Source organism: Myodes glareolus, chromosome 9, assembly GCF_982192425.1.
Source record: "Myodes glareolus chromosome 9, mMyoGla1.1, whole genome shotgun sequence".
Taxonomy (NCBI): Eukaryota; Metazoa; Chordata; class Mammalia; order Rodentia; family Cricetidae; genus Myodes; species Myodes glareolus.
In genome coordinates, this window is record NC_142034.1 from 6,035,259 (window position 1) to 6,311,061 (window position 275,803).

At 48.6% G+C, this 275,803-nt stretch overlaps 8 protein-coding genes, 3 long non-coding RNA genes and 1 pseudogene across 17 annotated transcripts; 7 read left to right on the forward strand and 5 right to left on the reverse strand.

Moving 5' to 3' along the window:
* Nucleotides 1-1,446: 1,446 nt before the first annotated feature.
* On the forward strand, nucleotides 1,447-29,328 carry Prpsap1 (phosphoribosyl pyrophosphate synthetase associated protein 1). The gene is made up of 10 exons (XM_048451937.3): nucleotides 1,447-1,690; nucleotides 3,051-3,103; nucleotides 8,606-8,672; nucleotides 16,375-16,547; nucleotides 17,534-17,649; nucleotides 18,071-18,126; nucleotides 18,737-18,882; nucleotides 23,557-23,627; nucleotides 27,970-28,116; nucleotides 28,697-29,328. Exons 1-10 carry the CDS (start codon nucleotides 1,521-1,523, stop codon nucleotides 28,853-28,855), a joined length of 1,158 nt encoding a protein of 385 aa, XP_048307894.2. The 5' UTR covers nucleotides 1,447-1,520; the 3' UTR covers nucleotides 28,856-29,328.
* Nucleotides 29,329-39,857: 10,529 nt separating this feature from the next.
* On the forward strand, nucleotides 39,858-64,689 carry Qrich2 (glutamine rich 2). Of its 2 annotated transcripts, XM_085696072.2 has the most exons (21): nucleotides 39,858-40,161; nucleotides 40,576-40,707; nucleotides 40,815-40,907; nucleotides 42,821-42,880; nucleotides 43,282-43,392; nucleotides 47,725-51,601; nucleotides 52,098-52,183; nucleotides 52,571-52,662; nucleotides 53,019-53,133; nucleotides 57,570-57,824; nucleotides 58,288-58,410; nucleotides 58,520-58,594; nucleotides 58,717-58,881; nucleotides 59,029-59,150; nucleotides 59,774-59,839; nucleotides 60,080-60,181; nucleotides 60,622-60,822; nucleotides 61,106-61,241; nucleotides 62,184-62,271; nucleotides 62,920-63,123; nucleotides 64,459-64,689. In XM_085696072.2, the coding sequence occupies exons 1-21, from the start codon at nucleotides 40,018-40,020 to the stop codon at nucleotides 64,656-64,658; spliced, it is 6,447 nt and encodes a 2,148-aa protein (XP_085552198.2). In that variant the 5' UTR covers nucleotides 39,858-40,017; the 3' UTR covers nucleotides 64,659-64,689. The 2 variants fall into 2 exon arrangements, with proteins under 2 accessions (XP_085552198.2, XP_085552197.2); XM_085696071.2 differs by having other exon boundaries at nucleotides 39,858-40,707.
* A 2,492-nt stretch (nucleotides 64,690-67,181) lies between these two features.
* Nucleotides 67,182-72,167, reverse strand: Ubald2 (UBA like domain containing 2). Its single transcript, XM_085696070.2, has 3 exons — nucleotides 71,848-72,167; nucleotides 71,643-71,705; nucleotides 67,182-68,283 (listed from the first exon to the last, which is right to left on the reverse strand). Exons 1-3 carry the CDS (start codon nucleotides 71,965-71,967, stop codon nucleotides 67,972-67,974), a joined length of 495 nt encoding a protein of 164 aa, XP_085552196.2. The 5' UTR covers nucleotides 71,968-72,167; the 3' UTR covers nucleotides 67,182-67,971.
* A 9,131-nt stretch (nucleotides 72,168-81,298) lies between these two features.
* Nucleotides 81,299-91,730, reverse strand: LOC146893352 (uncharacterized). Its single transcript, XR_015003897.2, has 4 exons — nucleotides 88,199-91,730; nucleotides 84,930-88,074; nucleotides 83,956-84,243; nucleotides 81,299-81,978 (listed from the first exon to the last, which is right to left on the reverse strand). It is a non-coding gene; the product is annotated as an uncharacterized LOC146893352 (long non-coding RNA).
* Nucleotides 91,731-91,984: 254 nt separating this feature from the next.
* Nucleotides 91,985-180,672, forward strand: Rnf157 (ring finger protein 157). 3 transcript variants are annotated; one of them, XM_048451942.3, is made up of 19 exons: nucleotides 91,985-92,149; nucleotides 110,321-110,439; nucleotides 151,559-151,647; nucleotides 154,039-154,185; nucleotides 154,506-154,623; nucleotides 155,281-155,347; nucleotides 155,751-155,794; nucleotides 156,397-156,444; nucleotides 159,733-159,804; nucleotides 160,490-160,649; nucleotides 160,822-160,934; nucleotides 166,482-166,720; nucleotides 167,292-167,400; nucleotides 168,993-169,104; nucleotides 169,453-169,622; nucleotides 169,859-169,924; nucleotides 170,815-170,875; nucleotides 172,423-172,533; nucleotides 178,164-180,672. In XM_048451942.3, the coding sequence occupies exons 1-19, from the start codon at nucleotides 92,062-92,064 to the stop codon at nucleotides 178,286-178,288; spliced, it is 2,058 nt and encodes a 685-aa protein (XP_048307899.3). In that variant the 5' UTR covers nucleotides 91,985-92,061; the 3' UTR covers nucleotides 178,289-180,672. The 3 variants fall into 3 exon arrangements, with proteins under 3 accessions (XP_048307899.3, XP_048307900.3, XP_048307904.3); XM_048451943.3 differs by having other exon boundaries at nucleotides 91,992-92,149; nucleotides 170,815-170,863; XM_048451947.3 differs by lacking the exons at nucleotides 91,985-92,149; nucleotides 110,321-110,439 and adding an exon at nucleotides 147,720-147,811.
* LOC148120748 (uncharacterized) lies at nucleotides 110,224-121,083 on the reverse strand. The gene is made up of 2 exons (XR_015738712.1): nucleotides 120,843-121,083; nucleotides 110,224-110,388 (listed from the first exon to the last, which is right to left on the reverse strand). It is a non-coding gene; the product is annotated as an uncharacterized LOC148120748 (long non-coding RNA).
* On the reverse strand, nucleotides 146,046-181,451 carry LOC146893351 (uncharacterized). Its single transcript, XR_015003901.2, has 3 exons — nucleotides 181,152-181,451; nucleotides 163,472-171,341; nucleotides 146,046-147,486 (listed from the first exon to the last, which is right to left on the reverse strand). It is a non-coding gene; the product is annotated as an uncharacterized LOC146893351 (long non-coding RNA).
* A 263-nt stretch (nucleotides 181,452-181,714) lies between these two features.
* On the forward strand, nucleotides 181,715-186,439 carry Foxj1 (forkhead box J1). The gene is made up of 3 exons (XM_048451948.2): nucleotides 181,715-181,865; nucleotides 182,360-183,025; nucleotides 184,665-186,439. Exons 2-3 carry the CDS (start codon nucleotides 182,528-182,530, stop codon nucleotides 185,430-185,432), a joined length of 1,266 nt encoding a protein of 421 aa, XP_048307905.1. The 5' UTR covers nucleotides 181,715-181,865; nucleotides 182,360-182,527; the 3' UTR covers nucleotides 185,433-186,439.
* Nucleotides 186,440-207,329: 20,890 nt separating this feature from the next.
* On the forward strand, nucleotides 207,330-227,684 carry Exoc7 (exocyst complex component 7). Of its 4 annotated transcripts, XM_048451949.3 has the most exons (20): nucleotides 207,330-207,477; nucleotides 207,632-207,697; nucleotides 209,638-209,822; nucleotides 210,019-210,124; nucleotides 214,401-214,623; nucleotides 215,394-215,561; nucleotides 218,062-218,154; nucleotides 220,035-220,180; nucleotides 220,411-220,563; nucleotides 220,782-220,880; nucleotides 221,220-221,282; nucleotides 221,558-221,624; nucleotides 222,323-222,361; nucleotides 223,006-223,071; nucleotides 223,313-223,433; nucleotides 223,653-223,748; nucleotides 224,514-224,577; nucleotides 224,767-224,808; nucleotides 224,912-225,045; nucleotides 225,288-227,684. In XM_048451949.3, the coding sequence occupies exons 1-20, from the start codon at nucleotides 207,418-207,420 to the stop codon at nucleotides 225,388-225,390; spliced, it is 2,094 nt and encodes a 697-aa protein (XP_048307906.1). In that variant the 5' UTR covers nucleotides 207,330-207,417; the 3' UTR covers nucleotides 225,391-227,684. The 4 variants fall into 4 exon arrangements, with proteins under 4 accessions (XP_048307906.1, XP_048307907.1, XP_048307908.1 ...); XM_048451950.3 differs by lacking the exon at nucleotides 222,323-222,361; XM_048451951.3 differs by lacking the exon at nucleotides 218,062-218,154.
* Nucleotides 227,685-230,146: 2,462 nt separating this feature from the next.
* Galr2 (galanin receptor 2) lies at nucleotides 230,147-233,534 on the reverse strand. Its single transcript, XM_048452080.3, has 2 exons — nucleotides 232,514-233,534; nucleotides 230,147-231,319 (listed from the first exon to the last, which is right to left on the reverse strand). Exons 1-2 carry the CDS (start codon nucleotides 233,143-233,145, stop codon nucleotides 230,569-230,571), a joined length of 1,383 nt encoding a protein of 460 aa, XP_048308037.2. The 5' UTR covers nucleotides 233,146-233,534; the 3' UTR covers nucleotides 230,147-230,568.
* Nucleotides 233,535-237,589: 4,055 nt separating this feature from the next.
* Nucleotides 237,590-239,459, forward strand: LOC125411611 (pre-mRNA-processing factor 17-like; annotated as a pseudogene).
* Nucleotides 239,460-241,302: 1,843 nt separating this feature from the next.
* Nucleotides 241,303-270,315, forward strand: Srp68 (signal recognition particle 68). Its single transcript, XM_048451953.3, has 16 exons — nucleotides 241,303-241,495; nucleotides 243,713-243,779; nucleotides 248,045-248,158; nucleotides 249,792-249,987; nucleotides 251,964-252,046; nucleotides 252,320-252,429; nucleotides 253,512-253,594; nucleotides 254,327-254,467; nucleotides 259,998-260,096; nucleotides 261,185-261,249; nucleotides 264,582-264,738; nucleotides 265,276-265,370; nucleotides 266,385-266,514; nucleotides 268,499-268,574; nucleotides 268,944-268,996; nucleotides 269,552-270,315. Exons 1-16 carry the CDS (start codon nucleotides 241,318-241,320, stop codon nucleotides 269,777-269,779), a joined length of 1,875 nt encoding a protein of 624 aa, XP_048307910.2. The 5' UTR covers nucleotides 241,303-241,317; the 3' UTR covers nucleotides 269,780-270,315.
* The last annotated feature ends 5,488 nt before the right edge of the window (nucleotides 270,316-275,803 follow it).

A 275,803-nucleotide genomic window follows, 5' to 3' on the forward strand; every position in this document is an offset into this window, starting at 1 on the left:
CAGTGATGGCTTTCCCAGAGAACTAGGATTCAATTCTCAGCACCTACATGGCCGCTCACAACTGTCTGTAGTTCCAGGAGATCTGACACCCTCACGCAGATGATGCAGGCAAAACACCAATGCATATAAAATAAAAATAAATAAATAAAAATTTTAAAAGCAATTATTTAAAAAGCAATCAGTCTATCCTGGCAGACGCTGTGGCTCCATCCTTGTGTTACTGCCCCTGGTATCTGGTCCTTGGATAACACAGAAATGGCAGGGCAGAGAAGGTTAGAGGGCAAGGGAGGGAAGGACGGGTACCGTGCCTTAGTAAGAAGCTGGCTCTAGAGTAAGGCCAGAGAGCTTAGCGTCCTCCTCTCGTTGGTCCCTGGGGGCTTACATCCTTGTTTCAGAGGGAGCTGTGTTAACTAGTATAATCAGCCCCGAGGATCACAACCTGTCCCCAGGTCGGGCCACCTTCCCCAACACGCCAATTAAAGCCGCCAAATCAGGGCCTGGACCTAGACAGCTAAGAGCACCGCTCTTCCTGAGGATCCAAGTTCGGTTCCCAGCACCCCTCAGCTTCGAAACTGACGTTCCACTCCCTGGGGATCCCAAGCCCTTTTCTGGCATCTTCAGTGGTGGCGCACGCTTTTAATCCCAGCACTCGGGGAGGCAGAGGCAGGCGGATCTCTGTGAGTTCGAGGTCAGCCTGGATTGTAGAGGGAGTTCAGGACAGCCAAGACTACACAGAGAAACTCTGTCTCAGGAGAAAAAAAAAATCAAAGTGGAAAGCAGAAAACGGAGATGTGGCTACATCGGGGAAAGGGAACCCCACAAGTCTCTCTGAAATGGCTTCATGTCGGGCTTCCCACGTCTACACCTGGCTCGCCGAGGCTGAGGCGGTCTCTGCTGCTGGGGGCCAGGGGCGGCTGTGATTGAGGAGCCAAACTGGCGGGAATGCAAGCTCGCCTCACGTGCAGGCACACGCGTGGGCCTGGGGGACGCCTCCACGACGAGGCTCTGAAGCTTTTCAGGATGATTGCCGGAATCCAACAAAAATAAAGCCCAGCTTGTGCACACGAGCAGGGGGCGGGAGCCGAGCGCCGATTGGCCATAGAGGCGCCAGGCTAGATTGTCTCCGGGCCCTGCGGCGGACATCTTGACTCCTGGCAAAAAACTTTTGAAAACGTCCGAGGCCTCTACTAAGCTTGGCTGCACCACTCAAAACCGTGAAGTTAAAATACCTGTCCCGAGAGACTCAAAAATCAAGCGGCCACGCGAACCAGTGGCACACCCGTCAGAACTGGCTCTCGAGGCGACGCCGCCCTCCCCGCCCTTTTCCGAGATGGTGGCGGCGAGGACGCTCTAGCCGCCGGCCTGGGTTCCGCGGAGGCGTGGGGGAGGCGGCGGCGGCTGCGCGTGGGTGTCCCTCCCCCTCCCTCCCTCCCTCTCACCCTCCCTCCCGCACCCGCGCCGGTCGCCGCTGTCGTCGTCACAGCTGCGTCCGCGTCCGGCCCCGCGCCTCGGGCCGGAGGATGCCCAGGAGGCTGCTGCTGCCGCCCCCGCTGTCCGCGTGCCCGGTCCTGCGCCTCCCGCGGGCTCGCCCCGCCGCCCCGCCGGCCATGAACGCCGCCCGCACCGGCTACCGAGTCTTCTCGGCCAACTCCACGGCCGCCTGCACCGAGCTGGCCAAGCGCATCACCGAGTAAGCCGGGGCGGTCCCGAATGGACCCGGGAGGAGACGCTTCGCGCCATCTCCCATTTCAGGCCCGTGGGAGATTCCCTGTGGCCCGGAGGTGACCGTCGCCATTTCCAGCCGTCCCTAACGAGACCGGCTCTGTGGGTCGAGCCTCGGACCGAAGGCTTTGGAAGGGCAGGGAGAAGGGAACTCGGAACCACAGTGGGGTGGGCGGGGAGAGCCACGATTCCAAGTATGTTGGATTAGTTGCACGCACACACACACACACGCTTTGCCTAGGGGTGTGTGCAGGTGTGATTTTAGGGGACCTTGGGGTTTGCCTGTCGTCTGTCACCTCGCTGACGCTGGGTTGGTTGGTTTTGTTTTTCTAACCTTGTAAATGTTGGTGATTCCATGGGGCAGGGACGGGAGTGTGAACCTGAGCTTGGTGGGAAATATTGGAGGTGAGTCCTGCAGATTGGGGCCTCCCAGTGGCCTCCGATAACACACGTCTCCTGTAAGACCCCTTTTCTCCTTTAGAGCCCTGTTATAAAGCGCCTTAAGGGCCCCTTTTAAAATAAACGTTTTAGAAATATATAACAAAATGCATCATTCGTCCCCATGTTGTTTAATTTCTTCTTTGGGCTTTGTTCGCTGCTGAGGAGGCTAGCTCGCTGTGAGCGGACTTGCCTTGAACTAGCCGCCGGCCTTTGCCGCAGGAATACTGGGATTAAAGGCCTATGCCACCACACCCATCCTTGGTTTTTGTTTTTTGAGATAAGATCTCTGTGACCCAGGCCAGCCTCTGTTATCTTCTGGCCTCAAGGTCTGTCCAGGCTTAAATGGCTTGACTTTGAACATTTAAGGTCATTTTCCGTGTCAGAATTCTTATCTCCACCTGTTTTGTTACCACCTGGACTTTGAGGTGGGTTTAAGAGAGTACAGGAGGGCAACTCTGCATTCTGCTGCCTGCTTTCTGTTTCTAAGCCCAGGTTATTGTCTTTCTAGCCAAGGCCAACCACAGTGCTCACTCTGAAGCCTGAGTTTGTTTCCCTTGGGTCATATTTACTACATATGACCTTGTCTTGAGAAAGCCTAAGCTTTAAAAATGAGTGGTTTTGCCTTTTTTGTTATGCTAATGGTTCAGAAAGCCTTGAAGTTCGTACAACACGGGTTATAAGTGCAGTGTCTGTTATTTATTTCACGTGTTGAGCTTTTGCTGCATTTATATGACTGCTCTTTCCTTTTTTTAAAAAAAAAAAACAAAAAAGGAGAGAGGGTCTTGCTGTGTAGTCCTGGCTGGCCTTCACCTTACAGCAATCCTCCTGCCTCAGCTTCCAGAATGCTGGGTTAATTAATCCTCGACTCCCTTTTTCTTGTGTGATAGGCGTCTTGGTGCTGAATTGGGGAAATCTGTTGTGTACCAGGAGACCAATGGAGGTAAGTTAAGGTCTTTTTGTTCCATTTAGGGTTTGTTGCTGTCCTTTGGGCAGCGTCTCTCATAGCCTAGGCTGGCATGACCTTGCTCCTCCCTGGTGATGGGATAGCGAGCAGGGCCCACTACTCTGGCTTCATTTCCTTTCTCCATTTAAAACCTTTTAGATAGATAGGCGTCTACTGTATAGCCAGTCCTCAACTCAAGATCCTCTTGCTTCTGCGTCTCCAGTAATACCACACGGGCGTTGGGTTCCCTCTTCCCACCATGTGGGGCCTAGGAATCAAATGCAGGTCATCAGCCACGGTACTGAGTGCCTTTACCCTCTGTGCTATCTTGCTGTATCAGCCCTTGTTGGTTTGGAACTGTCATACCCAGATCACGGAGTCCCCCTCAAAACCAACTAGGAGACCAAGGCTTGTCTGTAAAAGCAAAGAGTCTTTATTCTTACACAAGTTTGCAAGCACTGGAGTGATCAGAGAGCCCCTGGCTCAGTTAGGGTTGGGTTTTTATAGTAGCCCAGGTGTGGTGAGGGATTTCTAAGGTTCAGGGCCCCTGATTGGCTGACAGTCCTGGTGAAAAGCAGTGTCTACAATGGTTGGAACGCTAGGAATTTCCTTTGGATGGTCTGTTCCTGGGTGGGGCCTGGGTGGTCTCAGTCTTTCTTGGAACCAGGTATTCCTTAAGGTAAACTACTGAGACTCTGGCCTCTGCTGTCAAGGCTGCGTTCTCCAGGAACCTGCTACTGAACTGAGGATGATTTTGAATTCCTTATCTGCCTGCTTTAGCCTTCCATGGTCTGCGATTGTGGGCATGTACCTGTTGTTGGGTTTTATTTTTACTCTCTGCCCCCCCACTCAGCTCCCAGGTAAACACACAGAGACTTATTCTTATTTATGAATACTTGGCCTTAGCTTGTCTTATTGGCCAGCTTTTTGTTTTGTTTTCTTGAGACAGGTTTTCTTTGTAGCTTTGGAACCTGACCTGGAACTCTCTTGGTAGACCAGGTTGGCCTCAAGCTCACGGAGGTCCACCTGACTCTGCCTCCCGAGTGCTGAGATTAAAGCCGTGCACTACCACCTGGCTTAGCCACCTTTTCTTAACTTAAATTATCCTACCTTTTGCCGCTGGGCTTTTACCTTTCTCTGTGCTAGAGGCCTTTCTTTCCTCTTACTCCCTTGCTGGCTGCTGAGGTTTCTGTCCTACCCGGTCCTACAGCCCGTAAGTCCCAAAGAATCACATAGAGGTCTACATTAATTATAAACTGATTGACCCATTAGCTCAGTCGTCACCCAGACGCAAAGGAAGCCAGACACAGAGCAAGCAAGATGTGGCCGCTTCGCTGAAAAAGGTACCAAGCCAAATGGCTAACACACAAAACAATTATGGGTTGATATAAGTTGGGAGAATTAATAAGAAGCCTGAGCTACGGGCCAGTCAGTTTATTATTAATGTAGGCCTCTGTGTTTATTTGGGACTAAATGGATGTGGGATCTGGTGGGACTGGGCAACTGGCCCTTGGCATCCTCCTCTCCTCCTCTTATGCCTCCCTCGTTTCTTCGTTCTTTCATTCTCTCTGCCTGCCAGCCCTGCCTGTCCCTCTCCTGCCTAGCTGTTGGCCGCTCAGCTCTTTAGTAGACCATCAGGTGTTTTAGGCAGGCAGAGTAACACAGCTTCACAGAGCTAAACAAATGCAACATAAAAGAATGCAGCACATCTTCACATCACTGAATATTCCACAGCACAAACAATGTGACACATCTTAAAGTCATATTCCTCCACATGCCCAGCTTGATGGGTTTTTTTATTTGTTTGTTTTTAACATGTTACTGTTTTGTTTCCTTGGCCCTGCTAGAACTTGCCACCCAGGCCTGGAACTTGGGGTCCTCCCGTCTTAGCCATGTGGAACCATCACACCTCTAAAGCTGGCATACTTTTACAAGTAGATAGTGCTTCAAGTTTTGTTTATGTGTGGTGGTGTGCAGGTGTGGGGGTGAGTGCACATGTGGAGTGCATGTGGTGGTGTGCGTGTGTACACATGTGGAGGGCACATGATGGTATGTGTGGGTGTGGGGATGGGTGCACATGTGGAGTGCACATGTGGAGTGCATGTGGTATATGTGGAGTGCATGTGCAGAAATCAGGACAAGCTTTGGGGCTCAGTTCTTTCCTATTTTGTTGAAGCAGGGTCTCCTACTGTTTCTGCTGCTTTGCATATACAATAGGAGTGCTGTGGTTATGGATACCAGACACTGCGTGCCACTGTGAATGTGTGTTGTATGTACGCATGCTTATGTTTGCATGCCTGTGTGTGCATATTAGGGACTGAGCTCAGATCATCAGTCTCGCATAACAAGTGCTTGTACTCACTGATGTGTCTGAACTTAACCCAGAGCTGTTTTCTTTCCAGCATTAGAGGTCTGTGTCCTTGGTCCTCCTGTCTCTTTAGATTCTGACTGTTGTCCTTGCTGTCCCTTCTTTCCACTCGGGTGCACATAACAATATAACAAGTAGAGGAGAGATGTATAGAATGTCTTCTACTCTGGGTTCTGTTTGGTAAATATGTCTTAGGCTTATCTCAGCAGGACATCAAAAGATAGCAGTCTGGTGTTGGAAACTGTGACTGAACTTCCTCTGTGGTGGGGGTGGAGATGGGAGGTGGATTAGTAGTGGTGCTTGTACCTGTGTGATGTCAGCGCTGGTGGGGCAGATGCTCACAGGCCAGCCAGCCTAGGAGTGTCAGTGAGCTGAGAACGTAGGTGGAAGTGATGGAGAAGACATCTGATGGTGACACCCACACTGCACGGCTACCCGTGCGCGTGCACACACAGACATATATACACACACCCACACTGCACAGCTACCCGTGCGCGTGCACACACAGACATACATACATACACCCACACTGCACAACTACCCGTGCACATGCACACAAAGACATACATACACACCCACGCTGCATGGCTACCCGTGCACGTGCACACACAGACATATATACACAAACCCACACTGCACAGCCACCTGTGCACGTGCACATACAGACATACATACACACCCACACTGCAAGGCCACCTGTGCATGTGCACACACAGACATACATACAAACACCCACCCACACTACATGGCTACCTGTGCGCATGCGCGCACAGACACATGCACATGAATCTCTTTCAAATTCTGTCCTGTTTTCTTTCTTCTTTTAATCCAAATGTATAGATTGTTACACTGGGTTAGTGGCCCAGTTTTGCTTCCCTCTGGGTTGTGTGGAAAACTAATTATAACATGAACATTCGAAGGTACCTGACTGTCCTACATAATCTAGGAGAGCTCCGTACCTCAGGGCAACCTGATCTTTTGGGGAGGGGGTAGTCCAAGATAATGTTTCTTTGTGTGGCTTTGAGCCTGTCCTGGAACTTCCTTTATAGACCTGCTGCCCTCAAACTCAAAGATGAGCCTGCCTCTGCCTTCCGAGTGCTGAGATTAAAGGTGTGCACCACCACTGCCTTTCCTCATCCTGCTTTTATTTGAGCAGAAACAGACATTGAAGAGCCGTGGTTCATGTCTGTGATCTCAGCACTCAGAAGGCTGCAGCAAGAGGAATGCCATGAGTTTGAGTCCATTCTGGGCTATACAGGGGGACATCAGTCATACTTACCAAGTAAGGCCCTGCCTACAAACCAAAATCAAGCCCAGGGTCATAATGATGTCTGGGAATCTAGGACAAGACAGGACAACTGGATGGACATTTAAGGAATACACACTAAGAGAATCTGTGAAAGTCATATATTTTAACTAGTAGCATCCTGTGTCCTTCAGCCAGCTTCCAAGCAGCTTTCTTTGTTCAAGATTGTGTGTGTGTGTGTGTATGAGAGAGAGAGAGACAGAGACAGACAGACAGACAGACATTTGTGTGTCAAGAGGCCAGGAAAGGGCATCTGATTCCAGGCTGTCCAGTGGGTGCTGGGGTTGGGAGGCTGGAGGAGGACAGGATGCTGAAGAGGCTCTCCTTCCTCTGCATCATTGCTATAGGTCTCTTCGTCTCTGGGACTGTGGCATCAGAGTTGTTCCAAGTGTCAGCAGCCTTCTGTCTAGCCCGTTCTATTCATTCATTCCTATGAAAATACTTTCAAATCTTTTTGGGAGGTGGCAGGGGACTAGTTGAAGGGATTGAATCCAGGATTTCACCTTGTTTGTGCCAGGGTAACGTTCACTACTGAGCTACTTAAAACGTGCTAAGATGCAAATATTTTTCTGAGGTTGGCTCCTGCACCAGAAAGGCTGGGACTAGAAGTGCTGCAGGCCTAGGAACACTGCACAGATACTGGTGATGCATTTCAGATCTGAGAGGCTGCAGAGTCAACAACGTCCCAGGGCTTTCAGCTTTGGGAAAACTTTGGATTTCAGATTTTAGATTAAGATGCTCAGCGTTGTGCTACCACAGGCCAAAGTGTCAGACTGGGGCCCTTTGGAGTCGGTCCTGCCCACTCACCCCCTGGTCTCCAGTCGAGTAGGTCACATCCTGAGCTCTCTGTGCTTTTCCACCGTGTCCTTGCTAGTCCTTTGTTTCTCACAGCAGCCAGCGACCTCCCCAACCCCCAGCTTTGGGTGTCTATCACATTTTTTTATGTGCATTGGTGTTTTGTCTGCTTGTATGTCTGTGTGAGGGTGTTGGATCCCCAGGACATGTGGTAACAGACAGTTGTGAGCTGCCATGTGGGTGGTGGGAGTTGAACTTGGGTTCTCTGGAAGAACAGCCAGTGCTTTTAACCGCTGAGCTGTCTCTCCAGCCCTCAAAAAGCTTCAGCAGGGATTCTTTTTGTTTTGTTGTTTTTGAGACAGGGCTTCTCCCAAACAGAGCTCTGGCTATTCTGGAACTTGGTTTGTAGACCAGGCTGGCCTGGGTTTCAGAGATCTGCTTGACTCCCTAATACTGGGATTGAAGGCGTGTACCACCGCACCAAGCTCCTGTCACGTTTAAGAAGAACCCAGAGCTCTGTGTTGTTGGCCCTCTGGCTTCTTGACCCGTGCATCTCCTTTCTCATAGTCTCTGCTTCCCAAGTGAGCTCCAGTGCTCCCGCTTCTTGTAAGGCTGCTGTTCTTGCCTTATTCTTCATGACTTGTCTGTGGCATGCTGGACCATCCCATTGGTCTCTGTTCTTCTCTCCAGGACCAGCCCAGGCCCCGTCACGGGTGCCACTGAGTTTGTAGAAAGCTAACACGTTCAGCTTCAGCTCATTATCTATCACAGACCCTTTCTTCAGTTCTCATTCATGTCTTCGTTTTGGTGATGGCTTTTGGAATGGTTTGGACTATTTGACACATTTTTGTTGATTTTTGTCTTTTACCCCCAGTCTGACCACTCTGTGTATGAGTATTTTAGCTAAGACTTGGATTGTCCTGGGGTGGGGGGCAGCGCTGTTTAAAATCCTCATTTTTTTAGTCTATCTGTTGTCTGTTTATTGCACCGTGGCTGTTTAAACTCTTAACACTTTCATTTTTTTCTTCAGAAACAAGAGTTGAAATCAAAGAGTCTGTTCGTGGTCAAGATATTTTCATTATACAGACGATACCCAGGTAAGACTTGTGCCCTTTGGGGAGTCCATTTTCCTCTGAAAAACTTCCTTTTCATGTGAACAGCAGTCCAGGGTTGGTTTCTGTTACTGTTTTGTCTTAAAATATAAATTTGTACTTAAATTTGGCTGGAGGCCAAGGCAGAAGGATAATTCTTAGACTCTGAAACCAGTTTAAAGCCAGACTGGGCAGCTTAGTGAGACCTGCCTCAAAAGGTAAAAGAAATTGCCAAGCATGGTGGCACACACCTTTAATCTTAACACTCAGGAGGCAGAGATGGGCTGATCTCTGTTCCAGGCCAGTCTGGGCTACATAGCAAGTTCCAGCCAGCCAAGGATACCTAGTGAGACCCTGTCCTAGAAAAAAAGCAAAAAAATTTTTCTTAACATTTGTTTAATGAAGGGGGTTGGGGGGATAGATGGCTCAGAGGTTAAGAGCACTGGCTGCTCTTCTAGAGAACCTGGGTTCGATTCCCAGCAACCACATGGTGGCTCACGACCATCTGTAATGAGATCTGGTGCCGCCTTCTGGCATAGGGGTGTACGTGCAGGAGGAACATTGTCTACATAATAAATAAATCTTTTTTTAAAAAAAAATAAAAACCATTATGGAGGTAACGGTTCCGTGTGCCGTGTACGTGAAGAGAGAGAGAACAGCGTGGAGGAAGTAGTTCTCTCGTTCTTCCAGGAGTCCTGGGGATGGATCTAACTCGGGTCATCAGTGCTTGCTGCGAACATCCTTACTCACTGAGCCTTCTCACCGGCCCTCCTCGGTGGTTGTGACATGCACTTTAGAGGTGAGAAAGAAGGGGCTAAGGAAATAGCTCAGGATGGAGTGCTTATCTGGAATGTGCAAGGTCCTGGGTTCGATCCCTAGCACTGTCTGGAATATAAGAGAGAAGACCTGAGGGGCTTGCCGAGAGGCTCCGTGGGGAAATGGATTATGCAGTCCTATGCTTTTCCTCCTTTACCAGCCTTGGATGAGGGACCTTCAGTGAGGAAGCACGGGAAGCACTTTGCAGTTTTCCTGGGCATTGTAGCCGTAGGCCCAGGACCATCTTAGCTGTTTTCTATTTCTCCTGACTGCGGGGTTTTGATGATGATCTGTCCACAAAGAACCCTCTTACTGTGTGTGTTACATACGTGCACCTGATGTTGTCTCTGTTCTAACCCTGTCTCCACCAGACAGCTGACTCCCGAGCCAGGTAACTGAAGCTCTGCCTACACATGCCTTTCCTGAGGAGCTGATAGTTATTCACTCAGGCCTTTGTTCAGACAGCGTATGATTAGGAGGCTTTTGTTTCCTAGGTCCTCCTCAGCTTTAAGAGCCTGGTCCCATGGCTGCTCTGGGCCTCCTTCGGTTTATCCTTTGGCAGCAAGCAATGTGGTGCATTGTCATCTCCTTTCTCCGGTGCAAGATTCTTTAGGAGAGAAAGCAATTTTCGTGAAATCCTAGGCCCTTAGACTACCTGACTGTGGAGCCCTTGTCTGAGGGGGAAGACAGCCACAGCTCTTCAGCCCCAGGCAGCAGCTCTTTCACTGATGTCCTCCGTATGCAGAGGTCTAAGTCCAAAGACAGGGCCAGGTGGCTGTGGTGGCACAGGGGTGTGTCTTAGAAAGACGCATTGAGGACTTGGCTGCACTGAGCTTTGGGCTGCAGTAGAAGCTGGAATTTGAGCTTTGGCTTTCATTTTTCCTTCTGGAAAAGTCATACTGGCTGCTTTTGGGGTGACTTACGTGCCGGCCGTGCGCAGCCCTTAAGTGTAGCTGTTAGATTGTTTTCATGGTGTGTTTGGATGGCTGAGACTCTTGACACCTTGGCAAAGTATCTTCTGATATTTATTTATTTCCCTTAACCGCCAGGGGCCACATTCAAGTCTTAGTGTTAGGCAGTGACTCACTAGGCTATTCCACTGTGTTTCTTTCTAAAAAAAATTGTTTGCTTATTTTTGTTATTCGAGATAATGGTTTCTCTGTGTTGTCCTGGCCATCCTGGAACTTGGTCTGTAGACCAGGCTGGCCTCAAACTCAGAGAGCTGCCTGCCTCTGCCTCCCCAGTGCGGGGCCTAAAAGTGTGCCATCACTGCCTGGCTAAGTGCTTTTCTTAATGGTAAGATTGACCGGACAAGACTAAGTCTCTTCTCTTTTCTGAAATAAGGTCTTGATATGCAGCCCAGGCTAGCTTGATATACGGCCCAGGCTAACTTCCAGGTCTAGTTGCTTCCCACAACCCCTGAGACCCAGGATGGAGGTATGTACCACCAGGCCAGCAGAACGATTTGTTTTCGGAGACAGTGTCACTCCGGAGCCCAAGCTGGCCTCAAGCTTCTGATTTCTTGTTCTTTGCTTCCTAAATGTTTATTACAAGCCTTATTCCACCAAGCCCACAGAATGCTTGCATGACGCAGTTCCTGAAACTATTTTGTGTTAGTTTCTCATTGCTGTGTCAGAACATGTGACTCATTGGACTATGCAGAGCATCAGGGTCTCTGGGAGCCTCAGGCAACAAGTCACGCTGCAGGTGCAGTCAGGAGGCGCAGGCACCAGCTTGATTCTAAGAATTTTTAATTTACATGTGTTTGTGTGTCTGTGCACATGGCGGTTCAAGCCTTTAACCCAAGCACTCAGGAGGCAGAGGCCAGCCTGGTTGATCTACATAGTGAGTTCTAGGGTGGCTATAGTGGGACCCTGTCTCAGCAAAACAACAACAGCAGAAAGCAGTGGTCCTCCTAAATTCAGGCATGTTCCCTCCTGCTGACTCAGAATTTTGGATTCTGTATATTTTGAAATCATTGTTTCAAAAATCATTGTTTTGAAATCATTTGTTTTGAATCATTTATGCATATGGGTGTTTTTGCTGTGTACCACACGTGTGCCTGGTGCCCACTGAGGTCAGAAGAGGATATCAGATCCCCTGGAACCGGAGTTGCATCAGTTGTGAGCTGCTATGTGGGTGCTGGGAACTGAACCTGGGTCTTCTGGAAGACCATTGAACCATCTCTTCAACCCCTGAAATTCCCTCTGTAGCCAGGTTATTCTTATGTGTCATTGTTGGTATGGAAGTCACAGTCCACTGTCAGTGGCCAAAAAAAACCAACAAAACCAAACAACCCTCAGTATTTTCAAATTTCATTTCCTTTTGTGTATCTTAGGCAAGGTCTCCAGCACTGAGCTGCACGTCCTGCTCAGTCCTTCCCCAGGGGTCGCCAGCCAGGCGCTGGTCTCAGTGTGGGAGAGCGCTGCCAAGGTCTTTTGAGGGTGGAGGTTTGCCCTGACACAGTTTTTGTTCTTAGCCTCTCACAGAAGCCAAGAGTGCTCAGAACAAATATTTAAATCAGCTTTGTGGAGTGACCCTGGAGTGACCCTGGGACTGTGACAGAAGATAGCAGCAGGGCCAGATAACAAGCAGCCGACACAGGTCTCAGGATGACCAAGTCTGGGTGAACAGCCAGGAGAATTTAAACCCAGTGTCTGTGTGTAGCCCAGACTGACCTTGAAGAAGGAGCTTGAGACAGATGTGTGCCTATCTTGAGGACATGGCTTTCCTTTCCTTCCTTGAGATTGGGGATCTAAAAGTCACCATTTTCTTGTATTTGTTAGGCGGTGTCAAGGCAAAACCCAACCTCTCCAGGTATTCCCTGTCTTCTCCCAACCCCCCACATCTATTTAGATCTGTGTGTGCAATGTTAGAGGCCGACTGTTGGGGGGTCTTTGTGCTGTTGTGTGCGTCCTGGAGGTGGAGTTTAGGTCCTCAGGCTTCGGAGCTGCACTTTACCGACGTCCCCCACTTCCTGTGGCTTTAGAATGATGGAAGCGAGGGAAGGAAGCATCCAGGGGCTGGTGGGGTAGGCGTGTTGTCACTGTGTGTCCTGCAAACAAGACCTGGGCGTGCTGGTTCCAGCGCTTAGTGCAATGGGGGAAGAGGACAGAGAGTGCCCTGGCTGCTTCCACAGGCTGGAGAAGTGGCTTAGTGGTTAGAGCACTTGTTGCTCTTGCAGAGGACCAGTTTGGTGTCCAGCACCCACATGGTGGTTGACAGCCATCCAAAACTTCAGTCCTAAGAAATCTGACACCCTCTCTGACCTCCACAGTCAACAGGCACACACGTGGTGCACATACATACCTGCAAGCGAAACACTCACATACATAAAATAATTAAAAATAAATGAGTCGTTAAAAAAGATTCCCATGTGGCCTGGGCAGTGGTGGCACACACTTAATCCCAACACTTGGGAGGTAGGGGCAGGAGGGTCTGTGAGTTCAAGACCAACCTGGTCTACAAAGTGAGTTCCAGGACAACCAGGGCTGTTACACAAAGAAACTCTGTCTCGAAAAACAAAATACCATGTAGAGGGCAAGACAGGTCAGTGAGTCCCTTCCACCAAGCCTGACAGCAATCTGGACCCTGCATAATGGATCTCTATATGAGTGTTATGATTTGTGGGTCTGCATACACACACACACACACACACACACACAAAATATTTTAAAAATTAAATAGAATCAGGGCCAGCTTAGTCTACAAGAGCTAGTTCCAGGACAGGCTCCAAAGCTACAGAGACCCTGTCTCGGAAAACCATAAGAAAAGAAAGTTGAGTGGAATCCACCTAGGCCTTACTTGTTACAGAGTCAGTTGGTGGAGTGGGGGGGCTGGGATAAGTCCTGCCCATCGCTGTGCTGGTGCTTCTTCAGGTCCAGACAGTTGTATGCACACCCACCACCCACACATTCACATTGTGTCTTACTTCCCTACCCCAAATTAATTTGTTTATTGAAAATGAGAATAGTCAGAGCTGAGTAATGTGGAGTCTAGTTACCCTAGAGAGGAAGACTGTTAGTGAGAGTCACGCGTGCCCTACTTACACATGTGACTACAAGAACCAGCAGGATGAACTTGGAACATTCCTAGCAGACAAAGCAGAGGCTGCCTGCCAAGTCCTCTAAACCCTGCTAGCCACAAAACAACCGCCTGTGTTCAGTTTATCTGATGTCTCAACAGTGGATAAAGCCAGCAGGACAAAGGCTCCATTGTCGCTTTCCTGATGATACAGGTTGAGGACTTGAGGAAATTATTCTTTGTGTTCTGTTTTTGAGACAGGGTCTCCGTAGCCTTGGGTGCTTGGAGCCCACTCTGTAGACCAGGCTGCCCTCAGACTCACAGAGATCCTCCTCCTTCTGCCTGAGAGCTGGCTTTGAGAGAGTCGCATCATCATGCTCGACCATGGTGGTGAATGTTTTGGTATACGTTACTGGGAAGAGGAAAACTGGAAAGATTATTGTGTAGGAAATTGTGAGTTCTGGGTTGGGATCTCCAGGTCAGTTCTTACCGCTGGCCCTGCCCGTAGTGCTCTGCAGAACCCATGGCACCAGGCTCTTGTGTGTAACGCATGCTATACCAAGGCCAGCTAAACTTTATCTTCTTCTGGAAGCTACGAAATTAACTCCAGCTCTGCTTGGGTTCTTGGTGTTGAGGTTCGGTGTATATAATGTTGGTAAGGGAAGAATAAGGGTGTTGGATCGCCGGGGGTTGTGTGGGAGACCCTACACTCAGGTCTCCTACAAGGACATTACACACTTCTACTGCTTAGTCGGAGAGATGTTTCTTTTTCTTTCTTTTTTTTCAAGACAGGGTTTCTCTGTGTAGCTTTGGAGCCTGTCCTAGAGCTTGCTCTATAGTCTAGGGTGGCCTTGAACTCACAGAGATTCACCTGCCTCTGCCTCCTGAGTGTGTGCCACCACCCCTGGCGAGAGATGTTTTTTAATCAAAGATTCCTATAGTGATGAGGTAGTTTGAATGTGATTGGCCCCCATAAGTTCAAAGGGAGTGGCACTATTAGGAGGTGTGGCCTTGTTTGAAGAGGTGTGTCAGTGTGGGGGTGGACTTTGAGGTTTCCTATGCTCAAGATACTACCCAATGACAGTGACCTTCCTCTTGCCTTCTCATCAAGATGTAGATTGAACTGCTGAAACTGAGCCCCCTAATTAATTAAATGTTTTCTTGTAAGAGCTGCCTTGGTCATGGTGTCTCTTGACAACAGTAGAAAGAAGCCCTACCTAAGATAAGTGGTTACGATAAATGAAAGAAGTGGATTGTTGGGGGTGTTCAGTGTGCACTGTGCTTGACAGCTGACAGGAGTTAAGAGCAGGAAGCACTCGGTTGTCTCAGAACTCAGGAGTTACAGGTAGTTCGCTACCAGGGTCAAAGCGACAGGCAGGGCAATTTCAAGTCCCAACTTATTTATTAGATAAAACTTTGAGTCCTGAAAGTAGGGTAGGAAATCTGGGGAGGGGGCAAGTCCCAGCCTATGGGAAAAGTGACAGGAATTTCTCTTTATTGGGGGATTTAAAAAAAAAAAAAAAAAGCTGTCTTGCTTTAGGTGGTGGTGGTGCACACCTCCCAGCAGTTGGGAGACAGAGGCAGGTGCCTCTATGAGTTTGAGGCCAACCTGGTCTACAGAGTGAGTTCCAGGAGTGCCAGGGCTACACAGAGAAACCCTGTCTCAAAACAAAAAAGCACCACCATCTGGGACAAATCAGCACACATACTGTCTTTGCCTTTTCCCTATGCCTGTGTTCCTTTCTGCAGAACTCTTTTATTTTTATTTATTTATTTTTTGTTTTTGTTTCTTTCTGGACGGGCCAGGGTTTCAGCGTGTACCCTGGTTGTCCGGGAATTCTCTGTTTGGACAAGCTGTTGAACTCACAAAGATCCACTGCCTCTCCCTCCCATTGCTGGAGTTAAAATGTGCACACCATGCCTGGCTCAGAATCAGAACTGGGTTTAAGAACTGCCTTGTTTTCTCTAGTCTCTTGAGTTTGTGATGATCTCATTTCTAACATAGAGTCTTCGAGGTTGGGCGTTTCTTGAGTTTAATATTGGAGGACAAAGCTGTCAGTAAGAGGACGTCCTTGTGGCTGCTCAAGAGTGGCAGCCAGCCTGCTCAGCACAGTGGCCTCCAGGTCTGCCCGGCAATCTAGACAGACCCTGTATGGGGGGGAGAAGAGAGGGAAGGGCCTGACTGTCCTGCAGCTTCAGTGGCCGCAATGGATTCCGCAGCAGGATGATGGTAGTATTGCACTTTGTCTTTATATAGGCAGCCTGCCTCCTCCCTTTCTGCTCCAGAGCTGCACCTGGGAAGTCTGTGGTCCCAGAGAACAGGGATTTGAGAAGGAGGTGGCATCTGCAAGAGAGTCAGAGAATAGGGACAAGAGCTTGAGATCTTCCAGAAAAGTCCATCACCTCTGCAGAGTGACATCGGTTCCCACAGGAACAAGCCTTTCTCAGACACACTTCAGGGTCAGGTTTCCTTCTCTTGTCTTTCTCAGGAATGTGCCAGAAGAAGAAAGGAAAGGGGGGTTGTGGAAAGTTCCAAGACTTCCCCACTCTCTTCCACCTTCCCTGTGAGAAAGACAAAATGCTTTCTGTTAATGACAGCTGAGGCCTTTGTGTGAATCTTTAACTGGGTGCCAGCAGGTGCCAAGTAACTATGGTTACTGATGTGGAAGAGACAGAGATGAGAGCTGGGTCACTGCTGCAGGTATGAGTGACCGCAGCTGAGAACTCCACCTGACCCACCTGGAAAGGGTCACACTGCACTCCCTGTGCCCGTGCTTGGCGTCACAGCCAACATGAGGGTGGAGTGCCCCATCACCCCAAATGTTTGTTAATGTGTAGGTTTTCCTCCAGGGTAGTTTTTATGTTTCAGGGATGTGAACACAGCCGTGATGGAGTTGCTGATCATGGCCTATGCACTGAAGACCTCCTGTGCCAGAAACATCATTGGTGTCATCCCCTACTTCCCCTACAGCAAGCAAAGCAAGATGAGGAAGAGGGGCTCCATCGTGTGCAAGCTCCTGGCTTCCATGCTGGCGAAAGCCGGTGAGTGTGACCAGAGGCCTGGGGCCCCAGAGCTAGAGGTAGCCCCTCCCTCCTGCAGATCAGGTTCCACCTCCATGTCTGGTTTGGGACCTGTTTCTCTCCATACTCGCTAATGACATCTTGTTTCCTGTTTGGTTGTTTGGAGGGGCCTATGAGCTGAGGTTAAGGTCTTGGTTCTCTCTGTTTCCAGCAGGTGCTGCTCTAGCGGTTCTCTGACCTGTTCTGTGTTTCTTGGCCGTCATTTGTCATCTGTACTTTAACTGGCAGGCTTGTCGTCCTTGTGACCTCAAGCTTCAGGCCGACTCTGTTTGCCTCAGTTGGAGCTGTAATTGAAGAGATTTTCTGTTGGTGTCTACTCTCCCCTCCCCAGCTCGCACTGCCGTCCTGGGTAGTTCCCACTCTGTTCCCCGTGTAGAGCAGGGCACGCTTCCTGGCCTGTAGAGCCGATAGTGGCTGAGGGTCCCCTGTCTGCTCTCTGAACAGTACTGCTTCTGTGGTCCGGGAGACCAGTGACCTTTGACAGCGAGCAGTGTATTTATAAATGTCCCTTCTCCCTGAGAATGCCCTCACGCATCCTGCCATCATAGGGAGGCACTGAGCGCCTCGGTGGCTTGTGCTTGTGCTGAGTCTCTTGTTTCTTTCTGAGGCAGCCGTGGTCACTAGCCATTGGTTTATATTCTTTGCTGAGAGTGAGGACTGTCTTATTTCTCTGCTGCTTCACATTTGCTCTGTATTCGTATTTGATTTCTCTTTCTCTCTTTTGACCGCACTGACGATAGTGCAGCAAGCACACCCTTCTACTGTAGCTCTTGGCCCCTCTACTCCATGCTGTTCCTTAGGACAGACAGTAGAGCTTGTGTCCCTGGTTCTCAGTAGCCCTGCCTCAGGCTTCTGGTAGGAAGCAGGAGTTGAGCACCTAGTTTATGTCCACTGTGGCCGTTAACTTGTAGGGGAGAACTTTGTAATTTTTTGTTTTAAAATTTCAGGTTTAACTCACATTATCACTATGGATCTTCACCAAAAGGAAATACAAGGCTTTTTCAGCTTTCCCGTGGACAACCTTAGAGCCTCACCTTTCCTGCTTCAGTATATCCAGGAAGAAGTGAGGAGCCTCCAGCAGACCCCATGTCCTCAAAGACATGCTATTTAGTTTTTCCCTGGCCTCAGGTCGCTATTGAAAGGCACATCCCAGGAGCTCTCTGAGACTCGGGGCCTGCCACAGCCAGAGAGACTCGGCATCTAGGCACGGAGGGCCATGTCTTCAGAGACATTAAAAAGAACAGGCCCTCTGAGCGCCTTTATGAGTGTGTTTTCTAGAATGAGGGTTTTAGTAGCAGTTTTGTCTTGACGTAGCAGTCAGTGCGTTTGCAATGATGAGTTGGTGACGGTGACAGTGTCAGCACGGGCGCTAGCACGCTGACCGCTAGCGCGGGCTCTTAGTCATAAGCCAGCATCCAGATTTAAGTGGTTTTTATTTTTTTAAATAATGTTTCAGTACTTTTTTATTTTTCCTCCAAATCTAGATTCCAAATTACAGAAATGCAGTCATTGTAGCTAAGTCTCCTGATGCTGCTAAAAGGTAAATATCCCAGTCACTTCTGACCCTGTGGCTGCTCTAAAGTCAGATTAGTTGGGAAGCCAGAGCTCTCAGTGTGGCCAGGAAAGGATGATGGGTTCTCGCTTCCACCCCACTGTCGGGTCATCCCTTCAACTTGGTCTCGCCGCCCCAGTTTCTGTTTTCCTCTACGGGGAAATGGAAATGCGTGAGGCTAGGAGTGCTTTTGGGCAGTGGTTCTAGGTATTTTTTTAGGCAGTTTATCTGACATGTATCTAAGGGTGACATTGAAATTCCGATCCTTTTACATCTGCCTCACGTGCTGCAATCTCGAGTGCCATGCTTGGTTTACGTAGTGCAGGGAGTCAGACCCAGAACCTCAGTCATGCTAAATGAGGACTCTGCCAACTAAGCCACGACCCCAGCCTGGCATTGATTTTGAAACATTGTTTGAACAAAGTTCTAGAAATGACTTCATAGAATATTGGGGAGAAGGAACCCAAATTATCCAGAACCCAACAGTTGCCCTGGTGCTGTTTATCTTAGAAATTATTCTCTGTCCCCTGAAAGATGACTGTGGTTTGTCCTGGGATTGCTGCAGTGGCACCGTTGCCAACCATTGTCTTCCTCTCAGGGCTCAGTCCTATGCTGAGAGACTGCGCCTGGGGCTGGCTGTGATCCACGGAGAAGCTCAGTGCACGGAGCTGGACATGGATGATGGTCGACACTCGCCCCCCATGGTCAAGAACGCTACTGTGCACCCGGGCCTGGAACTTCCCTGTAAGATTCGCTCTGCGTCCTCACTTTTTTTTTTTTTTAAGATTTATTTATTTATTATGTATACAATATTCTGCCTGTGTGTTTGCCTGCAGGCCAGAAGAGGGCATCAGATCCCACTATAGATGGTTGTGAGCCACCATATGGTTGCTGGGAATTGAACTCAGGACCTTTGGGAAGAGCAGGCAGTGCTCTTAACCACTGAACCACCTCTCCAGCCGTGCATCTTCACTTATAAACGGAAGAAAATTCTGAATAGTGTGAATGGCTAAGAATCAGCTGTAGGCTCTTTGAGCTGGTCACCTGTTTTTAAATAAATGGGTACTGTTGCCTTCACGACCCCTCCCGTAAAAGGAGAGCTAGGTGTTCCAGCAGGGTGGGTAGGACAGAGCTTGTGTTGGCTAACGTCTCGATGCAATAAACAACTATATGTGATGGTGTGGAGTCAAGCCTTCGGGTTTACTCCGGTAAGTGACACAGGCTTTGGCATCAGGCACCTTTAGTTTGGTTTAGTGGGACAGCTCTTTGAGCTGATACCTGACTGACTGACTTTGCTCCTCTTACTCCAAATGTGCAAGCAGTCACTCCGCAGACTCTGACAAGTGTGTACTGCAGCAAGGCTTAAGATGTTTTGAGGAAAAAGTTTCTCTCTTTTCTTTTTTCTTTTCAAAATTATCTTTGCTATAGCTCAGAAGCAAAGGGTAATGGGAGATCAGAGTTGGTTTCGGGACCCAGCTCAAGTGTGTGTGTGTGTGTGTGTGTGTGTGTGTGTGTGTGTGTGTGTGTGTGAGCGTGAGCTCTCCATCCCATCCCTTTAACTCTCTGTTGCTTTTTTGGGTTTTCAAGACAAGGTTTCTCTGTGTAGATCAGGCTGGCCTTGAACTCAGAGAGATTCCCCTGCCTCTGCCTCCCAAGTGCACCACCAATGCCTGGCTGTTGCTTCACTTTCGTTTCTAGTTTTGTATGTGTTTTATATATAAAGAGTTTGTAATGTGCTTTTAATTTTACTTGGGTGTTTTGGGGTTTTTGTTGTTGTTGTTGTTGTTGTTCGCTTTTTGCGGATTTCATAATGTTATTTTTTTTTTTGGTGCTGGCTGTAAAACGCATTTGGCTCTGCCCCTTCCTCCAGAATCTCCGGCTTACACTGTTGTAATAGTTTGGGTGCCTTGAGCCTGAGCCATGGCTCTGATGCCTTTTTATCCTGAGTACTTGCGTGTCCAAATGAGACTGATTCTCACTCAGAACGGCCTTAGCTCTTCGCTCTGTGCTGTGGAACAAGAGAAAAACCTTTGTCTTTTTTTTTTTTTTTTCGGCCCAGGACTAATCTGTGACTGCACATACTCAGTTGGCATTTCTGTGGCCTCGTTTAGTCCCGAATGGCTCCCCCTTCTTTGTCGCTGATGACCTTGATACTGTGGAACAACACACCAGTTATTTTGTAGACTGTCCCTTAATTGGGACTTGCTTATGTCCTCATGCTGAGATTCAGATCTGGGTGTTTGGCAGAAATGCCACAGGAAACACGTGGTACCCTTGCTGGAAAGACTGATTTGTGCATCTTGGTTAAGTTGGCGCCTGACAGGCTTCCCACTAGGAAAGTTACTTTTTCCTCGTCGGTAGCATGCTATGAATACCCTCTTCTCATCATTCGTATCTGTTGGCAGCTCTCCTGACTCAGTTATTGATTCATGGCTATTGACAGGTGGTGTCTTCTGCTGTTGCTAGTTTTGATACAGTCTTGGCTTTGGAGCCTGGGCTTGAGACCCTTCTTCTTCAGCCCCCGCCTCCCCCACCTCCACGAGTATTAGGATAACTAGTACACACCACCATGCCTGGCCCCTTTTCCCCAGAGAGAGTGTATGTGTGTGTACTCATGTGAGGTGCTTGCAGAGGCCAAAAGAGGGTTTCCCTTGGAGCTGAAGTTACAGGCATTTGTGAGCCATCTAATGTGGATGCTGGAATTCAGACTCTGGTCCTCATGTTTGAACAGCAAGCGTTCCTAGTCACTGCGCCGTCTCTCCAGCCACCCCTACCCCGCTCCCTTTCTAAGGTGCTATCTTAATGTGTTGCCCACCTGGTCACAAACTTTGGAGCTGAATAGTACACTTGTTTCCGCCTCCCACATAGCCACAAGGTCATACCAGCATGCCCCACTTAACACGACCAAGTAGAGCTGAATTCTGCTGAGAACAGGGTCTTGGTGTGTGTGGCCTGAAATTGTCAATCTTCCTGCCTCCACCTCTGGGATTATTACCTGTCACCATGTCAGACTGCTAACCAGCTGTGCACAGAGCATTTGTGACTGGGGGAAATGAAGAAGAACCTGTTAAAATTGGATCAGAAAATGGTCCAGGCCTCCTACTCAGCTGGCTCACTCTTATTCAGAGAGTGGACACCAGAACCTGGAGGTGGGGTCAGCTGAACTCTTGCTGAGCTGTGAATTACCTGCTGTTGGGCTGTTTCCTTCCTTTTTTCTTCCTTCCACTACTACTACTCTTTAAGAAATGCCTACCAGCCCACTCGACCCTGCCCTCCCCCCACAGCCACCCTTTTGTCAGCGGGGTCCTTGGACTACCAGGCATCCCTGTTTCTGTGCTGAGGACTTCCATCCAGACAGGTGAGTGTGAGCCATCCCTGGGGCGGACTGTCCCAGAAGCAAGCACAACCCCACCCCACCCCACCCCCAGCTCCTGCTGCAGGGGCTTCTTTGTTACAGAGGACCCTGCCTCACCCAAGCCTGTCCTATTGTCTGCAAAGAAATGCCTACCAGTCCTAAAGGCTGTAGGAAGAGGAGGGTGCTTAGCATGTTTTTCTGGGGTTCTGTTGTTTGAGACAGGGTCTTGTATAGCCCAGGCTGGCCTCAAACTGGCTATATATTTGAAGGTGAAATTGAATTTCTGATCCTCCTGCCTCATTTTTCCCAGTACTAGAATTAGGATGGTATTTGTGCTGCCGTGCCCAGTTTTTTGTGGTGCTGGGGAATCAAACCAAGGGTCTTGGGCATGGTAGGCAAACATTTTACCATCTGAACTATATCACCAGCCATGGCTGGTGTGCTCTGTTGTCTGAGAATGATCTCTGTTAGCCATATTTTCATTTTAGCAAATATATAGCAAACCAAAGTAAAAGAATATGGCTGGATGGATAGATGATAGGCAGATGGTAGATAGATAGGTGATGGCTAGCTAGAGGATAAATGGTAGGTAGGTAGGTAATCAAAAGGAGAAGCCCCATTAAGGCAGCCAGCTGGTTCCCCCATGGAGAGTCTGGAGAGAGCAGAGTCCTTCCGTGCTACATCAAGGAAAAGAAAGAACAATAGAGCGGCAGAGAGCACCATCAGATTGGATGCTCACTCTGTTTGGTGAAACCAGGAAAGTTGAGGCATCAGCTTGAGTTCAGCTGAGCTTTCTCTCCGTTCCTGGCTTCCTGCTTCTCTTTCCCACTGCAGGGGCTTTCCTATCATGGGGTAAAACAGTCGTGACCTGCAGATGGTTCACAACCTGGCTGTTCTCGAGGAATATTCTTACTCTGGAACTGTTTTCTGTTCTCCTGCCTATCACAGTGCACAGGGTGCTCCTCTTCCCCAGACCTTGGAGAACGTGTGGATACAAACATTCCTGGATCTGGAATGGTATTGGGTGGGGATACCGTGTTTCCAGAGCTAGAGTCTCAGTGACAATTTACCAAGACGGTGACATTACAGTCGATTTGTTGTACTTGAAATGGAACCCAAGACTTGTGGTGTGCTGAGCAAATGTCTGTCACTGAGTTCTCCCAGCTGCATTGAGGGCGGGTTCTACTTGGTCTGTCTTGTAGAGGCAGCTTTTATAGTGAACCGAGGAGCCTCTGCTTCAGAGTAAATGAGAAAATCCTCTTTTTTTTCTTTTTCTTTTTCTTTTTTTTTTTTTTTTTCTCAAGACAGGGTTTTAGTGTATCTTTGGATCATCTTTAAGTTCCTACTTTCCAGGGAGACGTGTGGGGCAGACAGCTAGTACTACGGCTGCAGTGTTGTCCAGGTCAGGCTTTTAGAACCCGGGACTAGTCATCCCATCCCACAGAAGTGCATCTCTGGTCATGGGCTCCTTCTGCTCCTCCATCTTCCCTCTCGTGCTGTGCACTGTGGTGACCCTGGCGCAGGTGATTTCTGAGCTCTTCAAGTGTGGATGTTCAAAATGACCCCGCATAATGGTGGCTCCCATAAGACATAAAATACCTTACCAGGGCATTTTAGTACTGATTATGGAATGTATGTTCTGTAAAATAAAATCTCAAATTTACCTTTCTGTTTTGTCTTACCTAATTTTTTAATTTTATGTGCATGAGTGTTTTGTCTGTATGTTTACCATGCATCGCAGCCTGATGCTCGCAGAGGTCAAAAGAGGGACTGTCCTCCTGAGACTGGGCGGTTAACCACGGTGTGGGAGCTCCACCAGACACCCCTCTTCCTCCAGTTCCTATCTTTTATATCTACTAACTGCGGCCACTAGAAAATTTAAGGTTACTTTTCCATCTTACCTCCTGTTTCTGAGAGCAGTGTTGTTCCAGCTCTCTCTCCTGACTGAGTCAGTCAGGGAGGCTGTGTGTGTCGGGTTGTGTGGTCTGCTGTGACCTGCCTCCAGGTCATTATTACATTTTCCCAGGTACTCGACTAACTGGGTCTTGTGATTTGTTTCCTAGTGATGATGGCCAAAGAGAAGCCCCCAATAACGGTGGTCGGGGACGTCGGGGGACGCATTGCGATCATAGTGGTATGGAATTCATTATCATCTTTTGTACACAGCGGTGACACTGGTGGCTTAGTCACTGTGGGTCTCAGCATGACGGCGAGTCCCTCTGCATCCATCTACCCTTCCTTTCTCAGTCTCCTTTAAAAAAAGTAATAGAATTTTTACAAAAATGAATAGAAAATAATGAATAGCTGACAAAAGCCTAGTGCCTCCCACGGGGAAATTCGGTACACCATGACCTTCACCCAGGGGTTCCAGGTCCCCTCAGACCAGCTTACGTGATCGTCCTCACATTTCAGGGCCATAGGATAATCTGAGGTTGGGGCTTTTCCGATTGTCACCAGTGCAGCCCAGCTTTGCATTGGCGTGCCTGTCCGCTCTCACAGGTGAGAAAGTCACATCGTCAGCAGCTCCTTTGTCTCTCTTCTTTTTGTGTCACCCTCTCTTGGGACAAAGCAAGCGGCAGGCTGGCTCAGTGCGGTGAGTCTGAAGGAAGTACCCTGACAGTCGTGACAACTTCAGCTGCCTTGTCACACACACATCCCTAGGACTGGGGCCTCGCTCTTTCTGCTGTCACTCACCCTGCAGAGGTGCACTTTTGCTGTCCCAGGATGCTCAGCTCTTGGCCCAGGCATGCGTTCTAATGTTACTGGAACCATGTGCAGCAGAGAGATGGTATAGGCAGAGGCTGCTTGTTCGTTTCCTGGCCTCCCTGACCCGAAATAATCACTCAGGAACTGTACTAATTAAATCACTCTTTACCAATCACTTAAGCATATTGCTAGCTAGCTCTGCTATCTTTTCTTTCCTTTTTTTATATTTATTTATTATGTATACAATATTCTTTATGCATGTATGCCTGCATGCCAGAAGAGGGCACCAGACCTCATTACAGATGCTTGTGAGCCACCATATGGTTGCTGGGAATTGAACTCAGGACCTTTGGAAGAGCAGGCAATGCTCTTAACCACTGAGCCATCTCTCCAGCCCCCGCTAACTCTGCTATCTTAAATTAATCCATTTCTATTAATTTGTATCGCCACGAGATGGTGGTTTACCAGGTAAAGTTCCAGAGTCTGTCTCCTGGCAGCTGCATGGCATCTCTGACACCGCTTACTTTATCCCAGCTTTCAGTTTAGTTTTCCTGCCTAGATCTATTCTGCCCTACCACCGCCCAAAGCAGCTTCTTTATTCATTAACCAATAAAAGCAAAACATATAGAGGACATCCTACATCATCTCTCCTTTTCTGTCTAAATAAAAAAGAGGTTTTAACTTTAACATAGCAAGATTACATACAACAAAATAGTTATCAAGCAAAAATTATACTTAAAATATTTAGTCCATTTACATCTGGCAAATTAATGAAAATACTCTTATTTTTGTGAGTCTATAAAGTTTTATATCTATCTTTTATTATAACTAAGGAAAACTATCTATTCTTCAACTCCATCAAAGACTCCATAAAGGATATATTACCTAAGTTAACAGTGCATTGTAAGCAACTTCCAAAACTCCAAAATTGACAGACATCTCACTGCCTGGACAGTCTCCTAAAGTTCTTCTGTGCTGTTGGGGCATCCATCTTCAGCCTACAGGTGCATAGTATCCGGCAGACTTTTTTCATGAAGCAGGAAATTTCAAAGACTGTTCCACCTATATTGGCAGTTTGTCTCTTTCTTCTGTGTCCTGCAGAATGTCTGGCAGATTCTTTCATGAAGCAGGAACTCCGAAGGACCATTTCACCTTTAGGCAAGTTCAGTAGTCATTTCTCTGTGGGTCCTGCATGACCAGTTCATACAGCATAACATCAAGCAGTCCAGACAAGAGCAATTTCTTGCCCAAATGACTAACAAACTCCATGAGGAACCTCTTAAATGCCCATCTTCCTCTTGAAGTAGCTTGGTGCTGTCAGGAACAGATGTATCTCACTGTTCTGTAAAGTCCTAAGTTCTTAAAACATTTTAAATGCCATATTTTGTAGTCTTTGAAAGGTTTGAAGAATACCTAGCTATCTGAAATATATCTCTGTACATCTAGAAAACCTAATTAACATTACTGTTATAGATGACTATCTATTAACCTGTATTTCTTAATTATATATTACATTTAAATGAATTGCACAAACACAATACCTTAAGAGCAGAAATACACATACTAACAAAATTGACCTTAAATTTGTATCAATAAATCAGGATCCATACCAATGCAAAGTATCTCTGTAGCATATCCCCCTTTAAATGTAAACAAACATTTATAAACAAAATTTGGGAATTTTGGTGTAGTTCTATACAAACTGCTTCCTGCTTTTTGTTGGGTGAAATAATTTTGGGGTTTGCAGAGACCTTTCAGAGGATTTTGCTCCTTCAAACCATATTAGTCTGAAAGCAATCCACAGGTTCTCATCCTCTGTGGAAACAAAAGCAGAACCTCTTTTCCAAAGCAACAAATCCTCAGACTCAAATTTTGAAGTCAAAATACCTTTAAGTTTTATATGTTGGTTTAGCTTAGCAGCCTATGCAATGAAATGTCTCTGTGTACTTAGCTCATTCACAGTCAGAAAATTCAGAGAAAACACAATAATATACATAATCCAGACTCTGTGTATTTTCCATCTTTACATGGCTTATTTTTTCTTTACTCTTATAATCTGTGATTATCTGAACTCTGTCTCTTTAAAGACATTGTTTTAATTTTTAAAACCATCTAACGGTCTGCATTCTTTGTCAGGGTCCAGTCCAGACATAAACCATTTTTCGTACCAGAGTGGAAGTGTGGGAATAAAAAACACAACTCACATGGCTTTATCAGGAGGGAGTTTTTAGGGATCCCTCATGAAATCCTGAATTCACATCCTTAAAGTCACATCCTTAAAAGATTAAACCCACATTTATTCTCCAAACAGCTTTTATACCAAAATGTGAACTGAGGGGAAATCCATTAGCATTCTGTTTCCTAAGTAGTGGGGAAAATGACTTTAGGTCACTTCTGCAACTGTGGCTGCTCTGACATGTTGACTGAATTAACACCTCTTTCCCAGGTGACCTCTTAAATTACAATAGAAGGAACAGAGAGACATTAGCATATCCTGACCCTTTGCTTAGAATGGCATCACATTTTCCCAAAAGGCTAGGTAACTGCCTTCTGTGTGGCAGGTGCAAATTGTGCCTTGAAGGTCACTCAGAATTTTGGCTACCATAAAATGTAGAAATATGGGCCTGTATAATCCGGCCCCTACAATTCATTTTCCTCTCTCTCTCTCCCTCCCTCCCTTCCTCCCTCCTTCTCCCTCTCCCTCTCCCTCTCCAGGCCCTACAATTCATTTTCCTCTCTCTCATGCGCGCGCACGTGCGCCTATATGCATTTATCCAACACTGTGACCCATTTTGAGATCTTTCCCATCTGAACGTGTCTTTATTGTGTGCATAACTGTAATTATTTTCTGACCAGGAGTACTGTTTGTTTTTTTGGTTGTTTGTTTGTTTTTTAATGCTGACCAGGCATGGCTAGGACCAACTCTGAGCTTTGCCTGTTTGCTCTGTCTAGTCCAACATGGCAGAGGCATGTTCATCACCTCTGAGAGCCATGCACACTGCTCCGGCTTTAGGGTCGCAGCAGATCTATATCACCATTAAGCAATTTGTAACATGCTGCTCACAGGCCCCAATTAAGAGCTCAGCCTCCTAAAGAGCCAGAGCTGTTCCTGCAACTAGCACGAACCAAGAAGCCACTGTTTCAAAACCGGAAGTTTTTTTTTTTTTTTTTTGCTGCTAATACTGAGCCAGGAAGACCTCTCTTAAAGGAGCCGCCAGCAAACAGAACCCATCCAAGGGGGAAAAATTGCGGCTAAACTCTGTGTGTGTGTGTGTGTGTGTGTCTGTCTGTCTGTCTGTCTGTCTGTCTAGGATTTCTTTCAAAGCACTCTCAGGTTTTATGTGGATTTAACTGGCACACATTGGTGCTCTAGTCTGTAGTTGGAGACTACTGGCCGTTTATCTCCTGGCTTCCCAGACTCTAAATAGTCACTCAGACTGTATTAATTAAGTCACTGATTGGCCAATTACTTAAGCATATTGCTAGCTAGCTCTTAAATCTTAAATTAGCCCATTTCTATTAATCTGTATATCACCACAAGGCCGTGGCTTACCGGGGAGCATCTGTTTCCTCTGGTCTCACTGACTCCGCCTTCTTTCTCCCATCATTATTTAATTTTCCTGCCCAGCTCTATTCTACCCTATCACAGACCAAAACAGCTTCTTTATTCATTAACCAATTAAAGTGACACATACAGAAGGACTTCCCATACTAGATGGGTGTCTTTCTCAGCCTGGGTAGAGAGTGGGTGAAACCGCCTCTCCTTGCAGGATGACATCATTGACGACGTGGAGAGTTTTCTGGCTGCTGCGGAGATCCTGAAAGAGAGGGGAGCTTACAAGATCTACGTCATGGCCACACATGGCATCCTGTCTGCTGAAGCCCCCCGTCTGATTGAGGAGTCCTCCATTGATGAGGTTTGTCTGCTTTAAAGGGCTTAGGACATTCAGCTTGAGTCCAGGCTGCCAGTGCGGTTTCTGGGAATAATAAAGTTGACTCTGCTAAGTGGCCATGCTCCTAGCTAGGCTGCCTACCTGTCAACGGTAATTTTGGTAGCAGCTATGTTCATGCAGGTGTACATTTAAAGACTCACGTTGACAGTAGAGTCACATTGGATACTTGAAATCTTCCCTGATGATGGTTAAGTTTTGAATGGGCTGGACATTCTTAGAACCTAAGTTCTGAGCCCCTGAAAGCCCAGTTTGTAAAGTCTCTATACATTGGCCAGATGGGATTTTATGCTTGTAGTCCCAGCACTTGAGAGATGAATTGATCTAGGTCACATATCAAGACCCTCTTGAAAGTCAGAACCAAGGTTGGGCTGTAGCTCAGTGAAACACACTGATGTGTATGAACGGTTCGGCTCCCATACCACTAAAGAAACATTTTGTTTGGAGCTGGAGCTAAGGGCACTGAACTAAATGTTAGGTTTGTTTTTCTTTATAGCCACTCCCTGACAGGCATGTAACTGTGTACTCTCCATTGCTTTGCATCTAGGTGGTGGTGACAAACACTGTCCCTCACGAGCTCCAGAAACTGCAGTGTCCCAAGATAAAGACTGTGGACATCAGCTTGATTCTTTGTGAGGCAATTCGGAGAATTCACAATGGCGAGTCCATGGCTTACCTCTTCCGGAACATCACAGTGGACGACTGAGCAGCCGTGACCCTGAGCCTGCACAGCCGTATGTCGGCCTGGAAGTGGGCTGCGGTAGAAAGTCTCTACAGGGCTGGTGAGGAGGAGATGCTAAGATAGGAAAGAAGACAGGACTAATGAATAAATGACATAACCTTCTCTGTCTGCCATTGTCAGCCCTGTTCCCTAACCCTGAGCAGACACTGAAAGCCCCACTGAGGTGGAAGAGAAGCCAAAGGCGGAGGCTCCCTGCTCCTTCTGTTCAGTAGTGTCTGCTCTAGGGAAGGCAAGTGGGGTACTGAGTTTGGCCAGGGAGCCGAGTGTCCTCGCCCTGGACCCGGGTCTAACATGTCTTACACCTGTGCCTGCTGCCATTGAACAGAGGAGTACCTGTGTCTGCCCTCACTGAGCTAGTCAGGTTAGAGAGGACCCTGTCCCCAGCAACTGCAACCGTCTTGCTCAGAAGTTGCAAATAAAGGTTTCTTGTCTCTCTAGTGTCTTGTCTACTTTGGGGCTCCCTGCTTACCCTAGATTGTGACAAACCCTGTCTGTTTTATGCAGGAAACAGTGGGTACAAAACAGGGTGGGCAGGGTCCGCGGTGGAATGGACCACAGATACGTCTCCCGCAGGCTCTGTCCCCTTCCTAGGCACTGAGGGCAAATCTGTGTGTATGTCTGTTCTAGAGAGTGCTACAGGCCTCCCCCGTGCTAGGCAAGTGTTCCATCACTGCCCTGTCTAGAAAGGTGGAGTGAGCAATGTTGGTTGCCTTGCTTAAGAGATTAGACTTAGCATCACTGTTCCAGTCCACACCATCAGGAGGCTGCAGACAGCAGAGCTTTCATAGAGATGAGGCTTTCTCGGGAGAGTAATTGTATCTCACTACGGGGAAGTTTCCTCCCATCCCACAATTAGGACTTGGTGCACAGTGGTCTTTTCAAGCACACAAACAAGTTACCTTCTGTTAATGATCCACATACAGAAAATTGAGCAAAGAACTCACCCATTAAGATAATTAGCTTGGTGGTAGAGGAAGAACTGCTGGGGTGGGTGAGGGATGTTTGCTCTAAGACGAGAACCAGATGCTTCCCTTGGTCTAGGTGGCTTCCTGGCCTGTGAGCTCCTGGTGCTAGGGTTCCAGGCATGTTTGCCTTTCTGTGTGGGTTTTGAGGATTTAGGCTCGTGTTCTCAAGGTTGAGTCATGAATGCTTTTCCCCAGCTTCAGGGTGTATCTGAAAGTTTTCTGGGTTCCACCTGGTCCCACCAATTTCTCTCCCACCCGCCAGTCCCTGCAGCTGCTTATAAAATAAGCTTTTGGAGCTCTACATATAAGCCAACCCATTTCTAATCTGTGTGTCACCACATGCCTGTGGCTTACTGGTAATGCTCTCTCATTCTTCTGGAGGCTGCTAGCTTCTCCCTGTATCTCTGGATTTCCCACCTGGCTATTGGCCAAATCTGCTTCTTTATTAACCAATGGTAATAAAACATTTGTTGCATACAGACATCTCACATCATCATGGGCTTTTTGTTTGCTTTGGTTTTTGAGACAGGGTTTCACTATGTAGCCCTGGCCATTCTGGAAGTCACCAGACTGGCCTTGAACTTGGAGATTCACCTGCCTCTGCCTCCCAAGTGCTAGGATTAAAGGCACGTGCCATGAGACTTGTTCTTAACTAGTCAAAATACATAACTAGCTAGGTCTGTAGTTTTGAGCTAGGGAGTTAACTCAGTAAAGTCCTTGCCTCAGAAGCATGAGAAGACCTGAGTTCCATTACTGGCACCCACACAGAAGGCCAGACATGGTAGCACTCACTCGTAATTCTAAGTCTTGGGGAGGCAGAGACAGACTGGAGCTTGTTGACTTGCTGGAGGTGTCTTGATCCCCAGTCTTTTTTTTTAAAATCCTATTTTTAAATTTTTACTTAACATAGTTTTTATGTACTCTGCATGTACACCTGCAGGCCAGAAGAGGGCATCAGATCCTAATACAGATGCTTGTAGCCACCATGTCATTGCTGGGAATTGAACTCAGGATCTCTGGAAGAGCCATCTCTCCAACCCTGACGCCCAGTCTTAAAAAGCAAGGTGGATAGCTCTTGTGGAGCACACAGGATTGACCGACCTCTGATCCACACACACAAAAGTAGAGATGAAAAGTAAAGTCCTTTTCAATTCTAAAATTACACTTCTGTTTTCAGCTATTATTTTCATTTTCCCCTGGTTTAAAAAAATAGCTATTTTAAGATGTATGTATTAAAGACTGAGCCAGCAACCTAGGCCAGAGCAGGTCTGAAGCAGTGAACCCCAAAAGAGCAGGACTGAGCCAGCTACCTAGGTTGGAGTGAACCTGAGACGGTGAGGTCCACAGGAGCAGGAGTGGATCCAGACCAGGGACATCTGCGGAAGCAGGACTGGAACAACGACCTGGGCCAGAGCAGACCTGAGACAGCAAACTCCACAGAAGCAGGTACAGGGGAGCAACTGCTGAGTGAGTGGGCTAGAGCCAGAGACCGCTGTGGGTCTGGGCGTGAATCTGGGACCTTTGAGGGAGTAGGCAGGAACCAGAAACCTCTGAGCCAGGATGCCTGCGGGTCCAGGCGTGAGTCTGGGACCTCCGAGGAACTAGGCCTGAGCCAGGTCCTCTGTGGGTCCGAGCACACCCGATTCTGGGGCCTCCAGAGAACTTTGCAGGACGAACCCCAAGCCAGGAGCAGATCCAGACCAGGGACATTTACAGAAACAGGTCTGAGTCAGAAACCTAGACCAGAGCAGGCCTGAGATAGCAAACTCCACAAACGGAGCAAACCCTGGGAGTGCTGAGTGACCCAGGAACACAACGTGACCAATGGGGTAACTAGAACCATGGCACTGACTGTACCACGAGGAACAACCATTTGAGCCTTGGATCCACTGGCACCTAAAAGATTAATCACCAGAGTCATAGACAGCCCCAACCACACCAATTAGAGGGAAAAAATGAGTAGACAAGGTAAGAACACACACAACACCACAAAGATCAACACAACACCAGTAAAATCTAGAAACCCTACAACAGCAAGACTTGAATAACCAAATATAGATGAAGCAGAAGAAAATGACCTGAAAAATAACTTCAGGAGAATGTTTGAAACTCTTAAAGAGGAAATGAGACATTCCCTCAAAGAAATGGAGGAAAAGACAAAAAAATTGAAAGACATCAGCAAATCCCTTAAAGAAAACCAAGAGAAAACAAACATATGAAAGAAACTATTCAAGACTTGAAAACTGAAATAGAGACAATAAAGAAAACACAAGCCGAGGGAATTATAGAAATCATGAGAAAATGATCAGGAACCACAAATGCAAGTATAAACAGATTACAAGAGATGGAAGAGAGAATCTCAAGCACTAAAGATACAATAGAGGAAATAGACTCATCAATTAAAGAAAACATTAAATCTAATGAAATGTTAACCCAAAATATCCAGGAAATATGGGACACCATGAAAAGACCAATAAGAATAATAGGGATGACCTAAGAATAATAGGGATGAAGTCCAAGTCAAAAGCACAGGAAATATATTTAACAAGATCATAAAAGAAAACTTTCCCAGCCTAAAGAGAGATATGCCTATGAAGATACAAAAAGTTTACAGAACACCAAACAGATTGGATAAAAAAAAAAGTCCCCTCAACACATAATAATCAAAACACTAAACATACAGAATAAAGAAAGAATATTAAGAGCTGCAAAGGAAAAAGGTCAAGTGTTGACTGAGTTTTCTGTCCTGCCTGATTCCCTCAATCATTAAGTCCCAAAGAAATCACACAGAGGTCTACAATAGTTATAACTAATTGGCCCATTAGCCCAGGCTTCTTATTAACTCTTATAACTTATATTAGCCCATTATTCTTGTCTATGTTAGTCACATGGCTCGGTACCCTTTTCAGCAAAGCAATCACATCTTGCTTCTTCTGTGACTGGGTCAGGGCTACCAAACTAGGACTTCCTTCTTCCCAGAATTCTCCTGCTCTCCTTGACCCACCTCTACTTCCTGTCTGGTTGTCCCGCCTATACTTCCTGTCTGGCTACTAGTCAATCAGCATTTATTTCAAACGCTGATTTTAAAAAATTGACAGAATATAGATGACTGTCCCACACCAGGGTTAAGAGCACTGGCTGCTCTTCCAGAGGACCCAGGTTCAATTCCCAGCAGTCACAGGGCAGCTCACAACTGTCTGTAATTTCAGTTCCAGGGGACCCTGACACCCTCACACAGACTTATATGCAGGCAAAACACCAATGCACATAGAAATAGATAAACAAATAGATAAATTTTGTTTTGGTTTGGTTTCAGAAACCTCCTTCAGGAAACGATCAGTAGCCATTCCTGTGCATTCAGCGGGCCCATTAGCGTGTTTGGGTATCTCCCTCCACCACGGGAGGAAGTGCCACCTGTGTTTTGTCCCGGGATATTGTCAAAGTCTTTCTGTGTTTTGTTGTGGTAATTGTTGCTTTGTTTTTTTTTTTCTCTCTTGACTTCTATCTTCAACTCTCCTCCTCAGCAATGGGGAACACCCCATCAACACCCCTAGATTTAACTCCTGTTCACTGGCAGGACATCCAGGATACCACCACCAACAACAGTGTGATTGTCAAGAAGAAGAAATGAGTCATTTTTTGTTCAGCTGAGTGGCCCACCTTCAAGGTCAGGTGGCCAGCAGGCAGAACCTTTGATGCAGCAACTATCCACCGGTTGGAGGAGATCATCTTCTGCCCCCTCTATGGCCATCCTGACCAAGTTCCCTATATTGTTACTTGGAGGGAGCTAATAGACTGGGTAGGGGAACCCTTTCCTTGGATTGAACCCTTCTTACTTCCACAGCAAACCCAAGGCACTCAAGTTTTGGTTGCTAAGACTAGGGCTCCCTCAACTGGTAAAAAGGAGAACAGGACAAAGCCTGCTGCTGTATTCCAGGGGGGAACAGCCAAGACAGAGCTTTTCCCACCTCCCTATTTCCCTCAGTCTCCCCAGTGCGCCCTACAGCTCCTGTAGAAGAAGCCCCAGACCCCCAACCGTCAGGGGCGGAGAGAGGAGAGCCACCGGCACTATCTACCCATAGCGGGAGGGCAGGGACCCCACACCCTGACTCCACAGTGACCTTTCCTCTCAGACCTGCTGGCCCTCCTCATGACTCAGAGAACCAACCCTTCCATTATTGGCCATTTGCTACCAGTGACTTATATAATTGGAAGGCTCAGAATGCACTATTTTCCAAAGACCCCCAGGATTTGATTAACCTGTTGGATGGGACAATGGCCAGCAGTTATTGGGGGTTCTCTTTATGATAGAGGGGAGAAGCAGAATCTTAGAGAACGCCCAGAAGCTGGTCTCAGGACCTACAGGTGCCCCTCTAGCGGACCTTCTGCTAGCTGCGGCAGCCTTCCCAACAACCCATTCTAACTGGGACTACAACACGGCAGAAGGTAAGGAGAGTCTCCATATTTACTGCCAGGCTCTATTGACAGGTCTCAAGGCCGCTGCATGCAGGCCTACTAATATTGCAAAAATTTATGATGTAAGGCAGGGAAGGGATGAGAGCCCAGCTGTGTACCTGGAGAGGTTGATGGGTGCTTTCAAACAATGCTCCCCCTACAACCCGGAGTCTCGGGAGGCGCAGCAGGCCATTAGCTTAGCTAATCAAGTAGTACCAGATATTAAGAGAAAATTACAGTCATTAGAAAGACTAGGAGAGAGGGGCCTAAGAGATTTAGTAGCAGTGGCAGAAAAGGTTAACAATAAGAGAGAAACAGAGGACCAGAAAGAAGAGAGAAGGGAAGGAGAATGTCGAGAAAGAGAGAAGAGGGACAAAAGACAAGAGAGGAACCTAACCAAAATATTGGATAGGGAGCAAGCTCAAATGGAAAGAGAACTCCTCATGACTGAGGAAGGGGGACAGGAGGGAGGCCTACAATTCCGACCTAAGTCAGGAAGAAGGACTGAACATTGGGCCAGAGAGTGCCCCCCAAAAAAGTAACAAAAGAGAACCATTGGCAGGATTGGGAAAAAAGTCAACTCCCATCCTTGCTGCCTTAGAAGAAGACAGTGACTAGGGGAGACGGGACTCAGCCTCCCTCCCTGAGCCTAGGGTAACCCTAAGAGTGGAGGGGAAACCTATCCAGTTCATGGTGGATACAGGGGCAAAAAGTTCAGAACTAATACCAATACTCCTCAAATTGTTCCACACAATAGAAACAGAAGGAACATCGCCAAACTCTTTTTATGAGGCTACAATTACCCTGGTACCCAAACCACATAAAGACATTACTAAGAAAGAGAATTTCAGACCAATCTCACTCATGAACATTGATGCAAAAATACTAAATAAAATACTGGCAAATCGAATCCAAGAACACATCAGAACCATCATCCACCATGATCAAGTCGACTTCATCCCAGAGATGCAGGGATGGTTCAACATACAGAAATCTGTCAACATAATCCACCATATAAACAAACTGAAAAATAAAAACCACATGATCATCTCATTAGATGTCGAAAAAGCTTTCAACAAAATACAACATCCCTTCATGATAAAGGTTTTTGAGAGAGCAGGGGTATAAGGAACATACCTAAACATAGTAAAGGCAATATACAGCAAGCCAACAGCCAACCTCAAAATGGAGAGAAACTCCCAGTGATCCCAATGAAATCAGGAACAAGACAAGGTTGTCCACTCTCTCCATATCTATTCAATATAGTTCTTGAGGTCCTAGCTAGAGCAATAAGACACCAAAAGGAGATCAAGGGGATACAAATCAGAAAAGAAGAAGTCAAACTCTCACTACTTGCTGATGATATGATAGTTACCTAAACGACCCCAAAAATTCTACCAAGGAACTTCTACAACTCATAAACACTTTCAGCAATGTAGCAGGATACAATATAAAATCAGTAGCCCTCCCATACACAGATGATAAAAGGGCTAAGAAAGAAATCAGAGAAACATCACACTTCACAATAGCCACAAATAGCATAAAATACCCTGGAGTAACTCTAACCTAACAAGTGGAAGATTTGTATGACAAGAACTTTAAATCTTTGGAGAAAGAAATTGAAGAAGACACCAGAAAGTGGAAAGATCTCTGATGTTCTTGGGTAGGTAGAATTAACATAGTAAAAATGGCAATCTTACCAAAAGCAATCTACAGATTCAATGCAATGCCCATCAAAATCCCAGCAAAATTCTTTTTTTTTCTTTTTTAAATTTATTTATTTATTTACCCATTCAAAAATTTACACTTCCTCCCCTCCTCCCATTCCCCTTCCCCTCCCCCACTCTCTTTCCTCCCTCCCCCTCCCTCCTTAAAAGAGGGCAGGGAACCCTGCCCTATGGGAAGTCCAAGGCCCTTCCCTTTACATCCAGGCCTAGGATGCTTCCCAGCAAAATTCTTCACAGACCTTGAAAGAACAATACTCAACTTCATATGGAAAAGCAAAACACCCAAAATAGCCAAAACAATCCTGTACAATAAAAGAACTTCTGGAGGCATCACAAGCCCTAACTTCAAACTCTACTACAGAGCTACAGTACTGAAAATAGCCTGGTACTGGCATAAAAACAGACAGGAGGACCAATGGAACTGAATCGAAGACCTGGATATTAATCCACACACCTTTGAACACCTGAGTTTTGACAAAGAAGTAAAAATTATCAAATGGGGAAAAGAAAGCATATTTAACAAATGGTGCTGGCATAACTGGATATAAACATATAGAAGAATGAAAATAGACCCATATCTATCACCATGCACAAAACTCAAGTCCAAATGGATCAAAGACCTCAACATAAAGGCAGCCACACTGAACCTTATAGAAGAGAAAATGGGAAGTACACTTGAACACATTGGCACAGGGAACCACTTCCTAAATACAACCCCAACAGCACAGACACTGAGAGAAACAATTAATAAATGGGACCTCCTGAAACTGAAAAGCTTCTGAAAAACAAAGGACACAGCCAACAAGACAAAACGACAGCCTACAGTATGGGAAAAGATCTTCACCAACCCCATATCTGTCTGATCTCCAAAATATACAAAGAATTCAAGATATTGGTCATCAAAAGAACAAATAATCCAATAAAAAAATTGAATACAGACCTAAACAGAGAACTCTCAACCGAGAAATCTAAAATGGCTGAAAAATACTTAAGGAAATGCTCAACATCCTTAGTCATCAGAGAAAGGCAAATCAAAACAACTCTGAGATTCCATCTGACACCTGTAATAATGACCAAAATCAAAAACACTGATGACAACTTATACCGGAGAGATTGTGGGGTAAAGGGAACACTCCTGCATTGCTGGTAGGTGTGCAAACTGGTACAGCTCCTTTGGATGCCAGTGTGGCGATTTCTCAGAAAATTAGGAAATAAACTTCCTCAAGACCCAGCAATACCACTTTTGGGTATATACCCAAAGGATGCTCAATCATGCCACAAGGACATGTGCTCAAATCAACTATGTTCATAGCAGCATTGTTTGTCATAACCAGAACCTGGAAACAACGTAAATGCCCCTCGACAGAAGAATGGATAAGGAAAATGTGGTACATTTATATAATGGAGTACTACACAGCAGAAAAAATAATGACATCTTGAAATTTTCAGGCAAATGGATGGAGCTAGAAAACATCATTTTGAGTGAGGTAACCTAGACCGAGAAAGACAATTATCACATGTACCCACTCATATGTGGTTTTTAAATATAAACCAAAGAAAACCAGCCTACAAATCACAATCCCAGAGAACCTAGGCAACGAGGACCCTAAGAGAGACATACATAAATATAATCTACATGGGAAGTAGAAAAAGACAAGATCTCCTGAGTAAATTAGGATCATGGGGGCCTAGGGAGAGGGTTGAAGGGGAGGGGAGAGGCAGGGAGGGGAGCAGAGAAAAATGTAGAGCTCAATAAAAATCAATAAAATTAAAATAAAAAAGAAAAACCAAAAAATTTTATACATTTTCAAAACAAGGGGACCAAAACACCAATGAAAATGAATGGCCCAGGTAACCCATCATTTCAAAATGCCTCTGTTAGAGTCTCCTCAAAATTCTGCATCAACACTTTCAAGGCTGCTAACTGAGATGGTCCAACCTCATGGACCACTCCAGCCCAGAGTTCATTGTCATCCCAGCTTTCTCAAGGTTCCACCAAAGATACTAGCACCCCCAGACAACAAGTGGTCTAGAGAAAAGTGCCCACATTCCCAAAATATTGGTTATAGATGTTTGTTATTGTTTAAGGGGATTAGTTACAAGTTGTTATTGGTAATGATCAGAAAAAAAGCTGGAAAAAAGAAGATTAGATTCAGGGATCTTGTTCTAAAAAGAAAAATGGGGAGAGGGTACAGAAATAATAGGATAAAAGAATAGATTACTGAATCCACTTTAATCTAAAAAGCAGCTACTAGTCTTAAATATTTTACACTGTTATGGATTTTTGTATATTGATACAAATTTCAGGTTATTTTTGTTAGAGCATGCTGAATATATGTTCTGACTCTTGTTTAAGATATGCAGCTCATTTAACAATTTAATGTACATTTCTAGTCCTTGAAAATTACTGCAAACTGTTTAGGATAATAGAGAAATGCAAGCTAGTATTTAATCACCTGTTAAAATCAAATCTGTAGTCATGTTAAGTATGTTTTCAAGGTCATGCACTGATATATTTACATAGACAGATTGATAGATGATCTTCAAACACTTCAAAGACCTATAGAACACGGCATTTAATATGTTTAATAACCTAAGGTTTTTCATGGCAGTAAGACATGTCTGCTCCTGACAAGATCCATTTACTTCAAAAGAAGTTGACAGATATCAAAGAAACTTTGCATGGAGTTTGCTTTCTTTACGGCAAAAGCTAGTTATGTGGGCAAAGAAACTTCCCTTGCCTTAATTGCTGACAGTTTGCTGTCCATGATAAATATATATATATATATATATATATATATATATGTATATATATATATATATATATATATATATATATATAATGGCCAGGTGGTGGCAGGGCACACCTTTAATCCACTTACAAGGGAGGCAGAGACAGGCAAATCTCTGTGAGTTCAAGGCCATCCTGGTCTACAGAGTGAGTTCCAGGACAGGCTTCCAAAGCTACAGAGAAACCCTGTCTTGCAAAACAAAAGATAAAAAAGATCACAAAAGTATGATAAAAAGATAAATTAGATATGAAACTTTAGACTCACAAAGAGAAAATAGATAAGAGAATATTTTCTCTGATCTTTGCCAAATACAAATGGACTGGATATTCTAACTGTAATTTCTACTTGATACCTGCTTTGTTGTTTATAATTTAACTGTGTTAAAGTTAAAACCTTCCTTTTTATTTAGACCAGAAAGGGGGGAATGCTGTCAGACAATGTTTTCTGAAAGAAGACTTCAGCTGAGAGCCTCCTTGTCCTGTTTTGAGTTAAATGAGGGTAGGGCAGCCTTGCCAGCCTCTTGAGTGAACAAAATTCTCTAGAAACTCCCCCAGAGAGGTGAAAAGACCCCACTCCTCCCTCCCCCTCACACACACACACACACACACACACACACACACACACACACACGCCACAGGCACTATATCCCTTAGACCTGCCTACCTAGCTGCAAGTTGCCATGATGCCCCTTAAATCATTGTGTGCCTGGTGACCTACAAGAGCCACCAGGATCTATCTGGCTTTCTTTGTTGAGAGCCAGGAGTCTGGTGGACCCACAGAAAGACACTGCAGCCTCTCCTTCAAAACCGACTTGATGCACTTGACCCAGCCCCATTATCCCTTCGTTGGGAGCATTACTGAAAAACTGGAGGCGCCTTGAGGTGTTGTCTAAGCCTCCACTGTAGTTTTTGAGTATGGTTGCAGTGAGGGCTGGCGCCAGTGCACGTTCTTAGTTAGAATCTCTGCAGTCCCGTGCCTCAGCAACGCGGGGGGCTGCAAACCGTGCGCCCTCGTTCCAAACGTCCACTGGCCAGAACGGAGGAGAAGAGCCTAGGGCTCCAGCTTGGAGGCCACAAAGCCACAAGCAGGGCCTCCTACTGAGAGCCCTGGTGGCGCCTTAGTCCTGCAAGGAGCGAGCCTGGCTCGCCCATCTTCCCTAGGGCTCTGGGGGATCCCAACAGCACACAATGCCGCCGTCATTAGTGGACAACAGGGTCACCCTCCGGGAGCTGGCCGACCTGGCAATCGGCACTCCAGAGGTGGGAGCGGTGAACTTCACGGCCCTGCATACCCTGATAGTGGCCATGCTCAAGAGCCTCAACCTACAACAGGTACTGATCGACTTCAGTTATCCGTCGTCGACTGAGTCTGGCCGCTCGGCTGAGTCGATCCGAGGCTCCTTCAGCTCCCCGCAAATGTCAGTCAGCAAAGAGAAACGCGGGAGTGCAACCAAACTGTCATCTCAGCAGACCCTGGAGAGCCAGCTGAAGGACCTGGGCAGCCAGGTTCAGGACCTCACCAAGCAGCTTAAGAATATGGACAACAAAGTACAAGGCATTGCCACGCACGTGGAACACTTCTCCACAGCCACCGACCCCTTCCAGGAGTTTCCCAAGACGGAAGAGGAGATGGCTCTGGGGGCCCCACGTGTATCCCCACGTGTATCCCCACGTGTATCCCCACGTGTATCCCCACGTGTATCCCCACGTGTATCCCCACGTGTATCCCCACGTGTATCCCCACAGGCATCTCTGACAAAGTCCATCAAGATCTACGAATCCACGGAGAAGCTGGACAAGTCTGAGCCCCCAGCGGGGGCGCCCCCCAAGACACAACCAAAGCTCGAAAAGACTCAGAAAGATACCAGCCCAGCCAAGGTAGGTAGACTGACCCTTCGGAGCCTCTGCGCCTTCTGGCTACCCTGCAATCCCTAAGCTGATAGAGGTGCCAGTCTCGGCTTCACATGGCTCCTACTCTTTCGCAGTCCTCGAGTGTGCTCCAAGGCCTCATAGAAGACGTGAAGATTCTGAAAGAAGCCCACCAGAAGGTGCAGGAGTCACCTGACCTGAACGTCCAGGTGAGGACATCCTCGGGGCCACACCCCACAAGTGGAGTGATCCTTTGACACAACTCTCCTTTTTCTTTTTTCTTTCTTTTTTCTTTCATTCTCTCTTTCTTTTTTGTTGTTGTATGCTTGTGAATTTTTTTTTTCTTTTTGGCTTTTCGAGACAGGATTTCATGGTGTTGCCCTGGCTGGCCTGGAACTCACAGAGATCCGCCTGCCTCTGCCTCCCGAGTTCTGGGATTAAAGGCTTGCGCCACCACCGTCCGGCTTTCATTTTATTTTTTGTGTGTGAGTGTTTTGCTTGCGGGTGTGTGTACCCACAATGCATGCAGTGCTTGGGGGGTCCAGAAGAGGGCGTCAAATCACTGGAACTGGAATTACAGATCTTGACCTTGGTCCTCTACGAGAGCAGCCAGTGCTCTTATTTGCTGTACCATCTCTGCAGCCCCATCCCCCTTCCTAGGGTCATTAATAACATATCAAGGGGGAGCCCAGCAGTGGTGGCGCATGCCTTTAATCCCAGCACTCTGGAAGCAGAGGCAGGCGGATCTCTGTGAGTTTGAGGCCAGCCTGGTCTACAGACTGAACTCCAGGATAGGCTCCAAAGCTATACAGGTCACACAGAGAAACCATGTCTCAAAAAAAAAAAAAAATCAAAATAATAAATAGGTTATTTCAAGAGGAGCTAGAGACTTGGTTCAGAGGTTAAAAGCATAGGCAGCAAAGGAACGAGGAACACACAAGCACGCGCACACATAGAAGGGGGTGGGAGTTGGGGGTTGGGGGGAGAAAGTTGAGATTGAGCAGTACAGGCTCTCAGAAAAAGAAACCACCATCCCGAAGTGTCTTTACCATGTCCAGCAGAACAAAGCAGCAGAGCTGTTACAGACAGATAAACACGGACGCAGGTGGAGCCAGGTTAGTTGGAGCAGTCTGTAGGGCAGCAGCCTTCAGCATGTTTTGTTTTTGTTTTTTTGTTTTTGTTTTTTTGTTTTTTTTTTTTTTTTTTTTTTTTTTTTGGTTGGCCTGAACTCAGAGACCCACCTGCTAGGATTAAAGGCATGTACCACCACTGCCCGACTATTTGTTTTGTTTTGGTTTGATTTGATTTTTTTCAAGTCAGGGTTTCTCTGTAGCTTTGGTGCCTGTCCTGGTAACTCTGTAGATGAGGCTGGCCTCGACTCACAGAGATCCGCCTACCTCTGCCTCCCGAGTGCTAGGATTAAAGACATGCACCACCACCATTCGGCTCCCACTATTTTTTTGAAACAAGGTCTTCTTGTAGTCCAGCTGGCCTTGAATTTAACTGTGTGGCCAAGGCTGGCTTGACGTCCTGATCCTTTTAGCCACCTCCCAAGGACTGGGATAATAGGCACACAGCAGCACCATGCCCGGCCTTTTCTAAACTTTTGAGTTTGGAAGGTCTGTTCAGAACCTAGTCTTAGATCCTGGCGGTCAGCACAAGTCGTAAAGTACAACTGAGGTGTTGGTCACTTGCTGGGACCTTTGAGGGGTTTTCTCCTGCCACAGCTCAGACTGGCAGGATGCTGAGAGACCTGGCATTTGATTCTGGAGAGGCAAGGTGGGTCCTGTGCTATAGGGTTAGAAGCTTTGGCAGTGGGTAGTGTGAGGTAGAGCAAGGGCTAGCAGTGTCAGCCCCACATGAACACGGGACTGGGCACACTGGGCACTATTGTTACTGCCGTCTCTGCAACCCACTTCCCTCCTTCCCACTGACAAGGAAAAAAACTGGGAACCTGGCTTTACCTCCCAGATAAAACTAGGTGGAAACTCGGTCCTTCTCTCAGTGAAGGGCCGAGTTTCCTTCTCTCCTTCACGCCAAAGCGGAGTGCATGTGTGTAAGTGTGCATGTGTGTGCAGATAGGAGGGCTGAGTGACAGCCCATTCCCAAACTCTGCTTCCAGGAACTCCTTCAGCGTATTAATGACCTCGAGAAGGTAGTCAAAGACCGAGAAGAATACCTGGTAACATGGACAAGCCCTGGGGAAAGGGCCCTGAGAAGAGGGTTTCTTGTTAGTCTGACTTCTCTCCAGAGATGGTCCCAATTCCCCTCCCCCACGCCAGTATCTGTTTCCTTTCGGGATGGGGTTACAGGAGCTCTGCCCGTAAGAGACACCACGTCTGGATAGTGGGGAGAAGAGAGTCCTTGCCTTCTCTGCTCAGGGCTCTATTAGAGTCAATGGGAGACAAACCAACTGGCCAGTTCTGCCCTCCTGGCTGGTCGCTGAAAGCCAGTGAACCTTTCTGAGGCTGGGACGGGTGGTAGCACCCACTCAAGCCTGCGGGTCAGATCTGCAGGATGAATGTGCTATGTGTACTCACACTTGCACACGTGTGTGTCCATCTCTTGATCTGTTCCTGACAGGATCAATTGAATCGGAGGCTGAATCTTGGTCCGGGTACTGAAGAGATCACCATGGTCACCTGGGAGGAGCTGGAACAAGCGATCACTGATGGATGGAAGGCTTCCAGAGGGGTAAACCCACAGGGGTCTTGGACAGTGGCCTTGGGTGGGTTTCCTGAGACCACGTCCTATAGTTACCACCACTCCATACTCTGGTATTTGCATCTTCATAATTTATTCTGTACATTCTATGTTGCAGAGATCTAAAATAATTTTCCCAGGATGACAATGACCCGACTGAACTGGATAAATTCCTGGGTTTGGGAAGCACACCTTCATGCTCTGTCTACCTATTGCGATTGTATGTTGCCCCAGCTTAGAGTCCAAATGGCAGCATGGAGAGAGATTAAGCCTCCTTGCACCTAGACCGTGTGCCAGTGCCCACACTGTCGAGCTCTGCCAGGGCACCGTGTCGACGATGCTGCCCATTCTCCTTTGCTTCGCTAGCTTTTCAGACTTCCTTTACAACCCATCCTAAAAAGCGTTCATTCCTTGACCCTTAGGACCAGGCTGATCAGAACAGGAGCAAGTGACCTAGCAAGAGGCCCCCGATAATGTGTCTGTCCATTCTGAGCTGGTACACGTGATCGCCACATGCTTGGCAACCCTAGTGATTTTCACGTGACCTTTGTAAACAGGATTCACTAGTCCACATCAAGAGTTCCAGGCCAGCCACAACTACATAATGAGACTCTGTCTCAAATTAACTAAATCATAAAAATCTTAATAAAAAAAAAACAGGCTAAGAGCCAGGCAGTAGTGGTGCGTGCCTTTAATCCCAGCACCTGGGAGACAGAGCCAGGTAGTTCTCTGTGAGTTCGAGGCCAGCCTGGCCTACAGAGTGAGTTCCAGAACAGCCAGGGATACAGAGAGAAACCCTATCTAACAAAAACAAAACAAACAAAGCCTATGAAACACCAAGCTTTGGTGCCTGGCAGGCTAAAGGTAAAGCGAAAGACAAAAGTCTTACTTTTCAGGTCCCTGTTGAGAGCCAGAAGAAGAGAAAAATCCAGGGTAGGCTGGGGAGAGTCAGTCAGTGAGCAAATGCCATATGAAGACCTGAGTCTAGTCCCCAGCACCCCTGTAAAGCCAGGCACAGAGGTGTGTGCCTGTAATCCAAGTTCTAAGGAGGGATATATAAGAGAATCCTTGGGGCATGCTAGGCAGTGAGCCACGCTGAATTGGTGAGCTGTTCCGTGAGAGACCCTGCCTCAAAAAGAGTAAAGAAAGGGATTGAGGAAGACACAGTGACCATCTCTGTCCTCCACAAATGTGCACACACACACATTCACACATAAGAAATTTGCACACACATGCATTCACACACAGAAAGGTGCACACACATTCACACACAGAAATATGCACACACACATTCACACACAAGAAATGTGCACACACATTCACACACAAGAAATGTGCACACACATTCACAAACAAGAAATGTGTGCACACACATTCACACATAAGAAATGTGCACACATTCACAAACAAGAAATGTGCGCACACATACATTCACACACAAGAAATGTGCGCACACACATTCACATACAGGAAATGTGCACACACACATTCACACACTGGAAATGTGTGCACACACATTCACACTCAAGAAATGTGTGCACACACATTCACACATAAGAAATGTGCACACATTCACAAACAAGAAATGTGCGCACACATACATTCACACACAAGAAATGTGCGCACACACATTCACATACAGGAAATGTGCGCACACACATTCACACACTAGAAATGTGTGCACACACATTCACACACAAGAAATGTGTGCACACACATTCACACACAAGAAATGTGTGCACACACATTCACACATAAGAAATGTGCACACATTCACAAACAAGAAATGTGCGCACACATACATTCACACACAAGAAATGTGCGCACACACATTCACATACAGGAAATGTGCACACACACATTCACACACTAGAAATGTGTGCACACACATTCACATACAAGAAATGTGTGCACACACATTCACACACAGGAAATGTACACACATATTCACATACTAGAAATGTGGGCACACACATTCACACGCAAGAAATGTGCACACATACATTTACACATAAGAAATTTGCACGCATTCACACACAAGAAATGTGGGCACACATATTCACATACAAGAAATATGCACACACATTCACACATAATAAATGTGCACACACACATTCACACACAAGAAATGTGTGCACACACATTCACACACAGGAAATGTGCACACATATTCACACACTAGAAATGTGGGCACACACATTCACACACAAGAAATGTGCACACATACATTTACACATAAGAAATTTGCACGCATTCACACACAAGAAATGTGGGCACACATATTCACACACAAGAAATATGCACACACATTCACACATAAGAAATGTGCATACACACATTCACACACAAGAAATATGCACACACATTCACATATAAGAAATGTACACACACACATTCACACACAAGAAATGGCCAGTAAATGATCTTGTTTCTACTCATATTTTGGTATTCTTGTTTTGTTGGTTTTGAGTTTTTAAGATGGATTTCTCTGTGTATCTCTGGCTGTCCTACAACTCACTCTGTAGACCAAGCTCTCCTTGAGCTCAGAGACCTGCTTGCCTTTGCCTCCCGGGTGCTGAGATTAAAGGCGTGTGCCACCACTACTGGCCCTCCTCATAATCTTGAGGCATCCAAATTCCAAATCTCCCCAGAACTTTGACGTTAAAGCTGGAGGAAGACGAAGACAAGCCTGTGGGCAGGTGTTGGTCTGCCCAGATTGGAGGCTGCCTCTACTACTCAGGGGCTAGTCTCGGTCAACTGTTTCAAAGTCTGACAATATATACTATATCCTTTCATTACACTTGAGGTCATTCTGTGTGTCTGTGTGTCCGGCTGTGTGCATTTCACGATGCCTGAATGGAGGTCAGAGGACAACCTTAAAGAGGTGGGTCCCTCCTTCCACAGCATGGGTCCCAGGGGTTGGTGGCTGAGGTCTTTATCCACTGGCCCATCTCACCAGCCCACTCCCCCCAGGAATATATTATGAACCACGTAACCACGTTTTCCTTTTTCTTTTTTTCTTTTCTTTTTCTTTTTTTTCTTTTCCTTATCTTTTCTTTCTTTCTTTCTTTCTTTCTTTTGTTTGTTTTTCAAGACAGGGTTTCTCTGTAGCTTAGGAGCCTGTCCTGAACTAGCTCTTGTAGACCAGGCTGGCCTCGGATTCACAGAGATCCGCCTGCCTCTGCCTCCTGAGTGCTGGGATTAAAGGCGTGTGCCACCACTTCCCCTGTTCAAGTTTTCTTTTTCTTTTTTCTTTTTTAAATTTTTATGATTCATTTATCTTTTATTTCATGTGCATTGGTGTGAAGGTGTCAGGTCCCCTGGAACCAGATTTTTAGACAGTGGTGAGCTGCCATGTGGGTGCTGGGAATTGAACCCAGGTTCTCTGGAAGAGCAGTCAGTGCTCTTAACCGCTGAGCCATTTCTCCAGCCCCAAGTTTTGTTTTTTTTAGGCCGCTGCTCTGCCTGCCCACTGAGCATCCTCAGATAGTCGTGGGCCTCATCTGACACCCTTGACAAAAACAGCATCACCTTGTCTAGGACTCAATTTCTACAACTTCTGTAGCTGCTGAGGCCACTTTTCTAGGATTTCGCAGAATGTGTCTTTAGTCTCTGTACTTAGTTAAATAGCCCCCAAGAACGTCGTTCCTAAAAACCCCCATTATTCTTCTCAATGACAAGTGACTTCGTAGTCTAATGAGGCTAAGGATCTTGAAGGAGAGTCCCCTGGATCCTGCAGATAAGACGTTATTACCACAAAGGTTTTTGTAAGAGGCAGGGAGACTGAGAGTGGGGTTGAATCCCACTAAGGAAGAAGTTGTAAATTCAAGGCCAACCTTGGGGTTGTCTTAAAAAGCCAAACCAGGGGCTGGGGCTGTAACTTGGTTGGTGTACTTGCTGAGCGTGCACAGAATGCTGGGGTCAATCCTCACACCACTGATAAACTGCGCATGGTGGAGCACGGCTGTAATCTCAGCACTCCAGAGCTGGAGGCAGGAGGATGAGAAATTCAAGGCCAGCCTAGATGACTTATGGAGCCCCCTGCCTCAAAATAAAGAGTAAAAATGAAGGACTCAGACTACGACTCAGCGGCAGAGGACCCACCTAATACTTCCACGGCCCAGGTTTAACGCCCAGCATCACACACTCACACTCTCTCTCACACACACACAGACACATACTTACACACATACATGCACTCGCACAGGGCTTCTTTTCTGCAAGGGCCTTAAGTCATCCTAGCCAATACCAAGATGGCCTTGCTTTCAGCTTTTTCCAGTTTCTTAGCGATTGTAACCACTCTCCCTCTTCCTCTTTCCTCAGAGCTCAGATTCATCAACAGCAACCTTTGGCAGGCGTAAAATGACATCGCTAACACCAAGCGACCTTCCAAGTGGACTGTTCCCCAAGACCTCCACTGTTGACCAGGCTCTGGGTTCCGTTGGTGGCCCAGAACAGATGTTAGCCAGCGGTGTGGAGCGCCCCCCTGAAAGGATCGTTAGCAGAGACCAGAGCAGATCCAGTTCTGGATTTCGAGATCTGCCCTCACGGGCCCGGGAGCCAGCCCAGATCACATCAGAAACAGATCGCCAGAGAATGAGAGAGACTGTAGCTTCCACAGGCAAAAGAAGAGACGAACAACAGCCTGGCCCAACCCCAAAAGTCTTACCTCCAGTCAGAGACCAGCATGTTGGGGTGCCCGCTAGTCAGGAACAAGTCTTGCCAAGGCCAGAGGAGCGTGGGATTGCACCATTTGGCATGGATCAACCTGCAGTGCTCTATCCTGGCCCTTATCCTCCAGCTGTGATACCCTTCGCTGTGCCTCAGCTTAGTGTATTACCGCCAGAGATGGACGACCAGGGATTGGTGCCTCTCGCTATGGATCAGAGTGGTGTGCTACCACCATCGGTACCTGACACGGGTCAACAAAGACTGGAAAAATCTGGTACAGCTCAGCTTGCGACAGCTCCATTCAACATGTATCAACAAGCTGTGATGCTTCCTAGAACAGACCAACATGGCATGGAACAGGCTGTCATGTATGACAGTGGTATGGGACAATGGGACACGAATAGACAAGGGTTGATACCAGTTGGCATAAATCAGCATGGATTTGTAATATTAAGCACAAGTCAGCAAGGACTAATCACCCCTGGTGTGGATCAGCAGGGATTGGTAATACCTGGCATAGATCAGCATGCATTTCCTCTATCTCTTCCAGATCAATATGGCTTGATGTCACCTGGTTTGATGCAAGTTAGTACAGATCGACAAGGTTTTGGACAGTCCATCTTACTAGCACCAGGCTTCACACAACCTGGAGCAGATCAGAGTGGCTTGGTGCAGCCCGGCGTAGATCAGCGTGGCTTGGTGCAGCCCGGCGTAGATCAGCGTGGCTTGGTGCAGCCCGGTGTAGATCAGCGTGGCGTTGTGCAGCCCGGTGTAGATGAGCGCGGTATTGTGCAGCCCGGTGTAGACCAGCGTGGCTTGGTGCAGCCCGGTGTAGATCAGCGTGGTGTTGTGCAGCCCGGTGTAGACCAGCGTGGCTTGGTGCAGCCCAGTGTAGACCAGCGTGGCTTGGTGCAGCCCGGTGTAGATCAGCGTGGTGTTGTGCAGCCCGGTGTAGACCAGCGTGGCTTGGTGCAGCCCGGTGTAGATCAGCATGGTGTTGTGCAGCCCGGTGTAGATCAGCCCGGTGTAGATGAGCGCAGTATTGTGCAGCCCGGTGTAGACCAGCGTGGCTTGGTGCAGCCCGGTGTAGATCACCGTGGTGTTGTGCAGCCTGGTGTAGATCAGCGTGGCTTGGTGCAGCCCGGTGTAGATCAGCGTGGCTTGGTGCAGCCTGTTGTATATCAGCGTGGTGTTGTACAGCCTAGTGTAGATCAGCGAGGCTTGATGCAACCCGGTGTAGACCCACGTGTTTTGATGAGGCCTGGGGCAGATAGACGTAGTTCAGCACCTGTTGGGGCTGATCGGCGGAGTTCGGTGCAGGTTGAGGCAGAAAGGAGAAGTTCAGCACCTGTTGGGACAGAACAGCGGAGTCCAGTGCAGCCTGAGGCAAGTTGGCGAGGTTCAGCACATCCTGGAGCAGGTAGGCCGAGTTCAGGGCAGCCAGGGGCGGAGCAACGTGATTTGGTACAACCTAGTGCAGATTGGGATGGTTTGGTACAGCCCAGCCCAGACCAACAGTTGGTACCTCCTGGTACAGGCCAGCCTAGCTTGATTCAGCCTGGTGTATATCCACCTGGTTTGGCACAACTTGGCGCAGGACAAGGTTTAGTGCAACCTGGCACAGGTCAGCCTGTTTGGGTTCAACCGAGCACAGATCAGCAGAGGTGGGTACAGCCTGGTGCATTTCTGCCTGGTTTGGCACAACTTGGAATGGGTCAGCAGGGATTGGTACAACCAGGTGCTTATGCCCCTGGGTTGATGCAACCTGGTACAATTCAGGATAGTTTGGTACAACCTAGAATAGATCAGAGTGGTTTTGTGCAGCCTGGTGCAGACTGGAGTTATGCGCAGCCTGGTGTAGATCAACTCGATATGGCACAACCAGGTGCAGTTCAGCGTGGCCTGGTGCAACCTGGGACATTCCCTGGTAGTTGGATGCAGCCTGATACATACTCACCTGGCTTGGTCCAACCTGGTATAGGTCAATATGGTTTGGTTCAGCCAAGTGTAGCACAACGTGTTGAAGATCAGCGTGGTTTGATGCAACCTGTCATAGATCAGCTCAATTGGATGCCACCTGTCATAGATCACAGTGGTTCAGTACAACCTGGTGCAGATGAGAGCAGCTTATCCCAACCTGGCATGGGTCAACAGGGTTTGGCACAACCTGGCATGGATCAGCAGGGTTTGGCTCAACCTGGCATGGATCAGCAGGGTTTGGCACAACCTAGTATGGATCAGCAGGGTTTGGCTCAACCTGGCATGGATCAGCAGGGTTTGGCACAACCTAGTATGGATCAGCAGGGTTTGGCACAACCTGGCATGGATCAGCAGGGTTTGGCACAACCTGGAGCACTTCAAAGTAGCTCCGAGCAACTTAGTACAGACCAGCATGGCTTGGTGCAGCCTGGAGTGGACCAGCGTGGTTTGTTACAGCCTGGCATGGAACAGTATGGTTTGGTACAACCTAGGATGTATCAGTATGGTTTTATGGAACCTGGTGTAATTCGGCCTGACTTGATGCAGCCTGGAGCAGTTCAGCGTGACCTGGTGCAGCCTGGCATGGATCAGCATGACTCACTACAGCCCGGGGCAGATCAGCCTGGTTTGTTGCAGCCCGGGGCAGCTGGGCTTGGTATGATGCAGCCAGGAATAGTTCAACCTAGTGCAGGCTCTCTTGGTTTAGTTCAGCCTGGTACGGGCCCTCTTGGTTTACTTCAGTCTGGTGTGGGCCCTTTTGGTTTGGGTCAGCCTGGTGCAGGCCCTCGCGGCTTGGTTCAGCCTGGTGTGGGCCCTCGTGGTTTGGTTCAGCCTGGTGTGGGCCCTCGCGGCTTGGTTCAGCCTGGTGTGGGCCCTCGTGGTTTGGTTCAACCTGGTGCGGGCCCTCGTGGTTTGGTTCGGCCTGGTGCATACATGCCTAGCTTGGCTCCACTTGGTTTTACTCAGCCTGGTGCCTATCCACGTGGTTTGAGACAACCCATTTCAAGTCAACCAGGCTTCGTAACACCAAGCATAGAGCTCCGTGGCTTTCTGACACTGCCTTCAGATCTATGCCTAACTCCTGAACAAGCCAGGCAAGACGTATTTCCTGTCACAGACCATCAGGGCCCAGATCAAGGCCCAAGAATCCCAGGTGTGGCTCAGTATGTTCAAACACAGGCTGCCCTGGGTTACCCTAGCCAAGGACACACAATCAATGCCTCTAGTCAGGCCTCTTGGGATCCAAGCAGGAAACCTGCCTCAGTTCAGTTTGAACTGGCGATTGCAGACCAAGATACCACTGACTCCAGTACCCGAGTGTCCTTGAGCTACCTCCACCGGGTCTCATCCGGCAGTGAGGTCCACAGCGAACGGCAGGAGTCTCTGGAGAAATTGGCCCCAAGCTTCCCCATGGCGGTGGAAACGTTCCGCCTGATGGGTGAGCTTGTTGGCCTTTACACGGAACTGAAGGAGCACATGAAGGATTTGGAAGAGGAACTCACCGGCCAGACGGACTTGGAGAAAATCCAGTTCCTACTCTCCATGATGGGTGAGTGTCGCCTTCTGTGGAGGGAAAGCAGCCTTGGCCTTCCTTCTGGGTGTCATCCCATCCCCACCCCCACAAGCAGAGTATGCCCCTTCCCAGATGTGACTCCTCTCACAGCCACAGCCTGTGGGGAGGCCTGAGGAACAGATAGGAAGGTGTGAAACTAAGGCACCAGGGAGCGGGGGTGGGGGGTTGGGGGGGGTCGTGTCTCAAGGGAGGCCAGAGCCTGGAGGTGAGTGGCAAGCGAGAGAGTTCTAGAATGAAGCTTAATGTTTGCTCACTCACACAGTGGTAGATGAAAATGTCAGGGGCGGTGGGTGAGACTCTGGGCACATACCGGTCCTCCCCGCTTCCCCTACCTCCTTGCTCAGTCGCCAGAGAAGCAGGACCAAGTCATCTTCCCACCTGACCTCTGGGGTCAGTTCCTCACCAAGGGACTGGAAACAGGTGGGGAGACCGATGGGAATCACACCCTGATGGCAGCCTCCATACCCCACAGTCAAGAAGACCATACCTCAGGACCTGCAGGAGCAGATGAAGAATCTGAAGACCCTGGCCAAGGAAGTGCGCAAGGACAAGGACAGAGTGCGTAAGGGAGGGTCAGCCTCCTTAGCGTCCTGAGGTGAACCAGAGACTGAGCGGTTGATGCTAGGCTGGATGCCCACAGGCCCTCCCCCTAGGCTGTGGTCTCAGCGGATCCTTATCACCCAGTCATATAGAAAACACAACCCCACCTCAGCCGTGAAGATGGGTACGCAGAGTCTTTAAAATACAGGGGAGGGGGGGCATGAACACACATTTGCTCCTCATTTCACGTCCAGAGAGAGAGGCCACTGTCAGAGACTGCGGGGTCTCTGCTGCCAGCAGCTTCCCCCCATGAGAGGGCAGAGGGCGGGGATCGCTCTAGGGCCGCCTTTGGCCGCAGACACTCAGGTCCGCCTGACACCTCGCCTCCTGGTTTTCTGTTGGTAGCTGGAGAAGATACAGAGGCTGATAGAGGGCGACGGCACCACAGGGAAGGACGTGAAGCCCAGTCAACTGTCCTTGCAGCTGGGCATCCTCAGGTGACACCCCCTCTCCGCTGGCACCCTGGCGGTCATCATGGTTAAAGCCCACGCGGTAGAGGTGGCCTTCTGCCTCCCCGTGTGCTGACCAGTGTCTCTTGCCTGGATTGTGCCAATTCCTCAGGTTACCCTAGTCTTTTCAAGGCCTGGCAGACATTAGCCTACCTTCCTAACATCAACACCAGGACTGGGAGGAGCCCAGAGATGCTATGTCCCACCACAGGACTCTATTTGGGATTCTTAAACAGAGGCTCCAGATGTTCTTATCCTGCGGTGTCCCCAGCAGCCAGGCCTCTGCACAACTGAGCAAAGCGTTCTGGGCCAGTGGCAGGAGCCGCTGTTCTTTAACATTGCAGAGTCACGGTCACGGATATCGAGAAGGAACTGTCTGAGCTGAGGGAGAGCCAAGAGCGAGGCAAGGCCGCCATGGAGAATTCAGTCTCTGAAGCCTCCCTCTACCTACAGGATCAGGTGAGCGGTCCGTGGTCAAGGCCCCAGGGTCCCCGCCCCCCCAGAGTCCAGGCAGAGAACAGTCCTCGCCCAGTGGAGACCGGTGCGGAGTTACTTTTCTATTGCTGTGGTAAAACGCCACGATCAAAAGCAGCTTAGGGAAGGGCAGAGTCCGTCATGACGAGGACGGCCTCAGGACAGCAAGCTAGCACATTCTGTTTGCATCTGCACAAAGGGAGCAGCAGCTGTGGAACAAGGGTTCAGACACACGCTCCTCTGGGGGATGCTTCCCAGCCAAAGCATTGCAGGATGGGAGGGGTTATGGGCTGGGGCTCAACCCCACCCCGATGCCAAAGGACAAGGGCATCAGTGCAGAAGCTGAGACAGGTTCCTTCACTGCTTCTTTCCTTTTGTGTATTTCTTGTAATTCACCTGTCATGACATACAGCTTTTAACGGTATTTTATTATTTTTGATAATTTTCCTGCTTCTTGAGGTAATATAATTACATCATCTCCTCCTCCCCATTCCTTCCTTCAAGTCCTCCCATAAGCTCTCCTTTATTCTCTTTCAAATTGATGGCCTCTTTTTCTTCCATTGCTGTTGGTGATCGGGTGTGTGCATGTGTGTGTGTATGTGTGCGTGTGTGTGCATGTATTCATAAATATAAAAGTACAGGGGTCTGAAGAGATGGTTCAGTGGTTAAGAGCACTGCCTTCTCTTTCAGAGGATCTGGGTTCAATTCCCAGAATCCACATGCCAGCTCACAACTGTCTGTACCTCCAGTTCCAGGGGATCTGACGCCCTCACACAGATATACGGGCAGGCAAAATACCAATACACATAAAATAAGAATAATAAATCATCAAAAACAAAAAGTACAACCTGCTTGGGCTGGGGAGATTGCACAAAGGTTAAGAACACTGACTGCTCTTCCACAGGACCGAGGTTCCGTTCCCAGCGTCCACATGGCAGCTCACAGCTGTAACTCCAGTTCCTGGGGACCCAGAATCCTCCTGCAGGCAAAACACCAAGGCACGTAAATAAAAAGTGCAGCCTGCTTAGTTCATATGTCACTTGTATGTATGTTTTCGGGGCTAGTCGTTTGGTATTGGTGTAATTTCCCTGGAGGAGAGGCTGTCTTCTGCTCTCAGCTTTCCTTAGTTGCCTGGAGGGTTTTTGTTTTTGTTTTTGTTTTGTTTTGTTTTGTTTTTGTCTAAGGCTGAGGCCCCAAGAGCTCTTCTTTCCTGCACAAGCTTGTCTATTGGTGCCAGCCTTTTAGTAACACGTGTGCCATGGGTGGGGGGAGGGAGTGATGCTGGGAGGGGGGCAGAGGCGTCGGGCTCCTGGAGCTGGAGCTCCAGGGGGCTCAGACGCCTGCTGCGGGTGCTGGGTGTAGACTCAGGCTCTCCGGACGGACGAGTCACACAGTCACATGTGCTCTCTGTCACACACAGTACACGTGCTCTCTCTCTGTCACACACAGTACACGTGCTCTCTGTCACACACAGTACACGTGCTCTCTCTGTCACACACAGTACATGGGCTCTCTGTCTGTCACACACAGTACACGTGCTCTCTGTCACACACTGGGCCATCTCTCCTGCCCTTCATTCTATTTTTCAACTTTTTAAATTGATTTTTATTTATATTCTGGTTCCTCTGTCCTTGCATGTGTAAGTGTGCCACACGCATACCAACCCCTCAGAGGACAGAAACAGATCCCCTGGAACTGGGGTTACAGATGGTTGTGAGCCATTATGAGGGTGTCGGACCCAGGCCCTCTGCAAGAGCAGTAAGGGCTCTTAACCACCGCGCCATCTTTGCAGCCCCCCCCTTTCCCCAAGTTTTCTTTCTTTCTTTCTTTCTTTCTTTCTTTCTTTCTTTCTTTCCTTCTTTTCTTTCTTTTCTTTTTTTTTTTTTTTTTGGTTTTTCAAGATAAAGTTTTCCTGTGTAACAGTCCTTGTACCTAGCTCTTGTAGACCAGGCTGGCCTTGAGCATACAGAGATCCACCTGCCTCTGCCTCCCCAGTGCTGAGATTAAAGGCGTGCACCACCACAGCCTGCCTCCCAGCACCCACTTTTATTGTGACTCAAAAATATTTCATTCTGGCCGTGTGGTGGTAGCGCCTGCCTTTAATCCCAGCACTTGGGAGGCAGAGGCAGGCAGATCTCTGAGTTCAAGGCTAGCCTGGTCTACAGAGCAAGTTCCAGGATGCCCAGGGCTATGTAGAGAAACTTTGAAAAGACAACAACAAAACCCATACACGTATGTTCATTCCATTCTACAGCAATGGCAGCTTGCATCTCCATTCAGGTGAGCAGCCGGATGGTCCCTATTGATTAGCCATTAGGGCTCATGCCAGTGTGAGCATCCATTTGCACACATACTTTGCTCCCGGGCATGGAGCCCAGAGTGGAAGTTCTGGGTGGTGAGAAGCAGGGCCATCTGAGGAACTGACAGACTATTTTCCCAAGTAGCTGTACCACGTGAATGCCCACTAGCAGAGGGTGCCAGTTGCAGTTCTTCCCATGGTCACCAACACGCATCTCTTTCTCCTCTTGGATTTATTCTTTTCATCTTCAATTATGAACATGTATGTGTGTGTGTGTGTTGTGGGTATGTGCATATGTGAGTACAGCTGCCGTGGAGCCCAGAAGGAGGTGTAGTCAGATCTCCTGGAGCTGGAGTTAAAGGTCACTGCGAGCCCTCATGTGGGTGCTGGGAGCCAAACCTGAGTCCTCTACAAGAGCAGCCAGTGCTCTTAGCTGCTGAGCCATCTCTCCAGCCCCTTTCCTCCTTTAGGAAAGTTACACGCATTCTGGTGGGTGTGCAGTATTACTGTGGCTTGAACTTACATTTCTCCAGTAACTCGTGATGCTGAGACCTTCTCCTGTGCGCGCTGGCCATCCTGTGTGCTGTCCTGTGTGCCATCCTATGTACTTGAGCAGACATGGCGCTGGAGAGATCAAACCTAGCGCCTTACACGCCAGATGGTGTTTTCATTGCGTTACTACATCCATAACCTCCTCCTTTCCCGAGTTCCTTCATGACTCCAAGCTGATTGTCCTGTAAGGACAGGAGGAGGCTCAGAGTCAAGGGACACCTGCCAGCCCCAAGTTCACACTGACTACAGAGACAGCTACTCCACCCAACCCCCACCTCCTTTGTAGTGTTTTTGTTTGCTTCGTTTTTGTTTTCTTTCTGCAGTGTTGGGATGGAACCCAGGTTCTAGACAAGCCCTCCATCCCTGGGCTTCTGGTAGCCTGGCATCCTTTCCAGAAGGTTTTACCTTCTGTGCCACCTGCACTGCCAGGCTCCGGCTTCCTGGCCTTTCTGCCTTTCCCCTAACACACTTACGCTGTTCTTTCTGGAATGTCCTCCTGGTCCTCATCTCCCAGGAATTCGCTTTTTGTTCTTGAAGGTTCCATTGAGACAGCCAACTTTCCTGAGGACTGACCCGGAGCACTGGATGCCTTTCTCTCTCCTAGCAGCCATCCGGCACGCTGGCCTTCACTCAGGACCCTTCCTTAGGGAGCTGATGACTGTGTGAACCCAGGACAAAAGGGCAATGTGTTGCATGTGGGCCTGCAGGAGCAAACTCTCAGTCTAGGGCAGCCTGAGGCAGGCAGCTCCCCCCGACCTCCCAGGCCTGGCTCGTATGCATGTACCTTTCTTCTCATCCATCCTGGCTGTACATACCTCCCCTCTGCTCTGTCCCCTAGCAACATGTGTGTCTCACACATCCTCTCAAATATCTTCCCTGAGCTCTGGCAGCATCTCTTTGGTGTCACTGCCCAACAGGAAGGGGATGGCATCCCTTTGTGGAGCCGAGCAGCATCCTTAGCAGGCCTAGGTTGGTTGCTCTTGAAGGGAGCTGGCTACCCAGGACCAACCATTGGTGGAAACACACTAAGACTCTGGGAAGAAGAGGCAGAAGGGCCAGCCTGAGCAGCTCTCCCTGGAAGGAACTTGCACCTTCAGACCCCAAGAGATTCCCTAGCTGTATTTGCGCTTCTCACATTCACTTATCCTTAAGAGTTTCCATCCTGGGTGAGAGAGAGTGTAAAAGCCCGCTGTCCGCACCCCCAGTGCTGAAAGAGCATTGCATCACAGCCCTCCCCCCCCCCACCCCAGATCATCCTTTTAGTATTTAGCTACAGAAGCTGCGTCCTCACGCTGGACCCACAGACAGGCTAGAGGGATCTCCCCACACAGGTGCTTTCTTTGTCATTAATGCTGCCCACTGGCAAAACAAAAACAAAAACAAGTGTTTGAAAACTGTTTGATGGGGAGAGTTCAACTGTCTGCTGTGTGCGGTATCCTCTGATCCTCTGTGCTGAGGAGGCAGTGGCTGTCCTGTGTCAAAGCAGGGCAGAGGCTGAATGTGCCGCCGCAGTGGTTAGATGTGCCTTTGGCTGACCTTTCCGCCCCCTTCATGTCTGCCTTGCGTCCAGCTGGACAAGCTGAGAACCATCATCGAGAGCATGCTGAGCTCCTCCTCCACGCTGCTGTCCTTGAGCATAAGCCCGCACAAGTACACCAACACCCTGGTGCCGGGCCAGCTCGACCCTGAGGCCACCTGCCCAGCATGCAGTCTGGATGTGGGCCACCAAGTCAGCCTGCTGGTCCAGCGCTATGAGCAGCTGCAGGACATGGTCAACGGCCTGGCTGCCTCGAGGCCCTCCAAGAAGGCCAAGCTGCAGAGCCAGGTGAGTCTCTGCTCGGCTCCTTCACAGGCTGGCAGGAGGCCCCCTGGAGAGGGCTGCCTTCCCAGGGGCCCACAGAAGCCCGAGCGGGGCACAGAGCGGGGCACATGCATATCACGACATCTCTTGCAGAAGTCAGAGGATGACTTGCATAAGTCAGTTCTTTCTGCCCACCATGGAGTACCTGGAGGTTGAAGTCAGGTCACCAGGCTTAGCAACAATGATTTTACGTGTGGGGCCACCTTCTGAGCTTTGTCCTTCCCTGTTAAGACTCACTGCGCAGCCCAGACTGTACTTGAACTTCCAGTCACCCTGCTTCCTGAGTGTTGGGACGACAAGCCTGCCTGACCACACCCGACTTTTGCTTGTAGTTCTAAAAGGCAGCCTCCTGCTTATGGGGGCTCAAGGGGGACTGCTCATGAGGCGGCCCAGCAGCCTCCCAAGAGCCTCCCTGTCGCTGCTGCAGGATGAGGAGCTGCTGGGCCACGTGCAGAGCGCCATCCTGCAAGTCCAGGGTGACTGCGAGAAGCTCAACATCACTACCAGCAACCTCATTGAGGACCACCGGCAGAAGCAGAAAGACATTGAAGTGAGCAGGCTCAGGGCATCTGGGGTGGAGCAGAGGCTCATCCCACCCTGCCCACCCCTGCCACTCAGCATCGCTGACTCTTCATTTCCTCTGTACTGTGGGTCCCCAGGTGCTGTACCAGGGCCTAGAGAGGCTGGAGAAGGAAAAGGCTGACCGAGAGCACCTGGAGATGGAGATCGATGTAGTGAGCATCTCACCCCGGGAGCCTCCCTGTCTCCTCCCCCGCCAGCGCAGGAGGTGGGGGGTACGGAGGGATGGGGCAGACTCCTGAAGGAACACTCTCGCCCCCGCGCTGTTCTCTGGCAGAAAGCAGATAAGAGCGCTCTGGCGTCCAAAGTGAGCAGGATCCAATTTGACGCCACCACCGAGCAGCTGAACCACATGATGCAGGAACTGGTGGCCAAGATGAGCGGACAGGAGCAGGACTGGCAAAAACTTCTGGACAAGCTCCTGGCGGAGATGGACAGCAAGGTGAGGGCGGGAGCAGGCGCAGGGCAGGCTGGGCTGCTCTCCACGTAAGGCTCTGCCGTTAGACACGCCCACTTTCTCCAAGGCTAGATCCCTCCCCCCGCCCCCCATCGACTGCTGCCTTAAACTCACGCGGTGCCCATCTCCCAGCTGGACCGCCTGGAGCTGGACCCAGTGAAGCAGATGCTGGAGGAGCGCTGGAAATCGCTGCGGCAGCAGCTCAAAGAGCGCTCTCCACTCTACCAGGCAGACGAGGCAGCTGCCATGCGCAGGTGAGGTCAGGAAGACCGGGGAACCTAAAGGTGGCACGCTGGGCAGCCCCAGAGGGCCTTTTCTGCCCAAGACTGTCAATCAGGCGAAGGGACTGCATTTTACAGTTGAATAACTAAGCAGGGCGTGGTGGCCTTTAATCTCGGCCCTGAGAGGCACGTGCAAGCGGATCTCTGCGAGTTTGAGGCTAGCCTGGTCTACATGCAACCTGAGTTCCAGGACAGCCAGGGCTGCTACACAGAGAAGCCCTGTCTTGAAACTCCACCCCCTCAAAAAGTTGGCCGTATCCTTCAGATCATGGTGGAGAGAGGCAGTAGGAGGTGCAAGGTTCTTGGTGTTGAGTTGTGCTACCCTGAGGCGTGAAGATGCCCCTTGGGAACCAGAGTCGGGAAATCCCACTCATGACCACGAGGGGTCACCAGAGGCATACAGAAGGATACAGGAGGTACTGAGTTGGACGGTTGATTCAGGATGTGTGCCTGGAAGGGATGGTTAGGACCAGATGAATGCCCAGGAAGTAGGGCAGGATCTGCCAGCTTGTGGACTGAGCTGCCAGCAGGCCCATCCTCCGGGGGAGCCAAACTCTCTGGATCTCACCTGCTGTGCTATATCCCATTCCTGACAGGCAGCTCTTGGCTCATTTCCACTGCTTGTCCTGCGATCGTCCCTTGGAGACAACAGTGACTGGACAGTGAGTGTCCACACCTCTCCCACAGCATCTGGTGGTAGGGAGAAGACAGCACAGCCGGGGGTGTGTCTCCCTGTCCCTCATTCATCTCACCTCCTGTCCTGGGTCCCCTTCTGTCCCTGGTCCTTCCTAGGTGACCCACACTGAACCATTAGGAATGTTCTTTAGAACATGGCAGTGGGTGGCTGGTGCTACTGAGTGGTGGGATTTCTCATGCCCTCCCCTTCTTCTGTCCCCGCCCAGAGTCCTCTCTATGACCCCTATAATTCCCAGCATGCCTGGGCACCGTTCTATCCGGCCTTATACTGTGTTTGAGCTAGAGCAGGTCCGACAGCAGAGCCGCAAGTATGGGACAGTGGGATCCTGGGTAGGGCAGGAGTGGGGTGGGAGGGGATCTGACTGAGACGGCTGCAGAGGGCACCCTGGGAGGGCTGCTGAGAGTCTCTGCTTGGGATTGGGATGGGGGGGCACTAGATTAACTTTCTTTGTTGGTTTTGTATTTAAATTTTAAGTATTTGTTTTGTGGGTGAAGAGGGCTTTTGAACCTAGGGAAAACCTTCCCTGCCAGTCTGGCCCCTCACAGGTCTCAGAGTTGCTGAGCTCTCCAGTGACACCTCAGCCCTCAGTCAAGAGCCCATGGCGTGAGTCCCTAGCCCAGTTCACACAGGGTCCTGCAGAACAGGGTCCTGGAGCCAAAGGAAGCGTGAAGATAAGACCCAGGAGAAAAGCCTCCAGAGCTCTGTCCAGCCCTGGGTTGACCTCTTTCCCTCTGCCCTGTCTCACAGCCTGAAGCTGGGCGGCAGCTTCTCTCGGGGCGATCTGTCCCAGATGGAGCGGAGTGTGGGGCGCCTGCGCAGCATGCACTCCAAGATGCTGAAGGACATCGAGAAGGTGCAAATTCACTTCGGAGGCTCTGTGAAGGCCAGCAGCCAGATGATCCGAGAGCTGATGCACGCTCAGTGCCTCAGCCACCCATGCTACAAACGGTAGGAGCACAAGAGTCCCGGGAACACCCAGGTCCCTGAGGACCAAGCTTGGCCCAGGGGGTAAGAGCAAAGGCCTCACCCCATCGCTAGGGATGGGTGTTGGGGGGTAGGAAATGAAGGATGAGAGTGTGTGTGAGAGAGAGTGTGCGTGTGAGAGAGTGTGTGTGCGTCTGAGTGGTGCATATGCGTGGTGTGTGGTGTGTACAGCCTCAGACTTATTCGCCTGCCTGTCGCCGGCAACACTCCTGGTGACTCAAAGCGACTCCTTGTGTCTGCATCCTAGGGGGGTGGATACGGCAGACTATACCTACTCCACGGTGCCCCGGCGCTGTGGGGGCAGCCACACCCTCACCTACCCTTACCGCCGAAACCGCCCGCAGCACCTGTCTCCGCTGGAGGAGATCCAGATTGCCATGAAGGTCTGATGGGAGCTGTGGGGAGGATAACCCTGCTAGGCCCCTTCTGGAAAGACACCCAAAGCCCCATCACTTGGCTCTCTGCCCTGAGCCCCCTCTACCTTCCTTCTGTTCCTCCCTGTCTTGGGGGTTGCTAGGCGAGCATCTCCCCAGTTTCTGTTTACTTTAAAAAAAAGATTTATTCATTTTTATTATGTGTATGTATGTCGGTGTGAGAATGCCCTGGAATGGGAGTTACAGACAGTTGTGGATGCTGGGAATTAAACCCAGGTCCTCTGGAAGAGCAGCCAGTGCTCTTAACTGCTGAGCCATCTCTCCAGCCCCACCCCCCTCTTATTTTTAAGACATGGTCTGCTCACAAAGGTGCTCAGGCAGGCCTTGAACTCAGGATCCTTCTGCCTCAACCTCCCAAAGTAGCTGGAATGTACAGTCCTTGCCCAGTTCAAGTCCCAGGCTCTCTGCTGAGTAGAATCGTCCTTCCTCCCACCCATCTCCCAGACACCACACTACTGCCTTCGGCTACAGGCCCTGGGACGCCACTCTCCCTCCTCCAGCTCGCACTCAGCCCAGACTCCACACCGGGGTCTTGCTTTTTATGGTCCTGGCTGGGCTGGGCTTGTACTAGCTTTATGGCCTTCAAGTCGGTGGGATGACTGCTGCCTCAGTCTCCCCAAAGCCAGGGTTACAGGCAGGGGCCCCAGGCCTCAGTCTCCCCAAAGCCAGGGTTACAGGCAGGGACCCCAGGCCTCAGTCTCCCCAAAGCCAGGGCCACAGGCAGGTGCCCCAGGCCTCAGTCTCCCCAAAGCCAGGGCTACAGGCTGGGCTCCCCGTTCCCAGGGAGGGCCCTGAGCACTGCTTGCTGATGGTGTCTACACTCTAAGCCTCCGAGGAGGAGACTCAGAATGTTACAATGAAACAGGCACGCATATCTCTCCCTCTCCGTAGCATGATGAGGTTGACATCTTGGGTCTTGATGGACACATCTACAAGGGACGAATGGATACAAGGTTGCCAGGCATCCTAGGGAAAGATGGTGAGCATCCAGACAGCCTTGAGTTCCTTCTGGGTTCTTGCTTGGGTTCCAAAGGACATTTGTCTCTCTTGGTACAAGCATGTCTGTACCGTTGGGCCCCAAGCGTTTTCTTTCTCCTCCCCAGAGCCAGGTGGCTGTTTACTGGTGGAAGGCAGCAGCAAGACCCAGCCAGTCATCCAGCAGAGGCTCTATCCTTTCTCGCCGGCCTTCACCCTCACTCACACCCCCACATGGGAGCTTTCTTACCTCTGTCTCAATTTCCTTGCCAATGCGGTCAAGCCCTAACTGACTTTCCAAAACTCAACAAAGGGCCGTTAACTGATTCTAACACCAAGGCTCCTGAAAGCCCACTTCCAGGTCATATCGGACCTTTTCCCATTATGCCTTGAGCGCTCCCCGGTGTCTGCTTCCTGAACCCCGAACCTGGGCCAGAACTCTCAGTTCCTACACAAGGCTGATATGTACAAGTCCTCAGAGAATCTGGGCGGATGGGTGCATGGAGGGACAGGTAGATGAACCAAGTGTTTCTAAGGGGCGTAGCCACAAACTTCGGTTGTAAAAGATCCCAGCCCGGCTGGCTCCTCATCGCCATGGGTCCCCACAGCTCTCACTCGGTGCTGAGCTGCCTCCTGTTCTTCTCTGCCCCAGGAATGACGAAGCACAAGTCCAAGCAGCTGCAGCAGCTCCAGCAGTTACAACAGCTGCAGCAGATGCAGCAGATGCAGCAGGCTCAGCAGGTCCAGCATGCCCGGCCTCACGTGCACAGACAGCCTTCTCTGGGCAACGGCGGCCTGCCACCCTCTCGGCCTCAGAGTGCACAGAGTGCGCAGGTGTTGGCTGACAGCAATTCAGGTAGCTTCCTGCTGGAAGCCTGAACGCTACCCCCAGGCCTTTCCTTCCCTCCGGACAGCCTTCTCTTCCAACCCAGGCTGGGCATGGGAGGGAGAATGGGGAAAACTGAGTTGCCAAATGTTTGGCGTGTGCCAGGTCTGTGAGGTGAACACCGCTTCTGTCTTCCACACAAGAGGATATAGGGACAGATGCACGCCGCCCTCTGGCTCCAGGCACACAAATGTTCTAAGAGCCAGGCTGTGGGTCCAGGACACAACCACCCCCTCCTACCTCCGCCGCTCTGACCCTGTCCTGTAGGTGGCCTCTAGCCTGGGAAGCCCCTAGAGTCCCCTGGTCTCTTCTGAGAAGCTAGACCAGAGAGAAGGCCAAGGGGCTAGGGTCCTACCACAAGGCCTGTGGTCCTCGCTGGAATGTGAGGCTAGGGCCTACACCACCAGGCGACTAAGCCAGTCTTTCCCCTCATCTGTCATGGGTGTGTATGTGTGCAGGACCAGCACTCCTAAGAGGAGGGGTGGCTTGCTAACAGTCTGCACACACAGTGTTTTGCGAGGGCTTGCAGGATACCCAAGGATCTCGACACTGGTACACTGTCCCCGTACCCGAGTTAAGACCTTCCAGCTCTGTACCATGCCTCCATCCCTGCGCACATGAGAGCCTGTGGCAGAGATGGGAGGGGAAACTATAAAGGTGGGCACGGTGGCCATGGTACCCCACCATCACTGAGGGCTTCTCGCTGGCCACGCTGGTCAGGTGGTTTTTGTCTATGAGCCGGTTTTAATTCACACACCTACACTAAAAGGTAGAAGCCAACATTAGCCCAGGAACAACTAGGGAAACAGTGTGGGGCGGGGCACTGAGAGGGGGAGCAGGAAGTGGTCAAGCTGGAATTTAAGGGCTAGCACTGGTAACGGATGAGAATGGGCCACGACAGCATGTTTCTGTGACTTTCTCCCGGGTCCCTGGCTTTCTTATCTCGGGCACTTTCTACTTAGAAATACTTAGCATTTAGAAGTTGGAGACTCTAAGTGATGTGGAAAATTTTCTGGTCCTTCCTGTGTGAGTGTTGCCTCTCAAAGAACAGGAGGTGCCATCCAAGAGGCCGTTTCTTCCTGGGATCCTGCAGAGGGACATTATTACTAAAGGCTCCCACCCAAGGATCGTGGAAGGGCCTTAAGCCTTTACTCAGAAACACCCATGAATGCTTGCACTGTGAGGCCCAGCCCAGCAGCCTGGCTAATGTGGTTCACAATTTGCTTAGGCCTTGGGCAAGCTGGAGGGCACCCTGGCGGGCATGGGGGACCAGGCAGAGCAAGCTGAGCCCCTCCTGTCTTTCAGTTCCTTCAGGGCAAAAGAAAGACAGACCTGTCTCCTCTGAGGGGCGTCTCTCCCAGCCGAATGTGGCCCATGCATCCATCCCCACAGAGATGGCAAGTCTGCAGCGCAGCCCATCTGGTCTGAATGTACACATGGATGTGCCTCCTAGGGAGGGAATGGAGGAGCCCACCCGGGGACCGAGGTCCACCACTGCTCACTAAGCAGAGATAGAAATAAATTTTTTGGAAAAAAAAAAAAAAAGGAGTCTGAGTGCCAGGAGACTTTTCTGCTGTCTTGCTTCAAGAAGGATGGAGTGAGCAGGAGGCAGGTACCTGCTGTCGGCCAAGCAGCTGGGCTTCCAGGCCTTCCCCCATCTGAAGAGCAGACTGTTCCCTGGACAGCAAGTCCAGTTTATGGTCAGAGAGAGCTAGAACTCAAGCTCCAGTGAGCTGTTCTGAGGACACAGGAGCCCAGAAAGGGCAGAATGTTGCACCCAGGGCAGGGAGGATAGCTGGGGCAAGACTCCGGACCTGGTTCTGGGAACCTGGGGACAGGCTGGGCCCGTTCACATATCAGTGCTAACTCCATCTTCTAGTCTGGAGGACCAGCCCGGGGCGTTCTGAGTAGGTTCTGAGTAGGCTGGGACCCGTGCTGTTTGCGCACTAACTCTACTTGGAGGTGAGGTGTATCTGCTGCCTGCTCCCTGGCTGCTGCCTCAGGGCAGCTACTGGCTCCACACACAGCTTGCAGCCAGAAGAACAAACCCACACTGCTGGGCAGGTTTCCATCAGCCATGTTCCGCAGTCCTTCTGGATGAGCCGCTGCAGACGGTGGCTTGAAAGGCAATCCTGCTGAGGGGCTCAGTGCCCGGCTGTCTGGGGAGCAAGGGGGTGAGCAGCAGGACTCTTAACTGTATGAGGCTGAGGGTTCTGTTCCCCATGGCCACTCAGCCCCGTGTGCTCACCTCTACCTGCGGTCACCACCATCCAGGGTTCCTGAGGCTCAGGGTCTGGACAGATCAGAGCTCCCAGCACCACTGCCAGCCAGCTTAATCTTGACCTGAGGCCTCCAGACAGTTCCTAGGTGTCCAAAAAAAAAAAAAAAAGAGTGGCCCATCTTCAGTTCAAGAAACCCCGAATTGTCAAAGCAGTTTCTGGGGGAGTGTGGCGGGGCACCCTTGTAACCCTAGCCCTCTAAGCAACTTGAGGCAGGAGGGGCCAGAGCTCTAAGGCTACATGGCAAAACCTCTCTCAAAACGAAGCGGTTTCTATTCCCACCTCAGAATGAGGTGTGCGGAGTGGAAGATGGGGCACACAGCAGTCTGCATCACTCCCTCTCACATGGGAAAGCATCTGGGGCAAGATGTTCACTTTGAGGTGTGAGAAGAGGGGGCGACAAAAGTCACACAGGAAAAGTGTGGTAGGAAACGGCCAAGAAATGGGTTTCTCACTGCTGGTACTGACAGGGTGTCATGAGACAGAGGCTGCCCCAGGAGTGTTTCCCTCCCTTCTCCGCATCTTTATGTGATCCTGCTTGTGACAGAGTGGAAAGAGTGACTTGGCCAATGAATCCCCTGTGGGCACCCCTGAAGCAAGGGGCAGAGCCAGGGCCAGCCCCACCCCCTCGGCTCCTGTTTCTCTCACATTGGTCCCTCTCTGGCAGTGAAATGTCAGAAGGTCGGCTCAGTTTCCCTGGTCTAGAAGCCTCACGGGGACACTGCACAAGCAGGCCCATGACTTGTCTACATCCACGAAGGGACAGGAGCCACATTCACTAAACTAGAAGAGTCAGCCCCCACCATTCCATACCTGGGTATGGCTGCCCCACCCTTTCTCCAAGTTGGCCCTGCATCTGAATGGACCCTGGCTCATGTCCCAACAGCCCCTGCCTGTCAGTCAGGGATTTCCCCTTCCGGCATGGGAAAGCACAGGTGGGCAGGGGCAGCTCTGGGAGGAGGCCCAGGGGGTTACAACCAGGAAACAAAACCGAAAGGCCAAACCCAAGCTTTAAAAGTCCAACCACGTGTCACAAGCAATAGAGGGTAGCTGGCCCATTGCTCTACCCCACCAGGGGGTGTGGGGGAGATGTTTAAGAGTCAAGAACCACAGCAAGAGGGTGGGGTGGCTCTGGCTGGGCCCTTAAGTTTCACTTCACTTGGGGCATTACCCTCCCTCCCCACTCAGTTCTGCATCCCAGTCCTTGACCACTCAGAAGTGGCAGGAAGGGTTTAGACCCATGTCTAACAGTGTGAAGAAGGGCTCCAGGAATAACCCCTGCCACATGCATGCCACATCCTCCACTCCTACAGCCAGGCAAGCATGCTCCACCTTACTTAACATCCTGCGGGAGGTTGAGAAGTATGGAGCCACCACCCTAGCCCCTTCAGGAATCCAGTCTTTGTGGCACTGGGACAACCCTGGTTGACACATTTGGGTCATGGCTGTATTTGTTCAACAGGCCCCAAGAAATCTGCCTATGTAGAGCGGTTAACAGAGGTAGGCCTGAAGGTCACAGCCATTGAGAAACCACAGAGCCCATGGTAACAATGGCTTCTAGGCTGAGGAAGAGGGAGGGTACAGTAACTAGGGAAGGACTTGCCCCCTGCCTGTACTCTCCAACAACTCAACTGGGATCATGTATCCTTGCCAAGGAAATACAATGGCCGAATGACAAACCACTGCCACCCCAGCCAGAGTCCCAACTGACCTTTCCCACCAAAGCAAATAAAACCACCACAAACCAGGGAAGTTAGAAAAGTCTTTAAGTTTTTAAATTAAAATTGCACCCTGGTGAGATGTGATTTTTTTTTTTAATCTAGGAACTCAATCCAAAGGCGGGCTCTCCTTAGTTGTCCTCCTCTGCCGCTAGTCAGAGGCTGGAGACCTGTGGGACAGCCAGGACAGTAAGGGATGGGACAGCCAAGTATCCACTCAGAGGTCAGCCAACTCTTCAGTCCCAGGAGCTCAGCATACTCAGTTGGGGACAGGGTGATGAGTTTCAGGGCCACTGAGGCCACCACCAGCAGAGATGAAAACTCCATCTACCATTGATGGGGTAGGAAAGTCGATGACTCCAACAGGACCCTTTGGGGACCTCCCTTGGGGGAGGGGCTTCCTAACGGCCAACATGGCTTTAAAGGCAGCATACCCACCCAGCTGCAAGCTCACTCCATCTGACTATGAGCACCCTTGTTACCCCAAATTAGACAGAGGAAGGTGTCAACAAGGGGAGATTCTGAGGCCCTTCCCTTCTGAAGCCAATATCCCTGATGTGCAGGCCCCTCTCTCACATACATCTATATTCATATATATTATAGTTATATATTAAAAAGAAGAAAAAACTTTCCCAAAGAGAAACTCCTGAAGACCCCAAGTGGCTCAGGACGTTTACTGTACCCCCACCCACAAAAATTCTCTTATAAAATCTTCCAGTGCGATCTTCAAGAAACCCTGCCCTCATGTCCCCCCTCCCCAGCCCTGCTCTGTGTCCCCACAACCCTGGACTGCCCCTGCTCCAGCCCAGTGCCATCCAGTCTCATCTCTGGCCGTCCATGGCTGCCATGGCTTTCTGCTGGGTGGGCCCCTGTGATGCTCCAGGGGGCCACGTGGGCTGTGGGCAGTGCAGATGATGGAAGGAGTTGGGGGAAGAGGGTGGGATCCAGGGCGTCTGGTGGTTGGGTGGGGATGCGGCCCAGAAGGGGCTGAAGTTTGCAGGGGGCGAGCAGGCCACCGCTGTCATGGGGCTGTTGCTGTTCTGCAGGCTCTCAGAGGCTCGAAGCTTGGAGAACATGGCTAGTGCATCCGGGAAGTTAGGTGGTGTGGCAGGGGTGTTGCTGGGAGTACACATCTGTGGAGAGAAAATAAAGTGTGGGTGAGGGCTACCTGCAGGGTCTTGGTGCCTCTGGTACACAGACAGCTTTAATAGACCACGTATCTCCCTCAGTCAAGAGGAAAATCCAAGGGTGTTAGCCAGTGTTTGGAAACATCAAGGGGCATGGGATGCAATGGTTAATTCCAACTCAAAGCTAAGGTGTCAACATGAAAGGACAAGGAGCAGCCCAGGACATCACAGCCCAGCTCCTTTCCTGACTAGGGAAGCCAGCTGGCTTCCTCCACAGTCCACCCTCAGATGGCCCCAGGGTGTTAGGCACCACGGAGCAGGCCAGATGCAGGGTCTTCTCCAGTACCAGCCAGGAAGCCTGCACTTTCTTGGGGTTTCCATTCATTCCACACGTTCAGCCAACAGGTCTCAGACTCTGGACCCCTCCACTCAGATTCCCTACAAGTAGATCTTGTTAACTCAATTCTTTCCGTATTGCAAATGAGGAAACCGAGACCCAAGGGTTAAGTCATGACAGAGCACGCACCCACAGTAGGTGCAAACTGTGGAGTAAGACTGCAGGGTCCCAGGCATGCAGGTGCAGAAGCCTCCAACAGCACTATGCATTCAGGGTTAAGTGCCACTCAGGTCTGGGCTCCCGCACAAACATGCAGTCTGCCACGCCAGCCCCAGATGCTAGCAGCACACCCCTTGAGGGTAACAAGTGCCACTGCCCATGGACTGGGAACAGGTGGATCAGAGCCCAAGACCTGCAGGAACCGATTCTGACCTCAAAGCCTTGTCTCCCTTCCTCAGGAGGCCGGGAGTCCTTTCAGCTTCTAATTTTAGCAACACTGGCTCCTCCCCAAGGCACAGGGCACTGGGGGTGGGGGGTGGGGGTGGCAGACACAGGACGGGATGCTAGAACTTTGTCCCTCTAGTTAAAGCAAAGCAAGAAAGTGAGGCAAGGACCCCACCTCAGTCTGTCCATTGACGCTGTGCCACATCAGCTCCCAGGGGATTTGGACCACTGTCTGCTCCAAGGCCCCCACAAGGAAGGCCAAAGGCCGCAACCAGGTCTAGCCCCACCCAGACACTTCCCTCCTCCCACCCTGATTGCGCTCTGCCCACCCCCATGACTTCTCTGCTGCAGGAAACAATGAATGGGGGTTTGTGAGCAGGCAGAGGCCAGTTGCATCACAGCATCGTGACTGACTTCCCCAGTCCGCCAAGCCAGAGGCCAGTCTTTTCAACAGTTAGCCTGCTCTGGAGAACAGCTTGGAAGGTTAATGGGGCCTGTGCCCACCTGCCCAAGTCACCTCAGGCAGATCCCTGGGCCTCTCTGCTTTGGTGAAAGCAGGGGCTTATAAGTACACTAAAGGCCCTCCTGTGATCTCAATCTGTGTCCCTAGCAGGACCAGGGTCCCTATGCTTCCCCTCTGTAACTGCCGGCCTTGCCCCTCCCCCACAACTGGGGACCCTTATCATTTAACCACAAACCATGGCTGGTGGCATGCAGGACAGTCCTTTAGCATTATGGCCACTCCATGGTGACTGGTCTAGAGACTGTGTTCATCTCAGAAAGGATCTTGCTAGACAGAGCCCAGACTGATCTGGAATTCACAGCAATCCTCCTGCCTCAACCTCCCAAGCACTGGATTTTCATGTTTTTATCAATGTTTTCTAATTACTTTGTCTCAAGAACAGGACTCCTAGATCAGGGCCGGGGAAGCACCTAGCACGTGTCCCTGAGGGATGCACTGATTATAATGTCTGTGTTACAAAACCAGCCATCTCCCCAAGGGAAGCTTCCAAAGGGTATCTCTCACACACACACACCCGGATATGCAGAGGTGGGGGAGGGGAGAAGGAACCAAACAGGACTCCAGTTCAAGTTGGGGCCTGCCAGCTTCCTTGTTCCAAGCCCCTAAGCAGAGCTGTGCTTCTCTGAGTGGCCTTGTGGGCAGGAAGGAATTTGGAGTAGGAATGGAGAGAGAGTATTCTCAGGTCCAGGAAGCTAAGTCTTTGCGGCTGGATGCAAGAGAGGGGTCTTGAAGATGATGAATTCTAAGAGCTTGGCTTCAGTACCTCTCATTTTCCCACCTGGCTCCAAATGCTAAAAGCTAGTTTAAATCAAGGCGGCGGACTCTTGTCTTCTGGCTTCGCTGATTGGAAGAAAACAGTGCCAAGAACAAGACACGGTAGAGGAGCCATATGCAGCTTGTCCCTTGAGAGAGCCAGGGACAAGGACGCTCCAGGAAAAAATGCCAAAAATGTCCAACAGCAAATCTTGGGAATAATGTTTTACCACCCCTCCCCTGGGCTCAGGCCCTCCTACATGTTCAGAGCTAATAGATAACTAGGGTTTGGAGTGGAGATGGGATGGCCTGGGCCTCAAGGAAGCAGAGTACCCACTGACCAGGAGGGCAAAGGCTTTTAGCCCGGAGCCAAGCTGGAGGGAGAAGACAAATGCAGGTTTGAGGCACTTCTGTTTCCTGGACACATGCTTCTTAACATACTGAGACTAAAAGAAGTCTTGCTTGACCAAAACAAAACCAAACCAAAAAACTAGCTGGGCGGTGGTGGCGCACACCTTCAGTCCCAGCACTCAGGAGGCAGAGGCAGGCAGATCTGAGTTCGAGGCCAGCATGGCCTACAAGAGCTAGTTCCAGGACAGGATCCAAAGCTACAGAGAAAAACCCAGTCTCGAAAACCAAAACAAGAGGAAAAAAAACCCACAAAAGAAAGTCTTGACCTTATCTCGGGTCTATAAATCTGCATATCCTCCACACAGGGCATGTTCCCCCAAAGCTTTGGAAGGGCCATCCGACCTTCGGGGGCAGAGCTGGGCTTCCGGAGCCAGGGTGGATCTATGCCTTCCCTGCTTCCTGCAGCACTGGTGTGTGTGTGTGTGTGTGTGTGTGTGTGTGTGTGTGTGTGTGTGTGTCTGCGCGTTGCAGGAACCCACTTGTGTGTGTGTCTGTGTCTGGGCGCTGCAGGAACCCACAAGTCCCTACTTCGGTCTCCCTCCCCTGGGCTCCCCAGAGGTCTGATTATCATAGAGTTCCTTCCCCATCTTCTGCCACCAGACTCCCCAGTCCCTGCTCGTACTCGGGGCCGTTTCTCCTCCCTCCCCTCCACCCGGGCCTCTAGGCCCAAGGCACAGCGCCGGGCGCCGGGCCTCAGGCCCCGATCCAGGAGACTGGAGGCGGGTCCCAAAGTTGGGCGAGCCAGCGCCGGCCTGGGAGCGCTCTTTCCTGGAAGACATTTTGGCTCTTTGTTTACATTCGCGGCGCGCCGCTCCCCGGCAACATGGCTGTCACCGGCGCCCTGACAGCGACCTGCCGCACCGGGCGGCCCCGTCCGCGGACCCGAGGGGCACTTACCATCTGCGGGTGGTGGTGGCTGTTGGGAATGTTGCTCTCTTGGAAGAACGTGCTCAGGGCGGTCTGCGGACAAACACGGGCCGCGGCGGCGTGAGCGAGGCCTGGCCGCCCCGGCCTCCCCGCCACCACCGCCGCCGCCGCGGCCCACGCGCGCCCCGCGCTCTCCCGTTCCCTCCCCCGCCGCGGCCCGGGCCCCCACGCGCACCTCGAACTGCCAGTGCGCCGCCTGCAGCAGCTGCTGCGCCTGGTCGGCCGCGCAGCCCGCGGCCAGCACGAACTGGTTGATCATGACCTGGTGTCGCAGCTCATCCGTGTTCACCGACATGGCGCTGGGCGGCCGCCCCGGGCTCGCGCTCGCAGCTCCGCCGCCGCCGCCCGGCGAATGTTGTGGTCCGGCTCGCGCGGCCGCGCCGACGCCGCAAACAACAGCGCGGGGCGGGGCCGCCGGGCCCAACGTTCGGGGGCCTCGAGCCGCCGCCGCTGATTGGCCCGCGCGCTGCCCGGCCGGCCGCCGGCTCCCACACGGACGTTCGATTCGAATCCTGCGGCGGGCCCAGCTGCTCTGTTGCTCTTCGGGTCCGGCCGCGCCCATTGGCGGAGCCGGCGCCGCGGGGGCGCCCTGGCATTGGCCGGCCTCCGTGTTTTGGCTCCTCCGGGTCGGTGGTTGGCTGAGAGCGACGTCGGAGGGCGGGGCCTGGGACGCTGATTGGCCTACCGCAGGCCGGTTTGAACGCAACTCGAAAGCCTTAAATGCGCGCTGATTGGTGGAGGCTCCCAGTGTTTGCTGTTGTAGGCGTGGGGGTGGTGCTGGCCAAGTTCATTCATTACTTCATTGAAACCGAACATGCTCAGCTGGAAAAGCGAGACCGAGTGGCTTTGACTCATTTCCTCTGAACGATGTGGTCATCTCGAGAAACAGAACGATCAAAATAGAAAACACAGAACCTTTGCAAGCTACTCGACTCTCAAGAGTATTTAAGTTTTAAATAGCTTCTAAACAATCTCACTTTAAAAAAAGAGAGAGAGAGAGAAAAAAAACTTTTGAAACACACCGCACAGCGTGAGGTCCTGGGTTCAATTCCAAAAAAGGAAAAAAACAAAACAAAAACAAAAACACCACCAGCAACGAAAGAGCCGGGTGTAGTAACGCGTGCTTTTAATTCCAGCACTCAGGCGGGGTGGGGTGGGGGATGGGGGTGGCGTAGGCAGGCGCGTTTCTTTGAGTTCGAGACCAGCCTTGCCCGCGTAGTGAGTTCAAGGACAGTCAAGGCTACGTAAAGACGTCTCAAAAAAGCCAAACACAGGCACACCAAAGAAAAAAAGGCCTTAGTCAGTGGCAGGGCATGTTTTGTATGAACCAATCTCAGGGTTTAAAAACCCAGTGCTTGCCGGGCGGTGGTGGCGCACGCCTTTAATCCCAGCACTCGGGAGGCAGAAGCAGGCGAATCCCTGTGAGTTCGAGGCCAGCCTGGTCTACAAGAGCTAGTTCCGGGACAGGCACCAAAAACTACAGAGAAACCCTGTCTCGAAAAACCAAAAAAAAAAAAAACAAAAAAAAACAAAAAAAACCAAAAAACCCAGTGCTTAAAAAAAAAAAAAGTTTCACAGGGCAGTGATGGCGCACACCTTTAATCCCCGCAGGGGCAGGCAGGTCTCTGTGAGTTAGAGGCCAGTCTGGTCTACAAAGTGAGTTCCAGGACAGCCTGATCTACAAGAGCTAGTCCCAGAACAGGCTCCAAAACTACTGAAAAACCCTGTCTCCAAAAACAAAAACGAAAGCAAACAAACAAAAAATGTATATGGTTTCAGCATGAAAGTTTTTCTTCTTGTCATCCACTATTCCCTGAGCAACAGTGTATGGTACATTTAGCCATATAAAATTTTCATTGTATTGGGTATTAAAGTGACATAAGATGACTTCAGACACATGGGATGATGAACTTGGTTTACAGGCAAATACTATACATTGTAGAATAAAAGCCTCACATAGCTGTGGTTCTGTACTGTTGGGGAAGGGGGCCTGGGACGATTCCCTCCCTGATCTAGAGGACAGGATTAGGGATTTACTCTAGGAGCCTCTGGTTCCAGACAACTTACACTGTTTTTCATCAGAACTAATTACAGAGTGTATTTTAACTCGATAGGGGTGTGTAGAACAGAAGGACAACAAGAAGAGAGCAAGCCCTGTTCCTATCTACTCCCCTGTGGGAGGCAGGCATGTGGGAGTCCCGTCTCTCTTTCCACGGTGTGGGACTGCAGAATCGAACTCAGGCCAGCAAGTCTGATTGCAGGGGCCTTCCCTCCCTGCATCACCTCCATAGTCCTGTTTTTATTTTACTTAAAGGGACTCGATTTTCCATCTAAAGACACTTGACCATTTTTGAGAAGAATATACAGAAGGATAAGGTTACAACCAATGTTTGCATACCAGTTAAAGCACAGCTAGGGGTGATCCCAGCGGTGGGCAGTTTGCTTAGCATGCAGGAAACCCTAGCTATCTCCCCAGTGCCCTGAGACAACAAAACCGCTTTGGGAGCTAGAACGAGTCAATCTCCTTTCATTTGTCTTTCAGTTTGTTTGTTTGTTTTGAGGAAGTAGGAGTGCTAAAATTATTTTTGAACACCCCAAAATTTCCATGGGCTGAGGTCATGAGTGTTGTCGGGCAGCCTCAGCATCCATGTTTCAGGGGCCCCTAGAGTGACCAAGATCTGTGGACACTCACTCCTTTTATATAGCACAGCATAACATAGCATAGCATCTGGACATAACCCCTGCACAGCCTCCCATATATTTTAAATAATTTCTAAAACACCCCATAATGATTAACAGGATGTAAACCCTATTAATGTAGTTGTACTGTGTTGCTCAAAAAATAAGAAGAAAAGTGTGTGCCTGTTTGATAAAAGTCTGGACAGACACAGTTTTCTGTCTGAATGTTGTTGTTGTTGTTGTTGTTGTTGTTGTTGTTGTTGTTTTAATCACAGTTTGGTTGGATGCAGAAATTTTGGATGCACAGAGTGGGCGGCACCTGAACGACTTCCCGCTCTTCTCTCCCAGGTAATTGCAAGGTGGAAACAAGAGACCAGCCGGCAGTCTGCACTGCCAGGCTCTCAGGCCAAGAGCTGCCCAGAACAAGGGAGCACTGTCTTTGTGGGCTCCAGACTTTCACAAGAACATCCAGGTGTCAAACGTGCCAGGGTGGTGAGTAGCAAGGTCTAGCTTGGATCCAGCCATTTTAAGAGAATGTTTCTATAGCCTCCAGGTCTCAATTGAAAAGCTCTCATGCGCACCATGGTGTATGAAGGCCTGTAATCCCAGCCTTTGGGAGGCTGAGGCAAGAGATTCACGTGTTGGAAGCTATCATGGGCTATGTAGAGAATTCAAATCCAACTCTCAAGGGAGGTAATATTTGAAAGCTGACAAACCTGTTATTTCCTGGACATCAAGGCAATTTATGTCTTCTCTAAGGATTATCTAGTGTTTTCCCTGTGTGGACACAGCTGTGGACACCTGGGATGGGCGTAGCAGGCCAGCCTCCTAAGCCAGAGGGGCTGGGGCTCAGGAGATCTGTGGTCTAAGGTCATTCCAGGAGAAGGCAGGAGAGCTGCCGAGCTCTGCCTAAGATCCAGGCTCCTGCCAGGTGGAAGGCCTTAATCCATACTTAGGCTTCTGAGAATCTGGTTGAAGATGAATGGCTGGGAGCAGAAGGAGTGCCTGGCTCCCTTGACCAGGGAAGAATGAATGAGGTCATGTTTGTGGAGGACTTTGAGCTCTTGAGATGAAAGCAAATCAAGAGGAAGGTATTATTAACTGAAGGTGTTATTATCTTAATCTGAAAGGACAATGCAAGGCCAGTGAAACACCGCCATAAAAACATGCCCATTAATAACAAATGAAACACAGCGATAGCCTCAGAACAAAATCCTGGTTGCATCAACGGCAGGGCTACAGAGCTGGCGATGATGCAGCAACAATCTGAGTCTGTCTTTCCCTGTGTGGTGTGTGTGTAACAAGATTGTTGTGAGCCAGTCCCAAAGAAGGCTCACAGTTGCTGGATTTTAATTCTAGGCAGCCCCATGCTCAGCACTTCCGGGGAGCTAGGTACCTCTCCTTTTCATGTGGGGACCACCAGGGATCCCATTTTCCGGGTGAGGCAGCTGAGGGACACGTGGTGCCGCACCCTGCCACCTCCTGTATGACCGATGATCACTTCAGCGGGGCTCAAGTGGTTTCAGAGGCTCTGAGACATCTGCCAGGGAGGTCCTGAGGGGCAGAAGGGTACCCACTGTTTTCAGTAATGATAGAGAAGGGTAGAGAGCTGGCAGTCCCACCCTCGCCTTTACAGCACCCTCTATTGATTTCCTGGCTATTCTTTTTTTCTTCCTTTCCACATCTTTGTTTGTCCAGTTTTGTTTTTACTTTGTTCTTTGAGATTCAGTCTTCGTGTAGCCCAGGCTGGCTTTGAACTCACTAGGCAGCCAAAACTGACCTTGAACATCTGATCCCAGGGTTGGGATCAAAAGCTCACATCAGCTTCCAGGCTCTTCCTCCTTTCTACTTCTTATGCCCTGAACCCAAACAGCTTGAAGAAAACAGAGAGAGAGAATTTAAGGGTGCCGAACTCAAGTCGGGTGGTGCCTTTAATCCCAGCACTTGGGAGGCAGAGGCAGGTGGATCTCTGTGAGTTTGAGGCCAACCTGTTCTACAAGAGCTAGTTCCAGGAGGACAGGCTCCAAAAGCTACAGAGAAACCCTATCTTGAGAAGGAAAGAGAGAGAGAGAGAGAGAGAGAGAGAGAGAGAGAGAGAGAGAGAGAGAGACAGAGAGAGAGAGAAGGGTGCGGAATTCCTAAGAAGCCTAAAGCTAGGAGAACACACAGAACCCTCCAAGGCAAGGTCAGGGAGTTACAGTAGCAATGACCGAGATCAAGGTTGGGTGTGTCAGGAAGTTCATTTCATCCCCATCCTCCTTTCTTCCCTTTCCTTCCCTCCCTCATTTCCTGTCTGCCTGTCTTCCTCTAATACTTCCACCTTTTTTTCTTTTAAAGACAGGGTCTTCCTATGAAGCTCTGCTTGGCCTGGAACTTGCTGACTTCAGGGAAAAGCTGGGATTTGAGTCCACACCCCAGTGTCTACAGAGGCTATGCTCCCTACCTACCCCTGGCTGTCCTGGAACTCAGTATGTAGACTCACTATGCGCATGCCCTTAAACATTACATTCTACTTTCCAGTCCAGTCAGCCTGCTGGAATCTCCCTAGATGGTACTGACAAGATAGGAAACACCTTTCCTCTGTGTTGTTGCAGACAGAAAACCACGGCTAATCCCCCAGGGATGAGTCCCTGCTGGTTTATACCAGATTATGTTTTCCGCAAACCGTCACGAGCCTCACAAAGGACAAAGGCCAGACCACTCCCAGCCTAGTTAAGGGCATTCCCCCAAAGCAGCGTTGTGGTCTGAACACCGTGTGCTGTACCTGGCAGGCAGGTGATAAGACAGCCCCACCTCGGGTTGCTAGGTGTGTCTTAGTCCTCAGAGGAAGGGAGACAAAGGGAGGGTTGAGGGACTGCCACAGTCTCCTCCTTCTCAAGAGGGGCAATTGCTTCCTGCTCAGTCTCCAGAATCTCTCTGGGCAAGTAATGCAGAGGCCTTGGAGCTAGGCATTCCAACTTCCTAATGAGAATGGCTGTCTACTGAGAACAGACTGCGAGCCAGCCCGGCTCTCTCCTCATTTAATAGAGAAATATATATGAGAAACAAAGACCCAAAGCCTGTACATCACACACACACACACACACACACACACACACACACACACACACACACACACTCCAAGGAACCATATAAGGAATCATACAGGCATCCTTGTACTTTCTCACTGAACACAATTCGAGAGGTCTAAAGGCAGCACCTATGCAGTCCCTAGGAAGACCTTTCCCAAATTCCTACTCTGCTTTCTTCACCTGACTTGATGGCCAGATTCCCACCAGTCATTCTCCAGTTCTCAATTCCTGACCATGTAGGTATACCTCCCAGAAACTACAGTGACTTTGGTCTGCCTATTGGTGAGACTCATTTCATCCCTCCTATCTCCCCTGGTGGGTGGCAGCCTCGAACCAATGGGATACCTCTCTGAACGAGCTGGCTTTTCATCCTTTTCGTGACTCAGTGAGGTCATTCTTATCAGGCTAGCTATTATAGATAATAAGGAAATACTCCGAGGAGGCTCATTAGAGCAGAAGCAGGGATGGATTTGGGTAAATAAAGGAAATGAAATTGGGTTGTAAGCACTTAGAAGCTGAGTATGGTGGAATATACCTATAATCCCAGTACTCAAGAGCTCCAGGCAAGAGGACCACTATGAATTTAGAGGCTAGCCAAGGATACATAGCAAGACCCCCATCTCAAATACCCAAGGAGACCTGGCTCTACCATTCCTGGGTATGGTAGACTTCAAGACCAAATACTCCTGAGTATTTACCAGAAGGACTCCAGGACAACACGTCACAGACACTTGCTCATCCATGTTGACTACAGCTATACTTATAACCCCATGTGTATGAATGTTTCCTGCGGGCTTGTGCACCATGTGCGTGCGGGGTAACCACGAAGGTTGGAAGAGGGCATTGGATACCATGAAACTGGAGATACAGGTGGCTATGAGCCACTATGTGGGTGCTGAGACACGAACTCAGGCCCCTGGAAAGAGAAATGAGAGCTCCCAACTTCTGAGCCATCACCTCTCCAGCTTCTGCACAGTGGAGTTTCTGTCAGCCATAAAGAAGAACAAAGTTGCCAGGCTGGGGTGACATGGGCCTTTAATCCCAGCACTAAGGAGGCAGAGGCAGGTGGATCTTTGTGAGTTCAAGGCCAGCCTGGTCTACAGAGCGAGTTCCAGGACAGGCTCCATAAATCACTTGCAGAAAACCAGAGACAATCATAGTTAAGTGAAGGAAGTTAGTTTCAGCAGGACAAGTCCTGAATGCTGCCTCTTATCTGTGTTCCTAGATTTTTATATAGTACATAAAGTTGTACACGGAGAAATGGAGGTGGAAGTGAGACTGTCCGGGGGAACCGAGGGGACTGACAGGAAGGGCGAGGGGACGAGGGGAGAGAAGGGGAGGTGGGAGTGTGAGAGGGGACAGGACACACCTGTAAAAAATTGAAAACAAAAGCCAAAGTGGCAGCTGGGGAGATGGCTCAGTTGGTGAAGCGCTTGAGATGCAGGCATCAGGTCCTGGGTTTGAGCCCCAGTCCTCACATAAACAAAAAAGCCCGGATGGGGATGGCATTCAAAAAGCCCCGTTTGAAACACGTGTTGGGAAGGTGGTGGGACTGGAGGAGGAGTGAGCTGGGGGAGCCCAGGCCTGCCTGGTTGGCACTTGCTCTGGGTGTGCAGGGGTGGTCCTTCCTCTCTCTAGGGAATGAGTCCCAGAGTTGACAAATTGGCCCCAAGATTTTTCAGGTTCACCAGGTTAGACTAAGTTAGGTTGCTGTAACTCAGGCTGCTGTAGGGTTTTACCTCTCACCCTTGCTAAGGTCAGTGGGTCAAGGAAAACTACCCTCAGGGCAGTGACATCATTTTCCAGGCAGTGGACTCTTCCAGCTGGCTAGCTGAAGCCCTGGGGCCAGTTTTTGTAAATAAAGTTTTATTGACACACAGTTGGCCCTATTGTTTGTCCCTCTGACTCCACGGTGCTAAGGTTGAGTCAAAGCAAAGTTGCTCCACAGACCACAAAAGCCTATGAAGCTTTCAATCAGCTCAGAAGGGGCATGCTCTGTTTCATCCAGGAGGGTCATGTGACTTCTCTGAAGTGAAGGAGGAAAGGGTGTCGCTGGTTTCACAGACAGCTAGGCTCTTGGGCAACGGTGTAAGCTCAAGATTGTTTGCTTATCTTTGGATCTGGGAGTTGAATATTAGCTAGTTAGCTAGTTGACTTATTTTCATTTTCTTTATTGGTTTCTCTGTGCAGCCGTGGCTGTCCTGGAACTCACTCTGCAGACCAGGCTGGCCTCGAACTCACAGAGACCCACTGACCTTTGCCTCCTGAGTGCTGGGAATAGAGTCGTGCACCCACCTTCCTGCTGTAGCCTCCCAAGTGCAGGGATGGCCGGTGTGTCTGCTATGAGTGGCTACGGGTTCACTTATTTTTATTTAGTTAGTTATTTCTCGAAATAGGGTTTCTCTATGTACCTTGATTGTCCTGGAATTTGCTCTGTAGTCCAGGCTAGTCTTGAACTCAGAGATCTGTCTGCCTCTGCCTCCTAAGTGCTGGGATTAAAGGTGTGTACCACCACTACACTACACTAGGCCTGAGTATTGGTCTTTAGACCAGTCTGGTCTGGAACTCATTAAGTAAACCAGACTGGTCTTGAACTTTGGGTAGTCCTTCTGCCCCAGTCTCATGAGTTCTGGGATTAAAGTCATCAGGTTTAGTTTTATTGTTTTATTTGATTATTGTTTTGCAATGCTAGGAGTCTTAGTTATTGTTCTATTGCTGTGAAAGACACCATGACCAAGGCAGCTTATAAAAGAAACATTTAACTGGGGACTTGCTTCCTTACAGTTTCAGAGGGGAGTCCACGGTGATCGTGCCTGGGAGCACGGTGCTGCAGCAGTGGCTGAGAGTTTACATCTTTCCCACAAGATGGAGGCAAAAAGAAAGTGTGACGGGGCCTGGTGTGGGCTTTTGAAACCTAACCACTCCTCAAACAAGGCCTCACCTCCTAATTCTTCCTAAACAGTCTACCAACTAGGAACCAAACATCCGAATGCAGGAGCCTACGGAGGCCGTTCTCTCTCAAGTGCAGGAGCCTACGGAGGCCGTTCTCTCTCAAACAACCTCTTGAGTTAGAACTCACAGCCCAGTTCATGGTAAACAATCACTCTCTTGTTGAGCTGTACTCCAGTCCCATGCAGGGATTTTTTTAAAAATTATTACTTGTTTTATTATTTTATTTGCCTATATGTACATATTCATGTGAGGGCTATGCGTGTACATGCATATGGACCAAAGGTTTTGGGGTTTGTTTTTTGTATTATTTTGTTTTTCAAGACAGGGTTTCTCTGTATAACAGTCTTGGCTGTCCTGGAACACACTTTGTAGACCAGGCTGGCCTCGAACTCACAGAGATCTACCTGCCTTTGCCTCCCAAGTACAAGGATTAGTGGCATGTGTCACTGCCTTTTATATATATATACAAAGTCTTCCTATGTAGCCCTGTCTGGCCTCAAACTTACAGTGATTTTCTTGCCTCTGTCTCCTGAGTACACTTGAGGATGATGCCACCCCCCACCCAGTCGGGGTGGGGGTGGGGGTCCTGGAGTGTGGGCTAGCCAAGTCCAGGAAAGGAATTAAAACTGACCAGGACCCAGCAGAGAAGAGAGAAATGTTAAAAGAGGTACAAAGTTTCTCATAAGACAATAAGGTTCCAGTTTCAGTAACTTTTAAGGCCCTAAGAAGTATTCAGGTGGTGGAAGAGGGGATCATGGGGGAAGGGGGTGGGAGGGGGGCAGGAGGAGTGGGATTGAGATTGATTTTGGAAAAGTCAGGCATAGTGGCTCACATCTGTAATCCTAGTATATAACATGTTCCAGGCTAGCCTAGATTACAGAGTAAACTATGTCTCAAAAAAGGAAAAGAAAAAGAAAATCCTGGACCTGAGTTTATTTAAGATACAGCTCCCGATTGTTTTACAGTTCGGTGGTGAAGATCCCCTGTCCACAGTGAACACACCGCGGAGTGCTGTTTCCTGACTCCCAGGCGGCAGAGCACACTGGTTACTCTCTGGACCCAGCGTGAGGCTGTTCATAAACACAGGGCAGGGTTTGGCCAGAAGAGGAAGGAAGTGCTTAGTGTGCACAGGAGCACTGGGTTGTGAACACAGAAGTGGGAAACCCCCAGGATGTGCCTTGCCAGGTCAATATGCTTGCCAGTCTTGGCCGGGTCTGCTGCGCTCTGAAGCTCAGGGGCAGCTAGAGAAGCCCGCGTCCTGCCTTCTGGCGGCTTCTAGATCAGGACAGAGCCATTGTCAGAGTTGTGTTTGGAGCCCGAGTGTCAGGACGCACAGAGCGAAAACAACCCCCAAACCCCAGACCGAACCTGAATGGAAAGAACTGAGCAATGAGATGGGTGCCTGCCTGCCAGGCCTGGCCGGGAAACCGGTTCAGAAGCACAGAGTTCGAAGTAGCATTTCAAGGCGGTTCCATTACTTCTCTGCCAGAGTTCTCCGAGAAAGGTTGAAGACCAGGAGTCTGTGTGGGGGTGGTGCATACCTGGAATCCCACCACTTGGTAGACTGAGGCCAGAGGATTTTAAGTTCCAGGCAGAAAGAGATCCTGTCACAAACAAAACAACCAAAAAAAAGACTTCCATGAAGGCAGGCAAGACGATGCATGACTGAGATCACCATGTACCCGCAACTGGTCTCAAATTCACATTCTTTATCCTACCTCGGCTTCTGCAGTGCTAGGATTTTAGGTGTGACCCACTAGGTTTGATCCAGGACTTGGTTTTTAAAAAGGAGGGGTGGTATCTAAATTCAAATACGGAAACAAGAGAGCAGCAGCAAGGAGGTGAGTTAGAGGAAAGAGAAGAGCAGGGTGTGGGGTCCAGCCGACAATCCCAGCACTTGGGGGACTGTGCCAGGAGCACTGTGAGTCTACCATCAGCCCGGCCTACGACAGAGACTCTGCCTCTGGAAGCCAACGAAAAAGACAAACGACAAATCCTACCTCCCGAGGAAGCTGAGGCAAAAGGATCATTTGAGCCAGGAGCTTGAAACCTGCCTAAGCTACCTAGAAAGAGTCAGTCTCACGTGCTGGAGAGACGGCTCAGTGGTTAAGAAAGCTTGCTGCTCTCCTAGAAGGGCTGAATTCAGTTCCTAGCGCCTATGTTGGGCAGCTCACAACAACCTGTAACTCTTAATTCCAGGGGATTCTCTGTGGGCAATGCACTGGTAGCACATATATCAATAAAAAATAAAATCTTTTTTTTGTTTTGTTTTGTTTTGTTTTTCAAGACAGGGTTTCTCTGTAGCTTTGGAGCCTGTCCTGGAACTAGCTTTTGTAGACCAGGCTGGCCTCGAACTCACAGAAATCTGCCTGCCTCTGCCTCCCAAGTGCTGGGATTAAAGGTGTGCACCACCACTGCCCGGCAAAAGGCAAAATCTTAAAATCAAAACCAGACCCTGTCTCCAGGAGGAGGAGGAGCAGTGGAGACAGGCAAGGTAGCGGTCACAAGGACAGTGAGTAGGCCTGAGTCACTGATGGGCCGCTCCAATAGACTTTCCCTGTGAGGCTGGTGGACTGGCCATGTTTGAGGGAGACCTGGCTGCAGACTCCTATGAACCTCAGGAGAGTTCCTACTTCCTGTACCTGGGTGAGCTGCAGTGTCTTCCTATTGGAAATAGGAACAATATGGGCACATGGTACCTATTCCTTTTGCCTTCGGAGGCTTGGGAGCACCAACGTATAGCAGGTGAGTTCCTACACTCGGCTTTCTGAGGGAGAAAAGCTAGCTGAGCCATGGGCTCATAGGTGGTGTCAGGGAGCAGGTGGGATTTGAGCTGAGATGGGGTTCACCTTGATAGGCATGGGAAGGGCACGCGTGGAAGGAGGTTTTTCAAGCAACACTGTGAGCAGGAACAGCAGGCTGTATTTGGGATTCAGGGGAAATAAGACGGAGGAACTTGCTTGGGGGTGAGTGTCTTCCATAAAGTAAGAGGGAGTCACAGGAAGCTGGCTCTTTTCCAAAATTTTTTTTTTTTAAATGGGAGTGCACATACTCAGGGATTAAGCATGTGTCACTACGCCTAGCGTTGAGGATTCAGTTTTGAGGCAGGGTCTCAGGTAGCTCACACTGGCCTGGAGCTTCCCACATGGAGGAGGATGACCTTGGATTATCCCACTTTCTTCTGCTTCAGCCTGCTGTGTGCTGGAATGACAGGTGTGGGCCGTGTCTTGCTCAAACTCCTTTTCATACATAGATTTCATCTTGAACGATAGAAGATAACCACAGATGACTAAGCAAATAATAAATACACACTTCATGGTGCGTAGGAGGGGCCTAATCCTCCCAACAGCACCTAGATGGTAAACGCTAGCTCTGTTTATTGTCTGGTGGGGCTCTCCCCAGTCTTTGAAGGGCCCTAAGCAGACAGTTATCACTTATATAAACAAGCAATTAGCTGGGGAGTAAATGTGTTATTGTAAGGAACTGCTGGTCAGTCAGCAGTGGACCAGGACAGACTGCCAGGTGCTCGATGCTCACGAGGTACTTGGGAGCTACGGTCCTCACCCTCAGTGCCGCCTCACCTGGCTTTTTTCTTTTGCTCTTTGGCCTCTTTGCCTGGGAGGGGTTAGATGGCCATGGGGGTTGGGCTGATGGGTTAATGAGTTCATGGACTGCAGCCCTGGCCTCTACTCCAGTTTTGGAGGAAGGCTGTAGGATCTCTCTCTCTCTTGATGTCTCCTGAGTTCACATGTGAGGGTGCATGCAGGCATGTCTGTAAATCAATTGTCATTCACCGGGCAGTGGTGGCACACGCCTTTTATCCCAGTACTCAGTTCTCAGGACAGCTAGCGCTGTTTCACAGAGAAAACCTGTCTCAAAAAACCAAAAAAGGAAAAAAAAGAGTTAGAAATCATCATTTCTCAGGTGCTACCCACCCTGTATTTTGAGGCTTGATCTCAGTGGGACCTGGTGTTTGTTGATTGGGCCAGGTCCCCAGGATTTGCCTCTTCCAGCTCCCTAGCATTGGAATTGCAATCCTGTGTGACAACAATGTTTGGCTTTTTAAATGTGGGTTCTGGGGATCAAAGTCAGGACCTTGTGCTTAAAGACAAGCACTTACCAATTGGGCTACCTTCCAGCTTCAGCTTCCCTTCCCCTCCACTTTTTTTTTTTTTTTTTTTTTTTAAAGACTGAGTCACTTGATTTAGCCTAGACTGGTCTGAAACAGCTTTGCCAAGGATGACCTTGAACTCCTGATCTTTCTGCCTCTGCTTCTGAATTAATCTTTTCTCCACTCTTTCCTCCTCCTTTTTTTGAGACAGGCTCTTGCTACTTAGCCTAGGTTGGCCTTGAACTCACAACCCTCCTGATTTAGCTTCCTAAGTGCTGGGATCACTGGTGTGAATCACCACACCCCAAAGTAACATGGTCTTCTTTAAATTTTTAAACTTATTTTTATTTATGTGTCTGTGTGCTCCTGTATGAGTTCAGGTGCACACAAATGTAGGGGTCCACTGAGGCCCAATGGTGTCAGATCTCCTAGAGCGGGAGTTACCTTGAGCTGCCTTGTGTGGGTGCTTGGGACCAAGCCCAGCTACTCTGCTAGAGCAGCAAGTGCTCTTAACTGCTGAGCCATCTCTCCAGCCCCAAGAGTGGTTTTCTTCTTTCGATTTGAGCACAGGCACAGAGAAGTTCGTGGGAGTGAAGTACACCGCTTGCTGGCGCTGTGATGGGGACAGCTGGGCACGGACACATGCTTGGATTGGGTTTCTGAGCTCCTCCCTTGAGCTGACTTGTCCTCATAGCTCAGCCTGACAAACAGAGCCAGAGAGAGGGAAGCAGGCAGGCCAACAAGTGCAGCCCGCAGGGAGACTCCTGTGTCCTGAGGTACTGCTGTCGCCTGGCTGCAGCTCCTATCAGTCAGGACTGCCTAAGATTCCTTCCAAGCTAAATGATCCAGCCAGAACATTTTGAGGAAACTCTAGCAGAGGCTGAGGGGGTGGGGGCTTTGTGGCCCTGCTGTTGGGGGAAGTCGGGGAGGGGACAATGGGAGGTGTGTGTGGTGGTGGAGGTGTGGGGGAGAATAGAAACACAGAAACACCCTGGGAGAAGGAAGAGAATTTGTTCTCACTTTCCCCCTTTGATCTTCTAAGCAACCGCAGTTGAGTATTTCTTTTGTTAGAGGTCTGGGCTGTCTACACTGCCTCCCCAAGACTCCAGCTTCTCGAGGTAAAGAGAGACAGATGCTGGGCTCCGCGCCTGCCTGGTCTGTTTCCGCTGGAAGGGTGTGGAGGCAGATGAGTGGATACTGAGCTGAAACATTAGTAGCACATTCTTTGCTCATTGGCTTTGCTGAACAGAATGTGCAGCCCCAGGTGGGGTCAGTCCCAAACCAAAGGAAGCCAGCCCAACAATGAGGGAAGTGAAGACAGGAATGGACTGGAGTACAGAAACAAGCTTACAAGGTCTGGTATTTGATGGAAACCATCTGTCATGCCAATAAAGCAAACCAGAACCAACCTCCTAACTCCTGACTTCTCTTTGCTTCTCCTTTTATTCCCCCCTCTCTGTGTCTCTCTGTTTCCCAGCGCAGACATGCGGAGGCCAGAGAGTATCTCCAGGAGTTGATTATCTCCTTCCACTATAATGGTTCCGATGAGAGAGGGTTTCAGTTGGTAGACCAGGTGGCCTGAAACTCACCATGTAGCTCAGACTTTCCTTGAATTCCACAGAAATTTTGCCTCAGACTCCCAAGTGTTGGATTATAGACAGGGACTACCGTGTCTGGCTTCATCGAGATGTTCTCATAGATGTATTTGATAATATTCACCCCTAATTTTTTCAAAGTAATCCCTGAGTGGTGTGGGAGGTCCTTCTGTCTATGTGTTGCTTTTATTGGTTAGTGAATAAAGAACTGGCTTGGCCTATAGCATGGAAGGAGGAAGGTGGAGTCAGAGAGAAGCCATGGAGCTGCCGGAGACAAACGTGTTGAAACTTTGCTGGTAGGCCTTGACCTCGTAGTGATGCACAGATTACTAGAAATGGGTTAAATTAAGATGTAAGAGTTAGCCAATAAGAAGTTAGAGATAATGGGCCAAACAGTGTTTTAATTAGTACAGTTTCTGTGTGACTATTTCGGGGCTGAGCAGTCGGGAACGAATAAGCGGCCTCCTCCACCTGAGCAGAAATAATATCTGAGGACTGCTGTGGGAGCACATTCTGCTCCTTCAGCCAATAGCCCCACTTTTCCAGCGCCAGATGCCTGAGCAACAGGTCAGATACACAGCAAGGCAAGATGGGGACCATGATGCTAAGGGCGAGGTCTACCCGGGATGTCCACCTTGGAGGAGTCCCTGCTATTCGGCGCTGTATAAACACCATTGCTCACTTTGCTCTTGACTGGAAAAGTAAGTTAAGTTATAGACCCACCTGAGGTTTGCAGCCACTGGAGGACCAACCTGACAATGATACTTGTAAAAAGGGTGAATTCATATCTGACAAGAGACGAAATGGGATCCAGGTGTAGGGTGCATATTTGTAATCCCAGTACTTGGGAGGTTGAGGCAGGGTGATTTCTACAAGTTCAAGGCCAGCCTGAGCTATGTGGGCCTTAGAGGTTTCAAAGCCTTTAGGATAGCTACTGCCTGTGTTAGTATAGGCTGCTCCCCTGAGCAAGATGCACAACTATCTGCAGGTGACACTACAAGTGTGTGTGTGTGTGTGCGCGTGTGTAGACCGAAGAACACCAGTGTAGCCTCAGGAACACTGTCCACCAATGAGAGCTACTGTTTCAAAGGAGGTGAACAGCAACAGCGTCTCTCATTGATCTGGAGTGCATCACCTAGATTAGGCTGGCTGGCTAATGATCTAGGAATCACTTGTCTCCCTGGGACTCTCAGACAAGCACTTGCCACCATGCCAGCCCCTCCCCCCAGTGAGACAGGGCTTTTCTGTAGCTTTGGAATCTGTCCTGGAAGTAGCTCTTGTAGATCAGACTGGCCTCGAACTCACAGAGGTTTGCTCTTCCTCCCAAACACTGGGATTAAAGGTGTATGCTACCACCACCGGTTGTGCCGAGTATTTTTATGTGGCTTCTGGGAATCAAATTCATGCTCCCATTCAGCTTTTGAGACAAGCACTCTACCAACCATATTGTCTTCCCAGTCCGATGTGGGCTTTAGACAACTGAAGCCAATCACCAAGGAAGGGATCAGGGCATGTGTGTTGCTGGACAGATTTGGCTTTGGAAGACATCTGTCTTTCTTCAGAAGGACCCACCCCCTAATCTTCTGGCCCAGTATGAACTCTGACAGATCTCCTGAGGCATGTGTTACCTCCCTGGCCCCACTGCCTGCAGAATGCTGTGCTCCAGGGCAGTATCTATCACCTCTTGCCTGCAGGCTCCAGTTCTTCCTGTTGAAGGAACTGTCGAAATGAGCACACGTGTTATGTGTGGAAAATGTACATGTGGGTTGAAACCAGGGCAGCCAAAAGGAACAAAATGGAAACTCAAAGGAACTAGCTGTCCTAGGGTTCTTTTGTCCTGTGTGTCCACCCTCTTTTTTTTCTTTTCTTTTTTCCCGCCCCTAGACCATGACTGAGAGGGTTTGGACCTAATCGAATTCTGGGCTTTTACTTCTGTCTTCCATGCCCGGGACCCTGAAAGGCTGGGTTCTCTGAGGGCGTTCTCTCAAGGGATGCTGAAAAATAAAGGGGATTTACACAAATGAGGAGACATACTTGGTATTCACACATAATCTCCCTGTGCAGAGTTGGACCCTCCCTGGACCAGGTTTTCAAATGAAAAGCATTTTTATAGCTCACCTGACAGCTGTCGCTTCTGGATTTTTCCTCTCCTCTGGGTCTTCTCTCTCAGGCATTCTCCCTGGCCCAGATCTTCAGGGAGTGAACAGAAGGAAGCTAAGGAAGGTCCAGGGAGGAATGCAGGCCTCTGCAGCTCCAGGCCAGGCTCCTTGGAGAGATTACCCGATTACCTCACCTTTGTCCTAGGCGCGGACTGAGGTTCTTTCCAAAACTTTATCAGTGTGTTTAGTGCGTTTAGATCGTAGACAAGAATTCAAACTTAATTCACAGAAACCCTTGTTGATCCAGAACTTTCTCCAAAGTAGCTATCTCTTTCTCTTTCTCCTATTGTCACTTTCTATAAACAAGTCTTTGGGGGCTGCCATACAGCTCAGTTAGTAGCTTGCTTGCCTGCATCCACAAAGCCCTGGGTTCAATCTCCAACATCCCGAGCACTAAATAGATTGGACATGCTGGTAAACCTAGCACTTGGGAGGTGGAGGCAGGAGGATCAGAAGTTCAAAGTCATCCTGAGCTACATAAGGAATCTGAGGCCAGCTGAAGCTTACATGAGACCTTAGCCTTCAAACAGACCTCCTGCCTCTGCCTGCCAAGTGCTGGGATTACAGGCATATACCACCATAGTCTGTGGTATTTTCAGACAAAGAAACCGAGATGAAGATTCTAAAGACTTAATAACATATATTAATTGGATTTCCATATGAGTGAAAGGTTAAAATTGGGGGATGGGGAGGAGACTACCTGTTTGTCCCTGTGGTAATATGGTACAGCCAAAAGGACCTCACAGCATCCCTTGTGAACTGCCAGGCTCCCAGATGGCAATCTGAATAAATCTGCTTTTTCCCCCCTTAAATGAGCAAACAAAAAACAAGCCTTGCTCAAGACCTCCCTGCTAGGGTTTCTGTGTCTTACATCACTTTTGAAGCCTGTAGACAGGCTTTCTTCATGAAAGGAGGGATAGATTTCTAGGGTGGAAAAGTGTGATAGAAGATGGGAATGAAGCCAGGTACACGTCTTTAATCCAAGCACTCAGGAGGCAGAGGCAGGTGGATCTCTCAGTTCGAGGCCAGCCTGGTCTACACACTGAAACCCTGTCTCGAAAAAAAGGAAGATGGGAATGAATCCACCTCAGGTTCCAAGAGGCGGGACTAGAACAGAAAAAAAGATATTTTTTTAAAGATTTATTTATATGTATGAGTGTTGTTAATTTTTGTTTGTTGGTTGTTTTTTTCCAAACAGAGTGCCAATACTCTGGTTGTTCTGGAATTTACTCTGTAGACCAGGCTGGCCTCAAACTCAAGAGATTCACTTGCCTCTGCCACCCATGTGCTGAGATTGAAGGCGTGCACCGTTGTGCCTGGCCCTGTATAAGTGTTTTGCTTGAATGTATGTCTGTGTACCATGTGCAGTTCCTTGTGCCTCAGGTCAGAAGAGGCCATCAGATCCTCTGGAACTGAAGTTACAGATGGTTATGAACCACTGTGTGCTGGGAATCAAACCTAGGTCCTTTGCAAGAAAAGATGAGCCATCTCTCCAGAGTCACTGACAGGGGATCTTGTGATTGTCAGTACTTAGATGGGAGACCCCCATCTCGAAAATAAAAATTGATGTGTTGTTTTTGTTTGTCTATCTGTTGTTTTGTATGAGGCAAGGTTTTATGTAGCCCTAAGCTAGCCTTGAACTTTATGCAGTCTGAAGTTCCTAACTCTCCTTTCTCTACCTCCCAAAGACTGGAATCACATGGTTCTAGAGTCTCGGTCCCTAGTAGTTTACGGTCACCTAGCACATGCAAGGAAGGATCTGTGTGTAGAGAAAGGAATACGGCTCCAGTTCCTTCCCTAAGCTACACCTGGAAGCATAATGATTAGAGCCAGGGGCTGCAGGGAGATCTCCAAACTCTGCTAGGGACCGGGGTGAGCGTGTCTGGAGCAGAGACTTGGCCTCCCTCAGTATCAGCCAATATGAATGACAGGAAAGGGTTCCTGTCACCCAGGAGACCTTGGAGAAAACCAAGGCGTTTGTTCATAACTTTAGCAGAGACAGTTGGTTATTACCAAGAAGATGAATGAAAATGCAGAATACACTTGGGAGGGGGAGGCAGGAGAATCCAAAGTTCAAGGTCAACCTTGGTAACTGGAAGTACTAGGTTGAGCCAGAAGGTGGTGGCACAGGCCTTTAACCCCAGCACTTGGGAGACAGCGGCAGGTGGATCTCTGTGAGTTTGAGGCCAGCCTGGTCTACAGAGTGAGTTTCAGGACAGCCAGGCTGTAACACAGAGATTCCCTGTGTGTGTCAGGGGGAGTTCTGGGTCAGCATGAACTACACGAGATCTGGTCTCAAAAAGTGGGGGCGGGTGGCAGGGTAAAGGTGCCTGCCAAGCTTGAAGAACTGAGTTCTATCCCCCAAACCCACACAACTGAAGGAGAAAAGGTTTCTGTAAGTTATTCTTTGACTGCTGGAATCATCTGGTGGCACAGGACACCCCCCACAGGACACAAATAAAATGTAACTTAAACCACAGTCCCCTTGCAAACTCCACACAACACACACACACACACACACACACACAACCAGGAGACAGCTAGAGCTATAAAACAGCTTTACAAACCGTTAGGCAAGCAGCCACCCCAAACTACTGCGTGTTGCTGAATATTGAAGTCATGCTGAAGCAGTTCAAATTCTTGCTGATCAGTCTCCCCTCCAGGGAAACAAAAACAAACAAATAAACAAAAAAAATTCCAAAACCTCATCAAACCCACAAATACCGAAATGTCTGTAATTAACTGAGCAATGACGTCTTCTGCATGCCCGAGCTTCTGTGGTGTGTGTATGTGTGGTGTGTACGCGCGCGTACACGGAAGCCCTAGGTCTGCTCTACCTAGGTCTGACCCCCTTTTTGTTCGGGAACTCTTCACCCATAGGCCACACATAGGCCTTTCCAAAGTCTCCAAAGAACAGTTCAAGAGGGACAGGCTTGAAAGTGACAATCTTGAGTTGATGCTCCACCAAATCAAACCCCAAAGGCTATCTGAGCTGTCCAGGGAATGGGGCACAAACAGCATAAACAGAGGGGACGGCCACATTTTAGCGGGTCACCCAGCCACCCCCATGTAGTCTTGTTGATCGTTTGGGACGCTGGGTTGTCAGAGCTTTTGGGGTTCTGGCGGGAGGGGCACGAAGGAGGTGGATGCTGCCCGTTGGGATCTGACCTCAACAGAGGCGGAGGAGGTGGAGCCCCGGCTGCCAGGGCGGGGCGGCTCGCTTTGGGATTCAGGGACAAAGGCGCGCGAGCTCGAGGCAGGCCTCCCCGGGGTCGCAGTGATCAAACCCGGACCCTGCTCGAGCCCGGAGGGGGACCACGCTCCTTCCGCCTGACGCAGCGGGGCCTCTCGGCCGTGGCGGGGCAGCTCCAGGAGACCCAGATGCTTGCACATCGCTGCCGCTGAGTCCCGGGTCGCGTCCGCGCCGCAGCCTCCGCGCGAAGCACGCGCCGCCGGCTCCCACCGCAGCTCGCTTCCCATTGGCTGACCGGCCCGCGGGCGCTCCCGCCCCGCCGCCCCATTGGCTGTGGCCGCCGCGGTCCCCCTCCCGCCCCTCCCTCGCTCTCCAGCCGTCGCTGACATCACGCGGCCTGAGGCGGCGGCGCCCCCCGGCTCAGCCCAGCAGCCCCTCAAGGCAGAGGCGCCGCCGCGGTGCCCGGCGGAGAATGGTGCGCGCCCTGCAGGCCGCTCCCCGCCGCCTCCGCCGCAGGGCCTCAGCCGAGCGGGCCGCGGCGGGACGCCGACCCCCGCATCGGGCGTGCGGCCGGCCGGCGCGCTGAGGCGCGGAGACGGTAGCCCGGCGACGCCGAGGTCACAGCGGCCATGGGGGCCCTGACGAGCCGGCAGCATGCGGGCGTGGAGGAGGTGGACATCCCGTCCAATTCCGTGTACCGCTACCCGCCCAAGTCCGGTGAGGGCCGGGCGCGCGCCGCGGGGTCGGGCGGAGGGGAGGGCGAGCGAGTCGGCCTCGGTGCGGGGCAGGTCGGGGGGAGGGGGGAAATGCAGGACGGGGAGGTGTCCTCCATCCCGCACCCCGGCGTCGCCGCGCTGGGGACTGCAGGTGTCTGTGGGGTCACCGAGGTCACACTCCAGCGAGGACGGCCTCGGTGGTCCTCTGCTCTGCGCCAGGGACGCGCGCCGCCTGCCCGGGATGCGGCGTTGCAGCGACTGCGGGTTTGGAGAAGCATCCCTGACCGGCAGGCACCTGTGCCAGCTCTCTTCCCCGGACTGCCTCATCCTGGTCGCTGGGACAGTTAGGAGTGGGTTTCTGCCGGCGAGGGGCGGTGAGGGGGGGCGAACTTGCTCCTGCAGTCCTTAGCTTTTTCCGGAGGCTATGGGGGAAAAACGAAGTGAGCAGAAATGTATGGGAATCGGACAGAGTCACTTGGATTGCCCCTTTGCTAGTTGCTGGCAACGAGATGGCTGGGGACAGGGCAAAAGTGTTTTTCAGGCGCATGCCGTCCCTCGAAAAGGTGAATGAATGCCTTCCTTCATCCCCAGCGTCAGCATTCGCATTGCGGGACAGTTTTGACAGCAGAAGAGAGAATGACAAAGTAGTCGAATTGAGCGAAGGACAGCCGCTGAGCTGCTGGCGAATGACCCCGCTATCTGCCCTTTTTTAATTAATTAATTTTTAACTTGCTGTTCTCAAGACCCCTGGGGACCCAAGTCTATCGCTTTCCCTCTGTCTTGAGGACCTGCTGGGAAGCTCGATGATGGCCGAGTGTGAGGTGTAGAATTGGAGAGGATTCTGCTTTCCCTTTGATAGGATAAAGACACACTAATGAGTCGAGCTGGTTTCTCAGCAGTCCATCGAGTTTCTGCCAGGTGGAAGCTGGGACCAGACAATGAACCTGCCTCCCTGCGGAGTGTGTACCAGCCGCTCTGGTGCTCGCTGCTTTTGTGCCAGAGAATGAGCGAGCCCTTGCATTAAGAGCTGCTGTAGACAGGCTTGAGATGAAGCTGCAGATCCTTAGTGTTTCAATAAAGCTCTTGCTAATTATGACTGTACTTTTATCTCTTAAAAATGCATCCTAATACCCTGGAGGCTGAGGCAGGAGGATTATTAAGTTTGGGGTCAGCCTGGGCTACACAGTGAGACTGTCTCGAACAAAATAAAGCCAACACAACAACAAAAAGGAAAGTATAATTAGCCCTCCTTTACCGTGGTAGGATTACAAATGTCAGCCACTATACCTGACTTGCATTTTGTTTCTTAAAAACGAAAATATGCGGTAGTGGTTTGGTTTTTTTTTTTTCCCTCCTAAGTCGCTCAGCTTTTATTGATCAGAATATGGATCATATTTTGCTGAGCTTGGAGCTTTCAGTAGGGCTTGTTGCCTCAGGAGAAATTTGCCCTTCCTCATCCACGGATGGAAATTAACGACAGTAGATGTTTGAAAGGCTGTTCCCGAAGGATGGTAGGAGAAATAGAAATTGTGCAGTAGAGTAATGGACCTACCTAAAACCTTTTTGGGGAGCTGGGGACTTGTTTTTGAGCCAGGCTCTCACACTGTTGGCTGGCTACTCAATGTGTAGCCTTGGTGAGCCACAAACCTGGGGCAATCCTCTTGCCATAGCTTCACTGACCAAATCCTCGGATTACAGGCTTGAGTCACAACATGTGGCTCCAAAGCTTTCTTCACTAACACATTCAGTGTTTAACAGTCCAAAATAATGCTTCCCAATGTAGTGCAAATTCTGATTGATCTATATAAAAACCTGGAGTTAGATATTGGGATAAATCCTGAAAGATCAGAGAAGAAAAGGAGCCAGCTACCGGGGAGACATTTTACCTCTACTGAATCCTCAGACCAAAATGGGCAAGATCCTGTCTCCATGAATCCTCGGACTGAATTCCCTGAGCTCCTGTCTTCCTTCACCCAGTCAAGTCCCTTCCTGTCTCCGCCTTCCTAGTGCTGGGATTAAAGATGTGTGCCACCATTGCCTGGACTCTACGGCTAACTAATGTGGCTAGCTCAGCCCTCTCATCTTCAGGCAAGCTTTATTTGTCACAGCACAAACAAAGTATCATTTTTACCTATTTCTTTTGTTATTTTGAAACAGTGACTTATTTAGCTCTCAGACTGACTTTTTCTTTTTCTTTCTTTTCTTTTCTTTTTTTTTTCTTTCAAGACAGGGTTTCTCTGTGTAGCTTTGGAGCCTGTTGTGGAACTAGCACTGTAGAGCAGGCTGGCCTCAGACTCACAGAGATCTGTCTGCCTCTGCCTCCTGAGTGCTGGGATTAAACGCGTGTGCCACCGCCACCTGGCTCAGACTGACTTTTGCAGCCAAAGGTGGCCTTGAACTTCTGATTTTCTCAAGTGCTGGGACCAGATGAATTCACCGCCAAGCTGAGTTTATTATGTTTGGACCCAAGATTTCTTATATGCTAGGTGAACACTCTTACCGACTAAAGTATACCCAACTAGGCACATCAAAATGTTTTGTTTGCTCCTTTTTTGAGAACAATCTTTCTGTGTATTCCAGGTTGGCTTTAATTTTTCTGTTTTCTTTCTTCTTTCCTCCTTTTGATTAGATAGGGAATCAGTATGTAGCCCTGGCTGATCTGGAACTATGTAGGTCAGGATAGCCTTGTCAGAGACCTGTGTGTCTCTTCCTCATGTCCTGGGGTTAAAGACATCCACTATGGCATCTAGTTTTTCTTTCTTTTTTCTTCTTCTTTTTTGAGACAGGGTCTTGCTCTGTGGTATAGGCTGACTTCAAACTGTCAATCCTGCCTCAACCTCTTGAGTACCATGACTTGCTCAGCCTTAAACTTTCAAAAAAAAAATTCTATCTTTTTTTTCCCCTTTGAGATGGAGTCTCTGTAATCGGAGGTTTCTCTGTTCTGTCCCATCCTGCTTTTCTGCCCAGCTTTATTCTGCCTTGCTATAGGCCAAAGCAGCCTATATTAACCAGTGGAAGTAAAACATATTCATAGCATATAGAAGGGTTATCCCACTGCCTTCTCATATAGCCCAGGCTGGCCTGAAACACATTATGTAGCCAAGTAACCTTGAACTTCTGATTCTCTTACCTTGACCTCTCTTAACCTTGACTGCAGGCAACTCACTCGCTACCTACCACTCCTACTTCCTGAGTCCATCTCCTCAGTGCTGAGACTACAGGTGTGAGCCAACGGACCTGTGATTTGGGACTCATATTTTGTTGTTGTTTAGGTAGTGCTGGAGAGCAAACCAGGCTGTGGAGAATGCTGGCTGAGTGTTCTGCTAGTGAGTTATATTATCTGACAGCTTTAGTCTGTGTGATTTTGATATCTGTTATGTTCCTGTGTTTTCCTTCAAAGCAATTTTTAGACTAGTGTCTAAAAATTTAGACAGACCATTGAATAATATCACCTGGGCAAGCTGACATATACAGTGTAAACGTGATGTTGTTTTTAAAACTTTTATGTTATTGTTGGTGGTGGTGGGTTGAGATACAGTTTCACTGCATAGTCCTGGATGTCCTGGAAAAACAAACTGGCCTTAACTCAGAGATCTGCCTGACTCTGCCTACCAAGTGCTGGAATTAAAGATGTGCACCACCACCTCCCAGTTTATTTCATTTTTTGTTATGTGTTTGTGTTGGGGTATGGTTGTGTGGGTTGGTGTGGCTGCAGAGGCACTGTATCATCTGAAGCTGGAGTTACAGGCATGTAGGCTGTTGTGAGCTACCCAGTGTGTGGATGCTGAGAACTGAACCTGGGTCCTCTGCAAGAGCAGTGTGGGCTCGTAACCAGTGAGTCATCTCTCTTCAGTTCCTGGCTTCCTCTTTTAATCTTTGTCTTTTCTTCCTTCATTTCCTTTTTTTTTTTTTTGAGTCAAGATTTTACTATATTGATCAAAACTGTTAGTCCCCATGCCTCATGCTCTAAAGTAATGAGAATTACAGGTGTATTATTGTACTTGCCTGTTTTAATATTTTTGCTAAGCTGAGAGTTTTAGTTGTTGCAAGAGTGCTGGAACACATAAAAAATTTAACAGCTAAGCATGTCTTCAAAAAGCACTATTTAAGACAGGCTGTTGTGGCGCACACCTTTAATTTGAGTACTCGGGCAGAAGCAGGCGGATCTCTGTGAGTTCAAGGCCAGCCTGGTCTACAGTGTGAGTTTCAGGACAGGTTCCAAAGTTACCGAGAAACCCTGTCTTGAAAAAACAAAAACAAAACAAACAAAAAACCAAAAAAACGCAGACTATAAGGTGACCAAGCTTAATTAATAGGTTCTGACCTATTAATATGAATGCTTTTTCATACATGATGTTAGCCAGAGTTAATATACCATACCAGTAGAATAAACTAGAAAAGCTTCCTGATTGTATTAGTAGATTCAGACAAAGCATTTGCTAGACCTTCCACTCATCTGTGATTTAAAAACAACACAGCTGGGCAGTGGTGGCACACACCCGTAATTCCAGTACTCAGGAGGTAGAGGCAGGCGAATCTCTGAGTTCCAAGCCAGCCTGGTCTACAGAGCAAGTTCTAGGATGGCTAAGGCCACACAGAGAAACCCTGTCACCAAACCAAACAAAAACAACAAAAAACCCAACAACAAAAACAAAACAAAATAATAAAACAACACTTGCCAAATTAGGACTAGAAAGGAATTTCTTCAAGTTGATGAAGGACATTCACAGGAGATATGCATCATGTGTATGGTGATACTGATTACTTCCTTGCTAATATCCGGCATATTCCTAGCTAGTTCTTATATCTTAACCCATTTCTGTTATTTTATATTTTACCACAAGGCTCATGGTTTGTTATCTTTTGCTTTTTGGGACGTCTCTTTGACTCTGCCTACTCTCTCTGTATAGCTCCTCCAGCCTGGCTATATTCTGCTAAGCCATTGGCCGAAACAGCTTTATCGTTAACCAATGATAATAAATATACTGTTAATAAAACAGTATACAGAGGGGAATCCCACATTAGCAAGGGGGGAAAATCTGCTTTTGACATTCATTTTCCTTTATTTCCACGATAGAGTTTCATGTCTTCCAGACAAACGAGAAGGAAATCCAGAGACAGTAGCTTCACCTGAAACTGAGGAGTGGCCCAGAGGAATGACTGCTAGTGGGTTTCTTTAGAATAGTGAAAACATTCTAAAGTTAGATAAAGGTAAATGTGCTCAGCCCTGAATATGCTGCAAACCACATACTATGTATTTGATTATATATAATATGTATACATATATATTCAGATCATATATGTATGCCTTTCTTTTACATGAGTCCCCATATAGCTCAGACTGACCTCAAACTTGCTGTGTAAGTGAGGGTAGATCTTGCTTACACCTCCCACATGCTGGGTTTATAAACATGTATCATTGTACCTGGATTATACCATTTAAATTAGGTGAATTATATGGTAGGAAATCACATTTCAAACCTAAAGGTAAGAGTTAAATGTAAAATCTTAGAAGACATGGAAACTATTTGATCTGGATTATTCAGAAAGTTAGAAATGATACCAAAAGGACAAACCAGCAACATCTTTTTGTTGTCTCAATGCTGGGGATCGAACCCAGAACTTTACAAATGCTGGGAAAGTGCTCTGCCACCCAGCTATCTCCCCAGGTCTCAAAAGCCCAAGCTAAAAAATAAAACTGATAACTTGGATTCCTTCAAGATTAAAAACACATTTGTAGTAGAGGCTGAAGAAATGGTACAGTGGATAAAAGGACTCTGCTTTTCCTGAGGACCCAGGTTCGATACCCAGCACCCTCAGCAGGAGGCTCACAGTCATCTGTAATCAGCTCCAGGGGCTCCAACATTGGCCTTTGTGAACTCCAATGTTAGACATTTCTCTTCGACGAGCCTCTCCACCAACATAAATAATTCCAGTCAAGCTGACTAAAAGATGCCCGTGTTTAATGAAATGCTCTGGGTGGCCAGGGGAAAGCATGGAGAGGGGAAGAGAGAAAAGGGGAAACCACGCAAAATCTGGAGACCATGTTCATTCTCTGGGGGCAATTTAAATAGCCTGTGGGAGTGGTCTTGACCTTCCCTGGGGAGGGATTATCATTTGGCAGGCTTTCTTGACCCTCCCTGGGGAGGGGTCACTGTTTGGTGGGCTTTAGACTGAGACAACTCCCAGGGGAGGAAGCTTATTCCAGGAACTGAGGTGAAGCTCCCAGCTAAACAATCTGGACTTTTTGTATAAAAGGGTATTAGGGAGTTAAGGTGTTGCTTTCAACCAAACACAATACTCACGTGCACAATCTGATACACAGACATTCCCACATAGTGCTCTTCCAGGAGACCTGAGTTCGGTTCCCAGCACCCACAGCAGAAGGCTCACAACCATCTGTAACTAGTTCCCGGGGATCCAGTACTCTGGCCTTTGCTCACATGCACACACCCACATACAAACATAATTAAAAATATCAAAAATGCTTTTTAGAAAGACATTGAAGAGATGAGAAGACAAGATGTTATTATGGAAATGCAACTGACAGCCTGGGCAGTGATCCCTGGAAAGTGTAGTGACAGAAATTCCGCGGAAATGTTGCTGAGGAAGAAGTCAGGCCTGGTGGCGCTGCCTGTGGTCCCAGCAGGAGGTGGGGGCGTGAGGACCAAGAGGAGTTCAGGGTTGTCTTTGTCTGCGTCTGCACAGCAAGTAGGAGGCCAGCCTGGATTATGTGAGATCCTTTCTCAAAAGACACCAGCTTCTGTGAGTTCAAGGACAACCTGGTCTAGAGAACAAGTTCCAGGACAGTCAAGGTTACACAGAAACCCTATCTCAAAAAAACCCAAAACAAAAGCAACAAAACCAGCTTCAATGAGATGCCACTTTATCCCTCTAGGATATGCCGAAAATGAAAAAGGCAGACACCATCAAATGTTAAGAATGCAGAGAAATTAGAACCCTCATGAATTGCTGAGAAAATGGGAAATGGTACAGCTCCGTTGGGAATTTGGCAGTCTTTTAAATGTCAACCATGGGCTAGTAAGATGGCTCAGTGGATGAAGATGCCTGACATCTTGAGTTCAAGCCTAGGGACCCATAGAGTAGAAGAGAAGAACTAACTCTCCTAATTGCCTTTTGAAGTCTATACATAAGCTATGGCACAACTCTGAGCATGCATATGAAAAAATAAACAAAACTGTAAAGTGTAATTCATTGTTAAACATGAGTTTAGCTTACAATCTATCAATTCTGTTCCTGCAATCAGTTCAAAAGGAATGAAAATAGGGGCTGGGGAGATGGTTCAGTTGGTAAGTGCTCACCAAGCAAGTCCAAGGTGCTAGGTTCAAATCCCTAGCACCCGTGTAAAAAGCCAGGCAGGAGATATGTGTAATCCCAGCACTGAGGAGGCAGAGGTAGGTGGATCCCTGGGACTCGGTGACCAACCCGCCTAGCACACTTGGAGAGTTCCAGGCCAGTGAGAGGCCCAGTCTCAAAAGACAAAGCCATATTCTGATTCTGTTCAGAATAAATACATCTTTAACTTTTTTCCCTGAAGATTTTTGTCGAGAAACAGACAAAAAGATTGATGGTTCCTCAGTCCTATGTACAATCTCAGATTTAACTCTGACCGTTGGGCTATACACCTGCACATGCATGCACACAATGCTCCACCCCACCATACACATATAAGAGTTAATCTAAAATTTTAAGATGATTTCAATAGTAAACATAAATCTTCAGCAAGGAATGCTGGTGATAAGCAAGTGGCAGGGCTCTCCTAGAAATGCTTTTTGCTTTTCTTTTTTTTTTTTTAAAGACTTACTGTTTCTTTATGTGCAGTGGTGTTTTGCCTGCATGTATGGTGTATGTGTGAGAGGGTGCCAGATCATTTGGAACTATAGTCACAGGCAGCCGTGAACTCCATGTGGTAATTGAACTCAGGTCCTCTTGAAAAGCAGTCAGTGCTCTCAACTGCCGAGTCATCATCTCTCCAGCCCACTTTTCTTTCTTTTGAGATAGGCTCTCTTGTGACGTGCTGACTTCAAATTCATTAGGTAGCTGAGGGTGACTTTGAACTGCAACCCTTCTGCCTTTACCTCCCAAGTGCTGACATTACAGGCCTCAGCCACCATGCCTGGCCAGTCTTACCACATTTTATAAGGGGCTAAGCATAGTGGTGCACTCCTCTAATCCCAGCACTCTGGAGGCAGAAGCAGGTGGAGCTCTGTGAGTTTGAGGCCAGCCTGGTCTACATAGGGAGTTCCAGGACAGTCAGAGCTAGTGAGAATCTATCTCAAAAAGACACATAAAGCTAAATGTAGTTTTGTATTAAAATTAAGGGCTACCAGGTGTACACACCTGTAATCCCAGCACTCTGAGACAGAGGAGGCTGGATTGCCTGTTCAAGGCCAGTTCAGTCTACTTATTGAAATCCTATCAAAAAACAAACAAAATCCACCAGACTATCTAGCACAGCAGTCTGTGCCTGTAGTCCCAGATACACAGGAGGCCGCATCTGGAGAAACACTTAGCCCAGGAGTTCAGGGATAACCTGTCCTCCTACCCCCAAGTCAAGTTTTTCTACAAAAATTTAAGGTCAGGACCAACAACACAGACTAAAGAAAGGGTTTTTATTTCAGCAGAAGAATCAATGCGGTGTCAGTTTGTGCTGCACAGGAAGACGCTGTCTCCAAAGCCAGTATAAATAAGAACTAGACAAACAAACAAAAGTTAGGTTGGATTCATATTCAACCAGTAGGTTAATAACTCCTTGCAATAATCTTTTCTAAACATTTGAGAAGACACATGCGATGTATAACACTGTGCGTTAAAACAGAATCCATTTCATCCTAGAAATCCTTGTCAGTCAAAGGATTTTTACACTCGAGGGGCAGAGAGGCAGATAGATCTCCATGAGTTCGAGGCTAACCTGGGAGTTCCAGGACAGCCAGAGCTACACAGAGAACAGAGAAACCCTGTCTGAGTGGTGGGGAAGGATTTGCTTTATGGGCTGAAACGATGGCTGGGTAGTCTGTATGCTTATGCTAAGGACCTGAATGTAGTTCCGAGCATCCACATAAGGTGGCTTGGGACTCTAGTTCCAGGGAATCTGCCTCCCTCTTCTGAATTCTCTGTATTCCTGTGCACACACCCACAAACAGATACACATACACTTGTAATTTGGGCGGTGGGTTGAGACAGGGTTTTTTTTTTTTTTAAGATTTATTTATTCATTTATACAATGTTCTGCCTGCATGTCTGCAGGCCAGAGGAGGGCATCAGATCTCCTTACAGATGGTTATGAGCCACCATGTGGTTGCTGGGAATTGAATTCGGGACCTTTGGAAGAACAGTCAGTGCTCTTAACCTCTGAGCCATCTCCCCAGCCCCCAAGACAGGGTTTCTTTATGTAACTGCCCTGGCTATCCTGGAACTCGCTCTGTAGACCAGGCTGGCTTCAAACTCACAGAAATCAGCCTGCCTCTCCCTCCCGAGTACTGAAATTAAAGGCATGCCTGACCATTGACCAGTTCATACATACATACATATACATACACACACATATGTATATATTTAATTTAAATTATATTTAAATATATATATTTAATTTGCTTTTACCTTTTTGTCTTACCATATTTAGACTAATGAGAAAGATCAGCCGTTTGCAGTGTGAGTAGAGCTAGAGCTTGCCATCCAACTGTCCAGCCTTAGTGAGACAAGTCAGTGCACTTGCTACTGAGCTATCCCCCAGTCTAGTGAGCCATGAGGTCTTTTTTTTTTTTTTTTTAAGATTTATATTTATTATGTATATAGTGTTCTGCCTGCATTGTCCCTGCAGGCCAGAAGATGGCACCGAATCTTATTACATATGGTTGTGAGCCACCATGTGGTTGCTGGGAATTGAACTCAGGACCTCTGGAAGAGCAGTCAGTGCTCTTAAATGTTGAACCATCTCTCCAGCCCTGCCATGAGGTCTTTTTAAAACATTCTCTTTTAAGCCAGTTGTGGTGGTGCAAGTCTTTAATTCTAGCACTTGGGAGGCAGAGGCAAACAGATCTCCAAGTTTGAGGCCAGTCTGGTTTACAGAGGGAGTTCCAGGACAGCCAGGGCTACACAGAGAAACCCATCTCCAAAACAAAACCAAACCCCATTCATTTTTATTATCCTCAACTTTATATAGGTATATTTATCTTCATGTGGATGGATACACATGAGTGCAGGTACCTGGGGAGGCCGAAAGCATCATAATGTGTGGAACTGGAGCTATAGGCAGTGGTGAACCAGCAAATATGGGTGCTGGAAGCAAAGTTCTGGTCCTTTGGATGAGCAGTAAGTGTTCATAACTGCTGAGCCAACTCTCCAACCCCCAAAATGTGAGTTATGTTAAAACTCTGTGTGGTGAACACTTGTGATTCCAACACCTGGGAGGCAGCAACTGGAGGGTTGCTGAGTTCAAGGCTAGCCAGACGTCGATAACAAATTCCAGTCCAGTCAGGACTACACAGCAAGACTCTGTCTCAAAAGCCAAAAAACAGGGCCATAGGGTACAGCTTCCACCAGTAGGATGCTTCTCTAGCATGCACAGAGCCCTGGGTTCCATTGCAGGCACTACACAAATTAGGCTGCTGGCACATGCCATACTCTCAGCATTTGGGAGATGAAGGCAGGAGGATTAGAATTTTTAAAAAAAAATTTTTATTTTTTAAACTTTATGTGAATTGGTGTGAAGGTATCAGATTCCCCTGGAACTGGGGTTACAGACAGTTGCAAACTGCCATGTGGGTGCTGAGAATTGAACCCGGGTCCTCTGGAGGAACAGGCAGTGTCTTTAACCTCTAAACCATCTCCCCAGCCCCAGGAGGATTAGAATTTTAAAGTAATCACCAGATAAATAGTATACCAAAGGAATGCCTGGATTACATGACACTTGCTTCATACAAAAACAAAACATAAAGTGTAGAATTAAAATTAGAAATATTGATGGGCAGTGGTGGTGCACACCTTTAATCCCAGCACTCAGGAGTCAGGCAAGTGGATCTCTTTGAGTTCAAGGCCAGCCTGGTCTCCAAAAAACAAAGAAACAAACACCCCCCCACACACACACACACACTCATATCGTGATATGTTTTATTTTTACAAACATCTCACTTTCTTCTCTGAAAAGATCAGGAATAATGACTGAGAGTGGAACTGAGAGCTTCTAACATGCAGACATGGTCTCCAACTGGCGTTTCCTGCTAATAGGATCTGGAGTTCAGTGAAAGTCAGATCACATATGTAAGGAAGGAAATGCACTAGCTGGGCTGGGAGATCTTATCCATGTCAGATAGCAAGGATTGCTCAAAACCTGGAATCTTGTCCAAAGGACTCCAAAGAACTAGGGCTGCAACTCAGGGATGGAACACTTGTGTCCAGCATGCATAGTGCCCTGTGTTCAGTCCCTAGCACAGATTTGCGTGCACACGCACACATACACACACACTGCAATGCACACAAAATAAATAAGTAAACAAACAAATAAATACTTTGAAAACCTATGAATATTTTGACAGCCCAGCTTAAGAGGAGCCAGCCTGAGCTACAGAGCCCATTTATAGAAAAGAAAAAAATTATTCATAAAAATTTCCATCATAAAAAGGTATATAACTCAGTGTTATCCTCAAACCTTAAGGCACCTCTGTCTATGTCCCAGTGACCAAAGTGGACCCTGTGGACCGAAGAGTTCAGTGACAGAAAACAGACCATGGCTGAGAATAGAAGCATAGAGAGATGAGGAGCGGTGTAAATGGACACAAACCTCCCTGCTCTGCATAAATACATGCACACGGTCTTAGCTGTGTTGTTTCGTGTGTACCCAGTGCTTACAGCCATAGCGCATGAACCTGCTTGGCTTTTCCTTTCCTGTACTGCACTGTGGAAAAGAGGGACAATGCCTGAGATGATAAATGCTCACATTGATAAAGCCCAGGGAACGTTTCCTTTCTGGCAGAGGCAAACAAAAATTGTAAATCAGACCCTTTAGTCTCAAAAACATTTTGTTTTCTACACCAAACCACATCTTTTGTTTTACTTATCTAGTGGAAAGACCAGTACGTTCAACACACACTCCCCATCCAGAGTAAAATGGGAAATGAAACAGACTGAAGACCGCACTGCATCTGAAACTAGATAGAAAGTTTAGACCAAGAGATGTTTCAACACATAATTACTATGTAACATGCCAGAGAGCCAAACACATCCCCGTATGTTTAGACCCCAAGTAATCTTGCTCTACTTATTGTGGTGAAATTCTAAACCCAAACCTTCAAACTTTCTTGAATCATGAAAATTTTATATTATATAGGACAGACATATGTAAACAGAGGTGAAGTTTTTCTTTTGTCCTGACCGCCTGATCCCAAATAAGCACACAGAAGATTCTATTAATTACAGAATGCTTGGCCTATAGCTCAAGCTTACTATTAGCTTGCTCTTATAACTTAAATTAACCCATTTCTATTAATTTTTATTTTGCCATATTGTTTGTGGCTTGACCTGTTCTCTAGCATCTTGCTTCATGGGCAGCTGTCTCCCATCCCCAGACTCTGTCCTTTCTCCCTGTATTTTCAGTTTGACTTTCCCACCTAGTATTATTCTGCCTTTCTATAGGCCAAATCAGCTTTATTATCAGCCAATGAGAGTAATACATATTACAGTGTGTGGAAGGATTGTCTCACAGCAGACATATAAATAATTTTAGATTTTAGCCACTGTCTCATGCTAATAGTTCTTGCTGAGAAACCTTTTTAAATATATTTTTCTCTTATTAAGGTTGTGTCATAAATAGATACCCTGCCTGTAAATGGAAAATATTAATCTTGCTATTAACTTTTGGAATAATCGAGTTGTGTACCTGATTTTCCAATAAATGGAACTGTATTTAAAAATAACTTTTTACTTAATGTAGCTCAACAATAAAGCTCAATAAATTTAATATGGTCACAGCTGGTAAATTCCAGCATTGAGATAAAATCTATCTCTCTTTTCAGCTGAAGCCTGTATTTTGTTGACTTTATCACAAAATAAATAAATAAAACCAAATAAAAAAAATTGGAAGAGGGTAGTTGTTGCCACAGCACCCGGTTCAATTGCTTAATCACATAATAAATGTTTTAATAAATAACAAAGAAAGAAGGATGGTTGATGATGAGGTTTCAGAGGTAATGGAAGCAGTTGGGCATGAGAATGGAAGGGATTAATCAGTTGAACCAGGGGCTGCAGCAGCTTAACAACTGCCCTCTTTCATTTTTTTGCTTTGGTTTTATTTATTTATTTTGTGATAAAGCCAACAAAATACATCCTTCACTTAAAACAGAGCTAGATTTTATCCCAACGCTGGTGTCTCCCAGCTGTGTGACCACATTAAATTTATTGAGCTTTGTTGTTGAGCTACATTAAGAACAGAAGGACTAGCTGGATGTGGTGGTGCACACCTTTAATCCCAGCACTCAAGAGGCAGAAACAGGCTAATCTTGGTGAATTTCAGACCAGCCTGGGCTACACAGTGAAACTGTGCCTCAAACAAAACAAACAAAACCCTGGTGTACCGTGGACCACTTCCAAATATCATAGCACACAGCTCTAGTCCTAACACTTGAGAGGCAGTTTTTGTTTTATTGAAACAAGGCCTTGCTAGACAGTTCTGAATGACCTGGTACTTAACTATGTGCCCAAAGCTAGCCTTGAAATTAGAGCATTGCTCTTCCCTCAGTCTCTCAAGAGCTGGGATTGCAGGTTGTGGTACAGGAATGAGAATGGACCCCACAGGCTCATGTATTTGAAAGCTTATGTCAATCATAAGCATTGGTGGAGTGTTTGGGAAGGATTTGAAAGTGTGGCTTTGCTGGAAGGGGTGTGGCTGTGACTGGGAATGTGAGGGTTAAGAAGCCTTTGCCAGGCCCAGTATCTCACTCTGCTTCTGCCTTGATTCCTATCAGCAAGTAAAGCTCTCAGCTCCTGCCCCAGCAACATACCTGCTGTTTCCCACCATGATGATAATGGACTATCCCACTGAAACTGAGCAAGCCCCAATGAAAGGCTTTCTTTTGTAAGAGTTGCCATGGTATCTCTGCACAGCAGTAGAACAGCGAGTAAGACAAAGGTGTTGGCCACCATGCCTGGTGAGGCAGTGGGGTGGTGCCAGGCACACTGGAATGCTTTGGAGGGCTGAAAAGGTTCTCAACTGGACTTGTGGTGATAGTTACCAAAACTACCGAGTTGTGCAAGGCATGAATTCCATACTGGGTGTGTTACTTCTCAGTAAAGCCATTAGTCTTCTGAATAAAATAAAGATCTCGATCTCTAAAAGGATGGAATTAGAGGGCACAAATGGCATTGAGGGTAGACTTTAAAAGCCAGTTACGGAGTCCTGGGCTACTTGAGCCCAGGGTAGATAATAGCATTCATCATGGCCTGGAGACTGGAAATGTCTTTGAAAGATTAAGAGACTGACAGACAGCTTAGTCAGTCGGCAAGCCGTCTTCCTAGACTGGTATCGAGAAGTGAAATTTGGCAGGTAGTCCAGGTGTGGGGTGTGGATGGATGCATAACCTGTCCCCCCCAGCACTTAAAAGTGGTGATGGGAGGATGGAGAGTTTGAGGTCAGCCTGGGCTACTTCATACCCATCATGGGTATACAAAGACGTCCTGTTTCAGAAACAAACAAAACAAAACCAAAAGAAATGTCACACAGGAAGGATCCAAAAGTGAGAGAAGCAAAACTAAGTTATAAAGATTTTTCTTGTTGGCTTGTTTTTCAAGACAGGGTTTCTCTATGTAGCCCTGACTGTCCTGGAACTCACTCTGTAGATCAGGTCAGCCTCAAATTCACAGAGATACGCCTGCCTCCACTTCTATAAGACAATCAATCCCCAATGACCTCCTGCTCCACATTCCTGCCTGCCTGCTGCCAGGGCCTACACTGAACGCATGCTGTACAACTCTAAATACCAAGCTGACTTCTTGCTTTTTCTTTTTTTCTTTTCTTTTCTTTTCTTTTCTTTTCTTTTCTTTTCTTTTCTTTCCTTTCCTTTCCTTTTCTTTTCTTCTCTTCTCTTCTCTTCTCTTCTCTTCTCTTCTTTTCTCTCTCTCTCTCTCTCTCTCTCTCTCTCTCTTTCTTTCTTTCTTTCTTTTTAAAGCAGAGTGTCTCTGTGTAGCTCTGGCTGTCCTGGGGCTCACTATGTAGATCAGGCTAGCCAGGAACTCACAGAGATCTGCGTGTCTCTGCCTCCTAAATGCTGGAATTAAAGGTGTGTGCACCACCTCTTAACATTCCCTATTCCTCTTGGGGCAAGGCACTCTCCATGTTGAATGAACGAACAAACAAACGAATGAATGAATGAGTGAATAGCTTTTCTGGTCTTCCAGGGCTAAGTGAAACCCAAGGTCTTGCAAAGATGTTAGGCAGCTGAGCTACATCTCAGCTTTTAGGTTTTTTGTGTTGCTTTGTTTTTTCAGACTGGATCTCAATATGTAGCTCGGGCAATATAGCTGTAGCCACATACCACTACACCCAACCAGAATCTTCTTTTCTAATTTCATCTGATGTGTAAGAAACATTCAGTCCAGCTGGGCGGTGGTGGTGTACGCCCTTAATCCTAGCACTTGGGAGGCAGAGGCAGGCGGATCTCTGTGAGTTCGAAGCCAACCTGGTCTACAAGAGCTAGTTCCAGGACAGGCTCCAAAGCTACAGAGAAACCCTGTCTCGAAAAAACAAACAAAAAACAAAACAAAACAAAAAGGAACATTCAGTCCCTAATGTATAGAAAATACATCTTATACCTCTCACTCAGAGGCAACAGCAATGGTTCAGTTTATTTGAGAAGACTGCCTTCTACTGAAGGTCACCAGGCACCTCCCCTCTATCAATTATGCGCTTGGAAAATAGGGCCAGCAAGTGCGTGTCATAAATAATGGATAGTGATGCTGTCCTGGGGCATAGTGCATGCTATGTCGCATTGCATGCTGGGTCACAGCAACCAGACTGTGTTTCTAGGTTCAGCTGGCTCCTTCAAGCTGCAGCTCAGGGTTGCTTTGATTCAGGTACTGCCTCTCTGTGCACATGCTTTCCTGAGTGTTAGTTTGAGAACTACCTCACGCTTTGGTGAGTGATCTTAGCCACATGGTTGAGTTTAATAGGCCTTGCTGGACTACAGTTTCATGTTTAGAAAGTAAAATCTGAATGTCCAGTTCCGATTTTCTGTTACAGCTGTCTTCTCCCTCTTCCTGTGACTTCTCTGTAGCCAGAAATGCCAAAACACAGTTTTTCAGCTTGCTGAAAAATCTCAAAAATCACAGTTGACTGGGAATTTAGAGTTATCCTAGCTGTATTACACATAAGACTTTGTGGCTTTCTAATTTCTTTGCGTTAATTTGAGAGTGGGGGGTGTATGCGAGACTTGGCAAAGATTTCTAAGGTTTGAATCCTCTCTGGGGATAGTTTGCCTTTGAGTCAGATTAGAGGAATTTGAGGGTGCAGGGTGTGGCGCCACATGCCTGTAATCAAGCAGAGGCAAGAGTTCAAGGCCAGCGTCAGCTACTTTAGCAAGTTTGAAACCATCCTAGGCTATGTGAGACCCTATCTCAAAAACAACTCAAAACAAACAAACAAAAAGCCCAAGAAATTTTGAGTAAGAGGAATTTGTGTCCCTGTCAAAGTTAAAACACACGACCAGATCAGAGGTTTAGCCCTGCTAATGCTGTGACCTAAAACAGTTCCTCATGTTGGGGTGACCCCCAACCATAAAATTATTTTTGTTGCTACTTCTAACTGTAATTTTGCTACTGTTACATTCTGCAATGCAAATATCTGTGTTTTCTGATAGTCTCAGGTGACCCATGACCCATGTGAGAGGGTCATGACCTACAAGTTGAGAACCACTGCATTGACTGCTTGTGAGTGTCCCTAAGCTTCTTGTATTAACTGTTGAGGTGGTCTCACTTTGTAGCTCATACTGGCCTTGAACTTTGGGTCCTCACACCTTTGTCTCACAAGTGCTAGGATCACAGGTACATGCCCTCACGCCTAGCTGTTTCCCTTGTGTAGTGTGAGTGTGAAGAACCTTCACTGGCAGGATTATGGAGGTATGGAAGTGCGGACAGGCAGGTGCTGAGATCCAGGCAAAGATGATTTGTGTGTGTAAATATGGTTGATACCAGTAGTTAAGATTCTCAGATGCTCAGGAACCACCTCAGGTTGATGTGGGAAATTCTGGACCAGCTGAGCCTGGCGGTATATGCCTGTAATTCTAGCACCTAGGAGGTTGATCAGGAAGATCGTGACACTTAAGAGGCAGAGGCAGGCAGATCTCTGCATTCCAGAGCAGCCTGGTCAACATAGTGAGTTCTAGGCCTGTGTGGGTTACACAGAGTGACACCCTGTCTCAAACAAAAACAAAACCAAGTAGCAGCTAGGGAGCTAGCTCAGTAGGTAAAGTGCTTGCTATGTAAGTATGAGACCCTTTAGTTCAGTCTCTTGAACCCATGTGAAAAACTGAGCATGATCTGCTTGTACATTAAGCCGTGAGAAGGTGGAAGCAGGTGAATCTCTGGACTCACTGGCCAGCCAGCTAGTCTAGTTGGTGAGCTGCAGGTCCCAGTGATATTGATCTCTGGCACTTGACACTCACACACACACACACACACACACACACACACACACACACACATACACACACACACACACACACTCTATACCCCCCCACATAATGTACACCCCACATACACATTGTATACCCCATACACACAGTATATACACCCCACCCACACACACAGTGTATACACCCCTACACAGTGTATACCCCCAAAACATAGCATACACCTATCCAGACTATCAATAGCAAAATACAAATAGGTTCATTTGTGGGCAATCATGGACTTTCCTGCCTTTTGGTTAATGGTATTTTAGATCAGGATGAGGATTCAAGCTTGTTATAAGAACAGTAGTGACCTCTTTTGTCTGTTGTTTGGGGTTGTCTGATATAGTTTTGCTGCTTTTGTGCCAGGCTCTGAAATTAGGAGGAAAAACTGATCTGATTCTTGTTTGAAGTCTTAGCCTCTTTTTTTTTTATTTTTGCTCCGTCCAGTCTGACATCGTCTGCTCTACTGATTCTTTTTGTTTGTCACTCTCCAGGCAGCTATTTCGCCAGCCACTTCATCATGGGAGGAGAGAAGTTTGATTCCACACATCCAGAAGGTTACCTGTTTGGAGAGAACAGCGACCTGAACTTCCTGGGAAACAGGCCAGTGGCGGTAGGGGTATAATCTTTTTACTGACTGTGACGCTTGGGCTCAAGTGACCAGTTCCATCAGCCCTGTGACAAACAAGTTTGTTGGTGCAACAGGGGGTTTGAAGAACCAGGTGTGCCCATAGACTGGGGGAAGCCCAAGATAAGTTGTTGCAATCTGGGGGGGGGGGAAGGTGGGGGCCGAGTGTCAGAGCTGGAGCTTTCCTGAGGACCCATACTTTGCCATAGAGCCCCGGCCAGTGCCCTTGTTCGCCTTCCCTCATGGCACTTAGCGCCCAGCTCCTATTTGTTTGCCACCTCCTCTGTTTATTATCTGCCCTCCTCTTTTAGAAAGCAAGGGCTGTGTTTACTGTTGTGCACTAGACTAACAGAAAGCCGGGCACAAAACGATAAACCCTGGTCAGTGTTTGCTGAATGATGGAATGAAGCTCCCCTGGTTTCTGAGTTGCACAGAAGTGTGCACTTGGGAGGCCGAGGCGAGAGGGCTACTGTGCACCAAAGACCATCTTAGGCTACATCAGTGATTCTCAACCTGGGGGTCAAAGGACCCTTTTACAGGGTCCCCCTAAGACCACACTGTATCAGATATTTACTTTACAATATCACATTATAACATTATACAATATAACATTAGCAAAATTACAGTTATGAAGTAGCAATGAAAATAATTTTATGGTTGGGGTCACCACAACATGAGAAACTGTATTAAAGGGTCACAGCATTAGGAAGGTTGAGAACCAGTGGACTACATAATGAGATCCTGTCTCGAAACAGAAAACAAAATAGAATACACCTCTCCTCTTCCTCCTCTCCCTCCTCCTCCTCTTCATCCTCCTTCTTTTCTTGGTTTTTTGAGACAGGGTTTCTCTGTGTATCTTTGGCTGTCCTGGAACTCACAGAGATCCACTTGTCTCATGCCTCTGCCTCCCTAAGTGCTGGGATACACCTGGCTGAATACACCTTTCTTAGCCATTTGCTCCTCTCATTCCTCAAACCTTCTGCTGTCCTCTCTCGGAGTCCTGAGCAACAAGGGCCATAGGTACTGCCACTGCAACTGGCTTTGTAGCAGGAGCCTACAGAAGAGCTGCCAGTGGGGGCTGGAGAGATGGCTGTTCTTCCAGAAGACCCAAGTTCAATTCCCAGCAGTCACAGGGCAGCTCACAACTGTCTGTAATTTCAGTTCCAGGGGAACCTGACACCCTCCCACAATTTATATGCAGGTAAAACACCAATGCTCATAAAATAGATAAACAAATAGATAAATCTTGAGAAAACAAAACAAACAAAAACAGAGCAGTCAAGTTGCTCTTGAGTGGTCTCTGTGTGCTAAGGAAGCCCAGACACTGTTCTCCACATGAAGACCTCGCCGAAAGAGGACTCAGTGTTTCTGAACGCTGGAGAGTCAATCTACCATGATAGATAGGTGCTACATCTCCAGGCCTCAGAGGGTCATTTTATTTTATTGGTTTTTGAGACAGGGTCTCTGTTATGTAGCTGACTGTCTTGGAATTCATTGTGTAGACCAGGCTGGTCTCAAACTCACTGAGGTCCACCTGCCTCTGCCTCTAGAGTGCTGGGATTAAAAGTAGACTACTAAACCCAGCCTTTTTAAAAATATTTTATTTATTTATTATGTATACAATATTCTGCCTATGTGCTTGCCTGAAGGCCAGAAGAGGGCATCAGATATCATTTGAGATGGTTGTGAGCCACCATGTGGTTGCTGGGAATTGAACTCAGGACCTTTGGAAGAGCAGGCAATGCTCTTAACCGCTGAGCCACCTCTCCAACCCCTCCCCTTTTTTTATTGTTTCACTTGGTAGATCAGACTGTTCTGGAACTTATTTATATGGAATAGGGCACTCATGGCAATCTTTCCGCCTTGACCTCTTGAATGCAGGATTGGAAGCCTAAGTCTCTATGTCTACTTGTCTGGGACTTCCTATCACTCTCCTTTCATTAGAGAGAGACCTAAGGTTCTAAAAGTTGAGCAATGGTATTAGCTAGCATGTAGAACTGTGTCCTTTGTCCCGAGCCCTCTGCAGGTGTTTGATATAAATTTTTCTCACCATCTCATAAGTTAGTCTTCCTTCCTAAAATCAGTTCTTCCCGTTGCCTCTTACTGCCTCTGAAATTCTCTTGTCACAAACCCGCCAAGAGAGTGGGACAGATAAAACACACTTACGGAAAACGTTAGGGAAGAGTGAAGCTCCAGAGCTACTGAGTTCTGTAGGAACTGAGAGCGGAGGGAGTGCTATGGCGGATTTAAGGCTGCTGTGCAGAGGGACTGGGGTGGGGCTTTGAGAACTGACTGTTGACTGGGTGGGTGGGAAAAGGGTTCTTGCCTGGAGTGAACCACAAGTGTGTGTCTAAGGCATTCCTGTATTTGGAGACTTGACAAACATTTACCGAGGCCACCATGTGCCAGGTACCGTGTGGTATGTGCTGTAGACCCAGGCTGACGTGACTGCCCTTGTTCTTCCTGAAAAAAATAAGGGAGGCAGCCTATGGCAAAGACAGTGGAAGGGCGAGTGGGCTACGTTACCTGGGAGATTTTCATTCCCCAGGCTGTGGGGAGATTTTAAAGACTTTGAACTGGTGAGTGACTTGGAGAAATTATGTTTTTAGAAGGGCGCCCTGGTAATGGACTTTTGCTGAGCGTTACTTTTAGTATTTTTGAGACAGGGTTTCTCTGTGAAACAGTTTTGGCTGTCCTGAAACTCATCCTGAAGGCCACGCTGGCCTTGAACTCACAAAGATCCACCTGCTTCTGCTCCAACATTGTCTGGCTTAAGCTTTAATTTGAAAAGGTTGTGTTGTTGGCCGTGGAAGTTTTCATCTTTCCTGTCTTGGGTGACCCCTCTTCTTCTCTGTGCTACTGTTTCCATAGAACTAAGATAAAGGTGCAGCCAAACATGCTGCTGCACAGCTGACATTACAATCTTTAGAAGGTTTTCACGAATTCAATGTCAGTGTGGGATGAATGGCAAGTTCTAGGCCTGTCTAGGCCTGTCTGTGCTTCGTAAGAAACAAAACACACACACACACACACACCTATACCTGCTTCAAATTAGGTTATGATAGATGAGGACACTTCCTAACTCACCAAGTCAGTTTAGAAAATGAACTTGATGTCTGAATCAGCTTCCTTTTTTTTTTTTGTTTTCTTTCCTCAAATGTGAGGTGTGTGTGTGTGCGCGCGCACGCACGCGTGCACGCACATTTCAGTGACCTCTTCTGGCTATGAAGTTGACTTACAGGGCTGGAGGGATGGCTCAGTGATTAAGGGCAATGCCTGCTTTTCCAGAGGACCAGGGTTCAATTGTCAGCATCCACGTGACAGCTCACAACTGTCTGTAAGTCCATTTCAGAGGATCCGACACCCTTACACCAATGTGCATAAAAATAAATACATCTTTAAAAAAAAGATGACTTACAGTTAAGCAAAAGCTCCTTCATAAAGGCTAATGCATGATGGCATGGCATACTTTCCCAAAGATGAGTCACCTTGTTTACACCTCCGTGGAGGCCCCTGAATGACTGCGCTCCTTCTGAATTACTAGGTAGTAGCCTTGACCTTTAAGTATGAGGTCCCTCCCTGCCAGGGAGTATTGACATTGTTGTTCTTGTTGGTATGTTTTTGTAGCAGTCATTATAAAGTATGTTTGATACTGAACAGAAATTTTGTTTTTAATCATATTAAGTTGGGTGTGGGGGTCCATGTCTGTAAGCTGGCACTTAAGAGGCTGAGGTGGGAGGATGTCAAATTTGTGGCCAGTCTGGGCTACATATGGAGACACTTTCAAAAAAACTAACAGGCCAGCTATGATGTCTCACACCTGTAACTCCAGCACTTGGGATGCAGAGGCAGGAGAATTGTTGTGAGGCTAGACTGAGCTATAGTATGAGATATTGTCTGAGAAATAAAATAAAATAAAAATACTATACATCATGTGTTTTCTTTCTCTCCCAACATGACATTTGCTAATAATAATAATGACCCACATGTATTGAACCTTTCCTACCTCGTCAGGTTGGTGGTTCTTAGTACTGCATGTGTGTTATCTCATTTCGTCTTCAGCCTAATGAGAAAGGCACTCATTAGGACTGCCAAGCCTGTACAGGAGCCGTCAGAATCTGATCTCACTGTCTGCTTCAGAGCCCTCGCTCTCTTCTGTGTTTGTCATAAGGTCAGGTGTACCCAGTCCTTCCTGAGTCCTGGCCATGATCCGTTGGTGTGGGTTGGATCACCAAGAGCATCTGTGGGTTTGGTGGATCTCTAAAAGGATGAAGAATTGCCATGCCCTCCCAGAGCGAGTATGTGGTATGTAATTCCATCTGCTGAGCTGACCTCTGGGCTCTGCCATGGATGCTCTTTATGTTTGATTAGGGGACATCCTGAAACTGAGAGTAGACACGGAGCTTTAGTTCTGGAGAAATGACTTCTACTCTCAAGTGACAGGACTGGGTGTCAGCAGTGAGCGTCAGGTTACAGAGCAGAGGACAGCCTTTTAAAGCCATCCAGCAGCAGGGGCCAGAACCACTCCTCTTTCCCAGGGCGGGGGGGGGGGGGAGCGGGGCAGAGAAATGTGTTGAAATGAATCGTCATATTGAAATAGAAATACCACAGACCTCCTGGCTCCCGGGGTTTGTAGGATTTAACAGGTGTTTCCTGTCGTTTCCGAATGGGCAGCTGAAAAGCCTTCCCTCTGCCCGAGCTCGCTGTGGCTCTTACTGGAGTGCTAGTGATGGAACACTTAGAATACTTCACCAGGGCAGAATGTTAATCAATTCTTCAGGGTCGGATCTGAATGAATGAGAGGATGTGTCTACAAAAAGATGGCTGAAGAGAGTGGGAATCAAGATTTAAAGTCTTATTTTGATCTTGCCATGAAACCCTATGACCTTGGTAGGTCCCATATTGCTCACTCACAAAGTGGGGATGGTTCTGACTTTAGAGGGCTGTAATGCTGGGCAGACGCCTTCTGGCTGCTGGATGAAAAGCAGCCTGGAGCAGTGATAGCTGTCTTTGCAGCATTTCAGCCAGCTACTTACCAGCTGCTACTCACTGTGGGTGGATGGCCCATCCACTGTATTTTTACTTTGTTACTGGCTTGTTTTCACAGTGCTCCATATTAAACACATGGCCTCATGCACACGAAGCACTGAGCTGCACCGTAGCATATATATTAGGTTGAGGTACTGGTTGGATTTTTAAATTTTTTTTGTTGCTTGGTTTTGGCAGGGTCTTCCTGTGTAGCCCAGGCTGACCTCAAACTCAAGATACTCCTGCTTTATCTTTAAAGAGATGGGGTTACTAGTGTATTCCCAGCCTCTTCAGTGCCGCATTAAGTAATACCCAGGCTTCTGAAGGTCTCTGGGAACCACAGTGGAGCATCAGTAAAGACTATCCCTGCCTTGGAAAGTGCAGGTTGAGCAGGAGCTGCATCTTTGTTCCCTTATTTAAATTTGGTTTGCTGAGGGAAACTGTTAAAGCTCTAAGCTAGTCAGTTGGGGTTGCTGCTCTCTGCAACCCTCCCTTCTCTGTGCTGTTTGTAACCAGGAGTCCACACAATATTCCTCCTGTTTGTGCTGTTTGTAACCAGGAGTCCACACAATATTCCTCCTGTTTGTGGCAAAGCTGCTGCATTAGTCCAGCCCTGATAGTTCACACTGTGTTGTGTGCTCTGAAGTGGAGTCCATTTTGTAACTTCCTCCTCATGTGCTCTGCAGCAGGGGCAGTAAGAGCTAAGAAATGTATGTGCGTTTTGCTTCCCTTTCTTCTAGAGATGTGCCCAAAAGCTGTGCCAAATGCACCATCCACAAATTGTATGTTTTTATTAGCATGTGTGCAGGCGAATGCATCATTTTTCCTAGTTTTATAGTGCTGGGCCTGGAATCCGGGGTCAAGCCATTGCCAAGCAAATATTCTACCATGAGCTACACCTCCTGAGCAAGAACAAGGTTATTATTATTGTTATTATTAAAAGATAGTCTCTTATAACCCAGGCTGTCTTCAAACTTGCTGTGTAGCAGATGCTTGACCCCACCTTTTAAGTGCTGATTTTACAAGTGTGCCAGCGTGCCCAGCAGTGCCAACGTGCCCAGATAGAGACAAGGTTTACAAGTGTGCCAACGTCCCCAGCTAGAGACAGGGTTTACAAGTGTGCCAACGTCCCCAGCTAGAGACAAGGTTTACAAGTGTGCCAACGTCCCCAGCTAGAGACAAGGTTTACAAGTGTGCCAACGTCCCCAGCTAGAGACAAGGTTTACAAGTGTGCCAACGTGCCCAGCTAGAGACAAGGGTCCCCCCGCCCCTGTCTTTAAATCTTTTCTGCCAGCATGTCATGCACACATATGACAGTCAGAGGATAATTTTCAGGAGTTGGTTCTCTCCTTGCACTGTAGGTCCCAGGGATCAGATTCAGGTCATCAGACCTGTACATGTTGTCTTGCTGTGTTGCCTGGGCTGGCCTTTTACTTCTGAACTCAAGTAATTCCTGCCTCAATTTACTAGGGAGCTAAAACTATTGGATTTACTGAAGTGCCCACCTCAGACCAAGGTGTTTAAAGGAACTTACTTAGGTATATTAATTTGTGAAATAGGATTTTGCACAAAACAACATTGTGGGAGTGAGGTTGGGAGACAGGGAGAGAGGACTTTTCTGTCAGCCATTTGCTATTCCTGTAGAAAGCAGGGCTGAGTAAGCAGACTCTCCTCTGGCTGGGATGTGCTGAGTAAGTGCTATGGAGAGGAGACCAGTGCCCTGGCACAGAGAGTGGACCCAGTGTTCCAGATCAAGGGCATCTGAGAGAGGCACCACCTAGGGGCTTGAGCAGGATGTCCAGGGAGGAAGACCTGGGGAAGGCGTTGGAGGAAGAAGCAGAGCAGTCATAGTGCACTGGGGCTTCCAGAGCAGAGTAGTCTGTAAGGACTGGATTGCAGGATGCGGCTTAGAGCTGAAAAGACAATGGGCCCGTGTTTGAAGGGTTGTGACTACTGTACCAAGTGTGCTTTGCTCTGACAGGCTTTGTGAGTGGATTAAGGTGATGGTCAATGGTCAGTCACCAAGCCTCAGAGAGGCAGAAGGTAATTTATTTTAGGGCTTTTCCAGATGTGGTGACATACTAATCATACTAATCCTAGACTCGGATGGAGATGTCTGGGTCTATTTACTAGCGAACCTGAACCAGAGGACCCCCCCCCCCCCCCGCCACCGCCCAGATTCACTGGGCCTTTGAAGGTAGCTCGCTCCTGTAATCCTAACACAGGCAGAAGTCCAGAGCGGGAAGATTGCTGTGAGTTAGAGGCCAGCATGAGCTGCAGAATGAGACTTTGTTTCAAAAAACAAAACACACACAGGCACACAGGCACACAGGCACACAGGCTTTCCGGTTGGCTAATGTCAGTGAAATAGGATGTTGCATGCTTTGAAACATCAGGGAGTGAGTGTAGTTTTATCTGTCTAGCTCATAGACTTCAGGGTTTAGTTTTGTGAATTAAAATAATAGAAAGAGGTCACAGTGGAACCTGGATTTATGAGGAAAGGGAAGAAGCTAGGAATGAATTACTGGGGTGAATGAGGAACATGGCGTGTGCATGCTTGCTGTAAACCTAGTGCAGCCTTGACTGCAGGGATCTCAAGACCACTTAAAATTCCAAACATATTGTACTCACTGAAGAAGAAAGAAGAGAAGAAATTGTTTCTGACTTTTCTTCTTATGTTTGCATTGCTGGACATTAAACCCAGTCCTATTGAATGCTAAGCAAGTTCTCTACATCTGAGCTACACCTCCTGCCTTCTCTGTTCTTTTTTTTTTAAACATTTTTTTTGGCTTTTTGATCAAGTTTTCTCTGTGTAGCTCTGACTGTTAAGGAACTCACTCTGTAGTCCAGGCTGGCCTCGAAGTCAAAGATCCACCTATCTCTGCCCCCTGAGTACTGGAATTAAAAGCGTGTGTTACTACCACCTGGCAACTTTTAAGATATCTTTATTTTACATGCATGAGTGTTTTGCCTGCATGTGTGTATATGTGCCAAGTTCATATGTGCCCTTAGAGGGCAGAAGGCAGTGGTGGATGACCTGGCACTGAAGCCACAGACAGATGTAAGCCATTGTGTGAGTGCTGGGAACCGAACTCAGGTCCTCTGCAAGAATAAGTGCTCATAGCAAGTGAGCCATCTCATCAGCTCCTCCCAGTGGGTATTTAGTTGGAGATCAGTTAATATACATTCTGAGAGAACTCTGATGACATGCACCAAAACTCAGTGTGAAACTGAGTGTACATGACCAGTTACCCAAATAAGACCCCAAGTCTCAGCAGGAGGGAAGAGCACTCTGATGCATGGGAGCTGACGCTGATGATGACCCATAGGAGAGGCAGAACTGAGACTAGAGCAACAAGAGTATTCTTCTAGGCCCTCCCAGGAGATATAGCCAGCTGGGGAGTCTTCCTGACTTATGGCCTGTTCTGTGTAGAGACTTTTGAAGGCTTCCTCCAAAGACTTATCATATTTCCCATTTCTTCAAGGCCTGCCAGGGGATGTATTATTATTCAGATCCCTGGCATATTATTATTTTTATCCCTCTGGCATTAAAAAATATCCCTCCTCTCTTACTGATATATGAGCCTATGGTGGAGTGGCCAGGAAGGCAAATGGGGGCAGGTCTTATCAAATGTTACACTTATTCTGTAGTCATTAAGCAAAGAGGAGAAGGGTAAGGACAGGTACTTCCATTTTCAGGGATAGGGAGTAGCCCCCTTCACAAGCCCAGTGAATCTGGATATCTGGGATTTTCCAGTAAATACACCCAGACACCTCCCTCTCCTTCATACAGCAGACTTGTCTTCACTGAGAGACCACAGTGCTTAACGCTGCAGCCTTTCCCCTTTCATCTGCACTCCTCATCTGACTGTCTGTCTCTTGTAGCTCAGGCTAGCCTACAACTCATTTGAACTCCTGATCTTCTTGTTTCCACCTCCCAAGAGCAGAGATCATGGGTATGAACCATCATATCTATAACTTTATGCTGTGTCCTGCATGCAAGGTGGGCATTCTACTAATTAACTCCTCAGCCTCTCTTTGCTTTGGTTTTGAGCCAGGATTTTCTTGCATAGTTTAAGATGGCCTTAGGCTCCTTAGGCTCCTGCCTTAGGCTCCCAGGTTCTGGGATTACAGGTGTGCAGCCTAAATTCTGCTGCTCTGAAACACTGTTTTGTGCCTGCAGGAGATGATTGTGTTTCAGTGTTGCCAGAGAAGGCTTTCTGGATGTTAGAGTTGGATTTACATTGTTGATTGCCGTATCTGAGGTTGTCATTTTCTCCTTTTGATACATGATGTCTTCTGGGTTTTTTCTTTGTTTGTTTTGTTTTGTTTTTTGAGACAGGGTTTCTCTGTATAGTCCTGGCTGTCCAGGAATTTGCTTTATAGACCAGGCTGGCATTGAACTCATAGAGATCCATCTGTCTCTGCCTCCCAAGTACTGGCTTTAAAGGTGTGCACTACCATGGATGGCTTGCATGGATGGCTTCTAATAACCACCGTCAATTCTATGGTCTTGCTATAACCATCTCTCCTATACCTGCTGTCCCAGAGACATCAAACCAGCCATTGTATTAAAGGGCCACATGGCTCTTGTCTCCCTTCATCTTGCAGAAAAATTCACAGAATTCCAGGGACCATCTATCACACCCATGCCCTCACAGTGGCTCCACTTCACTGTCAGGTGGGTAATTCACCTCCAAAATCCAGTCTGTAGGAACCACTGCTGTTACGTTTTGTTCTGAGACAGTCTTGGTATACAGATCTGACTGGTTTTGAGCTTGGTGCTCCTCCTGCCTCGGCCTCCTCAGTGCTAGGATTCCAGTCTCACACCATGTCCAGGCAGGGTCTACCTGAGACTACAACTAGTTCCTGTCATCTTCCCTTAGTCTTTTCTCTTCGCATAGGCATAGGCCTGTGACCATTTCCTCTCCCAGTCCCGCCCCTGCCCCCCCCCCCCCCCGTGCATTGATTTTTAGACATCCTTAATCCCCGTACGGCCCTTTCAGCACCTCCAGGCACACACATGCGTGCAGGTGTGAGCTGCTGCGGTGACTACAAGGCCTCCTTTTAATACTCAGTTCTTCAGATTTCAGATCAGTGCTGAGAAGCACTGCTTAACTTCACATTTCCCACCAGTTCTCCAAACTACACTTCAAGAGTTAGAGTTAACCCCACACATCTGCTCTAGGATGTGAACTATGTATAAATAGTGTATTGCCTAGATTGGGGAATGGATAAGCAGTATAATTAAGGCTTCCAAAGCCCAGGCCAAGAATTTTCCTTATAAAAGATTTTGCTTAAAATTTGTAATAGCTGTAGTGTCATCTTCTGTTACTAATAGAAAGTAATATGCAGCTTACCCTGGGCTTGGTCTTCTGTCCGTCGCCTCTCTGTCCCTCTTTCACATTCTCATGCTTCTGAGCTTCAGTTTGTGTCAGCCCAGAGTTGTGCAGAACACTCAGGTGGTTTTTGCAGAGTTTGGTGAGACAACGTTCACTGGCCACAAAATAAGATAGTGTAAGCATCACACCAAGTCTCACAGGCAAGAGTGCACCACAGAAACTCGGCTTCTTGGTGTAGCAGAAATTTAATCTGAGGCTGGGTGTGGTGGCGCACGCCTTTAACCCTAGGACAAGGGAGGCAGGGGCAGGTGAATTTTTATGAGTTTGAGGCAAGCCTGATCATAGTTTATTCTAGGACTGCCAAGGCTATGTAGAGAGACTTGTTCCAAAAAAATGGGGGGAGGATTCATCTGTATTAGCTTCTAGCTAGCTACAGTAATGGATGTTTGATGTTTTCTTCAAGTTATTTGTTTATTTGGAGAAAGAATCTCTTGTAGCTTAGGTTTACCTTCATCTGCTGCTCTGCCTTATCCTCCCTATGGCTAGGATTACAAGTTCATACCACGTTTGTGGGGATTTTAGTGCCAAAGTTCATCTAAAAGGGCTGTAAACGTAACCATGTTTACAAGTGTACCACCATGGAAGACACCAGGCTATCTGTGTAGGAGCCTGAGAAGATGCTTTTGTCTTTTTAAGCTGCTTCGCAACTCACAGAAAGTTTCCTGCTTTCAGTGGAGCCTGCAGAGCCATCCCAGGCTGTAGGGAATTCTCTGCCTTCTCACCCATTAGACACTGGCCCTCCAGCTTCTCCTAATGTACTCCTCACAGATTAATGTGCAGCTCTGTGCCTAGCAAATGTGACCTTTGGCTGTTTGATTTAAACATTGGAAAGAATGTGTTTTGTCATCTGCAGAGAGCAAAACTATGAGGATGGGAAACAGGTCCCTGGCTGCCAGTGCCTAGGGCACAGGCGAGGAGTATGACTCAAGGTTGTTGGGGATTTGGAAATCTTGGTTTTATTTTTTTTGTTTGCTTGTCAACTTGACACAAGCTGGAGTTATCTGGGGAGTAGAACTTCTATTGAAAAAAAAAATGTCTTCATCACATGACTTCCCTCGGTCTGACAGTTGTAAGATGAAATAAACCTTTTCCTCCACAAACTGCTTTTGGTCATGGTTTTATCGCAGTAATAGGAACCCCAACTAAGACACTGTCTTTCTTTCTCTTCTGAAATAGAGTCTCTTACCATGTAGTTCTGGCTAGCCTGGACTCATAGAGCGTTGCCTGCCTCAGACTCCCATCTCAAGTGCTGGAATTCACTAGTGTTGGCACCCACTAGTGTTGGAATTTATATCTCTGCTGGAGATTTGCTTCTCAACCCCAGAGGCTAAATCCCAACATTATGGGGAAACCTACAATCTCTCCAGAGTAGCAAAGTGTTTTCTAACTGCATTTATGCCAGGTGCTCTGGAATGTATAGATAAGAGCTATCTAATTGCTTATATTTTATTTAATTGCTTATATTTCATTTGCATATTCTTTTAGGATTTAGTTTTTGTTATTTTTAATTGTGTGTATGTGTATGAGTATTTGCACATGTGTAGCAGCAGGCCGCTTGTTCATCCCGGCAGCCCAGAACCAAAATAATCACACAGAAACTATATTAGTTAAATCACTGCTTGGCCCATTAGCTCTAGCTTCTCATTGGCTCTTACATCTTAATTTAACCTATCTCCATTAATCTGTGTATCACCACGTGGCTGTGATTTACAGGGTAAAATTCCCAGCGTTTGTCTCTGGCAGGCTACATGGCTTCTCTCTGACTCCACCTTCTTTCTCCTAGCATTCAGCTTAGTTCCCTTCCCCCTCCCACTGCCTAGCTCTGTTCCTCTATAGCTCTGTTATAGGCCCAAAATAGTTTCTTTATTTATCAATGGTAATTACAGAATACAGAGGGAAATCCCATATCACACATGTGTGCAGGCACCTTCAGAATAGCATTATAAAAGAGAAAAAAAATAAAAAAAACAAAGCAGGTGTTCTGTGTCATCACTGTTATCACTGATGATAGCCTGTGTTTTTTGTTTGTTTTTATTTTTTCAAGACAGGATTTTCCTGTGTAGCCCTAGTTGTCTCTGTATACCAGGCTGGCCTTGAACTCACAGAGTCCACCTACCTCTGCCTCCCGAGTGCTGGAATGAAAGGCATGCGCCACCACTGCCTGTGTTTTTGTGGTGCCTTTCAAATCATTTTACTTTGATCTCGGTCTTTCTGTAGAACAGACAGGGACTGTAACTTTTGTCCTATAGATGGGTACACTGATGTTCAGGGACATTTATAATGGCTTGTCTGGAGTGTCCTCTATCAAGTCAGCGAGAGAACAGAGACGAGGTCCTGGTCTTCTGGCTTCTAGTATCACACTTAGGTTATTAAATCATTTATCTTAAGAAATATTAAATACCAAATAAAGTCAATAAATATTGTTTGACAGGTCCAGTACTGTGGCACACCCAGAACTGAAGAGGCAGAGGTGGGAGGATTGCTACAAGCTCAAGACCAACTTGGTCTATGGAGTGAGTTCGAGGCCAGCCAGGCTGCATAGCAAGACCTTGTCACAAAAACAAACAAAGCAACCTGGTAACCTTTTTTTTTTTTTTAACTTCATTTATTTCATGACTGTTCATTGTACACATGTACCCTTTAGTCTGAGAGGCAAGTATTCACAGTTTAGTGAGTCACATGGGGCACACACTGTGCTCTTCTGAAGATCTTGTCTCTGTAGTCATTCTCCCAGCATCCATTTCTGCGTGTGCTGATCTCATCACACAGGTGGTACAGAAGTAAGATCAAAGTGGGCTTCCCCTAAAGCTGATAATGTCAAGCAGCAGTTCACACGCACAGACCCGAGCGCGCGTGCGCGCGCGCGCACACACACACACACACACACACACACACACACACAGTGGTGAACGCGGGAAGGGGGAAGGCACTGTGTGTGCCAGCCTCTGACTGGAAGTGCTGCTGAGACAGCAAGCTGCTGTGGTGTCTGCAGACAAGCTCTAAGCATCTGGGTTGCAGGAATTTCCTCGAAATGTCTTTGAAACATACTGAAACCCAGTACACTCTCACCCATTTCCTGTTGCCGTGTGGTCCCTTACGGGAAATTGTACTTATTGGTGTCACATTTCAAAGAAAATTTTGGTTAATTTTTCTGCCTTTTTTTTTTCTTTTTCCTTTTTGGGTGCCACTCAGGCCTTGAACTTGTGATCCCTCTGCCTCTGCCTTCTGAATGCTGGGGTTACATGTACCACCATATCTAGCAATTTTTCTATTTTGATGAAACAGTTCTGCTAAAGGCTATAAAAGCTAAGGCTTCTGGGCCAAAAAGTCTAACAGGTAACAGTAAACAGCATCCCCAAGGAGCTCACTTATTTCATTCTCTAGCTCAGGCCTGCCTGACCATGAGTTAGTGAAACAGGAGCTCTGGTTATATAGAAATTAGTCCTATACTCTTCTCCTTAGGGAGCAGACCTAAGATATGAATTAATTGTGTTAAGCCATATGTTCTACTTACTATATTTTTTAAAAATTAATTAATTTTAATTTCTTCTTGTGTACATGTGTTTGCCTGTGTGAGTTTAAGGCACCACCTGTGTGCAAGAGCCCATTGAATCCTGAAGAGGGTGCAGATTCCCTGGGACTGGAGTTAACAGGCAGATGAGAACCACCATGCTGGTGATGAGAGCTGCACCCTGCTTCTTTGCAAGAGCAGCAAGGACTCCTAACTGCTGAGCCAACTCTCCAGCCCCTAAAAATATTTTTGTGAGTCAGGCAGCAGTGGCACATGCCTTTAACCCCAGCACTTGGGAGGTAGAGGGATCTCTATGAGTTCCAGGGCATCCTGGTCTACAGAGCAAGCTTCAGGACAGCCAAGGCTACCCAGAGAAACCCTGTCTTGAGAAAAAAAGAAGGAAGGAAGGAAGGAAGGAAGGAAGGAAGGAAGGAAGGAAGGAAGGAAGGAAGGAAACACACACACACACATTTGTGAATTGCTTTTTACTTCGTCGCACAGTTGTTCCCTGTGTGAAACCAGCAGAGCGAATGAGCTGCAGTCTGATGCTGTCGGTCCTCATCCTACATTAACTAGCAGACACTTCCCTTCACTCCCAGTTACTTCCAATTGGGAAAACTTAAGTAGTTGTTTATAATTTTTTTTTTGAAACAGGGTTTCTCTGTGTAATAGTCCTGACTGTCCTGGAATATAGTTTGTAGGCCAGGCTGGCCTCGGGACTCACAGAGATTCACCTGCCTCTGCCTTCCAAGTACTGGAATTAAAGGTGTGCACCTGTAGTAAGGAGCTGCGGGCAGGCCTGCTTTTCGTCCCGCCCGGCTTCCGCACAGCTAGCTTAGCCCCGGAAATAACAACACACAAACTGTATTCATTTAAGCACTGCCTGGCCCATTATCTCTAGAGAGTTAGTTACTGGCTAACTCTCACATCTTGATTAACCCATTTCTAATGATCTGTGTAGCACCACAAGGTGGTGGCTTACCAGGAAGTATTCAGCATGTCTGACCTGGTGGCTGGTTCCATGGCGTCTGCCTTACAGCCCTCTTCCCAGCATTCTGTTCTGTTTACTCTGCCTACCTAATTTTCTGTCCTATCAAAGGGCCAAGGCAGTCTCTTTATTAACCAATGAAAATAACACAATAGACAGATAACCCTCCTTCATCATTTCCCCTTTTTCTGTTTAAACAAAAAAGAAAGGCTTTTATTTTAACATAGTAAAATTACATATAACAAAACAGTTATCAAGCAAGAATTATAGTTACAATATTTATATCTATTTTATCTTTTATCATCATTAAGGAAAACTATAACCAACCATTCTTCAACTCCATCAAAGACTCCAGAAGAATATAATATTACCCAAGCAAACAAGAAATAAACAACTTCCAAAACTCTGGAAATGACAGAGACATCTTGCTGCCTGGACAGTCACCCAAAGTTCCTCTGTATCATTGGGGCATCCATCTTCGGCCTTCAGGCCCATAGTATCCAGCAGACATTTCCACGAAGCAGGAAATTTCAAAGGCAGTTCAGTTACTATCTGCTGTGTCTTGCAGAATGTCTCACAGACTCTTTCACGAATCAGGAACCCCGAAAGATCATCTCACCTTTAGGCAAGTTCAGCAATCCTCTCTCTGTGGGTTCTCTGTGTCCAGTTTATACAACAATCCAGGCAAGAGCAGTTTCTTGCCCAAATGGCTAACCAACTCCATAAGAAGCCTCTTCGATACCCATCTTCCTCTTGTAGTAGATTGGTGCTGCCAGGATCAGACTTGTCTCATTGTCATGAAAAGTCCTAAGTTATTAAAACATTGAAAATGCCATATTCTGTAGTCTTTGAATTCTATGAAGAATGCCTATCTAACTAAACTGTGTCTCTAGAAAATTTAACTAACATGACTACAAGAATGATTATTATCAATGATTATCCATTAACAACCTATATTTTTAATTATACATTGCATTTTTAAATGAACTACACAATCACAATACCTCAATCAAGATCAGAAATACATATACATATAACAAAATTGACCTAAAATCCATACCAATGCAAATTATTAATATCTATATCATATCCCCCTTTAAATGTAAAAGAACATTTATAAACAATATTTGGGAATATGGACGTAGTTATTTCTCTCCAAACTGCTTCCTGCTGTATAGGGGCACTGTTAATCAGGTCTTTCATGGTATAACTTGTCTGCCAGGTTCATCTCAGTTGGCAGTTGAATGAAGTAATTTTTTGAGGGTGTTCACAACAATCTTTCAGGAGGGCGTGGTCTATAATACCATATTGGGATAGAAGCAATCCACAGGATCTCATTCTCTGTGAAAACAAAAGAAGAACCTTCTTTCCAAAGTATCATATCCTTAGATCCAAATTCTGAAGTCAAGGTATTTTCAAAATATCTATCTTGGATTAGTTCAGCAGCATTTATAAACAAATATCTTTTAACAGCTGTTGCTCCTTCCTCAGCATTCAAACAATTCAAAGAGAGCATAATAACATACAGTATCAAGATTCTCTGTGTATTTTCCATCTTTGTGCAGCTTCATTTTAACCTTTATTTCTTTTGTTTTTTTCTTTTAACTTTTGGCTTTTGAGACAGGTTCTCTGTATATATCTTTTTTCCTGGAATAACTCTGTAGACCAGGCTGTCCTTGAACTCACAGAGATCCCTCTGTCTCTGCCTCCCCAGTGCTGGGCTCAAAGGTGTTTGCTACCACACCTTGAACTCACAGAGACCTGTCTGCTCTGCCTCCCAGGCATTGGGATTAAAGGTGTGTACCACCACACCCTGAAGTCACAGAGGTCAATCTACCTCTGCCTCCCAAGTGTTGGGATTAAAGGTGTGTACCACCACACCCAACTACTTTCTTTCTTCCTTTTTTACTTTAAGAACTTTAACTTTTAGCCTGCATATATTTTTAAGACACTAAACCATTTAGAGGTTTTCTTCAACTTTGAATCTTTCTTTTACTATATCTCTCTCTTTTTCTGACTACAGGATTCTTTAAGGAGAGGATGAAAGCCGTGGCTTTGACGGCTGAATCCAGCCCACTCCTTAGCTTTCCAGCCTCATGGCAGAGATACTGCCAGAACTATTTTTATCCCCACAAGTCTATGGCGTTTCAAGGTCCTTGCCAGCAAGCAAGCTTCAGAATTCTGCTCACAGACCACACTCAGTTGGACTGCCTGCCTGAAAGAGTCAGAGTTTGCCCTGGCAGGACAGCCCAGAAAGCCAGTATTTTAAAACAGCATAGCTTTTTTCCTGCTACAACTGACAACTGAAAAGCATGCATTCAGCTTTTCATCAACACCATTTAAGTGCTTTGTGGCAGGACCTCTTAAAAGAGCTGCAGGGTTTTGCAGCTAAAGCTGAGTCAGGAAGCCTCACTTAGATGAGAGCATTTGCTTGCCTCTAGCAAGCAGAGCAGACCTGAGAAATTGCTGCTACCAAGAAAACATGCTTTCTTCTATTCTTTCCCAAGCTTTCTCAGGCTTTCTGTGGATTCAGTTATCCACGTCTGGGCGCCATTTGTAGTAAGGGGCTGCAGGCAGGCCCTCACTACATGCACCACCACGGCCTGGCAGTTTTTTATAATTTTTAAATAAAATGTATTAATTTGTTTTGTGTGCACATACATGCATTACACATGCAAGAAGACGCGAGAGAATTACCTTTGGGAGTTTTCTCCTTCTGTGTGGGTCCTGGGGATTGAACTCAGATCATCAGGTTTGGCGTCTGTTGACTTTGCCCAATGAGCCTTCTCACTGGCCCCTTCCTATTGGATCTTGATTAATACAAAAGTTAATCCCGTAAATAATCAGGTAATTTCTTACTATATGTCAAGGAAATGAAGGCTTGGTAGGGTAAAACAACTTCTCTAAGCCCACATACGCCTTCCACTGGTAGATTAAACTGTTTCAAAGTCTGAGTTAAAATATTTTTAATTTTACTTTTTTTTTAGATGTGGTTTCACTGTGTAGACCAGGCTGGCCTTGAACTCACAGAGATCCACTTGCCTCTGCCTCCTGAGTGCTGGCATAAAAGGTGTGCGCCACCACACCTATAGGGTTGCAGCTTTTGAAGAACGTTGTGATGTCCTTCTTATTACATCACTTCAAAGGTTCACAGTATCCCTGACCCATACTGATCAGTCTTGATCACTTGGTCCAGACAGTACAGGTTTATCTACTATAAATCACCACTTTTCCAATTTTCGCTAGAGGCCAGTCACTAAATGCTCTTGCTGAACTTTCAATTTCTGCTTAATAATGGAGCTGTGTGGTTTTTTGTTTTGATTTGTTCTGTTTGTTTGTTTCGAGACAGGGTTTCTCTGTTTAACAACCCTAGCTGTCCTGAAGCTAGCTTTTTTTTTTCAAGAAGTTTTATTTATGCATATGAGTGCTCTATTTGCATGTATGCCTGCATGACAGAAGACATCAAACAGAACACCATAGACAGTTGTGAGCCACCATGTGGTTGCTGGGAATTAAACTCAGGTTCTCTGGAAGAGCAGCCAGTGCTCTTAACCACTAACCATCTCTCCAGCCAAGAAACTAGCTCTTGTTGACCAGTCTGACTTGAGCTCACAAGAGATTTGCCTGCCTCTGCCTCCCGAGTGCTGGGATTAAAGGGGTGTGCCACCACTGCCTGGCTTGGAGCTGTGTATTTTTTACAGATTCTTACCTAGCATAAAAGAACATTTGTACAGATGGCCAGGCTGAAAATTATAAACTTAAGCTATATGACTGCTGTTGGAAAATAAGTGGTATGAATTGCTTATTTTTATTACATTTACTTTTTGGGGATTTTTTTACATGTGTTTGTGGTGTATGCGGTGAGATTGGGGGATGCACATGCTACAGCACTCACATGGAGGGCAGAGGGCAACTTACAGAAGTTCGTTTTCCCTCTTCATTCTCTGGGTACTTGGGATGGAACTTCAAGTATTTTCGCCCACAGAGCCATCTTGCTGGCCCATGAATCGCTTCTTAAAGAATTACCTGTTGTACTATCTTTGTTTTACATCTTGCTTAAATTTAGAACGTGGCCCTTGTCTGTCTGTCCAATTGTCTTTCTATTTTGTGCCGTTTGTTTTCCTTAATAGGAGATCTGCATTTCAGGGTGAGCTAGAGAAAGTACAGTCTCATAGTTACTGATTTAGCAATGACTTCTTTCCAATGGCCATATCTCCAGATATACAGGCCAGCCACAGTAGCTGGGACTCTGCACATAACTGGCTTACAGAACTGTTTCCAATTTTCATGGTACTTCTCTTTTATGTGGCCAGAGATGAGGTGTGTGTGTGTGTGTGTGTGTGTGTGTGTGTGTGTGTGGCGTGTGTGGTTTTTTGAGACAGGGTTTCTTAGTGTAACAACCCTGGTTGTCCTGAAACTCATTTTATAGACCAAGCTGGCCTTCAACTCACAGAGATCTGTCTGCTTCTGCCTCCTGAGTGCTGGAATTAAAGACGAGCGTCATCATGCCCTGTAACATGAGGGGGCCGACTTGTCGGGGTTTCCGTCCTGCCCGGTACCCCCCAGCCGGCAAACCCCAAAGAAAATCACATACGGGACTCCATAAGATTATAAACTGATTGGCCCATTAGGTCAGGCTTCTTATTAGCTCTTATAACTTATGTTACCCCATTATCCTTATCTATGTTAGCACATGGCTCCATACCTTTCTCAGCAGGGCAGGTTACATGCTACCTCTTCAGTGGTCTGCACAGGAATGGAGAGAAACCTTCCTGCTTCCCAGAATTCTCCTGTTCTCATTGTATCACCTCTACTTCCTGTCTGGTTTTCCTGCCTATACTGCCTGCTTGGCCAATCAGCGTTTTATTAAAATATGATTGACAGAATACAGACAATTCTCCCGCATCATTTCCCTCTTTTTTTTTTAAACAAAGGAAAATACCCATAGTCCATTTGTTGGGCATGTGGGCGTAGTATTTCAGGCTACTTCCTGCTGGTTGGGGGCGCTGATAATTTTATGGGGACCTAAAGAAAATTTAGAATTATCATCAGGTCCTGACTGGAGTATCCTGTGAGTCTTGATCATCTCAGGCAGCAGTCTTGAACCTGTTTTGGATGAAGAACTCAGACATCTGGGCCATCTGTTCCTGTCGGAGATTTCTCAGGTGGCCTTCCTTGATCATACTGGATTTTTCTTAACTCAGAATGAATCCACCTCTCATTTTCTGTGGAAACAAAAGCAAAATCTCTTCTCCAAAGTAACAAACCTTTTGACTTCAGTCTTGAAGCCAAAGTATTTTCAAAATACCTATCTTGGGTTAGTTCAGCAGTATTTACAAACAGAAGTCCTTTAGCAGCTGTTGCTCCTTCCTCAGCATTCAAACAATTCAAAGAGAGCATAATAGCATACAGTATCAAGATTCTCTGTATATTTTCCATCTTTATTTTAACCTCTATTTCTCTTTTATTTTTACTTATACTTTTTGAGACAGGTTCTCTGTATATCTTTGTCCTGGAATAACTCCATAGACCAGGCTGTCCTTGAACTCACAGAGATCCTTTCGTCTCTGCCTCCCCAGTACTGGGCTCAAAGGTGTTTGCTACCACACCTTGAACTCACAGAGATCCACGTGTCTCTGCTTCCCCAGTGCTAGGATTAAAGGTGTGTGCTACCACACCTTGAACTCAGAGATCTATCTGTCTCTGCCTCCCAGGCATTGGGATTAAAGGTGTGTGCTACCACACCTTGAAGTCATAGAGGTCAACTACCTCTGTCCCTTAAAGTCTCAGAGGTCAAGGTACCTCTGCCTCCCAGGCATTGGGATTAAAGGTGTGTTCTACCACACCCAACTACTCTCTTTCTTTCTTTTTACTTTAAGAACTTTAACTTTTATCCTGCATATATTTTTAACACACTGTAAACCATTTAGAGGTTTTCTTCAACTTCGAATCTTTCTTTTACTATATATCTCTCTTTTTCTGACTACAGGAGTCTTTAAGGAGAGGATGAAAGCCGTGGCTTTGACGGCTAAATCCTTGTGGCTGAGGTACCAGCCAGAGCTGTGTTCACTGCCACAACTCTATGGCGTTTCAAGGTCCTTGCCAGCAAGCTGCAGCGTTCTGCTCACAGACCACACTCAGTCGGACTGCCTGCCCGAAAGAGTCAGAGTTTGCCCTGGCAGGACAGCCCAGAAAGCCGGCATTTTAAAAGAGCGCAGCTTTTTTCCTGCTACGGCTGAAAACCGAAAAGCATGCGTTCATCTTTTCACCAACACTGTTTAAGTGTTTCACGGCAGGACCTCTTAATGAGCTACAAAGTTTTGCAGCTAAAGCTGAGTCAGGAAGCCTCTCTTAGATGAGAGCATTTGCTTGCCTCTAGCAAGCAGAGCAGACCTGAGAAATTGCTGCTACCAACAAAACATGCTTTACTCTATTCTTTCCCAAGCTTTCTCAGGCTTTCTGTGGATTCATTTATCCACGTCTGGGCGCCATATGTAACATGAGGGGGCCGACTTGTCGGGGTTTCCGTCCTGCCCGGTACCCCCCAGCCGGCAAACCCCAAAGAAAATCACATACGGGACTCCATAAGATTATAAACTGATTGGCCCATTAGGTCAGGCTTCTTATTAGCTCTTATAACTTATGTTACCCCATTATCCTTATCTATGTTAGCACATGGCTCCATACCTTTCTCAGCAGGGCAGGTTACATGCTACCTCTTCAGTGGTCTGCACAGGAATGGAGAGAAACCTTCCTGCTTCCCAGAATTCTCCTGTTCTCATTGTATCACCTCTACTTCCTGTCTGGTTTTCCCGCCTATACTGCCTGCTTGGCCAATCAGCGTTTTATTAAAATATGATTGACAGAATACAGACAATTCTCCCGCATCAATGCCCAGTCAGAATATCTTGTCTCCCAGGATCTTGGGAGACTTAGTAACTCTTATAATGTATCTGGGCTCTCAAGTCAGTAGCTTTAAAGTTGACTATTTCAGTGGGACACAGAAGGACATCTTGGAGCTTCTCAATTTGAAGATTGTTTTAGGGTTTTAATTGTTTGTGATTTTGAAATGGAGATGAAGAATATTTTGGTTTCACTGCCCTTGTTAGTAATTGGGCAAAACCAAATGTCTCTGTTTTTAAAAATCTAGAAAGCTAACACTTTCAAATGTTTCTTTGGGGAAAAGTGTGTGTGTGTGTGTGTGTGTGTGTGTGTGTGTGTGTGTGTATGTACGCACGCGCATGTTTATACGTAGTATTTTAAAATCCTGTCTCAGATGGCCCTGGTGTTTGCCTCTCTGAGTATATGCTTCATGTAGTGTCAGACTTCAGAACGGCCTCTGTGAAAGCAGGTCTTTGTTTGTGAGCTGTGTTACTAGGAGAGTCAGGAAGTGTGTTTGGAGGAAGGGTAGCCAGTCTGAAAGAAGTGATCCTGACTTCTTCTACCATTCACTACCAGTCACTACCAGTAGACATCATCTACCAGTCACTGGAAGGAAGAGGCAACTGTGTCTGCTGTCAGCGTTTTGTCTCCACCTAAAATTAGTTGGCCTTAGTCAAGAAGCCTTTGTAAGTAAAAGCAGCCCATCTTCTACAAGTCAGGCTTTCAGAGTGGTAGTGTGACCGGGTGGTGCTTTAGTCTGCCTAATGGCGAATCAGTCCCACACCAGTTATGTTTTAAAGGGGCATTTATTTTGGGGGGTAAACTTACATGCACATAAATCATCAGGAAAGGAGCCTAGTCGCTGGAGCAGGAGCCGGAACCAAGTGCTGGAACCAAGAGGCCGAGCTGAGGCTTGCCGCTCTTCTTTTAAAGAGAAATATACCACGTGAAATACCCACGCTGGTATTTCAGCGGCTATTGGCTGACAGAGCTGAAGGCGCTCCCGCAGCACTGTGGGCTCGTGCTTCAGCGACTATTGGCTGAAGCAGTGGAAGGTACTCCCGCAGCACCTCCCCCTTTTGTTTAAGTAAGAGAGTTCTAAGCCTACTACGAAATTATATACAGTAAGTACAAACCTACAAAATTATATACAATAAGTACAAATATCCTATTCTAACTAGCTAAAGTCTTGTATAATAAATAACTTGGCCAAGTCATGAGAGGAAAGTAGCTACATTTATCTAGTCTTCTACCCCATAGAAGATCCGAGAAGGGAAATAGTGTTACCTGAGTAATTAGGAAGTGCAATCAAAGAACTTGCAAAACATGCAACAAATCACAGAGACAACTGGCTACCTGGGCAATCACCAAAGACCTGTTTGCAGCGTTGAAGCAACCAACTGTGACTAAGGCCTAGAATAACTGACATTATTTTTAACAGGTAAGAGATTTTTCAAAACCATCTTCCCCTGTCTTGGCAAGATTTAACAGTTCTGTTTATCCATTTCTGGATTTTATCCATTTCCGGATTTTAACAGGCAAGAGATTTTTCAAAACCGTCTTACCATGTCTTGGTAAGATTTGACAGTTCTGCTTATCCATTTCCGGATACCGTGTATTTGTCAGTAGTTGAGGTATGGGCAGTTCCTTGCCCAGAGGCCAGTTTTGTCAAGAAGACAAGCTCCAAGTGGAGTGTCTTTGGTGCTCAACAATCTCTCAGGAATAGGTCAGTGTTGCCAGGAGTGATTTTGTCTCACTACACAGAACTTTAAGATTAAATTAAATGCCATTTTCTACAGCTCTTTGAAGAGGTTGAAGACTATTTATATATAATCTCTATGTATCTAAAGAACCTGATTAGTCTAACCATAAATATGACAGACATAGATGACTATTGATCTACAATTCTTAACATGTATCTAACTTAAAGACTAAGAGAATAAACAACTGTGCAATAAATGAGGACAATGACCTCCAAATGTAAACAATAAATATCAATACATAAACAATATATGAGTATCTTAATCAGAGGTAGAAATGTACACTGCAATATGGTATACATATATCAATACAATATATATCAATACATAAAGAATGTTTTAAACAGGTAGAAGCATGCATACATACAATATTCAATATAATTTAACTTTGTATCCATATACAAAAATCTATGCCAATGTAATTATCTATAAACAATAACTCACAAATACCATTATTATCTATCCAATTTTCCCTCTTTTTTTTTTCAAAAAGATCCCTGAGCTTATAAAATTCCTTTCCAAACTTTCAACCATATACTAATTATAATCAATCCCTAAGTATTGTTCCTAAACCTGAGGACAAACTTTGCTGAGAGAGGGGACATTGTCCTCTAGAATTACTTCCAGCTGTCATGGGGGTGAGGTTCTTTCTGGAGGATCCTGTGAAAGTAAAATGATGGTTAAATTTCAAGATCAATGTCTTTTAAAATTGCAAACAGTCTCTGAGTATTTTGTGGAGGTCTGGCCAGAATGTTGTACAAGATGTGCACCATTTCAGCTAACCAAGTTGGAATCATCTGTGCAGCTGATACCCGAAACAGGACTTGTAGTAGCACTATCAGTATCACGACGTCATAGCAACTGAGTGGAGTTGTTGTTATGGGGGTCCCATCTTCTTCCTGGAAACTTCAAATGTCAGTGTGGAAAAAACTCATTGTTCATTGTGGAAAACTTAAACATTAATTATATAGACATATACAAACATATATTCAATGAAAGGTATGATAGACATATTCAATGAAAAGTATGATAGATATGAAGAAAAGCAAAGATGTTTTCTAAACTCATATTTCTTTCTGTCTCATATCATGGCTCTTGACATAAGACAGAAACTCCAGAAACTCTGGGTTTTTCTCTTAACAACAGGCTTGGAATTAGAGAGGGACCGAGCCATGAGTCCAACTCCAAAACCAGCTCTATAAATTCAGAAATATGATTTAGTATATTCCAGAGCTTCATACTCACAGAACCTATTCAGTTTTCTTGATAATCCATATTGGGTAGTTATTTTTCCATCTGTCAGTATTCAAACATCCAGGGTCCTTTGAATTTTTCAAAGACGAGTGTTTTCCTGTGGAGATAAGAACAGAACCCTGTCCCCATTCTAAGTTTTTTTTTACCACCTGTATGGTCATCATCATTGTAGATGCTGTCATTTCTCCTTTCCAAGAGGTTTCTTCTCTTCAGATCTAACCTTTATTAATTTTGATGGTATCCACAATTTTTCTTCTCCTGTGGAAACAAGAGCAAAACCCCTTCCCCAACGTAGCACATCTCCTGGCTTCCATTGAGAGTTCAGCATATCCTTGATATAAACCGGTTGATTTAGTTCCGCAGACTTTTCCATTATCCAGTGTCTTTCTGCTGCTGTTGTTCCCTTCTCATTAGCGTTAAGAAAATTCAAGGTTAATAAGGCATTATGTAATCTATTTCTGGGGGCATTTTCCACCCCTTTCTGTTTATTTAACATATCCTTTATAGTTCGATTTGATCTTTCTATGACTGCTTGACCTGTAGGATTGTATGGTATACCTGTAACATGCTTAATATTATAATAAGCAAAAAACCGTTTCATTTTCCTAGAGATATAAGCTGGACCATTATCTGTTTTTATTTGTGCAGGTATACCCATAATGACCATAACTTCTAATAAATGTGTGATTACTGAGTCAGCTTTTTCTGAGCTTAAAGCAGTTGCCCATTGAAAGCCTAAATAAGTGTCAATGATGTGATGTACATATTTTAATTTTCCAAATTCTGCAAAGTGGAAGACATCCATCTGCCAGATTTCATTCCTTTGAGTACCCTTCGGGTTAGTCCCTGCAGGTAGTGGTGTTTGATTATATAAAGAGCAAGTAGGGCATCTCTTTACAATCTCCTTAGCCAGGTAATGAAAAACTGTTGCCAGGTAATGAAAAACTCTTTCTTTAAACCTTTGCTATTGACATGATGTTTTTTATGAAATTCTGAGGCCTGCAACATGCTTCCAATCAACAATTGATCAATGTCTGCATTACCTTGTGCTCGAGAACCTGGCAGACCCGTATGGGACCGGATGTGTGTTATGTACATCGGGCAAAGCCTATTCCTGATTATGTCTTGTACCTGGATAAACAATGAAGTCAACTCTGTATCATCTGGTATAAATTCAGTAGTTTCAATATGCAAGATAACTCTTTCTGCATATTGTGAATCTGTAACAATATTAAGAGGTTCTTTAAAATCCCTTAGCACCATAAGAATGGCATATAATTCTGCCTTCTGGACAGAAGTATAAGGGCTTTGTTCCACCTTACTCAATTCATCTGATTTGTAACCAGCCTTCCCTGATTTATTAGCATCAGTATAAAATGTATGGGCTCCAGTTATTGGAGCATCACGTACAATTCGAGGAAGAATCCAAGAAGTTCTCTTTATAAGGTTAAGTCTACCGCTATTTGGATAGTTGGTATTAATTTCTCCCAAAAAATTAGCACAAGCCCTTTGCCATGGTTCATTGTCTTCCCATAACTTTTTTATTTCATCAGTAGTGATGGCACTATAATTTCTGCTGGGTCTATACCTGCTAGTTAACGAAGTCTCAGTTTACCTTTTATAATTAATTCAGAGACCTTTTCTACGTAAGTTTTCAATTTTTTACTTGGTTTGTGTGATAAAAAGATCCATTCTAAAATAGTATCTTCCCTCTGCATTAAAATTCCTGTAGGAGAAATTCTGGAAGGCAATATGACTAGAATGCAACTAAGATTTGGATCCACCCTATCTACATGTGCCTCCTGTAATTTTTCCTCAACCATGGTCAGTTCCTTTTCTGCTTCAGCTGTTAATTCTCTGGGATTATTCAAATCTTTGTCACCATCTAAGGTTTTGTTTAAATGAATTATTAGATCAGGTGTTATCCCAACAGCTGGTCATAGACTGGAAATGTCTCCTAACAATCTCTGAAAATCATTAAGAGTCCGTAACTGGTCTCTTCTAATTTGTGCCTTTTGTGTCCTAATTTTCTGTAAACCTATTCTGTAACCTAGGTAATTAACAGAATCTCCTCTTTGAATCTTTTCAGGAGAAATTTGTAATCCCCATTTAGGCAAAATTATCTTTACTTCCTCAAACATTCTTTCTAAAGTATCTATGTTTGAATCGGATAGCAAAATGTCATCCATGTAATGGTATATTATAGATTTAGGGAATTGCTTACATATTATTTCCAATGGCTGACTTACAAAGTATTGACACAGGCTGGGGCTATTGAGCATTCCCTGTGGGGGACAGTCCACTGGTATCTCCTAGTAGGCTGGGAGTTATTATAAGTAGGCACTGTGAAGGCAAATTTTTCTCTATCCTTTTCTTGTAATGGTATGGTAAAGAAACAATCCTTCAAGTCAATAACTATAAGAGGCCATCCTTTGGGTAACAGAGAAGGCAGAGGAAGTCCAGACTGTAGATGGCCCATAGGTTGAATTACCTTGTTGACAGCCCTTAGATCTGTCACCATTCTCCATTTGCCAGATTTATTTTTTACAACAAACACAGGAGAATTCCAAGGGCTAGTGGACTCCTCAATATGTTGAGCATCTAATTGCTCCTGTACCAATTGTTCTAAAGCCTGCAATTCATCTTCAGCGAAAGGCCATTGTTTAACCCGTATTGGCTTTTCAGTTAGCCATTTTAAAGGTAGGGCTGTAGATACCTCTAAAGGTTTGTTAGTTGTTTTATGTTCTTGTACAGCCTGAATGGCTGGTGACCTTTGTGCATAGTACTTTATTACATCCTTCCCAGAATCATGACTTCCTGAGACTGCAGGAATGTTAATCTGGGTATTCCATTGTTGTAGCAGGTCATGGCCCCATAAATTTATTGCAATATCAACTACATATGGCCTTAACTTTTCTCTTTGACCCTCTGGCCCAATACAGTGAACTCATCTCGTGCTTTGTTTAACTCAAGATATGGTTCCAATTCCTAGTAATTGAACATCTGCCTTTTGAAGAGGCCAATTTGGATACCAAGATTCTGGAGTGATGATACTCACATCTGCTCCTGTGTCTATCAAGCCAACAATCACAATTCCACTTATATGTACTCTCACCTTTGGTCTCTGATCATTTATAGAAGTTTGCCAAAATACACGTTTCTTATTTTCTAATTGAATTTCTGACTTATCCTCCAAATTTGCATCATTTAGAACCTTATGATCTTGTACAGAAGCTTCTAGAGATTTTAATTTTCCTGGTGTGACATGTCCTCCACGGTTACTGGCAATGACTGGGCCACTTTTGTCTTGGGGGCCTGCGAGAGGCCCCTCAGGGAGTTTCCCAATGGTATTGGGTTGCCTTGTCTGTCTGTTGTTGATCTGCATTCATTCGTCCAATGTCTTCCTTTACCACACCTCCTACATATACCTGAAGGCCGAGGTTTCCTATTCCTGCCATTCCCAGATGAAGTGTTATTCCTAGAAATACCTTGCCCGCAATACCTTTTTAGATGTCCAAATTTACCACAATTAAAACATTTGGCAGGTTAATGTCCCCTCATCGCTTTAGAAATCGCTTCTCCTACCCAAGATTCGTCATGGTAATTAAAGGTCTGAAAATTCATGGTATACTGGATCCATTCATCCGTAGGTGCTGATCTAGACCTTAAAGGCCCAATTATCTTTTTGCAGTCTAAGTTTGCATTTTCAAAAGCCAGTGATTCAAGAATTAGTCGTCTAGCTTCTGGGTCTGTTATTCCTGTGTTCAGAGCCTTAATTAATCTTTGCAAAAAGTCAGTATAGGGTTCTCCCTGTCCCTGCCTAACCCTAGTATATGACTCTACCTTTCTTCCTGGCTCTGGTAATCTACCCCAGGCATTTAAAGCTGCCTTGTGGCATAGAGACAATACTTCATCATCATAAAGAGCTTGGACCTGTGGATCAGCGTAAGCTCCTACGCCAAGAATTTGATCCTGTGAAACCTCTACACCTTTTGCTCTTCCTTGCTGTTCCATATGTTTGGATTCTTCCTTGAAATAAACTCCAAACATCAAGGAAGGTCCATCTTCGAGGACTGCTGAAGCTAACTGTGAGAAATCGTGGGGGATAGCCCTGACATTAGAAGTCCAAGTCCTTATCATTTCCTTAACAAATGTAGAGTGCAAGCCATAATTAACAACGGTTTGCTTAATTTCCTTTAGGTCATTCATACCTACTGGCATCCATCTAGATTCTTTGGCTCCCTTTGAGCCTTTAGAAGTTGATGCTTTGTCAGAATAAATTACAGGGTATGTTGCTAAAACCCTGGATAAGCCAGTTCTAGCAGGTGGTGGTGGCATTGTATCCTGCCCTTGTGTCTTCTCACTCAGATCATCAGTTCCAACAATTTTTTCAATCATTTCAAATCTTTGTATCATCGCCTCTCTTAAATCCTGAATCTCCTGACCTGCATGTGTTTCTAGTGATTTCACTAAGGTATCAATTTTTTGGTCCCCATTCTGCACTTGTGACTCCAAGGTCTTAATGGTTCCTTTTAAAGATAGTATCTCCTCCTTGAACTGCCCCTGGATATCATCTAAATTGCCATCCTGGAGGTATATTCTGTCTGTTACCTTATCAAAACTCTGTGATAATTTTTCAAAGTCAAATTCAACAGCTTGGATCCTTTCAGGTAATTTCTTAGTGCCCTTAGATAAGGACTCAATTTTGCCTATCATAGTATTAATCCTATCAACTAATGCCACATATTTCCACAACGATATAACATTAAGAAGGAAACTAAAACCTAATAACCAGTAAATCGAGGTACCTCCATAGCCATATAGGCCACTTGTGATTTCTACCAAAGTGGCAGCAAAAGCTGCAGCTAGAGTCCCATTAAAAAAGAAACCTGCCATTTTATCTTTCAGCCACCAGATGGGGATGTCTCCGAGTTGCGACTGGAACCACTGTAGGTCTCACGACAAATCCTGTTTTAAAATCTGCTCTGTTATTTGTTCAAAAACTGGGGAAAATGAGTCAATTGAGAGGTCAGATGTACACAGAGAGAAAATCCAGAGTCCAGGCACAGAGCACAAAAGGTCAGAGAGCTTCTAGTGGCCAATAAACAAGGCAGCCTGGCCTACCCTGGCCGGGCTTTCCTGCCCTGCCTCTGTTCAACCCGATGCAGAGGGTCATGACACAGCCACTGTGCTGTTGCTAAAGAGGCCTAGTGCTTTGGGCCCCGTGTCCCTGTGCTGGTATTAAGGGTCAAGCTGCTTGCAGCGCTCCCAATCAGTTATGGCGGATGGCAGGGGTTTCAAACAGCTTGCTGGAACTTCAAAGGGAGCTTGCACTGTGAGCTCTTTGTCTCACGTTGCAAGGAAAAATTTAAAAATCCGTGCAGAACAGGGCAAAGTAGGCCGGCAGAGACTGTCCAGACCTGTGTATCCTGGGAGGCGTGGAGGTTATGGCTGAGGGAGGGCTCGTGCCAAGCCAACTTGGCCAAGCCAAGCTGGCGGCAGGTAGCCAAGCCAGAGGCCGAGCTGAGCCGGGGGGTGGGGGGTGGAGGGTGGTTCTTAAACCAAACGCTGGGCGCCAAATAATGGCGAATCAGTCCCACACCAGTTATCTTTTAAAGGGGCATTTATTTTGGGGGGTAAACTTACAATGCACATAAATCGTCAGGAAAGGAGCCTAGTCACTGGAGCAGGAGCCGGAACCAAGCGCCGGAACCAAGAGGCCGAGCCGAGGCTTGCTGCTCTTCTTTTAAAGAGAAATATACCACGCCCCAGTGGGCTGGTATTTCAGCGGCTATTGGCTGATGGAGCTGAAGGCGCTCCCGCAGCACTGTGGGCTCGTGCTTCAGTGACTATTGGCTGAAGCAGTGGAAGGTACTCCGGCAGCATCTGCCGAGAAGGGAGGTGTCTTCTCACAGGGGCCTGGAGTCAGTGCTCTCTTTGTCATAAGCAGTTCACAGAGCTGTATAGAGTCAGACTGATGCTGAGTCAAAACCCAGAACCTAAGAAGAAAGAGAAATCTCGCCTGGATGCCATTATACAACATGTGTGTGATTTTGTTTGCCTTGCTCTGAGATAGGCTGTTTCCACATTCTTGTTACCTGTTAATGTTAACAGAGAATTGCTTAATTGGATAATTGCCTAATTAAACATTTTGGAAAAAGTCAGCATTAGGTGCAATGTCATGTAGCTGTGACATTGATCCTGTGTGCTTATTGCCAGCAGGCCCTGTGGAGTAGTAAGTGGGTGAATAGAGAGTGCTTTCTGGCATGAGTTTCTTTGGTAGCCAAATCCAAACACAGCATTTTTGTACACAGAGTTGTCCTGTGACTCTGGTAGTTTTGAATGGAAAAGAAGTTTTTGCATCTTCTTGGTTTTGTGACTACGTCTTCCTGAACTGCTGTGAAGACTGGCGGAAAGTACAGGAGAAAGGAGTTTATTGCAGTTGAAACGGAACGTGATATTCTGATCTACAGCAGGCACGATGGTCTGTCTCAAGGATATGTCTGGTTAAATAGGCAAATCCATATTCACATCACAGTTTTCAAGTGGAGACTAAACTGTTCTCCACTGAAACCAATGGAGGAAAAGTCTAAAGCATCACCTGCCTAAAGTAGTCACTGGGAAGCTTTGGGGCATCTGTAACTGAGAGATTAGAAATAGAGAAAGCAGAGGAAAATCAGGCATCAAATTAAAACAGGCCATTATTTTAAATAATTATTTAATTAATTTATCAAAGAATAGTATAGTGTAAGAGGCAGAGCACAGTAACAAACATACTGCTGCCCTTTTCCCCCAGATCTGATGTAGCCCAGGTTAGTCTTCTTCTTATTTTATTTTATTTTATTTTATTTTATTTTATTTTTTGAGACAAGGTTTCTCCATAGCTTTGGAGCCTGTCCTTGAACTAGTTCTTGTAGACCAGTCTGGCCATGAGCTCACAGAGATTGGGATTCCCCAATCAGAGATCCCTCCTGAGTGCTGGGATTAAAGGCACCTACCACCACTGCCCACGCCCAGGTTGGTTTTAAGCTTAAGGTGTAGCCTTGAAGTCCTGATCCTCCTTCCTCCACCTCCCAAATGCTGGGATTACAGGGGTATACTACCAACCTGGGCTGTAGCATATTGGTTTTATTTATTTGCTTGCTTATTTCTGAGACAGGGTATGTAGCTTTGACTATCCTGGAACTCTCTGTGTAGACCAGGCTAACCTGAACTCAAAGAAATCCGCCTGCTTCTGCCTCCCAGGTTCTGGGATTAAAGAAATGTTCGTACGCTTGTGTGTTTTAATGTCGATTCCAGGTGATGCCCTGTTTACCACTACAGAATCCCTTAAACTTTTCTGTATGTTCAGAAATGTTGATTATACCAAGTTTGGAGAAGGAATATAATATTGACACTTGAGTAAGAAGGGTGTTAGTGGGAAAAGTAGGGAAATTTGAAGATTTGTAGATGATTTAATAGCTTTCTGACTTTAATAACTTCTGTCCCATAAGATTATGGGGCTGGAGAGATAGCTCCTAGAGGGCCAGGGTTCAAGTCCCAGCACTCACATGGCCGCTCACAAGTGTCTGTAACTCCAGTTCTGGGGGATCTAACACCCTCACACAAACGTCCATGCAGGCAAAAATACCAATACACCTTAAAAAGCAAAGTTTAAAAAATAATGAAAAAGCAGGTGCATGGTGGGTGCACACATTTAATCCCAGCCCCTGTGAGGAGAGGCAGCCAGATCTTGGTGAGTTGGAAGCCAGTTTGATCTACAGAGGGAGTTCCAGGACAACTGAGGCTACACAGAGAAACCCTGTCTCAAAACACCCCCCCCAAACAAAGACAATGAAGTTGAGGCTACATGGTAGGTGGATCTCTGAATTCCAGGCCAGCCTAGTCTGCAAAGTGAGTTCCAGACTAGTCAGAGCTACACATAAGGAGACACTGTCTTAAAAAAAATAAAATAAGTTGACCTAATAGAAAATATGCATCATTAAGTGAAAAAAGGCAAAGTGTAAATGGATGATCCTATTTTTGCAAAAATATTGAAGAATGAACTCAGGGCTGGAGAGATGGCTTAGTGGTTCTTACAAGAGGGCACAGGTTCTATTTCCAACACCTACTGTCTTGTTACAACTGTCTGTAACTCCAGTTTTTAGGGGGTTCAGAGCCTTCTTCTTGGGTCTGGAGAGATGGCTCAGTGGTTAAGTGTAACATGAAGGGCCAGCTTGTTGGGGTTTCTATCCCGCCCGGTACCCCACAACCGGCATGCCCCAAAGAGAAAATCAATCACACAAAGATCTCTATAAGTTATAAAGCTGATTGGCCCATTAGTTCAGGTTTGTTGTTAACTCTTATAGCTTATATTAACCCATTATTCTCATCTATGTTCGTCATATGGCTTGGTACCTTTTCCAGCTGGGCAGCTTACATGTTTCCTCTCCAGTGGTCTGGGCAGAACGGCGGAGGGAGCTTCCTGCTTTCCAGAATACTCCCAGTCTCTTTGCTCCACCTCTACTTCCTGTCTGGCTTTCCCACCTATACTGCCTGCCTGGCCAATCAGCGTTTTATTAAAATATGATTGACAGAATACAGACAATTCTCCCACACCAGTTAAGAGCATTGACTGCTCTTTCAGAAGGTTTGGATTTGACTCTCAGCACCCACATGGTGTCTGAAACCAGCTGTAGCTCCAACTCCAGGGGATCTGATGCCCTTTCTGGTCTTTGTGGGCACCAGGCACACATGTTATGCACAGACATACATACAGTCAAAACACCCAAAAAACACATTTTTTAAAAACCCTCTTCTGGTGTCTGGTGGTGGTGGTGCACTCTTTTAGTCCCAGCACTCAGGAGGCAGAGGCAGGTGGATCTCTGTGAGTTCAAGGCCAGCCTGGTCTACAGAGCAAGTGCCAGGTCAGGTTCCAAAGCTACAGAGAAACCCTGTCTTGAAGAACAAAAACCAAAAAGCAAAAACCCCTTGTGGCCTCTGCAGGCCCCAGGCATGCATATGGTGCACATACTTGCAGAAAAGCACATACACATAAGAAATAATGGAATAATTTTAAACTAAGAAAAGAAACCCAAAAGCATAGATGTGAACTAGCCGGAAGTTGAAACAGGGGGTCTGGGCCTAAACTAGGTGTGTGTTGTGGTGATACACTTAGGACAGGGTGTGGACAGCTTCTCTGTGTATTGTCTTTGTTTCCACAACAGTTACATCTTTTTCTAATAAACATTCTTTGCTTTTTTAGGTAAGGAAACATTTACTCTTAAAAAAAAAAAAAAGAGTCTCACACACTCACATAAATGTATCTTAGTCTACAACAAAACACAACGCAACCCAGAATGTCAGTGTTTATTCCTCCAGTGTGGCCTCTGACCGTGTGCTGTGAAACAGCTGGTGTGTTTATCAGCGTGTAGACCCCTTGTCCCCACCTCAGAGCAGCTGCATGAGAACGACCCTCCAGAGCTTCAGACAGTGCGTGGGGAAGCACCGCACAGTCGGGCCACACTGCTGCGGCTGCCTGCTCCTAAGCAAGCTCCACATACTGTCTTGCTGGTTCATCTTCTTGTTTGTTTGAGACAGGGTTTCTTTTTGTAGTCTTGGTTGTCTTGGCACTCGCTTTGTAGACCAGGCTAGCCTCAAACTCACTGAAATCCACCTGCCTCTGTCTCCCTCATATGCCGAGATTTAAAGACGTGCACCACCACCACCCAACTCTTACTGCCTAATCTTGACACCTTTTTTTTATTTCTAGAGTTGTTCAAAGTGTTGATTCTCTCTCTTTTTTCTTTCTTTTTCTGTTAATTGATTTTGTTTTTCTAGACAAGGTTTCTTTGTGTACCCTTGGCTGCCCTGGAATTCACTCTGTAGACCAGACTGGACTAACAGAGATCCACCTGCCTCTCCTCCCAAGTGTGTGCCACCACAGCCCTGCCTTTCTTCTTTTAGACAGTAGGAATTGAACTGAATTTGTTTGTTTGTTTGTTTGTTTTCAAGACAGGGTTTCTTTGTGTAGCCCTGACTATCCTGAAACTCACTCTGTAGATACCAGGCTGGCCTGGAACTCACAGAGATCTCCCTGCCTCTGCCTCCCGAGTGTGCCACCACCACCCAGCGCTGAACTAAAATTCTTTAAGTTTTGACTGGAATACAAACGTATTCAACCATTTATGCTTTTATTATGTTTTTAGATTCATTTGTTTTGGTTATCTTATGTGTGTAAGTGTTTTGTCTGCATGTGTGTATGTACACCATGGGTGTCAGAAGAACATGTTGGATTCCCTGGGACTAGACCCAGTGTGGATGCTGGGAACTGAACCCAAGTTGCATTCAAGAGGAGCAAGTATTCTTACTGCTGATCCAACTCTCTAGTGCCCTCCTCCTAATGATGTTGACCCGTCCCAGGTGGGCCAACACTATGAATGATCATGGAGAAGGGAAGAACCCTCTGGTCAGTGAGGTCGTCAGGAAGAGACAAGCACACCTGCACACTGAGTTTTCTGAGGACCTGCAGGGACAGTGCACAGCTCACACTGTTCATACTGTATGTGTGCGAGCACACCAGCCTGCAAGCACACAGAAAGTCATGAGCTGCTGGCAAAAACTTTCTACTAGGCCTGTAGAAAAGGCCCAGCTCTGAGAGTTACCTGCTGCTCTTCCACTGGACCAGAGTTTGATTCCTAGCACTGATGTTGGCCGGCTCATGCTGCCTCCACCTCCAGCTCTTGGGGATATTAAACCTTATTCTGGCTCCTCCATATACACACAAATCAAACTTAAAGAAAACTTTATTGGAGTGAATTATCTATTTTTATGAGTGGATTATAGCCTTTCTTTATGAACAACTGGGATTGCTCAGTACTTTCAAATGGAGTAAAATATTGGTTTCTGGTTTTGTGTTTTATTTTGTTTTTGAGCCCACCTTGACCTCAGAATTTCTGTGTAGCTGCGGTTGACCTTGAATTCTGATCCTCCTGCCTCTACCTCCAAAATGCTGGGATTAGAAGCATTTGCCACTATACACAGCCAGTTCTGTTCTTATCTAACATGTAGTGTGACCATATTTTCTATGACAAAATTATTTTTTATTCATATTTAAGTAAGATTAACAAGATATTTGAAATCAACATGATGAAAACAAGATTTGCAGTGTGTGATTATTTACATTTGTACGAAAACAGAGAGACACTGCACACCTGTTCAGATGAGGGCCTAAAATAGTAGTTCCATCTTTGGACACCAGGTGGCAGTTTGCTGATGCAAAAAGCATGTACAAGGAAATAACAACAGAGTAAAGGGTCAAAGAGAAACTTACTCTGCAGACACAGGCAGTGGTGCCTTGATTAGTAGGCCCCTGGGTCCACTAAATGAGGTCTCTGGTTGAACCTGAATTATGCTCCTGTGCTGGGTTCACAGTGTTTAGGATTTCAGTCACTGTTAGATTCAGTTTGCTTGACTCATCCCTCTATTGTCTGTCAAGTTCAGCACTCAAATGTAGTGAGAATGCTGAACAAATGGGTAAATGCTTTGTTCTTTGAAAAGAGTTCAGGGGTTGCCAGGTGGTGGCACACACCCTTAATCCCAGGACTCATGAGGCAGAGGCAGGTGGATCTCTTGAGTTCGAGGCCAGCATGCTTTAGAAATGTCCATCTGTAACACATCTTTGTGCATTTTGGGCAAGCTGCTGGTGATGTCTTCCCGCATCGCCATGGCCAAAATGTACTTTGCTATATTCTGCAGTTTCTATTAGATCTCACAGACAGAAGTTTGACATGCTGTGCTCTAAGAAAGCTGTTCTCAGGGGAGGCCTCACATGTTCTTGTTAACATGTGAGGAGAAGCTATCCCATGTGTACCTGATGCAGTCTAAGCACAGGGTTTGTTCCAGTGCGTTTGACTTGCCTCCAGAACTGGCATGGAGCTTGTTTGAAATGGTTTCCCACATGCTCGTTGGTTCCAATCATGTTCCTCCTTACTGCTCCTTAGCTCTGGAACCTTCTGAGTCTCAGCTGGTTTTTTTTTTTTCCTCTTCTTATGAATCCAAGCCTTGTACATGCAGGTCGAGGGTTCTCCCACTGAGTTATACACCTAGCCTGGTCTATTTCTTTATCTGCCAAACCGGGGTGTTAACATTGTCATTCTTCATTTGTTCAGTCAGCAGCAGAGTTTGAGCTTCTCTTCTGTTTTGGTCTCTTCTCCAGGAGCTCACAGACTGGTGAGAGAAGAGACGTGACTCAATTTAGGAATAGGAAATAAGAGTATATTGACCTAGGACTAGCTGGTGGCTATGGCTGAACAACATACATGTGAATATGATTAATGCCCCTGGACCACGTGCATGGAAGTAGTTAAAATGTAAAGGTCATGTTATGTAGGTATGTATATTTTACCATAAGGTTTTTTTTAATTGTTTTTGTTTTTTGAGACAGGGTTTCTTTGTGTATCCCTGGCTATCCTGGAATTTGATCTGTAGATCAGGATGACTTTCAACTCACAGAACTATGCCTCCCTCTGCCTCCCAAGTGCAAAGATTAAAGGTATGCACCATCACTGCCTGGCATAATTTTAAAAAAAAAAAAAGTAAAACAAGGATGGTAAAGTTCTGAATACCTGAGTTCAGTTCCAAGATTATACATAAAAAGGCTGGGCATGATGGCACATGATCGTGCTCTCAGTGGTGGGAGGTGAAAACAGGAGGCTACCCAAGGCTCACTGACCAACTGACCGCCAAATCAGTGAGCCTTGGGCCAGTGAGAGACCCTGCCTCAAAACAATGTGGATGACTCCTGAGGAGTAGTAGATGAGGTTGTCCCTTAGCCTCTTCCACATACACAAACACCCCCACAGATCTGCACCTGCGCACACGTGAACATACACATACACACAGGAGTGGGGAGGAGAATGATGCATGGCACATAGTAGGTACTCAGTTTAATGTTTACTTATATTTTCTTTTTTGTTATGTTGAAAATTATCCAAATTTGATCCCACTGGGAGGATTTGGAGTTTTGTGTGTGTGTGTGTTTGCTTGTTTATTATGTATACAGTGTTCTGCCTGCATATATACCTGCAGGCCAGAAGAAGGCACCAGATCTCGTTACAGATGGTTTGAGCCACTATGTGGTTGTTGGGAATTGAACTCAGGACTTCTGGATGGAAGAGCAACCTGTGCTCTTAACCAACGAGCCATCTCTCCAACCCCAATGATTTGTTTTTACCAAGGTTTTCTGGTTAAAAAGTTAGATTGATTAGATTGAGCCGGATGGTGGTGGCGCACACCTTTAATCTCAGCACTTGGGAGGCAGAGGCAGACAGATCTCTGTGAGCTAGAGGCCAGCCTGATCTACAGAGTTAGTTCCAGGACAGCTAGGCCTGTTACACAGATAAACCCTGGCTTCAAAAACCAAAAATAAAAGAAAAAATTTTACTACATAAAACTAGGCAGTGGTAGTGCATGCTTTTAATCCCAGAACTCAGAAGGCAGAAGCAAGTAGATCTCTTTTAGTTCAAGGCCAGCCTGGACTACATAGCCAGTTCCAGGACAGACAGGACTACCTAGAGAGACACTCAAAAAAAAAAAAAAAGCAAATAAATAAGTAAGGGCCCATAAAGCTCTTTATATCAGAGCTTTGGGTTTCTCCAAAAGAGTTTTTAAAAAGGACTCAGTACCTGCACAAATGAAATGATTAACTTTGCTACTCCAGAAAAAAAAATGTTAATCCCAAAGTCATTTATTTTGGCTTTAGAATAGACTTAGTGCTTTTGTCAGATTTTCCTGCCTAATGACTTTTTGCTTAAGCTTATTTAAAATTGTTTTAAATTCCTTTAAATGGCAGCCGAGGAAGTAGGGGGTGAAGAAACGAGCCACAGATGGGAGCTGGACTAGAATTTCCGTCTCCCTGTATTAAAGCCTCCTGTTACGCCCTTCACAGAGCAGTCTGGCAAAATGACTTTTAAAGTCTTAAAAATATGCTTACTCTTTGATCCAGTAATTCCACTCCTAGGAATTTGTCCCAAGGAAATAATCAAACAAGCATGCAGAATGCAGGGACAAGGGCATCTACAACACACATCAGCAAAGAAGTAAAACCAACAGTTTAAATAAAGTATGCAGCTGTCTGTATGTGGTGCCAGTGTTTGCTGTGTGCTTATAAAAGGAAAGGAGACCTCTAATCATATACACTGGGAAACAGTGAAGAAGGGGCAGAAATACATTGTGAACTTCAATATTGTGATAAAATCATGAGTGATCTTGTGCATTTTGTTTTTAAAGCTCTCTGTTTGATCATATAATGCTTTGTCATTAAAAAGCAACTTTCATTAGTAATACACACATAAATACACACCTACATACACACATACACATGCATATACAAGCATACACACATACATATACACACACATACACACATATACACATACATACACACACACAAACATACACACACATAGACACATATTTGCTTATGTATCAACAAAGTCTTTTGTAGCTGCTTGTGGCACGTGCCTATCATCCCAGCACTTGAGAGACTGAGAGACAGGAGAATCAGAAGTTTAAGATTATCCTGGGCTATATGAGATCCTGTGTCAAGAAACAGAACATAACAAAAGCTAAAGGCCAGAGAGATTACTCAGCAGGGAAAGGCACCTGCTTCTAACGCTGAATTAGGTCCCTGGGACTTCCATGGTCCTGGCAGCTGTCTTCTGACCTCCACATGCTCTGGCAGTGTGGAGGTGTTAGAGGCATGCTCCATCACACCCAATTGAATGTTTTAAAACTGTGCTACTCTGTGATCTAGTAGTTCCACTTTTAGACATTTGAGAATGTTTCTTTTCTTTTTCTTTTTTTGGGGGTGGGGCAGTGTCTCACTATGTTTGTTGCCTTGGCTGTCCTGAAACTGACTGTGTGGATCAGGCTGGCCTCTCAGACTCAGAGAGATCGGCTTGCCTCTACCTGTGAGTGCTGGGATTGAAGGCATGCACCACCACTGCCCTGATTCCTTCCTCCCTCCTTCCTTCCCTCCCTCCCTCCCTCCCTCTTTCTCTTTTTCTTTCTTTCTTTCTTTCTTTCTCTTTCTTTCTTGTATTTCAAGACAGGATTACTCTGTGTAGCCCTGATATCCTGGAAATCACTTTGTAGATCATGCTGACCTTGAACTCACAGATCCATCTGCCTCCCAAGTGCTGGGATTAAAGATGTGTGAATGTGTTTTCTTAAGTGTCATAGTCAAATAAGTGAATTATCAGAAATCCCATTGACAGCATTGAAAGTCAATTGTACTTTATTTTGATTTAAGTTGTTTTCCCAATAAAAATAGCCACATGTAGTCAGTGTCTGAAGGCATGATTAGAGCATAACGTGGCATCCTGTTTCCTGATGCCAGCACTGTGGAGGGACAGTTGTGGGGCCTGGAGACCCACAATATACTGCAGAGCTACTGAGACCAGTAGGCTTCCTGTGACCCATCGTCACAGCCTAATGACAGTTCCATCAGGGACAGTCAGCGTCTATAATGGTGGGTAGATAACACCGCCTAGCCTTCTCATAGCTGTCTTGGTGTGTCTCAGAAGACATTACATCATGGAGCGTGTTGAGAGGCCCTTGAACTGTATTGCCTAAAGAACAGAGTCATCCCCAGTGAAAGTCTTCAGGAAGGTTCCGCTGGGGAAAGGAACTGCGTGCAAACGATGAGCCAGCGCAGTCCCCACCACCCGCACGCCTCAGGCTCCTGCTCCACTGCCTTGTGTGATCACCTGAGGGATTTGTCCTGTGGTGTTTGCAAGCCTCTGCCCTGCACACTTGATGGGGTTCTTGTTTATTCGCAGTCCCTAAATTCTTAGGATACTCTGTGTCCTCCCTGAAGGAAAAGAACTTACAGGTTCTTCCTGTCATCTGAGGTCAAATGGAAAAGCTTTTTGTGGTTAACTTGGCCACAGCAAGTCCTTTGTTATTTAGAATTTCAGTAGGGAGTTGGCTTTTTTTTCTATTTGGTTCTCCAGTAGTTGAACACTAACCCAAATGAGCTTCATGTATACAGGGGTGGGTGGGGGAGCAGATAAGTCTTGCTTTTTTGGATACCATATTGAATGCTGGTTTTCCTATTAGCACTGACCTTGGACAAGCTGACTTACTCTGTTAGAGCCACCTCCTCAGTTAGTTGTTCGGCTCCTCCTCCTTGCCTCTCTTCACAGTGCTGCTTTTCATTTACCCCAGAGCCCCTTTCCAGTTGGGGACAGTTATGGTCTCTATAAATACACTGCTTCTCCCACTCTGTGTCTGACAGTTTCCTTACGCTGCCCCACCTCCCCAAGAACCTGTGAAGACTCTCAGAAGCCTGATCAACATCCGAAAGGACACGCTGAGACTTGTCAAGTAAGTTCCTGAGGGCTCAGACCAGGTCCCAAATGCCCTTCTTCTCATGAGGCAACAGACTCTCTATGAGAGTCAAAGAGCAGCTTCTGCCAGGGCCCACAGCCTCCTGCCTGTATCTAAAGGATGCCAGCTGCCAAGTGCTGCTGAGGCACGGGCCCTAAGATAAGGCCTTGTCGTGTTTGTGTTATTTGAAACGTGGGCACCATTCTGAACAGAAAGAACGTTCACCTGCCCAGGCATTTTAAATATTATCTATATTCTGTGGATCTAAAACAAAGGGAAAAGAACTATTATTAAAGAAAGGGGTGAAGTTCGCAGATACCCTAACAAGCTATGTAGTAGAGAGCTGCTCGAGTTAGGATATAAAATCCTACTTTAAGTTGGTCATGGTGACATGTACCCAGGAGGTAGAGACAGAATAGTGTTGAGGCCAGCCTGGGCTCCAACTGCAGGACACTATTGGGGGGGGGGTGACAAGCTAAGTGGACCTCTATGCATCTGGATGTCTGTAGGCGTGCAGTAGGCTATCAGGGAGTTTGGGTTGAAATTCAGGATAAGTATGTGAAAAATTAAAGGACTAAAAAGGCCAGTGAGTCCTCCCTTCCGGGAGTTAGGCAGGAAAAGAAGGCCAACTGTAGCTGACTCTGTGTCAAGCTGTAAATAGCCTTTATGAAATCACAGCAACACAGCCGCTAGGTACTGTACTAATAGGGTTGTGACTTCCCTGCAGTGTGGAGATGTCAGAGCTCTGTCATGGGTTAGAGGGAGGAAGGAGACAAACCATGTCAGCAGTAGAAAGTCAGTAGACGGTGCCTAAGACTGACAAGTCAAGACTCAACAATAGGGACAGTGGTGGCACACACCTTTAACCCCAGCACTTGGGAGGCAGAGGCAGGTGGATCTCTGGTCTACAGAGCGAGTTTCAGGACAGGCTCCAAAGCTACACAAAGAAATCCTTCTTGGGGGAAAAAAAAGAACCTTAAGAAAATATCTAGAAAAAAATCATATTGAGTGAGGTAACCCAGACCCAGAAAGACAAATATAATATGTACTCACTCATAAATGACTTCCCACAGTTCACAACCCCAGAGAACCTAGACAGTGAAGAAGACCCTAAGAGAGACATACATGGATCTACATAGGATAGAGAAAAAGACAAGGTCTCCTGAGTAAATTCAGAGTATGGTGGTCACTGGAGAGGGTGGAAGGGGAGAGGGGAGAAAGGGAGGGAGCAGATAAAAACAGTAAAAGCAAAACTCAGCAAAGGGGCGTGCTGTTCAGACATGGGGCTAATGCCTCACTTGCAGTGTAGAGGAGGAGAGGAAAGGAGGGGCCTGCTGATCTCCAACAGCCTGTAGGAACTCAGGTGTGTATTAGTGATCTTCACTAAAGTGAAAAGTGATAAAGTGAGTGGCACACGCACTCACGCAGGCCGTTTATTCCCCACAGACGACAGAACCTAGTGAATAGTCTAAATGTCCCAAAAGACAACACAGTGATAGCTACAGCAAAAATACAAAAGTGTCATTCCAAAGAGCCAGGTATGCAGTGTTGATTCAGGGGGTGAAAGAAAAGTAAGGGTGGTTTGTTTGTTTTGTTTTGTTTTCTAGGTAGGGTTTCTCTGGGTAGCCTTTGCTGTCCTGGAACTTGCTCTGTAGTCCAGGCTGGCATCGAAATCACAGAGATCTGCCTGCCTCAGCATCCTGAGCGCTAGGATTAAAGATGTGTGCCACCACCTTCTGGCCAACCAGAATATTCTTATTTATTTATTTTGGAGTTTTGCCTGAATGTATGCCTATGTGAGGGTGCCAGATCCCCTGGAGTTGGAGTTACAGACAAGTGTAAACTGCTATGCGGGGTGCTGGGAATCGAACCTGGGTCCTCTAGAAAAGCAGCCAGTGCTTTTAACTCCTGAGCCATCTCTCCAGCCCGAAGAGTAAGTCTTAAAATTCTGATCCCTGATGGGCAATGGTAGCATACATCTTTAGTCCCAGCACTCAGGATACAGAGGCAGGCAGATCTCAGGCCAGCCAGGGCTACACAGAGAAACCCTGCCTTGAAAAAATAAAGACAGAATAACAACAACAAAAATCCTGATCCACTTCCTCCAAAAGGAGGATTGTGATTATGGGGAGATTGTGATTATAGGGGGCTTGTGTTTGTGGGGGGATTGTGACTGTGGGGGGATTGTGATTATGGGGGGATTATGTTTATGGGGTGATTGTGTTTGTGGGGGAATTTTGATTGTGGGGGATTGTGATTTCCCAGATGTGCTGAGGAAGTAAATGGGGGGATTATGTTTGCGGGGGGATTGTGTTTATGGGGGATTGTGTTTGTGAGGGGATTGTATTTATGGGGGATTGTGATTGTGGGGGGATTGTGATTTCCCAGATGTGCTGAGGAGGTAAAGAGCCATGGGGAAGAGGCGGGCAAAGCTAAGGTCCACTACAATGTCGAGTTCACCTTTGACACAGATGCCCGGGTAGCTATCACCATCTACTATCAGGCCACTGAAGAATTCCAAAATGGCATTGCCAGGTAAGCTAGCACAGCAGGTAAGCTGCTTGCTTCCTGGCCTTCGTGCCCACCTAGGAAGGAAAACATTCTTTACAGCCAGGCAGGGTCTGGACCTTGAGTTTAATTTTCTTTTCTAATCTTTACTCTTTATTTTAACTCTCTTCCTGTGGATGTATGGGTTAAATATATGAGCCCAGTAATAGTCCAGGTTAGAGCAAAAAGAAGAAGGTCTTTCCTGAGTTAGTGCTGTTAGAAATTGAGAACAGGTGTGAGACGGTGGGAATTGTTAGACTGTCTGAACTGAGTTCTAACTTTAGCTCTGCCTCCCACTTTACCCATAGCTACATTCCAAAAGACAACAGCCTGCAGTCGGAGACCGTGCACTACAAGCGGGGGGTGTGCCAGCAGTTCTGCCTGCCCTCCCACACTGTGGACCCCTCGGAGTGGGCAGAAGAGGAGGTGAGTTACCTCGGCTCAGGGTCCGCCATCATTTCAGAAGGGTCCAGGCACTTACCTAGGGCCCATGCCAGCCACAGGAACTCTGTCCAGATGCTGGAATGCCATGCTTCACTGTTAAGCCTGGTGGCCCCTTCATGCCTTTCAAAGGTCTGCTTAGTTCACATTAAGAATATACCTGTCCATCCGGGCAGTGGTGGCACATGCCTTTAATCCCAGCACTTGGGAGGCAAAGGCAGGCGGATCTCATGAATTCAAGGCCAGCCTGATCTACAAGAGCTAGTTCCAGGACAGGTACCAAAGCTACAGAGAGAAACCCTATCTCGAAAAACCAAATCAAACTAAACCAAAACAAAAATAGAAAAGAAAAAATATATACCTGTTCTTGTTCATTTTTCTACCCCTAAGTAGCTTGTTAGCTGAGGGTACTGTGAGAAAGCTTAAAAGAAAGAAAAAGGGAGAAAAAAGGAACTGCAAAAAGGTTAGGGACCTTTATTCTAGGAACTAGATGGCTATAAATTAGGCAGATGTGGGCAGCTGCAGGTTTGATGGACAGGTTGGGGAGCTGAGGGCAGTGCCTCTGAGCAGTACCCCATTCTGATGGACCCATGAGCATCCAACCATGTGGCATCTTCTGTGTTTTCCTTGTCTTTCCTACAGCTCGGCTTTGATCTAGACCGGGAGGTTTACCCTCTGGTGGTGCATGCTGTGGTGGATGAAGGAGATGGTAGGGACTTCTCTGCTGTGCCCACTCCCTCTTGTGATACCATCCCAGCAGAAGCTGTGGGTCTCAGTCAGACTGTATTCATTCTTTGTGTATACAGTGTTCTGTCTGCATGTGTGCCTGCAGGCCAGAAGAGGGCACTAGATCTCATTACAGATGGGTGTGAGCACCATGTGGTTGCTGGGAATTGAACTCAGGGCCTTTGGAAGAACAGCCAGTACTCTTAACTGCTGAGCCATCTCTCTAGCCCGAGAGGTGGGGTTTATAATGGTATCTATTATGTGCCTTTTCTGGTAACCCAGCACCATTGGTCTACCAAACTGTGGGTTCTGGAGAGACAGGAATGTGGGAGAGGGTTAGCGGTGTGTTGTTTGGCCTTTTTCAAACACGTGCCTGTTTCTTTCAGAGTATTTTGGCCACTGCCATGTGCTTCTGGGCACCTTTGAGAAGGTAGGTAACTTCATGATATTTTTTGCTCTTCTTTCTCATGAGGCCCCTCTGCTGAAAGAGTGCCCCATTGGGACTGCGCTCAGGAAATTTTAGCTCTGCCACCCCCACTGCCATGATCTTCAGTGTTCTCTTCATCAAATGAGTGGATCTAGCGGCTCACTACTCCACTCCTGTCATATTCCAAGTCTGTTGCTTCTCTCTGTGAATGCCCAGTGATTTAGTTAGGATTTTTATTGCTGTGAAGAGACACCATGACTACAGGCCACCCTTATGAGGAAAAACATTTAATCAGGGTGGCTTGCTTACCGTTCAGATGTATAGTCCATTATCGTCTTGGTGAGACATGGCAGTGTGCAGGCAGATGTGGTGCTGGAGGAGTAGCTGAGAGTCCCACATCTTGCAGGCAACAGAAAGTCAGCTGAGACACTGGGCAGTATCCTGAGCATAGGAAACCTCAAAGACTTCCTCCAACAAGACCATACCTCCTAATAGTACCACTCCCTAAGAGATTATGGGTGCCAATTACATTCAAACTACCACACCCCAGCAAGAATAAGAAAGTAGCCCTCTCTTCTGGCTGTAACACCGTGCTTTTATTCCAGCACACGGACGGGACCTTCTGTGTTAAGCCCCTCAAGCAGAAGCAAGTGGTGAGTATTTGAAGGCCAGAAGCTCTTAGAAACATCCTCTCCGTTTTTTGTTTTTTCATGTTTTGTTTTGTTTTGTTTTTTTACTTTTAAAACTACATACTCTTGCTTCCTTCCCCTCTTCTTTTTTTCTTTCTTTCTTTTCTCCTTTCTATCACTCAGAGAAAACGATTTGGGGACAGGAGCACTTTTGTCTGTTAGGAACTACGTGGGTGGCCTGAAAGGAACACTGACTTTTAGTGCCTTTATTGTTTTGGAATTGTTGGTGCCTCCCAGAGTACAGTTATCTTGAGAAGTGAAAGAATAAGATTTGTCTCCTGACATTAGGGTGAAGGAGAATTCTTTTTACTTAAAATGTCATGATGAGAAAGATTTCAAACAAAAGGATGAAGTATTAGGTCTAATTCAGAGCCAATTGGAGCCCTCAGCATAAATTATCCTAGCGTTTCTTTTCTAAAATGCAGCTTACTGGACATCTGCCCTCTTCAAGAATGACCAGCAGGATTGCACATGCCTGTTGGGAGGCCAAGCCCCATCGTGTGCCAACAGTTTGTACCTTTGCAACAGTAGGAACAGATGCCATGGAAATTAGGGGACAAGTGTAGCCGGTGGCATTGGCAAAGAGGGTCAGAGACACAGGTGGTGGCTTATGCCTTTAATTTCAGCATTAGGGAGACAGAGGCTAGAGAATTGCCTGGAGTTCTAGGCCAACCTCAGCTACAGTAAGTTCTAAGCCAACCTGAGCTACAGAGTAAGACCTTGTCTCAACAAAAGAAAAAAGAATGGTTTGAAAAAAGTGGGTGATCAAGCTGGGTGTGCTGGCCCATGCCTTTAATTCCAGCACTTGAAAAGCAGAGGCAGGATGATCTTGTGAGTTTGAGGTCAGCCTGGTCTACATAGAGAGCTCTAGAATAGCAAAGACCACAGAGAGACCTTCAGAAAACAAGTAGGGAATAGCATGGTGGAGGGAGGGTAGCAGAGAAAGGTGGGAGACAAGCTTGCCTTTGTTATCGACAAAGGAAGGCCCCCTACAGAAGGATGGTAGATATCCAAAATCCTAAAGTACTCACTCTTTTTAGGTTAAATACTTGCCCCTCTTAATGGAATTGGTAATAATTAATAATTCCTTAGTATGAATTAGTTGATTTGTACCCTTTCAATGCAATTTCTATGCTAAAACGAGTTTTAAGAGAGGCAGAAAAAGCCACAGGTCCTGAGTGCAGGTTCTCCCTGCATAGGCCCAGCCCTGGTGAGTTGCCTCATGGTGAAGACCTGGCAATTTAAAAGGCTACAGTTTCTACAGAAAAATATTTTATGTATTTTCCTGTTTGATGTAGGAGGTCCTTCTATATATGTGTTGCTTTTATTGATTAATGAATAAAGAAGCTGCATTGGCCTGTGATAGGGTTGAATAGAGTTAGGCTGGGAAAACTAAACTGAATACTGGGAGAAAGAAGGTGGAGCCAGGAGAAGCCATGTAGCCCCACCAGAGACAGACGCTGGAACTTTATCGAGTAAACCACAGCCTCATGGCTATACACAGATTAATGGAGATGTGCTAATTTAACATGAGTTAGCAAGAAATACGCTTAAGCTATTGGCCAAACAGTATTGCAAGTAATATGAATTCTGTGCGATTATTTCGGGGCTGAGCAGCTGGGAACAAACAAGCAGCCTCTTACAACAAATTGGTGCCCAAATGAACAAGCGGCCTCCTACTGCACCTGTTTCTAGATTTGTCTTAGCAACAGACTGTCAACATCGAGAGTTGGGTAGGAGGTCAGAACTAGGCTAGGTCTATAGCAGCAGAGGTGAGGTAGAATATAAGAGTGGAATTCTAAAGAGAAGGGGAAGGCCACCTTTGGCACTAGTAAGGCCTAGTCTCATAGAGTAGGATTGGGCACAGGTAATTAAGGTTTTAAAATGACTCAGAAAGTAAAGGTTCTTGCCATAGAAGTCTGGTGACCAGAGTTTGATTTCTGAACCTATGGTGGAAAGGAGAGAGCCAATTCCTAAAAGCTTTCCACTGAGCTCTACATTATTCTCCATGGCATGCCCAGACCCATACTCACATACATAAAATAATAAGAATAAATAAATAAATAGAGATTGGAAGAGAAGTGGGAGGGCTGGGCTGGAGAGCTAGCCCAGTTAAGATCGCTGGCTGCTCTCCAAGGGCCTGCTTCAGTTCCCAGCACCACATCAGGTGACTCACAACTGCCTGTAACTGCAGCTTCAGGGAATCACATCTTGTCTTTGGGCCTCCATTAGCACCTGCACATAGATGGTGCACATGTGTGCACTCAAGTACACATACAAACACATAAAATAAAAATAATCTTTTATTATAAAATAGAAAAAGAGATGAGTGTGGTTTTATGCATATTTACTATTAGTGTCTCTTCCCAGGTCCATAGGTCCTGCATCTCCCTGTCAAGACAGGGTTTCTCAATGTAGCAGTCCTGGTTGTTCTGAAACTCACTCTGTACACCAGGCTGGCCTCGAACTCACAGAGATCCACCTGCCTCTGCCTCCCGAGTGCTGGGATTAAAGGCGTGTGCTACCACCGCCTGGCTCTTTATCTTTTCTTATTGAGGTGGAGTCTGGCCTGATACTGCTGTATAGTCCAGGCTGGCCTCAAATTCATGACATCCTTCTGTTTTAGCTTCCCAAGTGTGAGGACTACCACCACACCTGTCTATGTCTTCCCTTTCTCCCCTTCCTCTTTTTCCTTGCCCATTATTTTCTCTTCTTTTTTGTTTAGTTTGACGTATCCCTGACTGGCCTCATGGAGCTGAGGTTAACACTGAGCCTCTGATCCTCTGACCCCTGTCTCTCCATTGCTGGGATTACAGGCACACACTACCACATCCAGTTTATGTATTGTTAGGACGTTGTGCATTCTAGGCAAATGCTCCACCAGCTGAGCCACATTTCAGCCGTCTATACCACTATTAGAGCTGGAATTTTCTTACAGACAAATGCTTACATTCTGACATACACCCTTCCATCCCCTTTTGAGTCTATGCCGTTTATAACTGTCTGGAGTAGTGAGCTGCACTACATGTACTGTCAGTTTGTAAAATGTTATGTTCCTTGTTGGGTATAATGATGGGTGAACTAAGCATCTGATTTTCTTTCCCCTCTCAAATGCAAACATAAGTAAATAAAAACGTCCCTTGTCTATGTAGGCCCTTGAGTTTTTCCGTGGTGGCTCATGGGGAAAGGCGGGGCTTCTACTCTTGTCTCACAGTAGTAAGCTGTTCTTGGACTTCGCTGTTTGCTCTTCAGGTAGATGGGGTCAGCTACCTCCTTCAGGAGATCTACGGGATTGAAAACAAGTATAACACACAAGATTCTAAGGTGAGTTTTGTTAAAAATTCGGGATTTGTTCTTCCTTGGAGGCAAAGTGAAAATCTGTGCTCTGCTAAGGTCTAGTGTGCCAGCCGGGTCCTAGGAGATTCTCATTTTAGATTATCAGTTATGCCACTTCAGAAATGGACAAAGTAGGCTCCTTCAGCTGAGCTCTGCTTTCCAGGAGGGTCTTGCACTTTCCCTTCACCTTCATCTCTGTGTTCTCCTAGGTCCCTTCTGTTCAGACCTTCAGAGGAAGAATGAGCTCAGGGGGTTAGTCCAGTCTCTCAACTTCAGGCAAGCAGTTCCTAGAGGCAGGGGGAGCCAAGTGTCAAAAACCCTGCCCAGGGCTGGAGAGAGGTCTCAGCAGTTAAGAGAACTGGCTCCTCTTCAGTTGACCAGGATCAGTTCCCAGCACCCTGTGGCAGTTCACAACTGTCTGTAACTCTAGCTCCAGGGGGTCTGGTGTCCTTTTCTGGCATCTGCAAGCACAAGGCATGCAAAAGGCAAAGCACATATATATACACATAACATAAAATAAAAACTAATTTAAAAAATCACTACATAAACTAAAGTTCAGTGTCAGTGTAGACCCTGTTCTGAGTATGTGTCTGCTTTTCAGCCGAGCTTCCTTGTAAGTCAGCTTGGGGGTGGAAGGCTCTGTGTCACTATCTGGGTCTCTCCTTCTGGCCAGGTGGCTGAGGACGAAGTGAGCGATAACAGTGCGGAGTGCGTGGTGTGTCTCTCAGATGTCCGAGACACTTTGATTCTGCCCTGCCGGCACCTCTGCCTCTGTAACACCTGCGCAGACACTCTACGCTACCAGGCCAACAACTGCCCCATCTGCCGGCTGCGTAAGTCCTGGAGGAGGAGCACGACAGTGAGGGCTGGAAAGGGGCACAAAACATCAGAGCTCTTGCTGGGCAGCAGATGGACGGACGCTGAAGGGAGCATAGTTTCTGTCTGGGCTCTGCTCATCCTTAATCCTGAAACAGGATGTCCTGATGTTTTCTTTCTTCTTCACAGCCTTCCGGGCACTGCTTCAGATCCGAGCTATGAGGAAAAAATTGGGCCCTTTGTCTCCAACCAGCTTTAACCCTATCATCTCATCCCAGACATCAGACTCTGAAGAGCATTCAGTAAGCTGGGCTTGATCTCATGGCCGCTCAGAAACAGATACTCTCTCTTGTGTCCCTGATATTTTTCCTGTGGGTTTTGTTTTTGAGACAGGGCTTGCCGCTGTGACCGTGGCTGGCTTGGAACTTGCTATGTAGGGCTTCAGAAGGTTTCAAGCTCCCAGTGATCTTCCTGCTTCTTCCTCCCAAGCATGGGGGTTACAGGTAGAGCTAGCACACATAGCTTTGTTCTGGCGTTACATCCGAAAATTAAACCTGAGCGTGCTGGAGGAATTTTTTTTAGACTGGCTGGGATCATGTTGTAGGAAAACATACTAATGTTGTAGGAAAATATACTAACACTGGGTCTGGAGAAATGACTCTGCAGTTAGGAGCACTGGCTGCTCTTGCAGAGGACCTGGGTTCAATTCCCAGCACCCACATGACAGTTCACGACCATCTGTAATTCCAGTTCTAGGGGACCTGACACCCTTTTCTGACCCCCAAAGACACCAAGCACACACATGGTGCACAGACACGCAGGCAAACACTCATACAAGTAAAATAAATAAATCGTAGACAACTTCCTACTGCTGCAGCTGATGCTGAGTTCTGGTTCCCAAAAGCTCTTTTCTCCCTCGGGAACTTGGAGTCCTAGAGCCGTCTGTGGAGTTCACTCCAGTGGGATCCAACTCTGGGGCTCCCCCAAGCAGAAACAGGAACGAGTGTTTTGGATTTGAATCAAATTTACTATCCTTACTTGAATGCTTGAAGAAAGTGGCTGCCTTTCTTCATCCTTTTTTCTGGCATCAGAGCTTGCAAGCCAAGCGGATGATTGGCCTTAGTGTCATGGTGTAAAGAGACTGTCAAAGTAAACCTGGAAGCTGTGAGGATGTAAAACAGTCGAGAATGGGTGGGAGTGTAGCTCAGGGATAGAGCGTGAGTCCAGCATATACAAGGCTTTGGGATGGTCACTAGCACTATCTATATAAGCCCCACCCTAGAAACAACTACATATATTGCCTTGCCTTGACTAACCCAGTGGTAGGAGAAATTATAGGGAAAATTGGTTAGTTAATTATAAGGGAGGAAGTCATTTTAGCATTTAAAGTTATATTTATTTATATATTTATTTAATATGTGTGTGAGATGGAGAGAGAGAGGAAGAGGGAGAGAGAGGAATAAGTATATGGTGGGGGAAAACTTGTGGGAATTGATTCTCTCCTATCCTCTGGGTCTCCGAGATCAAATTCAAGTCATCAGGCTTAGTGACAATCACCTTTACTTGCTGAACCATTTCTGTAGCCCCATTTTATCAATTTAATCCTTATGAAATAGATTCTAGATGGAATAATTAGTTAACTATTAAAACCAAATCAGCAGGCACATCAGTACCTGACTTTAATCCCAACACTCAGGAGGCAGAGGCAAGTAGAACTCTGTGAGTTCAAGGCCAGCCTGGTCTACATTATCAGTTCCTGGACAGCCAGAGCTACACACAGAGACCTGTCTCATAAAACCAAACACCTAACAAGACAAGCTGAGTAAAGCATTACAAACCCATAATAAAGTGTACATGGTTATTCAGTTGAATATGGATTACACAATCCTCAAGCAATAAACATCACAGAAGAGTGGGGTGTTGGGGAGGGGGAGGAGGTCCAGTTGGGAAAGTATTTGCTGCACAAGCTTGAGGACCTGAGTGTGGACCTTCTCACCCACATAACGTCGACTGCAGCAGGGATTGTCTGTAATCCAGAGAAGAGGCAGACAGGTGGGGCCGCTGGAACTGGGGAGCTAGTCATCCTGGACACCTGACATCAGCCTCTGGCCTCCATGTGTCCTCGTGCACATAGGAGTGCACACACACACACACACATCAGACCACAGAGGGGACATGTAGATTTAGCCATTAAATGTTTAGCCAAGAGACTGAGAAGGAAAATGGGAAGTTCAAGGCCACCCTAGACTACATGGTTTGTAAGGGCTGGGGCAGCCAGGGCTACACAGCCAGGTCCCATCTCACAAACAACACACAGAACTGCCACCAACAAAACTTAAACCTGGGATGGCAGCACACACCAGCAACCCCAGCACTCAGGACTGAAATCCAAGGATTAAGAACCAAAGACAAACAGGTTAATTAAATTGTGAATTCCAGGCAACCCTGGGCTACATAGCTACTCAAAAACAACTACAGCTACCCAAATTCTTTTAAATAAATAAAATTTTAAAATTGAAAATTAAGTTAGAGGTGTGGGTCAATGGTAGAACACTTTCCTAGAATGCATAAGCCCTGGGTTCATCTCTAGCACTGCAGGAAAATAAGAATTCAGAGGCTGAAGAGATGAATCAGCTGTTAAGAGCATGTAGCACGAGGGCTGGCTTGTTGGGGTTTCTGTCCCGCCCAGTACCCCACAGCCGGCAAGTCCCAAAGAAAATCTCACAGAGTCTACATTAAGTTATAAACTGATTGGCCCATTAGGTCAGGCTACTTATTAGCTCTTATAACTTATGTTACCCCATTAATCCTTATCTACATTAGCCACACAGCTCAGTACCTTTCTCAGCGTGTCAGTTCACATGTTGCCTCTTCGGTGATCTGGGCAGGAATGGCGGAAGGAACTTCCTCGTCCCTAGCCTTCTCCTATTCTAATTGCCCCACCTCTACTTCCTGTCTGGTTGACCCGCCTATACTTCCTGCCTGGTCAATCAGCGTTTTATTAAAATACATGATTGACAGAATACAGACAATTCTCCCGCACCAAGAGCAGGTACTCTTCTGCAGAGGATTTACTCCAGGTGATCACAACCACCTAGGACTCAAGCTCCAGGGGGATCCAGTGCCATCTTCTGGCCTCTTCAGTTACCTGCTGTCACAGGCACAGACCCAGACCCAGCACACAGAAGCAGAAGTGCTGGAGAGGTGGCTTAGCTGTTAAGAGCACTTCCTGTAGTTCCTTTAGTCCCTGCACTCAGGAGGCAGAGGCAGGTGGATGTCTGAGTTCTAAGGCCAGTCTGGTCTACAGAGCAAGCTCCAGGACAGCCAGGGCTACACAGAGAAGCCCCGTTTCACAAAATCAAGTAACCAACCAAAACAAAAACAACACAGTAACCTCATGGCAGCATACAGCTGTCTGTAACTCCAGATCCAGGGAATCCAATACCTTCTTCTGGCCTCTGTGGGCACTATACCTATGTAGTGGACATGCATATATTCAGGAAAATACTCATACCCATCAACATTTTTTTATTTCAAGAAAGAAAATAAAAGTTCAAAACTTGAGATTCTAAAAAGTAACCAAAGTTTAAAAGCAAACAAAATTTTTAAAGAAAAAGAAACTTTACCAGCACACATATCAGAAGAAAGCTAATGTCTTTGTTGTAGCCCATAAGAACAAAGCAGCAGGTAACTGAAGGCAGTAGGTCCCTACATAAAACACAAAGTTCTCATGTCAGGAGGTGTGGCCAGTTAAAGGGGGATCACTTTTAGAGTGCTCACCTAGGGCCATAGTGAGGAGAGCAAGGGCTGAGGATGCAGCTCAGTCTAGCTTTAGCACTGCACGCAGCCTTGACTTTAGTACTCAGTGCCACAGGAGAGCAATAAGGGGCCAGGCGGTCTTGGCACACGCCTTTAATTCCAGTCCAAAGGCAGAAGCAGGTGGATCTTTGTGAGTTCGAGGCCAGCCTTGTCTACAGAGTGAGTTCCAGGACAGCCAGGGCTGTTACGCAGAGAAACCCTGTCTTGAAAAACTACACACACACTCACAAAGACCAGAAAGGTTCCGCCACGTTAAAAAATCTGTATCATGCAAATTAAAATGAGATACCATTTTTCATCTTCCAAATTAAAAAGAAAATTGAAAGATACTCCATTTCAGGATCCCCCTCCCCAAAAGCTCACCCCCAAACAAACTGAATATTCTATATTGCTTGTTAGGAGGGTAACTAGGTAAACCCTTGAGAAAACAAACTGGCTTTCTATATAAAGAGCCGAGAAACATTTATGGGGCTAAGAGATGACTCAGTGCTTGCCACGAAGGCAGGAGGACTCATATGCAAACCTCCAGCGCCCACGTAAAAGCTGCACATGGTTTCCTGTGCGTAGCTGTAGCTCCAGTATAGTGAGGCAGAGACAGCTGGACCCTGTCCAGATGGTGAGCTGCAGGGTTAGCGAGACTGCCTCAGAATATAAGTTGGAAAGAGACAAAGGAAGATATCTGGCATCCTCCAGCCTCTGCATGTGGATCCGGGGCATACCCACACACGTGTGTACACACACTGCACATACAGAAAAAAATTAGTTGGGCTCTTCAAAAAATGAGAAACGTTTATACACGGTGGTCTAAAGTTGTGACTTAATACTGAGAAAGTGACCTGAGAGAAGGGGGCTGTTGTGCTGGGGGCACTGAGGATAGAACCCAAGACCTCCTGTGTAGGCGAGCACCTTACCATGAGCCACCCCTCAGCCTGGAAAAGACCTGTGGACAAGGATGTCCACTGGAGCACTGTTAGAGCAGGTTGTACTGCACCCAGCACTGGGAGATGGAGCTAGGACATAGTGAGTTTGGGGTTACACTGGACTTCGTGAAAGCCTGTCTTAAGAAAAAGGACTGGGGGGCTGGAGAGATGGCTCAGAGGTTAAGAGCACCGACTGCTCTTCCAGAGGTCCTGAGTTCAAATCCCAGCAACCACATGGTGGCTCACAACCATCTGTAATGAGATCTGGTGCCCTCTTCTGGCCTGCAGGCATACATGGAGGCTGAACACAGTGTACATAATAAACAAATAAATCTTAAAAAAAAAAGAAAAAGGACTGGACTGTGGTGGTGCACGCCTTTAATCCCAGCAGAGGCATGCACATCTCTGAGTTTCAGACCAGCCTGGACTACAGAACAAGTTCCAGGACAGGCAGGACTACACACAGAAACCCTATCTTGAAAAGCCAAAACAGAAAGAAAAAGGAAATGTATATGTTAAATTAAATAAGCAAAATTAAAAATTGTTATTTTTAAAATTTTATTTATGTATGTGTGTCTGCCTGTGTATGAATATGCAAATGTTGGGCACGTACCCTGGAGGTCAGAAGGCAGCATTAGGCCCCTGGAGCTGGAGTTGCAGCTACTGATGTGGGTGCTGGGATCTGAGCTCAGATCCTCTGCGAGAGCTGCAGGTGCCCCTTACTACTGAGCCATCTCTCCAATCCCTAGGATTGTCATTTATAGAGTAGTCATAAATCATAAACAATAGAAATAAAATAATTAGAAACTTACTAGATTGCCACCAAAAGTTACTTTGGGTGATTGGTTATTGGTAATTTTTTTCATCTTTGATGTATTTTGCAAATTTCCTATAGTGAGCATTTATTTCTATTATCAGAAAAACAGACTTTGTAAAGGGTCATTTAGGACCTGTGACTGGCTCTTCATCTTGCCTTCCTCGTGTTTAAGTGAAGCCTTTCTTACACGGCCGATGCCTGAAAACAAAACTCATCTTCAGTGTTCAGTAGGAAGCATGATCATGGCCTAATATAAAAAATACCTAATTTTTGGCCTGTCTCAATTCTTGTAGTCCTCAGAGAATATTCCACCAGGCTACGAAGTGGTGTCTCTCCTGGAGGCCCTCAATGGGCCCCTCACCCCATCCCCAGCAGTTCCTCCACTACATGTTCTTGGAGATGGCCACCTCTCAGGAATGCTACCATCTTATGGCAGTGATGGCCACCTGCCCCCCGTCAGGACGCTGTCCCCCCTTGACCGCCTGTCTGACTGCAGCAACCAAGGACTCAAACTCAAAAAGAGTCTATCAAAGTAAGTAGTTAGTGCCTAGCAACGTTCCGTCTTCCTTCCTCAGTGTTACGGTAGTCACGCCTAGGTCACACTCTCCTGGTCCCCAGGGCTGCTCACTCACTGAAGACCTGAGAGGCACGCTTGCAGTGGTGAGGGAGATAGAAATAATATGTCTATGGGTACTTCGGGCCGTGTGTTCTTTGGCAGTGTGTGGTTGGGGTGAGGAAAGTTATGTATAAGAAGGACACTGAGTAGTATAGACAGAATCCCTTGGGGCCCTAGCTTAATCTGAAGTCAAAGGAACCAAATAGCCCTATATCCTGAATGTTTAAATCCATAGGACACACCATAATACAGTTTCTATGGCAAAGGAGGCTGTCTCACAGATAAAGGTATTGAGATGGGGGAGGGGAATTGCTAGTGTTTTTCACAAAGTGGAGGAACTGGAGGTAGAGGAGTCTCTGTCCTGCCCCTGAGAGCTGGCCTGGTTCCTCCAGTCCTCCCCTGTGCGACCTGAGCAAAGAGAGGTCAAGCCAGCACCGATGTCCTGACTTGACAGTACATTCAGCTGCTCTTCCTCTGGACTTTACAGATCCGTTTCCCAGAATTCTTCTGTGCTACATGAAGAGGAAGATGAGCGCTCTTGCAGTGAGTCAGAGACTCAGCTATCTCAGAGACTGTCAGCCCAGCATCCTGAAGAGGTAGCTGGCTTTCTTCTCCCTCCCTGCATACTTGCAGCAGGCATCTGCATGGCTCCTTGGTCCCCCTGCTTTTATCCGCTCACTAGGCCTTTCAGCACTGCACAAGGTGGTAGGTGCAGAGATGTCCTGCGATTCATGAGTTCCCCAGTGTCTGCAGCCTGGCTCCCCCGGCCCTGTCTTACAGACTGAGATGATGGCAGAGAGGAAACCATAAGGCCCTGCCCTTGTGACAATATGCTTAGAAGTGGGGTGATGGTGGAAGATGGCTGTGTGGGTCAGCATGCCAGACAGGGAAGGGAACCGTGAAGTTAGGACTGGAGCGGTCAGTTCAGCATTGGTCCAGGAACAGGGACCCACAGAGAGAGCGCTGCTGGGAGATGTGCAGGGCCAGCAGGGGACAGATGGCTGGAGCTCTCCTCCATGCACGTCCCTCACACAGATCTTAGCAATGTCCAGGGCAGCATACTGGGTACCAGAGGCGCTCCAGATGGGAAGTGTTCCGTCCTCGGGAACTCATGTCTAGTTGGGATGGCATCTGTACACAACTACCAGCACTGTGTGTGGTTCATTGCTGCTGTCCCATAAGTCCTTCCTGAGCGACTTCATGGCAGGGTGGTTGAGATAGGGCCTTGCATAGTTCAAGCTTGCCACAAGTTCACTCTGTTGCTGGAGATGACCTTGAATTCCGGATCCTCCTGCCTCACCTCCCAGGCTGCCTGTAGTTCTAGCACTGAAGGCTAAAGCAAGGGGTCACAAGTATAAGGCCAGCCTGGGCTATATGTAAGGTTCAGTGCCATCCGGCTACTAAGGCTATCGAGAGAGAGAGAGGGGGCAGACAGAGTACTATCATGCAGTGTGATATGCAGTTCCCTTTAGTGGAGGACATTGGGAAAACTGTCGTGGAGGGAGAGCATTTGCCTGGATCTTGGAAGTCTGTAGACACAGGGAGAGAAACACTCAGAGGGAGCTTGGAGCAGGCCCAGGAATAGTGAGAGCTCTGCCTTGCAAAGCCCCCTGATAGTCACATGTGGGAGGCCAGGAGAAGCCTTAGCAGTGTAGGCCTGACCTATGATGACAGAAGCCTGCCTGGGACAGAGAGCCAGCCTTGTACCTGCTTGTCCACCCAGGACGGCAAGGCTGTGTTCAGGATTGGTGGGTGGAAAGCAGAGGTACAGTTTGTTTCAGATCCACTGAGGAGGGGCTCCCAACATATGTGTGGAGGGGTCCTGAAGGCAGTGAGGACCCTTGTCGGTTTCATGTTCGTTTCCTTCTAAAGGAAAGCTGTTCGTAATCCCGGGATATGCCCCAGGGACAGCTGCTGGGTAGCCTGTGTCACTGGAGCTGCTGCCTTTGTGTGCCCCACCAGATGCTGGGCCTCAGGCAGGACCTGGGACAAAGTCACTCCAGGCCCTGGCTGACAGAGTGCTGACAGAAGCCAGCACCGCCTCTCCTGTCACTCATGCCCACAAGAGAGCACCTTGTCCTTCCTGGTATCTGTTTCCCCTGTGTCCCTACCCAGCTCTGCTCTTACCCTTCTGCCCATATGCTGGGCTTGTGCTGGTTTCATGTCCCATTGTGTCCTTCACCCCCAGGGATGTGATGTGACTCCGGAGAGTGAGAACCTTACCCTGTCATCATCAGGGGCTATCGACCAGTCGTCTTGCACAGGGACTCCGCTCTCCTCTACTATCTCCTCCCCAGAAGGTACCTGAGGGATCAGGGAGAGGCTGTCTGTACCTCGCTCCCCTGGTCCCCAGCTGTGACTTCCTTTGGGGATGGGAACAGCAGAGCCAGTGACTAAATAGGTCCCACACTGGGGAGGGGGCTCTCATTCACCTTCCTGCACGAGGTTCCCTCTACACTGTAGCAGCTGCAACACAGCTTTGGTCCCTGGGTTTCAGAGCAGAATCTTGGAAACCTTCAGCCTAAACCTTTTTCTGGAGAGGGCAATATGAGGCCTTTGTCTGCCTCTCTTTGTGGCCCTCGTATAGGAAGTGCACATACTCCTTAATAGTCATGGTCCTGTCCCTCCCCTAACTTCTTTCTCCACAGACCCTGCTAGCAGCAGCCTGGCCCAGTCAGTCATGTCCATGGCCTCCTCCCAGATCAGCACTGATACAGTGTCCTCCATGTCTGGCTCCTACATCGCCCCTGGCACAGAAGAAGAGGGAGAAGCTCTGCCCTCCCCACTGGCTGCCAGCAGGGCTCCTTCAGAAGGAGAGGTAAGGGAAGTGCGCTTGATCTGCCTCGCTTTCTGCTTCACACATGGGTTCCAGACAGCTTCATAGATGTCCAGGTACTTGCAGGGTACTGCAGGGAGCCAGGCACTCCCTTAGACTGGCTTCTGTATGCCACAGACCTTGTGCTCAGGAAAGCTTCGGCTTGGGTTTGTTGTCATCAGAGCTTAACTGGAGAGCCTACGATGACCGCCCCCTTGGGGTTTGTTGCTCTTTTACAGGGGACACCAGCGGAGTCCCCAGACAGCAATTTTGCTGACCTCCCAGCTGGAGAACAGGATGCAGAGGTAACCTAGCTGACAGAGAGCAGCATCCTTTCCCCCAGCCGTTTTCTCTAACTGTTGGTGCTGGCTGGGAATGGCTGTGTAGAGGAATACTGGAGAAGCCTTCCTGGGTGGCATGAGTAGATCATTTAGAAGGGGGTGTGGGTAGGGACCTGGGCACTGTCCTGCTTGCAGGAGACACTGGTTCTAGCGTGATACCCAGGGAGTGAGTTCAGAGACCCTTCTCATGCTTGCTGTCATGCAGTTAGTCTGTGTACTGGGACCACTGGGTCTCAGGTGCTCCCCACAGGACACGCTCCACAACCCACTCAGGAGCCCTGTGCAGAGCTGTGGGTGTGGATGCCCCAAGTGTGCTGTGCACCTGTCCCTGTGAAGCCCAGGGCCCACCGTTGTTGACAGGGATCCTTTCAGGGTATTTGGGTAGTAACTGGCCCCTAAAGAGTTTCTGAAAGTGTTGCGTCCTCATGATTTACTCTTATATTTTGTCTCTTTTGCTGGTTTGAGATAGGGCTTAACTATGTACACTCATTAGGAATTTAGGCTGGCCTGGAATTTGCTATGATAGGCCAAGCTGGCCTTACAGCCGACCTTACAGGTCACACTTCAGTTGACCTTCCTGCTTCCGTCTTCCAAGTTCTAGGATTACAGGCATGTGCCCGTACCTCACTTTGATTTGCTTTTTCATCCAACTCTTGTTTCTGCTTTAGTGTCAGGTAAGCTGTAATAAGGAAAGTCCTGACAGTCCTTTCTAAGACTGACCGAGCACCCCCTGGCCATGGTGGGAAGTATGTGCATGGATGCAGACCATGGAAATTACTACCACAGGGATAGCTTGTCTTCATTTGGCTCCTCTGACTTCCTGGTAGACTCATGGGGCTTTCCTTCTGTCCTAGGGAAATGATATCATAGAGGAAGAGGATAGATCGCCCATGCAAGAAGATGGTAAAAGACCCGGTGCTTGCTCTTCCATGTTGCTTTCTTGGGTATTTGCTAAGGGGTAAAGAAAGGGGAACTACTGACCGTGACTTAGTGGCAGTGCTCAGCTAGGTGGCTGTGGGGACTGGTTATCTTGATGGCATGTCAGGCAAACAGGGTATCAGTGACCTTAGTGACATTCTCAGCTCTTCCTGGAACTCGGAATCCACAAGATCAGAGGGAATGCTGCAGAAGACGCTGTACTCTCTATCCCCACGCCTCCTCCTGGGCCAGCTCTCTCGCCGAGCTCCGAGTGGAGCAGAGTCTGTTCCCCAGGACAGGCAGGACTCTGGTAGCTGGTCTGGTTTTGCTTTAGTGAAGAACATCTAAGACGGTGTGGCTGAGGAAGCACGGGCTTCTCTGCTGGGCTCACTTAGGCAGCACTGTAGCCTTTGGTCTTCATTAAGAACAGTTTTGTGTCCAGTGAAGCTGAACAAGACCTGTCCTGCAGGGCAGGGGAAGAAGAAGAGGGGGCGGTCAGAGAAGTCACCGTGCCTATCCCAGAAGCCAGACTCCTTCCCTCTGCTCCCGGGCATGTGTGCCATGGCCTGGATGCGGTTGCTCCAGCAGGTGTCATCCTAGTTGCTTCTGCTTTAGCGCTGGCCCTTGCTTCAGGGGTGTCAGGGGTGCATGTGGGCTTGACAGCTTCCACTGCCAAGAGGCTCAAAGATAACAGTCTCAAGGCTGGCCCCTCTCATTCCTGCACATCTGCCCAGGGCTTGCAGCTGTACTGCCTCTGAAGATCATTTCAGAGCCCAGGCCAAGGTCACCCTGAGGGATGGTTTCCCCAAAGAATGTTTCTCCTAAGACACATAGGGTGTTCAGGCTGTTGCCACCTGGCTCTTCATAGTTTACATGGAGGGTTTTCCTCCCCTCCCTTCACTCAGAGGAAGGGGGAACACCAAAAAAAAAAAAAAAAAAAGATCACTTCAGCTTCCCCTAGTGTTCTCACTGACTGTGGCTTTCTGGACAGTCACTGGAAACAGAGTAACAACTTCAGTCTCCAGAGAGAGTAAAACATAATTTTGTCAGCAGTCATTCTGATGCAACGTGCAAAATTATGGAACTGAGACCATGAGTTGCCATTTTTTGCATATGATTCTGCAGAACCTTTGGTCATAAGCATATTCTGCTCATGCCTGAGAGTCACAGGCCTGGACAGGGTACTGTCTCCTGGCTGTCTCCAGCTTCTGCCAGCCGTAGCGTCATCGGACTGGCCTGGGTGCAGCTGTCCTCCATAGTGGTCTGTCCGACCTGTGTCTGGCAGCACTCTGCAGGGTCAGACTTATTAGGGAACAGCAGCTAGAAAGGGGCCGGAGGGAATCGGCCAGGACGATGTGAGTACCCGGACATGCCCACACAACTCGGTTCCTTTGTCCACTCTTTATTCACTCGGTTTATCGTCTTTTTTTTGACATATGATTTGATTTTTCTTTTTGTCTCCATCCTTAAGACTTTTATTTTAAGGACAGCAAAGTAGAGAAAACATAGCCAGCCCTTGTCTAACTGCGTTAACTCCATTACAGGCCAGAGGACATGCGCATTTCTAGGCACGGAGTGTGACAATAACAATGACTTTGACATCGCGAGCGTGAAAGCACTGGACAATAAGCTGTGCTCTGAGGTCTGCTTACCCGGTGAGTGGCAGCCTGCTGAACACCCTCTGCTCTTGCCCTGCTCTCCCCAGGGTGTGCGTAGGTGCTGGAGACCAGCTGCTGAGAGGAAGCCAAGAGCAGCTCCTGCTCTGACAGTTTCTGATAAGAGAAAAGGCAAAAATTCCCCACCCCACCTTACTATTTGGTCGGCCCTTCCAACACAGTCTTACAGACACCATGTCAGGTGGACTGTCCTGTGTTCATCCTCAGGAAGTCTGAACAGTCAGACACCTCCCCGTGGAGGCCCTGGAAAGGAGGAATGCGCTTTTAGAATTGGAACCATAGCTTTTCAAAGGACAAATGTTTGAGGATAACAAAGAAATCTAAAAGCACTTTGTAGGCCAATAAATGACTTTCTGATCCAGTGAGATTTAGGGTCTCCAGTGATCACACATGCAAGCTTTGAATCCCAAATGAGAAGCCAGAGGGCAGGGATACGTGGTTCTCCAAGGCCCCAACTTCTCAGCATGCCCCATTGCTCTTCATCATCAAGCTGAATCTGCAAAGCGGCCATGATAGTTATCCAAGGCCAGTCACGCTGCACATGCCTATAATCCCAGACTTGTGAAACAGAGGCGGATCACTGCAAGCTGCAGACCAGGAGCTAGACCACCCGAATAAATACTAAACTTTAGCCGGGTGGTGGTGATGCCTTTAACCCTAGCACTTGGAGAAAGGAGGAGGTTCCAGTACAGCTAGGGCTGCACAGAGAAACCATCCTGAAAACCAAAAATAAAACAAATCACAATTGAGCACTGGCCTCAGTGTGCCCATTCAGCAGCATCAAAGCCCACTTCCTAAGAGCCATGCTGGGCCCGATGTCCTTCCCTCCTGGCTCCAGCACAGCAGCCCACTTCACAATGCCCTTGGTAATTCCCTCAGTGTCCCCAGTGAAGACCTGCTTCAGCTTCAGAACAGCCACTCCTGGGTCCAGTGCTTTACTCGCTCGGCGAAGTAGCTGAAGGTGTTGAGCCACAGGACCTTCTGTGGTTGCCACTCTCCTTCAGCCTGTGCCAGATACGGTCCCAGCAGGCCCTGGCCCCATGCAAGCCTGTGGCAAGGGAAGCCAGCTGCTCAGGAGAGACTTTCTCCAGCCTTCCCAAGGGCACGTCAGTTATTCTCTATTTAGTTTGTCCTGCAGATACTGCCCAGGTCCCAGCCTTCAGATCACCTGCTTCTCCTGCACAGGTCCCAGGCACACTCCCTTCCCGCCGAGCATGGCGGAGGAGGACATTGATCTGTATGGCCACCTCCTGCCCAGTTACAGCTGGACTGGAGCTGCTGGAGACCAGGCACACTCACCCTGCCTTCCCACTCCGGGCCTTGCTTCCATCTGTCCGTTCATGTTCCATGTCTTTATGCCAAATGTAGGCCTGTCTGTCTGGTTTACTCATCTTTTAACTCATTTATGTTCTCTGACTTGTGTGAGAGTCCATGTTCACTCTGTGCCAGCACTGTCCTGCCTCTGCTCAGCCCGACAGCAAGCTCACTGGTGTGTGCACACAAAGTGCTCTCGCTTAGGGCTCTAGACAAGCTTCCAGTGACTAATTGGCAAGGGCCTATGTTCCGTACACTGAAGCGTTTTTGAGAGGAAGAGTTTGTGGGAATATGTGCATTTCTGTTCAACAAAGACAGGCATGCTTCTGTGGCAAGGACTATGGAAAGGCATCCTTGGTTGGCCATATGGTGAGGATGGTGCCTGTGCCTAGCTTTGCCTGTGTCTGTGGTGACTTTTTGCCGGCCAGCCTCTCCTCAAGGGCGTCTACACTGAGCCCTGCTTTTGGCAGAGGGAGCCTGCTGTCACTGTTGAAGCCCACAGTGCCATGGAGACCAAGCTTGTTCTTTCTGCTGCTTCTTCTCCAAGCCTCCCTCCTGACATCCTGCTTGTCAATGCGTCTTCATTTATGGGGAGGGGTGCAGTATGGGGACAGAAGAGTCCAGAAAGGAAGCAAGCAGCCATGGCTTCCTTGTGGTAATGTCAAGAGCCAGCATTTTTAAGATTAAATGGGGTTCTCAGTTTGACCAGACATGAAATCAGTCACCTGTGACACTGTCAGGAGAGAGACTCGGGTGTAAATATCACTTAAGCATATACAGACACTTCCAAGCATAAATATATATACTTAAGTGTACTTGTAGTCCAAGGGCTCTTGCAGGGAGGAGACATGTCCCCTCCGTTGCTTCTGCCAGAACCACACTGATAGCAAAGGTGCCGGGGTGCTCTGCGGTATCTCCTGTGTCAAAGCCAGGAGAGCCTGAGTATAGGGTCCATGACCAAGTGCCTTTCACACTCAGTAATGTGCTCACTCTCATCCCAGCCTGAGAGCAGTGTGCTCAGTCTCATCCCGGCCTGAGAGCACAGGCTGGCTGGCTCCTCAATTTCCTCAAATGCTCTTTTCCCCACAGGGGTCACTTCCCATAGGCCCTGCCCCTGCTTGAGTCTGTTTCCGTCTTCATAGGTGCCACCCCTTCAGGGGAGACACATGGAGAGCACACTCAGAGGAAGGCCACAGAGGGTGTAGAGATCATTTCTGCCAAGAAACCCACCCTCACCCGGGTTGTAAGGGCCTAGGAGGGTGCCTGTCCATTGCAGCTCTTCTTCCCCTAACAAGCTTCCCGGCCTTCAGAGGCTCTAAGACAGAGTGTAGATTTCAAGTTCCTCATGTTTGAGCCCAGTACATTTTGAAAGGGGGATGTGATAGGAACTTGAACTGCATGACCATGCGAAGTCACTGTAGCTTCCAAGAACATTACATGGGTGCGGGAGAGTGACGTGGGGCAGTGGACATTCTCAGGAGGCTCTGGGTGGTGTGTGATGGAAAGGGAAGAGATGGTGGACTTTTAGTGAAATTACAAACAATTGTCACATGACTGAGTAACACAGGAGTAGGCCTATGCAGCAAAATCCAAAAACATATACAGACCTGAAGTTCAATCTTCAAGCCTCATGATTTAAGATGTGGTCATGCACACCTTTTGTCCCAGCAGTCCGGAGACAGAGGCAGGAAGTTTTTCTCTGGTTTTGAGGCTAGACTGATCTGCATATCAAGTTCCAGGCAGGAAGTTTTTCTCTGGTTTTGAGGCTAGACTGATCTGCATATCAAGTTCCAGGCCAGCGAGGGCTACAAAGTGGGAGCCTGTCTTTTCAAAAGATGCTTTGAGAATGTTTGTGGTAGCAGGCTCTGAGGGGAAAGAGCCTTCACTTTTATCAGCACGTTAGGAGGGACACGGAGCGCTGTGCCAAGTGTCCCTGTGTGGGCCTTTGGAGGTCTCTTCCTCTCATTTCGGATGCCCCAAAAGGAAACCAAATGGAAAGCACCATTGTCTTCTCCTCCCCTGCAGGGGGTTCAAGTCTCCAAGCTATTTTCTTGTCAGAGGCCTGGATTCAGCCAGATGTGATAGCACACTCATGGGGAACATACATCCCCTGGGAATCCACACTGTCCTCTCTACAAGTGGGCTGTAGAGAGGCAGCAGCCGCAGGGCTGCTATGGACCCTGTGGGTCCTCCCAGGGAGAGGATACTTCATCCTCTCACCATACCCTTCCCTACACACAGTCCATCTGCACCCTACCTGCTCTACGAGGGACACTCCGCAGCCTGGCTGGGGTTCAAGTCTCCAAGCTATTTTCTTGTCAGAGGCCTGGATTCAGCCAGATGTGATAGCACACTCATGGGGAACATACATCCCCTGGGAATCCACACTGTCCTCTCTACAAGTGGGCTGTAGAGAGGCAGCAGCCGCAGGGCTGCTATGGACCCTGTGGGTCCTCCCAGGGAGAGGATACTTCATCCTCTCACCATACCCTTCCCTACACACAGTCCATCTGCACCCTACCTGCTCTACGAGGGACACTCCGCAGCCTGGCTGGGGTTCCTGGGGCAGCAAATGTTGCATCAGGACGTCTATGAATTTGGTCAGGACAACCCAGGACAGCCCAGTGTCATGGATGCTGGCCGCAGTGACCATGGTGGTAGTGACGTGGCTGCTGCTGTTTTACTGTGTGTGCATGTGTGTCTTCTCTCTTGTTCACCATTTGCTTTTGGTCTCTCCTACTGAACAGCCGCAGCTCCGGAGTCCTGTCCCATAGACATTGAGGAATAGGTATGACATCTACCAAATTATATAACTGAACAAACCACTCATTTTATCTGGGGTTCCTAACTGAACATTCTTTTGCCTGGTACGCATCCCTCCGCTCAGAGTGCTGCCTGCCGATAGGAGGAAGCAACTTTGACTCATGCTCCAAGTATCAAAGAGCCCAGGTGTGAAAGACCCTGTCCCCCTCCTTTCCTGGGGCTCCACTGTGGACTGCTACTATAGCCGCAGGAGAAAACCCCCACACCAGAACACTCATGAGGAATGAGCAGTTGGCAACTGTTTTCATCTTAGCACGTTTGCCATTAAAGGGCTTGCTGAATCCGAGGCTGACTGACCATTTGTAAGTTGGTCTCAGCACAACACTATAGTTAGCTGACCTCACTGAAAAGCCCATCCCTCGCCCCACTCCTAGTGCCACACACCTTTCTGAGCTCCAGGGTACAGAAGTGGTTCCTGCAGAGGTTTGTCTAACAGCCCATTAGATGAAGTCCCTTCCCTAAACATGCCAAGCCCGGGAAGAGTAAGGCCTTACCTGTCATTGTATAAAGAACACACTAGCTCTTCTAGAGAGAATGAAACAGAGAGTTAACTTGCCAGCTAGATGGCAGCCAGAGGGACCCAGGGAACATATGACGATGGTCCCTCAGACCAAGCTGGCAGGGAACTGGCCACCGCACAATTCTGAGTCAGCTATGCTGCTGGGCATACTTACATGTGACCACGTGCAGGCCTCACAGCAAACTTGTGAGGACCACACTCACCTCATTGGATAGGAGAAAGCCAAGGCCCTAAGTGACTTGTCAAAGATCAGACCCCTGGTACCTGTGACTTAGGGACGAGGCCCAGGTAGGTGCAGTGCAGATGTGAATGTGAGCAGCAAGAGCGAACACAGGTGTTGATAGGCTGCATCAGAGCAGAAGCAGAGAGATAGCAAGGATGAGTTTTCACTGTGGGCACAGCGGCAGCCAGGGGCTGGGAGCAAGGGAACCCCGGGTGCTAAGGTGAGGAAGAGATAAGTAGAGGTATAGAGGAGGGGCTCTGAACACCACACTTTGTCCTGCCCAAGGCATCCCTTCCCTGACCCTGCTATGCTGCCAGCCCTTCTCATCCCCGGCTCCCATAGCACCTCCCACAGCAAACAGAGGCTGTAGGTCAGAAGTGTGTTCTTTGCACATCTGCCTTCCATGGAGGAAGCAGCTTGGCTCAGCCTTGTAATATAGGCGAAGTCTCAGAACCAAGCATTTAACATGCAAAATGGATGCTAGGTAAGTTCATGAACAAACATCTGCTCTGTCCATCTGTCCGTGGGTCACAGGCCATGAGTAGTTAGGGAGGAACAGCCCTGGCACATGTCAGCACCTCCTTCCCTCGCTCTTCCTCTCCTGAATGACACACTCGGGCGTTTCAGGTTACACACTAGATTCTGTGTTGGCTCCTGTGCTGCCCTGCTGGAGACACCATGTAGACCTGATCTATTACGGCCCCCATAACCTGTGATTTTCTCCTCCAGGTGCCTGGCAGCATGATGATAACATGGTCAACCGTCACGGTGCCCGGTGCCGGCACTTATCATCTAGCAGCCCGGAGGACGCTGACGAGAACAGGCCTTGTGTATGGGATCCTCTGGCTGTCTGAGGGCACCTGCACCTGGACCTGGGCTCCCCTCCTGTCCTTGCATTCCATCTGTCCTCGCTGGACCACAGGCCTGCTGGGCATCTTCAACAAGGCATGTGGACTCTCTGCTCACATGGAGGCAGGATGCGGAGAGCAGCCTTCTGCCATCCTCATCTCCTGTGGTCATGATCCCTCCCTCTCAGAAAGAACCTGACACCTTCCTCGTGTGGGCTGATGCTGCTCAGTGAACTGTAACGCAGCAGCCAAGCCCAGTGGGCCGGTTGAGCTGAGGGTTGTTCCTTTAGTCTCCTCTCCTCTGAGGAGTGACCAAGAAGACTGGGAGTTTGGGCAACTTTGTTACAGACTCCCATGGACAGGTTCTGGTCGCTGGCACCTCATGACCAATTAGAAACCTAACTTGAAGTGGTCCGAGTTAGCTCCAGGAGGGAGGTCATCTTCTCTCTGGCCTCCCGGAGCACCAGGAGTTCCTTTCTCGAGCCTAAAGGAGATGGTGGCAGCCAGAGAGTTGGTTGAAAGCCAAATCTGCTCACAGCCATTCTCCTGTGCCTCCTGTGCCCCCAGCTAAGATGATCACCCTTACAAGGCCTTGTCCTCCTCAGGTGCAGTCAGGAAGGCCTGCTGGGCCACCCCTGTGGACAGTGCTAGCTAGGGCTGACCATTACCATAGCTCATTTCACTACAGCCATTGAGAGGGAGTCTCAAACCCAACTACCCTTTCTCCACCCCCTTTTAATAGCTGAAAAACTAAGCTAAACCGTGGACCAATGGTTCTCAACCTGGTGCAAGGAACACCGAGGCTCTGAGGCCAGTGGCAGGATCACCTGGGGACCAAAGGATTAGAAGACCTCCCTTCCCTAGTGTACTCCTCCCCTGCCTTTGGACCTCTAAGCATGGGCTCACCAGTGCTTAGAGGTGCCGTCCAGGCAGCGCTCTGACAAAGCCATGGCAGCAAGCTGGCAGGAAGTTGTTGGGTGCCCACGCTTTTCAGCTCAGTGGGCTTCACATGGCTCTTAATAGATGCCTGTTTACCAGCTTTGGAAAAACTTGAAAGTTTTGAAAAAACTTTGTTTGGTGAAACTTGAGATGCTTTGGGATCAAGATTAGGAACAGTTACTATGAGGGTAAAATATGAGGAGCTTTAGACTTGACAAGTGTGCTCCTACAAAAGCTTTCCAAAACATCACTGCCCGGGGTCCTAAGGGGTGGGGGGTGGAGAGTTTGCCCTCAAACTTGCTGTGTAGCTGGGGGGTGACCTTGAACTTCTCATTTTTCTTACCTGTACTGCCCAAGCATTGGGATTACAGGCCTAAACAGCTCTCCTTTTGTGTGGTTGCAGAGGCCAGGAGTGTGGAAATCACACTCCTGGAGGGAGTCTGCTATCGAGCCTGAGGTGTGAGAGACTGCGTTTGAGACCCCATGCACCCTTTCTGAACACTCTGTGGACTCTGCCATTTCAAATCCCACTTGATGTCCTTCCCCCAGCATTCTGACGACCCCTTCAACACTAAGGTTTACACCAGTAAAAGCTGAGCAATAACCACACTTCCTCAAAGAATGAAGCAAAGCCAGGAAAGTTCCCTTAGCATTGGGGTGGTCACACACAGACCCAACTCCCCTGGCAGGCAGGAGGCAAGCAGTATTCACAGTGTGGTGTGACCTGGAAGGAGGAGAGAGGTAGCGAGATGAAGGAAGTTCAGGTAAACAGTAGCCACAGTGGCCAGGAACTCTCAAAAAAGAAAAAGAAAAAAAAAGCCATTATAATCAGCCCTTCCCCCTTCCCTCACAGCAAGTGCTCAGTTAGCCTAAGCCCCATGAACCAGTATGTAAGGCTAGAGTGCCCATCACTCTGCCTTGCTCTTCCTGCCCTCACACGCTAGCCACCCACAGGGGTGGACCTCCATCAGCTGCTACACTCAACACGGTCCATCATGGTCCATCATTTGTCCGAGAGTAGGGTGGGGGCCTTCTCCTTCAAGGCCTTTGGCTCCTCCACCGTGCGACCACCTCATTTTTCTTGCTCTGGGTTCTGTGGTGATCTCAATATCCTCAAAGAGCCTCTTTGCTTTACCTAATTTCATCCCTCTCAGAGTTGATAACTGCTGCGGCATCTCCTGGACCCAAACACTAAGCCATCTATTTCACTGGGAAGCTAGTCCTGTCTACCTGGTGTTGGCATGCTGGTTGCTCACTTTTAGGGCCTGCACGCCTGGTGTGTGCAAGTATGTGTGTGTGTATGCTGTTTGTGCCGTCTGTGTGCCCTTCACACTCCCTGGAGTACACTTGTTGGCACACTACAGTGGGGACATCAAGATGCAATATTTATGGATTGCTGCATGATGCTTCAAAATGAATAAAACTGTGTACAAGGGAAGGGGAGCTATTAACCATGAAGTGAGTTCATTTGTAAACGAATGAGCATTTTTCAGTATTTTTACTTGCGGGTAGAGGAATGGGCAAGGCATACTCTTGGGTACCAGAGAGAAATTTCTGCATGGTCTGGATACAGAGCCTCCAGCCCAACTCCATTTCTAGCTGAGCTCTGTCTGCCCTGGCAGTCGCCTTAAACCGGAGAACTTCCAATCCTGCAGCTCCTCAATAATTAAAGCACCGCAAAGCTGGTGGCGGCAGGGAAGGCGAGGACCCCTGAGTCCCTTATACTTCTTACTTCCTGTCACTTAACCAGTTCCTGGCTAAATTAGCAGAACAAATAACCTCTCTGTGAGGCTGTGGCAGGCCGTGGCTTTCCTGTTTTTATCCACTGGCACTGCTTTCTAGGCTGTCTGGGAGGAGAGGCACCTCAGCTGATGCCCCTGGAATGCCAGCGTCCGGGAACTTGAGCAGGGCGAGTGGAGGAGCTGCTTACCGGGAGACGCTGGGTTACCCTACCCTCCTCGGTGTGTCTGCGAGCCGTTTGGCCGTTTCTGCGGATATAAGCGACAGGTGGCATCAGAGAGTCACACACGTCTGCGGGCACCAGAGAAGACACTCAGGGACCAGGGAAGGTCTCAGAAACCAAACAAAGGCCACTGGCAGCCCAGTGAGGGAAAAAGACTCAAAAGGCATAGTTCCCGGAGGCTTGGTCTCCAGAATCCGGGGCTCGGTTCCCGCAGCGGTCATACCGGACGCGAGGGGGAGGGGTTCCCGGGGCCTCGGGCGGGAACCGAGCGCCCGCCGTGCGACCCAGCGCGGGGCTCTCGGGCGGGAATGCACAGAACCCAGTCGCGGTGGCGGGTAGGGGGCTGGGTGGCGCGGGAGAGGGCGGCAGAACGAGGGAGTTCCAGAGAGTTGCCGCCAGAGGAGCAGCAAGGGCCCGCGGTCTCCTTGGAGACATGTTGGCCAATGACAGCAGCGGAGACTGTTTATAGGGGCGGAGCGTCGCCATGGCAGCAGGAGAAGCCTTCCGAGCGTCTACTTAATGCCGGTCCCCGGGCCGTCGGCGCTCAGAGAAGCGCCGTCGGGCGAGGGGGGGCCCGACGAGGGGCACCAGCAGAGCCCTCGAGCTGGGGACAGAGAGCCGCGGGAGGTGGGAGGAACTTCTTCCAGAACCTTCCTCTGGCCCGGCTGCGCTCTGAGCCAGGTAAGGGACTGGGCAGGGCTGTGGGCCACGGAATGGGAGGGCGTCGGGATCTGCTGGCTAGCCATTCCACCGCTCGTCCACGAAAGTGGCGGGGCCGATGACTGAAATCTGAGGAGTTTGGGGAAAACCGCTTCCTGCCTCTCCATAACTCGGTCCTGTGTCCTTCCATTCTTTCCCGGGACCCTTCATCCTAATACCTCTTTCCAAGGATCAGATGACCTCCCCTGCCCTAGCCGCGTCGCACTGCCCTTCTGGACTATTGGGATGTGATCGTAGTTTGCCACTCTTAGGGAGAAAAGTTAGATTGGGCCTCCCTACCATCTTCCCTCGTTGTCGTCAATGCCCCCTCGAAGGGAAGATGGAGAGAGGTAGAGACAAGGGGTCCGACCCCGACCTCGCTACAGGCTTCGAGGACGAATTGAGGGGTTCCCCTAAGGCGCACCCTTTCACCTAGGGGTTGGGGAAGAGTGCTCAGCTCCGCGTTGCTTCCGCAGGCCCCACATTCGTATTCGGAGGAGGCGACCCCGCGGGTCGCGGAATGGAAGTGAGTGTTCTGGAGGCTGTGTAACTGGAGCCTCGGGTACCAGCGGGCCGGAGAGCGCGGCGGGCCACCCGGCTCAGCCCGTGGATGTTGACCGCCCCCTCGGAGAGAACCCGCAGATATGGCGGAGAGCTGGCTGCGCCTCTGCGGAGCAGGGCCCGGGGAGGAGGCCGGGCCGGAGGGCGCCATGGAGGAGCCGGACGCCCTGGATGACAGCCTAACCAGCCTGCAGTGGCTGCAGGAATTCTCCATTCTCAACGCCAAGGCCCCCACTCTGCCCCCGGGAGGCACCGACCCCCACGGTTACCACCAAGTGCCAGGCTCGGTGGCACCCGGGTCACCCCTGGCTGCAGACCCAGCCTGCCTTGGGCAGCCTCACACACCGGGCAAACCCACGTCGTCGTGCACATCTCGAAGCGCGCCCCCGGGGATGCAGGCCCCGCCCCCCGACGACGTGGACTACGCCACCAACCCGCACGTGAAGCCACCTTACTCCTATGCCACTCTCATCTGCATGGCCATGCAGGCCAGCAAGGCCACTAAGATCACTCTGTCGGCCATCTACAAGTGGATCACGGACAACTTCTGTTACTTTCGCCACGCCGATCCCACCTGGCAGGTAGGGGAGCAGAGGTGTGGGTGGTGGCCACTCCCTCCTCACTCCCTGCTCTGGCACTTGGCCAGATTGGCGTAGCAGCTCTGCAAGGCCAAGGAGGCACCTGGCTTTGAGGTCAGGCCTCACATGAGAGGGCTCCTGTCAAGTTCTGAAAATGTTCCCTTCTCTTGGAGCCAAGGCTTTGGGGTACAGAGGTTGAAGTTTTAGGGGAAGAGGGACCAATAGGGCACATTGGTCCTGCAGGCCAGGTGTAGCCTCCTAAGAGGACGGTACTATAAAGAACACCCTTGTCCTACATCCCAGAATTCCTAGACACAGTTCTGACCATGATACTTTGTCAGAACTGGACTCAAAATGGAACGCAGGTTCCTCCCTGTCAGGTCCTGCACCCTGCCTGTTGCCTGTGGTCTTGAGAGTAGTGCAGAGGTGAGCAGGATGGGCATGAAGGTGGAGGGGTCATGAGATCATCCTAAAGCCACTGACCCAGCCTCCCACCTCAACTCCTCCCCAGTTTCCTGCCTCCACCCCCTCCTCTCAGCCAGCCTCCCTTGGGGGGCAATTACCTGAGCCAGGTGCTTTCCACAGAGGCGCTGCTGCCGCAATGGCTTCGGGTTCCAAGTCTCTGGGACCTGGTACAGAGCAGCCAGTGGGCCCAGGCTGTCATGTAAACATCCCAGCCTTGGTGGCCAAAGGGGCACTCATCACTCATCTGCCTACCTTGCTAACCTAGCCTGGGCTCCTGGACACCGGCATGGTGTGAACAGGACTAAGCAACCAAATGCGAGCGAGGCAAGATAAGGCCAAGTGGACCCTGCTTTAGATGTCTTTCAAGAGCAGGGTTCAGGTGGTGGAGATAGAGGCCTATGGTTGCCCAGCCTCCCCTAAGGCACCCGAGGAGGCAGGATGCAGGATCGCATTCCTGAGCCGTTCCAAATGGCCCTAACCCTGGGTCAGAAGACCCCCATCCTCTCCCTACTCGAGGCCTGTGCCAACTCAGGCCCCAGGAATGAGCCTTCTGCACTTGGCTGGGTAATAATCAACTGAGGGTTGGGTGGGAAGAGACGGCCGTGGGGGGTGAAGGCCTAGGCCAGCAGCTGGCTCAACAAACAGGCAGTCACTAAATGTCCCACCGCACTAACACACACACACACACACACACACACACACACACACACACACACTCCTTTGTCGCCCAGCCCCCTCCCTTAACCCACTCATTTCACAAACAGAGGGAACCAGCCAGGCAGAGGGAGATGGCAGTCCAGGCCGTGGGGGAGCTGAGGGCTTTGGCCAGGACCTGCAAGCAGCAGGGTAAGGGAGGGAGGAAGGGAGGATGACGACGGGGGTGGCACTGAGAGCCACCCTGTGGCTCAGAGCTCGGATGACTGAGCAGGCAGATATCCCGGCAACAGAGAACAAAAGCCCCCCCTCCCAACCCCCTCTCCCCACACTCCGGGCTCCTCATGCCCTGTGGCTGGTGTCCCAGAGTCCTGGAGCTACAGCTGCCTGGTCAGGGCATCGGGTTGATCCACCCCTCCCCAGTCAGAGAAGAGATGCGGGAGCATGCAGGCGCCCGGTGCCACTCCACCTCCATTCCGCTGATCCCCCTGTGCGTTTTCTCTTGTTCTCTCGCTGTACCCAGAATTCCATCCGCCACAACCTGTCCCTGAACAAGTGCTTCATCAAAGTGCCTCGAGAGAAAGACGAACCCGGCAAGGGGGGCTTCTGGCGCATTGACCCCCAGTATGCAGAGCGCCTGCTCAGTGGGGCCTTCAAGAAACGGAGGCTGCCCCCGGTCCACATCCACCCTGCCTTCGCCCGCCAGGCCTCACAGGAACCCAGCACTGGCCCCTGGGGTGGGCCTCTGACCGTGAACACGGAGGCCCAGCAGCTGTTGCGGGAGTTCGAGGAGGCCACAGGGGAGGGGGGCTGGGGCACAGGAGAGGGCAGGCTGGGGCATAAGCGAAAGCAGCCGCTGCCCAAGAGGGTGGCCAAGGTCCTGAGGCCTCCCAGCACGTTGCTGCTGACCCAGGAGGAGCAGGGTGAGCTGGAACCCCTCAAAGGCAACTTTGACTGGGAGGCCATCTTCGAGGCTGGCACTCTGGGTGAAGAGCTGAGCTCCCTGGAGGCCTTGGAGCTAAGCCCCCCACTGAGCCCCGCCTCACATGGAGATGTGGACCTCACTGTCCATGGCCGCCACATCGATTGCCCTGCTACCTGGGGACCACCAGTGGAGCAGGCTGCTGATAGCCTGGACTTCGATGAGACCTTTCTGGCCACATCCTTCCTCCAGCATCCCTGGGATGAGAGCGGTAGTGGCTGCCTGCCCCCAGAGCCCCTCTTTGAAGCAGGGGATGCCACCCTGGCCGCTGACCTGCAGGACTGGGCCAGTGTGGGTGCCTTCTTGTAAGAAGAGGTCAGGCCCCACCCCATCTCCGGACAGTGCCCAAGTCAGGGCCCAGACTGCCTCCCAAAATAGGCCCGTGGACATCTCAGCACCCCGGCAGGGACTGGGCCAGGTCTCTGAAGGCTGGCTCCGTGAGGCCACACTGCTGCCAGCTGGGGGTGTCCTCATATCCAAGCCCAGAAGACTGGGAACTGGGGGCCCAGGACCAAAACTGCTGCCTCTCTCTCTCATCAGCAACCCTCCGAATACACAGTGTTTCATTGACCTATGTCCCCCCCAAACCACCAAGCTGGCAAAGGCACGCCCCTGGCCTCTGCACTGGCACTGTGAGCGCTGAGGCCTGGAGGGGTCCTGTCAGGCCAGGGAGGAACTGAACAAGGCCCTCCTCGAGGCTCCTCTTCTTCTTACCCACCCCTGCTGCTTCCCCGGGTCTCCACCCAGAGAAAGTTCCCAGGTACCAACAAATGCTAATTAGATGACAGCAAATTAACCCCCTGGAGGCCCCTCCTGGCAGAGCTTCCCCAGGGGCCCTGGCAGCCTTGGCTAGGGAGAGAGGTGGCAGGAGACTGGGGAAAGGAACGGAGGAGGCAGAAATAGGGAGGGGGCAAGGAGGGGGCGAGATAGCCTCTATGGTCTCTGGGGCCTTTTCCCTGGCCCATCACCGGCAGAGAGGAGGCTGACTTGAGGCTGAGAGCAACAGGAAGTTGGGGTTTGGGGTGGTTGGGGCAAGGGCAGCCAAGCTGCTGGGTGGGGGGGAGAGACTAACGTAGTGAATATAGTTATAGCTAAGACTTAACTGGGGGGGATGCCCAGCTTGCTGGGAGCACTGGAACCAGGAAGGAGACAACTCTATGCCCCCTGTCTGCACTGGGGGAAGCCAGGTCTTGCTCCACCCTGACCCCTGGGGCTGGTATCCATATCTACCCTCCATGTGGGGCAATTTAACCTTTTTCATTTAAAGTTCTTTACAATAAATTTTTTTTTCAAAATAAAACTTTTAAAAACCTGAACATGGTCCATCATTCCAGCTCTTTTGGGGAAAGGCAGAGTCAAATGGGGTAATTTTGAGGCGGGGAAGTTGACATATTTCTTTCCAATGTCAACAGGGAAATGACCAGAAAATGGGACAGAGAGGGTTTGTAGAAGGTCTCCCCTTACCTAGATCCCTAGGGAAGAAAGGGCCGAGGGGTGGCTCTCTCAGGAGCCCTTGTATCCCACACCTCAGGACCTCCAAGCTGGGCCTGCAAGCCCAGAGGAACAAAAGACAGAGAGGAGGTCAGTCCCACCCCTCCCCAAAGACTCTGAAGGCCACTGTACCCTGGTTCAAGCCATCCCCCACCATGAGGGCCTGCCCAGGCTCGCCTGCCCAAGAGTCGCAGGACTCCCTCCAGCACCACCCTCCCTTAGCCCTTTCCTGGAGGGACAGACAGGGCAACAGGGCGGGAGGTCAGAGGAGCCAGCGTGTGTTTACCAGACCCAGCCTGATGCAGGCTTGGGGAGGCAGGAGGCCACCTTAAAGTAAGGCTCAGTGCTGAGACTCATGCCCACCCCCAAACTGGGAAGTTCCAGGCTGCCAGAGTTCAGGGTGTGTGTGTCCGGATGGCACTCAGGCTGTCCCTTTCAATCCCCTCCCTTCTGACGCGCGTTTGCCCGGGACCTATTTCCCTACCACCACTACCTCATTTTCCCCTACGCAGCACCCTCGTGCCCGGTCCCTCCCCGCGAGCAGCTGTCTCACACACAGGTGCACACAGAGAACAGCATCACCCAATGCTGTCCAGAGCAGTCCTGCCCAGCCTCCATGGGCCCCTCTTTTCCCTTGTCCCTTTTCCCCTTGTCCCTCAGTCCTTGAGTCTGGCCTGAGGCCAGCCTGGCATTCCCCTGCAGAACACGCTGTTTGCATTTGCTAATTATTCCAAATATTCCAGAAGGGCTCACACACAGCAGGGCAGGCCGGTTGGGGCCTCACAGAGCCCATCCCTTCACCCAGCACACAGGAAAAGCCTCTGCTCCGCACCTCCCTCTGTCTCTGCCCATCACCTACCCCGCCCCCCTCCCTCTCTCAGACCACAGCACTAAAAGAACAAAGGCACTCCTGCCTTCTCGGTAGCCTCTGGAATAAGCCTTCGGTCCTGGCCAAGGTGGGCACACCCTGGGTTGACGGTGGGGCGAGTTTCTGCCTGCCCCAGCCTATACTGGAAAGAGAGGCAGAGTCTGGGGCAAGCAGAACCGCCCCCTGGATAAATGCAAGGCCAAAGACTAAAGAAGCCGCTGAGCAGAACGAGGCATGCCCTTGGCTACACTTGACATTCACTCTGAACTCCTGAAGATTCTGATGCCCAGGCTGCACCCTGGGCCAATCAGACTAGAATCTTGAATGGGGCCCAGCATTGATCCGCACATACTTCTACTGTGAGGGCTTGCCCTGGCGGGTGGGGGTGGAACCTGTCTTCACCAGAGCAGGAGAGCGGACATCTTTCTCCATTGCTCTCTGCCTTATTACCTTGAGACAGAGTCTCTCAGGGAACCACAAGCTCACTGTTTTGGTTGGGCCAGTTGGCCATCAGGTTCTCCTGCAACGAACCTGTCTCCCTGCCCCAGTTCTGGAGTTACAGGCACGTGCTACAATGCCCAGCTTTTGCCATGGGTGCTTGGGGCACATATGCAGGACCCCATGCTTACAAGGTCAAGCCCTCTTACCCCCTGAACCATCTCCCAAACTTCTGCCTCTCGTTGCTTTACAGATTCAGCATGGCTCCCCACCAGTGAGCCTAAACGGAGCATCGCTGAGTCCTAGCTAGCAAGCCCCAGGCCCGTGATCACTAAGCACTTCAACGTGTGCTTCCCTAAAACTAGGAGGCACCCATGACCCTGTCCAGTCCACAGAGCTGCTCCAACCATCCAGGACACTGTGCCAGCACCACCTTTCTTGACTTCCTCCGTGTGACTTTGTGCTGAGGATTCCAGCTCTCGGGGCAAGCTCTTCCTTCCCACACATATTGGATCGCAAGACACACAGTGGTTTCATGTCTGAATTTTATTTATTGTCTTATCTGAGGCACTGTTTTGCATGGCTGCTGGTCTGTGGATATTTTCCTCAGTGGTATACAGGTCAGAGTTTCTTCACAATGCTTAGGGGTTTGTTTTGTATATTTTGATTTGCTTGCTCTTGTTCTGGGGCTTGGACTTCCAACTTCACAGATGTCAGGCACACACGCTACCACTAAGCTAGACCCTCAGCACACAGAGTAAATTTTTTATTTCTGAGACAGGGTCTCACTAAATTGCTCACTCTGGCCTTGAACTCACTCTGCACTCCACACAGGTCTTGACCTTCCATCTTCCCGATGCAGCCATCCACCTGCCATCGATGCCAAACCTGTGCCACCAGCCCAGCTGCCTGGTCTTTAATTTGAGGCTTCAACACCCTCTTTTGCAGCCACCAGTCCCTGAACCCCTCTTTCTTTCTTCTTTCTTTCTTTCTTTCTTTCTTTCTTTCTTTCTTTCTTTCTTTCCTTCCTTTCTTTCTTCCTTCCTTCCTTCCTTTCTTTTCTTTTCTTTTCTTTTCTTTTTTCTTTTTTTCTTTTTTTCAAGACAGGGTTTCTCCGTGTGATAGCCTTGGCTATCCTGGAACTCGCTCTGTAGACCAGGCTGGCCTTGAACTCACAGAGATCCACCTGCCTCTGCCTCCCAAGTACTACCTGTGCCGCCATACCCTGCTGAACTCCACTCTTTTGAATTATTTGAGGAAAGCTGTTTCCCAAAGCAAGAGCCCGCAGTCCCCAGACTCCCAGCCTTTCCGGCTTCTCTTTCTTCCGTGTGTCCCTCTCCCTGCCCGCTGGGACCGTGGCAGGAGGTGGGTGCAAGAGAGGACCCAGGCTTTGAGTTTGGGGGCCTTTCATTCTCTCCCTGAGTACTTAATGTTCTATAGGACAGGACACCTTGGGGTCCAGTGACTCTCATCTAGCTACTCCGCAGGACTGAGCTGGATCCCCACCCCCACCCCTGGGCAGCGCTGAGGGAGAGCGACGACGGGAAGGAAGTAGGGATTGGGCAGGAGTCAGGTGCAGCTCAGGCTCCAGCCTTGGCTGAGACCCAAAGGTGAACAGGTGTATATGAGCTCCAGCAGGGGGTGATGACTGGCCCGTGGGGCAGGCCTGGGCCTGTCCTGTGGGGAGTGAAAGTACAGCCTTGTTAACAATGGGATGGGACAGCAGCCCAGGCCCTGCAGACACATTCTTGTGTGAGGAGAAGGAAAACACAGGTGACACCGGAGGGGAAGATGTTGGGAAGGGGAGGGGACTCTGGGAGGCCACCCAGGCCAGGGCTGTGCTAAGTAGTGTGAGCTGCTGCTCAGCAGGAGAGGGAGTACACAGAAGCCCGTGGTGGGGGAGGGGGCAGGCTACTGCCTTCCTCCCAGGGGACGCGTTGCCCACTTCCTTTTGCTTCTTCCAGGTGAGGCAGGTCACAGCCACCTGGACAGGCGGGCAAGCTGGGACCTGAATGTTCCCTGCGTGCTGTGCGTCAGAATCAGGCAAAGACACCTCAAAGGACAGTGCCCCAAAAGCTGCGTGGTAACCAAAGAGGGACAAGGAGGGCCTTCCCACTTGGCCCTTCCAGCCCCTGCTGCCCTAAATGCCTGGCGCCAGGCCCCACCTGCTCTTTGGGTCGTAGCACCTCTATCTGAGGCAGAGAGGACGTCTGAGTTCTGAGGCCCCAGGTCCTTGCCTGAGGTAGCTCTGCTGAGCTCCTAGAAAAGCAAGCCCCCAGGAACCAGACAGGGACTGCTGCTGCCCACCCCCCTACCCCCGTCGTCAGCCCACCCTGGCTGTACCCACCTCTGCTAAGGCCTCCACCCTGAATGTGCCCGAACTCCTCTGATCTTGGAAGCTAAGCACGGGTGGGCCTGGTTAGTACCTGGATAGGGGACTGCCTGAAATACCAGGCACTTTAGGTTTAGACGGGTGTGGTGGTGCACACCTGAGGCAGGAGGATGTCTGTGAGTTCGAGGCAAGCCTGGTCTACATAGTGAGCTCCAGAATAGCCAGAGTTATGTAGAGAGACCCTGTATCAAAACCAGCCAACCAACAACCAACAGAAAACCCTAAACCACCAGCCGCCCTCCCGGCATTGCTGATTGTCCACGGAATTAAGCTGGGACCAAGAAATTGCCAAATGTTCCTTGCTTGCCCAGCTCTACCATGGGCTCTAACTGTGGCCCTGCTCCCTTCCGTCCTTTCCCTGTAGAGTGTTGAGGATCCCTCTGACTTACCTTAAGCTAACAGTACCTGAGATGAACTGGGTAAGGGGAGGTAGGGAGAGCAAACCAGGCTTCAGACCCCGCCGAATTCCATTTCCTATGTCCGTCAGCAGAGTCCTGTGGATAGACAACCTGCCCACCCTGCCCAGTCCTACACCAAAAGCGTTAAACACCGTGGTCAGTGTGCCTAATAGCAAATGGATACATTGTTGGGGTGAAAAACCAGCAAGGGAACCCTCGCAAAATGCTTTTGGTAATGCCAAGGGGTTCCCCGGGGCACAGACTGAAGATATCCCCAAAACTTTGGAAGCTGTGACTTGACTCAGGGGTGCAGAGTCTGGGGCCAGAGCCCTCAGACTCAGGGAGAATTTGGAGGCTAGCCAGCACTGCCTTGTTAGAGAAGAAGGAAAGAGACTCCTTTGTTGACCCTGCATATTTGGGCTCCTTCACTGTGGAAGAGGCAGTGGAGGCCTTGAGTGTTGACTGAGGTCACCGTGCCCAGAATCTGTGGAAGATGTGAGCCAGATGAGGAGGGAAGAAAAGGCATGGAAGGCAGGTTTGGTATGTGGAAGCAGCACCCAAGCCCCTCCGTCCAAACCCGTAAGGTCTTTCCCCCATCTGTACCCTGCCTACAAGGTCAGGGGACAGGGCTGTGCCCAACTCAGTCCTCCTCACTTAGCCCCACTCTACTGTACCAGAGAACAGAACTTGAGGATTCTGGGCCCGATGTGCCTATGGTCCTGGGAATGCTGGCTAGTTTTTATATCAACTTGACAGTCTAGGGTCATTTGGGAAGAGGGAGCCTCAAATGAGAAAACGTTCCCACCAGATTGGCTTATAGGCAAGTCTACAGTACATTTTCTTAATTGATTGATGTATGAGGACCCAGCCTGTAGTGCAATTGTTCTCAACCTGTGGATCGTGACCCCTCTGGAGGGCGGGAGGTGAATGACCCTTTCATAGGGGTCACCTGAGACTAGCAGAAAACACAGATATTTACATTATGACTCATAGCAGTAGCAAAATTACAGTTATGAAGTAGCAATGAACATAATTTTAAGGTTAGGGGTCACCACAACATGAGGAACGAAAGGTTCGCAGCACTAGGAAGCTCAATCGCTGCCGTAGAGGGTGGCGCTGCCCTGGGCAGGTGACCCTGGAGCTTCTAAGAAAGCAGGCTGAGCAAGCCATGAAGAGTAAGCCATTAACAGCAATTCCTCTGTGGCCTCTGCTCCAGTTCCAGCCTCCAGGTTCCTGCCCTGACTTCCTGGATTATGGAAGCTGAAATAAACCCTTTCCTTCCCAAGCTGCCTTTGGTCATAGTGTTTCATCAGAGCGATAGAAACACTAAGTAAGATATTGGGTTGGGCCCGCCTGCCATCCCAGCTCCCATCTAGATCCTTCATCGGGCGAAGGACGGCGATACAGACGGAGACCCATATTGGAGCACCGGACTGAGCCCCCCAAGGTCCAAATGAGGAGCAGAAGGAGGAAGAACATGAAAAAGGAAATCAGGACTGCGAGGGATGCTATCACCCACTGATACAAGGGAACGGATCTAATGAGAGTTTACCAAGGCCAGTTGGACTGGGACTGAACGAGGACGTGATCTAACCAGATTCTCGAAATTTGGCCGGATTCTCTGAATGTGGCTGGCCCGAAGTCTCTCTGAAAAGCCATTGACTATGATACTGGGACTTGTTTCCTCTGCATATACTGGATTTTGGGGATCCAGTCTGTTTGGATACTCACCTTCCTGGACCTGGAGGGAGGGGGGAGGAACTTAAACTTCCCACAGGGCAGGAAACCCTGACTGCCCTAAGGGACGAAGAGGGAGGAGGAGAGGGAGTGGGGGGAGTGGGAGGGTGTTGGGAAGAGGGGCGGAAATGGAAACTTTTATAATTTAATAAAATTTACTTTCAAAAAAAAAAAAAGATATTGGGTTGGACAGCGGTGGCGCACGCCTTTAATTCCAGCACTTGGAGGCAGAGGCAGCCAGATCTCTGTGAGTTCGAGGCCAGCCTGGTCTACAAGAACTAGTTCCAGGACAGACTTCAAAGCTACAGAGAAACCCTGCCTCAGAAAAAAAAAAAAAAAGAAAGAAAAGAAAAGAAAAAGATATTGGGTGACCATGCTCCTATACTAAGCATCCTATACTAAGAGCAGGGAAGACCCAAGAGGAGCCTGAGGCCCCCAACACCTGGTGTTTGGCTAAAGATTAGCCCTGGTGGGACTGGAGATGTAGCCCAGTTGGTATACTATTTGCCAAACAAGCTTGAAGCCTCTGTGAGTTTGATCCCCAACACACATAAATGAGGTTTCGCAGCCTACACATGTAATCCTAACACTTGGGAGGTAGAAACAGGAGGATCAAAAGTTCAAGGCCACCTAGGGGCTACATAAGCCCTTTTCTCAACAAATAAAGAAATGTAGTTCGAAGCTAGCTTGATTTACAAAGCAAGTTCCAGGACAGCCAGGGCTGCTACACAAAGAAACCCTGTCTCGAAAAACAAAAATTAATAAAAGAGCATCCCTGGTTTGAAAGGGACAGCCTGGAAGGTTGGAATGGGATGGAGGCGGGGCAGACAGCTGGACCTCACACACACACACACACACAGAGACATGCACACACTCACTCACACACACATGCACACATACACACACACACACCCTACTCCGGGTTTTATTGGAGGGAGCAGGGCATTGAGGAGGGCCTCAGCTGGAAAGCAAGGGAGAAAGAAACTAGCTAAGCACAGTCCATCTGTTGGACCAGAGAGGCATAAATCATTTATCAAGAGAGTGATGCATGCCGCCCTCCCCCCACTGCCTTGCCTCCCCCACCTTGCTCAAATGTTCAAGCACAGAGACTCCACTTGACTCTTCTGAAGGAGGAGCTTGAGAGACAATAGGGCAGAGTGGGAAGGGTTAGGGGAGCCAGGCAGAGTGCACAGGGGTACCCAGTTCCACGCAGAACAGCCCCAGGACATGCAGAACACTGGCATCTTGTAAAGGAGAGACATTTTATTGGGTCACTCCTAACTCTGGTGTGCAGTGGTCCCCAGAGCTGGCAGTGGGTCATAGGTGACTCGTGCCAATCAAAAACAATGTATTGTCCACCTAGATTGCTCTGTCTGGTTCCTCCCAGGCCCTTCTCAATGGGATTTGGGAAGATAAAGCAACAAAATGAAATCCAGCCTTGGCAAAATGGATCATTTGTGCTGGGACTGGGCTGGGGCTCACCTTGCCTGTGTGAGGACCTGGACTCCAGACCCCAGCACCTCAAAAACCTGGTATGGAGGGCTAGAGAGACGGATGGCTTCTGAGCACTGCTCTTCCAGAGGTCCTGAGTTCAAGTCCCAGCACCCACATGGTGGCTCACAACCATCTGTAATGAGATCTGGTGTCCTCTTCTGGTGTGTGTCTACATAATAAATAAAGAAATCTTAAACAAACAAAAACCAGCCTTTGGAGCCAGGAATGGTGGTACACGCCCTTAATCCCAGCACTCAGGAGGTAGAGGCAGGCATCTCTGTGAGTTAGTGAGCTCCAGGACAGCCAAAGACACACAGAGAAACCTTGTCTTGAAAAACAAACAAAACAAAGCAGACAGGCAGACCAAGCTTATTCCTAGAAGGGTGGAGCCTGGGGCAAAGGCTACTGCGTGAAGGAATGAGGCTGGGGTCCCGCGTCTCTGGATGCACTAGGCAGCCTTGTCAGACCAGCCTCTGATCCCTCCCACCCAGAGCCTGGCCCAACTGCTCTGGAGAATAAACCTTAATGCAGTGGGCTGTGAGAACAAAGTGGGAAGGTGGGGTGCAGACCAGTACCCACACTCCAGCTCTGTGTTGTGACCTTTTTCAGAGTCTAGGGAGAAAGCCACATGACTTCTCTCTGTTACCCCTCCTGAAGGGGGTAACAGAGAGATGTCACTTGGCGCCCCGTCCTCATCTCAGCTCAGATGTGTTGAAATCTGTCGGATGCCATCGCCTCCCCCTTCTGTTCTCCTCCCCCCCGGGTCCTCTTCCGTCTGTTCTCTTCTTCCACCTTCATGTTGGTTCCAGGGACTGACCCCAGGTTAGCAGTCTCAGGCTGCGAGCACCTGTCCCCACGGAGCCATCTTACCCGCTCTCGTTTGTTGCTATTTATAGCTGAGTAGTATTCGCTTTGTTTACCCATTCTCCTCTTGACGGATGTCTGGGTTGCTTCCAGTTTGGGGCTATTGTAAACGAGCTTTTATGAACATTCTTGAAGAAGGCTTTTGTAGCGTAGCGCTCTCGCTCTCTCTCTCTCTCTCTCTCTCTCTCTCTCTCTCTCTCTTTCTCTCTCTGCCTTTCATTTGGCTGGGTTTGGGAAAAGACCCGCACATGTAGGCTATGTGCCATGTTCAAGTGGGCCACACTGAGATGACCATGAAAGAGCAGGCATGGGTATTCAGCAGAAAGGCAAAGAGAAAAACTGTCAGGAGGCATGGAGGTGTATCCTCGGAAGTGTGCCCAGGGCGCTGCTGGCTACTCCACAGGGGTAAGGGACCCTGTCAAATACAGCTCAGGAAAGAACACTGCAAACACTCTCCCCAACTCCCCAGCACACAGGTACATGCGTGTGTATGCGTACATACACACATGAGCGCACACACACACTGACCAGTCACACAAGCAGGTCACCCAGCCTCTGACTCCTCAGTGCTGAATGCATCACCACCAGGGTCCCACTAGACCGCCCCCACTTCCTTCTCCCCCTCCCTTCCCCTTTCTTTTCTTTCTATAGTTCTTGTGACTTCTACAGCCCCCCCCCTCCCCCGCCCCGGGTCCTGAACCTTTATCTGCTGGTTCTATAGCTCAGTTTTGGGGACAACCCCCACCTTTCTTGCTTCATCCTGAAAGTCGACCCAACACCTCAAGGTCACAAGTGTCAGGCACTGTCTGTCTTCTGTCTAACCAGAACTGCTGTCCTCTTCTGAAGCACAAAGCACCCTCCTTAGGGCTCCCGGCTACAGTCTGCAGCTCACGCAACTGGAGGGAGGTCTTATGCTGAGTCCTAAGCTTCGAGAGGTCACCACATTAGCTGCCCAGGCCTCTGGCAGACCTCAGGCTCCAAGACTGGTTTTGGTGAGCTGCAGGCCCAGATTCCCAGACAGGAAGCTCATGCCGGTCTGAAACAGGGATGCAGCATCATAGAGACAAGGAGGGCACTTTAGTCTTGGGGCAGGGGACTCCTATGTCACCTTCAAGAGGCAGAGAGAGAGAGGAGGATGCCAGCACAGATGAGGCTGGCTTCCGGACACCCTGGTACTGTGTGGACATCTGTCTCACTTTCCTTTCAATACAGTGGCAGACTGTATGTCTCCCCTGCAGGGGAGCTCGAGGTGGGCAGGGGCAGTGCCAGGTTCCCTGTGGTACCTGCCTGGAGTCGCACAGTGGAGTGGGGGCCTGGGTACAAGGCTCAGTGACTGATCAGCGAAACTCAGCTGGGCAGTCAGTGGGGACCAAGGAAATGCAGTTCAAGCTTGTCCTAGTCTGGACCCCATGCCTCACTGCCCAGCCCAGCTCTCTCTCCTGGCCTTATTGAAAAGCTCCTGTTCGTTGGGCCTGGTGGTGTATGGAAGCTGAAGAAGACTATGAGTTAGGCTAGCCTGGGCTACAAACAAAGACAATTCCAAACAACCATAAAATATTAATACAGCCTTTATTAAAAAAAAAAAAAACACCTGGTTGTATGTGATGTCTTTCCAGGTGGCGTTCACTGACTTTCTTTGGCCTCTCTGCTCATTCATTCATTCATTCGACAAACCTCAGGCTGGAAGACTCTTCTGCTGGTACGCAGGGCAGACTTACACACGCTCAGTAAAACCAAACCTTGGTCCCAAGAGTACACTGAGGCTCCTGCACCTCCTGCCTCAGGGTGGTTCTCAATCATGGGAATAAGGGCTCCCATTTCCTACCGCACTGGTAGGACCCATAAGCCCTCTGCTGGGGAGGAGAAAACCTGACCTTCACCTGCTCATGCCAAGCCCTTCCCGCACCCCACCCCTATTCAGAGGCTCTAGAGACCTCTGCCTGTGCACGGCTCATCTCTGGCAGGGCCACCTCCCTTTGGGCCTGGGGCACTTGTGTTCCAGCCGTAGTGAAGCTGCATGCTGGTACCTTAGCTGCCCCTCTGAGGCGTCTTACCGGTAGTAGCTGAGGCCTGGTTTCTCTCCTCTGGAGACACAACCTACTTCCCATATAGTGGATGTCTTCCTTGGAACCCTCTTCCCACCCTTCACAAACCCATGCTACATCTGTGCCTCTCTGGTCAGCCATGTAGCTGCGGTTGTTTCCCCTCTAACCAATCCCCACAGTCCTTGTACCTCCTGGGACCCGCATCACATAGACTCGTTGTGAACCCCAAATTTTCAAAGAAACTTTCTTTTCTGCAACCTTAGTGGAGAAGAGAGGCTTTCTGCTATTTTCAGCGGCTACCTACACTGACAGGTTATTTGAGAGCCCCAGCTGGGTTAGTGAACCTGTGTAGGGACCGGGTTCACCACCTCTTTGCCTGAAGCCAGTGCCCCCGGTCCTCACGGTGGGTTGAACGCGCCGCAGCCAAACTCTGCCAGCCGGGTTGCTGCCCTGCACGCGAAAGCGCTGAGTCACGGTCTGGGAACAGGAGCCCTGGGGACCCTGCCTTTCAGTTCGTGTTGCAGGAGCACGCCAGGGGTTGCACCCCGGCTGCGGGAGCGCGCTGGGAGCTGCAACTAGGCTATGGGAGCATGCCTGGAAGTGCAGCTGGGCTATGGGAACATGCCTGCAGGGTCAGCTGGGCCCAGGGAGCGCGACGGGGCCTACACTTGGGCTATGGAAGCGCGCTGGGAGTTGCCACTGGGCTATGGGAGCGCTCGAGGAACTGCGACTGGTTTGCACCTTGTGAGAACGCCGCCGTCGAGGCCTCCCTAGAAGAACCCACAGCGATCACAGATCTGGGGCGCGCAGGGCACCCAGCAGACTGCCGAGGCCGAGCCGCGGGTCCTTCGTCTCACTTGTATCCGGATTCTTCAGGACATTTCTCTCATTGCCTCGTCTCGGCTTGCACTTCGCTCTCCCCCTACCCAACCTCTCTATTCCGAGCTCAAGCGTAGCCCAGGCGAAAGCAGGCGAGGGGCTCCCCCTGGCGGTCTCTGCCCGGCTCGTCGCCTCCCCTCCGCGATGGCCGCCCGGCTCTAATGTCCCCTAGAACTGCCTGAGGTAGGGAAGCACAGCAGAGAGGCGCCCCTAACCCCTACGCCCTCACCATTGTTCCCGAGCCAGCCGAGAATACAGGAATAGTGAAAAGGTTGTGGTCTGAAAAGACGAAAGGTGTGAATCAGTATGCACGTGTGTGAGAGAACGCAAAAGGATACGTATATAAATAAAAAGGTGCTGTGTGTGTGAATGTGTGTGGTGTGGATGTGCATATAGTGTGCACGTGAGTGTGAGCGGCCTCTGAATGAAGCGTTGTGTGGGTGGCTGGTGTGTATCTGAGTGTGGTGGGCAGGGGCAGGGGGTGTGTCTTGGTGACCGTCGGTGTCCAGGTGGCTAAGTTCACCAGGTCCAGAGAGACAGCAGGGATAACTGTTCCGTATCTTTCCTTCGCAATGCTCAGGGGATTAAACCTAGGGCTTCAGATGCGAGCCACTCCGCTCTCTTTTTACCTCTCCTCCCATCAGGGTCTCATCACACAGTTTCAGCTGGCCTGGTACTTATATAGACCAAGCCAACCTCCACCTCACAGCTGGTGGCCTGCCTCTGCCTCCTGACTGCTGGGACTAAAGGTGTCACCACACCTGGCTCTCTTTTAACTTCTTCTGTATTTACATTTTAATCCTTTCTTTAAAAGAATTTCCTTCATGAGTACTGACCATATTTAAGTCATTCTCACTCTTCCCGCTCCCCCTCCAGCTTCCCACTAGGAGTGAGCCCCCCCATATCAAATTTCTCGCACCCACATTAGCACACCAGCTGGTGTCACCTTGCAGGTCTTGTTTAGGCAGCCATATTGTTTGAGATTTCATGGATGCGATGTCCCCCGTCATGTCTACAAGACATGGTCTAGCGGCCATCTTCCTCGTCCTCTGCCTCTTCCATGACTTTCCGTGAGCTTTAGGTGGAGTTCTGTTGCTCATGCATCAGTTGGACTGGGCACCACCCCATGGTCATTTATTCTCTGCCGTTTGACCGTTTGTGGACCTCTGTAATAGTCTCCACCTGCTGAAAACAAAAATAAAAACAGCTTCTTTGATGGAGAGTGAGGCCACAATCATCTGTCGGTCTAAGTATATGAGTTATTTGTTTTATTTTGTGTATATGGGTGTTACGTGTGTATGTCTGCCTGTGCACCTCGTGTGTGCAGTGTTCAAGGCCAGGAGAGAGATTCACATGGTTGTTATGTGGACACTGGGAATAGAACCAGGCCCCTCTGGGAGAACAGCCAATGCTTAACCACTGAGCCATCTCTCCAGTCCATGGGCTTTGTCTTTAGAAAACAGTTAGAAGTTTACTGGTTTAGAAAAATGGTTGAAACAGGTTCTCATCTAAGGTCTGTGACCATGAACTCATGTAACCTGGTCTTGAAGCCATTCAGTAGTCCAGGTAAGTCTTGAATCTGAGACAATCCAGCTCCAGCACCCTGGAAATTGGTATCATAGCCTGTGCTGCAGAATGACCCTTTTGTATACTGTGAGGATTTGTCACTAGGACTCAATAAAAGAAAATTTAATAAAAAGCTGATTGACCAGTAGCCAGGCAGGAAGGCAGGTGGGATAACCAAACAGGATACTGGGAAAAAGGAGGGCAGAGTAAGAGAGGTCTCCAGGAGATGCATGGGGGGTAAGGTGTGCTGGAGGATAGATGGGTAAAGCCATAAGCCATTACATAGATTAACAGAAATGTAAGAGCTAGTTAATGATAAGCCTGAGCCATCGGCTGAGTATTTGTAATTATATTAGGTTTCCATGTCAGTTTATTGGGAATTGGCGGGTGGGAAAGAAAAGTTTACCTAGAGGCCTATTCTGTCAGGCCAGATGAGTGCCTCCTTGGTCTGTTTTGTCATACAGCTCTAACCCAGCTTGGTTTAGATTCTCACTCTCTTTAAAACCCATAGGAAACTGAGCACAGTTGTGCAGGTCTATAATCCCAACACTAGGGAGGTGGAGGCAGGAGGATCATTCTAACTTGGGATTCATAGTGAGTTCCAGACCAGCCTGAACTACAGTGAGATCTTATCTAATAAAACATTAATAAAAACACAGGAAAGCAGGGAGCTGGAGAGATGGTTCAGTAGTTAGGAGCATTGGCTGTTCTTCCAGAAGACCCAGGTTCAATTCCCAGCACCCACATGGCAGCTCACAACTGCCTGTAGCTCCAATTCCAGAGGATCCAACACCCTCACACAGACATACATGCAGGCAAAACACCAATGCACATAAAATAAAAATAAATAACCATAAGAAAACAGGTTGGGAAAACAGCTCTGAGAGTCAAATACCCACATAAAAGCCAGGCATAGGATGTGTTGAAAACCCAGAGACAGAAGGTGCCTGAGGGCTTGCTGGTTAGCCAGGTTAGACAAGATAAAGGAGTGTGCTACCTCTTCAGTCAATTTAGTTTTCTGGATCTTTAAGAATAGCCTGAGCCAGGCAGTGATGGTGCACACCTAGCTGGAGGCAGAGACAGGTGGATCTGTGAGTTTGAGGCCAGCCTGATCTACATAACGAGTTCTAAGCCAGTTAGGGAGAGTTATATGATAAGACCCTGTCTCAAACAACAACAACAACAACAAAAAGAACAGCTTGGGGTGGGGGTGCTGGTGGGGGTTTCAGTGGTTAAAGTACTGATCCTGTAAGTGTGAGGACCCACACCCAGAACCCACATAATTGCCATTTGGGCCTGGCAGTTTGTAATTCCAGCCTTGAAGGAAGACAGAGACAGGCATCCCCGAGCAAGCCGGCTAATTAAACTATGTCCACACGCTCGCTCTGGGTTTGATGGAGAAACCCTGCCTGGGTTATTGAGGCTGAAGATTAGTGGAAGATAATTTCTTAAGTCAAACTTGGACCGCTACATCCACAAGCACCCATAGAAATGGACTTATCTCTCACACACATACGCACACGCGCGCACACACACACACAGACACACACACACCCCACAGAAAAAGAGGAAAAAGAAGAAAGTAGCCCCAGAACTGGCAAAGATGGTTTGGAAGGTAAAGACACTTGCCTCACCAAAGGCCCCTGAGATCTGCAGTGAACTAAGTGACAGATTATCTGAACTCAAGGCAGAAAGCTGGAGGCAGGAGCTGATGCAGAGGCCATGGAGGAACCTCTTGCCTTGTTCAGACTGCTTTCTTACTCCAGGGCCACCTGCCCAGGACAGCACTGCCCACCGTGAGCTGGACTCCTTCACATCAATTATTAATCAAGAAAATGGCCTAGGGGGTTGCCTACAGACCAGTCCCATGGAGGCGTTTTTGCAAACGAGGTTCACGCTTCACAAATCATCCAAGCTTATTTCACGGTGGCGAAACCCAAGCAGCTCGCCTTGAGCTCACAGGGGAGTTCCTCCTATGCTGTGCCATCTGTGGCCCTCACCGGGGCCTCCCAGGTGTCCACAGTACTGCTTCAAAGCCTCAGTCTCTCTCAGACCTACCCTCGGTGCGGTGCTGGGTGGGAGGCTGGAAGGGAGTTGTGGGTACAAGAGGAAGGGATACGAATTAGTGTTGCTTGTGGGTTGTGCCTGATTCACGTCAGAGAGGCTCATGGGGGCCTCAAGGGTACACTCAGCCTCCTTTGCTTTCCTTCTCTGGGCCTCGGGGAGTGGGGGGCGGGTGGCATTCCCTGACACTCCCGGAGTTAGCTTCTTTATACGTTTGTTCACCATAGACTTATTGAACGCCCTATACACCTACTAGGTAGGGCCAAGGCCAGGAGGTAGGAGGCAGCTGGGTTTTTCTGGTTACCATGGCGATTCCATCAGTCCAGTGGCCTGGCTGACTCCCTCCTTCTGTCAGTCAGTTGTGAAGAGAGTGGTCCTAATTGCATTTGATATATCCAGCAGGCTCCCACTGGCCTGGCGCCTCCTCCATTCCTGCTCCTGCCTGTGAAGTCTAGGGATCTTCTCCCTGGCCTTGAGCCTCACTCTGCTGTCACATCAAAGTCACCACCAGGATCACGACCAGGCCCTTGGGTCCTCCCACACCAGAGCTGTGTTTCATTCTCCATCCCTTAAGGAGGCAGGATTCCTGTCATGATGTCCCCTACGCTCGGAGGATCTGATTTCAAGCCACTTTGCTCAGAGAATTCAATTCATAGTTGTAAGGGCAAATTTTAAAATGTTAATTAAACTTATTTATTCTTTGTGTGTGTGTGCAAGTACCACCATGCATGTAGAGGTCAGAGGACAACTTACAGGAACTGGTTCTCTCCTTCTGCCATATGAATTCTGGGGATCAAACTCAGGTCCTCTTGCTTGACAGTAACCACGTTTTACCCACTGAACTATCTTACTGGCCATAAACACAAGTTTAAAGAGGACCTGACAAGTCAAAATACATCTGTAATCCCAGAGATTTCAAATCTGAGACAGGAGGATCACCAATTTGAGATCACTTTGAGCTACGTATCTTTTGTCCCCAAAGAAAACACAAAACAAAACAAAATGCACCTAAAAAAAAATTTTAAAAAATCTAGCCCAGCAGTGGTTTAATTCCAGCACTCAGGAGACAGAAGTAGGTGGATCTCTGTGAGTTCGAGGCCACCCTGGTCTACAGAGTGAGTTCCAGGACAGTCAAGGCTGTTACATAGAGAAAACCTGTCTCAAATAAAATAAAATAATAAAACAAACAGACAAATGAAAAAAGAATAAAATCTAAGAATTTGTGTTTTGGGAAACAAAAGTCCAAGGAAGAATCTCCAGGCTAACGTTAGTTTAACTCAGTTCTCAAGCTGTGTAAGCCTACGGGTCTCTTGCCGGTGCTTGTCCTGGGTGTAAAAGCAAACCCCAGGAAAAGGTCCAAATACCTCCGGAATTTAATTCATGCTATAGCCAACATTTTTGAATCACAGGTGATCATGAATTACAGAGGAAATGTTATTGGAGCAATTAGATCTCCACTAGAGAGAAAATTTAGATGGTTCAATAATGTAAGCATTGAAAAGAAAATACTAGAAGCTGAGTATGGTGGCTCACCAGCAATGTGGGAGACGGGGGCAGGAGGATGAGGAGTTCAAGGTCATCCTTGGCTACACGGTGATTTGGGGTTTCAACCTGGGCTACATGAGGTTCTCACAAATAAGGATAAATAAAAATTAGTGGCTGGAGCCATGACTCAGTGTCTAAGAGCCCTTGTGCCATCCTGAAGACCAGAGTGTGAATCCCAGCAGCCACTAGCAAGCTGGGCATCATTACTCATACGTATAATCCCAGCTCCAGGGAGGAACAGAGGCAGAGGGCCCCTGGAACTTGCTGCCTTCCAGCCTCCTCAAGCAAATCCAGGGTAAGAGCCTGCCTCAAATGGATGGGCAAAACAGGAGGTGGTGGTGCCGGCCTTTAGTTCCACCACAGGCAGAGGTGGCAGATCTCTGTGAGTTGGAGCCAGCCTGGTCTACATAGTGAGCTTTAGGCTAGCCAGGACTACACAGTGAGAACCTGTCTCAGACAAACATCAAAGGGCTATCTCTGAGTGGCGGAAGACCCTGGATGCCCTTGGCCTCTGTGGCTGTGCTCGTCCACCCATCCACTCCCACGGAAATACACTCACACCGATAAACACACAAATCAATAAACCTCAAACAACTAAAACTCTAGCAGAGGCAAATACCAGCAACAGAGAACAATCACATAAAAGAGAAACTTTTCCCACAAGTGGTGACTGATGTCTTTAATATCTAAAGAATTCTGAAAACCAATAAGAAAATGTGAATAGCATTATAGAAAAGGGCCAGGCGGTGGTGGCACACGCCTTTAATCCCAGCACTCGGGAGGCAGAGGCAGGCGGATCTTTGTGAGTTCGAGGCCAACCTGGTCTACAAGAGCTAGTTTCAGGACAGGCTCCAAAGCTACAGAGAAACCCTGTCTCGAAAAACCAAAAAGAAAAAAGAAAGAAAGAAAAGAAATCCTATCTTGAACCCCCCCTACAAAAAAGAAAAGGGACAGGGGACATTATTTCACAGAAAAATATGAATAATAAATAAGATAATCAGACTAGTTTTTAAATGAAGAAAAACACATGGCATGGCATTTAAACAATTTATTTACAGGTTTTCTTAATTATTTTTTTTTTAGCCCAGCCTGGTCTACATAATGAGTTTCAGAACAGCCAGAGCTACATAGTAAGACTCCATCTCTTACTATTTAAATGCATAGGTATTTTCAATTCTGCTCCAGGGCCAGGAACCATTAATTTGGAGGAACAGAGCAGTCGATTCCCCAGGAAGGGCACAAAGCCTGGAATGAGGAAGTTAAACCAAGAGCACACCATCGTGGGAGGGATCCCCATGCCTTCTTCCTCTCTTCTTCCGGCCATCCTCCCTCCAGGAAGAGACCCTCTGTGAGCGGCCGGCAGGGCACTGAGCTATTATTGGCATCTTTGCCATAGCTGGCTTGGGTTGAATGTAATTGGAGAGTTACAAGTTCACTGAATTCATGCTAACTTGTCAATACACGCCAGGCGCGGGAGTGAGAGTCATTTAGCCTCTTTTCTGATTCCATCCATGTTTCAGCGTGACGGTTGTCATAAACATAACCTGCTTTTCATAACGGCCTGCTCAGAAGTCAGGCTGGCAGGGCTGCTAGCCAGCAGACTCCTGCGCTCTCTAGCTGGCGAAGCAGAGGCTGGAGCCTCAGCTGTGCCTCCTCTGAGCCAGCTGTGTTGACTCAGGACAACCGAAGGAACCAGCGCTTCCTCTGCCTCGGAAGGAAGACAACAGCTGGTCCCCACTCCCAGTTTAACGTTAGGATTACAAGAGCTAGTGCAAGCTAGTGTAACACGGATGTGCAAACAGAAGGCTCTCAGCGCTTGGTGGGGAGCTGCCAGATTACACGGAGACATTGAAGGCATTTGAAAAACGTGCAGAAAGGCTCATGTGTCCTTTGTTGTTGTTAAACTAGGTAGGGACTCATATCCCGGCTTGCGCTCGCGCTCTCTCTCTCTCTCTCTCTCTCTCTCTCTGTGTGTGTGTGTGTGTGTGTGTGTGTGTGTGTGTGTGTGCTGGTTCTCTCACTGGTATCAGGGGCTCACTGACTACACTGCCATGGAGAGTCAGGGAGCCTTAGAGTCCTACCCATCTCCATCTCCCCAGCATGGAATTTTAAGGCCTATGCCACCATGGCCGACTTTTTATGTGGGTCCTAGAGATGGAACTCAGGCCTTCACCCTTCGAGTGGCGAGCACTTTCCCAACTGAACTGAGGTGGCTCCCCAGTCCTGACCTTGACTTTCTGGTCCTCTTGCCTCCACCTCCCAAGTATGAGGATTAGAGACAAGGCTGGGGATCAGACTCCGGGCTTCATGTATGCTCCGAAAGCACTCCAGAACTGAGCTACAGCTACAGCTTTCTTATGCACACAAAAGAAAGTCAATGATATTCATAAAGAAAGCCAATGATAACGTCTAAAGAAAGTCAATAACATTGTCTAAAGAGGGCTGGAGAGATGGCTCAGAGGTTAGGAGCATTGGCTATGCTTCCAGAGGTCCTGAGTTCAGTTCCCAGCAACCACATGGTGGCTCACAACCATCTGTAGTGAGATCTGATGCCCTCTTCTGGTATATTGTCTAAAGACAGCCAATGATTGATTCCTATTATTTATAAAGTAATAAAAATTATCAAAAAGAAAGTCAATGATATTGTCTAAAGCTTAAAACATTTTTTCGTTGACAAATGTAAAGATTCCTTTTGGAGACCCAGAGGGCAATGTCATCAGTATTTTCCCATAAGTTCTGTTCAGGGCTTCAGAGATTTAGCGTTATCCAGGCCTCCCACGGCCTACTAGCCCTCCCAATCTGTTTCTCTGTTCCTAAATATATTATCTCTTCACCCACCACACACACACACACACACACACACACACACACACCTGGTTCTCAGATGGCCTAAGAATCATCTTACTGACCTTGTCTTGTCCTGGGCACCCTCGCACATGAGCTGACGGCTATACCTTCTAGGTAGATCATTACCTTCATGATGGTGATTGAGGAGGCCTGAAATTGTCTGCCTGTCCCAGTAGAGACATTCCCTTGCCAGAGTGGTGGCCCTTTGTTTTTTTCTAGAGAGCTACAGACTTGAGAACCTTCTCAGCCTTTGCACGTGCCTAATAGATTATTTTCCCAGGCCTGGATGCCTGACTCACAGACACCAGCAAAAAGTCACTCAGACCAGCTGCAAAGATAGTGCGGCTGGGGGAGGGAGGGATAATGGGAGGTTTTGCAAGAGCTGGTGCAGATCCAGCTCCACAGGGCCCTGATCCACTGAGTTCTCCCTCTCCAGGGGCCCCAAAGTAACCAACAACTCTGGAGAGGAAAGCTTAGCCCTGCAGGCACACAGACCTGCTCAGTCACAAAAAAGAATCTAAGGGCTGATCCCAAAGCTCCTGGTTCATCAGAGGAGCCAATGGCTGGCAGGTATTTACTGTGTTACTCTGTGTGGAATCCAATCTCCAGACATGACCCTTAACATGTGATCTGGGGAAACAGTCTCCAGACATGACCCTTAGCGTGTGATCTAGGGAAACAAACTTGTCACCTCATCCAGAGCTTTCATCATAAATCAGGGGCTCAGGAAAGGTGGTCCAGCAGTTAAGAGAACTTAGAGCTCTTCAAGGGGGCCTGAGTTCAGTTCCCAGCACCCACATGGCAGCTCACAACTGTAACTCCAGTTCCAGGGGATCTGATGCCCTCTTCTGTCCTTCCAGGGTACCAGGCACACAAAGACTTCACATACATGTAGGCAAAACACCCATACACACACCAAAAATAAATCATGACCTGGTGAGAGAGCTAATTAGATTAAGACATTTGCCACGAAGATTGACACCTGAATTCAATCCTTTTGGGACCCACACATGGGAAAGAGAAGACTGACTCCAGCCTGTATACCCATTCCATAGTATGTGTATGCTCACACACACATAAACACAAAAATAAATGTATTAAACCCTCCTTTTTTAAAACCAGATGAACTCGGTTTGGTGGTGCACACCTTTAATTTAACAGCACTCGATAGGCAGAGGTCAGCCTGGTCTACATAGCCAGTTTCAAAACTACAGAGAAACTGTCTCAAATAAATAAATCAGGTGTAATTTTTATTTTCTTGCTTTTTGGTTTGGGGACAGAGTCTAATGCTGTAGCCTAGGCTAGCCTGATATTTACTATATAAATATCAAACTGGCTTCGATGAATGACCTCCTGCCTCAGTCTCCCACTGTGGGAAGTGTGAGCCAGCACTCTCAGCAGGGGTCTGTCTTTCAAAGAGGCCGGCAGAGCAGCCTCAGACATCAGGAGCCAGCAATTCCAGCCACACTTAAGATGGCTTCAGCCCGCCTCCCCATTCGCGAGGGGCGGGGCGACAGGTACACACTTCCGCCCGCCACTCCCAACATGGCGCCTCCAGCGCGTCCGGGGGGCAGGGCCGAGGACGGAAGTGGGTGTGACCGGGACGGAAGCCGAGCGGGCGTCTGAGCGAAGTCAGCGGGCAGTGGGAGCAGGGCTGTCCGCTACGATGATTCCCCCTCAGGAGGCTTCCGCCCGGCGGCGGGAAATCGAAGACAAGCTGAAGAAGGTGAAGCAGGGGTGAAAGTGAAGCCAGGGCGCCAGGGCATGGACTGTCGGGGGTGAAAGGAGAGACGCGGGTGGGGGTAGGCCGTGGGGGCGGGGAGTGGTGGTCTCCTCTCTCCACCGGCTCGGGGTGACATCCTCCTCTCCACTCCTTGCAGGAGGAGGAGACGCTGTCCTTCATCCGAGACAGCCTGGAGAAGAGTGACCAGCTCACTAAGAACATGGTGAGTTGCCCTCAGCTGGGAGGCCGCAGACAGCCCACCCCCGGCCGTAGCGGAGGGACTTGTGACGGACGGGGCCTGGGCCCGGGTCCAGCGTGGGTAGCAACGGTGGTACGGTGTGGGCTTCGCTAGCTGCTCCCTAGCCTCCGCTCCCTCACTGGAGACACCGCGGGTCTGGACTTGTTGCTGTGTGCTGTGCAGACGTTTAGTGATACCCTGTGGATGGGCTGGGACTGGCCCCTGTCTTTGTCATTCAAGTGCTGGGTGCTCGCCTGGAAGGCTGGTTCAGTGAAATTACCGAGGCAGCGAAGTCCCAAGGGCTTTTGGGATAGAACCATCACAGAGAGCTAGTGGATCTTAGACCTAGCCCTTGTCCCACAGCTTATTATGAGGTTCTTGGTGGGCAAGATTTGTTTTGGTTAGTTCAAAACAGACAACGCCATTCTCCCAGGATGTCTGTGAAGGGACATAGAAACCAATGCCTGTTGCGCTCTGGTATATGATGGGTGCTTTAACATGCTTTTATATAATTTTTTAAAATGGTTTTATATTCTTTTTTAAAATAATTTTTTATGATTTATTTAACTTTATGTGCATTGGTGTGAGGTTGTCAGATATCCTGGAACAGGAGTTGCAAACAGTTGTGAGCTGCCATGTGGGTGCTGGGATTAGAACCTGGGTCCTCTGGAAGAGCAGTCAGTGCTCTTAATCACTGAGCCATCTCTCCAGCCCCTATTCTTCTTTTTTTTTTTTTTTTTTTTCGAGACGGGATTTCTCTGTACAGCCCGAGCCATCCTGGAACTCTATTTGTAGACCACACTGGCCTTGAACTCAGAGATCCATTTGCCCCTGCCTCCCCAGGACTGGGATTAGCAGTGTGCACCATCACCTGGCTTGCTTCTTTATTCCTAGGGGAAACTGGAACACATACTGAGTAAATACGAACCTGCATTTGTGTTTAGTCACACGATAATAAAGTCACATACTTCCTTCATGAGATTCACCTTTAGGAAAAGAGGTTTTGAAGGTAACAGCAATGTATTTGGGGCTGCTCTTCGTGAAGCCATTTCCAGTTCAATAGGAAAACGTCAGAACAGAAATTGAGATTGGGCTTCAAAGGGTAGAAAGGAAGCTGTCCTGAGGTGATTATCATTTCTTATTTATTTATTTATTTATTTAGGTTTTTCAAGACAGGGTTTTTCTGTAGCTTTGGAGCCTGTCCTCTTGCAGACCAGGCTGGCCTCAAACTCACAGAGATCCGCCTGCCTCTGCCTCCTGAGTGCTGGGATTAAAGGTGTGCGCCACCACCACCCATATTCATTTCTCTTTTAAAGTTTACTTTTACTTTATGTGTATAGTGTTTGTGTGTATTTGCTCTGTGAGTATGCAGTGCCTTCAGAGGCCAGAAGAGGGCGTCAGACACTCTGGCAGTGGAGTTCAAGGCACTTGTGAGCAGTGATGTGGGTGCTGAGAACTGAACTTAGGTCCTCTGCAAGAACAGCCAATGCTCTTAACTCCTGAGTCATCCCTCCAGCTCCCTAGGGTGATCATCTTAGGAAGAATTAGTTTGATGTTTTTCTTGCCTGAAGATGAGCGAGCACCAGCTGCTCCTCCAGAGGACCTGGATTCAATTTCCAGCATGCACATGGCAGCTCACAACTGTCTGTAAATCCAGTTCCAGGGGATCTGGCCTTCTTGCAGAGACATACATGCAGGAAAAAACAAACAAACAAACAAACTCAATGTGCATAAAAATAAATAAATTTTAAAAGATGAAAGATGAAATTTCACCAGTTTATCTTGAATCATGTATCATGTACCAAATTAGGGACAAGCCCACTGTGTTCCTTACTGTATGTAGCTTACTATCTAGAAAACCAAGAAAAGGTAAGAGATGCCAGGATAACCCTGAGACCCGAGAGCCAGAGGCCTTCCTCCCACAGGTGTCTATCCTGTCGTCCTTTGAGAGCCGGCTCATGAAGCTGGAGAACTCCATCATCCCCGTGCACAAGCAGACAGAGAATCTGCAGAGGCTGCAGGAGAATGTAGAAAAGACATTATCCTGCCTGGACCACGTCATCAGCTATTACCACGTAGCCAGCGACACTGAGAAGATCATCAGGGAGGGGTGAGTTGCGTGTGGAGGTTGCAGAACTAATGTCCCCTGGCCCAGTGACTCTAGGCCCTAGAAGGGAAATAAAACGTGTTTGAGCTTAGAGTCCCTCATGTGATGTTCATTCTCTCCCCCTCCAGCATACCATGTCCCCTGTCCATCATTTTAACCCCCATTCTTCAAGGCTGATCCAGTGTTTTTTCCTTCCCAGTCCCACAGGCAGGTTGGAAGAATACCTGGGAAGCATGGCCAAAATCCAGAAGGCTGTGGAGTATTTTCAGGACAACAGCCCAGACAGCCCAGAGCTCAACAAAGTGGTAAGAAATCAATGGGATCCTGTGAGACAGATGAGACCTCCATCCCTGGTCTCATGAGCGACACGTGACCAATGTAAAGAAGTGTATAGAAGCCAGATGTGGCAACTCATGCCTAACACTGTGAGACTGAGGCAGGAGGATCATGAGTTTGAGGCCAGCCTGAGATACGTAGTGTTCCAGACTAGCCTGGGTTATGTAGTGAAGCTGTATCTAAGAATACTAGGAAAGTGTATAAAAGAGTAAGATATGCCGGCAGTGGTGGTGCACACCTTTAATCCCAGCACTCGCAAGGCAGAGGCAGGTAGATTTCTCTTGAGTTCAAGGCTACCCTGGTCTACAGAGTAAATTCCAGGACAGCCAGGGCTACACAGAGAAAACCCGTCTTGAAAAAAAATTAAATAAAAAGAATAAGATACATAGTATTCAAAATGTAAGTGTTAGGTCCTGTGCCTTAGGAATTATAGATATAGCTTTTTTTGTCATACTTTATAGTTTAGTTAAATTATTTCAAATGTAAGTTTAACATTTGATTTTTATATATGCATTGGTGATTTCTTCACTTCAGTAAAGTGAAGGTCTACCTCGGCATGGTGCCTCACACCTGTAATTCTAGCACTCAGGAGGTTGAGGCAGGAGGATTGCTGTAAGTCCAGATTGGGCTACATAGTGAATCCTAGGCTGGCCAAAGCTACATAGCAAACCCTGTCTCAAAGCCATAAAGCAAAACAAATATCACATAAAATTGACCATTTCAGTCAGGCATGATGACAAGTACCTGTGCTCTTGGCACTTGAGAGGCAGAGGCAGGAGGATTACTTTAAATGTGAGGCCAGCCTGGGCCATATATCATACTTCAGGCCAACAGGGGCTCACAAATCCAAACGTGAGTTGTTGCCCTTGAGACTCTTTGTAAGCATACAGTTCGGTGGCTTGTGTGCCTGCCTGTTGTTGTCCCATCCTGACCCCAGTTGACCTCCAGAATCTTTCATCTCCCCGAACCCAAGCTCTGCGTGATTTAACGCCACAGGCCCTAATTGCCCTGCTGGGGTGTTCTGTGTAGCGCGGGTCGGTTGAAGAAAGAAGGCACTCCAGGATGAAATGCTAAGGCCTGTGTGGCAGCAGAAAGAGCCAGCCTCTCTGATGGCCTAAACCCCAGACAGCTGCACAGAGGCGCATTTATCGATTGTTACACAAATGTTTTCTCATACCAAGGTCCCTAATCTAATTTATGTGTCTTTTTTTTTTTAAGATTTACTTATTACATATACAGTGTTCTGCTTGCATGTATACTTGCAGGCCAGAAGAGGGAACCAGATCTCACTACAGATGGTTGTGAGCCACCATGTGGTTGCTGGGAATTGAACTCAGGACCTCTGGAAGAGCAGTCAGTGCTCTTAACCTCTGAGCCATCTCTCCAGCCCATGTGTCTTTTTTTTAAATTTATTTATAGTCTCTGTGTATAGGTGTTTTGCCTACATGTATGTCATTGTGAGAGTCCCAGGTCCTCTGGAACTGGAGTTACAGATAGTTGTGAGCTGCCATGTGGGTGCTAGGAATTGAACCTAGGTCTGGAAGAGCAGCCAGTGCTCTTAACCACTGGACCGTCTTTCCAACCACAAGAAGCGGGTACTTGGGGAGGGCTAATCTGCACCTTCATCCTATTGCCGGTCCCCCTTTGGAGGTTGGCAATGGTAAGTATCAAATACATTACATGTGCTAGGCAAGTGTTCTACCACTGACCTATTTTCCTAGACACTAATAGTCCTTTTTTTTTAATCTTTAAAAAATAATTTGTTTATTTTATGTATATGTGTGTATGCCTGATTGTATGTCTATGCACCATATGCATGCAGTGCCCTCAGAGGCCAGAGGGGGCATCAGATCATCCTAGAGTTTCAGATAAGACACCCCATGCTAGGAAGTGCCCCTCTCCCCTGTCGACTGTTTTTTTGTTTTGTTTTCAGTGTACTTACATGGTGCTGGGGACTGAAGGTAGGGACTCACACATAGTAAGCAAGTGGTCTACTACAGAGCCCCGTCCCCAGCCCCCAAGAAGGCCTTTGCTTAGGAGCAGACTTGCCCCCTTTCCTTAGGCCCTGGCCTCTGTCAGAAATGAGGGGTATGTGATACTGTGTGATGAGCCAGTAACTAGCCAGTGGTCTTGGGTTGCCCAAGGTCCACTGGCTATTTTGAGGACTGAACTTCCTATGGTCAGTAGTTTAGTATACCAGTAGCCACAATACCACAGCCCCTCAGTGGTAAACCTATCTTTTGTCACATACTTCTTTGCATGTGTGTGTGTGTGTGTGTGTGTGTCTGTCTGTCTGTCTGTCTGTCTGTCTGTCTGTCTATAAATGTGTGGGTGGGTGCACATACATGCATGTGTATGTGGAAGCCAGAGGCCAGCCTGAGGTGGTGTTCCTCAGTAATGACATCTTGTTTTTTGAGACAGAGTCTCTCACTGGAGCTGGCTCACTGATTGGGCTAGACTAGCCAGCTTCTGCATCCCGGGGATCTGCCTGTCTTTACACGCACACCTGAGCAAGGGTTAAACCGCCCTCCAGTCACCGTACTCGAGGCCATCCTCTGACCTGCAACACGATAGCACATGTGCACATGTTTCTATTTCTGTTCTTGAGACAGGGTCTCACTGTGTAGAGAGCTGCCTGATTCTGTCTCTTGAGAGCTGGGATTAGAGGTGTATGCCACCACATCCAGGCTCATAACTCTCTGTCTAGGTGGGTGCTGGGATAGAACTTAGGTTTTTGTGCTTGCGTGGCAAACAGATTTCTAACTGATCTGTCTTCCTCGGCCTTGGCTCCTCTATTTTAGTGTAATGTGGTTTTGTTTTGGTGTTGTTGTGACAAGTTTCTCTGGGTAGCTCTGACTACCTTAGAACTTGCTCTGTAGACCAGGCTGGCCTCAAACTCTCAGAGATCCATCTGCCTCTGCCTCTTGAGTGCTGGTTTAGCATAATGACTTTAAGGCTCATCGATTTGCAGCATACTATATCAGTACATTACTTCACACCTTTTTATTGCTAAATAGTATAGGTAGACCACATTAAGAAATGCATTTACTCATTTGTGTATGTGGGCACATGTGTGCTATGCGGTGTGTGGAAGCCAAAGGACACTAACAGGAGCTGCCTCTCTCCTTCCGCCATGTTGTTGTCTGTGATCAAACTCAGGTTATCAGCTTTCCCAGCAGAATCATCTTGGCCAACCTAACATCCCACACTTGTTTGGCCGTTTATCCCTTGGTGGGCACTTGGGCTGTCTGCACTTTGTCCATGTGGAGAATGTTGTGTGGACCTTTGTGTCTGTGTGTTAGCGTGCACGTTTGTGTCTGTGTGTTAGCGTGCACATTTGTTTTCAAGTCTCTTCGGTGTTTTCCATATGTGATTTATAAATATTTTCTCAGTCATTTTTCAGTTTTTTGTTGATAACACTTGACACTAGATTGAGGTAATCCAGTTGTCTTAGGGTTTCTGTTGCTGTGATGAGACACCATGACCAAAGCAGCTTGGGGAGGAAAGGGTTTCTTTGGCTCACACTTCCACAATGTAGTCCATCATTAAAAACATCAGGACAGGAACTCAAACAGGGCAGGAACCTGGAGGCAGAAGCTGATGCAGAGGCCCTGAAGGGTGCTGCTTACTGGCTTGCTTAGCCTACTTTCATATAGAACTCAGGACCACCAGCCCAAGGATGGCAACACCCACTATGGGCTGGGCCTTCCTCCATCAGTCACTAATTAAGAAAATGCTCTATTGTCTGCAGCCTGATCTCATGGAGGCATTTTCTCAGTGGAGGCTCCCTCCTCAGATACCTCTAGTTTGTGTCAAGTTGACATAAACTAGCCAACACGTTAACTTACCTGCTTGTTTCTTTTATAACTAGAGGGCAATTAGCAGTGAAAATGAGAAAATAATAAATTAATGCTTGTTAAGCAGAATTTGGCCTGTGAACATCAAGCATTTTTTTTGTTTATTTTTAGACAGGACCTCACTGTGTTGTCTGACTGTCCTCAGATTCACAGAGATCCACCTGCCTCTGCTTCTTGAGTGCTAGGATCAAAGGTGTGCGCCACCATACCTTGAGCAACCGTCAGTTTTGAGAAACCGAAGGAAAGGAAATTACCAAGTCAGGCTTCCCAGGGTTTCTTCTGTGCTTTGAAGAAGGAGTGGCTGGGGCTCCAGAGGCCTGAGGGCGGGAAGGGCAGGGGCTGCAGATCCCAGCTCAGCAGCAGCAGCCTCCTTCCCTTGTCCTCGCAGAAGCTGCTGTTTGAGCGGGGGAAGGAGTCCCTGGAGTCTGAGTTCCGCAGTCTGATGACCCGGCACAGCAAGGTTGTCTCCCCTGTGCTCATCCTGGACCTGATCAGTGGTGATGATGACCTGGAGGTCCAGGAAGATGTGACCCTGGAGCACCTGCCTGAGAGTGTGCTCCAGGATGTGATCCGCATCTCCCGCTGGCTGGTGGAGTACGGCCGGAACCAAGGTGAGGGCTCCCTGTCCAGAAGAGTGGCAGCTTTCTTCCCGCCACCTCCCCCAACATGTTTTCTTTTCTTTTCTTTTCTTCTCTTCTCTTCTTTCTCTCTCTCTCTCTCTCTCTCTCTCTCTCTCTCTCTCTCTCTCTCTCTCTCTCTTTCTTTCTTTCTTTCTTTCTTTCTTTCTTTCTTTTTTCTGTGACAGACTCTCAGTATAAAGCTCTAGTTGTCCTGGAGCTCAATGTGCAGACCAGGCTGGCCACAAACTCATAGAGATCTGCCTGCCTCTGGATTTATTTTCCTTTTATTTGCAAGTATATTGTGTGTCTGTACGAGTAGATGTCACATTCATGCACCATGGAGGTCATATGAGAGTCATCCATTTAACTGGAGTTGTAGGTGGTTGTGAGCCACCTGACTTGGGTACTGGGGACTGAACCTGGGTTCTCTGAAAGCAGCCAATGCCTATTCCTCGCACCACCCAAACATAGACCAGCAACAAAAACAAAGGCAGAACAAAACAGAAAAACACACGCTACCAACACAAGCTGGTAGGTAGGTGGTAGCTCTGTAGCGAGGGCTTGCCTGGCGTACAGGAATTCCTCGCTTTGAACGCCCGCCTCGTAATTGTTCTGTTGGAGGATAGCTTTTCCCTTTGAGATTCTGCCTGATTGGAGATGAAATTAACCAGTGACATCATGGACTCTACTGCCCTGCTGTACAGACATGAAGCAGTTGGTGTAGGGCCCCGGCCGCTGGCATACTTACTGTCTCTCTCCAGATTTCATGAATGTCTACTACCAGATCCGCTCTAGCCAGCTGGACCGCTCCATCAAAGGCCTGAAGGAGCATTTCCGCAAAAGCAGTTCCTCCTCTGGGGTGCCCTACTCCCCTGCCATCCCCAACAAGAGGAAAGACACTCCTACCAAGAAGCCTGTCAAGCGGCCAGGTGAGCTCCCCTGACCATTTATGTAACCGAAGAATCACAGGGTTATCTTTGTCCACTCTGGGGTGAGCAGTATAAGCCTTCTGGAGCCCTTGTCTGTGATCACCCGGCTCCTAGGGACACAGGATAGAGCAAATGTCCCCTACCCAAAAGGCCCTGTAGATTCTTATACCCAGCAGCTATGTGATTTCCATAAGATTTGGGGTTGGAGAGGCAGGGCCACTAGTGTGCTTAATTGTCTCTGAGGCAGGGAGGCAGAGGCCATAGGTCAGAGTGACCTGCTAGGTCTCCTTCCCCTTGCTGTGTGGTCCGGTTGGGTGAGAAGGGGCAGGCACCCCAGCTTTCCAGAGAGCCAGATCAATATAAACTGCTCCTTAGTTAGAAAGTGGACATGGCATAGAGGTGGGTGCGGGCAGTGAGACACTGCTCTCCTGGGAGCAGCCCACTGTCCACTCCTCCTGACCTCACGTCCATATGGTCTGTGCTCCAGGCTAACTGTCTCTGTCAGCCTGGCAGTCCTCCGCCTCAAGAGAGGCTGACCTCAGCCCCAGGAGAGATAGGATGTTCCCGTAGCACCAGGAGAGAAAGCCATGGGCTTCCAGTTGCTGCTCAGGCCTGGCTAGGGAACATGCTCTCCTAACAGCAGGCCTTGAGTAGAGTGCACACCCTCATTTTCCAGTCCCCAGCCACCCAAGCCCTTTGGAGCAACCACGTCACCTGCTTCTCAGGCTTTGCTAAAGGTTGGAGACACAGCCAAGAGAGGCTGCCTTCCAGGCTCGGTGGTCTCTGCAGGACATGCATTGTCTTCTACCCTTTAGTGAGGGTCCTGGCCGCCCCAGTAGAGAACTTGCTGTAAACAGTGATTCTTCTAACCCCCCTGCTGAACCAGCTGCCCGCATGCTTGGGGTCCGTGCCTTCCTATGGGGAGGAGCTATGTCCATGAGGCTGCCAGGGCCTCAGCTGCTCTGCTCGCTTCCTCTTCTCCTGGTTCTTTGACAAGCCCACTAGGCTCCAGGACCCTGTTTGCCCTGCTCCAGTGTCCACTGGCCTGCAGGTTCTAGCCTTTGAGAAAGAGGGAGATGACCTACTCCAGGGCTCTCCATCAACTTAACCTGTCCTTGTGGAGAGGCAAAGGACTGTGAGGTCCCTGTGGTTCTGTAGGGCTTAGGAGTTGGCAGGAGTGAGTGGACTCAGACTGAGGTGAGGGTGATGGAGTCAGGCCCTCAGGACATCTGTCCCCACTCTGAGGACAGAAGAGTCCGGCCTCATTGATGAGGCACCAACCTCAGCATCTGCTCTTATAATTGGGCACCTGATGGACTCGGTTGCTGCCAGGTCGCTTCCCCGTTTCCTTGCAGCCGGTGTGCTGGTCCCATTGGGCCCACAGGCCATCTGCTCCTGGGGAGGCTGTGGGGCAGGAATCTGATTCACTCATTACTAGGGTGCTCACTGAGGAGGGAACACGGAGAGAAGCAGATGTGAGCTGGCCTGACAGAAAGAGTGGTGGCTAATTTCAGTGTGGTACAAACAGAGATGAGCCAGCTGAACCCTGCCCCGCCCTGCATAGCCTGGTGGGTGCCGTGAGGACAGCAGCCTTGCATTCAGCTGTGGTGGAGAAGTCTCAGGAAAGGTGGTGCAGTCAGGCTTCTGCATGACTCACCTCCCCAGTACATTTTGCTAACTAGGAGCACTTCCTACTGGCTGACAAACTGCCTGTGTCCCCACACTGTGGGCTCTGAGATGTCTTGATCCCAGGAGCTGGCAGCCCCAAAGGCCAGGCTGCCACACTTCATTTGTTGTTGTTTGTGATGCTATCTGTTCTTTTTCCCCATGGCAAGAGCTTGTCGTCTTTACCACGGCTCTCGACTCGCCGGTGGTGGCTCCTGTTAGCCCCTCCCTAGCTTTTCAGTTTGTTACCATTGCTATGTTGGCTGAGTGTCTTCTGGGGTGTGGGGGCCTCCATCTCCATCATAGCTCTACAGGAAGCTGAGACCTGTTTTCCCAACCCCAAACCCCTCAGGGCCGCCTGGCTTATGTCTCAACACTGCTGTCTGGCTTATGTCTCAACACTGAGCATGCTCAGGGAACTCAGCCTGGAGTTTCAGTTGGTCTCCAGGAAACCCCCAGGTTACCCTGTCCTGCTCTTAAGTGTGAGAGTTTTGTCGCTAGGCCTTCAGCCCACTCCGCTAGTACGCTACTCGGCAGAACCTTTTCCTTCCCGGATGGATCTTAATGCATCTCCTTTTGTCACTTCCTGTCCCTCCTAAAGTGAACTCAGGTCCAGAACTGAGGGTCAGTGCCAAGTCCAGGACTGAGTTTGCCTACATTTTCTGCTCTCCATCCTTCAGGGTCTCCGGTGACCCTGGCAGGACCTGCTGGCAGAGGTGTTGAGGGGCACACTTGCTGTTGGGGCGGGTGCGGGCTGGGCAGGTGGAGGCCGCTGCTGTTTTCTCTCACTCATTTCCTAGGTCTTCCTCTCTCCTCTCTGTGGCTCTGGTGACAGGGACGATCCGTAAGGCTCAGAACCTTCTGAAACAGTATTCCCAGCATGGTCTAGATGGGAAAAAGGGGGGCTCTAACCTCATTCCTCTGGAAGGTAACCACCCTGTGTTCCTTTTCCGTCACCCTACTTCCACTATGAGTCCACTCACTCATTAGGCAGGGCAGAGCCTCTCCCAGGAGGGCCTTGGGACAAATCCTGAGGGGGCTGGGCGGGAGTGGCAAACCCTTGATGCTCCTCAGTCTTCAACAGGCCCAAGGACAAGTTTCATGACCCTGGCTTTGTCCTGCCTGGCTCTGCCCTTCCTAAGGTTCGTCCTCCCTGTCTCTGTCTTTGTGTCCTGTGTAAACTTAGAGAAAATTGTCTTGGGGCAGCCCTTTCACGCCCAGATCAGCAGGGCAGGACCAAGTTGGTCAACACCTCCCGGCTACTGTGCTCTGTAGAAAGGGAGCTTCTTGCAGCTAAGGGGACAGTCTGCCTAAAGGGCATGGGCCGCCTCCGCTGCCAGGAGAGGGACAGCCAGGTCAGCTGTGTTGGTGGACCCACCTCCTCAACTGCCCTCATTCACTCAGCAGTGACATTTCTCAGGGTCTCCCTGGGACCATGCACCTTCTCTTGGCCTCCCCGTGTTAGAAAGCAAACAGCCAGGGATGGTCCTAAGCACTCCCTGAGAGTCAGGCTTGAAACGGCTGTTCCCAGTGGGGTTTGAGGCAGTGGAGGGGCTCAGAGCCCTCCTTGGTGCTCCCTCCCTATGCCCCATTTCACACTCTGCTCTGGTCCTGGAGATCAAGGGCTTCTTCCCCATACCCCAAGGGGCAGCTGCCTGGCCCCTGGGTAAACGCTGCTTGTGTTTGTGCAGCTGACATCTTGCTAGGTCACAAGCATGATTTCCGAGTTAAGCACCTGTCCGAGGCCCTGAACGACAAGCGTGGGCCACTGGACGGTGAGTACTGTGGTCCAGCCGCTGACAGTCCCCTGACGGCCTGCTCTGCTCTGAGGATGGGCCTGGCCTGTGACCTGGCTCCCACTTCAGTCTCCTTTGGACCCTAGGTCTCCTAGCCTCTTGTGAGATGGGAGTACATGCTTGGCTCTTAGGGCCTGGCCAGAGGAGAAGCTGCAGCTTGGTCTTGGAAGGCAGGCAGGAGGGCAGGTGGCTGCTCCGAGGTCATGAGCTGGGGTATCTCACTTTTGGAGCCATTCATAGCATATGAAACCCAACTGCTCTGTCCTGGGGCCCCTGCTCATCTTCCAATAGTGGGGTGCACTCTGCTCATAGAGCAGCTCAACAGGGAGCCCTCTGTCTCCAGGGCTTATTATCTCTTCTTGGATGGTTTTGCTTTGCTGAGATAGTCTTGCTAAGCACCCCAGGCTGGCCTTGAACTTGGTCACCCTACCCCATCCGCCTGAATGCTGGGATCATAGGCATATATCACTCTTAGCCTCTTCTCAGAATTAACTCTACACACACACACACACACACACACACACACACACACACCAGCCAGCCAGCCTCGTAGGCCATAGCCCTCTGCTCCCTTATACTTCTTAGGGTCTGGTGAGATTGGTAATGACCGTTATAGGAACCTCATCTCCCAGACGGAGGACCACAGTGACTACCTCTTAAAGTGGACACTGCCGCCTGCCCATCCCACACTGCCCTCTTCCAAGCCCAATTCAGAATCCTCAGGCCTGGGATCAGACGACCTTGCCCAGGGTGTTGGTTTAGGAACTTTCCTTCCCTCGAGCCTTCTCCACCACCTCTCGTTTGCTCTGGGGCCATGGGCGCTGCCTGTGCTGAGTGGAAAGATGCCAGGACAGTGTTTGGACTTGGCACCTGCTCTCCCAGACCTGCCAGAGCCGTTCTCATGGCAACCTGTCACATAGTCTGTCTCTTTCTGCTCACTGCTGCTCTGGGCTTAGCCCAGGAGCTGAAGAGACTGAGACCCCAGGCACTCAGAATCACGCTGTCCCTCCAGGGAGAGATGACATGCTGGATGTGGAGACTGACGCCTACATTCACTGCGTCAGTGCCTTTGTCAAGCTGGCCCAGAGTGAATACCAGCTGCTGACGGACATCATCCCTGAGCACCATCAGAAGAGAACCTTTGACTCCTTGATTCAGGTCTTACCCTGCCCACCTGCAGCTCTGAGCACTGGCCCATGTGACTTACTGCAGAAGCTATGGGGGGGGGCAGGCCTGTCACCCTAAACCCTTGACTCTGGTGTAGCCCATGACCCTCTCCCCATCCTTCACAGCATGTTGGCTCCTTCACACCCACAGGGTGCCCCCACTGTCCCTAGGAACCTGCTCTGCTCTGCGCCTTCCTGACAGGGTCCTTGTCCTTCTCCCAGGATGCACTGGACGGACTGATGCTCGAGGGGGAGAACATCGTGTCTGCTGCCAGGAAAGCCATCATCCGCCATGACTTCTCCACAGTGCTCACAGTCTTCCCCATCCTGCGGCACCTCAAGCAGACCAAGCCTGAGTTTGACCAGGTGCTCCAGGTATATGGGCCTTTCTCACACGGCTTGCTCTATTCCATGCTCTCTACCTCTCTTCTGAGGTGGCTCCTGAGGGGCTTTGCATAAGTTAGGATGTCACAAGGTAAGAGAAGAGCTGTCGCTAATCTTGAACTGGACTGAGGGCTAGGAATTAGACACACAGCTCTGGAGAGGGCAGTGAGCTGGACTCTGATGAAGATGTCAACCATGTCCTTTCTCAGGGCACAGCAGCCAGCACCAAGAACAAGCTGCCCGGCCTCATCACCTCCATGGAGACCATTGGAGCCAAAGCACTAGAAGACTTTGCTGACAACATTAAGGTACCCACAGCCCCTTTCACCAGACCCAACTTCCTCACTGAGCTCTGGGGACCCCTTAGAGAGCAAGCCTTCAAGAAAGTCAGGTTTACTCTGTGGAAAAACCCCTGCACTGCTGGTTTTCTGAGAGGACCCTCTGGGCTCCTCTGTTTCTTTCCTGGCACTGACATCCTCCGAGGCATACATCCTTGTCTTGCTCAGCTTCTGAGGCTGAGGGGCAGCATAACACTGATGTACCAGGAGGTGGCGCCATAGGAAGGCCGACTAGGGCTCACGGTGAACCAGAGGCCACTGGTGAGAGCCCTTTTCTGGGAACCAGAGGCTTTTTTTTCCTTCCCACAGAATGATCCAGACAAAGAATACAACATGCCTAAGGACGGCACCGTCCACGAGCTCACAAGCAACGTAGGTGCTACTCAAACGCTGCTGGCGAGGTGGGACAAAGAGCTCTCCAGCTCAGACACTGGGGGACAGCACCAGTGGGAACCCACCCTGCGGCCAGCTTCCAGCACACAGGCCCTCTCGGGCAGCCAGAGTCCAGAGATAGCTCTTGACTTTCTAGTTGCTCTTGTCACTGTGAAGACCCCCGGCACAAGACCTGCCCGCTGGTTGGGAAGGGTGTGTAGGAAGCCATTACCTTGGGCCTATCCCCAACCCTCTCGATGTGTTCTGTCCACCAGGCCATCCTTTTCCTACAACAGCTTCTGGACTTTCAGGAAACGGCAGGTGCCATGCTGGCCTCTCAAGGTACACAACACCCGACTTGGGCTTGCCTGTGCCCTTCCGCCCCCTCTTGCCTGTGGACATAGAGTTAGGCCCCTAGGAGGCCCCTAACTTGCTCCGGGTGAGGGCAGGATGTGCTGAGGGGTGGAGTGAGATTAAGACACAGCCTGTGGGGGAGCCCAAGCCCCATGGACTTGTTGAGAGTGAGCATAAGGTGGGCTGGGTTTGTTGGCAGTCTTATGAACCCCAACCCTTTGCTTGCTCCTTTGGCTGTCAGTTCTGGGGTGGGCACTGCAGGTCTCAGGTGCTCATCCAGCCCTGCCTGGCTTCCATACTTCTCCACTCCCTCCTGCATCATCTGCCTACTCTGTTACTCCATCTCCTCGCTGCCTCTTGGTGGGGCTGGAGCTTGGGAGGCTGGCATGTAAGGAAGGGTGCTCTCTGGGCGTTCCAAGAACTGAGGTCCCCGGGCCCTCCGTTTGCTTTTGTTTGGGGACAAGAGGCCAAGGCGCTGCTGGTTCTCAGGCTGCGCTTCCCAGTGTGCTTTCTGGGCTTGAGTTAGTTCGGCTTGGTGCGTCTGCTGTCTGTCTGGCTGTCATGGGGGAAGGTCTGCTTGGCTTGGGGAGACACAGCCATTTCTAACCTGTTTTTTGCACTTTGCATCTTTCTCCCTCCTCTGTTTCCCTCCTCCCCCTCTGTGTGCACTGCCTGTCACTCCGTAGTTCTTGGGGACACATACAATATTCCTTTAGACCCCCGAGGTAAGCAGTGTGTCCCCCAGCCCCATTCTCCCCTCCAAAGCCCAGTGGGTAAGGTTCCCAGGGGACCAGTTCTCAGGACCCACTAGAGGCAGGACAAAGGGGCATGAATTCTTTAAGGATGCCCTCATTTTCTCCTCTTCCTTTCATAGCTACTTTCTGTCTCCAAGACTGTCCAGGGTCTAGCACCCTAAGAACACCCCCTGGCTAACCTGGCCCTTCCCCTTGACCTGTTCTGCATCAGCAGGGTGGGGGGTTTCAGAAGCATGTGAAGAGAAGGTGGAAAGACTGGGTAGCCCTGTCCAGAAAGCCTTGCTGTTGGCAAATAAGTAAAAGGGATCTAATAGATCCCACCCATCTTATGTTGGGAACCAGGCTGGGAAAGTAGGGAAGGCGTTGGTACCCTACACCTCTCCTACCTGCCTGCCTGCTATCATGGGTAGGTTCCTTAGCCCATTATTGTAGAGAACAGCCCTGGGATCCAGAAAGAGTCCATAATGCTTCCTGTAGCTCAGCAGGTGCCCATCTCTGCCTGAGCTCTTCCTTCAGTCCTGCCTGCCCCAACGTTTCCTCCTCTGCCCCTGGGGTGTGGAAAGGGCCCTCAAGGGTGACCATTGCCACCACAGTAACAGCACATCTCCTCTCAGAAACCAGCTCTTCGGCCACCAGCTATAGCTCCGAGTTCAGCAAGCGCCTGCTGAGCACCTATATCTGTGAGTCTCACTGGCAGAACCCCCTCCGTTCCCCCTCCCTGGCCTCAGTGCTGTCCTCTTATTCCTGGGTCCCTCCCTGACCATAGAATAGTAACCTGCATTCTAGTTCAGGACCCTAGCTCTGAGAAGAGCTTCAGAGGCCTGGGAGTCAGAAGAACACGGCAGCGTTGTCAGGACAGTGAGCAGGGCAGGCCCTAGTGCTCAGATCCTGTGATGTAAGTGGCCCTGTCTTTCTGTATAGGCAAAGTCTTGGGAAACCTGCAGCTGAACTTGCTGAGCAAGTCCAAGGTGTATGAGGACCCAGCACTGAGCGCCATCTTCCTACACAACAACTATAACTACATCCTCAAGTCCTTGGAGAAGTAAGTGGCCCTGCCTTGGCTGAGCCGTGCCAGCCTCTGCCTTCCAGGACTGGACGCTGCATCTGCAGCCTCCTAGCCTTGTGTGCTTCAGTCTCTGGTCAGCAACCAAGCTTCCATTTGAGCTCAGGAAGGTTCTGAATGGGAAGCCACCAAGGCCAGCGATTTCTAGACCCCAGAAATTTCTTCTCTTTCTCTCTCTTCTTTTCCTCCTTCACTCAGGTCTGAGCTGATCCAGCTGGTGGCTGTGACCCAGAAGACTGCTGAGCGTTCCTACCGGGAGCACATCGAGCAGCAGATCCAGACCTACCAGCGCAGGTAAGAGGCCACCAGCCCTCTGCAGTGCCCCCGAACCCACCACACTTCCTTCTCAGCCCCTCATAGTATGAGGCCAGCAGGTACTGTTGATATCACTGGTAACCCACCATCTGTTTTCCTTCTTGGGGTTCAAAGCTAGGGCCTTGCGCAGGCTGAGTATGGAATCTGCCACTAGCTAAGCCCCCAGCATTATTTTTTTCTCTTCTTGTTTTTTGAACCTAATTTTTGAACCTGTTTCTTGCTAGCTGCTCCCCAGGGACCACACAGCCTCTTCAGAGTGGTCTGCCAAGTGTCATGGCTGAGAATAGTTGAAAAGGGGACTGTCAGAGAAGTGAACAGTGTTTAGTCCTGGAGAATAGTGGGGTTGTGATAGGGTCTGGGTCCTGCTCTGGTCTTTCCTTGGCCTGTTTCTTTCTGAGTATCTCCCACTTCCTTCCTGTTTATCTGTCCTCTACTCCCTCTTTTCCCATCTGTTTCTCTCTCTTAATTTGCCACAATATTGATGTGACCTGTGGTCGGCAACATTTGTTGTGTTTATCGAGCGCCTTCTGCTTCCTGCTCCTAATTGTCAACGCGAGCAGCTTCAGCATTCTCTGTTCCCAAGGAGAGCATCTCTGTTGTTTTGCTTACTCCTGACCCAGATAATTCCTACTGCCCCCACCTTCAGTAGATTGAGAGGTTTGAAAAACAAACCCAGCTGACTTTAGGGAAGAAGTAGCTGTCTGAAGTTGCCCCTCTCTGTCTTCTCACCCTGCTGTCTGGCAGCTGGTTAAAGGTGACTGATTATATCGCAGAGAAGAATCTACCCATGTTCCAGCCTGGAGTCAAGGTAAGCCTAAGGCCTGTGCCAGGAAGGTGTGATGTTTGTGTCTTAGGAGAAATGGACAAGCATCTCCCTAGACGGAGATGTGTGAGGCCATGAGGGCGACAGGAGAGGGTTGGGGGCAGAAGAGGGCGTCGTGGTTCTGCTCTGAGCAAGGCTTTCTCTGTTGCCTCCCTCTGCTCTCTGGACTCCCAGCTCCGGGACAAGGAGCGGCAGATGATTAAGGAACGTTTCAAGGTGAGTCAAGGCCTCCCTCCTGCTGATTGCTGCTGCCACGGTGGCAACGTAGACACAAAACTTTGGTCTCTTGGTCCCTCCTTCTTACCTGTTTGGTGGTCAGGGATTCAATGATGGCCTTGAAGAACTGTGCAAGATTCAGAAGGCCTGGGCCATTCCAGACACAGAACAGAGGGACAAGATTCGACAAGCTCAGAAAAACATTGTCAAGGAGACCTATGGGGCCTTTCTGCACAGGTGAGCCCATCCCCCACTCCTGGGCCCTCTGCTGCCCACTGTCCAGGTGACCTACATGCTCTTTTCCTCAGGGAAGTAAAAGTTGCAATAGGGTAGGTCAGCATGTTTGGTGCTCTGGGCTTTGGAACGTCGTCTAGGGCCCCCCCCCCCATCTTAGCACCTGGTCAGAGGGTAAAGGGAGCTAACGCCGGCTGAGGGTAGAGATGCCCTCCCCTTGACCTCTTACCACGGTGCCTGCTCAGGTATGGCAGCGTGCCCTTCACCAAGAACCCTGAGAAGTACATCAAGTACCGTGTGGAGCAGGTGGGCGACATGATCGATCGTCTTTTCGACACCTCTGCCTAAGCCCATGTGCTGCCTCGTTCTCCAGACGCCCACGTCATTGGACTGATGAGCCAGTGTTAGTATGCCTCTGGGCCGGGAACCCTGTCCCTGGTGTTTGCATCTCCCCTGCGGCCCACATCTCCTGTCAAACTAGCACTCACCCAGAATGTGGGGTCCTCTCACACCGTGGGCTTCACGGTGGAGACAGACTTCGGAGACAGAGGCTGGTGCCCCCAGCTGCCGTGGGGTGCCAAGAATGGGATGGCAGACTTCACCCTGGTCTACTTCCATCCTCTTCAGCCCACAGATGAGCGGGCTCAAAGAACAGGCCAAATGGCAGCCGGCAGAGCTGGAGGCAAGGCTGTCGTGTGACCTACTCTCTGGGTCTTATACAGGAGCCGCAGCTCTCTGGAGTGCCCAGCTACCTGGGAGTCCCCTGGTGACAAGGTGCAGGAGGGCTCTTTCTCTGGTCCCTTTGGATCTAGCACACTGCAAGAAGTGTTTGGAGGAGTTGTGAACCGCCCTGTGGGGCCAGCCCCTCAGACATCTGTTCCCTGACTCCCAGCTTCGGTGCTCACGGCCCTGGGCACACAGCAGTGCCTGCAGAAACTTTAGCCCAGAAGCGTGAGGGGAAGGGAACTAGCGGACGAAGGGAAACAATTCAGGAGCAAAGTGCGAGGCTGTGAGGGTAAAGCTGGGCTTTAGGTTGGCAGTGAACAACTGTGTCAAGAAGGGCAGACCCTTAGGGTGCATTTGGGTGATGGTTTGTTTTGCTTTTATACATGGGGCACTCGGGATGCATGAGCCTCCTGCTAGAGAATGGAGCTGTCCTAGCTGTAGGAACTGTGCTGTACCCTCAAATCTGTCTCCCTAGGCCCCACCCTGTTACAGACTGGGCTGTACACCAGGAGGCTACCTTGCCAGGGGCCGGGTCAAACTTGCACATGTCCCGCATCCAGACTGGTCACATACATGACCTGACTGCACATCACACTCCCACATACATGAAGAAGGTGTGCTCAGCAATGTAGCTTGGCCCTTGAACTCTTTCCTCCTTCAGGAGCTGCTGGCAGGGAAAAGAATGTCTTCCAAAGCAGAAGGGTGAAAGACAGGCCTTCTTAGTCCAGAGTATCCCTTCTTTAGATCCTCGACTATTTAAAGTTTGGGTCTGGCTCTTCCTAAGCCTCCTCCAGAGGAAGAAGCACCCATTTAGAGAAGTTTGCCAAGCATGAACTTCTCTCAGGGGCTATCTGGACCTTTGAGGGGATGATTCTGCCTGACTTCATACATGCTTCTACCTGGGGAGATAAAGATGGCACCCGAGCCAGGTGCCAGCAGACGGATGCTGAGAGCCTGCAGCCACCCAGTCTCCGAGTCTGGCCGGCTGCAAGTGCGCAGATTACCACTCTGCTCTGTTACATCTCCATGAGCCGCACTCCCGGGGTGGGCCTTACCCTTGCCTACCCTCCACACTAGGTCCTGGTCTCTTCCCATCACTCAGTTCCCCTCTGGGCATAGGCTTGGGGCTACTCTTGTCTCCAGGGCTGTATCTCCATGGCAGCCTTGGTGCTGAGGAAGAGCAGCAGCAGGTGAAGTCAGCTGCCGATGGAAGGGGCAGAGGCTGGACCTGGACCCAACCGGTCTTGGTGACAGAGGGGAGCAGGTCTTACTGAGCAGTGGATTGCAGGAAGAGGAATTGGGCAGAGGCTGCACTGGGGAGGAATGGAAGACAAGGGAGCCAAGCAACAGTGTCACTTTGAAGGCAATGCACGCAGTGGTTCGACCCTCACGCATCAGCCAACAGCAGTGTCTCCCTGGGAACCAACCCCACCAGGATGGACTTGGGCTCAGTGTTCCTTGGGTTCAGCTTAGAAGGAAAAAGGCATTTCCTGGGATGTGGAGAGAGCAGAAGGGAGACCACCGTACCTCTGGGGATACCTATACCATCACTCTCCTCTCCACCGGGCTCTGCCAGCCTCTTCCCAGATGGACTTTGTCACCTGGAAGCAGGGCATGGGATGCTCGAGTGGGACTGAGCTTTCATGTCATGAACTACATATTCTTTTCTTGACACAATCTCCTCTACCACATGGGCCTGGAACTCTAGCTCCATCACTGAAAGGGATAGGATATGGCTCTTGAGAGAGACAGTCCCAGAAGCTGCAACTTCTGATGGCCTCTGAGGGCAGGTGGGAGAGGGAGCCAATCCGCAAGGCCTCCTGGCCTTTGGGAGTGCTCCGGATGGCCTCCAGTTAAAGAAGAGCCTTAGACGCAGAGATGAGTTTTCCTCGTGAAAATAAATGCACTTGACAGCACCTCGTGGCAGGGAGGTGATTGCAGATTTGTCTCTGTCCACCGTCTCTCACCAGATACATTAGGGCCTGTGGGGTGGTGACAGTGGGCTTTCCTGGGAGCACTGCCAGTTTGACATCTGGTGAGTTGGTACATGTGTGTTGGGTAGCTGTGACTCTTAAGGACAATTGTGAAGAGCCTCAAGGGACTGGAGATGGACTGACTTGGAGGGAGGTGCGAACTCTGCCTCTCTGTGCTCATTCAGGTGCCCTAAGGCTGGAATGGGATGACGCGGGTGCACACATTATAATAGACCACAGAGCCCTGTTCCTGGAGACCAGCACCTCTAACATCCCACTCAGTCTCATCCCCCAGGCTCTGTGAGCCCAGTGCTGCTGAAAGGTTGAAACTCAGGCTACAGTCGCTGTGATCAACTCCACGTGACCATCCTGATACACTCAGACCTGTGGGTCCTGGACCTCTCAGTTCACCCTATATAGCCCACAGGGAGAAGCAACCATGGCCAGAGCCCAGCCCATTCTTGTGCTACCACAGGGGAGACTTCGACCCCAGTTTTGCCAGCCCCACCAGGCTTCTGCTAGAGAAATCCTTGCTCCTGCTACTGTGGTAGCCACCAAAAGGGAAATATTCCCCAAGAGGCATCTAGAGATGGAGCTTGGGGAGGGTTCTATGGTGCCTACCTGAAATTCCTACCTCACACTTCCTGGATAGTGAGTCTGGGTGTCCAGAGCGAATTCCAGGGCAGTGGGACTGCGTGCTGGGGATGCACACAACATTTCAGATTAGACATGCACCCAGCCAGGAGCCAGTGAAGCCTCCTCCACGTGTGTTCTTAAAACTCAGAATGCTGATGAAAGCTAACATTTGGAGTGTGTTCCCACCTCTCCCTCCTCTGGGTGGGAGCTCACCAGCCATAGCACATAACACTGTGCTGCAGGGTGTGCTGGGGAGGGGAACATCACATTGGGTTGGTCACTGGGACAGGCAGCGGGAAGCCTAGGCACTAGTCAGGGCAGAGTTCTGTCCCCTGCCCAGTTTGGCACTGGGCCCCGTGCCTTCTTGCATCATCGGGACACTCACTGCATTAAATGCGTTGAACACAAACACCTGCATGCGTTACAGCAGTGGTGCACTCCCATTTTTCAGCACGTACATGGCCTGAAATTCCAGGGGCAAGTTGAGGTTGAAAGAGGATGGCCAGGCTGATGGACAAGGTCAGGTTTATCTCAGGACCCAAACCCTAACACTTAAAACCTTAAGCCCTCAAACCAGGCAGTGGTGGCTCACGCCTTTAATCCCAGCAGTGGGGAGGCAGAGGCAGGTGGATCTCTGAGTTCAAAGCCAGCCTGGTCTGCAGCGCGAGTTCCATGACAGGCTGCAAAGCTACAGAGAAACCATGACTGGAAAAACAAAAACCCTTAAGCCCTCTACCTACCAACTGCTGATTACTGGGAGCTGGGTTTCTGAACCAAGAGCTGACTGGTGCTGAGCTTAGAGAAAGGCTAGGTGGAGCTGGATCCACAGAATCATCATCAGGGTCTGTCTGGGCAGAGCAGTAGGGTCTAAATTACAACCTCCATTCAGCCCATTCTGAGCCACTGGATGGAGCCAGCTGCTCTGGGCAAGGGCTTAGCCTTGGACAAAACATGCTTCTCCCATCCAGTTCCATGAAGACAAAGCTCAGGGTCCAGCCCCAGCCACCGCACCTGCCTCGGTGTCCCCTCCTGCTCTATTTCCAGCACCTGGAACTCACTGTCCTATGAGGCAAGCCTGGGATCTTTGTCTCCTTTCCTTTCTACTTTTATTTATGTACGGGTGTTCTGTCTGTATGCCACATACCGGAAGAGGGCTTCAGATCCCATTACAGATTGTGGCCCACGATGTGTTCGTTGGGAACTGAACTCAGAACCTCCGAAAGAGTTGTTCTTAACCACTGAGCCATCTCTCCAGCCTCACTGTGTCTCTTCTACAAGCCCTAATTAGGGTTGGGGTGCAGGCTGTGTGCTTTAGTGGTGCCTTTGACAAAAGTCAGCACACTCAATTATGTGCAGTGGCAACCTCCATGTCCTTGCTGTTCCTTAAATACTGGGGACAGATAGAGACCAGTGACCCGAAACCCTGTTCTGCCAAATTAACTTGCCCCAACCTGAAGTCTTAGAATTAATCACTGTAGTGTATGTGGAGTGGAACCTGTTGGAAGGTGACTTTTTGACCCCTAAGCAAAATTTAAATGCTGGTTACTTGATCCTGTGCAGTTGTAGGCAGGGAAACAAATACAAGGCCCAGAGTGGAGCACTGGTCAGGCTGCCCCGATTTCGAGACCTCAGGGTGCCCTCCGTGTGGTTGTGCATAGACAAGCTAGGAATGCAAACACAAGTGATACTTGTCGCCCGTCAGTCAAGGTATGTACAGCTAGCACCTTGTGGGGGCACATGTTAGGCAACACTGAATCCCTAGCTTCAGTTAGGGACTTTAATTTTTAATGGTTAAGCTAAGCACCCTGCACCCCACTAGGAGGAGTCTCCCACACCCTGTAAAGTCCCAGAGGCTTTTTACCCCAGGCTTGGGGCTTCATATCAGAAATCCCACGTGCATAACAGCATATGAAATGGTTTGAGCCTTTTAAGAATTTTATTATCGTTCAGACTGTATCTCATGTAGTTCAAGGGGGGCTCAAACTCCAGGGCTCCTGCTTCTCTCCTGCTTCAACTTTCCAAGTGCTGGGATTGAAGGCTTATGTCACGTGACTAGCAATCTGTGCGGTTTAGTAACAGAGAACGTTTCCCTACAATTCTGAGCCTTTGACTGCAACCCTCGAACATCCCAGCATAACCCCCAGGTGTCCTCAGGTCACACTGCAGATGTCTTTAGATGCCCTTTGATCATTTAATAAACCGGATCGAGGGCCCTACTTGAGGATGTGCAGTTGGGAAGCGCGGGTGCTGGGACAAGGGACCCTGCCGCCTCACTCACGTGTGTCAGATCTGTGGATTCGCGGTCCAGCACACTGCCACTATGATTGCCAGGCGCCAAGACGCACACTCGGCCTGAGGCTCGCCTCGGGCCGCGGCACAGCAGGCCTGCGCAGATTTTGCGGAAACCCTTGCGGAAATGCTTAGAGACCAGCGCATAAACGATGGGGTTGACACACGAGTTGGCGTAAGAAACTAGGTGTGAGAGGATGCGCAGCGCATAAGTGGCGCGCGTGAGCGGGAAGCGACCAAACCACACGCAGAGGATAAGCGCGTGATGAGGCATCCAACATAGGCAGAAGAGCACGGCGACAATGACGATCATGCGTGTCACCTTGCGTTTGGCGCGCTGGGAACCTGAGCCTGCCGCCACTGGGTCGACTGTGCGCCAGAGGTAGCGCAGGGTGCGCGCATAGGTCAGACTGAGAACCAGCACCGGCAACAGGTAGCTGAAGACGAAGGTGCAGAGGTCCATGGCGCGGCGTCGAGGCGCGCTCCATGCTGGGTGGCACACGGTCAGGTTGGCCAGCTGCGACTGACGGTAGTAGCTCAGATAGGGCCCGGAGAAGAGCAGCGCTAACCCCCAGATGAGCCCGATGGCCGCCAGCGCGTTTCGAGGTGTGCGCAGCTCGCGGGAATGCAGCGGGTAGCGGATAGCCAGATACCTGCGGAACAGTGGGAAGCAAGAGAGGGTTCACTGCTAGGCCACCGCCAACCCCACCCTCACTCTGGAAGAAGGTATCTAATAAAAAGGTTATATGGCCTATGTCTGGAGGGCAGACCCAGTGCCTCTGATGCTAATTTGATCCTAGAATTAGGACAGGACCTGGTAGCAAACAAGGCGGGGGTCTAGACGGTTCTTCGGCTGTCTCTGACAATGTGCCACCACTTTACTCCACTCGAAAAGATACCCCCAAACCCACCGAAGACGAAAAGTTGGAGAGTTTGCCTGGACTCCTGGGGGCAGTGATTATTATGCTCTAGTGACAACCTGGGGAAGCCCATTCCTAGTGCCTGAGGCTCTGCCAGACAACCTGAAGAGAACTTGGGTTAAGGAACAGCAAGGAAATTCCTGGAGAAAGCAGTTCTGTGCATCCCACCAGCCGACTTGGAACCCACACCTGCACTTGGTGGAAATGGGAGGAGAGTAGGATCACGACACTTCTTGGCTGCTCTTCCGTGGGGAGGTCCAAGTGGTGTGGAAAGGGGGAGGGAAATAACAGAATTGGATCAGGATTTCCTAGTATGTTTTCCAGCCAAGATTCCTCCAGAGCATTCTAGAAGTTTCTCTTTCTTTGCTCTTTAACTAGAGCTGGAGCAACAAACCGCTGGCTTCTCTGGCCAGGAACCTTGACCTGGAGGGCGTTTGGGGGACAGCTAGGAGCCCCCACTCACACTGTCTTGGGCTTCAGCATGGATCCTTCCCAAACACAGCCCAGTCCCAAGCCTAAGGCGCCAGACAACGGGTCCTGAGTTTGGCTCCAAGAAGCAGATGCTTCCCTGCAGCTCTCAATTTACCATCTGGCTACCCGAACAAGTTACTTACACGCTAGTTCTGAGGACGGTAGAGTTTCATAGAGGCATTAAGCTCAAACACTAATAATGTGAAGACTCCAGGGAGCTGATTTCTCCAGCCTTTGAGGTCCAAAGACCAACTTAATAGAGGAACAGTCTTAGTCACTGACTTTAAATCCCTTTTCTCCTCCGCTCCCGCTTGGATATCACTGCCTCAAGCCACTGTGATTTCAGTCTTCTCGCCCACGCTGCGCATCGCTCCTGGATCCCTAAGTTGCGGCTCCATCCAAAGCAAGCCCCTATCAGGTTACCCAGGTCTCAGAGACAACAGAATGCTCACTCACCTGTCCAGAGAGACGGCGGCCAGTGTGAAACTGCTGGCGTGCATGGTGAGGAAGATGAGGAAATGAACGGCCTTGCAGAGCAGCGAGCCGAACACCCAGCCGTCCAGGGTGTAGATGGTGGCCTGGAAAGGCACGCAGCACAGGATGAAGCACAGGTCGGCCACGCCCAGGTTGAGGATGAATAGGTTGGTGGTGCTGACTGCCTGGCCGCCGCGCAACAGCACGGCTAAAACCAGCGCGTTGCCCACGGTGCCCACGAAGAAGATGAGCGCGAAAAGCAAGGGTACGAGGACCGCCTCGGGCTGCCAGCCGCCGCTGCCGACTTCCTGGCTGGTGTCCTCGGTCCCCGGGCTGCCCGAGCCATTCATGGTGTCACCGAAGCGGACGCTGCCCCGGCTCCCGCAGCCGTCCTGGTCCTGGTGAGCGCGCAGCTCCCTCGCTGCAGCGCCCCAAGAGACTCTGCCCAGTTCCAGGAGCGAGAGCAGGGGTGCGCAGGGAACGGGAGGAGGAGCGAGCACCCGGAGTGCAGGACGGTCCCCCCGCTGCGCCCTGTCGCCAGGAGAGGTGCTGTCGGCTCCCGCGCTCCAGTCCTGGGATTCGCCCGGTTTTAGACCGAGTCCGCTCACTGACATGTTACACCGCTCCTGGAGCGGTGGAGAGACCAGGGTGCGGGCAGGACGTGGGGTGCCCTTGAGAGATCCACCCCACTACTCGGAATAAACGGGCTGACACCGGGTCCAGGTCGTTGTTTGTCCTGCCCCTAACACACACGCAACTGACAAAGTGGAATGGCCAGCCATACAGCCCATGCCTCTTTTCAATTCTGACTCCTTGAAGCACCTCACCCTGCCGCACAGGAACTCCAAAGAGTAAAACCCTGAGGAGGAGGAAAGGAGGATTTTTTTATTGTTTGTTTTGAAACTGGGTGCCTCTGTGGGGCCCCAGTTGGCCTTGAACCCACAACCCTTCTGCCTCAGTCTCTACTGCTGGAATTACAGCCATGCACCAACATGCCTGTGGCCAAAATGGGTATTTTCATCTCGCTCCCTTTTATCCATCCACCAGATGTTTTCCCTCGGAACATGCACCACTGTTGAAGGGACACTAGCCCACTGGAGCCTTGCCCTTCTCCCTCATTCCCTCTGCCTTGCTAAAATCCATTAGATTACATTCCTACTGCTGGCCCCCATCGTCTATTCCCTCATTTAACCACTTCCTCCTCGCGAGGCAGACTACCAAAGTCCAGCTATCGTAAGTCCCCTTTGGCCTACCTAATTAACATGCCCAATTAAAATTAAATACCTCATCCTAATTTGGGATTTCCCCTTTGTACCTTTATAAACCACCATTTTCCTATGTTCCACATCTGTGTCCTCTCTAACCAGAGGCAGTTCTTTGTCCCTCTGGGACAAATACCTCTGTCCCCTCCCCCTCCTTCCTTGTCCCTGTCCCCTATCTCCTCTACTGTCACATCCTGGCCCATTCTAACACAGACCTCCCCTTCTTCTCCTCTTAAAAACTACACCTGCAATTACATTTGCTGCTGAGTCAGAAAGCAGTCATTTCAGCTCCCCCCTCAATCCCCCTCCTCTGCTTAATAAAGGCTCTCTCCGTGAAAACAGGTGTTTGGGTGTGGTTTGTGTCTAATCCCGGGTCCAGGAGAGAGCCCCGATATGCAGAGATCTCCTTCAGCTGCCAGCCTATGAACTTCACCTCCGTTATGGGACTGGAATGGGCCTGGAAACACTGCCTTCAAAGAAGCATGAGGTAAGACTGCTAGAAGGTTTGGAACGATGGCCCAGCATTTAAGAGCACTTGCTGCTCTTGCAGAGGACCCAGGTTTGGTCCCCAGCACCCATATGTCAACACCCATGACTTCCGGTAACTCCAGTTCCAGGTCTATACCCTCTTCAGCTCCACAGGCTCCTGAACAAATACGGCGCACATATACTCACACAGGCACAAACACCCCACTCCCACACACAAACCAAACACAGGGAGGTGTGAAACTGGAAGCCAGTTTATTAGTGGATCAAGTCTTGCTAACCATTCAGATCTTAATCAGAACATTCTTTCCCTAGAGTAGGGCTTGTTGACTCAGACATGGAATGTAAGCACTCGAGAGGCTGAAGTTGGAGGATTCAAGGCCAGCTGGGCTGCAGAGTGAGTTCTAGGCCAGCCTGAGCCACTCAGCGAAACCCCGTCTTAAGAGGACTGGGGATGTGCCAGGTGTGGTGGTACATAGCCTTAATCCCATCACTCAGGAGGCAGAGGCAGGAGAGTCTCTGTGAATTCAAGGCCAGCCTGGGCTACATAGTGAGTTCCAGGGCAGCCAAGACCACAAAGAGAAAGAAAAAAAGAAAGAAAGAAAGAAAGGAAGGAAGGAAGGAAGGAAGAAAGGAAGGAAGGAAGGAGACATTATTTATCAGTGTGTATGTGTCCTGGACGTTGAATTCAGGGTTCCATGTGTTCTGGGCAATTATTCTACCACCAAGTTATATCCCTACAGAAGAAAAATTATTTAGCCGGATGTGGTAGGACACATAGGCAAATCTATGGTCCCAGCTACTTAGGAGTCAGGGCAGAAAGACCATTTGAGTTCAGTAATTCAACACTAGCCTGGACAACACAATGAGACACTGTCAAAACAACCAGTGCCTGGAGAGATGGCTCAGTGGTTAAGAGCACTGGCTGCTCATCCAGGTTCAGTTTCCAGCACCTGCATGGCAGCTCACAACTGTCTGCAACTCCAGTTCTGGGACACCCTCACACAGACATACATGCAGGCAAAACACCAGTGTACATAAAACAAATGACACGTGTCGTGGAGCAATCCTTTTGCACACTGTGAAGATGTCTTGATCTAATTGTTAATAAAAAGCTGATTGACCGATGGCTTGGCAGGATTTTCAGGGCAGAGAGACTCTGGGAAGAAGAAAGGGCAGAGTCATTGGGTCCCCAGAGTCATGAGCCAGTTGTGAAAGAAGAAACATGGGGAGTTCATACATGAAGTAAACTAGCCTCAGGACAGCACATAGATTAGTGGGAATGGGTTAATTTAAGTTACCAGAGCTAGTTAAAGACAACTCTAAGCTATTGACTGAGCATTTATAATTAATAATAAGTCTCTGTATGGTTATTTGGGAGCAGCTGCCAGGTCACAGAAAAACACTGCCTACAGATGCACCAGATGCACACCAAACATTTGAATATAGGTGTGGAGGCAAGGAAACAGCCCACTACTGGGGAGAGTACATAAAGAGAGAACACTAGGTAAGGTGGGAGTGAGGTAGGAGTGAGGCTGTGCCCCTAAGTTGCGGTTGGTGTCGCTGAGTTGAACGAACAAGGAAAGTGACAATTGTTGAGGGCGGGCGAGACTTCCTTCAGACTTTTTGTGAGGGTGGAAAGATGACTCCACAGTTCAGAGCGCTTGCTGCTCTTGCAGAGGACCTGGGTTCGGTTCCCACCCACAGGGTGGCTCACAACCATCTGAAACTTCAACTCCAGGAGATCTAATACCTCTTCTGACTTCTGAGGGTGCTGCACACACAGGGTGCACAGACACACGAACAAACACTCATACTCATTAAAAATCTGAAAAAGAAATTAAAATTTGTAGTTTTTTTAGGGGGGTGGGGAGAGTCTCTTCTATGTAGTCCTGGATGTTGTGGGACTCACTTTGTAGACCAGGCTGGTCTCCAATTCACAGAGCTCCGTCTGCCTCTGCCTTCTGAGTGCTGGAATTAAAGGCACGTGCCACCATGCCTGGCCTTTGTTTTGTTTGTTCGTTTGGCTTTTTGAGACACGGTTTCTCTGTATAACTTTGGAGCCTGTCCTGGAACTTACTCTGTAGACCAGGCTAGCCTTGAACTCACAGAGATCCACCTGCCTCTGACTCCCGAGTGCTGGGATTAAAGGCATGCTCCACCGCTGCCCAGCCAGGCCTGTTATTTTTAATTGTATGTATGTGCCTGTTTATCTGTATGTACACCTGCATGTGGTACCTGTGGAGGCCAGAGAAGGGCTCAGGACTCCTTGAACTGGAATTATAGATTGTTGAGAGCCAATGGGAGGGGGCTGGGACAGAACCGGGTCCTCTGCAAGCGCAGTAAGTATTTTTAAAGGCTAAGCCTCTTTCTTGCCCTGTTTCTCATCACACATTTCACTCCTTCTCCTCCCCCTCCCACTGCATGTATCTGAGACAGAGTCTCACGTGACCAGGCTGGCCAAAGACCTGGAACATTCGATCTTCCTGCCTCTCCCTCTGACATGCTAGGATTTCAGGCCTGGATTATGTAGTGTTGGGGTTCAGGCCCAAGACTTCATACATGCTGGAGGAGCACTCTAACTGAGCAGTATCCCTGGCCCTGTCTTTCTCCACTGTGAGGGTGGTGGCATTTAGTCTAGTAAACTGAGGAGGCTCTGAAAGACTTTGACTAGAACGCTAACATAATTGTACTTTCTTCCCTAGCAGCTTTAAACCACAGTTCACACGCTAAACCACACACTCATCTAAAGTATTTGCTTGTTTTTCGGTATATTCCTGAAGCTGGGTGACAAGCATCACATTCACCCATACATGTTATACATGTTATTGAAACAGTTTGATATACTAAAAGATGTGGTGATATTTTGTTTGTGCTCTAACAAATAAAGCTTGCCTGAAGGTCAGAGGGCAGAGCTAGCCACTAGTGAACCATAGAGGTCAGACAGTGGTGGCACACACTGGGGAGGAAGAAGCAGGAAGATCAGGAGTTCAAGGCCACCCTGGGCTAGAATGTGTCTAAAAGAGAAACAGAGCCAGGAGGTGGAGGTGGCCCACACCCTTAATCCCAGCCCTAGGGAGGTGGAGACAGGAATATAAAGTGGGTGGAGACGGGATTTCAAGCCCATTCAGTCTGAGGATTGCAGAGATAGGAGTACTCATTGGATCTGAGGATTCTGTAGAGGTAAGAACTAGTGGCTGGCTGCCCTGCTTCTATGAGCTTAAGACCAACTAGAATTTGCACTACATCTGGCACCCAACGAGGTCCTGGGAGTCGCTGCGTCTTCCGCCCTGGCCTGACCGCAGCAGAGAGTATCTATTGCAGTCACGTCCGCTGCGATCGCAGCTCTAGCTGTTTCGTATGGGTCTGAACCGGACCCCGACAGTGAGGGCAGTCGGTGTCCGCTGCCAGCCGCCGGCTCTCTCATGCACTTGACCAAATCGCCTTTAGCCAAGCCCTCTCAGACAGTGGCGGTGACTCGGCTCTGGAGGTGGCAGTTGAGGAAGATTTGGAGATTGGAGTTCACCTTGACCCTGCTGTCAAAGAAATTCAATATAATTCTACCTTTGAGATTGCTCCTATGGCTGCTCCTAGAAATAAGCTTTCTGGATATCCTAGGCCAGCTCATATCAATGACTTCATGTATGAATGGCAAAGAAGAATGTTTGTATTTGAAACTGGTCAGAAGAAAGCAGAAAAGAGGAAAAAGTTAAAAGAAAATGATGCATCTAATATTGATGATTTCTTGGGACCATGGGCAAAACTTGTGGATGAAAAAGATGTAGTCAGATGTTCAGAAGAAGAACAAAAGGAGTTGGATGAAATCACAGCAATGATGTGAGATTTCTTTCTGCGTGTGTTGCTTTTATTGGTTAATGAATAAAGCTGTTTTGGCAAAGGGCTTAGCAGAGTAAAGCCAGGCAGGAAATATGAACACAGATATATAGAGAGAGTAGGCAGAGTTGGAGAGACGCCATGAGGCTGCCAAAGGAGACAGATGCCAGAACCTTACCAGTAGGCGACACCATCATGGTGATACACAGAGTAATAGAAATGGGTTAATTTAAGGTGTAAGAGCTAGCTAGGAATATGCCTAAGCTATTTGGCCAAACACTGTTGTAATTAATATAGTTTCTGTGTGATTATTTGAATCAGGGCAGCTGGGAAATGAACAAGCAGCTTTCGTTTACACAGAAAAGAGGCAGAAAAAAAAGGCAAACAGGAAGAGGAGAGACCTGGGGAGGAGAAGACAATCTTACACGCTGAAGAAATGTATGATGCTCAAGGCAGGTCCTGCGTGCACACACCTCAGGATGTCGGTGTTAATCATCTACAGTCGTCTGGACCACCTGAAAATGTTGTCTTCCCAAAACCCAAGTTCATGTGTGGTCTGGACACAAAGGGTGTCGGTGTGTTCAGGCTGTTTCCTCTTTCTGGACGTTTGCTGCTGTCTTGTTCCATGGACTGTAAAGTTAAGCTATGGGAAGTTTATGGAGACCGGCGCTGTCTGAACACATTTATCGATCACAGTAAAGCTGTGAGGGACATCTGCGTCAACACTGCAGGGACACAGTTCCTCAGTGCAGCCTATGACAGGTGCCTGAAGCTCTGGGACACAGAGACGGGACAGGGTAAGCCAAGATTTACAAACCGAAAAGCACCCTATTGTGTCGGGTTCAATCCTGATGAAGACAAGCAAAATCTCTTTGTGGCTGGGACGTCTGGAAGAAAGATTGTGCAGTGAAGAGATTGTTCAGGAATACGATCAGCATTTGGGAGCTGTCAACACCGTTGTTTTTGTTGATGAAAATTGAAGATTTGTGAGTACGTCTGATGATAAGAGCCTGAGTTTGGGGATGGGACATCACTGTGGGTTTTAAGTACACAACAGAGCCCAGTGTGCACTCAATGCCTGCAGTGATTTGTCTCCAAATGGAAACAGCTAGCATGCCAGTCAGCGGACGGCCGAATCTTAATTCTGGAGCACAGAACAGATTCAGATGAAATAAGGAGAAAATGTAAGGGCCACCTGGCAGCAGGCTGTGTTCGTCAGGTAGACATGAGCTGTGTGATCACAGGAGATGGAAATGGAAAATTAAACATTTGGGACTGGAAGACCACAAAACTCTACAGTTGGTTTAAAAACCTGTGATAAAGTGTGTGTAGGTGCGGTGGGTGTGGCAGCCTCATGAAACGTCCAAGGTCATCACGTGTGGCTGGGACGGCCCACTAAACTGTGGGACTAATGGGATTAGCCCATTCACAATTTGGGATCATTTTTGATTCTGTGTCATATTTAACTATCAAAATGTTAGAATGTGTCGGATGATGATTTGATTTGTAGGCAATCTTTCCATCTATGGCCTTCTGAAAGCTGACTCCTGGTGTTGTTAAGAGCATTGTAAATTTGCCTCAAGTTCACTGGCGGCTTCATTTTGTTCTTTGTAGATGTTATTTATATCTACAAAGATGTGAAGAATAACAACTAACTATATTCAACAGGTAGTTATTGTTGGCAGGCAGTTTGTATTTCCTGAGATGTTATTGAAAGGATCATATAGGGGGTCTAAAAAATGCCTACTGGATCATTGAAAATATGTTATATTTCTCAAATAATATGATTATGATTCTCCTCCTTCTATTCTTTCCAGTTACTCTATATTTCCCATTCCATTCAGATCTACTCCCCTTCTCTCTCTAGTTAGAAAAGAACAGGCTTCTAAGAGATAATAAAATGTAACAACAACAACAAAAAATGCCTACTGGATGTGGGTCCCTGGAGGAATGATGTAACTAACGACTCGAAAGATAGCAGACGGGCTGGAGAGATGGCTCAGTGGTTAAGAGCATTGCCTGCTCTTCCAAAGGTCCTGAGTTCAATTCCCAGCAACCACATGGTTGCATATACAGAGACAGAAAGAATATTGTATACATAATAAATAAATAAATATTTAAAAAAAAAGATAGCAGACCCTTAGCCATGCAACCGAAGTGGAAGGAAGGAAAGGAGCGGCACAAACTTAACTATGTAGCAAAGCTGGCCTTGCACTCTGTGTCCTCCTGCCTCAGTCTTCTAGATCCTGGGATTATAGGCATGAGCTATCATGCCCATTTTATTTTATTTTATTTTTTTAAAATATTTATTTATTATGTATACAATATTCTGTGTGTGCCTGAAGGCCAGAAGAGGGCACCAGACCTCATTACAGATGGTTGTGAGCCACCATGTGGTTGCCATGCCCATTTTAGCATCCACTTTACGTGGCTGTCCTATTGTCACAGATGAGGGAACTGATTCAGGGAGAGATTGAGTTTCTTGCCCAGCATCTTTGCACCCGCAATGATTGGCACAGGGCCTGGCACAGCCTCAGGACTCGAGAGTCCGGGTGTGACCAATCCCAAAAATTCATGTATGGCGTTCTTGGACTGACTGATGGCACACAATCTAGACAAGGTCACAGGTCTCAAGCAATCTTGGGGACACTGCTTTCTGGCTGAGGTCAATGTTTGTCACCATCAACCTCAGAAAAAAACGGTGAGTGCAGTTACATACAAGTCCGGCGCTCCCTAGAATGTCCCCTAGCTGAAATACATTGCAATTACGAATCCCAAGTGTTTAGGCTGTCGCTTTTTCTTCCCCCGCCCCCCACCCCCATTTTTTTAAAATAAGATCTAATTATGCAGTCCAGGCTGACCTCGAACTCGAGGCAATCCTCCAGCCTCAGCCTCCCCAGTACTGGGATTAGAGGCGCGCGCCACCACCCTCCGGTGCAGGGATGCATGAGGCGGGTGTCTTTTTCGGGTCCTCCAGCTCTTGGTGGACTGGAGGTGGGGGTAACCCTCTCCTCTGGAACACCAGAACCTACAGCCACCCGGGACGCGCAGGCGCACACCAACACGCGGCGAAGGCTTAGGAAAAACGCCGTCGGCGGCGGAGTCCGCCACTGTCCCGTCGCCCGGTCAGGAAGAAGTCGCTCTCTCCCGCCGTGCGTCTTCTCGTCTCCTCTATCCCGTCCTGCTTTGCGGCGCAGGAGCAAGATGGCTGCTGAGAAGCAGGTCCCGGGTGGAGGTGGTGGCGGCGGCGGCGGCGGCAGCGGCGGAGGCGGCGGCAGCGGCGGTGGACGCGGTGCCGGAGGAGACGAGAATAAGGAAAACGAACGCCCTTCAGCCGGATCGAAGGCAAACAAAGAATTCGGGGATAGCCTGAGTTTGGAGAGTATCCTAGAGCGGTGGCCTAACTAGCAATGACTACGTGTCGATCTGGAGGGCTGGGGGCGGGAGAGGCAGCGGGTGCCGGCCCCGGGCTGCGGAGGCCGAGGCGTGCGCGTTCCTCTGCTCTTCCTTTTCGGCACTCACAGGACCAAGGTTTGCCTCTCGTCCGGGCTTTCCTCGCACGCTTCTGGCCTTCCAAGGTTTTCCCCGAGGTGGTGTGTAGATGTTGGGCAGCTTCCCTCCGTTGCCCCTCAGATGTCCAGTTGGAGGACTGAGCTGGTGTTGACACCCTGGCCACCCTGCAGGGCGCCGGGTTGGCACTTCGAGCCCCTGAACTGTAGAGAGGAAAGCGCAGCCTTCACCTTTCAGCGTAGGGCCATCGTCGGACAGCTGTTATGTTCTGGGTGCTTTGAAAGGCTTCTTACCTGTTTACTTTGTTTTATATCATGTGTGTAGTCTTCTGAGTAGGTCTGTAGGTATTTTGTCTTGTCGGGATATTCGCGAAGAGCTGGAGGAATTACTTTCTTGGATGTATGAGTCCGCGTGGGTGTAGGTGCTGGTGTAGTGTGTGCAGGTCAGAGGTCATCATTGTCTTAACTCACTCTCTGCCGTATTCTTTGAGACTGGGTCTCTCACTAGAACTGGATTTTACCGTCTTTGATAGGAGCTCACTATAGGGATCTTTCTGTCTCTGGGATGACATATGCATACCACATGCCTTTTTCCATGGGTTCTCGAGAATTACAGTCGTCTCTTCAGGCTTAGACAAAACTCCTTTAACGACTGAGCAATCTTGTCAGCTTTCAGGAGTTATTTTCTGGTTTTCATTAGTTTATATATCATTTGTGTGGTTGCAATATTAGTAAATGATTTTTTGGTTCTGTGTGTGCTTTTAAATATTTTAAAGTGGTTTGTGTGTGTGTGTATGTTCGCATGTTCGCCTGCATGTGTGTGTGTGTGTGTGTGTGTGTGTGTACGTGTGTGTACTACATGTGTGCCTGGTGGCCACAGAGGCCTAAAGAGGGTACTGGATTCCCTGGAACTGAAGTTAGAGATGGTTAAGCGCCTCCATGTGGTTGCTGGGAGTTGAACCTGGGCTCCTCTGAAGTGCTCTTAACCTCTGAGCTGTCTCTCCAGCCCATTTTTTGTGTTTTTGCAGTGTAGCCCAGTCTGGCCTTGAACTCCTGCTCAATCTCTCTCTGTACCTCCCACCCTGAGGATTAAGATTAGAAGCACACTATCCACTGCCTGGGTCCTTTGTGCTTTTTGAGATGCATATTAAATGGAGATGATTTAGAGGAACTTCTGAAATAAAACATTAGCTTTCTGTGTAAATTCTCCTGGACTTGTGGCTTTGCTTTTTGCTCTGGTAGTGTTACGTCATTTATTTTTTGATTTTTGATTTTTTGATATGTGCATTGATGTTCTGCTTGCTTGTATGTTTGTGTGAGGGTGTCAGATCTTGGAGCTACAGACAGCTATGAGCTTCCATATGGGCGTTGGGAATTGAACCCAGGTCCTCTGGAAGAGCAGTCACTGCTCTTAACCACTGAACCATCTCTCCAACTTGTGTCATTCTTAATAAATATTAGAATGCCCTAGTTTTATTATGAACCCCAGGAAGGAGGAAAAACTTGGTTGGAATTTTTTTTTTTTTTGAAACTGGCTTATCTTGGTTGACATGCGTTGATCATAGGTTTTGGAAGCATTGTGGCTGTTAAGGAAGGTTAAATTTGGCCAGCACTGGCAGCACTGAGACGTGTAGTTAGCCCCTGACATACATAACCAGTCTGTTTGTATGAGTGCTGTGTGAGGTCCGGGTGGACAGCACTGAAATCCAGCAGCTTTGTTTCATCTGCTAGGTTTCAGCGTCCTGCCCTCCCCTTTTGTCTGAAAATAGTAACATCTGGGACAGTTCGCTCTTCTGTAAACTGAGCCTTGTCCTTTGGCAAGATAACCGTTGAAAGTGTTGACGAAAGAACCCGGGGTTAGCATCCTCAGGCTCTCACGGTGCTCACGGGGGTCGCCTACGACCATTGGAAAATACAAGTGTTCACATCATGATTCATAACAGTAGCAAAACTAGAGTCATGAAGTAGCAATGAAAACAATTTTATGGTTAGGGGTCACCACAACATGAGGATCTATCTGTATTAAAGGGTCGCAGCCCTAGGAAGGCTGGGAACCACTGCTGTAAGCTTTTCCTTGATCTCGGCTCCAGTTCTTCAGATTATTAAGGAGTCCCAGCAGCAGCATGGCTTACGGCATGGAGACTTCCAGCGGTACAGGTCAGTGTCCTGAACACGATGTGGCAGTAATTGTGATACTTTATAATGCAACTGCTTTCATTAATTTCCTGCTCACTGCTGTATAAAAAAGTATGCTGAGATGGTCCAGCATTGCATTTATATTGAGTCTTCAAAAGGTATGTAATTTCTTTTTTTGTTGTTTTGGTTTTTTTGTTTGTTTGTTTTGAGATGGTGTTTCCCTTTGTATCAATCCTGGTTGTCCTGGAATTCATTTTATAGACCTGGCTAGCCTACAAAGACTCACAGAGATCAGTCTGCCTCTTTTCAAGTGCTGGGACTAAAGGTGTGCACCACTGCCTGGTATAATTTTAAAATTATATGAGGCTTAAAATTTTATGACTCGATGATTAAAAGCACCAAAGGACCTGGGTTTGATTCCTGGTACCCAAATGCTTCAGTCTCGGGGAGTTGAAAGCCCTCAACTTTCAACTGCCAGCACTGCATGCATCTAGTGAACAGACATGTGCAGGTGAACACTCATCCAGCACTGCGTGTATCTAGTGCACAGATGTACTTGCAGGAGAACACTCATACACATAAAAATATAACAATCAGTGTGGTTTATGTCCTGGCTGAGCTCTGTTGTGGCCTTTGACTAAGGAGGTTGGGAGTGGGTAAAGTCACTCTTCTTACTCTGAAAGTATTTTATGGGAGAAAACTGAGATTCTCTGTTTTAGGGAGGCCACCTGTTCGTTTTTTGGCTGCCCAGACTCCCGAAATAACCACACAGAAACTGTATTAATTAAGTCACTGGTTGGCTTATTAGCTCTGGTTTCTTTTTTTTTTTAATATTTATTTATTATGTATACAATATTCTGTCTGTGTGTATGCCTGCAGGCCAGAAGAGGGCACCAGACCTCATTACAGATGGTTGTGAGCCACCATGTGGTTGCTGGGAATTGAACTCAGGACCTTTCGAAGAGCAGGCAATGCTCTTAACCGCTGAGCCATCTCTCCAGCCCTAGCTCTAGTTTCTTATTGGCTACCTCTTACATCTTAATTTAACCCATTTCTATTGATCTGTGTATCACCATGAGACTGTGGCTTTACTAGTGGGGCTCCTTGCTTTTCTAAACTCCGCCTTCCTTCTCCCAGCATTCAGTTTAGTCCTGTCATCCCTCCCCCCAGCTCTATTCTTTTGCCCTATAACAGGCCAAGACAGTTTCTTTATTAAATAATGGCATTCACAGCATACAGAGGGGAATCCCACACCAGTTCTGTGAATGTGCGTTCCTGTTAGGCTCATATTCATGTATATTCTGTACGTGCTTATAGTGTGCAGTTGGTTTTATGACTTATAAGCTAATATTTTGATGCTTAAACTGATTGAGGCTTTGTTAGCAGTAACCCTTTCAGATGGGCTCTTTGACATAACTGACCCCAGTCTTCCCTTATTAAATCAGGTATATTGTAGTCATATTTTCACATATAGTAGATTGCACCCTTTTCAAATGCAGCTTTATTTTTATTGGGATTGAACTCAGGACCACTGCATGCTTGGCAAGATCTTTATTACTAAGCTACAGCCCCATCTCAGAGTGCATCTGTCTTAGGTGTGTAGTTGGGTTAGTGTATTCTCAAAACAGAGTCTGTGTAGTACAGTGGCCTCCAACGTACTGTCTTAATACCTGCCAACTGCCTGGTTTACAGGTGAGCACCTGACTTACGTTTTCTTTTTTTGGAGGTGGTCTCACTATATAACTCTTACCTCAGAATTGCTATGTAACCCAGGCTAGCCTTGAACTCGGATTGTCTTAAGTCATCTTGCTGCATGCTGGTAGTTCAGGTGTGGGCCTCCACTCCTGGCAGTCTCAGGTTGTTTTTTTGTTTGTTTGTTTTATGGTACCAGAGGTTATATACAGAACCTTAGACACATTGGTGTGTGCTCTGTTGCTGTGTTCATCCCTAGGTCTTGCGTTTTGAAGCAGCATCTCACTGTGTGGCTCGACAACTGTCTGTAACTCCAGTTCCAAGGAATCTGATGTTCCTTTTGGGCCGGTGCCCATGGAGTGCAGAGGAAGGCATTAGGCTCCCTGGAGCTGGAGTTACTGCTGGAGGCTATGAACTGGCCACCTGATGTGGCGCTGGGGACGCAGCACGGGTCCTCAGGAAGGGCAGCAAGTGATCTCAACCATCAAGCCTTCTTTCTCGCCCTTCGTCTTTGTATGTTTTTAATTGCTTTGTGTTCATATGTGTTTGTATGTGGGTATGTGTGTGCCAAGGCACACATGGAGAGGTCAAGGGACAGCCTGAGGAAGTCAGTTCTCTTCCTTCCACCACGTGAGTCCCGAGCATGGAACTCGGGTTATTGGCTTGTCGTTGGGTTGTCAGCTGATGTCTACCCCCTGAGCCATCTCCCTGACCCCAGTTTTGACCTATTGATGGCATCCGAGGAAGAGTCACTAGGGTTAGGGGCCGAGTGGAACAGCGTGAGGAGAGCAAGGAAGTTCTACTCTAGTTACAGGAAGTTTGTGTGTGTGTGCGTGGTGCACACATATCCCTTTTAACAGAATGAGCTCACACTCACTCGGTCCCCTGCACCAACGTAACCTGGCAGCCTGTGGAAATGTTTGTATGCTAACTGCTCCATGCTGGAGGAAATTCTGAGCATGTTCTTTCCTTGTTTAGGGTTGCATTTGGTTATTGTCTAGTCACATGACTTCAGTTATTCAGGTGCAGCTGGATGTTAGTTGGGAGCAGCTCTCTTCACGGTTTTCTTACACAGCAGATTTTCATGAAGATAAGCCTCACCAGTCTGACAGTTGGTAGTAAGCAGATGCTGATTGGTGCTGTCCTTATGTTGGGGACTTGAGCAGCTCTGAACTTGTCTGGCACAGCAGCTGCTGCTCCTCCACAACTGTGCTCTCATGCAGGCCACACCTCCACAGAGGCTGTCTCTCGCTCTCTCGCTCTCTTGTGTGTTTCTTTGCCTTCCAGCAACAGAAGTTGAGCTATGCTCTAGCCTACTCCCTGGTGTGAAGCCTGTCCAGCTCTTTGCTCCTTAGACAGAGATTGTAGTTACACACCCTTATTGGTATTCCTCTCAGGCCAAAGCACAGGGCTGGCTCCATCTTTCTTTCATTTTTTTGAGTTCCTTATAGCATATGAATTTATAAACAGTTACAACAATGGAACTAAAACAGACGAATCTCTTTGTTAATCTAGAGACCTAGAAATAAATAGGGATCAAGGGCATTTTGATTTCAGATTTAGACTTTACTACCTATTTGTTTATTTATTTGGGGTTTTGGGACAGGGTCTCATAGCTCGGGCTGACTGTGTAGACAGCATTTGTGTTAAACTCCTGGCCTTGGTCTTCGTGCTGTGTGTGTGTGTGTGTGTGTGTGTGCGTGTGTGTGTGTGTGTGCGTGCCGCCGTGCCTGGCTCTTATGTTTAATCTTCGTCCTGGTAGCTATTAAGAATAGCTGGGCAGTGGTGGCCACGCCTTTAATTCCAACACTCAGGAGGCAGAGGCAGGCGGATCTTTGTGAGCTCAAGGCCAACCTGGTCTAAAAGAACTAGTTCCAGGAGAGGCTCCAAAGCTACAGAGAAACCCTCTGGAGTGTGTGTGCGTGGGGGGGGGGGATGTGTGTGATTCTGGAGGCTGGAGAGATGGCTCAGCAGTTAAAAGCACTGACTGTGCTCCTCCATAGGACTCCAGTTTGAGTCCCACATCATGGGTCATAACTGACTGTAACTCCAGTCTCATGGGATCTGACACCCTCCTCTAGCCTGTGAGGGTACCAGTCACATAAGTGGTGTATAGGCATGCATGTAGGCAGAACACTCGTACACATAAAAATTAAAAAAAATCTTTAAAATACCTGTGATAATGAGGTAATATTTAAATACTTTAAGCAAGACGTTTGGCTAACACATGTAATCTTAGCACTTGATAAACAGAGGCAGGAGGATTACCTTGGAATTTGAAGTCAGCCTGGTTTATCTGGTGAGTTCCATACTTGCTTGGGCCACAGTGTTAGACCTTATCTCAAAAAGCCAAGAAGGGGGAAAATCTAATCATTTTATATTGTAAATTAGATGCTCTGGTGCTTTGACGTATAGGTCTGTAGAATTCCATTATCTTCTGTTGCAGCAGTCACATTGGCCCACGTGTTTGACAGGTGACGTGATGTCAGCAGTCACCCTAGGCAGTCCTCGGAACCTTTGTCCCTCTTTATTATAGACTGTTCTGCTCAAAGTACCCGCTGGGCTGAATGGACTCGATTTGTGTTTCCTCACAGGGGCTACTGCTCTCGAAGACAAAGGCGTCTCCGGAAAACACTCAACTTTAAGATGGGGAACAGACACAAATTCACCGGAAAGAAAGTAACTGAGGAGCTCCTGACTGATAACAGGTGCCAGGCTCTAAGTTCTGGACTGCACAGTGCCAGATGGCACATCTAGCTCTTGAATTCTCTCATGTGCCTGCCCTCTGAGCAGCTCTGGCTCTGTGGGGTGGCTGTGCTGTGCTCTTCCTGCATCTATAGGTGAAGAGATCCAGTAGCTTGCTCAAGAGCTGTGGGGGGGAGGGGAGTTGGGGTGTGGGCCAGCTTATGGAGTGCCTGTCTGGTACGCACAGAACCCTGACTGGGATTCCCGGTAGCTCACGCCTGTAATCCCAATACTTGGAAAATGGAGGCAGGAGGATCAAGACTTCAGGGTCGTCTGGCAGGGCGGTGGTGCCATGCACCTTTAACCCCAGCACTCCAGAGGCAGAGGCAGGTGGGTCTCTGTGAGTTCGAGGCCAGCTTGGTCTACAGAGTGAGTTTAGTTCCAGGATAGTCAGGGCTGTTACACAGAGAAACCCTGTCTCAAGAAACAAAAACAAACAAAAAGAATTCAGGGTCGTCCTTGGCTGCATAGCAAATCTGAGGGCAGCATGAGCTGTGTGGGGCCCTGTCCCCACCAGAAAAGACAGTGTGTGGAGTAGTTTATTCTATTGCCTCTGTTTGCAGGCTGCAGAGGCAACTTATTGCTAGGGTGCTTCTGTGCAAGCATGTGAGAGAAAAACCTAGGGAGTAACCCAGCACAAGGAAGGGGCAAGCAGCAGGACCCCTGGGGTTTGCGGGTGAGCCAGTCCAGCCAGTCAGTGAACTTAGCAAGAGACTCTGTTTCAGAAAGTAAGGTGGAGACTGTAGAGATGATTCCGTTGTTGACCTCTGACCTCTGAGTGCGTGCAGATAAACATGCACACACAGGTGTATATATCACACACAAAACAGTTTTGTTTAGTTCATTTAAGTATTGTTTACTTAGACTGAGGCCTTTACCAAAAAAAAAAGTCTGATAGCCAGGTGTGGTAGCGCATGCCTTTAATCCCAACATTTGAAAGACCGACGCAGGGAGGTCTCTGTGAGTTTGAGGCCAGCCTGATCTATAGTGCAAGTTCTAGGACAGCTTAGACTACACAAAGAAACTCTGTCTCAAAAAAAAAAACTCCTGAAGATCATAGCAGACTTAGGTTACTGCCCCGTCAGGAAGTGCCAGCTGTGGTCTGTGTTAGGTATTTAGTGCAGAGTGAAGGGAGACAGCCTGGAGCCCCCACAGTCACACAGCTCGCAAGAAAGGCCGTGGGCACCAGCGCAGGCTCTAGTGCAGTGCTTCATTGTTCTTGTTTCTTAGAAGTCTTTTGTGCTTGCTTGCTTGGAGATAGGGTCTCACTTTGTAGCCTAGGCTTCCCTGAATTTATGATCCCCCTGCCTCAGCCTTCTGTGTGCTGGAGTTCCCATTGAGCACCACCGTGGCCGCATATTACCCTGCACTTAAGCTCTTGATTCCTACCTGGGCTCCAGTCCTAGGCTGGCCTGGTTTAAGTGATAGCGGCTCTTCAGTGGGCTGGACCTAGCAGGCGACTAGAAATATGAGGTGGAGCCTAGTTGGGTCAGAGATGCTGGCCTGGAGCCTGTGCTGTGAGGATGGCGTCCTGAGGGAGGGACAGGGTACTGTCCCTCAGGATAGCCTTCGTTCATCTTCCACCCTCTGCTGTAGGTACTTGCTGTTGGTTCTGATGGATGCAGAAAGAGCCTGGAGCTATGCCATGCAACTCAAACAGGAAGCCAACACCGAGCCCCGAAAACGGTTTCACCTGCTGTCTCGCCTTCGCAAAGCCGTGAAGCATGCTGAGGAACTGGAACGCTTGTGTGAGAGCAACCGCGTGGATGCCAAGACCAAGCTAGAGGCTCAGGTCATTGTCTCCACATCCAGTTTTCCTTTATTGTGGAGACTAGAGTCATGACTTTAAAAAGAACTACAGCTACAGAGCAGGTCGTTACCTTATACATTGACGGCCTCCTGCGGCCAGGCACGTGCTCCTGTAGCTACAGCCCTGCCCCCTCTCGCAGAGGGTTAAGTTAGTGTCTCTTATTTTCAGCTCTTAGATTTTCATAATTGGCTGTAATACTTTAATGATAGTCAGGCTTCTTTTAGTGCATAAGTAAAAAGTTTTATATTTTATACCTGGGAAAGTTCCCAGAAGTATTTTTGGCAATCAGCTTGTTTTTAGAGATGATAGATAATTATATTAAATATTTTTAAGTTATTTTATGTGTGTAGCTGTTTTGCCTGCATGTCTGTACTCTGCGTGCATGCTGGGGATAATAGATACTAAAGGTTATATTCAACCTGTTTTTGTTTTGTTTTGTTTTGATTTTTTGGGGGGGTTTCATTGTAGCTTTGGAGCCTGTCCTGGAACTAGCTCTTGTAGATCAGGCTGGCCTCAGATTCACAGAGATGCCCCTTCCCCGAGTGCTGGGATTAAAGGCGTGCACCACCACTGCCTGATTTGTTTTTAATTATTTTATTTATTTATTTATTTTGTTTGGTTGGTTGATTGGTTGGTTTTTCGAGACAGGGTTTCTCTGCAGCTTTGGAGCCTGTCCTAGAACTAGCTCTTGTAGACCAGGCTGGCCTCGAACTCACAGAGATCCGCTAGCCTCTGCCTCCCGAGTACTGGAATTAAAGGCGTACGCCACCACCGCCTAGCTTATTATTTTATGTGTGGGGCTGTTTTACCTGCATGTATGTCTGTGCACAATGTGTGTGCTTGATGCCTACAGAGGCCAGAAGAGTTTTGGTTCTGAGTTAAAAAGAGTTCTGAGCTGCTAATTGGGTGTTAGGGACTGAACCTTGATCCTCTGAAGGAGCAGCCAGTGCTCTTAACTATCCTAACCACTGAGCAATCTCTGCAGCCCTGTTTTTTTGTTTTGATTTGATTTTTGGTTTTCCAAGACAGCGTTTCTCTGTAGCCTTAAAGCCTGTTCTGGAACTTGCTCTGTAGTCCAGGCTGGCCTCAAACTCACAGAGATCCACCTGCCTCTGCTCCCAAGTGCTGGGATTAAAGGCGTGTGCCACCACCTCCTGGCTTCTGCTTTTGTTTTTTTAAACAGGACCTTGTGTAGTCCAGGTTTAACTTGAGCTCACTTTACAGCCAAGCCTGAACAAGTCCTGAGATTATAACCATGTGTTCAGGTCTTTTTCTTCAGGAGTGGGAGAGCACAAGGCTTTCCGTCCAGGTTGGTGCTAGCCTCTCACTATCCCGCCTCAGTCTCTTGAATGCTCCAGGATTTGAAGGTGTGCACTACTATGCATGGCAGTTTCGAACCTTAACAAAAATTATTGTGTGTATGAATGCAGATACGCATGTCCAATGATACATTTGTGGACCGGGGTTCAATTCCCAACACCCACATGGCAGCCCACAGCTGTCTGTAACTCCAGGGGCTCCTCCGATGCCCTCCTCTGTCCTCCATCAGCACCAGGCACACATGTGGTACACAGATATATATGCAGGCAAAACGTCTGCACACATTTGAATAAGAAAGAAAAGTTAACCTGGTTTCAAGGCATGGTGGCACACACCTTTAGTACCAGTGCTCAGGTGGCAGAGGCAGGTGGAACTAACTCTGTGAGTTCCAGGCCAGCCTGCTCTTCACAGTGAATTCCATGCTGTCAAGAGTTAGAAACCATCCAGGGAGGGTCATGGGGCTAGAACCCTGGTCACTTGTGCTGAAGCAGGTTCTTTGGACTGAGCATGAAATGCAGTAGTAGAGTGCCTGCCTAGGATGTGCAGAGCCCTAGGTTCCTTTCATAGCACCCCAAAAGCAACTCAGAAGGCAAACCTGGGAAGCCCACTGATTAGCTGTTCTTTTCCACCCTTTGTAGGCCTACACAGCTTACCTCTCAGGAATGCTGCGCTTTGAACATCAAGAATGGAAAGCTGCCATTGAGGCTTTTAACAAGTGCAAGTAAGTTCTCCTGTCCAGACGCAGGGGCTGCTCTAGTTAGGTCACAGTCACGCTGCAAACCCTGTCACTGTCTCTGTGGAAGTTAGGACAGTTTGTTTTCCTTATAGCAAGTTTATTCTCTTTTTATCCTTAGACTATGCTACTCTGTAGTCAGCAAAATACCTTCAAAGGACTTGTGTTTTTATTTTGACCATGTGGTCTTTTGTGAGTTTGTTTTCCTTAAATATGGCTGCCATAATGTCTGCCATGTGTCTGACATTTGTTTGCTTGCAGAACTATCTATGAGAAGCTGGCCAGTGCGTTCACAGAGGAGCAGGCTGTGCTGTATAACCAGCGTGTGGAAGAGATCTCACCCAATATCCGCTACTGTGCTTACAACATAGGTGAGCAGGCACCGAGGACGTGCTCTTCCGCGGACATGGTTTGCTGGGAGGCTTATGTAACTTCTCTGTGTTAACATCCATCCTTGGCCTGAGGGTGTTTGTTTGCCTGTTTGGTCTCGGGACTCACTCTGTAGTCTAGGCTGGCCTCACACTCTAGAGCCCCACCTGCCTTTGCCTCCCAAGTGCTGGGATTAAAGGCATGTTCTGCTATACCTGGCTTGGCCTTAGTTTTGAAGACAGCAAAAGTAGAGCTGTCTGATGTGCATTGCAGCACATGAACCCGTGTACACGCAGGATGGTGGTGATGGTGATGGGCTGTCAGTGACAGCCTCACTGCAATCTACAGACTGACTCTTTGGCTTCTGTTTGTGTCCCTTTATCTTCTCTACTTCCCAGAACTGTTAGAGGCCCAGCCAGGGCTATCTTTTACTTTATCAGAGGAGTTTCAGGTCCACCGTGAAGCTAAATGAAAGATGTGAGGATTTTCATGCCCACACCTTCATAGCCTCCCCTCCCATCATCTCCCACAGATGTTTTTATTTGTGTGTTTGTGCCTGCCTGAGTTTATGTATACTGTGTGTATGTGTTGCCTAAGGAGGTTAGAGGAGGGTTTCAGATCCCGCGAACTAGGGCAGCTGACTGAGAGATGCCTGGTAGGAATCTTACTGAGCCCAGGGCCTCTGTAAGAGCAGCAGACACTCTTACTACTGAGCCGTCTCCAGCCCACAAGGGCAGTACTTTTGTACAGTTGCTCCTACGTTAACATGCCATAATGTCTCAAAATCTATAATTAATCCTATGGCTTAGCTTGACAATGAGTTCTTGAAAATTTAGATCAATGTAATGACATATATAATGACATGTATAATGACATGTAGCCACCATTCTTACCAGTGTTTTCAATGCCCCAGTCAGTTTGTTTTTAAAGAAACTTGTCTTCAGAGCAGATAGTGTTGACCTGCTGTGGTAATGAATGGGTCTACTTCACTAGAGGGGAAAGTACTGTCATTCTGAATAAAAGATCTCTCTCTCTCTCTCTCTCTCTCTCTTTCTCTTTCTCTGTCTCTCTCTCTGTCTCTCAGGGGACCAGTCAGCTATCAATGAACTCATGCAGATGAGACTGAGGTCTGGGGGCACCGAGGGACTCCTTGCTGAGAAACTGGAGGTAATCTATGATATACATGTTTATGAGAGGTGATTTGAAACAGTCTAGACACAATATGTAACTCAGCCCCTGGGGAGATTTGCTACTAATATATGTATCTTTATAGTTGTAGCTGCATTACAAAGCTGTTCCCTTAATATTTAAGTATTTAACTTACATGTATATTTATTATCAATATATGCATATTATACATATGTCTTCTTTTTTGTGTGTGTAATCCTGACTGGCCTGGAACTCGGAGAGATTCACCTAGCTCTGCCCGCTGAGTGCCAGGATCCAAGGATCCGTCAATGAACTTGATTTCTACCTCACTGTGTGGCTTTGATAGCCTGGATCTTACTATATGGACAAGGCGGCCTTGAGCTCTTAAAGATCTGCCTGCCTCTGCCTCCCAAGTGTTAGGATGAAGATGTTTTCAGGCTCATTCTATAAGCTGATCTTGAACTCATGATAGTCCTACCTCAGCCTTAGAAGTGTTGGGATTACAAATGTGAGCCATTATACCTAAAAACCTTTTTCTTCCTGAACAAGTAACATAGATTTATAGAAAAAGTAGAAATGTAAAAAATTAGAAGAATTTTGACTTCCCATAAACTAAAATTCATGATACCAGAGAAAATTTTAAATAAGTAGAAATCCTATCTGTTGTAAAGAGGCAGCTGGTAGGTGGCACTATTGTCACATGTCACACTGCCACTGTTCAAACTTCAACTTCTTAAAACTGCATTGCAGGCCTTGATCACTCAAACTCGAGCCAAGCAGGCGGCTACCATGAGTGAGGTGGAGTGGAGGGGGAGGACGGTTCCGGTGAAGATTGACAAAGTGCGGATCTTCTTACTGGGACTGGCCGACAATGAAGCTGCAATTGTCCAGGTGAGGAGGAGGGGCCTGTGGTGCTCCCAGCTGTGTGTTTCTGAAGGTCTCCTGGAGTTGAAGCTGTAGTCCCTCAGGGTGTTCATTTCCCCCAAAACACAAATGGTATTCAAGCTGTTTGGGAGTTGATAAATCTAGAGATGCACTCCTTTGGCTAAGTCAAGCAGCGGGGAATAACATTCATGGGGTGGAGGGTTTCACAGTGGCCGTTGCAGGGGAGAAGGCTTGCTGCCTGCAGAGGTGCACAGCAGGCCAGCAGGTGGTGCAGCTGCTTAGACTCCTGGAGTCTGACCTGTGTCCTTGCCTTCCCGCCCTCAGGGCCACCTCTCATTCCTGGGCCCTTCAGAAGAGCCTGGGTGAACCAGAATGTCTTGTTCTGCATGTGTTCTGCATGTAATAGTCGTGCGAAAGCTGTCCTTGACAGCTACTTACTGCATAATTGCCTGCTTGTGGCTGAGAACTGCCAGGGGCAGCCCCAGAGATACAGGTCCGGAGCACTCGGTCAGTGAGGCAGCAATGACTGAGGCCCTTGGAGCTTCTCCACGGAAGGAGAAGGGCATCTTCTAAGACAGCGAGGTCCTGACCATGGCCTTTTGGGTATTTCTGAGACCTGGCAGTTACCAGTGAACCCCAGGTCATGAATGGGACCTGGAGTCTGCGTTGCAACTTGATGAGGATGTTGAGCATCCAGACTTTCCAGTCACTCTCCATGGCGGCTGCTTTGAGCGGGGGCAGTTTTCAGTAACTGAAAGATTTATTTATGTACTGGTCTGTGTTGCACATTGCTCTGCCACTTTCTTTTGCTTTGCTTAAAGGGCAGAATAATGGAACAACACCAGAAAGTTTGTTTTTCTTAAACTAGAAGATTGAACAACTAATAGAACTAATTTTTTGTTTTTGTTTTTTGAGACAGAGCTTCTCTGTGTGTTACAGCCCTGACTATCTTGGAACTAGCTCTTGTAGACCAGGCTGGCCTTGAACTCACATAGATGCACTTGCCTCTGCCTCCCAAGTGGCGGGATTTAAAGTATGCCTCTCCGCCCGACTTGAAGAACTAATTTTAATTTATTTTGTGAGGGGCACACGTGTTTGGGTTTTTTGTGACTAAGGACTGACATTTTATAGACACCCTAAAGCAGTTGGAGGGGCTGGGTCTTACCTCATGGGCAGCGAGTATCCTCACGCTGGAGACCTCAGTTCAATCTCTAGTGCCAGAAGGGAAAAGGCAGTTCAAGACTGACCAAAGAAGAAACTGGGAAGGAAAAAATAAAATGAAAATCCAGCCAGCAAGTCAGCTCATCTAGTCATTACTCTAAGTATGTGCTTGCAGAATTAAATGCATGCTTCTGTTTGTCATCCGTCCCACCACACGTAATAGCAGTGTGCTTCCTAAGTGCCGCCTTGCCTGTCTTGTCAGACCTGCACTGCGCACGGCTCATAGCACCCAGCGTGAGGATGCAGCAAAGCTTTCTGTAGAGGAGGTTTTGTTGTTTGTTTGGTTTTGGGTTTGCAGGGCTGGAGACGAAACCCAGACCCTAAAGCATGCTTGGCAATCACTCTGCCGTGGACTTACGCTTCAACTGGTTTTCATGTTTTGTTTCAAATAGGTTCTCAGTCCTGGAACTCACTCTGTAGACCAGGCTGGCCTCAAACTCACAAAGATCCACCTGCCTCTGCCTTCTGAGTGCTGGGATTAAAGACATGTGCCACCATATCTGGCTCTTTCTGTTTTAAATTACTATTGAGAATAGATTTCTCAAACTAAGAGCTATTTTATATCTATTTTATATTATATCTTATATCTAAAGAGCTGTTTGTATCTATTAAACTTTTATATTTTATTTTTTACCATGTGTGTATGGTCAGTCCATGTACGCATGTGGAGGTCAGAGGACAACTTAAAAGCAGTCAGTTTCCCCCTTCCACCACATGGCTCCTAGGGATTACACTCAGGTCTTAAGGCTTGGTGGCCAGCACCTTCTAATCCTCCCACTAGGGAAGCAGAAGCAGGCAGATTTTTGTGAGTTCCAGGCCATCCAGGGCTGCACAGTGAGACCCTATCTCAAAATAAAATAAGTAGATTTGATCTTTTTTTTTTTTAATGTCTGAGGAGGATGGAGAGCATTTACCCTTTTCTAAAAAAAGGAAAAACTCAAACAAAACCTTTCCTTTAGCGTATTTCCTTGTGTTTCTGTCTTCTGGACCTCTTTCTCAGTGTGGGGTGAGGCTTGGTTCCTGTCCCTTGCTTCTCCTATGGGTGTGGTGGGGAATGTGGCCAGACTTGCCTCGTGTGTCTCTTAGTCACACTGCACCATCTTCCAGCAGTCCCCATCAACAAATGAACCAGCCCAGGAACCCCTTCAGTAATGGAGGTGCTGGAGCCCAGTCCAATGGCCTTGCCCCGGCTGGCCTGGATGCCCCGCTGGAGAAGAGAGCCTGAGGTGCCCCCCCCCCATGCTTGAAGCTTCATCGAACAAATCTAGAATTTTCTGATTGACCTAGTAGGCGTCAGACCCTGTGCCGTAGGCACACGTGGAAGCCGGTCCAGCCAAGATATATGTTCTTACACAGGGAGTTTGGCCTTTATGTGTAGAGCACATTCCTGCTGGTTCTGCAGCAGACGGGACAGGCTGGGATGTGGAGAGGGAGTCCTGTCTCTGCATGTTGGGAGGCGTGTCTCCTTTCAGGATTCATCTTGGCATCAAGTATAGGTTCTAGAATAAATGTGCTGTAAATACATAAGGACTTCCTGTTTGGAGACATTTTGCCCTGGGCAGGAAGATTCATGACACGTTCTTGGATACTTGGTGGTCTCTGAGTCACTGAGCAGTGTGGGTGGCACATGACAAACAAGTCTTCCCCTTCAGACATGCCTCTTCTTTCATTGTGGAAAATGTTCATGAAACCCTGAATGCAGTGTAGAGCATGTGGGAGCCGTGGGAAATCTGACCGCTGATGACGGCTGTGAAGAGGGTTAGCATTCTGGCATCCTTTAGTTGTTAAGTTTGAACATTTCCTACCAATAGGAGGGAAGACAGATCCTCGTTATTACCCACTGTCAGACAGCCCCACCCATCTGAAAGGAGCACTGTGGTGGATCAGTGAGATATGTGGGTTCAGACGGGTGCTGGGGCTAACCCTGCTGGGGCTCACTGTTTGAGTCCTAAGTGGTGCTGGGGGTGTTCACGTTTCTTACTCAGTTGTCACAGTTCCACAGAAATCTTACATTGAAAACTTCGAGCCCAGCAGTGGTGGCGCACGCCTTTAATCCCAGCACCCGGGAGGCAGAGGCAGGCGGATCTCTTGAGTTCAAAGCCAACCTGGTCTATAGAGCGATTCCAGGGCAGCCAGGGCTACACAGAGAAACCCTGTCTCAAACAAGCAAACAAAGAATTTGATTAAATGGTTATGAGGAATTGCAGTGGACAGACAGTACTGTGATGTGCTTGGATTGTTCCGTTTAAATTAAATCTCAAGGGGCTGGAGAGATGGCTCGGTGGTTAAGAGCATTGCCTGCTCTTCCAAAGGTTCTGAGTTCAATTCCCGGCAACCACATGGTGGCTCACAACCATCTGTAGTGAGGTCTGGTGCCCTCTCTGTATTCTGAATATTGTATACATAATAAATAAATAAACAAATAAATATTTAAAAAATAAATAAATAAATTAAATCTCAATTAAATGTTGATGCATGATGCCTGCCACATTCCGGAGCGTGGCTAGAGCACCGTCCGTCCTGCGCTGTGCTGGTCCGCAGGCTGCTCTGCTGTGGGAACCAGCTGGTGAGGCCTTGTTGTTTGCCTTCAAGTTACAGGAAGTCATGGCCCCGATTTGTCGCTAGTTTGTGAGGGACAGGAAGGTCAAGTGACCTGTAAGTGGAAGGGTCTGTTGGTTTACATTGGGCAATCCACAGAGGAGATTTCTTTACTCTGGAAAGTAGGAAAACCATAGCATTCTTCAGAGAGTTTTTCTCTAAGCTCCTTCATCTCCTGCAGGAGTGGGCCTTCTTGGCGGACTGCTGGGCTTCCTGAGAGGTTGATTGGATGTTAATGTTTTTCAGGTTGACTGTTAGTTCTGTGGAAAGTCAAACATAACCATGGAATGCTGCTGTTTTCACTTCACTGGGCCTGCCAGTAGCACGGGTCTGTCTGCTTTCTGCCGTTTGTCGTTCCCTGCTCTGTCAGAGTCTTTAGGGCGGGTAATGTGGCGTGGCAGGCATTCAGTGAATGAATCACTTGGTCATCTATCCAGGCATTGTAGCGGAGGGTGACGCCCAGTACTTGTACAAAGATCGTCAGCTCGCTCTTGTCAATCATTTCTGCCCAAAAGTAGTTCTGGGTTGGCCACATATGTATGACACTGGACTTAGGATGTCTAGAGAAGACAACTTAGCCTGACATTTAGGAGAAATGTCTTTTGGTGGGATATTGATTAGTAATGTGTTTCGTGCTTGACTCTAAAAGAAATCACACTTCAGATCAGCTCATATCTGTAAAGGTGTTTGCAGGCCTCTCCTCCGAGCCATGCTGGCACCATATTCAGGAGTTTGGCCGGGGCTGCCCTCAAGAGATTGTCATAGCTGGGCTTGCTGACTGTCCACATTTCCTCATAGGAGGAAGGTGCCAGTAGGGCCATAGCACCCTTACCTGAGTGTCCAGCCATCCTCCCAACCAGTTGCATGCAATTCTGTCCTAATAGTACAGGACCTTGGGGGAAAGGCTGAGGGAGGGGACTCCATCTGCACAGGCTTGGAGGAGCCATTACCCCTGTTGGGCGCAAGCCTTCCAGTGGGAGAGCTTTAAGGTCACCTATTCCTGCCTGTGGTCCCTCGCCCTCATTGCTCTGTAAGCCGGATAAACTCAATGGTTCTCCAGAGTGAACAGTGGAGGTAGTTGTACATGTGTTGATCACTGGGACCAGTGGAGGGATGGATGTTTTTGTCTAGGAAAGGCATTGTAGCAGTAAAAGGGCAGTTCTGTTGACATGCAGCAGCTTGACAGCAGAAGGGGAAGAGACATCTGCTGTGTGCTTCCTCAGTGTGAGGAAACAGCGTCCTAGGGGGTCTGTAGGGGCACTAGGTGACGGCCTTCGCAGAATCATTGGAGGTGCGTTCTGTGATGGGGAGACACTCCAAGCACAGGGCCCTGGCAGCTTGTGATGTCGCCTGAAGACGTGGCTCTCTCCAGCGTGTTCCCTTTTCCAGTGTAGTTTCCATCGCAGTATATGGCGGATGGGAACATCATATGCATAAGTGACATGCTAAGGGGTTCACGAGGCTGGAGTTAAGATCACGTGTGTGAAGTGGCTCACAACTCTAGCTCCAGGGGATCTGATGCCGTCTGGCCTCCGTGGGCACCTGAACTCCTGTACGTACACAGACAAGCACATATATACATTATTTAAAATAAAATAAAAATCTAAGGCTATCTTGGGTCAGGTAAGTGTGTAGGTGCGGTGGGAGGATCATATTACTGCCGTGCCCTCCTCCGTTTTGCTCAGAACGGTCTCTTGCTGCATTTGCCACTGTTTAGGCTGAAAGTGAAGAAACAAAGGAGCGGCTGTTCGAGTCCATGCTCAGTGAGTGCCGAGATGCCCTGCAGGCCGTGCGGGAAGAGCTCAAGCCTGATCAGGTGCGACCATCTCCTGCCTGCTGCTGCGTCCTCCCCATCCGTCCTGTCCTCGGGATGGCCCAGGGTCCGTGCATCACCATTAGCCTTTGGGGCGTTTGCAGATGTCATCAGTTTATTAGCAACAGAGGCCCCTGAGCTCTGGGTTGATGACTTCATTTTCATGGCCTCTTCTTCATAGTGATCATCCCATGGTTTCAGCCTCTTGTCTCCAGGAGCACTCCTGGTGTGTGGTGCTCCCCTTTTCCAATGGTATATCTCTGGGTCACCACACCCTAGTCCTCACTATAATATCTCTCCCTGTTGATGGCTCCACTGTTGGGGTTCTGTTGAAACAGAATCTAGAATCTAGGCATGTAGCTCAAGATGGACTTCAATTCTTGTTCCCTGCCTCAGCCTTTGCAGAGCTGAGCTTGCAGAGGTTGGTAGCCATGACTGCTTTACACTGGTTCTTGCACAGCATTTTAACATACACAGAGATGGCCATAAATGTGAGGTGGTGCAGAATTGTAACATTCTGCAGACAGAGGCAGGAGGATTGCCAGTTGGGTAATTGAAAGACACTTAAATATTCAAATATTCACACCTGCAGTCTCTTCTACCACGTGCGGTAACATCTCCACGGACGCTGGTGATTAAGGACGCAGATGGTGCTGGGGCTGCTCCCTCTGCTCAGCTGTGACAGAACAGGGTAGCCCGGGGATAGCAGGCTTTGGGTCTGAAAGGAGACCCTCTGTGGTGCCATGGACTCATGGTTCTACACACTGAGCCAGGGTCTTGTGCATGCTAGGCAAGTCTCTGGGTTTTTGTTTGTGTTTGCTAGTTTGAGTCAGCATCTTGTTAAGTTTCCTGAACTGTGAACAGACTTGGGCTCTTCCTTTCTCAGCCTCATGCATAGCTAGGACTGCAGGTGTGGGGGACTCTGATCGGAGTGTTTGGGGTAAAACACTGAACAGAGGACAGGAACCCTAACTGGCTGTTGCTCAGCATTCTGTCACTCAAGGCAACTGGGTAATCTTGTCATGTTGTAATGTCTGAGGGTGCAACACTTGGATTTGTGGGTTTTACTTTTGTCTTCTCTACCTTTTCAGAAACAGAGAGATTATACCCTTGATGGAGAGTCGGGAAAGGTTTCTAATCTCCAGTACCTGCACAGGTGAGGGTCAGCTGACTTCTGTGTGTTTATGCCAATTTAGATTTTCATTTTTTGTGTATGGTATCTGCGTGTGTATCTGTGCATCACGTGTGTCCCTGTGCCTGTGGAGGCCAGAAGAGGGCATCGGATCCGCTGGAACTGGATGTGAGCCGCTGTGTTGCAGAGTTGGGTGCTGGGAATCAAACCCCACTCTCTGCAAGAGCAGCCAGTGCTCCTAACTGAAGATCTATCTCTAGGGCCAGGCTGCTCTTGAACTCATAGAAATCCACCTGCCTGCTGGGTGGTGGTGGCACACCTTTTAATCCCAGCACTCGGGAGGCAGAGGCAGGCGGATCTCTGTGAGTTTGAGGCCAACCTGGTCTTCAAGAGCTAGTTCCAGGATAGACTCCAAAGCTACAGAGAAACCCTGTCTCGAAAAACAAAAAAACAAACAAACAAAAAAGAAATCCACCTGCCTCTGCCTCCCAAGTGCTGGATTAAAATTAAAGACATGCAGCACCACCATCACCACCCAGCTTGCTTTTTTTTTATAGAAAGTTTCATGGATTTGCATATACTTCTCTGTCTCGTTCAGTAGGTGCCTGTGTTGCTCACGAGAGAGCTAGTCGCCCTTGGCTGCTCGTTAGTTTGGTCTTTGTTTGCTTGGTTCTGTTTAAAGCTATGGGGCAGTGAATGGGCCTTTGGTTTGGTTTGTTTATATATATGTGCATATGCATGCATGCATTGGTGTCTGACCTGCATGTATGTCTGTATTGGATCCTCTGGATCTGGAGTTACAGAAGGTTGTGAGCTGCCTTGTGGGTGTTGGGAATTGAACCTAGGTCCTCTGAAAGAGCAGCCAATGCTCTTAATCACAGATCCATCTCCCCAGCCCTCACTTTTTTTTTAATTGTGTGCATACTTGATGAGTTTGTGGGGGTTCATGCATGTAAGGTCAGAGGACACTTTGAGAAGCTGGTTTTCTCCTCCCTCCTTTCTGTGAGTTCCAGGAAGGAATACAGGGGTCCAGGTTTGTGTAGCCAGCACCTTCGTTAGCTAATCCATTGCCACAGGCCTTGGTTTGTGTGGGTGTATATTTGTGTGGGTGTGTTGTTTTTTTTGTTTTGTTTTGTTTTTTTGTGCAGGATCTCACTGGTAGCCTAGGCTGGCCTCAAACTCTTGAGAATCTGTTATGGAGTTTGACCCCAGGGAACAGACCATAGACTCAATCCAATTATAATTAAAAGATTTATTAGATGCTAGCAAGACCAAAAGTCTCTGTGCCAAGTTTGAAATTGCTGTGAAGGAGGGGTGTGAGGGAGAACTTTTAAAGGGGAAAACCACACAAAGACCTTCGATATCTATGCAAGCAAGTAAAAATTCTTCTGTTCTGACAAATTCAGTGGCTAAGGCAACTCAGAACAGTCTCTGGGTGTCTGTAAGCAAGTTACAGAAGCAAAGAAAAGTACTTTTAAGAAGTAGACAGTCACGGCTTACATTTTGAGAGGTCACTGAGTCAGGATTTCTGGGAAGAGCTTACCTTCCAGGGACTGGAGACAAACAGCTGGTGGACACCAAGACAGCTAGCATCAAATGAAGCTTCTTTAGATAGAACAGATTCCCTCTCAATCTTCTGCATGGAATTTGAGTCATGAACCACTACCCCAGCCTCAGCCAGTCACTCTGGAGCTGCCGTGACCTAGAGCTCCCTTTCCTCCGTCTCCCAGGCTCTCCACTCTTCTGAGCATCTCATCTCAACTTAATTCCACCTGCAACTCTGCAGCAGTCCAGAGTCTGCCTGGTTTTTTCCTGTGCTCTTGGTCACTGGCCACCATCTGTGTTCCCACCTTTTCAGTCTCACTGTGCGTTTGCTGCTGCTTCTGCCGCACAGCAACAAGTGTGCTCTGGGCAGGGCTGTGTCAAACTGCTGACTTATGTTCTTGCAAGATTGCTGCTTTTCTTCTGCTTGTTTGTTTGTTTAGCTTTAGAAACAGAGCCTTTGTATGCAGCCCAGCCTGGCCTGGAGCTCGCTTTGCAGCCCAGACCTGCCTCTGACTCCCAGCAGCACTGAGAGAGACTTCCCTCTCAGCCTCCCAGGCACTGGACTTGCAGACCTGAGCCCGTGTGCTGGCCCCTTTTGCTCTTTTATGCACTTGATTCAATTCTCTTGTCAGCTTCATTTTTCTTTCTCTTCTTTTGAAATAATTACCTTGTTCAGTGCAAGGTTTTTGGATATGTTTTTTAAAAGACGTGTTGGGCCATCACGTCTCACTAGTAGAAGAGCACATGGAGCCTTGCTGCTTCATCTCAGAGAAAAAAGAGGAGTATCTTTACTTGAAAATTCCACTTCTCACCTAACTTCCCCTTGTATTTGACCTTGAAATCTTTAAGTTTCTTGTTGACTGCTTAGAACTTACACAGTAACTGTAGTCTTCCCTCTTCAGCCCTTCCTCTCCCTGTTTTTGGTTGTTGTTTGTTTTGTTTCAGCAGAGTTGGAGGTTATGGAGAGACTCTGTTGAAAGTAATGGATGTTTCTCATAAATACTCAACTACCAGAGGCCCAGCAGGGTATAACTCAGTGACAAGGTTTGCCTAGCATGCCTGCCTTAGGTCCCTACACCAAACACAAACACACTCTTCCCTTGATCTCCAGTCTTGGGGGTTTAATATTTGTGATTGTCAATTGACTGTCAGATGACTCGGTCCTTGGGTATCACACAGGGTTGGCCCATAGATGTTATCCTGTTTAATCAGCCTGAGGAGAAGGAGGCCCCTGGAGAGCTGAGCTCACCTCCTGACCTGGAGCAGGGCCTCTCAGGCTGAGGACACCTTCCTACCTTCAGGGTGTGTGGAGGGCAGCTTTGGCGCAAAAATGATGAGTCAGGAATCAAGTACCTTTTGTATTTTCATGGAACTTTGTAAACCTATACCTACTTGTGTATAATAACTACTTTTAGGAAAATTTCTCACATAACCTTCTCACCTATTTCTCAAATTTTTTTTCAGTTATTTTAACATTCTTTACCTATTTACTTGTTATCTCTCACAGTGTTGCTCTTCTTGACTTGGTGTCTTTTATGCCCAGCGTGGCTGTAGTCTCCCCAGCCGTGCACACACTCCGCTGAGCTGTGTCCACAGTGCTTTCTCCTTCTCATCCATGCGGAGCCTCTTGGAGTGAGTGGGGCCACGTGCTGACTGGCTGCCGCTTCCTGAAGACTGGGAGCTCTGAGGCCTTGGGAAAGGGTGTGAAGGGCCAGATAACCCTGTGTGTGGCCCCTAGCCCCACTGCCCCCAGGTCAGTCCCCAGTCTCTCCAGTACTCTTCTCAGAATATGACTGGCATGTGCATTGCAGCTACCTGACCTACATCAAGCTGTCAACAGCCATCAGGCGGAACGAGAACATGGCTAAAGGCCTGCACAGGGCTCTGCTGCAGCAACAGCCAGAAGATGACAGCAAGCGCTCTCCCAGGCCTCAGGACCTCATCCGGCTCTATGACATTATTCTGCAGGTAACCCTTGGGGCCTGGAAAGGCAACCTGCCCTCTGCTATCTTGAACACAAATGATTTGGGTAGTGAAGGGCTGTTGAGAGCCAGGAGTGACTAGCAGGCAGGTGGAAGACAAAGAAAGGTCTTGGAGTAATCAGAAGCCTCATGCTCCATATTTCAGGCATTTTGAGGTGATAAATGCACCCACAGGCATTTACTGAGTGCTTTCCAAAGGTCTGAGGGCATCCAGAGACTGAATCCATACTGTGTCACCTGCTGAGAGTTGGTCAGTTAGTAAGCTTGTTACACATAGGCCAGGCATGGGGAGTCACAACTGAGATCCTGACACTGGAAAGAGGCATTGAGTGGTGAAGGACAAATGCACTTGTGGTGTGGGGACTAGAGAGGACACCAGGCCCGCCACTGCCAGGTCACTTTTCTGATTCCTATTGTTTTGAGTGTGGACTCTGTCTCTGCCCTTGCCTGTCCCTGGAAGGTCTTCTGACAGGATCACTCTGAGGCTACCCTCATGGATTTTCCTGTTGCATCTGTTGTACAGAATCTGGTGGAATTGCTGCAGCTTCCTGGCTTAGAAGAGGATAGAACTTTCCAGAAAGAGATAAGCCTTAAGACCCTGGTGTTCAAAGCTTACAGGTAATGTCCTTCAGGATGAGCGGGGTTCTGCTGTGTGTCCCAGCGGTAAACTTCGCAGCACGTCCTGCCCTGTGGGACACACGGTCATTGGCAGTTGCAGAGGACGCTTGGTGCTCACAGGAAGCCCCCAGCAAAGATGGCAGCAGTAGTTTCCAGAGTTCTTCATCTACATTTCTGGGAGACTTTGGGGTTCCCTTCTCTTGCTTCTTCCCTCCCAGTGAAAGCACTGGAAGAGCCAAGCATTGGAAAGGGCATTGGTGGACTAGAACAGCCGGTTCAGGGAACCCAAGCTGAGCAGGATGAAGCTGGGCATCTCAGTTCCTGAGATGAGGCCAGGTGTGACTCACTCAGAAGTGGACGCTCAGCAAGGCCAGGGATCTAGGCAGATGGCAGAGGCGTGTGTGCACGCCCTCATCTTTCCCTGGCTCGCATGCTCCTGGACTCCATAGGGCGCCCTGCCTTTGCTCATGTGGTCCCTTCTGTTGCATCAGGGGCAATACTAAGGTTCTGTTCGGTCCCACAGATCTTGGTTTGGTTTTTGAAAAGAGATAATTAGGAATGGATAAACAGTTGTGTCTTAGACATGTAGCCAACGGTGAATGATTGATTAGGGATGGATAAATAGTTACGTCTTAGACATGTAGGCAACGATGAATGATTGATTAGGGATGGATAAACAGTTGTGTCTTAGACATGTAGCCAACGGTGAATGAGTGTTCCTGTTGGATCTGATCAGCATTGCTCTCTTGCCGGCCTCTAGTTGCCACCGTCCTTGGGAACCGCCTCCTCTGCAGCCAGCCAGCAGAAGTCGGGCTTGTGCTGGAGCTGCAGCGCTGGGGCTGCTGGAGTGCACCCAGAAGTGTGCCAGCACCCAGATTGCTGACGTGTGCTGAGGGCTAGACCCTGATCCAGAGTTAAGAATCCTGTTTCCGTACTTAACATTGAGCCTGACCGCAAGGACGGCCTGGTGGCAGGAACTGTTGCCTTAGAATGCTGTGACTCTTTCCCCATCAGGTGTTTTTTCATTGCCCAGTCCTATGTGCTGGTGAAGAAGTGGAGCGAAGCCCTCGTGCTCTATGACAGGGTTCTGAAGTACGCAAATGAAGTCAGTTCTGATGGGGGCGCCTTCAAGAACAGCCTGAAGGTGAGCTGGTGATCTCTCCTTGTTTCCAAGGGTTGGTGAGGGTACGGGAGCTGTGAGGAGACAGCAGCTGGCAGCTTCTGAGGAAGCCCTTCCCCTCCTGTCATCCTGAGTCATCTTTGGTGTGACCTACCCTGCTCTAGGCCTAAAGAGGACATAGTTGTGACAGACAGCATTTCATCCAGCTGTGGTGGGGCACACCTGTTACCCTTGCCCTGCAGAGGCTGAGGCTGCAGGATTAGGACTGAGAAGCTAATCTAGGCTTCAGAGTAAGCTCAGAGGCAGCCTTGACTCCACAGCAGCCTGGCTCCAGAGATAGAGTAGAAAATGCCACTTCTCCGGTTAAAAAGAAACAAACCCATGTATTGTTCTCAGATTAGCTACTCATTGAAATCACCTGGCAAGAGTTTTAAAAGATGGCTGTGTCCTCATGAGAGGGTCTGGTTTTGACTGGGGTGGGATCTGGAGTGGACACTGGAGTTTCTGAAGATCCGTGGTGATCCTGATGTCAAGCCGTGACCACCGCTGAGACCTTCCTGCATAACGCCTGCTAGGGACTGGCTGCCTTTAAGATGCAGTCTCCAGCACGTACTGCCTGCTGTCCAGCACTCGGGCAGTGGAGGCAGGAGGAGCTTGAGTTCCAGGCCAACCTGGGCTGCATAATGAGTTCTAGACCAACAGGACTACATAGACCCTAAAAAGTTAAATAGACAATAGCTGGCTCCGTAGAGGAATCCATGCTCTGTAAGCAGAGCCTACTTAGAAGCAAAGCGGGTGTTACTGGTGTGGTCCCAGGCCAGCACAGAGCCGCTGCTGTGTGTGTGCAGCACACCGTGCCCACAGAGCCTGGCTTTGCCCTCTGGAGAGCACATGGGTTGTTGCAGCCACAGTCTGGCTCATTGTGTCCATTTGTGGAGCAACTGAACCTGCATTGCTCAGAGTGCTCGAGTCCCGGACTTCACTCTTCAGCGTGATGAGGGCGATGTCAGAGGCCAGTAGTGTTTGAGAGAGAGGAGGGATGGGTGAGAACACGGCCGCATGAGCATAGTAGAAGTGGCGACACACGCCTTTAATCCCAGCACTCGGGAGACAGAGGTAGGTGATCTGTGTGAGTTTGAGGCCAGCCTGGTCTACAGAGTGAGTTCCAGGACAACCAGGGCTGTACAGAGAAACCCTTTCTCAAAAAAACAAAAGGAAGTGGTAGGGCAGACTGGCATCATGGCTTCCATCTGTAGTCACAGCACTGGGGAGGCTGAGGCAGGAGGAGCACCATGAGTTCAGCCAACCTTGGAGCCTTAGTGAGACCCTTGTCTCTAAAGGAGGGGGGGAGGTCTGGGCATCCCAGCTTTGTTCTTGGGGTGGGGGCGCAGCATTTGCCCTTGACATCCTTCAAGGGTTCTCATTTGCCAAATGGACGTCCAGAGCAGCTCCCCCGGGTGCTCCTGAAGATTAAGTTAGCAGTTGTGTACACTCTAGGTGTCAGGCTTGGACTGCATGCTTCATTGAGCTTGACAAGCAGGGTGCGGATGCTCTTTTGGGCGGGCATTGTTTTCAGTTGTGTCAGCCTTTCCCTTGAACTTGGTTTTCCTGCCTCTACCTCCCAAATGCTGTGATTACAGCATTAGCCACCAGGCCCAGCTCTGCTTCCCAAATGCCGCAATTATGGCATTAGCCACCAGGCCCAGCATGTATTGGTTTTTATAGTAGAGACATTTTTTTAAATAGACTTTTTTGTTTGTTTGTTTTTGAAACAGGGTCCCTGAACTCGCTCTTGTAGGCCAGGCTAACCTCAAACTCAAAGATCCACCTGCTTCTCCCCAAGTACTGGGATTAAAGGCATGAGCCACCACTGCCTAACTGACTTTTTCTTTTTCTTTTTTTAAGTCTAAAAAGTTTCACAAAGCCCCAGTGGGATCACCTAGCACAGGCTCATGAGGCTGCTGCTCCGCCTGGCCTGCTGGTGAGTGTGTGTTGTCTGTTCCTGCAGGACCTGCCTGATGTGCAAGAGCTCATCACTCAAGTGCGGTCAGAGAAGTGCTCGCTGCAGGCTGCAGCCATCCTGGGTGAGCCACCCCAGATTTCTATCGCTCTTCCTCCACACCCACATCACTGGTTTACCATAGAAAGCATAAGATTGCTATTTCCTAGCCTTATTGCCTTCCACACTGTGCACTGACTGTGCAGAGGGATTGGAAAAGTCCGGTCGCCGCCCCTCTCTTCAGCATCTTCCAAACCCCACAGCTCCTAGGGGTTAACCCCAGTAGATCTGGGCTTTGTCGCTGTTCATGCCCCTTCTTCAACCAGGAGGGAAACCTCACTCTCTCTCTGTCCCTGCTGACTGGCTTTGCTCAGTATTTAGAGCCATGCTGACCACCGTGGTGGCAAGCGTGTGCAGAATCCCTGTCCTTACTGAATCCCTGTGAAATTTTCAGATGCAAACGACTCCCATCAAGCAGAGCCCTCTTCTCAAGTCAAAGACAATAAGGTAAGGCAGCTGTGGCATTTGAGGAGTATCCACCCCGATTCTAGGCACCCCTAATTCTTCCTTTTTCTTGCCCAGACACCCACAAATGACTCAGATGCCTTGCTAGTTGTCCATGTCCCTAGGGAAGTAGAGAACAGTCTTGCCTCCAGTGTCTGTAAATAATAAAAGTTGGGAATGTGTGGCTGGAGAGATAGCGGTTGAGAGCGCTTGTTGCTCTTGCAGGACCCCAGGTTTGATTTCATGCAGCCATGTGAAGGTTCATAGCTATCTCTAACTTCAGTTCCAGGGGAGCTAAAGCCCTCTTCTGACTTCTGCAGGCACTAGGCATGCAGGTGGTATGTTCAGACAAAACATTCATTCATACAAGAAAGAAGCAAAAATAATAATAGTAACAATAATAAAGATAAGTTAGGAACATGCTATGTAGGCATCAGGCATGTGTTCACATGTGCCCATACAATCTGAGACTGGAAGAAAGCACATGTAAGCTGCATGCCCAGCACAGGAAGCATCCCACTGTGGGCCTTCTGATGGACATTCTGATCTGTCTTCCAGCCTCTGGTTGAACGGTTTGAGACCTTTTGCCTGGACCCTTCCCTTGTCACCAAGCAAGCCAACCTCGTGCACTTCCCACCAGGATTCCAGCCCATCCCTTGCAAGCCTTTATTCTTTGACCTGGCCCTCAACCATGTGGCCTTCCCACCTCTTGAGGACAAGTTGGAGCAGAAGACCAAGAGTGGCCTCACAGGATACATCAAGGGCATCTTTGGATTCAGGAGCTAACCAGGCTCTTCCTCGGGGGCAGGGAGGCCCTGACTTACTCTATATTGTGAGACAGACCCAGCGAGTTCCATGGCATTAAATCCAGGTCTACAAATGGCTGGCGGGCAGAGCTCAGCATCTCAGCCCTGAGTCCCTACATCTTGTGTGTTTGTGACTTACTTTCATAACCTGTCATCTGCTGGGCCCAGAGTCGGGGTCTCTGTCCCCTGTGCCTCCTGGGGACTGCTGCTGTCCTGGCCCTTGTAAACCATGGCTGATCACTTTTGGTCAATGTGTTTGGGGGTTCCATACCAGACTTGGGGGTCTTGGGAGTGTTTGTCATCTGTCCTCAGCCCCATGGATTTGAAACAAACTCCTCCTTTCTGTGAGCATCCAGAATCCCCTGAAGTCTGTCAGTGACTGAAACATGGGCAGTGTACCCCAGGACTGCGGTCAGCCTTACCCCTCCTCCAAGAACAAGCAGAGCTCTCTATTTTTAACTATGTCACACATAAACAATGAAACCAAATCTTCTATTAAAAGGCAAAGATGATGGAGACTGTGCCCATTCTTTCCGTGTCTTCCCTCAGCGGCCACGAGGGCAGGGGCGTCCTGCCTGGCCGGCCCAGCTGCTGTCAGAGTGCCCATCTGTGAGTGCAGATGCCATCCCATTTCCACCCTCTTCCTCCCGTACCCGTCACTGTTTTCTGTGGACATCGGCATTAGTAATGGACATCCCAACAAGTGGTGTAAGAAAGAATAAACCTCTCGAGTCCCTTTGGAAAGCAAAGGTTCTTTGTTCTACTATGGGGAGCTGGGAATCCACCGGGAATGAAATGTTGGCTCCATGTTGTTCAGACCAGAACGTGCTGGATGGAGTGAGGGCAGACTGCCGGCTGAGGGTATAATTTTGTCTGTTCTGGGACTAAGATTATTTTTTTGCTTTGAAGTTTAACTATCTGCTTGTGATTTAAGAATTTCCTTTGCCCCTCTGCCTCCCTCCCTTCCCTTGCTCTGAAAGTAGAACAAGATGGCTGACAGCAGCTGACAGGTGGCTTTAGTGTGAAGGCTCCGGTCCATGTCTCCGAAGGGCGAGGGGATGCCAGGTTATATCATTTTCTTTTGGGATTGGTGATGGAGCCCAGGTCCTGCACACACTGGGTCTGCCCTATTCCTTGGTGCTGCAGCAGTACAGGCTGTGGGCCATGGCTCTGTGTTGGAGGGAGGGCTGCTCAACCCCAAAATAATCACACGGAAACTGTATTAATTAAATCACTGCTTGGCCCATTAGCTCTAGCTTCTTATTGGCTAACTCTTACATCTTAATTTAACCCATCTCCATTAATCTGTTCATCACCACGAGGTCGTGGCTTACCAGCAAAGGTTTAGCGCGTTTGTCTCCAGCAGCAGCTCCATAGCTTCTTTCTGACTCCGCCTCCTTCCTCCCAGCATTTGGTTTAGTTTTCCCCACCTAGCTCTGTTCCCCTACAGCTCTGCTATAGGCCCAAAGCAGTTCCTTTATTAACCAGTGATATTCACAGCATGCAGAGGGGAATCCCACATCAGCTCTGCATTTCCCTGCACGCATCCTCTGCTCCAAGGCCCTGCTGTGCTGGAAGCCTTCAGCCCACCTTGTGCCAGTGTCCTTTCAGCTGTGATGCGGTTTTCCTCATCTTCCTGCCCCATGGGCGTCCACACCCCCAGTGGTAGAGATAGAGGTGCATGCGCACTGTTCTGGGGTGCTCTTCAGGATGCTTTAGTGGCTCTCCTTCCTCCCAGTGTCTCTCTGACTTCAGCGCCCTGAAAACCACTGGCCGTTGTCAGCCTCATGCTGACCAATGACATAATGGTGTAGAACATTGCTTTTGGGACACATAGTATTTACATAAGAAAACGGGGGGCTGGAGAGATGGCTCAGAGGTTAAGAGCATTGCCTGCTCTTCCAAAGGTCCTGAGTTCAATTCCCAGCAACCACATGGTGGCTCACAACCATCTGTAATGGGGTCTGGTGCCCTCTTCTGGCCTGCAGGCATACACACAGACAGAATATTGTATACATAATAAATAAATAAATAAATATAAAAAAAAAAGAAAAGAAAACGGACCTGAGGGGGGCCAGAACTGAGGTCTCTAGCTCATAAATTTTCCATATTGGCAGGACTCATGGACATTCATATCGAGTCACAGTCCTTAGGCCCATGTGACTCATGTCCCTTCCTAAAAGAACTCCCGTTCCTGTCTGTCTTTCAGCTTCCTGATTGACAGGGGACTCCAGGGATAAGCTAGTCCTGCGTTGTTTGTTTTTTTGTGGTTTTTGTTTTTGGTGTGTGTGTGTGTGTGTGCGCGTGTGTTTTCCAAGACAAGGTTTCCCTATAGCTTTGGAGCCTGTCCTAGAACTCACTCTGTACATCAGGCTGGCCTTGAACTCACAGAGATGAAAGGGGTGGACCGCTCCTGTTTTAACCTTCATCTGCTTCCCTGTCTGATAGGTTCTACCTGATGGGATGGAGAGACTAGTGAGGGTTCTACTGGGGAAGGGACAGGCGGCACAGGAGGCCTTTGGAAACTCCGAGGGCTTTATCCACCGTGCCCTCACGTGGTGTGTGTTCCCTTCCCAGTTCCTCTTTCTGTCAAGAGTAAATTTTTGGAACCCCTGCTTGCAGTAAGACATTGCCAGGCTTGACTCCAGTGTCCTTGCCCTGATAGCAACTGAGCCTCATACCCAGGCAGTGAGGTGACCAAGCAGTCCTTGTCTCACAGTGGCCCTGGGCTGCAGGAAGTGCTTCTTCCTAAAAGCTGGGGTGCTGGCTTCACCCTGTCCAGGAGAGAAGGGCCCTGCTCTCTGTCATCCGCCATGACAGCACACCATTAATTACACAGAGCAGCCAGTTGCTCGCAGGATTCAACGCAGCCCCTTGCTCTCTGCGGCCCTGAGAGCTCAGCACGTTCTGAGGGCCGAGAAAATACCCAAAGATAGCAAAGCTATGTGCTGCTTCTGACTTACTTATTTTTATTTTGAAGACAGTTGTTGCTACGAAGGAGATGGAAAGCAGATTGAGCTGCAGAATTTATGGGTGCCCCAAAACACGAGAGGATAAACTGAGAGCTGCCTGTACCCTGACAGCACCGATTGGAACACTCCAACCTGCTGTTCTTTTAGCCTTAGACACACTTGCCCGATGGCTGCCAGGGGTCTGCAGAGCCTGGGAAACCGCTGTGGTCAGGGGCACTCGTGAGTAGGCGGGAAGCCCAGCTGTCCCCGTGTATGTGTGAGGGCTCATCCCTGACATCTGTACACCATGGGAAGGGCGCCACAAATGTCTACAGGGGGATTGTTAACATGTAGTTTCCAAAACTAATCTCGAATGACATATTTAAATTAATTTCCTCTTATTGGGAGGGGTGCACACATGCCGTGGTGTGGGTGTGGAGGTCAGAGGCAACTTTCAAGGGTCTTCTTCCATCATGGGTCACTGCCCTGGGCGCTGTGGTTAGGTGAAGCTTGGCAGCCCTGGGTGGTTTTTAAGTGCTGCTTCTAGTTCCTTGGTGTAGAAGGCCCTGAGGGAAGAGCCACAGCACCCTCCACATGGCCCTGAGCGAAGAGCTACAACGCCCGCCCTTCACACGGTCCTGGTGCTGTCTCTGTCAGGGGGGCTGCGCCACATTCTGCTCCTCCCCAGGCAGACCTTCCTCTGGCATTCCATTTTATCAGACACCCCGCCAAAAGAACCTCCCCCAGACAGCCCTGCAGATTCCTGTGGCCCAGCCTTGTGCATCTGATGGATGACGGATGGAAGGAGGTTTCTCCTAACTTCCCCACCCGGCTGTCCTCTCTAGGCCCAGCTGGAGGACTTGGTGGGCGGCTCCTCTGTTCCTCACTGGGGCAAGGAGCATAACATAACGGAAGGAAGTCATTCAGGTTATTCAAGGGTCAGAGGGCAGATCCTGTGCAAACTAAGGACCATTTCCTACTTCCAGGGAAAAGAGAATTGCCTCCATCTTCTTCCAGGGTACAAGGTCCTCTGAAGGAGCCCCTGAGCTGGAAGAGGCTTGAGCCCTGGCATCTTTGCCAAGTACCCCTTGGGCCTGACTGCACTTGTACTTAGCTGTGCTATGGGGTTCCCGGTCTGCTCAGCCCTCCTCAGACCCCATAGGCCCTGTAGCTTCACGTGAGCGCCCATCTCAGCCTGGTGTTGCAGACTGGGGTGTAAGCACACCACCACCAAAGTCACAAGGACAGGGCTGGAGCACTCTGGGAATCAGCTGATCTCCAACCTCTGGATCCTCAGAGGAGGAAGCAGGACAAGGGACACAGGGGACCAGAAACCATGACCTACAGGGGTGGAAGTGGACACCTGGGGCCTACCCTGTCCAGCTGGTAGGTCAGACCTATGCTACTGAGTCTTTGTTTTTGTTTCTTTCTCTGTTTTAGAGAGGGTCTTGGTATGAAGCCCAGGCTGTCCTAGAACTCACTACGCAGACCAGCTTGGCCTCAAAGTTCACATCAATCCTCCTGCCTCTGCCTCCTGAATGATACAGGGATGTATCACCATTCCTGGCTTGTGCTATAGGACTTTTTGTTTTGTGGTGGTCATGGAGGCTTTGAAGCTGTTACATAGCTGAAGATGACCTTGAACTCCTGACCTTCTCTCAAGTACTGGGGTACCAAGCATTGTCAATGCGCCCACCTGTATCCCAGAGAATTCCGACCAGAGCCACAGACGCAAGCCTCACCTGCATCTGTTCACTAGAATCCACATTGTAAATGGTAACTCGATTTGTGAAATAACCAGGCCAGCTTGAAGATAAACAATGATATTTTTACTTATTATCAGAGGGAACTCACACCACGAGAATGGGAAGTCACCCAGAGAGCCACAGCACCTGGTCCGTCCCAGTTTTTCTTCCCTGGGCTCCAGGTAGCCACACCTTAATTAGGTTCCACTTCTTAGAGGTGACTGGTTAACAAAGCTTCCCCCATCACCACGTATTTATTTATTTTAAACTTTATTTTATTTTATTTTAGGTTTTTTGAGACAGGGTTTCTCTGTAGCTTTGAAGCCTGTCCTGGAACTAACTCTTGTAGACCAGCCTGGCTTCGAACTCACAGAGATCCACCTGCCCCTGCCTCCCGAGTGCTGGGACTAAAGGCGTGCACCACCAACATCTGCTTTGTTTTTCAATTTTTATGTGAATGTTTTATTGTATGCCTTCATATGGGTCCTCTGGAAGAGTAGCCAGTGCTTTTAACTGCTGAGCCACCTCTCCAGCCCCTAGTTATTTATTTTTAAGACAGGGATTCAGGCAGCTCCAGCTGGTGACCTTGAACCACTGGTCTTCCCGCCTCTGTCACTCCAGTGCTTGGATCTCAAGTGTCACCCCACAGGCTTTATGTAGTGTTGTGTATTGAACCCAAGGCTTCACGAATGCCAGGCGGGGACTCTGCCAACTGAACTTCATCCCCAGCAGTAAAAGACAAATAAAAAACACAGGGAGACAGGCAGCTGTGGCGCACACCTTTAATCCCAACACTCGGGAGGCAGAGGCAGGTGAATCTTTGTGATTTCAAGGCCAGCCTGGTCTACAAGAGCTAGTTCCAGGACAGACTCCGAAACTACTGAAAAACCCTGTTCTAAAAAAACAATATGCTCAAAACTTCATTGCAACACATCGTTAATAATAACGTGAAATAAATAGACTTGCCAGAAGGTGGTGGCAGAAGCCTTTAATCCCAGCGCTTACTTGGGTGGCAGAGGGAGGCAAATCTCTAGTGAGTTCCACGACAGCTAGGGCTGTTACACAGAGAAACCAAGAAGGAGGGGAAGGGAGAGGGAGAGATTTTGTACATGGCTCAGTTTAGGCGTGTTCAAATGCCCAGCAACCACAAGTCTGTGGTTACTGTGTGCAACACTGCAGGTCTCACGGAGACAGGAACACGGTCACAGGTTTTTCCATGTCCCGTTCTTTCTCCTGGGACCCATGCTGCTGGAACCCCCTGCCGAGACAGTTCTCAGCAGACCTGCCTGCACTGGCCAGCCCTCAGCT

Coding starts and splice junctions, on each gene's coding strand:
- Prpsap1 (XM_048451937.3), top strand. CDS start 1,521: ATGCCCAGGAGGCTGCTGCTGCCGCCCCCGCTGTCCGCGTGCCCGGTC. Junction 1,691..3,050: donor CTGGCCAAGCGCATCACCGA/GTAAGCCGGGGC, acceptor CTTGTGTGATAG/GCGTCTTGGTGCTGAATTGG. Junction 3,104..8,605: donor GTACCAGGAGACCAATGGAG/GTAAGTTAAGGT, acceptor TTTTTTCTTCAG/AAACAAGAGTTGAAATCAAA.
- Qrich2 (XM_085696071.2), top strand. CDS start 40,018: ATGCCGCCGTCATTAGTGGACAACAGGGTCACCCTCCGGGAGCTGGCC. Junction 42,881..43,281: donor AAGACCGAGAAGAATACCTG/GTAACATGGACA, acceptor TGTTCCTGACAG/GATCAATTGAATCGGAGGCT. Junction 57,825..58,287: donor AGGCCAAGCTGCAGAGCCAG/GTGAGTCTCTGC, acceptor TCGCTGCTGCAG/GATGAGGAGCTGCTGGGCCA.
- Ubald2 (XM_085696070.2), bottom strand. CDS start 71,967: ATGTCGGTGAACACGGATGAGCTGCGACACCAGGTCATGATCAACCAG. Junction 71,706..71,847: donor CGGCGCACTGGCAGTTCGAG/GTGCGCGTGGGG, acceptor GTTTGTCCGCAG/ACCGCCCTGAGCACGTTCTT. Junction 68,284..71,642: donor GCCACCACCACCCGCAGATG/GTAAGTGCCCCT, acceptor TTCTCTCCACAG/ATGTGTACTCCCAGCAACAC.
- Rnf157 (XM_048451942.3), top strand. CDS start 92,062: ATGGGGGCCCTGACGAGCCGGCAGCATGCGGGCGTGGAGGAGGTGGAC. Junction 110,440..151,558: donor TGGGAAACAGGCCAGTGGCG/GTAGGGGTATAA, acceptor TGTGTCTGACAG/TTTCCTTACGCTGCCCCACC. Junction 172,534..178,163: donor CTCTGAGGTCTGCTTACCCG/GTGAGTGGCAGC, acceptor TTTCTCCTCCAG/GTGCCTGGCAGCATGATGAT.
- Foxj1 (XM_048451948.2), top strand. CDS start 182,528: ATGGCGGAGAGCTGGCTGCGCCTCTGCGGAGCAGGGCCCGGGGAGGAG. Junction 183,026..184,664: donor ACGCCGATCCCACCTGGCAG/GTAGGGGAGCAG, acceptor CGCTGTACCCAG/AATTCCATCCGCCACAACCT.
- Exoc7 (XM_048451949.3), top strand. CDS start 207,418: ATGATTCCCCCTCAGGAGGCTTCCGCCCGGCGGCGGGAAATCGAAGAC. Junction 218,155..220,034: donor TAACCTCATTCCTCTGGAAG/GTAACCACCCTG, acceptor CTGTCCCTCCAG/GGAGAGATGACATGCTGGAT. Junction 223,749..224,513: donor ATCCAGACCTACCAGCGCAG/GTAAGAGGCCAC, acceptor GCTGTCTGGCAG/CTGGTTAAAGGTGACTGATT.
- Galr2 (XM_048452080.3), bottom strand. CDS start 233,145: ATGTCAGTGAGCGGACTCGGTCTAAAACCGGGCGAATCCCAGGACTGG. Junction 231,320..232,513: donor GCCGCCGTCTCTCTGGACAG/GTGAGTGAGCAT, acceptor ACTGTTCCGCAG/GTATCTGGCTATCCGCTACC.
- Srp68 (XM_048451953.3), top strand. CDS start 241,318: ATGGCTGCTGAGAAGCAGGTCCCGGGTGGAGGTGGTGGCGGCGGCGGC. Junction 249,988..251,963: donor AGACCAAGCTAGAGGCTCAG/GTCATTGTCTCC, acceptor CACCCTTTGTAG/GCCTACACAGCTTACCTCTC. Junction 268,575..268,943: donor GCAGGCTGCAGCCATCCTGG/GTGAGCCACCCC, acceptor TGAAATTTTCAG/ATGCAAACGACTCCCATCAA.